General features: G+C 45.6%; 3 protein-coding genes across 7 annotated transcripts; 1 reads left to right on the top strand and 2 right to left on the bottom strand.

Moving 5' to 3' along the window:
- The first annotated feature begins 231 nt into the window (after positions 1–231).
- On the top strand, positions 232–120,820 carry ROCK2 (Rho associated coiled-coil containing protein kinase 2). 5 transcript variants are annotated; one of them, XM_075269144.1, is made up of 34 exons: positions 232–1,137; positions 53,749–53,830; positions 55,362–55,462; positions 55,852–55,989; positions 56,596–56,856; positions 67,896–68,040; positions 75,220–75,358; positions 79,902–79,993; positions 82,729–82,888; positions 83,883–83,946; positions 86,156–86,247; positions 88,098–88,146; positions 88,709–88,844; positions 90,795–90,886; positions 90,964–91,210; positions 91,302–91,408; positions 92,320–92,479; positions 94,784–94,944; positions 96,108–96,292; positions 98,535–98,604; positions 99,714–99,817; positions 100,817–101,003; positions 101,630–101,723; positions 103,258–103,352; positions 104,984–105,166; positions 105,252–105,420; positions 107,974–108,165; positions 109,178–109,245; positions 109,529–109,617; positions 109,872–109,950; positions 111,152–111,410; positions 112,144–112,357; positions 115,226–115,321; positions 118,336–120,820. In XM_075269144.1, exons 1-33 carry the CDS (start codon positions 1,039–1,041, stop codon positions 115,305–115,307), a joined length of 4,395 nt encoding a protein of 1,464 aa, XP_075125245.1. In that variant the 5' UTR covers positions 232–1,038; the 3' UTR covers positions 115,308–115,321; positions 118,336–120,820. The 5 variants fall into 5 exon arrangements, with proteins under 5 accessions (XP_075125245.1, XP_075125246.1, XP_075125247.1 ...); XM_075269145.1 differs by lacking the exon at positions 115,226–115,321 and adding an exon at positions 114,377–114,439; XM_075269146.1 differs by lacking the exon at positions 118,336–120,820 and adding an exon at positions 114,377–114,439 and having other exon boundaries at positions 115,226–115,315.
- Positions 120,821–128,340: 7,520 nt separating this feature from the next.
- On the bottom strand, positions 128,341–142,254 carry SLC66A3 (solute carrier family 66 member 3). The gene is made up of 7 exons (XM_075266804.1): positions 142,063–142,254; positions 134,040–134,122; positions 132,501–132,570; positions 131,724–131,781; positions 130,713–130,833; positions 130,216–130,257; positions 128,341–129,580 (listed from the first exon to the last, which is right to left on the bottom strand). Exons 1-7 carry the CDS (start codon positions 142,209–142,211, stop codon positions 129,480–129,482), a joined length of 624 nt encoding a protein of 207 aa, XP_075122905.1. The 5' UTR covers positions 142,212–142,254; the 3' UTR covers positions 128,341–129,479.
- A 5,547-nt stretch (positions 142,255–147,801) lies between these two features.
- On the bottom strand, positions 147,802–173,267 carry CIMIP5 (ciliary microtubule inner protein 5). Its single transcript, XM_075269159.1, has 3 exons — positions 172,919–173,267; positions 150,670–150,709; positions 147,802–148,241 (listed from the first exon to the last, which is right to left on the bottom strand). Exons 1-3 carry the CDS (start codon positions 173,152–173,154, stop codon positions 148,050–148,052), a joined length of 468 nt encoding a protein of 155 aa, XP_075125260.1. The 5' UTR covers positions 173,155–173,267; the 3' UTR covers positions 147,802–148,049.
- Between the last annotated feature and the right edge of the window lie 70,526 nt (positions 173,268–243,793).

The following is a 243,793-nucleotide window of genomic DNA, read 5'->3' as shown; positions in this document are numbered from 1 at the left end:
GTGTCATAATGAAATGTATGCCCCATGTAGCCCTGGACCCCTCCATTACTAATCTGCAGCCTCCGGACTAATGCACTGCTCGGACTGGCAGATTACAGGACTGTACATACAAGGCTATGCAATATGGCGTCCCATAATGCCCCTTATTTGTGGGTGCCCACATCTCCCCCTCGGCCGGGCAGGGTACACTTTGCAGCGCTCCGGCTGCTCTCTCTCCCAGGCGGTATGGGTGTGTGAGTGTGTGCAGGAAGAGGAGGGCCTGTGCTCAGGGAGGAGGCCGGCTCTGTCACCGAGCACTGCACGGCTATGGACGCCCGGGACACTGCGACTACCCCGGCCGAGGGCAACTAGCGGCACAGCACGGAGCGCGCCAACAGCTGCGGAGCGTCAGGCGCAAAGCACAGCGCAAACAAAAAAGGCGCCCAGAGAGCGACCGGCAGCCGGGTGGGGGAGAGCCAGCCCCTGGAGGAAGAGGAGGGGGCAGAAGAGGCGCCTCCAGCTCAGGGAGAGGACACGGGAGAAGAGGCAGGAGCTGCAAGCAACTACTTTGCCATTATTTGTGCTTGGCCAGGAGTTAGGGGCCCCCTGTCTGCTACCAGCCCCGGACCCTGCTGCTGCTGACCTGGACCCTGGAGAAGAGCCAGCACCCCTGTGATCATGTCCCCCAGGAGCCTCACATTGTAGGGGGGCTCTGCACTCACAGGATACTTTATGGGCTTCCTCTATTTACATGGTGGAGGGCCTATTTAAAGTGACAGTCTTCCTAAAGTTACTCTCTTCCTGGAGGATCCTATATAAAGTAGCACTCTATGCACACTGTCAGCCTTCCTCTAGGACTCTCTATAGAGTGCTTCTCTTTATATAAGGCCATTTTGCTATAGAGTATCACTTTTTTTTAAGTGCAGTTCTTCTATTGAACCTCTAGGGGGCAGCCCCCATGTTGCCTTCTCCTACTGGAGGGTGAAGGGGGCTTCTGTTAATCCAGGTGGGATAAAACCTATATAGTTCACACCGGCCAGGACTGTGCCATCCACCAGGATGTCGTCTTCGCTGGAGACGGGTATGGCCAACCGGCAGCAGAAGCTGGAGACCATCCTGAGGAACCCGCGCTCGCCCATCAATATAGAAAGTCTGCTGGTAAGTGTGTGTTGTGGGGTGGGTACAGTGGGCAGTGCCATGGCTGCGGTGTCATACAGTTGTCGGCTTGTGGCAACTTTGTGTTATAAGTTGTACCTGGACTATGCTACAAGTTCTGCCATCCTGTGCCTATGCCGTACCATGTGAGAACATGACAGAATAGTGGAATACATAGCCTGGCTGAAGTCATTGCACACCCCAGGCCTTATAGAATGGCATGCCAGCCTTGCAAGGTGGCTATTGGAGTTATGGGATGCCCAATGCAGCCGGGTGTTACTGCTTAAGTTGCCTGGTGGTTATTTGCCATATTGGTGAACACTTAAAGGAACGCTACACTGATGGGAGGTATTGGGCACATTGCATCTCCTACATTGACCCATGGCAAACCGGTGGCCCTGGAACTCAGTGAGGCCGCCATTAATGCACCGATTGCACTGGGCTAGGAATATAGACGTTGTGGTTTGGGGTCAAAAGTCTCCTCCAGTTATCGGCATGATAAGAGTACATGTCCTGGATATGAGATGTAAACTTCATGGGGCGTGATCATTAACTTGTTAGTTACTGGGGTGCTTATTTGGTATAAGGTTATTGTGGTCAGTTTTTATTATGGTGGTGTTGACTCTGTCCTCATATCTGTCCTCATATCTGTCCTCATATCTGTCCTCATATCTGTCCTCATATCTGTCCTCATATCTGTCCTCATATCTGTCCTCATATCTGTCCTCATATCTGTCCTCATATCTGTCCTCTTATCTGTCCTCTTATCTATCTATCTATCTATCTATCTATCTATCTATCTATCTATCTATCTATCTTTCCTTATATCTATCTGTCCTCATATCTGTCTATCTTATCTACATTACCTGCCTAATTTTTTCTGCTCTTCTTCTGGTGGCAAATTGCCATCTGTTTCTTCCCACCACCATTTCCGTTACATGGACCCGCTTGTTACCCAGTGTGGTCAGTTTTTGGAGCTTATCTGTTGTCTGTGTTCAGTTCTCTAGCAGACAGTATATGGAGAAGTCGATGACAAGTGATATATAAACACATTTTGTGGTCACCTGAGTCTTGTGCCCTCACCACAAAGATATCATTACAGTGTTTGTGCAGGTGAGAGAGTGCTGCCAGTGTGACACCGGGGGTACATGAGGTTTGGTGCCCTCTCAGATGGGATTTTATAGAGAAGATGCCAATATGATGTCCACGAAGATAGTTGTCTTAAATGTTTTGTCAAGTACATGTTGCTCTCTTATGTCGATATACAGCATTGTGTGTGTGTGTGTGTGTGTGTGTATATATATATATATATATATATATATATATATATATATATATATATATATATATATATATGTGTGTGTGTGTGTTTAACCCTTAAATCGTACTGATCTCCAATGAGTTGATCATGGCTTAAAGGTGTATTTCTGTTGTAGACCATCTTCAGCATTTTAGTGGTGACAGCTCTGATTGGTACAGGTCTGACTACTGGGGACCCCCCCCCCCCCCCCCTAATCTCAAGAATCCCACACTCGTTATAATTGAAGCTGACCCTCCTTACATAATCACCTCCTTGACCATCTCTTCCCTTCTTGGGGGTGTGGAGGCGTCCCTGTGGTCTGATTCCTCTGCTCAGACACATATACTTTACTATTCATGACCGATCCGCACTCTTTCACAGGGTCGTCTCCTCTTTAATGTGCTCCTGAGACCCCTAGCACTCTATTGACTTTGCGTGGGAAGTCTTGTCTGGCTATAGATCACCCTGGTAGTGATGCTGTCGGAGACATATAACAATAGTAGTAGTAGTTCATGATGGCCATGAGTCCACCAAACCCAGGTCATAGTGGGGGTCCTGGACAGAGAAACCTTGACTTCTCCATGCCCTAATAAGCTGTATGGACTGGTGGGACAATCCCTGTGCTTGGATGACAGAGGAGAATTTCCACGAGGGTTCCTTTATCACATTTTAGGATGGAGCTACATTATTAGAAGACACCTGATGTCTTAACTATAAGACGTCTGTTCATTACTGTCTAAAATAGACATGTACCAAGTGGCCGATATAAGAGGAAGCATGCCCTACATTTGTATGGTATGTCCTACATCCATCATGTCTAAATGGGGCTCTGCCAAACTAGGTCCTTTATTTTGTGAGGGTGACATCCCCTGCTCGTGTGTGCTGACTCCATGGAAAGCTTATAGAAGATGGCCTCATCCTAGTTCCCATGTATCGTGTATTCCTCTCAATAAGTTGTTCATCTATTTGCAATCCAGTTATATCCATAGTGTATGAATCCACATATCTGTAGGTATTAATGGTGCCCATTCTTATAACGCCAAAGTCAGCCGAACCTGACCATCTAACTTCAACTCTTTCCTGATGATGTCAAGAGAAAGAAGAATCGGATTGCGCATTCTTCCCTCTGAGAACACATGCATGCTCACCGGAACCGAGTGTCCATGTGGATGGAGAGTTCAAGAGGAATCGTCCGCCATTTACATTACCTGTTGAAGGTGTATGGCCACGTCAACATGTGTAGGATATGCCATCAGTTTCTGGGTAGATACTCGGTATACTCACTGGTGTACCCATTGAGTCCATCTACGACATAGCGGCTCTTGTAACAACGGTGTCTGGTATTGTAAGGCTGCAATAGACCCAAAAATGGATACCCCTAGGCATCCATGTGTCAAGAGTCACTATGATGGTGGCACAATATGCTTATTTTTTACACATTCATAACCACTTGCCTTTTTAGGACATATGACTACGAGCGGGTCGCCCTCTTGGGACCTGGGGGTTTTACAGTAGGACCTACAGTGATCAGCTGTAAGGTCCTACCGTAAAAGGTTGTGCACGTGTATAACATCTATGACCAAACATGAAATACGGCATGTAATATTGCCTGGCTCAGGAAGATGTACGCCGGCACACCAGTCACAGAAGAAATTGTGAATTTTTTTTTTTTTTTTTAACAAGCTAGGGAAAAATTGAACTCCAATGTCCGACATACAGTACGTTGAACGAATCCTTAAGAATGTTATTCAGCAATTTCTGGCATAGACTACTTAACTGCCTTTTCTTGCCGCGGTGTGCGGGTGGAGGGATGAATCACTATATTTTTTATTTAGCAGTCTGGAGAAGCTGGGTGGGAACAGGATCAGCGGCCAAATACGTTATTACCTGTGAAAGGGGTTTTCCATGGGGATAATTTTCTTTAAAATAAAGGCCAAAATATGTTATAAAAAAAGAATAAGGAGTAATTACCTCATTGGTCCCTCCGCATTGGCCGGGCCTCACTCCTCAACACTTTGTTGTTCCTGCATCGACGTGCCCGACCTGGCTCTGAATGCCCGCTCGGCCGGTTAACGGCTACAATGACTACAGAGAACCAAGTCATATTGGAACCGTTCCAACAGGTCAGAGAAGTAAGTACTACTTACTATTTATTTTCAACATATTTTGCCCCATTTTTTAAGAAAATGATTCCCCTGGAAAACCCTTTCAACTAGTTATCCCCATTAATCTACGTCATGACGTGGCAGAACCCAGAAAACAGCTTAAAGGGGTTATCCAGGGTTAGAAGAACATGGCTACTTTCTTCCCCAAATAGCGTTGCACCTGTCCATAGGCTTTGCTTGGTATCAGTAGTGATAAGCTGGACAGGTGTGGTGCTTTTTCTGGAATAAAGGAGCCATTGTTTTTCAGTCCTGTACATCACCTTTAGGCGAAGGGTAAGTTCACATGGGGGTATTTTGGATCGGAATCTGAGGTGGAGGCCGCCTCAGGTTCCGGTCCAAAACGGCTAGCCGAAACTGAAACCTGGTGCACTGCACCAGCATCCAGTCGCGCACTCCGCTCCGGATTAGGCCCAATGAATGGGCCTAGTTTGAAAGAGGGTGTGTCTTCAGGCCGAATCGCGAGGCGAAACGGTCTGAAGGATGAGCATGTCGCTTCTTTGTCCAGGAGCCGAAACAAGGTGGCTCCCGGGAAAAAACTCCTGAGCGGCTCCCATGATTTCAATGGGAGCCGTCTTTTTGGTCAGGATATTGAGGATACAGACTCAAAATCCTGATCAAAATACCCCATATGAACTTGGCCTTAGACTAGGGCCTCACTGGGTCGGGGGAGAAACCGCAGCGGCAACGCAACGATTTTGGAAATCACAGCATGTCCACTGCACATATTTTTCTGCAAGGTGTAGATGGGATTCCGTTTTTTTACTGCGTCAAAAACTGCAGGGCTTACTTCATGTAGGACCCCGGCCTTAAAGAGTCACTGCTGATTTTTTTTTTTTTTTGTATTTTAATAATTTGGTACCATTAATGATTATATTACAACCATTCACCATATGGAGCCAGAAAGGGTCATCGCTATGACCGGCTTTAGACTGAGTTGTTAGATATGTTTTTTTTTTTTTTTTTTTCTGGGAATCCATATTGGACATGATGTGCAAGCTCTGTACAATGTGAAATATTTGAGAACAATCCAAAAAGTGACAAATCGATCATGAACGTCTCCTCAGACGCTTCAAGTAACCGGCGAAGCACTTGGTTGCGCGTCTTCCTCGTTGTAAGCCCATATCTGCTGTCCATGTTGTTTAATACGAGGGTCTTCAGACATAACCTTTTACTAATGTGTCACAAGTCTTCTGACAGAAAAGCTTCTGTCGCTGCCAAGATTGTGTCTGTGGAGGAGCTGTGAGCCAACTTCCTCTGCCCCCAGACTTCACAGCAGTGATCTGTTCCCAGGCCCGGCCTTCTCCTCCCTGCGATTCCGTCAGCACAGATGACACTTCGCTCCTTGTCACAGCTGCCTGCTCCGTCTTTATCCATGTCCTGCTATCTGAGCCTGGAATATCCCTTACAAGAACTTTCTTCACTTCTCACACTCTGTCGCTGTCTCGTTCTTTAATAAGTAAGAGATAAAGACGTCTTTGGATCCCTTTTCCGTGAATTTCTAAGTGGAGAACTATATTTTGTTTGTGGGTTTGTACTCCTTTTTTGTTTCCTTAAAGGAACACTCCATACAAAACTGATAGCTGTGTAATGTCTAGTGCAGGCCCCTAGGGGGTGGGGTATGACACAAGGATTCGAAGATCACCAAAAGAGGTTCCTCGTGTCGGACACCGCCTGCTTTGGCCCTTCATTGTGTATAACATAATGTATGGGTTTTGTGTGGTCTGTTCCTTTAAGTGGGCTACCAGTCAAGCAAATTTTCTGATTATGTTAAGGCTCGATCACACGGGGCAAGAGGGGGCAGATTCTGACGCCGAATCTAGCTCAGAATCCGCCCCTCACAATGGAGGTCTATGTACACCACTAGATTTCTTCTTTCCATGAGCGGTATGTTTCGGCTCACGGAAAAAAGAAACGAACTGCCCTTTTTTCAGGCGGATTCCGCGGCTGAGTCAGCCCCGGCGTCCACCTTGCGACAGCACCTTCCGGCCTAGGCCTATTCATTTGAGCCTACTCCGGAGGGGGAAGATGCGACTGTCGGAAGCCGAGACAGTCGTGGAAGGCGCATTTTGGTCCAATTCTGATGCGTCAGAATCAGGACCAAAATGCGCGGGGATAATCTCCGCGTGAACTAGCCCTCATAGTGGCCAGTTGCTGTTAATGGTCAGGAAATCTGACACACACACATATATATATATTAAAAGCCCCATTCACTCACCAGAATTTACTGCTGATTTCCCCAGATTCTACCTTTATTCTGCCTTCGACTTGAAAACAATAGAGAAGAATCTACTGCAGAATTTGGGGCAGAATCCGTCCCAAATTAGAGGCAAATTTTGCCATGCAAGACGCTGAAAGAATAAAATTGTCCCTGCTAACATTGTTGTGCCATTGCCTGCCATGTCTATCAGCTGCCATTAGGTTCCCAGGTGACTGTATTGTAAGATGTAGGTGTATTTAGGTTGTGTTTTCGGCCAGGGATACACAGTGATTCCTGACGCTCGATAGGGGCAAGTCGCGGTCTACAGCAATATTCTGGTCATTATCTAAGATCGGGCTGTAGGTCTCAAAGACATCTTAAAGTCTACTCCTTGTGCCTGCAGTATCATATGCAGAAAAAAAATGGTGTCTTGTAGCATTGCAGGCCGTACGTGGTACATGTTATTATCTATAATAAGGATTTTTGTCAACTTTTGTGCTGCCAGATGATTGACATGCTCTGTGCGCGGCCCTGTAGCGTATTACTTTTTGCACCTTGGCCTCTTTCCATTAACTTCCATAGAAATAAACAGAAATATAAACCCTTAGAAATAAGAACCTTTTGGCACATATGACTGGCAGAGACTGGTAAAAGCAAGACGACCCAATCAATAATGATTAAAATGACTGAGATTGAAGCTTGGCTATAACTGCGTAGCCACAGAGGGAAGTATTACATTAAATATGTATGCCCGCGCTTCATCTTAATGCTTCTATACTGCAGCCACATTGATCAATCCGAGGTATTGCGGTGGAAGGTTTTCATCTGACAGGATGATGAATTGAGCTGTACATAAAGTCAAGTGACGGATCATCTCGGTGAACTTTTAGTTAAATTATAGGGAACTACATTAATAGCAATTCCCTAATGTATACGTGTTATCTGTAGTGCTGGAGAACTCAAATTCCCCCTGACTGTTCTTCCTGTCATCACCCCTAGGATACAGATGCCGGTAGGAGTGTGCAGGAATGTTTTATCTGCCAATTTTATGCGCACGTGAAATGTGAATATAGCTTTACTCTAGGTTCACAACAGTGTTTGGGTTTCTGTTCTTCAGCTCCACTTGGGGACGCAAAGAACAGAAGCCCAATCTGCTTAAGACTATTTTGCGGCCACAAAATCACGGGCGCAAAATAAAGCGGCGTATATGCTCCTAACTCCCATTGAAATGAATGGGAGCGTTTTGAGCGCGTCGTCTGCCGGCACGTGTATACGTGTCAGATTGTGCTCCACGTTACATCGTGTGAACGCACCCTAAGGCCGCACGGAACATCCTGCAGCAATAAAGCGCTACGGGAAAAAAACTTGTTGTGAACGCATCATGGTTCTTCCCGCAGCGCTTTAAACAGAAAGTCCAGAAAGTTCTGTTACAATTATACCTATGGGTAAACCGCCGGCGTTTGCGTAGATATAATTGACATGCTGCAATTTCCAAAACTACGCCGGTTCTGGTAATCGTGGTGTGCCTGCATGGTGGTTTTTACTGCAAAGTGGGCATGGGAATCGTTGCCTGTACGGTAAAACGCCGTGATTTTTCCCGCGGCGTTTCCATCCTGTGGGTCCCCGACCTAAAAAGCGGTTATAATGGGGTCTGCCGGGTTTCAGCCCGAAAATTGCGGAGAGAAAAGTACTGCTTGAAAATTGATTCGGGCATGGAATCCAGGCAAACCCAGCTTTAGAAAGCCGAATGGAAAAATTAATAAATCTGTGACAAAAACCTGTTTATTGTCTGGATTTTGGCATTAGGAGAGACTTCACAAATATGGCGTATGTGCCATTGCCGTTACAATGTCTCAGTTTTCCTCCTAGTGTTTAATCTGCTATTGGCCTAGTAAGTGTTTGCCATACAGGAATGATACGTGCAATGTTGGGGGTGATTGTCCATATCAAATAAATGAAAGGATGGCTGGATCGATAGCTATCATGGGAGCGTTTGCTGTGAGTAACTCCATGGCTTCTGCAGACGCTCTTGCCTAATCCTTGATACTTTTAGCTCGTTCTGGTGTCTTTCCTGTTTTTGATGTCACAGTCTGCACAAGGCTCTGTGATCTCACAATGAAGGCATTTGGAGAAAAAGATAAACAGAGGGTAACGTGTATGAGAGAGGATCATGGGATTGACTGAGAAGTGATTGTCTCTCCTGAGCGGCAGGAAAAGGCCACACCTCAGCCAGAAATGTCCCTGGGAGCTATAGCCGGGCGGCCTGACTTTTCTGTACGCTGCCCTCATCCTCCCTCGTGTTACACTGCCATTCCTTAAAAACTTTGCCTCAAAAATTTACACTTTTGTAACTGCTGTAAGAGGAAAATCCTGAAAAACTAACAGTGAAAAAAATTCTATGAGGCTGAAGCCCCACATTGCGGAAACGCAGCTTTTTTTGTTGCGGTTTTTTGAGCCAAAGCCAGGAGTGGATTGAGCAGAAGGCAGAAGTATAAGAAGCTTCCTATAGATTTCCGATTTCTTTTGTAGCCATTCTTGGCTTAGTCTAAAAAAAACGCTACAAAATCTGCAACAAAAAAAGCCGCGTTTCCGCAACATGGGGCCTTAGCCTAAAGGGGTAAAAACCTGACCTCTCCCTGTTTACCCCATGGCAGATATATGGGGTCTGGCTGTCAGTCCCATAAATTCTAGGTTATTGCCACGCTTATAATTTTTATCACTCGTAATCGTGACCAATCCAACGATAACTCATGTAGAAATACCCGACGTTTACGATATTATAGGTGTTTCCCTCATGACGGCCAATAGGGTCATAAAACCATTCAAAAATGGCCGTCTCTAGTACAACCCTGGTGTTTCAGGTGTTCACTTCTCCTGTGTTTAATCTTCAATGGATTACAGTAGTTAAAAAGTTAATAGGGTTAACGTGAGATAAGTCCCCCGGTCCAGTCAGGCGGCTTCTCCTTTAAATTAACCGTTTCCAAATCACATTAAGTGGCGCTGAGCTTGGATTGTCAGGTTTGCGCTCCGATGTCTCTATGGCAGCAGCTTTGTCTTATCAGTGTTGTCGGTGCGGGCACATAAAATACCTGTCAGTGACGTCCGGTCACAGGCTGACTGTTTATTACGCTGTAGCTGCTGGCATGTGGACAGGCCTCGCGAAGCTTTGCACTTGGCGTTTAGCAACAAATAAACACACAACAGGGCCAGTTTCTACATCGCGGACATGGAATCCATTAGCTCACTTGTCATTATTAAGTTGAGGATCCTTACCCGTTTGTGTAAGGGACAACATATGTGTTGGTTATTTTAATACGGAACTATGGCGAGATGTTGTATCATGGGTTTAACTCCTTAATGACCACATTTTGAGATTTTTAATTTTTTTTTTCGAACATCATGAAATGATATGCCGTCTATACGACCTTCCTATAATAATGCCGCACATCTCTTGTCTCACGGATGTCAAGACTCGTGTACACAGGAAAAAAGTTTGATCTTTTTCGTATGTCCTGACTGATGCTATCTGCGCCTGAATACTCAAAAGGCTTTGACCCTTAATAAATCGGCTACATGTCCAGGTTGGACTATTTTTGGTGGCCATTTTGAATCAATTTTTCGCAGCGGTAGGCGTCAACCTTCAGCACTCCAGCTGTTGTAAGGGCTCGTTCACATGGGGCAAGAGGGGGCGGATTCTGACGCCGAATCCTCCTCAGAATCCGCCTCTCACAATGGAGGTCTATGTAGGCCGCTAGCGTTTTTTTTTTCCGTGAGCGGTATGTTCTGGCTCATGGTAAAAAGAAGCGAGCTGCCCTTTCTTCAGGCAGATTCTGCGGCTGATTCGACCCCTCTGTCCGCCCCATTCATTCGGGCCTACTCCGGAGTGGGAAGTGACAGTCGCGGCAGGCGCATCTTGGTCCTATTCTGACGCGGCTTCCTGCATCAAAATCAGGACCAAAATAAGTGTTCCCGAGCTCTGTGTCACCCAAAATCATCATTGTAATAGGCACTTTTGGAAATTTTGAGTTTTTTTCCTTACCAAAAAAATAAATAAATCTTGCCAAAAACATCCTCAAACCCCAGTTGTCAAAGGGTTAAACGGCGCTTGCAGCCGAATACTTGTAGGCAGTTGTGTCACACCTTGTTTATACATATATATGTAGGGTGTCGCTTGTCACGCAGGCAATCGCTTGAATTTTTCGACGGGTGATCTAAAGGAAAAATACAGTCAGTCTAGAGATCCTAGACGGATTTACCGGCGAGCTCTGTGCGGTTTGCGACGTTCCCATCTGTTAATCTCTGTCAGTTTTTGGATCCTGACAGGGGCCGGGGGATTAGAGATCAGAGCTGACGACACCGTCGTGAAACAGCCAGTCTTTCCGTTGGGTGGGTCTGCTGTGCCTGGCAGGCCAAAGTCTGCGCGGTCTGGGCTTCACTCCCAGCAGCACTCGCACAAATTCACCAGGAAAACTTTGACCGGTGGCCAGAAAGAAAGGGTTATAAATAGCTGCACCAGCCTGAAGAATTTGTTGAAGTCCCTGCATATTTTACAGTCTAACACTCGGCTGTCATGTTGGTACTAGCACAGCCCTGTCCGCAGACTCTTGTTAAACATGTTTGCTTTGAGTTTCCCTTTACGGTGTATCTTCCCAATTTCGCCCAATTTTGCGCAGTGATATGGATTTCGGACATCAGACCAACTTTGATAAAAACCTGAAAGCTGAACATTATACAATAGTTAACTGGTGCAAATGATGTGAAATCTGCGCCAGGCACAAGTTGATGTAGATTCCAGTACAGTCGCACAGGCCAGCAAAATCGCGGTGCACCTAATAATAATACGTTTTATTTATTTACCACCAACATATTCTGCAGCGCTGTACAATTTATACTCAAATCAGATGAGTCTTCCACTGGTGTCGGGGTAATGAAGACGGGCGTTCAACATGCCAGTCTTCAGAACTACGCCCCTACTAACCCTGTACCTTTCCCATGACAGAAAATAATCAGTGATAGGTTTCTTGTTTCACTGCCATCAAACAACCCTTCATCTCAGACCCCTGAACCACTCTTGAGTGATATATTGGGGGGTGCTTGGGAAGACTGGCATATTCAGTGCTCTAATATGATGTGAACAGGGCCTTACTTTTTAGGCCTCGTTCACATGGGGCACGGGACCGCGTATTTTGGTCCTGATTCTGATGCGAAAGCCGCATCAGAATAGGACCAAAATGCGACTTTTGCGGTTTCCTGCTCCTGAGTAGGCCCAAATGAATAGGCCTAGTCTGGAGGGTGCTGGCGCGAGGCGGACGCCGGGGCTGAATCAGCCGCAGAATCCGCCTGAAGAATAGGACAGTTTTTCTTTTTTCCGTGAGCTGGACCATACCGCTTACGGAAAAAAGAAAGCTAGCGGTCTACATAGACCTCCATTGTGAGGGGACAGATTCTGAGGTGGATTCGGCGTCAGAATCCGTCCCTCTTGCCCCGTGTGAACGAGCCCTTACTGCTCTGCAGGAATCCAGGAGCGCAGGATGAATGTTGGAGTATTGAGAGATCATTGTATTTACATTGCGAGGGATGTTGTCATGTCTCAGCTATGAGGACCATTCCTGAGATTTCTCCTTCATGACATCAGAAGGGGGTCTCTGTAAAAAGTTGGCTCAGATGGCACCATCTGTATATAATTTAAAGTGGATGCCATAAAACTGCTAAATTGTCCTATTTTTAGTTGTATGTACATACTGTGTATGTGTTGTATATGTGCGGTATATGTGTTGTATATGTATTGTATATGTGCAGGATATGTGTTGTATATGTGCGGTATATGTGTTGTGTATGTATTGTATATGTACTGTATTTGTGCGGTATATGTGTTGTGTATGTGTGTTATGTGTATTGTACTGTATATGTACATCCATCCACTACCTACACACAGTCTATAGTAAAGATGCCGTAGACTGATGAATCAGTGTTTCTAGAGCAGGAATGTGTGCATGACACCCATATGACGTACACAAGGACTGCTGCGCCCCCACGTATAGATGGCCCTTTATTTTCTCCTATAGTACGGCACTGTTGTACTAGCAGGATGAATGAATGGCCTGCCAGTAAGAGTTGTATGTCCTATATCCGACTCGTATGAATTCTCGAGTATGTTCCTCCTGTTTCTGTATTGAAAGACCTCTATTGTTTCGTGTTATCATAAGTGGACGTTTGAGGACATACAGGGCTAGATAAAGTACTGTACACTTCGAGAACAGGTTTAACCCTTCCGGGTGCCGCCCCGAAAGTTCAGTTCTAATATTGAATTTATGAGTGCAATGACTGTGATGGTTCAGTTATAAGGTTAAAGTGGTTTCCGGGACTATGACATTCATTGCTATGAGCCCTTCACTACTTGCCATGCACAGCGCCATACATTGTATAGTGGCTGCACTTGGTATTACAACTTGACCCTATTCATTTGAATGGGACTGAGCTGCATCGTGGCCAACATGATCAATAGATGTGACCTCTAGAACTCAAAGGGTACATTCACACTGAGGAAATTTTTCCTACCTGAAAAATTTTGATTCAGGAATTTTACAGCTGAAATTTTTTTTTTTTTTTTTGCTTGACCAAATTCCATGACAGAATTTGCCAATTTCTCCCAGTGTGTATAAGTTGGCCCAGAATGTCCTCCGTGGATTATCTTTAAATTGCTTGGCGGATTTTCCTAATGCTAATCTGGACTGTGCGGACATGCCCTAGAGGTATTATTTTTTTGGCAAATGTTTTTTTTTATTATTATTATTTCTTATACAGTATCTCATTGCAGTTTGGAATTCTTAGGCTTAGTTCACATGGGGGAAGGGGGGGCAGTGGGGCGGATTTTAGCACCGAGAGTGACGCGGGGAGCCACGTCACTCTCAGGTCAAAACCCGCCTGCCACGACTGTCGCTGTTGCGGCTTCCGCCTCCGGAGTTGGCTCAAATGAATGGAACGACTCCAGAGGTTGCTGCCGCCAGGCGGGCACCGCGGCTCCACGAGCTGCGGAATCCCCTGAAGAAAGGGCAACTCACGTCTTTTTTCTGCTAGCGGTATGTTGCCGCTAGTGGAAAAAAGAAGTGACCATTGTGAGGGGGCGGATTATGAGGTGGATTACACGCCATAATCTGCCCCCTCTGTGCCCATGTGAACGGGCCCTTAGTGGTCAGTATCTGCAGAATATTTCTGTATCTACAGCGGGAGTGGAGAATGCTGTTTTTATGCTAGGTTCACACTAGTGTTCGGTTCTCCATCATTAGGATCCTCATGGGGACCCGAAAGACGGAGACCCTGTCCGCTTATCAAGCGGTTAAGGGCGGACCCCGTAAACTATAATGGGGTCCACCAGATTATTGCCGAGACGGCAGAGAGAAAAGTCCTCCTTTCAGTCACTTTTTTCACACATTTACTATCTGACCTTGGCTGCAGCCATTTACGAAGGAGTCTGAGCAGGAATCGGAGTTGGTGTTTGGTCCTCTGGCCCCTCAGCCCTGTCTGTGGCTTTGTTGATTCCCTTTTCACCCACTGGTTAGAGTCCATCTCCTTTCTCCTCCAGGAACCTTAGAGATGTGCTAACCTCTTACATATAATTCTTTAGAGTTTCCATGGCTTCTCCTGGCCGGTGTTGATAGACCCTCGGGAGCTATGCTTGGGATTGTAGACGTCTTTGATATAAGAGAGGATAAGCTCATTGCAGCTGGGACACTCGGAGTGTTTCTTCTCCTTGTGAAGAGCCCGATTAACATTCTGCCGAGCCTCTGCGCACTTCAAATGATGCTTTTATTTTTATTTGACTGGAAAATGAGAACTTTGTTTCCCCTGACCTGCTTCTGTCACTTGTAGAAGTGGCCGGCTATTGAGAGGGGAGCAGCTGTCAGTGGAGAACAGACTAGATCGTGACAGGCATGGCTTCCCGCAAAGGAGCCCTGCGAGGAGCTAATTTTGTCCTCTTGTGGTTTATTTTCTCTTCTTCCTCGCCGCGTGGTTCCTTGTCACTGTCACTAAGGTGGTGTAGACAACCCAAGATCCATCAGGACAAGCTAGTTGGAAAAAAAAAAAAAATTCTAAGGAAATGGTAATTTCATCAATAAAAAGCAACCCAAAAAGTTTGATCCTCCTAATTTTGAGACACATTGATGATCTGGTTGTCCGGAGTCCTGGACTATAGTCATTGGTCCTCTGCTTCTTCCAACGTAGGGGATGTCAATTCGTGAAGGTCCAAGAGCTGTGACCACACCAGTGATGAGTAAATTGAAGTATGTCCTTGGAGCCAGTTCTTTACCACTATTATCTGGCATGAGATGTTCCTTGGCTTCGTAAATGAAGTAGAGTCATTCACGATTTTTTGGTGGAGCTGGCAGTCAGATTTTACTACCAAAAATACATAAGCACTTAGGAAGCAAGTGATATTTCTTTGGGTTGTGTCTTGGTCAGACATAAGTATTCAGCTTTAAAGTAACTTTGCAGCCCTCCTCCGTCTCCAGCCTCCATCGCAGAAAAATCCTGCAAGGCGGACCCCACTATAGTCAATGGAATCCGCCAGTCTCCATGGGTAACTGATGTTTTAGCGGGCTGGTCCCAAACAACAGAGGCCACGATGTGTGTCAGGCTCGTTCCCTTTATCATTTATGTTCATATATGTGAATTTTCTGATGCCCTTAGGGCTAGTTCACATGGGGACAAGGAAGCGGATTTTTACAGCGAATTTCGCCTCAAAATCCGCCTCCATATAATGGTGGTCTATGTAGAGGGCTAACATATATATATATTTTTTTTTTTTACTCTAGCGTTTTTTTCCCACTAGGCGAAAAATGAAGCGTCATGACTAGAGATGAGCGAGTACTGTTCGGATCAGCCGATCCGAACAGCACGCTCCATAGAAATGAATGGATGCACCTTGTACTTCCGCTTTGACGGCGGCCGGCCTCTTAACCCCCCGCGTGCCGGCTACGTCCATTCATTTCTATGGAGCGTGCTGTTCACACCGGCTGATCCGAACAGTACTCGCTCATCTCTAGTCATGACCTTTCTTCAGGCATTTTCCGCCTGAAGAGAGCAATAGAAGTGAATGGAAAGCGAAAAACGCACTTTTTTCTGCGCTTTTTTTTTTTTTTTTGCATAAAAACGCATTGCGATTTTATCCAAAAAAACGCGCGGAAAAAAAAGTGACACGTTTTTTGCGGCCCATTCTCTTTACAAGAAGGAAGCAAAAGCGCAGCAAGCGCAGCACAAAAAGCGCAGAAAGGTCAAAAAAACGCTTCCTAATTAGGAAGCGTTTTTTCCGGTACCAAAAAAAGCCATACGTAATTTACGTGTGAACTAGCACTAAGTTTTTTCACTGGTGGTTAAATATACAGTATTTTGCTAAAGTTTAAAAAAAAAAAAAAAAAATACTAAGAGTGCCTTCAAAATGAAATTGATAATAGTTTATTTTTGTCAATTAACATGAAGTGAATGATGAAAAGAGAAATATAAATCCCATCAATATTTGGTGTGACCTTTGCTCTTTGGAGGAGGAGTCCTGGAAGTGATGGTACGGCCCCCGCAGAGCCCTGATCTCCACATCATCCAGTCTGTCTTGGATTACATGACGAGATAGAAGGATTGGAGCGAGACTACACCCACAGAAGATCTGTGCTTAGTTTTCCAAGATGGCGGGAACAACCTCCCTGCCAAGTTCCTTCAAAAACTGTCTGAAAGTACCGAGAAGAACTGATGGAAGGCAAAGGGCAAAGGTCACACCAAATATTGATGGGATTTACCGTTTTCTTTTTTTTTTTCAATTCACTACTATCACTTCTATTTCTGAAAGCATTGTTACTGTGCAGCATTATTGCCTAAAACTTTTGCACAGTGCTTGTGTGTGCTTCATAGTAACTCTCCTCTTGGTGTCTTTCTGGTGAGCCTTTGAAAAAACTTTATTTATAAACAGCAGCCAATTAGAAGTGCAGGACAGCAGCCTGAGCCAATGATGATGAGGGGGTGTGTCTTAAACTATCCCAGACCACCTGTGGGTGCTGTAGCCAAGCTGTAGTCACAGATTTTGGCTCTTCTGTAATGGAGGTGAACTAAAAAGCAACGAAGGAGCCAAATTTCAGGATGGTAAATAGCAGGTCGTCTTCCTCTGTAGCTACTGACTTGCTTATAACTTTTCAGCTTGCGACTAGACAGTCCCTTTAAGTCTAGTTACAGTCTTAGGTTTAGCCATGTGAATAAGGTAGGAGCTGGTGTAGGCTACCGAACCCCTAATAAGTGTTCATGGTACTTGAAGAAAACTTGTTACCGTAGGCTTATTTTAGAGTGAACTTTTTACTGTGCGTTTTACTTGACTCCTCAACATATCTTTGGAATGAGAAGTTAGTCCAGCCACTTATTTGGAGATGGAGTGCTTCCCTTTTTTTCTATAAGAATATGGCCACCTCACTTCTTCTGAATCTCTTAGAAGGTCACAGCTGAGGGGGCACAGGTGGTAAATTGTTAGGTAGCACCTCCTACTGGCAGTTTTTGAGCACTGTTGAGTGGGTGCTACCATGACCTCAGCATTATTGGCTTGACCTAATGACTATGTTGGTGACAGTCTTCTTTTGCAGGGTTATGACTTAGGGATGGGGGTGGACAGGTGTCCGGTGCGCTTGGGTCCTTTTTAGACTGCAGATTCCTCTGATGTGTCGGGATCCTCTACTGTTGCGCCATGAATTATATTTAGTTATGAGTCAAGCAATGAGCGACTAAATACATGTAATGAACTGATGTAATGCATCACGCCGGGAGGAGGAGGAGAATGAGCAGGGTTTTCCAGCATAAATAACCTGGCAGCACATGGCGTTACCAGGTCTCTTCATTGCCCATGGGTAAACACGTTGACCGCTCAGCTCATGCCATTGTAACATTCAGATAAGCGCTTATGTGAAAACAACAAATATGGCCGATTTTGTGACCTATTCATGAGATCAGACAGTACCCCAAACCTTTCTTTTGTGCATTTTTTTTTTTTTGGCACAGAAACTTGACTTGCGCAAAAGTTTGTCCCTTTTTCTTGCCTTGTATGACAAATCTCCCCCAATCATTATAGATGTATATATTTCCAAGAGGAATAACAGAGGAACGGAACAACAGTGAATTCTAAGAAAAGATAATTTTTAATTGTAAATGTAAGTATTTACTAAAACTCACATGTCAGGAGAGACAAGACATTCTCTTTAAAGAGGAGCGTTCACGTTTGCTGGCTCTGGTGGTAGTATATACCACTAGAAAGCTGACACTGCGCTGAATTCAGTCAGGTTTGGCGGTATGTGCACCGGTGGAGGAGCTACTGGTGCTGTACGTGCACCGGTGGAGGAGCTACTGGTGCTGTACGTGCACCGGTGGAGGAGCTACTGGTGCTGTACGTGCACCGGTGGAGGAGCTACTGGTGCTGTACGTGCACCGGTGGAGGAGCTACTGGTGCTGTACGTGCACCGGTGGAGGAGCTACTGGTGCTGTACGTGCACCGGTGGAGGAGCTACTGGTGCTGTACGTGCACCGGTGGAGGAGCTACTGGTGCTGTACGTGCACCGGTGGAGGAGCTACTGGTGCTGTACGTGCACCGGTGGAGGAGCTACTGGTGCTGTACGTGCACCGGTGGAGGAGCTACTGGTGCTGTACGTGCACCGGTGGAGGAGCTACTGGTGCTGTACGTGCACCGGTGGAGGAGCTACTGGTGCTGTACGTGCACCGGTGGAGGAGCTACTGGTGCTGTACGTGCACCGGTGGAGGAGCTACTGGTGCTGTACGTGCACCGGTGGAGGAGCTACTGGTGCTGTACGTGCACCGGTGGAGGAGCTACTGGTGCTGTACGTGCACCGGTGGAGGAGCTACTGGTGCTGTACGTGCACCGGTGGAGGAGCTACTGGTGCTGTACGTGCACCGGTGGAGGAGCTACTGGTGCTGTACGTGCACCGGTGGAGGAGCTACTGGTGCTGTACGTGCACCGGTGGAGGAGCTACTGGTGCTGTACGTGCACCGGTGGAGGAGCTACTGGTGCTGTACGTGCACCGGTGGAGGAGCTACTGGTGCTGTACGTGCACCGGTGGAGGAGCTACTGGTGCTGTACGTGCACCGGTGGAGGAGCTACTGGTGCTGTACGTGCACCGGTGGAGGAGCTACTGGTGCTGTACGTGCACCGGTGGAGGAGCTACTGGTGCTGTACGTGCACCGGTGGAGGAGCTACTGGTGCTGTACGTGCACCGGTGGAGGAGCTACTGGTGCTGTACGTGCACCGGTGGAGGAGCTACTGGTGCTGTACGTGCACCGGTGGAGGAGCTACTGGTGCTGTACGTGCACCGGTGGAGGAGCTACTGGTGCTGTACGTGCACCGGTGGAGGAGCTACTGGTGCTGTACGTGCACCGGTGGAGGAGCTACTGGTGCTGTACGTGCACCGGTGGAGGAGCTACTGGTGCTGTACGTGCACCGGTGGAGGAGCTACTGGTGCTGTACGTGCACCGGTGGAGGAGCTACTGGTGCTGTACGTGCACCGGTGGAGGAGCTACTGGTGCTGTACGTGCACCGGTGGAGGAGCTACTGGTGCTGTACGTGCATCGGTGGAGGAGATACTGATGCTGTACGTGTACCAGAGGAGCAGCTACTGGTGCTGTACGTGCACCGGTGGAGGAGATACTGGTGCTGTACGTGTACCAGAGGAGCAGCTACTGGTGCTGTACGTGCACCGGTGGAGGAGCTACTGGTGCTGTACGTGCACCGGTGGAGGAGATACTGGTGCTGTACGTGTACCAGAGGAGCAGCTACTGGTGCTGTACGTGCACCGGTGGAGGAGCTACTGGTGCTGTACGTGCATCGGTGGAGGAGCTACTGGTGCTGTACGTGCATCGGTGGAGGAGCTACTGGTGCTGTACGTGCACCGGTGGAGGAGATACTGGTGCTGTTAGTTTCGGCACCGTTATCTCTTCACCTTCAGAAGGGCTAACCATCTAATGTGTATGGGATCCTCATGACAGATTTCGAGGGAGAGCAGGATCAGCCAATTGGATTTTAACATGCTCGATTCTTGTCCATTGGAAACCACGATTTTATAGTGGAAATTCAAAAAAATTTTTTGCAACAACATACCCGTTCCCCATCATCCCTTCCACCCCTACCCCAAGGCCAGGCTTACATCTGCACAGGACTCTCGATCATTCGGGTTCACGCTAGCATTCGGAAAACAGAAACCCTGTCCGCTTAAAAAGCAGTTGCATGCGGAAACTAGACTATAGACTATAATGGGGTCCGCCATTTTCATCCTGAAACCTGCGGAAGGAAGCCCCCCATGCAGAACTTTTCTCCCTGCCGGTTTCTGCGGCAGTGTCTCCAATGCCGATGTGAACGTAGCCTTAGTAGGAATGCAAATCCGAAGCCTGTCCTCTACTGACATAAATATCCAGTATTTTTATAAGCCGCCCTCCCGCTTCCAACCCTAAGAATAAGAAAATATTTGAGTCCAGGGCTTCATATACATTTTTCCTTCTAGTAAGGGATTATAGTGCTATAAACATTATTTCTAGACTAATGCAGACTGCCTGCTTTTATATACATTCCCTCCCGGTTGCCATACTGATGCATACCATTCAGAGGGAAGAGGAAAATCTGCAGACTGGATTTATATATGGTGACACAGTATTTCCAGCAGCTTGTTATAGCCTAATAAAAGCCACTATTGGCGGTATTATGTGTATACTTCCAGGGCAAACAGTGATAATATCTGAGGAGTTATCGGACCCGGATCTAGTGCTGTCTCCACACGTGCTGCGTACATGGTAAAATATTCCTGCGATCCTACAAAGCGATAGGGACAAGCACCTAGGGTTGTCTTTAGGAATGTGGCACTGACCCCCTGCCATGGTCATGTCTTTGTTGCGTTAGTCCACACTTGCGCAATTTCCAGTGTTTTCATTGGCCTGTGAATTTATCGTGACGCAGAGGTGTCAAAAGTCGCATTGTCAGTGTGCTAGCTGTGTTTTCATTCCCATTAATTTCTATGGCCCCATACACAAGGCCATATATTTTCATGGTCCCATGTATGGGGTTGTGAGCCGGGGCAAAACTCAGGACCGGTCCTATTCCTGTCTGTTTAAAAGAGCCCAGGACCCCAGCTGTACAAGGCAACATGGGCTACTCTTAGATTCTCTTTTAATAAAATCTCATTCGTTGGGACTGACTTCAGCGTAAGATTCCTCTTCTCTTTCCAGCAATGTACATACCTTCAACTTTCCATCAGTTTTACTTACTGAACAGGCTCTGTGGCTTAGGGCTCGTTCACACGGGGCAAGAGGGGGCGGATTATGGCGCTGAATCCACCTCAGAATCGGCCCCCTCACAATAGAGGTCTATGTAGACCGCTACCTTCTTTTTTTCCATAAGCGATATGTTCCGACTCATGGAAAAAAGAAACGAGCTGTCCTTCCTTTAGGCAGCTTCCGCAGCAGAGTCAGCCCCAGCGTCCGCCTCACGACAGCACACTCCGGACTAGGACCATTCATTTGGGCCTACTCCGGAGGGGGAAGCTGCGACAGGCGTAAGCCACGACAATTGCAGCAGGCGCATTTTGGTTCAATTCTGGAGCAGCTTCCCGCATCAGAATCAGGACCAAAATACGCCATCCCGTGCCCCCTGTGAACGAGCTCTAAATCTGCTGCTGAATCCCAAGATATGAGAAGGACCCTGGAAAAAGAAGCCTTTACCATTGCCCCCCGTTAAAAACTGATTCAGGCCGGAAGTTGGAGGTGATTTTGAGGCTAGGTTCACATCTACGCATGGCTCTCCATACAGAGGTGAACTTAACCTGAGGTGGAACCCGTCTCAAAATCTGCTCCAAATTACTCTGTGTGAACGAAGTGTTAAACACAGTATTTTTGGGCTTTAAATATTCTTTTCCTGGCATGGGTTATGATAGAACTTCAGGATAAATGCCCTGTGTGACCCCCAGGCCTAGTCTGTCTTGACATCAGACTAAAGCTGCTGTAAGCAACGTCACCCCAGATTCCCCCATTAACATGCGCATTTATCAGTTATTTTAGGGGGGGGGGGGGGGGAATTAGGGGTTGAATGGTAGCCATCAAGTTGAAAAAAATAATAATTGCAATCCTATATGTCCCCTCCATTATACCCTATCCTGTAAAGGTGTGGCCGGAAAGGGCCTATGTAATGCAAATAGCGCTGCCTGCTGTTCCAAAGATATGTCATTGCTTCACCCTGCATATTGATGGATGGGGCTGGACTTCCACTGGTCTGGTCACCTTCGGGGGAGCTGTCTCTCAGCAGGGTAGTGTCTCTACTAGGGCTACACAGTACAATATTGCAATTGTATTATATCTGTCACTTTAGTTGTTACTACAAGTTTTGTGGATTTTTGCATCCTTCATTTTGTGGCCACAACTGCTGGATTTATGGCTGGTAAATTGTGACATTTCCAGCATAGAGTTCAGTGGTGCATGTAGTTCTGTGACTTCACAGCAACAAGGCCCAAGCCTTAGGTGCACAACCAGTGATGGATACAGTGAGGGTGCTGTGCACTGAGCAGTCTGTCTGTGGCGTCACTTACACTGCACTGACCCATGAAGTCTGTCTTGTGCACTGAAATCCGTCTTTGCATCCAGAGAACTTGCTACAGCTGTACAATGCTGATTTACTCACTGTACCCCCTTTAAGAACAAATCACCATAACATGTCTGGGGTTTTTCTCGGAATTGCAAACTGGGACTGCTTGGACCCAGACCGATGAACAAAAGTACTGTGTCCCTATTTGAATGGGTCGGGGTCACCATGTTCTGCTGTAGCTCAGTCCTTTGAAGTCTTGGGTTTCTCCCAAAGTTGCAGCCCGATAAATCCCACCTGACAGCCCCATAGACTAGAATCTATTCACACGGCCATTGTTATAACTGTCTGTGAGAACGATCGGAGAAAAATAATCGAGGGGTCCTTAAAATTGGATTACGCTTAAAGTACTTTTTGGGTTTGAGTGAAAACGCAGAGGAGTCTGAGTTAGTGGTTTGGCCTATTGACTCCACAGACCTACTAGAGACTCCTCCCACAGGGTACATATAGGAAGACTTATTGGTATAGATTTTGTGGTCTTTTGCGGTCCCCATTATACCATTTGCGGCTTGGTACTTGGTACCATAATGAACTACATGGCGATTTACCTCATGTCCTTTACTAAAGGGCCACTGATAAAAAGCATCATGTCCGCGTGCTTCTTTATTCCATCCCGTGGGATTTTTCTCTTCAGCTGCGGAATAGATGGAAACTTATGTAAATGACAGAACAAATCCCATAATAATTGCATCTTCATTTTCTTCCCCCCTGCGGTGTTCTGTTTCACAGGAGCGGTAATGTGCGGTTTATTCGCACTCCGGTATTTAGCGTTATCAGCCACATCTCCTGATACTTCACTTTCTGCTAATGGTGTCGGTATTACCACATTCCACGACTGCCCGGGCACATTCCTGTCAAATTATTTCTGCACATAGCAAGGTAAAAAAACTGGCAGCACAGAGGAACATTATTCACATTCAAGTCATTGACAGTTCTGGTTAATGAGGGACTTTCCTCTCCCTGTTACCTTCTCTTATGTTTCGGGGGAGTCAATAGGATCTCCAGACATTACCATAGTGCCTAGAAGTCAGGGATAATCCTTATGATCACATAAGTGCAGCGAATGGGGGGTTAAGCGGCCAGCCGCCGGCAAAGTCTGCGTGCCGGCCACTTCGATTCATTCATATGGATATGTGCTATTCGAAATGGCCGTTTCGAATAGTACTCGCTCATCTCTAATTAGGTTCCATTTACATAGAGAAATTTGCCGCTGATTTTGAAGAGGATTTGGGATTTCCGCAGCTGCTTTTAGCTGTGAAGTTTGTGGTGTGAGGCTTGCGCTCAATTAAACCAGCATTTGGGACCCGTTCCCCTTGATGACCTGAAAAACAGAAACCCTATCCACTTAAAAAGCAATAATAGGCGGAAATCTGCAGACCCTATAGACTATAATGGGGTCCGCGAGGTTTCCGTCCTAAATCCACTGATTTTAAGCGGAATGGGGGACTGAGTCCCCGAACGGTCACAAAACGCTAGTGTTACTGCAGCCATAGGCCCTGTTCACACGAGGCACGGGACCACGTATTTTGGTCCTGATTCTGATGCGGGAAACCACGTCAGAATAGGACCAAAATGTGACTGTCGTGGCTACCGACAGTTGCGGCTTCCCCCTCCGGAGTAGGATCAAATGAATGGGCCTAGTCTGGCGAGTGCTGTTGCAAGGTGGACGCCGGGGCTGACTCAGCCGCGGAATCCGCCTGAAGAAAGGGCAGCTTGCTTCTTTTTTTTTTTTTGTGAGCCAGAACATACCGCTCACGGTAAAAAGAAATCTAGCGGTCTACATAGACCTCTATTATGAGGATGTGTGAACGGGGCCTTAGCCCCATTTAATAGGGGTCTAATAATTGTGCAAACCTGCAGCAGAAAGCCATAGCAGAACGGGTTCCATGGCCATGGGGAGTATTTAAGGCTGAAGACTGGTGCCTCAGATTTCACTGTGTGAACTTTTCTTAGCTAAAATATTTTAAGCGTTGCTTTTCAAGTCTACAGTGTGCTGTTCCTCTGTTACAAACAATCAATCAATCAATCAATCAATCAAAGAGGCTTTATTGGCACGTCCAAATAGACATTTGGCATTGCCAAAGCAAGTAGTGTGGGTATGGAGGTGGGTTGGGCGTAGTGTGGATGGATGGTTGATTTGAGTATAATAGTCTTTGGGTGATTTGGGGTATACTAGTCCTTGGGGTCTCTTCCCCTCATTTGGTGGCAGGAGGCATTGTTACTACATCAGGAAATGTATGAATACATTTACAACTGGTTATGTTTCCTCTGGTCAGTAGTACATGACCTTAAATGCTCTGGCGATACCTAATCCACGCTAACAGTGCCAGATTGTTGCAGGGACACTGTAGTGACAAAGGGAAGTATGTTCAGTGGTGATTTTAGGTTCATTGGGTGTCCTCTGTTTTAAAACTGAAAGTGGCAAAGAAAAAGTTTTCCGTGCAGGACTTTTCTCTCCACCAATATTCTGCGGTGCAGATGTGAATTTAACCTTAGTCCCTTAGTCATGCATTTCCAGGAAGAATAATAAGGGAATATCTGAATGCAAAAAGATGCTCCAGAAACCGGCTTCTCTGTCTTGGGTTGAGAGCACTTACTATCACAGATGTGCCATTCATTGCTGCAGTCCTAGGGTCGGTCTCATGACAATACCATGTCTTATATACAGATTTTTTCTGATTTTTGCATAACCGGTTTTGCTGCGCTTTCACTGTATATACAGATATCACCCCTGGTCATGGATTTTGTAGGCACTGGCACTATGGGGGGGGGGGGAGGAGGAGCGAGGGTCTGATCCTATCCTAGTCTATGAAGCAGTTCTCTGTATAGTCGTCATGATTATATGGGGTCATGAATGGTAATGCAGGATTGACTCCTCAATTAGCTTAATCATAGTGTGTGTACCGCTTGTGAATCTGCACCATTGTTGCCAAGTCACTGCTGTTTTTGTCCATATGCAAATGAGCTATTTGGAACAATGACATCATGGCCACTTACCTCTTTGAAAACAAAACTGTGAACTGCGTGGTCTCGGTACCAGCGATCTGCGGGAGTCCCAGGTGTCAGACCCTTACTGATCTAATATGGATGGCATCAATGTTAGAAACTAGACAAAACCCCATAAGGCCGGGGCCCCACGTGTCAAAAATGCAGCGATTTGCCCGCGGCGGAAATGCCGCAGGAAAAATCGTGGCATTTACAGTCAGAGCAAATTGGATGGAATTCTAGCAAATCCCATGCCCACTTTGCGGTAAGAACTGTGCTGCAGACACAGCGGTATTTACAATCTGCGCATTTTTGGAAATACCAGTCAATTATATCTACGGAAACACCAACTGTTCCCCATAGGTGTAATTGAAACCGAAAATCCGCAGAGGAAACCTCTGTAACGTCTAAAGCGATGCGGGAAGAACCGTGATGCATTGCCACCGCTGCTGCGGCACGCCACGTGGGTCCTTAGCCTAAGAATAGATCTCTGGTGTTAGATTCAGGGCAAGTTTTGGGTGGGGTTGGAGATATAAAACATTGACTGACTGGCTTTAAAACAAAATCCTTATGACATTTTATACAATAATTGATATTATCAGATGTCATCCGAGGGTCTTGTCTGAGCTCTCTTGTCTCCTGGGCATTGAAGCCTCTCTTTTTTTGTGGTCTGTTCTTCTCTTACATTAGTTCAGTCATTTCAGCTTTTTTCCAAAGATAGAGGAACTTCACTACCCCTCTCTGATCATGGCGGTCAGATATTTGTGAAGGAGTTGGAGTCTTTGTTTTACCAACTCCACAACCCTAGTTATGAGACCCAATGGAGGATTGTTACGGTGATATCATTGGTGGTCCCAGATACCCATGATCTGACTATTGATAGGATATACCACAAGTTGGCGCTCTTTTTGCCTTGGTGTCCGATTTATTTTTGCTTTTTCTCCCCTGCATGTTATATTGCTTGATTTTATTTCCACTCTTGACTAATTTTAGCGCTGGCCTACGGTGTACATTAATTCTAGTCCATTACTTCTGCATAGATGAATATTTATGGCGACGCTCGATGCTTACTCCTCCTAATATACGAGCACTATAAACCGTATTAACACGAGAAGATTGGATGGGAGCAATTATTGTTACCATGGAAATCCCAAATGTTAAAAAAAAAATGTGCAGAGAAGGAAAGTGGGAGATATTTATACCCATAGTGTTAAGTAATCTCCTACTGTACATATGCCAGATATCATGTGGGTGTGCGAGAATTATGCTGGGTTATATAATGTTTTTATATAAAACAGTAAGACCTCTTGTAATGGGGGTTTTCCCATGAATATAACCGTATTTGAATTTGTAGATCTATCTATCTACAGTCCTATGAAAAAGTTTGGGCACCCCTATTAATCTTAATCATTTTTAGTTCTAAATATTTTGGTGTTTGCAACAGCCATTTCAGTTTGATATATCTAATAACTGATGGACACAGTAATATTTCAGGATTGAAATGAGGTTTATTGTACTAACAGAAAATGCGCAATATGCATTAAACCAAAATTTGACCGGTGCAAAAATATGGGCACCTCAACAGAAAAGTGACATTAATATTTAGTAGATCCTCCTTTTGCAAAGATAACAGCCTCTAGTTGCTTCCTGTAGCTTTTAATCAGTTCCTGGATCCTGGATGAAGGTATTTTGGACCATTTCTTTCTACAAAACAATTCAAGTTCAGTTAAGTTTGATGGTCGCCGAACATGGTCAGCCCGCTCTCAAATGATCTGAAAACAAAGATTGTTCAACATAGTTGTTCAGGGGAAGGATACAAAACGTTGTCTCAGAGATTTAACCTGTCAGTTTCCACTGTGAGGAACATAGTAAGGAAATGGAAGACCACAGGGACAGTTCTTGTTAAGCCCAGAAGTGGCAGGCCAAGAAAAATATCAGAAAGGCAGAGAAGAAGAATGGTGAGAACAGTCAAGGACAATCCACAGACCACCTCCAAAGAGCTGCAGCATCATCTTGCTGCAGATGGTGTCACTGTGCATCAGTCAGCAATACAGCGCACTTTGCACAAGGAGAAGCTGTATGGGAGAGTGATGAGAAAGAAGCCGTTTCTGCACGTACGCCACAAATAGAGTTGCCTGAGGTATGAAAAAGCACATTTGGACAAGGCAGCTTCATTTTGGAAACAAAGATTGAGTTGTTTGATTATAAAAAAAGGTGTTATGCATGGCGTCCAAAAAGAAACAGCATTCCAAGAAAAACACTTGCTACCCACTGTAAAATTTGGTGGAGGTTCCATCATGCTTTGGGGCTGTGTGGCCAATGCCGGCATCGGGAATCTTGTTAAAGTTGAGGGTCGCATGGATTCCACTCAGTATCAGCAGATTCGTGAGAATAATGTTCAAGAATCAGTGACGAAGTTGAAGTTACGCCGGGGATGGATATTTCAGCAAGACAATGATCCAAAACACCGCTCCAAATCCTCAGGCATTCATGCAGAGGAACAATTACAATGTTCTGGAATGGCCATCCCAGTCCCCAGACCTGAATATCATTGAACATCTGTGGGATGATTTGAAGCGGGCTGTCCATGCTCGGCGACCATCTAACTTAACTGAACTTGAATTGTTTGTCCAAAATACCTTTATCCAGGATCCAGGAACTGATTAAAAGCTACAGGAAGCGACTAGAGGCTGTTATCTTTGCAAAAGGAGGATCTACTAAATATTAATGTCACTTTTCTGTTGAGGTGCCCATACTTTTGCACCGGTCAAATTTTGGTTTAATGCATATTGCACATTTTCTGTTAGTACAATAAACCTCATTTCAATCCTGAAATATTACTGTGTCCATCAGTTATTAGATATATCAAACTGAAATGGCTGTTGCAAATAACAAAATATTTAGAACTAAAAATGATTAAGATTAATAGGGGTGCCCAAACTTTTTCATAGGACTCACTCTATCTATCTATCTATCTATCTATCTATCTATCTATCTATCTATCTATCTTTATTATTATTATTATATTTTTATTTTATTTTTTTATTTCAAATATATGCAATTTTAATATAATAGCAATATTTTTACCATTTCTTAGCGGTGACCTCTTTTGTCTTAACAGGTTTTCAATAGATATGACCATGAATACAGGAACTTTGTATGGGGGCGTTCACACTTCCGTCGGTGTCCGACATGTAGTGTCCGCTCCTAGTGTCCGCTCAAAATCTGTCACGGACACTAGGAGCGGACACTAGATGTGTCCGTGACACCTGTCATTCACTTGAATGGGCATCGGGTGCGTTCTTTTGCACTCCGTGCCCGTCCTTTCCTGTCTGCAAGAGAAGATGTCCGACTTCTCAAGCGGACAGAAAAACCCTGCAGGGTTCCTCTGTCCGCTTGAGAAGTCGGACATCTTCTCTTGCGGACAGGAAAGGACGGGCACGGAGTGCAAAAGAACGCACCCGATGCCCATTCAAGTGAATGACAGGTGTCACGGACACATCTAGTGTCCGCTCCTAGTGTCCGTGACAGATTTTGAGCGAACACTACATGTCGGACACCGACGGTAGTGTGAACGCTCCCTATGTTCTACGACTTGTCCGAAACCCAGCTATGATGTACTTAGTGTGGCTGGGTTTTCTTATATATGTAGTCTCATACAAAATTGTGCAGCTTTAGGAACTGGATGCTGGCTGTCACTACAACTGGACATCCCATAGGGAAGGTAGTGATAGTTTATTATTATCCCTGCCTTCCCGATCACTGTGTGTACAGATATAAGAGCCGCCATGATGACCCGACAGTCACATGACCATCATCGGTCAGCTGTTGGGTCCTTGAGGTTCAGTTCTGGAGTACAGTATAAAGAAATCATTAAAAATAATAATAAGGCCCTCCCCTTCTTAAAAGTCTATTATGACCTTTAAAGTATGGCACAATAGGTTAAAAAAAATAGGGGCAACACGGTGGCTGAGTGGTTAGCACTGCAGCCTAGCAGCGCTGTGGTCCTGGGTTCGAATCCCACGAGGAACAACATCTGCAGGGACTTTGTATGTTCTCCCCGTGTTTGCGTGGATTTCCTCCCATTCTACAAAGACATACTGATAGGGAAAAAAAAAGTATATTATGATCCGTATATGGGGCTCACAATCTACATTAAAAAAAAAAAAAAAGTCACAGATTCTAGTCCCACCCGCGGCGAGACAACAAGAAGAGTCACCAAAGTCAAAACAAAATGTCCGTAACGGAGAGGAAACTTTTCACCTATTTTATTTGGCGATAAATAAGGCGTTATTTTTAAGTTTTTACTTCTCCATGTTTGTACTTTAATACCCAAGTAAAATTTTATAGCACAAAGCACTACTTTATTAAAAAAATTAAAAAAAACTGAAAAATGTGGAAAATAGGACCCCCCCCCTTTTTTTTCTTTTGCTTTTCTTGGATATTAAAAATAAAGAGAAAAAACATGGAAAAATAAAAACATAAAAATAAAGCCTCATTTCTCATTAAATGTGTTAGCCCTCAAAGCTACACATATGAAATAAACCCCCTCAAAAAATGTGTGCCATCCTGATATAGTCCGCTACTGAAGTGGTTAAATGCCATCTGCAGAGGACTGTATAGAGGCAGGCTGTCTTCCATTACAGTTTCTCAGGCTAGGTTCACAGTGCCACTTTTCATTCCGTTGTTTTGCCGTCATGGGATCAGTACAACGGACTGAAACTTGGACAGAGGCAGATTGAGCACCCTCCATATTGGTAAAGCGCTGCAGAATAAGTAAGTAAATTGTCACTGCTGTTGGCCCGTTTCATACCGCCATGTAGTTCAGGCTTTGTAACCCTCACTATGTAGCTTTTACAGTCGGTTTAGTTAGATTAGTGTTTGTGTGAGTTCATTTGCTTTTATAGGACCTGTTATAGGTGCCTCATGCGCCACTATTCGCCTCGTCATTTCGCCGCTCTTGGCCATTAGATCTTCGGTTCATGTGAGTTCAGGGCAACCCTGCCAAGATCATAACATTAGCAGCTGGTGGAACGGCCGGCTACATTTATTGTGCAAGCAGAAAATTGGGGTCATATCTGCGGCTTTCCCGAGGCTGTGGATGAAATGACTAATCCCACAAATAAGGAGATTTAACAGGTGGTGGGGGATCTGCCGCAAAAATGGCGGCATGAGCTGTATACACAGATGTTTATGGGGGCGATATCCCCCCCCCCCACCCCTTATCCTGAAATAAATAAACTCACAGGTCAATATAAATCCTCAAGCTGTAAGATTATTGAAAATCCCTTTGACTTATATCATTAGTAGTAAAGCAGATTTGCTTGTCGGGCCTTCAACACTCGCAAGAGCAAAAATTGCAGCCATATTGGATTTGTTATAATTTCATGTCATTCTTGTAATCTTTCTTTTCTATAGAATCCTTTTCTACTTGTAACACATGGGAGGAGGATCAGACTACACAGGGTTTGTTTGTAGACTGTTGCCGTGGAGAGAGATAGGCCTGCATAGGAGCTGTGAACACTAATCTGTCGGAGAGTTTCAAAATGAAGTTTTATTTTTCCTGGATGCATTGGGGCTCTAAAAAAAAAAATGTTCTTGCTAGTTTATGTATTAGGGGGCGTTCACACTACCGTCTGTGTCCGACAGGTAGTGTCCGCTCCTAGTGTCCGCTCAAAATCTGGCATGGACATTAGGAGCGGACACTAGCTGTGTCCGTGACACCTGTCATTTATTTAAATGGGGATTGGGTGCGTTCTTTTGCACTCCGTGCCCTTTCTTCCCTGTCCGCATGTAAAGATGTCTGACTTCTCAAGCGGACAGAAGAACCCTACATGTTGGGTTTTTCTGTCCGCTATAAAAGTCGGACATCTTCACTTGTGGACAGTGAAGGAAGGGCACGGAGTGCAAAAGAACGTACCTGATGCCCATTTAAATAAATGACAGGTGTCACGGACACATCTAGTGTCTGCTCCTAATGTCTGTGACAGATTTTGAGCGGACACTACCTGTCGGACACAGACGGTAGTGTGAACGCTCCCTTAGTTAATCTTGTGCTAGTCTTGTCTCCTATTACTGATAAATATTGTATTACATGGATCAATGTGCGGGCCGCAAAATGAAGGCCTGGTCCTATTCCTGTCAGGCTTTAGCGGCTCCTATTCATCGAATGAATGGGACCACTAAAGCACAGGCGGCACACAAATGACATCAGTGTGTAGGCCGCACCATTCAATCATGGCCGACTGCCACGGTTGCCTGCAAGGGGCCTAACTGGGATTATGTAGAAGCAGGGGTGTAACTTAAGGGTGCGGTTATGCTTCGGTCCAGGAGCCATAAGGGTAAGTTCACATGGAGTTTTTTTGGTCAGGATGTTGAGGCAGTATCCGCCTCAAAATCCTGACTAAAAAGACAGTTCCTATTGAAATCAATGGGAGCCGCTGAGGGTTTTTTCCGGCTCCCGGAAAAAAGAAGCGAGGTGCTCCTTCTTCAGGCCAAGTCGCCTTGCGTTTCGGCCTGAAGACACTCCCTCCTCCGGACTAGGCCCATTCATTGCGCCTAATCCGGAGTGGAGTGCGCAGCTGGATGCTGGTGCAGCGCACTGGCTTCATTGTGCCTACCCGGTTTTTGGAACTGGAAAAAAACGCCTCAGGTTCCGGTCCAAAAAAACTCAGTGTGAACTTACCCTAAGGGACCCATATGGTGTCACTTCCAAATATGAGGACACCAGTACTACAAACATTATATTAGAGTACCGGGGCCCGGTCCAGGTTTTGCACTGAGACCCAGAAGCTTCATGTTACACCTCTGTTCGAAATCCCATTCACTTACATTATACTGGACATTTGTTGCCATGCCAAAATCCTGCAACAAACACACCGTGTGTGAATGTACCCTACGAGTCCGTAGACTCGTGCTCCATGGCTCCTGTTTTTCATGCCCATGATCCATCGTGGTTTTTTTTACGATCTGCCCCTCCCTATTGATTTATTTTAATTTGCCAGGATTATGTGCTAGATAGAGCAGTCCATGAAGATCGATGACAACCTGATGAAAATGAAGCAAATTTTAAGTTTTTGTAAAGCTGAGAGCTGCCCGAGGCCGCACCTTATGACACTGTGTAATATCCAGTGTCAGGGTCGGGTCTTGCACAATCGAATCATGAAAAATAAAATCGCACCGTGTTCCTTTTTGGTTTATTTCGAGAAAATACAGTCTGTGCTTTCTCCTGAGCTCTCACAATTGTATTTGGAGCTGGGCCATATTTACAGAAAAACTGCCAAGTGGTCCCATCTATCCTCGGTGCGATGTCGGAGAGCTGCGCGTTCATCATGGAAAGTATCGTGGACGGTTCGCAGTGTTTACTAACAGGTGATCAGATGTGAGTTACACTTGTCCTAATGAATCTCCATCCGCTAATATTACCAGTAAATACCAGTCCTCTACCGGCAGGCCTTTACACTCTTCAGCTCTTTCTCGGTGCCCTGATTTTTTTTTGGGCAACTATTTCCGCCCTCTATACTTCATTGTTTGCTTAGATATGCAGAGATACTTGCCTATGTCTGTGTTCTCAGAAGTTTGCCATTCAGGAGTCTGGGTAAGAAAGTTGCCACCATCTGCAGGATTTATGTCTGATTGGTGGGAACCCATAGTTGGTCACCCCGCAGATCAGCTATTTGGTAATGCACAGAGCAGGAAGTCGCTGGCTCCGTACACGCGCCTCTACTGCAGCTCAGATACTTAGGAGCTGAGTTGTAGTAACGGTTCCCGGCCACTATGCAGTGTACAGAGCTATCTGTTTCCAGCTCCGTGCACTGTATAATATGGGCTTCAGAGGCAACCCTGAACAGCTGGTCTGTGCGAAGGATGGGCGTGGGCCTCCAACTTATCAAATCTTTATGGCCTATCGTAAAGGTAGGCCATAAAAAAAAAAAAATTCCCAGGAAAACCCTTCATCAACAGATATTGTGTATGACTGAGGATTTTTCCAAGAGTTCTTAAGGATAGATCATCCATATGTAACTCTTGGCAAACCCCTTTAAGGATATGCCTTCTACAAAACTGAAACGCTGTAGAATTTCTACACAGAATTTCAGTGCTGAAAACATTCAGCATTGGATGAGATGCAGACGGGGAACACACAGAACATATGTGGAAACTGACCTGTGTGCAATGAAATATCTGCAGCCAAAAATCAAGTATTACACAGCTCACATTTACGCAATGGTCTGTGTATGTAATACACTGATGTGCTGGGTCCTCCAGACACTATATGTAGCAATGTTCACTTTGGCTTAGAGTTAACCTATATCACAGAGCTCAGCTTCTCTCCTCTATCCAATAACCTATACAGTCCTATGAAAAAGTTTGGGCACCCCTATTAATCTTAATCATTTTTAGTTCTAAATATTTTGGTGTTTATAACAGCCATTTCAGTTTGATATATCTAATAACTGATGGACACAGTAATATTTCAGGATTGAAATGAGGTTTACTGTACTAACAGAAAATGCGCAATATGCATTAAACCAAAATTTGACCGGTGCAAAAGTATGGGCACCTCAACAGAAAAGTGACATTAATATTTAGTAGATCCTCCTTTTGCAAAGATAACAGCCTCTAGTCGCTTCCTGTAGCTTTTAATCAGTTCCTGGATCCTGGATAAAAGTATTTTGGACAAACAATTCAAGTTCAGTTAAGTTAGATGGTCGCCGAGCATGGACAGCCCGCTTCAAATCATCCCACAGATGTTCAATGATATTCAGGTCTGGGGACTGGGATGGCCATTCCAGAACATTGTAATTGTTCCTCTGCATGAATGCCTGAGGATTTGGAGCGGTGTTTTGGATCATTGTCTTGCTGAAATATCCATCCCCGGCGTAACTTCAACTTCGTCACTGATTCTTGAACATTATTCTCAAGAATCTGCTGATACTGAGTGGAATCCATGCGACCCTCAACTTTAACAAGATTCCCGATGCCGGCATTGGCCACACAGCCCCAAAGCATGATGGAACCTCCACCAAATTTTACAGTGGGTAGCATGTGTTTTTCTTGGAATGCTGTTTCTTTTTGGACGCCATGCATAACGCCTTTTTTTTTTATAACCAAACAACTCAATTTTTGTTTCCAAAATGAAGCTGCCTTGTCCAAATGTGCTTTTTCATACCTCAGGCAACTCTATTTGTGGCGTACGTACAGAAACGGCTTCTTTCTCATCACTCTCCCATACAGCTTCTCCTTGTGCAAAGTGCGCTGTATTGTTGACCGATGCACAGTGACACCATCTGCAGCAAGATGATGCTGCAGCTCTTTGGAGGTGGTCTGTGGATTGTCCTTGACTGTTCTCACCATTCTTCTTCTCTGCCTTTCTGATATTTTTCTTGGCCTGCCACTTCTGGGCTTAACAAGAACTGTCCCTGTGGTCTTCCATTTCCTTACTATGTTCCTCACAGTGGAAACTGACAGGTTAAATCTCTGAGACAACTTTTTGTATCCTTCCCCTGAACAACTATGTTGAACAATCTTTGTTTTCAGATCATTTGAGAGTTGTTTTGAGTAGCCCATGATGCCACTCTTCAGAGGAGATTCAAATAGGAGATCAACTTGCAATTGGCCACCTTTAAATACCTTTTCTTATGATTGGATACATCTGGCTATGAAGTTCAAAGCTCACTGAGGTTACAAAACCAATTTTGTGCTTCAGTAAGTCAGTAAAAAGTAGTTAGGGGAATTCAAATCAATAAAATAAGGGTGCCCATAGTTTTGCACCGGTCAAATTTTGGTTTAATGCATATTGCACATTTTCTGTTAGTACAATAAACCTCATTTCAATCCTGAAATATTACTGTGTCCATCAGTTATTAGATATATCAAACTGAAATGGCTGTTGCAAACACCATAATATTTAGAACAAAAAATGATTAAGATTAATAGGGGTGCCCAAACTTTTTCATAGGACTGTATATCACAGAGCTCAGCTTCTCTCCTCTATTATATAACCCTATATATCACAGAGCTCAGCTTCTCTCTGCTATCATATAACCCTATATATCACAGAGCTCAGCTTCTCTCTGCTATCATATAACCCTATATATCACAGAGCTCAGCTTCTCTCTGCTATCATATAACCCTATATATCACAGAGCTCAGCTTCTCTCCTCTATCCTATATATCACAGAGCTCAGTTTCTCTCCTCTATCATATAACCTATATATCACAGAGCTCAGCTTCTCTCCTCTATCATATAACCCTATATATCTCAGAGCTCAGCTTCTCTCCTCTATCATATAACCCTATATATCACAGAGCTCAGCTTCTCTCCTCTATCCTATAATCCTATATATCACAGAGCTCAGCTTCTCTCCTCTATCATATAACCCTATATATCACAGAGCTCAGCTTCTCTCCTCTATCCTATAATCCTATATATCACAGAGCTCAGCTTCTCTCCTCCTATCATATAACCCTATATATCACAGAGCTCAGCTTCTCTCCTCTATCATATAACCCTATATATCACAGAGCTCAGCTTCTCTCCTCTATCATATAACCCTATATATCACAGAGCTCAGCTTCTCTCCCTCTATCATATAACCCTATATATCACAGAGCTCAGCTTCTCTCCTCTATCATATAACCCTATATATCACAGAGCTCAGCTTCTCTCTTCTATCATATAACCCTATATATCAGAGCTCAGCTTCTCTCCTCTATCATATAACCCTATATATCACAGAGCTCAGCTTCTCTCCTCTATTATATAACCCTATATATCACAGAGCTCAGCTTCTCTCTGCTATCATATAACCCTATATATCACAGAGCTCAGCTTCTCTCTGCTATCATATAACCCTATATATCACAGAGCTCAGCTTCTCTCTGCTATCATATAACCCTATATATCACAGAGCTCAGCTTCTCTCCTCTATCATATAACCCTATATATCACAGAGCTCAGCTTCTCTCCCTCTATCATATAACCCTATATATCACAGAGCTCAGCTTCTCTCCTCTATCATATAACCCTATATATCACAGAGCTCAGCTTCTCTCCCTCTATCATATAACCCTATATATCACAGAGCTCAGCTTCTCTCCTCTATCATATAACCCTATATATCACAGAGCTCAGCTTCTCTCCTCTATCCTATAATCCTATATATCACAGATCTCAGCTTCTCTCCTCTATCATATAACCCTATATATCACAGAGCTCAGCTTCTCTCCTCTATCCTATAATCCTATATATCACAGAGCTCAGCTTCTCTCCTCCTATCATATAACCCTATATATCACAGAGCTCAGCTTCTCTCCTCTATCATATAACCCTATATATCACAGAGCTCAGCTTCTCTCCCTCTATCATATAACCCTATATATCACAGAGCTCAGCTTCTCTCCTCTATCATATAACCCTATATATCACAGAGCTCAGCTTCTCTCCTCTATCATATAACCCTATATATCACAGAGCTCAGCTTCTCTCCCTCTATCATATAACCCTATATATCACAGAGCTCAGCTTCTCTCCTCTATCATTTAACCCTATATATCACAGAGCTCAGCTTCTCTCTTCTATCATATCCTGCTCTCGAATTGGCTAGCAGAATTTGCCTCATAGGTTTTCTTTAAATCCGGAGTGAACATATATATATATATTTGGGCACCTGTTACAAGCCGTGTCACCATTTCTCTCACACACATATATGGCAGGATTTTCTATTGGCAGCCATATTTAATGTCATTCACTCCTTGACATCTCACCGGGACTTTCACTCTTTGAATTTTTTTTTTTTTTTTTTTGACCTTGTCATTTTTATTTTTGGATCTTGAGAACTGGGAGGTTTAATGCCAGATACTCGTAAATGCGATGACTGGTCCTCGTACCCAATTTCATCCTCTGTGCCTAAAGGCTTTTGTGCTTTAAATAGGGGACTAGACTAAATCCGTCCTATCTGAAAATAGCTTTTCATGGAAATGTATTTTAATGATGTGACAATTTTATTGCTCTTGGAACTTTTTGTACGCAGAAAATAGATTGAGTAGTGACACAGATTCCACTTTTGGACATGTTAGTCGGACGGCCATTTTCTCAGACGTTCGTGAGATCTATAGTCTTAAATAAATGGTTGCCCCATCAAAGTGTGGGGGGTCTTTGCAGCACCACTTTGTTGTGGCTATAGAGGGGGTTATCGGGCCAGGAGCCTCTCTTTATGACGGATCTATAGACCGGGTTGGTCCAGTTTGGAATAACTGGTGGCCAGTCAGTTCATTGACTCCTTTTGGCTTAGAATGGTCCCCCTTTCGTATACATGTTTCACATGATTTAGGGTTTAGAAGTGTATCAAGCAACTTTTTGGCAAAATTATAAAGATTGTGTAGTTTGCATCCTAATAAATCTGTTGCTGATTCTTCGTCGACATCTTTATCAATTTTGACGACAAGTCTGGAGTCCATCATTTTATTGGTTTGGCTGAGGCCCTGTATTGTGTATCGATCTTCGTTTACATGATCCCGTCTTCTCCAGTCGCATCCGGAGCTGCAGTGAAAACTTTGCTGCGGTGGTATTGTCTGTTCCGGGTGCACATGCCTATTACTTGACGCAGATCTTTTCATGGTTACACCGCCCTACAATAAATCTCGTGCACATTAACCTCAAAGTGCAGCCTGTCCCCGGGCCAGCGGATCCTGTTTTCTCCCCTGTCATACAGTGAAAAATCAAGTAAGTTTAGAGCAAAGCAAGATGTGGAACAAACCCGAAATATTTCCTCCCAATCTGTATTACACCCCGGAGAATTGCTTACATTTTTCCCATGGATCTGAGCGGACTGTCGGCAGGGTTTTATTTTAGCATATTTAGATTTTTTCCCCCTTTAAAAATTCTGCTTAGCGAGTTAGTTTGACACTTTTGTTAGAGATGCGGGTTGTGGTCTTTGGCAAATGCAATGTTTTTGACAGGCCAATAGATATTTGGATAAAAGTTAGATCGCTATGTAGGTAGGTGTATGTAGCAACACGTCAACTTAGCAACTAACATGCAGATAATACTTGTGAATAAGTTACAAAAAATTCCATTGACGTCGGTCACCAGCCCCGCAGATAGATAGGGTCACTGGAATCAGATGGTATTTTTTCCTAGAGAATTGGTGATTCTGTTCTCAAGATACTACTGTTTTTGTTAATATAAAGGTGAGCTCTGAGTAGCAACGAGGGCGTTGTCACCTTTTTGGAGCAATGACCCATACCAAAAACATCAATATCTCGGCAACAGAGCCATCGAGTCACAGGGGGAAGACTTAGATAGGTAGGTCAGGGTCATCTGAGTTCTGGTGTCTGCCTCCTTTTAAGGCATGGGACAATGCAACGATTACTCTGGGTCTGCCCCCTCCTTGCACCCTTGGCAACTTGTTGGTTCTTCTAGGGTAATAAATCGATGTTTTTGTAATACAAGAGTCACTCAAGTCCACCGGAGATTGGTGTTGCTTGAACAGAGCGCCTCTCCATTCTGGTTCATAGAAGAAAAAGTTAGTGTGCCCTTCTATGGTATCCATTTGCCCTAATTGGGAATATAGACAGGGGTGTCTTCATGAAAAATAATAGCAAGATATTTTATTTATTTTTAAAGCCCTAATTTACCACTAAATGGTGGCCCTAGGCCTACACTTCATCTCAGTGGTGCACATAATGACATACAGGTTTCATACAGTTTTGGACCATTGCTCCAAAAAATTACGCCAAAACCGTCCCTGTAAGATTATTACTCCACCCTTTATTCCTTCAGGTCAGTAGACTTATCTTCTGGCCTTTCCTCCAGGTCAGTAGACTTCTCTTCTGCCTTTCCTTCAGTTCAGTAGATTTATCTTCTGGCCTTTCCTTCAGTTCAGTAGATTTATCTTCTAGCCTTTCCTTCAGGTCAGTAGACTTCTCTTCTGGCCTTTCCTTCAGGTCAGTAGACTTCTCTTCTGGCCTTTCCTTCAGGTCAGTAGACTTCTCTTCTGGCCTTTCCTTCAGGTCAGTAGACTTCTCTTCTGGCCTTTCCTTCAGGTCAGTAGACTTCTCTTCTGGCCTTTCCTTCAGGTCAGTAGACTTCTCTTCTGGCCTTTCCTTCAGGTCAGTAGACTTCTCTTCTGGCCTTTCCTTCAGGTCAGTAGACTTCTCTTCTGGCCTTTCCTTCAGGTCAGTAGACTTCTCTTCTGGCCTTTCCTTCAGGTCAGTAGACTTCTCTTCTGGCCTTTCCTTCAGGTCAGTAGACTTCTCTTCTGGCCTTTCCTTCAGGTCAGTAGACTTCTCTTCTGGCCTTTCCTTCAGGTCAGTAGACTTCTCTTCTGGCCTTTCCTTCAGGTCAGTAGACTACTCTTCTGGCCTTTCCTTCAGGTCAGTAGACGTCTCTTCTGGCCTTTCCTTCAGGTCAGTAGACGTCTCTTCTGGCCTTTCCTTCAGGTCAGTAGACTTCTCTCCTGGCCTTTTTCAGGTCAGTAGACTTCTCTTCCAAGCTTTCTTTCACTTAACTTTTTGGCTCTCTGTTGTTCTTATACCTCGACCAGTTAATATGTATGTTCCTCAGGTATGTTGAGCTCTCCTTGGATTAGATTGTTTGTGAAGACTTTAATTTCTTATGAGATGAATTTCTTTGGTCGATCATTGTGACGTACGTGAAATTACGCTACGTCAAATATCTCGCTGCAGAGGAGAAGCCTGGACGGGTCTGTCCCAGCATGGGATGAATTCCTATCATTCCTAACATTTTGAGAGTGACAAGTTAAAGACTGGGATCTCTAGTCAGCTGCATTCCCAGTTTCAGGTCACTAGAAGACTTCCGGCCTAGTGTCCTCCAGCCTGAGAGGGCCCAAGAGATACATTCCAGCTGTCCCTCCAATGTAAACATGAACCGGCCTCCAAAGTTTATAGCACATTTTATAGGCATGCTTAAAGGTTTGTTTGCCCTGTGTAATGTGCAGTTAATGTATAGTCCTCTACGCCTGTCTGCCATGTGTACTAATGAAGTGACCTGATATTTACTAGTCCTCTTCTGTCAGTGACCCACAGGGTGACCATTTTTTTTATCCACCTACTTTTGAGGCTTTTTGAGTAGATTGTTAGTGGGTTACAAGGTTATCCAGCAAACTCCAATCCAAACCAATTTCCGTAGAAGATTGGGTTGCTCCACTTATGTGGAGCCTCAAAGATGGGAGGAGAGGACTTGGACTGTGGATTTTGAAGAAGTTTGGGTGCCTATCTGACAAACTGCTCCATAGCTAGCCAAAGTGGCTGCCTCATTTTGGCCATTTTTTGTAAAAATGTTAATGGGTACTGTGTATCCGAGCATTATGTCATCTGATATGGTCTGGGTGGATTTGGAGCCATTGTGATATCTTTGAATATATTCAACACCTCCAAAGCAAGTTTCGAGGGGGAGAGCCATTGATTCCAGGCATTTTTGGCAGTGGCTTAAGTCGAGGGGGATCTAAAGATCAAGCATGTTGAAATCTGACATGCCCAGTCCTTTTTTTGTGCACTTTGATTTAAGGAGAAAGTCTAGTGACCCCATACATTTTAGATGGTTGGCCAATCCCGCTGACATGAGAGGGGTCGATTTACATTGACTAAAGGGAGTCTCTCACCATAGCTCTTCATATCAACCTAGCCCTACAGATGACTTGGGGTATGTTCACACAGTTTTTTGGAGCGGATTTTGACACGGAATCCACCTCAAATTCAGCTTCCATTGGCTTCAGTGGGAGCCACTCACTACTTTTTTTCCACTAGCTAGTAGCGGAACCATTCTTTGGGCCTAATCCAGAGTGGCATGCCATGAATGGATGCCGGCATACTGTCACGACTAGCCGTGCGGAAGTGTTCATATGTGGAATGCAAATTCCGGCATGTGAACATACTCTTATGGCTTGTTCACACGGGCACAGAGGGGCGGATAATGGTGGTCTATGGAGACCGTCAGGCTACTTTTTTTTTCCATGAGCGGCAAAAGAAGTGGGCTGCCCTTTCTTCAGGCAGATTCTGTCCGCCTGGCGGCAGCAACCTTCTGGGTCGGCCCATTCATTTGAGCCTACTACGGAGGGGGAAGCCGCGACTGTCGGAAGTCACGACAATCGTGGCAGGCGGGTTTTGGCCCTAGAGTGATGCGGCTCCCCGTGTCACTCTCGGTGCCAAAATCTGCCATTATGTCCCCCGTGTGAACTAAGCCATAGGGTCACCTGAACCAAACAGCATTTCCACCTTGTGAATCGCTGCTTCCATTGCCGAGGTATCAGCTTTTTTTTTTCTTCTTCATAAATATATGCTCTTTGGAGCATTGAGGGTATTGCTACGTGTCTCTTTGGAGCAACTGTACAACCCTTATTGCTCCAAAAGCATTGACAAAAATGGCAATATCGGCAGCAATTTCTCTGCAAGAGAGGCAGCAATTCACAAGTGGAAAACTTAAATTTCACTCTGCTGGGCTAGGCTGATATACTGGGCCCTAATGACAGACCCCTTTTCACTGTAGACTATCCTTCGCTGGTGACATTATTGAGGTGGGAAGAAGCTAACTTTTCCTCCTAAGTGGATTCAATAGAAATTATAGCTCTAAATAGATAGAAAGGTAATAAATATTTTTGCAATATTTTGTTTTTGATTTCATAACCTGTAAGGGGTTAATTTCCTGAGTGGTCTGGAGGTTAATGTAGAAGTAACAGCTCTAAAGAGTCTCCTGGGGCGGGAGGTGCGGGGCCTGTTTTTCCTCAGTCACGTTATTGTTGTGTGTCCGTACAGGCATCTCTTGTCTTGAAGCTTTGAGACTTTGCTCCGTAAAAGATTTTTTTTTTTTTTTTTTTTTTTTTATTTCTTAGCAGCTTGTGGTGAAGCTCCAAATAAACTAGTCCCTTATGAAAACAGGCCGCTTGCCGTGGCGCAATGCGCAGCGGTCGCGAGCGCCTCAGGTAACTCTGCAGATTATCTGACCACATGTTTATAATAACGCCTTCATGTATCAGACAAGTGGCATTCTCTGTTCTCCGTACACATGTATCGCTTTAGGACAGCGAGGTGCAAAAACAATGGGTCATTTTAGTAACAGGTTCACCCTTGAGACCTCCACTGCCAAAATCCCTGAAATATTGGCTTCTAATATGAATGCTCTAGTTAGACAGGGCTCGTATTGGTGCTGCTCAGTATTTGCTGGATGTTTTTTGGCAATGTTTTTTTATTTATAGTTATTTTACTAGCGAGACCGTTTTTGATGGAACTCAACATGGAGGTTGTTTCTGCCATCTTGGAGAACTAAGTACAGATCCTCTGTGGATGTAGGCTTGCTCCAATCCTTCTGTCTCTTCCTGTAATCCAAGACAGACTGGATGATGATGAGATCAGGGCTCTGTGGGGGCCGTATCATCACTTCCAGGACTCCTCCTCCAAAGAGTGAAGGTCACACCAAATATTGATGGAATTTTGTTGATGAAAGTCCATTCCATGCAACACGCATTGGTGACAAAAACAAGGGAATTCTACAAGCCCCATTCACAGTAATAGGACCGTGGCAGAGGTTTATGCAACAAATCTGCTGTGTGTGAATATGCCTTTTATAGTTTGTGATTCCAGCTGGGTGCGCAGTCAGCATATCTTGGAGATGTGGAAATCCCCAAACCAAAACATAAGGCTACGATGCCCTAGATGAACTTGACAGATACGTGTCATTTAACGGTAGTAAATAGGTTTATTGTACTGTAAGCTTCCCAGCCCTAGTTCTGTGCTGTATACTCAAGGGGTTTTCCCTGGAACGTAACCAGATTAGATTTGTTGACTATTAAGTTAAACAGTTTTGCAAATATAAATAATTAAAAATTTTGCTGAATTTTGCAGATTTTCTGAAAACATTTTAGGCCCCGTTCACCTCTGCGTTTGGACCGTTCCGTTCCCTTGTCCACATGACAAATTAATAGAGAAACGACCTGCAAGTAGCACTTTTCTCTCTACATTTTAACCACACGAACCCCATTTGTAGTGCTTCCCAAAGTGGTCCAGGTGGATCCCCCAGGGGTCTCAGCTGCGACAAAATTTCCATCGTTAGATCTAATCTTCACATTTTTTGACGAGTTTTGGGAATATGGTAGAAATGTAGCAGCAGGGGGTCCACCGAAACCAGTAAAATTTTGAAAGTGGTCTACGAGAAACAAAAGTTTGGGAACCTCTGGTCTATGGGGTATGTGGGTTTTCCAAGGTAACCGCTTTTTATGCGGATTAGGTTTCCATTTGGGGAAGGTCCCCAAGCAGATATGAACTGGGCCTTAGTGGTGATGGTCTTTGGTCTTGATTGGTTACCAATGGATAAGACCATGAATTAGGGGAAGGCAATGCAGGCGAAGTGTTAATCCCGTGTTGTTGTTAATGTTTTTTTCAGCAAGGTAACAAGGGAATATTTCTTGTTCCTTGATTTATGGACTCCGCGTTCACAGGGCAAATAAGTAAAAGTCTGAAATAAAAAGGATTAACGTGAACCTTTCCTCCTGTCCTGGGGTTACTTGACGTCTGAGACTAAGGTAGTATTGACTCACAAGTGATTTAATGAGAAACCCGGGGTGATAATGAGTGGCCTGAGGAAGTGTTTGACTGAATGGAACAGTTATAAGCCGGGACGGTTCTGGCTCCAAACCAATCTGCCGTATAAAGAATGTGACCAAACCTGAAATAGCAGTGCATGTCTCCACTTTACAGGGGTGTTGTTTTCTCACTTTTAGAGTTTGTAAATATGTGTAGACTGTACCTGCCGCACATTTCCATATGCACATGTTACGGGATGTTGCCTGTGTTGACGGGCCTGTTATAGGCAATGTTGAAATCCATGAACTGTAGTGGACATGGGGGCACAGCTCTCCATAGGGCATTACGGCCCATTTATTTTAACAGATGGGTTTCACAGGTGGTGTCTTATAGACTTGATGTGGAATGATTGGCTTTCTCATTGCTGACATTTCCTTCTAATGTTCCATGACTTCTATGGCCTCGTTCGCACGGGGAGCGGATTGGCGGACTTTGACCCATAGCTGGTCATGGACGCATCTTCTTGATAGGTCAGTATATTTAATTTTAAGCCTAAATTTATATTAACAAAAAACTGATATTGTTTCCTGAGGATGGGAATAACCGGACAAACCGCTGCTAAGATTGAGCAAAACTGCTGAGTGATGTTTGACAGTTTGTGCTAGTTCGGCAGTTTATCCTTAGCAACAAGGCTTTTCAGTAAGGTTGTTAAGCGATCCATCCCTAACAACAAGTCTGTCTTAGATAAGGTCTTAAGCTGTTAAAAAATAAAAGAAAAAGATTGTCATAAAAAGAACAGGCAAGGAAATTTACCAGGACTGAGACCTCTCTCTTCTGACATATTTTTTTTAAATTGTTTCTTATATGAATCTGTTCACTCAATGACCTAACACTTACATCCTCTATTATCAGAACCTCCCACGCTCGTATACAAGACTTCTCCCGAGCTGCACCACTTCTATGGAATGCTCTACCCCGGACAATCAGATTAATTCCCAATTTTTACAGTTTCAAGCATAAACTAAAGACGCATCTTTTCAGACAGGCCTATCACAATTACTAATGTAAACCCTTCTGTACTATAATTAGAATCCCCAAAATTTAACCTTCCTCTGTCCCCGCTCCCACATTACCCCACATGATATGATGCCATTTCAGGCTAACTCTATATTTCCAAGCTCCATCCTCAAAGGACACGACTAGTGACAGCTCATAAAGTTTTATGTTTGTGTAATGACAGTAATCTTTACAACATTGTCTGACCTCTGTATAAGCAATGCCGCCCCTGCTACCTCTTGTGTCACCCCCTCTACCTCATAGATTGTAAGCTCTTGCGAGCAGGGCCCTCAGTCCCATTGTGTGAAATGACTTTCTTTGTAATGTATCTTTTTGTTTGTATTTGAACCCTACAAATTGTACAGCGCTGCAGAATATGTTGGCGCTATATATATAAAATTTATTATGAATGAATTTTTGGTTGTAATGGAGATCAAAACATGTTGGATTAAAGGGATCCTATCATTTAAACACATTTTTTTTCTTCCTACCACGTCGGAATAGCCTTAAGAAAGGCTATTCTTCTCCTACCATTTGTTGTCTTCTCCGTGCCACCGTTCGCCTAAAATCCCGGTTTTAGTCAGTATGTAAATGAGTTCTCTTGCAGCACTGGGGGCGTCCCCAATGCCAGAGAGCTCTCCAGCGCCGCCTCCATCTTCGTCAGGAACGTCATCTTCCTGTGTCTTCTTCTGGCACAGGTGGTGAAACTTGTAGGCCTTGGGCAGAGCCGTTTGCGCATGCCTACAGGCCACAAGAAAATGGTTGCTTACTTACTGTGTTAGCGGCCACTTTTCTTGTGGCCGCGGGCATGCGCACTAGGCTCTGCCCAAGGCCTACAAGTTTCACCACCTGCGCCGGAAGAATGCACAGGAAGATGACGTTCCAGACGAAGATGGAGGTGGCGCTGGAGAGTTCTTTGGCAGCATTGGGGACGCCCCCAGTGCTGTGAGAGAACTCATTTGCATTCTAGCGAAAACTGGTATTTCAAGTGAATGGCGGCGCAGAGAAGACATCTAAAGGTAGGACAAGAATAGCCTTTCTTAAGGCTATTCCGACGTGGTAGGGAGAAAAAAATGTGTTTCAATGATAGGATCCCTTTAAACGTGTTGTAGTTTCGGATAGATGTATGATATAAGGAACAAGTAAAATGGTTGGATAAGTAAATCTGAAGAGGTGAGCCATGATCGATATGTTCTTTTGTTCTCCGTTCTTTTCAGTGACCCATATATTGAAAAATGAACTTTCTCCCTTTTATTCTGTATATTTTTTGATATTGAGATCCAGCCGAGGAGATGGTGGTTGTTGGGAGAGATGAAGGAAATAGTTAGCATATTTTGGACCTGGATCATAAGGCAAGGCCTGGTGTCTTGGAATACGATTTTTTAAGGTTCTATGGACTAGGTGTGGCAAAAGAAAAACATGGCTTCTCCTCTGTGGATTAGTGCGCCTTTACTTGTAAATTCCTGTCAGAGACTTAAAGTGGACGGGTCCCCATAAAAGCAGGCATCTGTATATACAAGGCTTCTGTCATATCATTGTTTCTTGGGAGAGTTATCGGGCAGAATATTTGGTGAAGTTCGTCACAATCAGTGGAGCAGCGCCTTTTGGAGGTTACAAAGGAGTGGAGATGGTGAAATGTTCTTCTTAATCGGTTCTGGATTTCCCATAGTCTGTATGTGTCCGGGCGGTACACTATTCACTCTGCAAGGACGTAACCGGACAAAATGGTGGAACCACAGCCAACGCTCCTATAAAGAAGGCAAGGACGGTTCATTATCGTCCCTGCCTCCCAAGAAGCGCTAAATATATCGGCCCAGATACAGGAGAAACTAGCAGAAAAACAAAAATACACAAAACCCTGTCCCCAAAGGTCTATTATTGCTGTATGGGGGGCACGATGTAATAAAACATTAAAGGTACTCTAGATAAGGCTAGAGCTGTCGTCCCGCTGGTGTGAGGCTAGGGTCCCACCCCTTATTATCTGTAAAGCATGGACCTCACACGTCTGAATGCAATCAAAGCACCATTTAATGCGCTTTCCCTCTGCAAACAGCAGCTTTCATTTTGTTGCTCGTTACGGCCGAATTGGCGCATAGTCAGCTTAACGTTTTTTGACTATATTGGCAACCTATTGCGGACCCTATCCTGGGACTCTGGAGAGTCTGATGAAGGTGAATCCTGACCGAAAACGTTTACATATCTCTACTGTTCACGATAAATGGTGCTTTGATTGCATTCAGACGTGTGAGGTCCATATTTTACATGACATTAAAGTTATCTGGTTTCTATCCTTAGGATAGGCCATCAATATTAGATCTGCGGGGGTCTGACGACTATGGAGTAGTGTTGCAGGATCTACACCCGCCACTACAGTTTGTGCAGCGAGAGAACAGCACTGTCCATACCATGAACCGTACTGTCTCGGTAACTGTGATCTGCAGGGGATAGGCCATCAATGTTAGAAACCGGATAAGGGTCAGTGCACACGGAATCCGTCCGGGGAAAAAAAACAAAACCTCCCTTCACTCGTGGAAAAACTAACTTATTGAAGTCAATGGGAGGCTTTTTTCCTGCGTGGATTCTGACGCAGAATCCGCGCCCAAATACTCCGTGTGCATTGAACCTAACCCCTTTCATTATGGTCGTGCTTTTGTTTTTTCTTTTCCTTTTTTTGTGGTTACGGACTGTGCATGCACCGTAGGGGTAAGGTAAGGGGCACTATTCCAATAACTAGTTTGATATATATTTTTTGTTTTTGTTAGTGCTCAAATTATAATAAAAACTATAGAAAGTGGAGACCATCAGAGAATTTCTAGGCACTTTGGGTATCTGAATCTTCAGGATTTGGCCTGCCTTAGTTCAGACTAAACAACTTCCGTGAATTACCCATGGTTTTTATACTTGCTAAATATGGCTTGATATGGGGAGGTAAATGTACAAATGTTAAATCCCTGGTGTAATATAACAGACATGGAGCAGGAGATAATTCCATAAATTCTGACGTTGCTGTATAAGCTGCTTGACTTTAGCCGGGTTTATAACGTCAGTGAAGAAAACTTTAAATCATCTGGGAATCTTTTTCTTGCCAAGTCGCATAGTATTCTTCTCGGATGTATACACAAAAGTATTACCCGGCAAACTTTAGGCTTATGCAGCTTTCTAAACTTGGAATTTATGTGGATTCGGTAGGTAAAAGATCATCAAAAAGGATAGAAGGGGCTAAAAAATTTTTTTGAATTCCATTTTTTGTTGGCCTACTAAAAAACTGAATTGACAGAACAAGAAGTTTCCTTCCCTCAGTATTCCGTAAGTATTGGGTCACCCTACTGTAGTGTATACATGGTGGTTTCCTTCCCTTGGTATTCCGTAAGTATTGGGTCACCCTACCATAGTATATACATGGTGGTTTCCTTCCCTCAGTATTCAGTAAGTTTTGGGTCACCCTACCGTAGTATATACATGGTGGTTTCCTTCCCTCAGTATTCAGTAAGTATTGGGTCACCCTACCGTAGTATATACATGGTGGTTTCCTTCCCTTGGTATTCAGTAAGTATTGGGTCACCCTACCGTAGTATATACATGATGGTTTCCTTCCCTCAGTATTCCATAAGTATTGGGTCAACCTACCGTAGTATATACATGATGGTTTCCTTTCCTCAGTATTCCATAAGTATTGGGTCACCCTACCGTAGTATATACATGGTGGTTTCCTTCCCTCAGTATTCAGTAAGTTTTGGGTCACCCTACCGTAGTATATACATGGTGGTTTCCTTCCCTCAGTATTCAGTAAGTATTGGGTCACCCTACCGTAGTATATACATGGTGGTTTCCTTCCCTTGGTATTCAGTAAGTATTGGGTCACCCTACCGTAGTATATACATGGTGGTTTCCTTCCCTTGGTATTCAGTAAGTATTGGGTCACCCTACCGTAGTATATACATGGTGGTTTCCTTCCCTCAGTATTCAGTAAGTATTGGGTCACCCTACTGTAGTACGTTCTTGGTGGCTTTTATTGGACTTCAGTATCGGCACCTCGACGCCTCGTATGAAGAAAGTCTTCAAAAGGTTTGCGAAGGAGCTTAAAAAGCCCAAGAAAGTGTGTAAGCCTATTAGTTTAAGTGTTAAACGGGATGTAATTTAGCAAATTGATGCGCTTAACTAATGAGCTTAATGAGACGGCACTAAATAGCCACATTATGGAGTCATTAATGAGTGGGAATGAATAGTAGGGGATTTTGTGGTGGTGACATTTTGTTAATTCCGTTTTACTTTTGCAAAAATTCTTCATCCTGAGGGTCACGAATGCAAATAATTTCTTCATGGCAAGTAGTGGTAGTTTCATTTATAGATTATGATCAAGTGCTAAAGGAGATATCCAGGATTTAAGATGATGGCTTCCTTACAAAATCAGTACCACAAGTTGTCCATGCCATTGCCATGGACTTGCGGCCAAGGCTGTGGGGTCTGTAGGCCAAACGACCAACTCAGATTCTAATTCCTTTATTTATTTTTTTTCGCAATCTGACTCTGAGCAGTGGTCAGACAGAGGGGTAGAGTTCCCCTAAACTTGCGTTCACATCCAAAAATCAGCAGAGCCTTAGCCCTTAATGGGGATTCCTGAGCAGTAAGTGCAATTACACAGTCCAGCACATTAATGTGACCCCTTGTCAAAATCCAGAATAACCACCTTTGTCAGAGTGGACCGCTGCGAGATGTGCAGGAAGAGAGGGGATGTTGTGATGATGTCACTGGGATGTTGAGCCATGCTGACTCCAGTGCCGTGGCCAGCTGCGCTAGGTTACGTGGTTGAGCATCTGTGGCACGAACAACCCAATCCCACAGATTCTCGATTGGGGTCAAGTCAAGGTAGTACGGTAATCAAATCCTGGTGCTCCACGAACCACGCATGTACACTGCGAGCTTTATGACACGTCGCATTGTCCTGCTGGTAGATGCCATCATCCTGAGGAAAAACAATTCACATGTAGGGGTGAACATGGTCTGCAACGATAGATGCATACTTGTGCTGATCCATCGTGCCTTCCACAATGATGAGTGCACCCGGATGGCTGATGACACGTGCCTTCTGCGATTGGTTATTTAACGTTGACGTCAAAAGGAGGCGATGTTCACATTAATATGACTGGACTGTGTAGTTTTGGTGTCTGAGATGCTCTGTAATGGCAGAATCACCCCCTTCTTTGTTCCCATCTGACACTGCCCTCCTGATATCACAGAGCCTAAACAGCATATCAGACACCAAAACTAACAGCCCTGATAGCTCGGCAAAGGCAGAGGCTAGAGAACGAATTACAACTATGCCAGAATCGGTGGTGCAGCATCAAATAAAGGATGCAAAGAGCTGTACTTGGTGGTGAAAGGTCCTCTATAAGGGGATTGGTCTAAATCTAGTATCCAGTGTCCTAGCAGGGGGCTCTGTACATTTTTTTTTTTTTTTTTTAAATGTAGATTGTGAGCCCCATATAGGGGCATAATTTATTTTTTGTCCTATCAGTATGTCTTTGTAGAATGGGAGGAAATCCACGCAAACACGGGGAGAACATACAAACTTCTTGCAGATGTTGTTCATTGCAGGATTCAAACCCAGGACTCCAGCGCTGCAAGGCTGCAGTGCTAACCACTGAGCCACCGTGTTGCCTTTGGCTCTGTACATTTGTTTAGTAGCTGTGCCGCTGTGTCGCAGCTCAGATCCCATTCACTTCCATTCCATGTCTCCCACACTTCCCCCATACTCTGCTACTCTCTAGACCAGGGGTAGGGAACCTTCGGCTCTCCAGCTGCTGTGAAACTACAACTCCCAGCATGCTCCATTCACTTCCATGGGAGTTCCAAGAACAGCAGAGCAAGTATGCATGCTGGGAGTTGTAGTTTTGCAACAGCTGGAGAGCCGTACGTTCCCTACCCCTGCTCTAGCCCAACACTTAAGACACTCTTTCCCATCTTCAAAAGCAACCTAAGAACCTACCATAACCCTGCTTCCACCGTCTCAGCTCCCTTGAATTATTAATAATTAAAAATTAGGTAAATTTGTGATTTTAAGGTTTTGCGTTTCCTCTCTCGTCCAGTACGTTACGATTATTGGATTTTCTGGAACATACTTGCCAACACATTTGTTTTCTGCTATCGCCTTTGTTATGTTTCAGGCATGTTTCCTCTGATATGTATATCTGGGTTATACCAAGTGTTAGGAGAATTAAAAGTGACAGTAAGTGAGTATCTGTGCAGGAAATGGCGCGCAGCCGTCTCCACAGATGGCGAACAGGTTCATTACGGTCTATCTGTACATGTGTTTACACTTATTTCCCTCGTATGCGGTGGTCTGCAACTCCCTCACATCTACAGTCTATTTCATGCACCGCTAGGTGGGCGCTTACCTGAACGGGGCATTCCTTTATAGACTTTGTTAATGATGTCCCAGTGTTGTACCTGGGGAGTATATGACTTTTTGGACTCTAAAATGGTTTTTATATAACAAAATATATAATAATTGTGACATATTTATAAAAAAAAAAAAAAATCTAAATAGATCCTTAAAGGGAATGTGTCACCAGGAGTTACAACCTAATTTTTTTGACACCACTTTTTAAATAATAATATTAATTAATTATTATTATTTCATTTTTCAATGTCAAAAGTACTATCTATCATGCAGTTATCACTTTGGCCACAACTCTGTAGGGGTTTTCTTTGCAGTGGATGTCTCATTTACATCAATCCGTATTACTATAGAAGATAACACCTCTATAGATATCACTGCCCCCCCCCATTACATACACTATTGACAAGTGTATCTTTTGGTTCCTTTTTTCTTTGATGAATTCAGTGTATTTTCAGCAGTTTTCCTTCCTGTTTTTCGCTTTTGTACTTTGGCCTGTTTATCTGGATGACTGGTCTTGTGGAGTTTTCAGTATTTTGGTTAGCTTCGTCACTTGAGCTTGTTTGGCCGTCATCTCTAAAGGCAACAACAACATCTGATGTATCCGAGGTGGCCCAGACGTAATCCGGAACCACAGACTGGAATGGAAACTTACAGGCCAAGTGTCTTTAATCAAGCCTTCTATTTTCCTAGACTATGGCAACATGTACACAGGAATTTATGACATATGGCGGTACAGAGTACATTACTAGTCTGTGGTGTGAACCTGTGTGGCGCTACATGCCCTGCAAGGCATCACATTTTCTACTAGAAGTGCTTTTTGCAGGTCACACCTTTTCTGGGCTTGTACACCCAGGCCCCTCCTTCCCACCTCCAAAAACCCTGCTCCCCAATTCTTCCTGGCCTATACCCCCACCTCTTCCTGGCCTATACCCCCACCTCTTCCAGGCCTATCCGTCCCCCACTTCTTCCAGGCCTGCACCCCCCACCTCTTCAGGCCTATACCCTTGACCTCTTCCAGGCCTGCACCCACCACTTCTTCCAGGCCTACACCCCCCCCCTCTTCCAGGCCTGCACCCCCCACCTCTTCAGGCCTATACCCTTGACCTCTTCCAGGCCTGCACCCACCACTTCTTCCAGGCCTACACCCCCCCCCTCTTCCAGGCCTGCACCCCCCATCTCTTCCATGCCTGCACCCCCCACCTCTACCTGGCAGTTCCTGGATGACTACATTATTTTCATGTGCTAAATAACAATAATGAATACAAGTGTGAGCAAAGTTTTTGTAGCCTCAGTCTCTGTCACATGAATAATTGTATAATATTTTTGGTGTATAACATGTGTGTGGACATTCATGTGTTACACATTAGCGCTGCTTCCTTACTGATCTGATGAGTACAATGAATAGACCTGCCATGTCATCGCTCCTGCTTTTACTAATGGCTTTCCACAGGCTGCAGACGCTCCTTTGCTTGTATGTTTAGCAGAGCGCTCTGCCAGCGCTGTAAGTCGCCCACACGTCATTTGTTTGCACAGAGCGATAATAGGAAGAGTCCGGGGCTTACAGTTCTGTCATAGCACAGAGGAAGGAGAGCATGAAATCATTTCGGTGGCAGGCTTCCTGACATCTGCAGAAGAGACCGCCGGCTTCCTGCTTCCCCACATATCTCTACACAAGCCCCATGCTATAGAAGACGACTCCATATCATCCCCTCCACCGCTCCATATCGCTTTTCTTTCATGAACACACTCTGTTTTATCTAGAAATGTGTTTTTCTGAAACTTTGGTTCTGTTCACATCTGCGTCCTTTAACGCTTTCTTCTCATCCATCCGGACTAAACATTAAAATGGATTAGACAGCAAGGGATCACATTGATTATAATGGGGTCTATTGGGTATCCATTTTCTTCATGACTTCACTGGATGAAAAAGTCGCCATTGCAGGACGACTTCTTCCGTGATTTTAAACAGTCTTTATGCTCAAGGCTCTGGGTGGGGCGCCCAATGAAGGATGTGAATGTATGTGTATTGGGGCCCCTAACCATGTCTCTGTGACCGATATGGGGCAAATCAAACATTCCTGAACCTTAGTGACGGCTCGTATTATTTATATACGTTGTAATTCTGGTGCCAGATACAGGCTGTCAGGGCATGATGGGAGTTGTAGTCTCATAACCGCTGGTGAGCCGTATCTCTGAGGCCACTGCCCTATAATATAACCAATCATTTCTTTCATAGTAAATCCCATTCTATTAGCTTTGTGTGACTAGATCTATGTAAAGGACTGTTTTAGTAATTGTACATCTTCTTTTTTCTTGCAGGATGGACTCAATTCCCTGGTTCTTGACCTCGACTTCCCTGCACTACGAAAGAACAAGAATATTGACAACTTCCTAAATAGATGTAAGGATTCACGTGTTTATGTCCTCTAGTTTGTTAGATCTAATTCATGAAGTCTAGTCTTTTCTAGAAGTAGGAATATAATAGTGGAAGAATTTTCTTAGGCTTTGTTCACATTATCCTTATAAACAGAAACCATGACACTCCATTACGTGACCGACCCCATGTTTACAGGCCTGAACATTAAAGGGATTCTACCATTAAAATAACATTTTTTTTGTAGATCACAGGTAGGAATAAATAGCCTTAAGAAAGTTCGGTAGAAATCCCAGTTTTCGTTGGTATGCAAATGAGTCCTCTCGAAGCACTGGGGGCGGACCCCAGCCCTCAAACAGCACTGAAGGCGTCCCCAATGCTGCGAGAGAAATCTCCAGCGCTGCCTCCATCCTCTTCAGGAACAGCCTCTTCACGCTTCTTCTTCAGGTGATGGGTTCAAACTTCTAGGCCTCGGGCAGAGCTGACTGCGCATGTCCAAAGGCCACAAGAAAATGGCTGCTTGCTTACTTACTGTGTAAGAGGCCTAGAAGATTGACCTCAGCGGCGGAAGAAGACGCGCAGAGAGGCCATTCCTGAAGAAGATGGAGGCGGCGCTGGAAATTTCTCTCGCAGCATTGGGGACGCCTACAGTGCTGCTGGAGTACTCATTTGGATACTGACAAAAACCCAGATTTCTACCGAACGGCAGCCCGGAGGAGACTTGTAAAGGTAGGAGAAAATTAGCCTTTCTTAAGGCTATTCCTACGTGTGATTGACAAAAAACATTAGATTTTAATGGTAGAATCCCTTTAAGTCGAGGTTATAGTTCTGTATGATTCTAGGAGGCTTCTGCTTCCCAGTGACCCACTGTGCAGTACTATATTCACTATTGGACAGTATGTCAGTGCGAGGCAGGGTCTCCTAGTATTATACATAACCATAATGCTAAGAGTCCCCCTCCCGGCATGATGATCAGGCTGGTATATACGGCTCACACGGGTAGAGGTTCATGGATGTAACTTGGTCATGTGAATGTAGGCTAAAGGACTTATAGAGAGGTCCGTCACATTGTGCCAGAGATGTAATATGGTGACTGAGATGGAAGGAGATTATTGCAGGGCTGTTACCATTTAGAGCCGCTGTAAGACTAGGCCTACACAACTACACGTGCACCAGCAGAGCAAAGCTCAAAGGGTCTGTCTACATTGCATCGAACAGAAGTCAGTATGATCACCTTGCAAGTTATAGCAACGTGATGGATTCAAGTAATTTTTTTTTTGCTGTTGTCTCATCATACTTACTGTAATTTGCACGTCACAACGTGACCGCATCCACCATCATTACTGCAATGTGGCAATGTGACATGTGCCTTGTGTGATACAGCCGGCCACATGCCTACAGCCATTTCTAAGTGATCTAAGTCCCCCCCCCATATTTTCCTTGGGAATACTGTTAGGAATTTTGTATTATGTAGTACATGTTTAGTTTTTGTATTATTATTATTATTATTATTATTGTTATTATTATTATAAAGATATATCTTTTTTTTTTCTTGAAGATGAAAAAGTTGTGGGCGATGTGCGCAACTTGCAGATGAAAGCTGAAGATTACGATGTAGTAAAAGTCATTGGGCGAGGAGCCTTTGGTGAAGTCCAGCTGGTAAGAGATGGTTTCCATTGTCCCTGTTTGGAGAACGGCTGTACTTATTTCTATGATTCCTGGCTTCCCTTTTTATGCAAGTCATTCAGCATCTAATATGTTGTATTGATTGTATAGATTCTGTGGTTTGTGGCCATGGATCACCAATGATCAGCCATGTTGGCCCTGTACTCAACACTTCCATCATTCAATCGATACCAGTATCATTGTCTAGTATCCATTTGACCACAGGGCCAGCTAGAATATTGTCCTTTATTAGTCCAGTATGACCCATACACTAAATGCTAGTGTCCTAAGAACAAATACTTGTATTATAAAGCTGTCGCCTTCCGTGCACATTGCTGCTGTCCCATCTTTGATGTCCCTCATGATATTTTATTTCTCTACAGGTTCGGCACAAAAACACACAAAAAGTTTACGCGATGAAACTGCTAAGTAAATTTGAAATGATAAAAAGATCCGATTCTGCCTTTTTTTGGGAAGAAAGGGATATCATGGCCTTTGCAAACAGCCCGTGGGTAGTTCAGGTAATATCATCTTATCTTTTATTGTTTTTTTTTTTTTCTGAATTACTTCTTTTCCTGTAGTTTTTCGGCACATCCCATGGATGCACAATCAGATTGAGATCTGGGAAATTTGGTCAGGTTCGTCAAGCCATTCCTGAGCAATTTTTGCAGTGTGACAGGATATATTATCCGGCTGAAAGAGACCCCTTGCCTTTAGGGAATACCGTAGCCGTAAACACTTGGTCTGCAGCGGATGTCCTTCCTTGGACCACTATTGGTCCACTTTCTAATGGATACTGCGGACACCCCACTAGACTTACCATTTGGAGATTCGGTGACCCTGTCATCTAGGCATCACACTGTAGCCTTTGTTCGATGCTCAGATCATTACACTTGCTTTCAACACATAATCTCAAACCAATTTTTGAGATGCCCGATGCTCAATTCCGATGATCATAGAACAGGTTTGTCGTGCGAAGAGAATCGGCCCCACCTCAGACAGCTTGGTCGTGTGCATGATAATCTGTCCCACCATCTATATATCTTCATGCTGCTGTATGTGCTGTTTGTTGTATGTATTACACTATGATCTATCCAGTAGTGATGACTATGTATTGCATGTTATAGCTATACTGTGCCTTTCAAGATGACAAGTATCTCTACATGGTGATGGAGTACATGCCTGGCGGAGACCTTGTAAACCTTATGAGCAACTACGATGTGCCTGAGAAGTGGGCAAAATTCTACACTGCCGAAGTGGTCCTAGCCCTCGACGCAATTCACTCCATGGGCTTGATCCACCGAGACGTCAAACCGGACAATATGCTACTGGACAAATACGGGCACCTGAAGCTGGCAGACTTTGGGACGTGTATGAAGATGGATGAAGTAAGTAAAGAAACTTTGGCGGCTGCTTATGATTTCTTCACCTGTAATTGTATGGTTAATCACTGGCGTGTTCACGAAGCCTTCGCCTACGTGTCATGCTTTATACCTGGCATAGAACTAATTTCTGATTACACTATAAACAATGTAAGTATTTAAGGGGAGGGGGGGATGTCGGCCAATCTTCGCGTAAGGATGTGAGGACATTACGAAACCGAGAATAAAAGACTTCCTGTGTAGCACCCATTTTTTGTTGATGCCCTTCAATTCATAAATGGTACATCTGAACCCCTTTACCACACCCCATAATGAAAATAGGCCACACCCCAGACCTCTCTATACAGACTCTAGTGTAACTCACTTCTGTCAGTATAGACAGTAAGGGCCGCATGGTGGCTCAGTGGTTAGCACTGTAGCCTTGCAGCGCTGGAGTCCTAGGTTCAAATCCTGCCAAGGACAACACCTGCAAGGAGTTTGTATGTTCTCCCCGTGTTCGTGTGGGTTTCCTCCCACACACCAAAGACATACTGATAGGAAATGTAGATTGTGAGCCCTATATGGGACAGTGACTGTCAATGTCTGTAAAGCGCTGCGGAATATGATGGCGCTATATAAGTAAGCATAATAAATAAATAGATGACTCGACATTTATACAAGCCGCAGCCCAAACCCTCACATCTATAGAGAACATTGAACCCCTTCATTTATACAGACACTATTTATAGAGATGCAGTCTAAGCTCACCCCCATCTATACGGGCACCAAACCCTTCATCTATACAGATACTAGACCACCGATCAGAACCACTATCTATACAAACCTCAGACCAAAGTCTCACATTTCTAGAGACCTTTTCACGTGTTTTATGGCAGAAATTTAAGAGTTAGCCATGGATCCCTCAGTATATTGTACCTCAAATTGTAAAACAACTTTCCATAAATGAAAATAGTACAGGTGAATATAAGAAACTTTGTAATGTATCTTACAAAGGAAATCTGTCTCCTTCACTTATCACATTGAGCTACTTTTTATGTAGAAGTCTATGGGGACGAGGGTGCTGAAAGGACACAATTAACTGCAGCTGTGAGGGAGAACACTGCAAAGAATGAGACCGTAAAAATACTTAATAGCCTCCTTCCCTCTCCATAGACTTTTTTTTTTTTGTCTCTATGTAGATTGTGAGCCCCATATAGGGATCACAATGTACTTTTTTTTTTTTTTCTCCTCTATCAGTATGTCTTTGTCGAATTGGAGGAAATCCACGCAAACACGGGCAGAACATACAAAATCCTTGCAGATGTTGTTCCTGGTGGGATTCGAACCCAGGACTCCAGCTCTGAAAGGCTGCAGTGCTTACCACTGAGCCACTGTGTTGCCCCCTACCCTCTCCATAGACTACCGTATGACGCTAAAGACTGAATGGATGCTATAGAGAGAGACTTAATTAAGATAAGGAGGAGGACATTAGTCTAATAGATGGAGAAAGAAACAGATTCCCTTAATAAAGATCTATTACAAAGATTATTATATTTACCTGTACTATTCAGTTATGGAAAGTGGTTTTAGAATTTGAGGCACATTATAAGGGTCTGTTCACTTGTGGCAGATTTACTAAAAAAATTTTACAATAGAAAATCTGTTCCATTCATCTAAAATAGGGTTATTTTCATGGCAAACTCATGGACTTGTGTAAGCCCTGTTCAAATGAATGGGACTGATGCAAAAAGTGGAACTCCACAGCCCGCTCCTATTTCCGTACTGATTTTCACTATCTCAGCCAGATGTAAATTGACTTGGATTTTTGGTGCAGAATCTGCAGCAATTTCCTCGAAACCTTCCCATGCATCTGAAGGCCATTGTGTGCGGCAGTGTTGGCGAGGCAGTTCTTTACACAATGTATGGATGTGCATCTAATAGAGTCATTATATCTGGTGTCGTCTCCTAATTCTAAATAGGCGGCAGCTCCACCGCCAGCAGCCATTTGTCTCTATTGGCGCACTTGCAGCCGTTTTGATAGATGCTAATTGCTCGCTGGTTTCCTAATCTTTACATGTTTGGAGTGTATAATACCCCCCAGTGTCACAATGAAGTCTCAGTCTATGCACATTCCAGACGCACATGCCAGAGACCTGTATTAAATTCTTCCTGAAGCCGTCACAGTCACTGCTTCCGCTCCTGAGGGCTCTGCACTTTTTAAGAACAGAGTACAGAATGTGCCAGCCAGCTCCCCGGATCACTTGGATGTTGCCATATAGGAGCAGGATGTATGTGCAGAATGAAGCCGGTTAATAGATTTTAAGGATTTTTTTTCGGGAAGTCTGGTGTGATGAAATGTTGAGGATTGTGTTGCTGTTGGCGCCAGCTAGTGGTCACCTAGCGGTAGAACACTGTGTGAGCATGTGCGGTTTTATTTCTGAAGTACGTATTAATGAGGCTGAATTGTTGTGGATGTTTTTTTTGGCCGTGTATCGACAGACAGATCTCTTGCCAAGGCTAGTAAAAGCAGTCTGCATGGGTCACAAGAAGACAATATATTGGAAATGTCTTCTAAGGTTTTGTTATTGTTGCACTTGTTGGTTTTCTTCCCATCATTCCCATTTATTTGGCCATAGATTTGAGATGGTTTTGTCGTGGTGGCTTCCTACCCCACCAAGGAAATGTGATGAGCAGATGGATATACACTGTGCGAGGATGGAGGAAGCAAGCGATGGTGCTCATCAAGTTGCCAAGTTTGCTTGTAGGTAGCCAGGGCTGCGGAGTCATGAGCCCCTCTAACTGGCCACGGTCAGACAAAAGCAGTAAAGCTCCTCAGATTCAGTGATTGAATGCCCATGAAAGTAAATAAGTAATTAATTAATTCTAGAATTAATATATTTTGGAGTCGGTAACTTTTCTCCAACTCAACCCAAAATCCACAGCCCTGCAGGAAGCGGTGATGGTCATGCATGGTGTACCAATTGTGGATAAAATTCTGGGTGCAAAGTGACTGTCCAGTCAGGGGTTAAAAAAATTATATTTAAGTTGGTCTTTATATCCATCTAGTAGTCTGCCAATACATGTCCTATATTACAACAGTCTGTGTCTGAAGTGCCATGGATGGTATAAATGGCGGTCTGTACTTCGCAGGACAATGCACAGGGCAAAGTAAGACAAATATCGAGTCCTGATGACCGTATCTAACGCTTGGCCGATGCCTATTTTTTCCCTTGGTCACGGTGCACTTTCATCCTAAAGTGTTTTGTCCATACAATTAATAGGTCTGAGGTTCACAATCCATATCTCTTCACCAGATTAGAGGAACACTTTCAAAGAGTGTATCTTGCCTGGAGGAACTGTTCTGTATTACACAGACATCCCATTGGCTTAATGGGCACTCTAAAAGCACTTGGGCTATTATAGAAACTTCCTTTTTAGCTGCAGCATCATTTTAAGCCTGTGTTTCTTTTTCGATGCCCCTTAGCACCTGCTCACACCTCCCCATTACGCTTTCTATAGACATATATAATCTGACGCTGATGTAGTTGCAGTCTGTCTCAAGGTGGATATAGCAGACATATCAGAATGAAAGTCAGTTTTGTTGTGGTGGGATAAATTCACACGGCAAATTTTGGAAATTCTGCTACAGAAATAGAACAGCCATTGGTAGAAAGATTTTCCTCTGGGAGGTACACGTACAAAGATTGGGCAGGATACTTCTTTATTCCGCTAGCTCTTCCCCCCCAGATGGTGAGAAAAAGAAGTTTCTGCATCCCATTGAAATGAAAGGGAGGCAGATTTGTATGCCCGAGTCCGCAGTGTGAGCGTACCATAAAATTATTAATTCCCCACTGTAGGGGTGTTACAGAGAAAATGAAGACTTGGGCTACGTTCACATCTTTGTTAGAGACTCTGCTGCAGAAATGGTTAAAAATTGGCGTAGAGTTGGCGTAAAGTAAAATTGGCGTAAAGTCCTGCATTGACTGACAACGTTGGACACCCACCATACCCCTTTCCAGTTAATGGGGTCTGCTGGGGTCCGTGTGAGTTCACTGTTTTAGCGGTCAGGCTCTCTGACTTTGGGGTCCGCCACAGAGACCCGCACAGATATGAACCGAACCGAACAGCCAGTCTTCCCCGACATAGCAGCTGATCGTAGAGGGTTCCACTTTCGGTCTTCAGCAAGGGAATGTCCGTATATAGGGTAAAAAAAAAAAAACAAAAAAAAAACGTTTAAGGCGTTGCGATGTAAAGGTTATTGTTCAGCCGTCATAGTGAAGACTTGTCATGTACCGTTAGCTTGTATAACTACACCTCATAAGCTTTAACCCTTACAGGGCAGTGTTAGGCCCGCGCTTCATGACCTAGGACATTATATTGGGAAAAGGCAATAATTGTTGCTTGCAAAACCCAAACACATAAATAAAGTTAAGTGCCGTTTAACAAGGCGCTAAAGGCTTTTACAGGAGTGGCGAGCCGTCCCACTGCATGTTTTTACGGGAGCCTGGCACTGGGTTTTATTGAATCCTGGTCTGGCAGTGCCCTGAAGTCAGCCATCGTTGTGGTTAGCAGTACAAGATAAGAAGCGGATATCAGTTGTCATGAGAAACAAAGACATTTATTTAGCTTGGGGAGCGCGTTCCAATGTCAATATTCCCCACACGAGCTTCTGGTCGTCTCTGTAACTGGGATTGTGATGAGTAACGTCTCCTTAGGTGTGTGGAGAAGTGACGGCGCTGGCAGCGGCTTTGTCTGGATGACAGACGGTTCGAGCACAACGCTTGTGGTGTTTGGCTTTGGTTACAGTGTGAGCTATTGTGTCTGCATTGGCAATAATAACATAAGGTTTGAAAGTACTTAAAGGAGAATGCCGCCAGCTTTTTGTAGGCGCACCACCGTCTACATGGATCTAAAATGAATAGAGTTCTCCAGTTTTGAAGAACATGGCTGCTTTCTTCGTTTCAGAAAGTGACATCACATCCATCGGTCACATGACAGCGCTGCAGCTCAGTGCCACTCAAATGAGTAGAACTGAGCAGCAATATGGTCATGTGACCAACGAATGTGATATCACTTCCTGAGAGGAAGAAAGCAGCCATGATTTTTATTCCTGGATAACTCCTTTAATATAGGGTGGGAATGTATTGTTATTTTCTTAATGTGAGAGGGGACTAAACGGCTGCCATAATCCTCTAAACTTCAATATGTCCGCTTCTTCGTTCCCTAAATATCTGCTGGTTTGTGATGTGGCTTGGGACAAATTAAAATGGCCACCGTTTTACCAAAAAACTTTGAACAAACAAAAGTACAAATAAATATAAGAAACTTTGTAATACCGTATATACTTGAGTATAAGCCGAATTTTTAAGCACAGTTTTTGTGCTGAAAAAGATCCCTCGGCTTGCACGCAAGTCAAGCAAAAAAAAAAAAAACTTGACCAGCCGCAATAGTAATGTATAGAATCTCCCATAAAATAGTGAAAAAAAAGAAGCTTTAAAAAATATAATAAAAATATAAAATAAATAAAAGTTGTAAATCCCTCCTTTCCCTAGAACACACATAAAAGTAGAAAATGACTGTGACACACATACACATTAGGTATCCCTGTGTCTGACAGTGCCCGGTCTACTGAATATAGGGGATCTGCAGTGCTCCTGTTCCATCAGGAAGGGGTTAATAGGAGCACTGCAGATATCCTATAGTCAGCCAGGCTGAATTCCACATGGGGGAAAAAAAACCTAGTCCTCAAGCTCAGGGAAGGGGCAGACAGACAACCAAAACACCCCCTTCCCTTCCCCAGCACCCAGCAACTACTGCACCCAAAAAACATTTTAATTTTTGAAATTTCCCAGTAGCTGCTGCATTTCCCCCTCTCGGCTTATACTCGAGTCAATAAGTTTTCCCAGTTTTTTGAGGTAAAATTAGGGGGATCGGCTTATACCTGGGTCGGCTTATACTCGAGTATATACGGTACATCTTAACAGAGAAAATGCTTCTCTATCCTCTTATCTGGATATTCCCTACCGCTATTAAACCGACTTTCATTCTAAAATTTCTGCTATATCCAGCTTGAGACAGAATGCAAGTACATCAGATTATACACTCACCGGCCACTTTATTAGGTACACCATGCTAGTAACGGGTTGGACCCCCTTTTGCCTTCAGAACTGCCTCAATTCTTCGTGGCATGGATTCAACAAGGTGCTGGAAGCATTCCTCAGACATTTCGGTCCATATTGACATGATGGCATCACACAGTTGCCGCAGATTTGTCGGCTGCACATCCATGATGCGAATCTCCTGTTCCACCACATCCCAAAGATGCTCCTCTATTGGATTGAGATCTGGTGACTGTGGAGGCCATTGGAGTACAGTGAACTCATTGTCATGTTCAAGAAACCAGTCTGAGATGATTCCAGCTTTATGACATGGCGCATTATCCTGCTGAAAGTAGCCATCAGATGTTGGGTACATTGTGGTCATAAAGGGATGGACATGGTCAGCAACAATACTCAGGTAGGCTTTGGCGTTGCAACGATGCTCAATTGGTACCAAGGGGCCCAAAGAGTGCCAAGAAAATATTCCCCACACCATGACACCACCACCACCAGCCTGAACCGTTGATACAAGGCAGGATGGATCCATGCTTTCATGTTGTTGATGCCAAATTCTGACCCTACCATCCGAATGTCACAGCAGAAATCGAGACTCATCAGACCAGGCAACGTTTTTCCAATCTTCAATTGTCCAATTTCGATGAGCTTGTGCAAATTGTAGCCTCCGTTTCCTGTTCTTAGCTGAAAGGAGTGGCACCCGGTGTGGTCTTCTGCTGCTGTAGCCCATCTGCCTCAAAGTTCGACGTACTGTGCGTTCAGAGATGCTCTTCTGGCTACCTTGGTTGTAACGGGTGGCTATTTGAGTCACTGTTGCCTTTCTATCAGCTCGAACCAGTCTGGCCATTCTCCTCTGACCTCTGGCATCAACAACGCATTTCCGCCCACAGAACTGCCACTCACTGGATGTTTTTTCTTTTTCGGACCATTCTCTGTAAACCCTAGAGATGGTTGTGCGTGAAAATCCCAGTAGATCAGCAGTTTCTGAAATACTCAGACCGGCCCTTCTGGCACCAACAACCATGCCACGTTCAAAGGCACTCAAATCACCTTTCTTCCCCATACTGATGCTCGGTTTGAACTGCAGGAGATTGTCTTGACCATGTCTACATGCCTAAATGCACTGAGTTGCCGCCATGTGATTGGCTGATTAGAAATTAAGTGTTAACGAGCAGTTGGACAGGTGTACCTAATAAAGTGGCCGGTGAGTGTATATGTCTATAGAAAGGGTAGTGGGGAGGAGTGAACAGCTGCTAAGGGACACCGGCTTAGAATGATGCTGGAGCTAAATAGGAACTTTCTATCATGGCCCAAGTGCTTTTTTTCACCTTGGTACATGTCTGTACACTTCTCTTTGTATGTCCTTTATGATCCTGGAGCTGTTTTCTGAGTAAATGAAGTTTATGGAGCAGATGTGTGCAATGTATGACAGCTAGTCTCCACTCTGCTAAGGGAGCACTGCAGAGGGGAAAAAAAGTGTTATTCCCCATGAGCACACACTGCAGCTTATCCTAGAAAGTCATCTGACACAACAGGTATGTTTTAGTCTCCTATATGGCAGTTTCACACTACAGGCTTTTCACATCACGACAGTGTGTCCCCGCGACATCATCATAGCGTTCTGCAGCGATTGTTTGCAAGCAAAGACACAAATGGTGACAGCAGAACTTGACATACCCTCCCTCAAGCCTGTAAGGCTAACCTGAGAATACTGCCTATTTTTGGATTCAAACCTTGGCCAACAACTTCTTTCCTTGGTTTTGACTATACAGTAAGGCCCCAACTGAGTGTGCACTCCAATGTCTCTTGAAGTGGCATTCTGTGATGCATTGACTTCAACGGGGGCTTCCAATCCATTGCGTTCCAATTCATTCTGTGCCAATGATATTTGAGGTCCCCATAGATGTGAATGCATACCGGAATGCACTTGCGTCTGTCAAACAACGTAGAGGCGGACCGCTAAAACAGCAGTGACACAGAACCCTGCAGACCTCATTGACTATAATTGGGTCCATTTGGGTTGCCCATTGTTTTTAAACTGAAATTGGCCAAGGGAGAAAAAATGCTTCTGTGCAGGACTTTTTCGGCAGACACTGCGACAGGGATTCCGGTACAGATGTGAACGCAGCCTTAGTCTGAACAGCACGAAAGCTTTCTGTATTCTCTTTAAATACATTGGGGCAGATAAACTAATAATATGCATCAGAATTCTGGCAGAATTTTCCCAAAAAAACCACCATACATGTTTTACACCTCATTTTAGACAGTTTGCGCGCATCGTACGCCCTGTGGACAACGCTTGGTGGAAAGTGTGTGCGCGCATGGTATGCTAAACTGTGAGTCAAAAATTTGCCAAAATTTCAGCCATTGTGTCAAATATTTGTACCAAAATTCCATTTTAACTAATTTGCTAATAATTGGTGTAACGTCGGGTTAGTCACTCTAATGGTACGTCAGATTATCAAGTCGCATCAGACATTTTGGAAGACCTTATGCGGTTTAGGGACTAGTTTACATGGAGTTACACAAATTCCGCATGTGAACATTCGGTCACGGCATTCTGCTCCAGATTAGGCCCGAATGGGCCTAATCGGGAAGGAGCCTTGTGGCGCAGACGCTGCGGCTGATTCAGCCACGGAATCCACGGGAAGAGGGGGCATGTCGCTTCTTTTTTCCGCTACTAGCTAGCGGAAAAAAGAAACGAGCAGTCCCCATTGACTTCTGGCAGCGGATTTTGAGGTGGATTCTGGGTCAAAATCCGCTGCCAACTTTCTTCATGTGCCCTAAGACTTTTTAGTCTAATACTGCACTGTCTATAAGTTATAGTGTATCTGCCCCCTTGTGGAACCCATAGAAAATCCTTTTAAAATGTGCTATATAGTATTGCAGTGTTATGTTGGCACACAATACCCACGCCAATCAAACATCCCTGATGACTTTTATGATCTTGGCACTAGAGATACTGCAATGGATACAGCTAGCTCCTGCCCACCATAAGCATACTACTAGTGAACTAGGGCTTGTACATGTCAGTGTTCTTCCTAGCAGAATAGTCAGGACGCTCGCCTTTGTGACAAACTATAGCGTGTATTTATTACAAGCAGAAGCGACTAAAGTGTTACAGAACAGCCTGTCCAGATACTTGTGGTTGTGCAGATTGTAGCTCGCTGCATATATGGTCATGCCCTGGGAATGTTCTATGGTCATGCCCTGGGAATGTTCTACTACAGAATTGGGTAAATGAGAAGTGATGTGTTCGGCACGCCAAATCAATTTATGTGATGTCACGTGTATTTAGTATAGCGGAAGAAATGAAGAACTATAATTTTACATTTAAAAACTGCAGTGGTTTCATTTTTGGAAAAAGTGAATGAAAACCGTAAGGAATGGAGACCTATTACTGCTGGCAGGATGCTTCTCTGATGCCGTGAGCTGAGAAGAGCCCGTCTGCCGAGACAGTGGTTATCTGCGGACACCCACAGACCCCATAGAATATAATGGGGTCCGCCAAATGTCTGTTGGGTTTCTGCCGTTTTTATACTGATAAGTCCTCCATGCGGGACTTTTCTTTTTGCCAATTTTTGGTGGAGATGTGAACCTAGCCTAAATATACATAGGTTCTCTTAAAAGGGAACCTGTCACCATATCCGAGAAGCCCAATGACATTCTTCAGCCTGAGCATTTTGGAGTTTTGCTTATCCAAATCTGTTCAGTTATTCCATAGATATAAGCCCTTTTAGTGTTGATGCAAATTAGGGTTTATTAAATGGGGCGGTAACACTGCATGGCTTACAGCCCAAAATCCACCCCCAGAGAAGCTTCAATGTTAACGCCCACTTGGCTAATAGACCCTAATCTGCATCAACACTAAAGGGGCTTATATCTTTGGAATGGCTGAACCGATCTGGATAACGATCAGGGTGACGGCGCAGATCATTGGGCTTTTCAGATCTGCTGATGGGTCCTCTTTAAATGATGTATTCTTAGATGGTACGAAAAACAGATTTTTTTTTTATGTATTCTTGATAGGAGAAGCAAATCCAGCATTTCATTATTTTCTTTAGCAATACTTCTTCCATTAGACTTTTTAAGTGACGGATAAAATGGCGTACAGTGACTTAAGAGGAGACATTGAATGGAACATGTCAGAGGCAGCCAAAAATGGAACATGAATCACCGCTGACTAAATACATTGCAGTGTTTCCGGTCACAGTGCAGGCCTTCCTGTCTGTTGACGTTCATTGACTTTCACATAATGGAAATCCTCATGGTGTTCCAAAACAATAGTAGGAATAACAAAGACCCGTTCCAGTTCTGCTGGATTCGGCCTGGCCTTGTCAGTTGATTGCAAAGGCCACCATGCAATACTAAATATCCCCTGGATTGACTGTGGCAGATGATAGCATCTCCCCGCGATGCCAGCCAATCTGTGGAAGTGTCAGGAGTCAGATCTGCAGTGCTCACTGTTATTGTTGGGAAGGAACCCTCAAGGTGAGGGATTAGAAGTTTACAATATACAATTTTATGTGACAATCCTTACAAAAATAATCTTACAATATTTAATTTTCACAGTAGTCAGTAGAGCAGATGCATTAGGCTGATCGGTCACGTTTTCTGCAATGTACTTGTCTGCTTTGCTGTGTAGACTGTGGCAGAGCCATCACAAATCAATGACTCCTCCATTGTACTGCTGGGTACCTATTCTAGTCGTTGCAGTCCGTTCATGTCGACTATTTTAATGGTTGGTCTGTTGTTCTGGACCTCTGACAGACCAGAACAACGGACACTAGTATGAACCTAACTATATATGTAAATACCTTTATTATACTAAACAAAATTGTTCCCTCCTCGCTCCCTGAAAGCAAATGATGTATAGTACATGGTATATTAGAGTGTTGCCAAATGATAGCTAGCCGTGTGCGCCACACTCATGTGCTTTTCCTGATGTCCTAGACAGGTATGGTGCGGTGCGACACGGCGGTGGGAACTCCAGATTACATATCACCCGAAGTGCTGAAGTCTCAAGGAGGGGATGGCTACTATGGACGGGAGTGTGACTGGTGGTCGGTTGGGGTCTTCCTTTTTGAGATGCTGGTTGGTAAGTAAAGAGACCATCAACATTCAGAGTATTTACCTGACATTATAGACTATCTACTGCATAAAAGTATTGTAGTTCTCCACGTATTTCACTCATTTTATAATTATTTCAGGGTGCTCTGTTTAGTGTGTTCTGTGGGTGCTCAGATATGTCTCCATTGTAACAGACTACAAAAAGCCCTAATGTAGACCGACCTTGTAGCCATGGTCTCTTCCATCTGTCCCCTACTTCTTGCTAACTTACTGAATGGAAACTAGTATGTATTAGGTTGTAGATGGAAGGGCATTGGATCTGACAACACAGTTTGTCTGTTACCATGAAAACACAGCTATAGGTTTTTATTTAAAGGGATTTTCCAGACCAGTATGCGGTCTGTGAGGGTCTGACACCCGGATCCTGCATAAATAAGATGTTCCCGCAGATTCCAGGCCTTGGTGGATAGGGAGCTTTGTCCTGTTCAGGTATTTAGAATGGTGGGTATGGGGGAGTGGGGTGGGTGGTTTGGGGTATAACAGTCCGTGGGGTCTCATCTTCCTCTTGGTTGGTGGCAGCTGTATGGGGGTGGGGGGGGGGGGATGGGTGATTTTGGGTATAACAGTCCGTGGGGTCTTTTGGGTGGTGGGTGGGGGGTTTGATAGTCCATGTGTCTCATCTTCCTCTTAGTTGGTGACAGCTGGACACATATTGGGCAGCGATCTCCACAGTGGCCTCTTCTTCTCCCAGTAGGATGTAGAGTTTCCTCTTCTCGTCTGGGATGTGGAAAGAGAGTCTTTGGTAGTAGACGGCCCTCACAGCTGAGTATTTGGTGCAGTGTAGTAGGAAGTGGGTCTTGTCTTCTAGGGTCCCCTGGTCGTAGTGTTGGCACAGTCTGTTTTCCCGTGGTTTGTCCGTCTGCCTGTGCCGCCCCATTTCAATTTCTAGGTTGTGGGCGTTCAGTCTGTACCGGCTCAGGGCTTGTCTGTGTTTGGGGTGGCGTATTCTCTCCAGGTAGGTGGCCATGGTGTAGTCCCTTTGCAGGGATTGGTATACGGTGAGTTTCTTGGAGTTATTTATTTCGTTTCTCCATTCTTCAATGTACCGCTCTCTGTTTGCCTCTGTGGTCGCCTTTATTTCGGCCTTGGTTATCATCTGTTGGTGTTTTTGGTTTGGTGGTTGGTTGTTGTTTGGTTGGTGAGTGTCTGGTTTGCTCAGGTGGCTTAGCCATGCTTGGTGGTGGTAGGAGTCGGGGTTGCTCCCCTGGATGTGTGCCTGGAAAGCTACCGCCCTCTTCTGTGTGGTGAGCCATAGGGGGAGTCTGCCTAGCTCTGCCCTGCAGGCCATGTTGGAGGTGTTGCGGTGTACTTGGAGCAGGTATTTGCAGAACTCCAGGTGGAAGTTCTCTGTTGGGCTAGAGTCCCATTTTGGCTTGTCTGGGTAGGTGGCTGGGCCCCAAACCTCGCTGCCATAGAGGAGGATCAGGGCGATGACTGCGTCGAATATCTTCAGCCAGACCCTCACCGGTGGTTTGAGGTGGTACAGTTGTCTTCTGATGGCGTAGAAGGTTCTGCAGGCTTTTGCTTTCAGGGTTTCTATTGCTGCTTTGAAGCTTCCTGATTGGCTGAGCTCCAGTCCCAGGTAGGTGTAGCTGTTGGTTTTCTCCAATGTGGAGCCGTTCAGTGTGAATTGTGGGGTGGGGGCTTTGTTGTGGCCCTTCTTCTGAAATACCATGACTTTGGTCTTCTTCTGGTTGATGGGTAGAGCCCATGTGGTGCTGAATTTTTCCAGCACGGACAGGCTTTCTTGGAGGTCTTTCTCGGTGGGGGACAGGAGTAGGAGGTCGTCGGCGTATAGCAGGAACTTCACCTCCCAGTTGTTCAGGTTGAGGCCTGGGGTTGGTGAGGCCTCCAGGGCTGTAGCCAGTTCATTGATGTAGATGTTGAAGAGTGTTCGGCTCAGGCTACAGCCTTGTCTGACCCCTCGGGCCTGTTGGAAGTATGCTGTCCTTTTCCCATTCACCTTCACATTGCACTGGTTTCCGGTGTAGGAGCTCTTGATGACGTCGTACGTTCTTCCTCCTATTCCACTCTCTAGGAGTTTCAGGAGCAGGCCTGGGTGCCATACTGAGTCGAATGCCTTCTTAAAGTCCACGAAGCAGGCGAATATCTTGCCTCTTCTGGTGTTGTGGACGTGCGTCTTGATGAGGCTGTGCAGGGTGTAGATATGGTCTATGGTGCGGTGGTTTGGCATGAACCCTGCTTGGCTCTTGCTGAGGACCCTGTGTTGTGTGAGGAAGGTGAGGATTCTGTTATTGATGATGCTGTTGAACAGTTTCCCCAGCGTGCTGCTGACGCAGATCCCTCTGTAGTTGTTGGGGTTGTATTGGTCTCCATTCTTGTAGATGGGGGTTATGAGGCCTTTTTTCCAGTCTTGTGGGGAGTGTTTCTTCTCTCTGAGGGTGCCTTTGTATCGCTTGCACAGATTGTCGTAGGCTTCCCTCTCCTCCTTGTTGTTGCGGTCTCTGTTTTTGGTTGGAGGCTGTTCTTAGGGAACGGCGTAGTGCTCTGCAGTCGCTGTCGAACCTTTTGTGGGACTGTTTGTTGGTTTGTCTTATTGGTTTGGTTTGTTTCAGGCCTGCTAGTTCTGCTGTGGTCTGTAGGATGTACTTGAGATCCTTCACAGCTCTGGTGACTCCCTGTTGGTCTGGCTGATAGGTGTTTGTATGGAAGTTTGTGAGCAGTGTCTTGATTTCGGGTCGGTTGGTTGCGTTGGTATATTCCATGGCCTGGTGGTTGGCCCATTTGAAATGTCTTGGTAGGTTGTAGAGGCCGGTCTGTTGGGGCTCTTGGGTGGGTGTTTTGTTTATGGTTCCCATGTATTGTAGGATCTGGTTATGGTCTGATAGTTGGGAGTCAGGTGCGATTGTGAAGTCGTCAATGTCTGACGGGTCTGCATCTGTAATGGAGTAGTCCACCACGCTGTTGCCCACTTGGGAGTTTAGTGTGAAGCGTCTTATGGAGTCGCCTCTGATACGTCCATTCATTATGTATAGTCCTAGGCTTCGGCACATGTCCAGCAGATGTCTCCCGCTCTTGTTGACAATTCTGTCTTGGCTGTTTCTTCTTGTCTGTGTGGGTTCTGGGTGATGGATCTCACTTCCGTTGGTATGTGGGTTGTCGTCGGGGGGCAGGTAGTCTATCTCTGTGCCTGTCCTTGCGTTGAGGTCTCCGCATATTAGTACTCTGCGGTAAAGAAAGGTTTGTTTATGATGGAGTTTGCTTTCTCAATGGTTGGGCCATGGATTTTCTTGACTCTTTGCCATGTAAATAGCTTTCTTGTATTAATGTATTTGCCATTGGAGTCTATGATCAGGACTATATCTGGTTTTGAGGTTTTCGTTGTTTGGGTTTGCCCTGGCTCTATTTCTGGGGTGTTGGACAGTTCTGAACTTTCTTGTGTTGTGTTAGGCTTTTTTGGTTTATTGGTATCTTGATCAAAGTCTGTTATGCCGCTTCCTTCCCCCTCTTCCTTAGATCTTATATAGCGGTGGTTGAAGGGAACTGCAGTGCAGCTCTTCTTACTTCCATTGGAGTAGACTCATACTTTCCCCATCCACTGTAGAAGCTTCTGGCGCCCGTAAGGTGATGGAATGGCTGATCTGAGCAGGATCCAGGTGATGAACCCCTATAGATAACATACTTATGAACTATCCGGGGATAGGATAATCAGTATGCAAAATCCATTTGGGACTGAAGACCCCTTTAGTTTAAGGCCCCACGTAGCGGGCTGCATCGACAAAGGGCTGCGGAAAAACTGCAGTGAAAAAACATTGCTGTCTTTATCGGCAGCGATTTTCAAAGGAAGTCTACAGAGCTTTATTCTGCGGACTTTCTGCTTCCATTATACCTGTCGGGAAACCACTTGCATTTCCGCAGGTATAATTGACATGCTGCGATTTTCCAAAAATGCAACAGGTTTGGAAATCGCAGCATTTTCGCTGAATTTTTGCTTTCGCTAGAATCCACTTTGCAAGGAATGTAAAACTTTGCAGTTGTTTCCTCACATGGGGTCCCAGCCTTAAAGACCTTTCATGTACTCTTCCATGTACTATTAGGGAAGTCGCTCTTCACCACCCAGAGATGACACTAGGATGTTAGGCCGGCCCTCCTGAAAGTGGTGGGATATCTGTGCCAAAACTAACGTCACCAGTATCTCCTGCATGGGCACATACTGGCAAAGCTGACTGACAGCTTTCTAAAGGTATATAATACCACCCATCTCTGAGGACATGAAAGGTCCCTTTAAGAGCACTTGTAGAGTTGCTTCACTTTTCATTTTCATGCCTTGGTACAATGTAAACGGTTGCAAATGCTTTTCAAGCTCGTGTGGGTGGGGGGTATACCAGCTGCCATCATCTATGACTGGAATTGACATGTCATTTGAACTGTACTATATAGCTGGATGTATATAGCCAAAACGTATACTGGCAAATCCCTTAACTAACAATTCCCTAATGCTTACCTTAATAGCCACCATTAGAAAGGCATCCTAAAACCAGAAGTTCTGTTAGTGTTATACAGTTACATTCTTTTAATTCGGTAACTGATGGTCGAGAATCTCAGCCCTGCACTTATTTCTGGCACAGAACTGCAAAATAATCAGAAAGTTTATAAGACCAGAACAAGACGGAGCAGAGAAAACCAAATATGGGACTCCTCCGATATAAAGCACTGACATAACTTAGCGTATTCTTCATGGCTGTTCGCTTTTGGTGCTCTGCACTTCCAAGTACATATTTTATTTTTATGACCATTTAATAATCCAGAATATTTTATAGTTTGGAATTAGAATATATGAACAGGACTTCCCATCTATAAGCTAATATACTGTTATATAAACCTATGGCGGTACATTATAATGTAAAGTATGTTTAAAAGATGCGATCTAAGATTAAAAGCTATTAAGGAAAACGTAATCTAGATGCCAGTAGAAAACAGTCCAATAAATCCACTGGTGATGCAGGACTGTTGGGGTACAGCCAGTTGAGAAGGGTACTCTGCTGCCACTGGTCCTGGCACACTCTTTGCCCTATGGTTATAGTGGCCCTCATGTTACTTATGTATTGGGAGGTAGGAGTATTCTGCAAAGTGAAGGCAATATCAGATAAGGGCAGATATCAATTACCTCCACGTGTTCTGTGATTGTGGCGTCTGGTTAGATCCGTACGGCCTGGCTTTATTCTGCATACTTGTGTTTCTGTATAAATTCTATTCATTCCTCTGTAATACCCTTTGTATTGGATTACACTGCCCTAATATTCAGATTTCCCCTGGTTTACTCTTATCTGCTATGTGATCTCGCTGTATTACTGAACCGGAGCCTGGTATTCATGTACAGTCAGCTCCAGACATGTGTAACCTCTAGTGTGAACCCGGGCGCTGTATACGGGACGCTCATTGTGATGTAACAGCCGTCTGTTGTATTCACGTTAAATACGATGGGTAAAATTTCACAAATCCTTACCCCATCCCTCAATATGGATTACGTATGTCCTCTGCGAGCGCTGTAAAAGCTCTTGCTGTATACTTCTACCTTATCCGTAGGCCCAAAGTTACTCGACAGAGGTCAAAACAGTGTTCATTTGGCCCCTTGTTGGGCAGTTATACACAGTGGGAGATTTTTTTTTCCCCCTCTAACTTTAGAGATAAACAAAGCATTGTGTTCTATCTTCAGGCGGATTGGGCCTTGCAAAGCCCATTGAAATGAATAGGAAGCCCCCCAAAAAAGTGTCTTCCATTTGAATCAGTAAGCTTTGCAAGGCACAAGCCACCTGAAGATGTATCACAGTTTTTTTGGGTTTTTTTTTTTTTACAATCTTCAGACAGCTAAAAAAAAAAAAAAAAAAATCTGCTTGACTCCCATTGAAATGAATGGGGAAGTTGGTAGGTATTTTTCAAGGAGGATCCTGCCTTGAAAATCCACCTGCGAAAAACTCATTCTGAACATAACTTAGAAGAGTTCCCCTGACAATAAACAGGTCACAAAACAGATCATTGCTCTTCACGAATTTTGTAAAATGGTTCGGGTTAGTATTCTTAACCCTTACTTACATTCACAATTGATGGTGCAGGCTCTTACACAATTTTAGTGGTACTCTCTCTCCCTGAATGCTTTGTGTGGCATTGGCACCGTGCCCTCTATATCTCCTCTCCTTTTATGTTAAGGGGGAGGTGATGTAGTGGAATGACTGCGTCTATAGGAGCGAGCAAGGGTGGCACCTGACGTTTGGTCACGTAGATAGCCTAGTCCACAATATAGTAGCGGATGGGAGGCGGGACCCAGGAGGCGGCACTCTGTAGTGTGGCTGGAGGTTGCAGGGCACTTGTTCAGGATGGTTGGGAGCTAAAGCATTCATTTTCTGTCATGTCAATATTGTCACATGGCATAACCTAGTGCTGGGGGCACTGACTGTAACTACGACTACTCAAAAAACCCACCAAATCAAGTTAGGGCTCATTTTCGGGGTTGGGCTTATTTGTGCAGAAATAGGTTAGCCATACCTTGGTAAATAACACTCTTCTTTATTTCCCACATAATAGCAACTTTCTACCCACGTTATGTTATGTAGAACCACTATGGCGCACATACTGCAGCTTAACTTTTGGTTATATGTACTTGGGGCACTATGCCACCAAGCAGGTCAGTATGGATCATTGGTTCAGTGTTTCAAATAGCCCTACCACAAGCCTGTCTGTGTCAAGGGTTAAAAATAAAATCTTCTACTTGTCTAACAAACGTGCTCAGCGCATGCGCAATTCTGTAGAGAAGCCGTGAAATACACCTTCACTTTAAATGACGGTCCCCTTTGAAATTATATTTATATAATGTAATAATATATTGCTAGAATATACTGACCCTTTCCTATCTGGGGGATAGATAGATGGATAGATAGATATAGATTTTTATTTTATTTTTTATAATTGCTAAAAGCATCCCCTCAGCAAGTTGTAATGTCAGCCCCGTTGGTTGCCATCCAGCTTCCTCCGGAACAGATTCACAAGGTAGCATCTACGACTCTCTGGTAATTTCTTGATTTTTCAGGAAATAAGCTATAAAAGGTTTTCCTTTATTTACTTTATAAAAGTGTTCTTCCTGTTATTACACGTCTATTTATATATAATTTATTTTTTTATTTTTTTTAAGGGGACACTCCATTTTATGCGGACTCCCTTGTTGGCACTTATAGTAAAATTATGGATCACAAGAATTCCTTAAACTTCCCAGAAGATGTGGAAATTTCTAAACATGCCAAGAACCTCATCTGTGCCTTCTTAACAGACAGGTAGGTGATCCCCAAAATAAGTGATGTTTCCTGTAATGTTTGTATACCATAGTAAACAACTTTAGTTTCTGTTTTTGTTTGGCTCTCCAAGCAATCATGGTACAGATCCATAGACTATACATATACTGTATACAGATCCATAGACTATACATATACTGTATACAGATCCATAGACTATACATATACTGTATACAGATCCATAGACTATACATACATATACTGTATACAGATCCATAGACTATACATATACTGTATACAGATCCATAGACTATACATATACTGTATACAGATCCATAGACTATACATATACTGTATACAGATCCATAGACTATACATTTACTGTATACCGATCCATAGACTATACATATACTGTATACAAGTCCATAGACTTTATACTTATACTGTATACAGATCCATAGACTATACATATACTGTGTACAGCTCCATAGACTATACATATACTGTATACAGCTCCATAGACTATACATATACTGTATACAGATCCATAGACTATACATATACTATATACAGATCCATAGACTATACCTTTACTGTATACAGATCCATAGACTATACATATACTGTATACAGATCCATAGACTATACATTTACTGTATACCGATCCATAGACTATACATATACTGTATACAGATCCATCCTATTAATATTATAAATGTGAAAGTTTGGATGTTTGTGGGTTTGTGTGTTTGGATGTTTGTTCCTCAATCACGCAAAATCCACTCCACCGATTTTGCTGAAATTTTCCACAAACATAGTTACTACACAGGATTGCGCAATAGGCTACTTTTCATCACAATAGCGCACATACGTTTTTCGCAGGACCCCCACAAAACTCAAACTCACATCACCATCTCTGCAATCTCACACACTTTGGACCATAGCAAGCCACAAAATTCCTATTACCCTCTACAGCCTCGCCCCTAACCCCACACGATCACATTTACATATACTTACCACTTTCACCCTCACCTTAACGATACTACAGGAGGCTACCTCTTTAACGCTCCAGAGCAGCCATGTTTGCCGACCCCCACCGCTCTGATGATCCGCAACACTACCCACCCAGCCACTCCACTGTGTTGGAGCATGCGCATCTTAGCCACCTACACAACGTGTTTCCAGCACGCCACCATTTTGCGCCTCCACTGTAGGCCGCAGCACCCGAACTACTCTCTCCAGCTCCCCACACTCCCCGACGGCACTCTCACCTCACTGCTGTTTCGTCTTCACGATTCATCCACCTTCCCTAGGTCTCCACGCCAACGACACTGGTAAGTTCTGATAGCATGTTTGCATTGGGACTACTTCTGGCCTGTATACTCCGATGTACCCTTTCAACAGACCACAGACACCTTACGGTCGATAATAATGTCACCAATCTGCCTTACTGCCCTCTCCATCTATTTATCCTCCGAAACTTACATGTACTGGCGGAAAATAACAAATCATACAATGTCGTATATCCAAGTATATTAGGGGGCATTCACACTACCGTCGGTGTCCGACAGGTAGGGTCCGCTCCTAGTGTCCGCTCAAAATCTGGCACGGACATTAGGAGCGGACACTAGCTGTGTCCGTGACACCTGTTATTTATTTAAATGGGCATCGGGTGCGTTCTTTTGCACTCCGTGCCCGTCCTTCCCTGTCCACAAGTGAAGATGTCCGACTTCTCAAGCGGACAGAAGAACCCTGCATGTCGGCTCCTAATGTCCGTGCCAGATTTTGAGCGGACACTAGGAGCGGACACTACCTGTCGGACACCGACAGTAGTGTGAACGCCCCCTTAACTTGAAATACCTCTGTCCCAAAGACACTATGTACAGTTTCGCAGAACACCGTATAGCAGCTGAAATACAAATTAACTTCAACACAAAAGTCTCATGTATTCTCAGAATTACAGCAAAAACAAGATACAAAGTTACATTTCCTATCCCATACTTTATACACACTACTAAATCCTTACCCGCGCCTGTATTTACCCCCTTCTACAATCTCTGCAGATGAAGTCGCGGGTACCAGCTAGTAGACTATACATATACTGTATACAGGTCCATAGACTTTATACTTATACTGTATACAGATCCATAGACTATACATATACTGTATACAGATCCATAGACTGTACATATACTGTATACAGATCCATAGACTATACATATACTGTATACAGATCCATAGACTTCTTTTATTATCTGTAACTTGAAATCTCAGCTCTTGGTGCTCTTTAAAGAATATTTTATGGAATTGCTTAGAGAGCAGCTGTCTCTTCTCCTCTAAGTTGGTGTTAGTAAATTTATATATTTCCCATAAAATAATTCTGGAGCATTTCTTAGAACTCTAGATTGTGTCCTTGCTCTGTTATTCCTCCTGGAAATGTGTGAAGCGACAACAGGAAGTTACTAATTTCTATCAAAAAATAGAACTTGTCGTATTTTTGTCCCTTTTCATTTCGTTGTAACCCCGCATTATTCAGTAAAGAATTCTGGGAAAGTCGGGTATGATGTTCAGGGTGCTTCCCATAGAGGGCAGCATAACAGAGGCACCGTCTCCCTGTTTACATCTTGGGAGACAGATTTGCATATTCTTCCCATGTTCCCTTGCAGTGGAGCAACTATGGCTGTGTAAGTCTCCACACACCTGAGAAGGTGGTCACTCCCTAAGGATGGACGTTATCCCAGTAATTTAGTTCCAAGTCTATGAGAGATATGTGAAAATGAGTCCCAGACAGATGTAAAATTGCTCAAGAGAAAGGGAAAAAAAATGGAGTTTTTTTTTTTTTTTTTTTTTTTAAACACTGCAGATTTCACCCAATTCATATCTGCATTCGGGTTTCCGTTTGGGGAGTCCACTTGGGAACCCCCCGAATGGAAACCTATTCGGATTTTTTAAAAAAACGGTTACCTAAGGAAACCCACGGACCCCATAGACTGTAATGGGGTCCGCGTGGTTTCCGCTCTGTTTCAACATGCAAATTGCGGCGAGAACAGTGCTGCTTGCAGGAGGACGGAATGGCCTGAACGCAGACGTGAACCGGGCCTAAGATTTGCTTGGTCTCAGTGCAATCCTAATCTGACTAGTCATGTGTCCTGATCACAAGCTATATAGTGATGCTGCACCACTTCATCGGACCACTAGGGAAAGACATATTCACCCTATAATAGGAAATTTAAAGGGGTATTCCCATGAACATAGCCATGATTAAATTTGTAGACAAATAAAAGGTAAACTTTGTGGCAAATGTAAATAATTACACATTTTGCAGAGTTGTAAAGATTTTCTCTCACCATCTTAGTGGTGACATCTCTTGTCTTGATCGGCTGCCAATGGACACAACCATGAATGCAGGAACTTTCTATGGTCTTGGTCTTGTCACATACCCAGCCATGATGTCCTTATTGTGATCCTGTTATCAGGCAGGGACACTACATGTACGAGAAGCTAACCGGACATAATGGCGGCTAAGATTCATATCATAGAAATTCCTACATTCATGGTTGTGTCAGTTCGCAACTGAACAACACAACAGATGTCACCACTAAGATGGGTTAAAAATCTGCAAGATTTTTAATTCTCACGTTTGACTTTGAATTGCCTACACGTTTAAATATGGTTATGTTCATGGGAATATCCCTTTAAATTCCCCATTGTAGGGTTAACAGGTCATCCCCCAGTGCCCCCATGAAGAGGCGCAGCGTCGCTATATAGCGGGAAGGACACATGGCAGTCAGTCTTACATGCAAACCATTGTACAGGGGAAGTCTGAGATAAAAGGGGTGCAAAAATCCTATTTAATCTGCAGAGATTAGGGCAGGTAACAGGAGGAAGCTGGATGTATGGATTATTTGTGCTGGTAATGTGTTTCGTGGAAACGAGAGTCGCACACCTTGTAACCCTGAGATAACTGAGAGGCTTGTTCCTCTGCTTGCTCTGAACGTCTCCGCTGCCAGTCCAAATATTTAGCTTTGGTGGGGTCCTATAATCCAATCCCCCCGTACAGTAGTAGGTAGTAGAGGTTAAATCCTTTCATAGTACAGCCAGAGTTTATTTACCTGTCCCTTTATATCACTGGCAGAATTGTCCAGATGGCCGTAGAGCGGCAGGGAAGGGGTTAAGAGGTATTGGCGCTGTTCTCCTCAGCCCCTCGTAGGCACACTTTGTCGTATGGGTTTGGCAGTCCCTTTTCAAAGGATCCTTTTCTCAATTTAAAACCCTGGCCGGTGTTTGCTGAACTTCCCGTCGAATCGGGATGGAAAACTGTTTCAATTCCACACGTGGCGTCCTAAGAGGCGAAAAAAAAAAAAAAAAAAAGAAAAAAAAATTACCATCCCCTCTCCGAGATATTAGACACACACTAAAAGCCACAGATCCCACTCCATGGATCGGCCGCTGTGAAGAGGACGCCTGTGCGGAGATCGCTGCCGGATCAGAGAGGCTGAATTAACCCTTTCATTCTCTTGTGTATTCATGCACAGACAGCCCAAGGTTTTCCCGATGTAACTTGTGGTTCTTCTGCTATGTATAGGGAGGTACGACTTGGGAGGAATGGTATAGAGGAAATTAAGCAGCACGCGTTTTTCAAGAACGACCAGTGGACGTGGGACAATATCCGAGAAAGTGAGTGATATGATGATTTTCTGTTTATTTATTTTTTAATATATCTAAATTATTATATAGATGTTATTTTTATGCTTTTTAGGTTTAGTCTGGGCTATATTGGGACTTGTCATGCCATGGTTAGTAGTGGTAAATCTCTTGTTGGTAGTCGCATCCAAGCACAATTTTATTTACACATAGACACACACACACATATATAATAATTTATATAATATATATTGTATATATATATATATATATATATATATATATATATATATTTGTGTGTGTGTGTGTATATATATATATATATATATATATATATATATATATATATATATATATATTTATTTTATTTTTTCTGTCTTATTATTATTATTATTTTATTATTTGTATTATTATATATTTATTATTATTAGTATATAATTCTTTTCTCTTTTTTTTTTTTTTTTTTTTTTAAAGCATAGACTATTATAGTAATTTTACGGTGGTGTAGTTGTTAGCACTGGTGTCCGGGGTTCATGTCCAACCATGTGCAACATTGGCATTGAGTTCCTGTGTTTTTTGTTTTTTTGGTGTGGGAGGATACCCACGCACTTAATGATAGGAAATTGCCTTTCTATGCAGTTGGCCATATGTTTGTCTAAGACTCTGTGTGAGCCTCATTAGGACGTATTCACACAGTCCTTTCTTCATGTGACATATAGTCAGCGCCAGAATCCATGTGAATTCTGCTTTTCTATTAAATAGGGTAGGAAATTTGCAATGCTGTTTTAAGCGGTGCAGAATTTTTTCCGGATGATTTGAAATCTGTGATGGGGGCGAAAAAAAAAAATATAAGTGGCATGTCACTTAAAGGGAATGTTCAGGATTAAGGGCAAACTCGGGGTCAGCGTAAAACAAACAAAAAAAATGACATACCCTCTAGGCCCCGGTTCTCCATTCCCGATTCCCACTTCTCACCCATGCCAGGACCTGCTGTGCAGGATCAGAGAGGATCACTTGACCAATCAGTGACCTCCCCTCTAGTGATCACCGAATTCATTGATTGGTCTCATTGGCTATGTGAACCCCTCCACTTCGGTCACAGAAAGTCCTGGTCTGAGAGAGAAAGGGGACCAGGACTGTATAATGGAACTGTAGATGGGTGAGTATTTTTTTTGTTTGTTTTTGAAGTTTGTTTTATACCAGTCCTGGACAACCCCTTTAATGAAACCGGTTCATGACCAGTTATCTCTAGAATTGATAATGGTATTGATAATAATAGTCGATTTTGATGTCAGAAAGTGGTGGTGACGCACACGCGTGTGTGTGTGTACACATACACACACACACACACACACACACACACACACACACACATAATATCTTTATATTACGATGTCTGGAGGTGGATATGAAGAAGACACAAACACAGCACGTATATAATGGTTTCCTGGTATGTTTGTGTATTGCGTCTTGTTGATCTTCAGCCTGGCTGGGAGTGTCGGACTTCTCCGATGAATAAGGAGTTTGTTAGGAGTCGTGGGCATTTAAATGTTACACAAAGCGCCCACTATGTGCTACCTGAGAGAGCGGGGCTTGTGTGTCTGGCTCATGCACTGTGTATATGCTGGAGGACAACTCATGTGCCTAATATCTCGGCATCTGCAGTCAGACCAAGCATTAGACTTTACTCCATGTTAGGTGTTATTAACATGGCACCGTGATAATATAAAAAATAATCACCAGTATAACACAGGCCACTTCCAGTTTTCTAAATAGTAAATTTGTGTTTACTTGTACAGGAAGAAAATGTTAAAAGGAAACTGTCAGCATGCAGTAGTGTCAGGCCCACTGACTGCTGTCCTGCGTATTTCCACTTGCATCACGTGTATTCTGGCTCCATTCATTGATAACACACATTGCCAGTGGTGTGAATGAGGAGTCCAATGTATTCATCCTCCATGTTCCAGCTACTGATTGACAGATTTCTCCCTATTACAGTGCATAGAGAGAAAACTGTCAATCTGCAGTAGAGGATGGGGGAGGCTGTGGCTCATAAATATATCAGACACTGCAGAGAGGGGGCAGCATAAACGTCCTGACAAGCTTCTCTTTAAATGATGACATTCTGAATGACCGCAATCAGCAGAAACATGATCTTGGTGTCTTTAAAGGAGCTTTCAGAATTTTAGCCAAGAACAGGGAATGGGATGGAATGAAATTAACAAATCCCATTCTCACTTCCATTTTGGTTGTCCCATGTGTCTGCTTCCTCCCTGCAGCAATAGCATCCTATATATCACTTATATGACTGCTGCAGCCAGTCGCGTACATCATCTGTCTTACCAGTGAGATTTTGATTGGAGAGGCTACGTGACCCTTTAAGACACGTCATCGAGAGACTGGCAGGGAGTGATGATGAAGCAGATCAGCTGTATGGAGTGGCAGGCCATGTGGAGTCATGTTTATCTGTCACAAGGCCTGATGGAAGTGAATAGGGAACTGGTCCCATTCACCTGACGTCTTAGGGACCCGTGGTTGGACCCCCACTAATCTGACACTTATTTCCTATCCTGTGGATAAGAGATAAGTGTCTGTAATGGGGCAATCCCTTTATAAAATGTATATTCAGTTTAATGATTTCTATTCATGGTGATTTTTTTTTTTGTTGGTATGGATGGCCCTTTAAGAGATCTTGTTGTCAGGGTTTTGCTTCACTACCTCATAATAGGATGTGTATTATCTTACACCTGATTGTTTTCTTCCTAAAGCGGCTGCCCCGGTGGTCCCTGAGCTGAGCAGTGACATCGACAGCAGTAATTTTGATGACATTGAAGATGACAGAGGCAACGTAGAAACCTTTCCTATCCCGAAAGCATTTGCAGGGAACCAGCTGCCTTTCATTGGATTTACCTATTACCGAGAAAATCTGTATGTATATTGATGTTGTTGATTCACTTTTTACAAGGTTTTTTTTTGTTTTTTTTTTGTGGGGGTGATGCATTTGCATGTTGTATTTTTTGCCATTACACTATAAGGGGGTTTGCATGTCGAAAGATTAGTCACTTACTAATGTTGTTTCTGTAGTTGTAGTTACCTCTGTTATCCAGTCTCACATGCAATCCCTGTCTCTGAATGGATCAAGTTTCTCATACTGGGCAGAAGTTAGTCTAGTGTGTCAGTAGCAGATCTGTGTTATGTGTGAAGACAGTGAATAATTATAGCTCTAACTTGTATATTGTAATGGAGAAGCTACAGACAGCAACAAATAGGAGTATGTGTGACTGACGTCCTTTACACTTGTAATCTTGCCCATAGCAAGCCCTGGCAGCATCAATACAACTGTGCTGCACATTTGAACAACATAATAATAATAATAATAATAATAATAATAATAATAATAAAAAAAAAACATTCTGTTTCCAATCTGTGGTGTCATAAACTGGTGAACAGTCACGTACAGATAGGGGCATTTTTTGCTAACTGGCTTCCTCTGCTTTTATTTTAACCCAATCCACTTAAAAAGCAGTTACCTGCGAAAACCTGTGGACCCCGTAGACTAAAGTGAGGGATATCCTGATAGACTAAGAAGTGGGTTTCAAGAGTTAGTTACATTAAAGGGAACTATCTGCTCCTTTCTAGTGCATTTTGGGAACTGTAACTTCACCCCCCCCCTCCCCAGATAAGAACCAGTGCATGTAACATTCTCATCCTTGACGCTGCATCGGATCATCCCGTGACCCAAATGTTTAGAAACAGATCTCTATAATCAGCACAGTTTTATCTTTCAGTCTTTGATCCAAACTCTGTAAACTGTTTAGAAATGCGACGTTCTGTGCCCAAGTATTTTTATGAGTTAGAACTGTTTAACATCTTCGGTCTGTCTCTTGTTCTTTCTCTTTGTCTTTCCTGAAATGTTTCTTAGATTGCTGAGTGACCCGTCTAAAGGCAGAGAGGAACAGAACTCCTCCATAAAGCCAACGAAAGAGGTGAGTGCGTGGGCTCGGACGATCTAGACATTGGGTTCTCATGTTTGAGGTTATTAACTCATATATATGGTTTCAAACAGTTACTAAATTCATGTATTTCCTTGACCTCCTTGAAGTTTTAAAGTGGTTGTCCAGGGAGTTTATTTTAAAGGGATCCTATCATTCAGACAACATTTTTTCTAAGTACCACGTAGGAATAGCCTTAAGAAAGGCTATACTTCTCCTACCTTTTGTCGTCTTCTCTGCACCGCCGTTCGCCTACAAGACCGGTTTCTCTTGGTATGCAAATTAGCTCTCTCGCAGCATTGGGGGCGGGCCCCAGCGCTCAGACAGCACTGGGGGCGGCCTCAATGCTGCGAGAGAACGCTCTCCAGCGCTGCATCTATCTTTGTCAGGAACGGCCTCTTCATTCTCTTCTTCTGGCGGTGTCTTCTTACTTCTAGGCCTCGGGCAGAGTAGACTGCGCATGCCCACAGGCCCCGAGAAAATGGCCGCTTACAATACTGTGCAAGCGGCCGTTTTCTTGTGGCCTATGAGCATGCACAGTCTGCTCTGCCCAAGGCCGGAGGCCTTAGAAGTTACAAGTCACTGCCGGAAGAAGAGGCTGAAGATGACGCTGCTAAAGAAGAGGAGGTATCGCTGGAGAGAGTTCTCTCGCAGCATTGGGGACTCCCCCAGTGCTGTCGGAGTGTTGGAGCCCGCTCCCAGTGCTGCAAGAGAGCTGATTTACATACCGACGAGAACAAGGATTGTAGGCGAACGGCAGCACAGAGAAGACAACGAAAGGTAGGAAAAGAATAGCCTTTCTTAAGGCTATTCCGACGTGGTACTTAGAAAAAATGTTGTCTGAATGATAGGATCCCTGTAACTTACTTCCTCCAGGTATATGTGACTGAAACCAGTCCCCATCCCCTAGCTCACTCCAACTCCTCCTTCCTCTTCTATGGGGTGGGTTGTACTATAGTCCCGAAATCCCGATGATCAGCTGCCTTCACCAACGAAGTTGAGGTTATCTGTACAATTTGTATTATATAGCAGCCATTCATATGTATGGTCATCTATATAATACATTGATGGGCGGAGTTGAGGGAAAAAATAAAGATTTTGACTCTGACTTTAATTATATTATACACTTATTGGCTAGGCTGCAGAGTTGGTGGGCCAAACAATGACGACTCTATTTATAACAGCCTTACGCGAGGTTCACACTAACCTTCTGGCACGCCATCGTATGTTCCGCTTAAAATCGGCGGTGAAAAATTTCTGCAAAATCAACAGACCTCATTACAGTCTATGCGGTCCACAAGCCTTCCGCGTGTAATAGTTTTTTAAGCGGATAGGGTTTCTGTCTTTCGGGTCCCTGAAAGACTGAAACCTGAAGGCTAGTGTGAACCTAGCCTTAGCTGGACTCTAACTTCTTCATAAATGGCTGACAGCCAGGGTCAGTCAGAAGCAATAAAGATCCTCTAATTCAGTAAAATACTAGTAATTGATTATTATGGAAGTAAATATGTAATATACATCTAATGAATGATACAATATTAAAGGGAGGCTATCATTAGGAAAACACCTTTTTTAACTAATGGCTCATTGGAATAGCCTTTACAAATGCTATTCTACTCCTGCCTTCCATTCTTTTCTTCTCCCCGCCGTTTCTGATAAAATACGTTTCTTCTCTTATTCTAATTACGACCACGGAGCATCAGGGACGTTCCCCTGTGCTCCAAGCACCCCCGCGTCATAACTTTCCTCCACCCCTTAGATTGTATTGTTCACTCGCCCTTTCCTCTTCTCCGTATCTTCTGCTTTTTGCAGGCATCGGATGCAAAACTGGAAAATGGTGGCCCGGGCAGAGCCAACTGCACATGTCTGGGTCGCCAGTGATTGGTTACAGTGCTGCATCCAATGCCTGCAAAAAGCAGAAGGTACAGAGAAGAGGAAGAGGGAAGTGAACAGAATAGGTAAGAGGCGGCGGAAAGGTACGACATGAGGGGTGCAATGTATAATGGAGTTACAGTGTGATGTCTATGACTCCTGTTTCTGAACACATTTAATGTGTCTGTTCGGATTTCACAAAAGTCCTGGTATTGCTAATGGCAAGTATATGTTTATTTATTGGTTTTATTATAAGATCAAGGCGGTATAAATGGGAGTGTGTATATTTTTAGCTGTGCCTTGTGCCTGACATGTTCCTTCTGTGTGTGTGTAGGAGTCGGCAGAACAACAGAAAGCTATTCAGAAGCTGCAAGAAAAACTGCAGAATGAGATGCAAGCCAAAGAAGAACTAGAGCACAAATACAGGTGTGCGGGTGATTCCTACTTATTAGAGCTTGTTCTTCTAGCCTTCAGGTGTAAGTTCTATTGGATCAGTCTAACAGGGGGTCCGGCTGATCATTTATTTTTAGAAAACCGCTCAGGAATGGTATAAAAAAACAAACGAACAAGAAACCCCACATACTTATACTTGGCTCGGCTGAACCACTCACACTTTCCTGGGTCCCCATTTATCTCGATTTCTAGCAATGCCGCCCTCCTTTTAATGTGGGTCAATGACGGCTGAGCAGGTATTTAGAAACCAGGGGATGCAGGGACCATCGGAGGTAGCAGGGTATCAGTGGAAGGGAATGAGAATTGTTTTATTTTAAGATATTAAATTTATATATATTAATATATATATATATATATATATATATATATATATATTAATTTTTATATAGATATTAAAGGGATCCTATTATTAAAAAACAATTTTTTGTGACTAACAGGGGGCAAGTTCACTGTCTCTCAAACCACTGGAGGACCAAAGTATAGTTTAAAAAAAAAAATTTAAGATTATATGCTTCACAGTAACGCCCCCCCCCCTACCCCATATTATATGCTCCTCAGTACGCGCTCCCCCCCCACAGTATTATCTGCTCCTCAGTACCCCCCCACACACACACACACACACTCACTCAGTATTATCTGCACCTCAGTACCCTCCCCCCCCCCACACACACAGTATTATCTTCTCCTCAGTACGTGTCCCCCCCCCACACACACACACACACACACAGTACTATCTGCGCCTCAGTACTCCCCCCCCCCCCCCCCAACTGTATTATTAGCTCCTCTGTACAACGCACACTCTATCATACTTACCCATGAAGAGCCTCCATGCATCCTCCTCCTTCAGACTGCAGGAGCGATGGCTGCGTCACTCTCTGCAGTCAGTTTAGGCAGTGGCCTACACTGACAACTTTCAGTTTTATATACATTTGCACATATAATTGAAAGCAGAGATCCGCTCACTATCGGGGAATCGGATTCCCCATTAGTGAGCGATCCAGGCGGGCCACATGCAGCGGGCTGGATAAATGCCCTCGGCCGGCCACATGTGGCCCGCGTGCCTTAGTTTGAAGACCCCTGCTTAAGATGTCTTCTTCGTGCTGCTGTTCGGTTGAAATCTCTTTTTTCATCGGTATGCAAATGAGTTCTCTCACGACACTAGGGGCGGTCCTCAGCACTCAAACAGCGCTGGGGGGCGCCCCCAATGCTGCAAAAGAACACTCCAGCGCCGGGGTCAGTGAAGACAGAAATTTGGGTCCAATATAGCCTAAATTTTCATGGGACAACCCGTAAGTGGATAAACCCAAAATACATATAATTTATTTAATTACTGCAAAACAAAAAGAAGAGAGCAGCACAACCCCCCCCCCCCCAAAAAAAAAAATAAAAATAAAATAAAAATAAATAAAAAATAAATAAATAAAAATCTGGGGATCATCCCATAAATTGTACGGCAGAACGGCAGAAACCCCCCTTCAGGCGAAAGGGTTCCCAATAGAAAAAACAACCTGGTCTGCCAGCAACTTGTATGGATGGAAAATGTCCTTTTATTGGAAAAAGCAGTAAACGGTGTACTGCTTTTTACAATAAAAGGACATTTTCCATCCATACAAGTTGCTGGCAGACCGGATTGTTTTTTTTTTATGTACGTGTGTGTGTATGTATGTATATCCGACAGTCCAGAGCCAACGATTCCTAAAATCCAAAAAGGCTTGAAAAAAGATCCATTAAGGACCTGTCTGTCTGTCTGTCTATCTATCTCTATCCTATTCACTTTTACACTTATTTTATGAAATAACATAGAAAATATTTTGCCTTTTTAGGTCTTTAAATTCCCGCCTAGAAAAGACAATGAAGGAACTTGATGAACAGGTAATCGGGGAGATATTCTGTCTAGTACAGCGACATTTCTGTACTTCCGTTCTGGTTTGCACACTGGGCCTGAAATAATTCTAACTCGTTCCTGTGCATTTTCAGTGCACAATAATGTTAAGATACAGAACCTGTAGTAAAAGTAAAGGAGTGTTTATAGCGGGCTCAGATTTCCATATGTAGTGAGTGTTACACAGCTGACAAGTCTGTGATGGGAGAGTGCTCAGATCCCGGACACCTAGGGTTGTGCAAGGATTTTAGTCAACACCTTTCATTTAGCTTGCTTAAAGGGGTGGTCTAGGCTTGGTCATGTGACTGCTTTGTTCCAAAAACAGCACCACACCTGGCCACAGGTCGCCTATGGTATTGTAGCTCAGCCTTACTAATTCACTTTAATGGGGCTAAAGTCTAGGGAAGTTGTGGCGCTGTTAGTAGAAGTAACCAGGCCTAGCATGTGCAGCACCCCATAAAGTATGGACTAGAAGCCACATGTAGGAAGTAATACATCTTACAAAAGGAGTGTTTAGGACTCTTTACCATTAATATATTCTTGTTTATATAGATCCATTCGCGGAAGAACCTGGAGTCGACCAGCCGCCAGCTAGAACGGGAGAAGGCTCTGCTACAGCACAAGAACGCCGAGTACCAAAGAAAAGCAGAGAATGAGGCAGACAAGAAACGCAGCTTAGAAAATGAAGGTGCGTGAATGAATGAAGAATGTGGTTGACTCTTCTAGGGGTGGGCTCGCAGACCACCTTGTTCATTATGGGAAGGTCACTATGAGACAACTTCTTTAAGGGGTTTTACCATAACTTACATATTGACGACCTATCCTTAGGATAGGTTATCGGTATGGAATCAGTGGGGGTCCTCCAAACAGCACCTTTGCCGATCAGCTGTTTTGAAGAGGTTATCAAAATTCATAGGTAATATGAACAGCAACAGCTCAGTCCCATTTAAATGATTGAGGCTGAGCTGCAATACAAAGCCCAGCCTCTATGCAGTGTATGTCATGGCACTGTGAGAGAATAAATCAGGCTTATTGGATATATTTTTATTCCAATTTCATTTTGTTTCCTGTCTAAGAGAAGCAATGCTAGTGTTATTTGGCTTGCCCACCCTCCTCCATATTAATGAATATTTATGCTAATGGGGGATTAGTGATGCTCGTGGCTGACCAAGAAACTTTTCACTGGGTGCTAATCTGCAACGTTAGGAAGCTTTGGCAATAATCTAATGATTTGGCTGAGAATCAAGTGGATTGAGTGAGTCCCAGCTTCCTACTGACTGCAAACATCCAGGTATAGAATTGGAGATGCCGGGACTTTAAAGGGCTTGTTCAGGGAGTCTTTTTTTACATTGACTTACTTGGGGATTTTAAAGCAATGTAATGTACCTAGGGGTTTCAGGACGGGTTCTCATCCCATATCGCATGATTGGATCTAGCACCAGGCCCCAAGTTTCTCGAGACTCAGAGTCTGGGTGCTGATCATCTGTCCTAGGTCAGTACAAGCCCAAAACTCCTAGCTATATTGCTTTTAAACCTATGGAGGAAGTAAGTGTATAAAGACTCCCTGGACAACAACTTTTAAAGGGATCCTATCATTGGATACCCTTTTTTTTCTTACTTAAGAAAGGCTATTCTTCTCCTACCTTTAGATGTCTTCTCCGCGCCGCCGTTTGGTAGAAATCCAGGTTTTCATCTGTATGCAAATGAGTTCTCTCGCAGCACTGGGGACGGGTCCCAGCCCTCAAACAGCACTAGGGGCGTCCCAATGCTGCGAGAGAAATCTCCAGTGCTGCCTCCATCTTCTTTTGGAACACCCTCTCCCGGTGTCTTCTTCAGTCCTGGGTTTCAATCTTCCAGGCATGCACAGTCGGCTCTGCCATCGGGCCTCGGGCAGAGCCAACTGTGCATGCCCGCAGCCACAAGAAAATGGCAACTAACATGGTAGGCTGTGTAAGTGGCCATTTTCTTGTTGCCGCTTACATAGTAAGCTGGAGTAAACAGCCATTTTCTTATGCCCACTTACACAGTAAGCTGGTGTAAGCATCCATTTTCTTGCGGCTGTGAGCATGTGCAGTTGGCTCGGCCCAGGGCCCGATGGCAGAGCCGACTGCGCATGTCTAGATAATTGAAAACCAGTATGGAAGAAGACACATGGAGTGGCCGTTCCAGAAGAAGATGGAGGCGGTGCTGGAGAGTTCTCTCGCAGCATTGGGGATGCCCCCAGTCCTGTCTGAGTACTGGGGCCCGCCCCCAGTGCTGCGAGAAAAATTTGCAAAGCGAAGAAAACCGGGATTTCTACCGACCAGCGGCGTGGAGAAGAGTAGCGTTTCTTAAGGCTATTCCTACGTGTTGGGGAGAAAAAAAGGGATTTCAATGATAGGATCCCTTTAATCCAAAGGTAGCTTTTTGGCAGCAGCTTATTTCCATCTATCCATTGAGAACTCTTGCACATTCGGCTAAATGTGTATGGGGAAGATGAAGAAGCTTTCTAAGCTTGTAAGGCAACCTTTAGTGTCCGAGTAGACAGTCTGGTCTCTTACTACTTGTTTACACCATTAGGGTCCGGTCTCTAAAGTTTTCGTATAATCTGCAATATCCTCACTGAAAACCAGCAACTCTCTTACTTGTGTTTTATTAGTGAACAGTCTGAAAGATCAACTTGAAGACTTGAAGAAGAGAAACCAAAACTCTCAGATCTCCAATGAGAAAATGAACCAGCTCCAAAGACAAGTAAGTAATATCAATCTTGGGCGTCTTGAGGGTAAGAGGTCAGGTCCTCCATCTTACTGATTGATGTTTCCCCGTAGCTGGATGAAGCCAACGCTCTTGTACGTACAGAATCAGACACTTCGGCCCGGTTACGAAAGAACCAGAACGAGATGTCCAAGCAGATCCAGCAGCTGGAAACCAATAACCGAGAGCTCCAGGATAAGACGTGTATGTTGGAGAATGCCAAACTGAAGTTAGAGAAGGACTACATCAACCTGCAGTCAGCCCTGGAGTCTGAAAAGAGGGACCGGTCACAGGGCTCCGAGGTTATAAGTGACCTACAAGGTATGGAGATCCTGTTAGTTGTCTGTATGAAGCCTTCATGGACTGTAGTGCTCGGTGTTCACGCTCATCTGGTTCTTATTCTGTTCTGCAGGCCGGATATCTGTATTAGAAGAAGAAGTAAAGAAAGGAAAGGATCTCCTTACACGCACAGAGTCTGAGAAGAGACATCTACAAGAGAGACTAACCACCCTGGAGAAGGTGAGGAGCAAATGTAAAATTAGAAGTTTGTGGCAGGACTTGGTTCTGTGAGCTGCTATCCTAGTCAGTGCCCCCTGCGAAGAACATATTAATTACACAGTGTTGAGTTTAGCTGAGCCCATCAATTTGGGGAGGAGACTTCTTTACTCGCCTAACACCACCCACCTTCTTAAAGACCTAACAGCATCTCCACTGATTCCGGCACAGTTGGGATTTTTTTTTCCTCTAGCCCCCACCATTCCTGAGAAATCACTGCAGTCCATGGCCATGCACATTAGATAACTGTCCAGTCAAATGCTTGTCCTGACAGCTTTCTATCTCTTCCAAATCCCCCCCCACACACACACACACATGCATGCTTGGCTCGACCAAGTGTGCATGTGTCGTAAATAGGGAGAATAGTAAAGCTGTAGCCAGGCTCTTCTGCCTTCTTATGTCTATGAAAACGAAAGAATTGGACATGTTGTATGTAATGTTACAGGCTGGATATTTGTAGTCAGGAAGTCGCCATACACATTACAGTGTTCGTCAGTTTTCAGGCAGGTTCAGCCAACATCGATTTAGTTTGTATGGCCAGCTTCAGATATGCTAAAAAAAAATAGTCCAATCCTTTAGCTTAGAGCTCCAAGTGTACATAGAAGGTGCTGTCACTGACTGATTTCTTATTATTTGAGATTGGTTATTTCTTGTGTTGAGGATTAGTAACACGGATCAGTCCTGACTATTTACTACCTTGTTCACAAGAAGTGATCCAATTATATGGTGTCCTAAAATGAATCTTGGACTTGGCAAGAACAGCGCAACCAAATGGGGCATATGGGAATATAATATGTAGGTGGGACTTTCCCTCCATCCAGACTTCTTTTTCATTACGGGGTAATGTAACTTCTTACCAATTCATATCATTGTAGGAGAAGAACAATCTGGAGATCGATATGACGTACAAGCTGAAAGCTCTGCAGCAGAGTGTGGAGAAGGAGGAAGCAGAACATAAAGCCACCAAAGCTCGCCTGGCGGACAAGAACAAGATCTATCAGTCTATTGAAGAGACCAAGTCTGAAGCCATGAAAGGTAGGATGTCTGCTGAGAAATCCCATTGACAAATAACCTAGTAACGTATTTTCAGTTACTATACCTTATTCAGGTATACAGCTATTCCTTCCCCGTACTCGGGCACACTAGGTTCGGTACCGAGCATGCATGTTGTTTGAAAGGACAGAGAACAGTAAGCAGTTTATTATCCCTGAGAGCAAAAGGATCATTTGTTGAAATTAGACATGTCTGGTCCTTCCTTACCGTGGCATAATCTGTCAGAGACTTGTTAGGAGACCCTTAAAGAGAACCTTTCATGCCCTCATTGATGTGCTGTATTACATACCGGTGGAAAGCCAACAGTACACCGATATCTCTGCTCTGTCACGGGCTCATTCCTGACTCTGTAAGGCCCACCTTTCTGACAGTGGGGAGATATCGGTACTGAAAATAATGTCACCGATATCACCGGGGTGCATACCAGGAAAACTGTCAGGGCACTGTATTCAGCTCACTGTCTGCTTTCAGGTGGTATATAATACTGCACATCTCTAAGGACACAAAAGGGCCTCTTTAAACCTATAAAGTTGACCAGTATCGCCAGATTTGACTGACATTTCTCTCATGTGTATGGGGGCCTATAGGTTATGGACCACTTTAAGTCACTTTGCCACATATATCCATATCCTGGTCATCTTTGACAAGTCAAGTCCTCACATACATCACATTTTGTTTGGGTGAAGGGTGCCGAGATGACAGCCATTGTCTTTGTGCTAGAAATTTCTGCTGCTATCTCGTTTTTATATACAGCTGTTTTGTCTTTCCGTAGTAACAGACTGCAAGCATACTGTGTAGTCTGATCCTGCAGTCATATCCATTCATTGGTCCTCTACTACTATGTTAAGGGCGGGTTCACACCTGTGCCCGGTCTCCGCTTTGTGGGTTTCCGTCTTCTGCCTGAGAACCTGGACAGGAGATGGAAACCGACAGTCAGTGTTCGCCCGTGAGCATCTTCTGGTCTCCGCGGCAAACCTTTTTTTTAACCGGACACAAAGTCCTGCATGTCTGACTTTGTCTTCAGTTAAAAAAAAAAAAAAATGGTTTCGCCGCGGAGACCAGAAGGCGCTCACAGGCGGACACTGACTGTCGGTTTCCATCTCCTGTCCAGTTTCTCGGGTAGAAGATGGAAACCTTCAAAGAGGAGACCGGGCGCAGATGTGAACCCGTCCTAAGTAGTAGAGGACAAATGGAAAGGAGAATGATTGTAAGATGAGGCTACACCAGGATTGCCTGTACTATGTTACCATAAAGACGCATAGCTTTGCAGAGGAGCTGTACACAAAAAATAAAAAATAGCTTATAACATAAGCATTTTTGCAAAGCTGCTTTATTTTCACGTTCCATACATTGAAACATTTCTATCTATAACTTTCTGCACACAACATTAGTTATACTATATACGCTGCCTCTAGTTCTTTTGAGCAGTTTAGTTCTATCCGGAAAGGTAAGGGTTACCCAGCTGTCCTTGAAAGACCGCTTTATACGAGAGAATGGTTGCGATGCCATACCTGTGACGCACAGCATGCCATTACAAGTCAACGTAAAGTGCGGCCGCAGGAATCTCAGCTTACTTTAGTCTCTGGGGGGGAAAATGAAAGAGGTCAAATGAAGTCAGGGCTGGATTCTTCCTGCATGGTACACGTAGGGCTTATTCTGGGCGTCTCTGCCATGACTGGACCCCACACACATAGGATTTAGGAGACAAAGGTCTAGCTATACCTGAGCCAAAATAAACACAGCCCTCAGTCTGCAGCCTTCAGGCCTGGCATCTATAAATAAAAGCCATACAGTCGCTAGTCCGCTGGGTATTCACATGGAATTTGGGATTTTTTTCCACTACAGTTTAAAAGTGCCCTTTAATTACTAAATATTTTAACACTCTTGTGTCACTCTTTTTGCTTAATATAGTGCATTTGCTGACGGTATATAGGACTGCGCCAGAATAATAATGAGGGGTGATCATGTCCAGATCATAATATAATTATACACAATTTCGTGCGCACACAAGTCTACTCAAATTTGACCTTTTCCAATATCTATATTTACCAGTCTGGGTCTCTAGTTATAGCAAGCAGAGACCTGACAAGCATAGACCGATGGTCCCACAGGACACTTCTCCCCAAGCCTGTAACTTCTTAAAACCACATTTACTTTGACATGCCTGTCACTATTTCGAGCTGCCGGTGGTACCTGCAAGCTATTGTACATTGACTTTAGTAGTAATACAGCGTGCAGTAAACGCCCCCTAGTGGCACCTGTAATGTGCTTGTATGTCATCTCTAGATATGGAGAGGAAGCTACAGGAGGAGCGACTGTCCAAGCAGAGACTGGAGAACAACCTGCTGGAGGTGGAGAAGCAATGCTCCATGCTGGACTGTGACCTCAAACAAGCCAAGCAGAAGATCAACGAGCTGGAGACCATCAAGGACAAACTGATGGAAGATGTAAGCGACTACGCTGTACCATTGTCTGCGGGGCCCGGGGCATCCGTGCTGTCCTTTGTGTAGAGAGATGGTGCCTGATTAGAGGCTTTAGATAGTTAAAAGGGATAATCCAATTCTTTATTTATTGATGAACGATCCTCAGAAGAAGCCACCAATAAGAGATTAGTGGGGTCCAACATCTAGGTCCTCCACTAGTCAGCTATTGAACCAGCTGCAGCACTCGTACGAGTGCTGAGACCTCTCCCCTGTTCATATTACACGCTTTCTGTTTTATAGAGGCTATGCAACTTAATGACGGCCTTATCCCATTCACTTTTCGCACATGTGCATTGCCCCTTCAAACAGCTGATCAGTGGATGTCCTGGGATAGGGGATAAGTGTCAGCTGGTGGTTAGTCTGCCAGATTCCCCAGCAGTCGAGGCACCAAAAGACGTCTATTCTGATTCCTTGTGAAAAGTGCTCCATTCACTGCTATAGGGATATGGGCACTGCCAGAGATTGCTGTCCTTGCAGCACCATAGCGGTGAATGGTGCTCGGTTCACAAGATGGCTTTAGGGGGGACTTTCAGTACCACGTTTTACTGAATGCTGGGGAACCTTGCGGTCAGACTCTCAGTGATTTGACACTTTCCCCATATTCTGTGGATGGGGACAAATGTCCTTAATGGTACAATCCCTTTAAAGAGGACCTTTCGCCACTTCCACCAGGTCTAGTTCTTAGCTTCTGTGAATAGGCTCCGCTCCACTGATTTCAGTACAATTTGTATTTTTTTCAGTAGCTTACACCATTCCTGAGCAACAAGCACAGTTGATTTGTTCTTTAAGCTCTGTAACGTCAGATGGGCGGTGTCAGGCAGGGGGTGTGATTCAGAGCTCCAATCAGAGGCAGCCAGTGTCAAAGTTCAGAATCACACCCCTTGTCTGCTCCTGCCTGGCTCCACCCTCCTGACAGTACAGACACTAAATAGCACATTGGGGACCAAAACTAACAGCATTGATTGCTCAGGAATGGTGGGGGCTAGAGAAAAAATTCCAACTGTGCCAGAATCACTGCCTATTACATGATGTAAAGCAGGACTTGTTGGATCTGATGAAAGGTCCTCTTTACTTTTTTGATAGAAGTCCACTATTTCATGTTTCCATTTTTATGTTTTTTTTCTTAGGTTAAAAACCTTACCTTAAAAACCGAGCAGGAGATGCAAAAACGAAACCTGACCCAGAATGACTTAAAGATGCAGCTTCAACAGGTGAACAGCCTTAAGATGTCAGAGAAGCAGCTGAAGCAGGAGATCAACCACTTGACCGAGATCAGAGCGAGCCTGGAGAAACAGAACGGCGAGCTGCGCAAGTAAGAGACCATCTGTCCTTTTACTCTGTTCCACAATGCTGCCACGATTAAAGGAACCTACCGTATTTTCCGGACTATAAGGCGCACATAAAATACTTTGATTTCCTCAGAAATCGAAAGTGCGCCTTATAGTCCGGTGCGCCTTATATAAGGCTTGAAGCGGCGGCACGCGAGGAGTTAAGCGGCGGCCGCCGGCAAAGTCTCCATGCCGCTTCCATACATTGCAATGGGAGCGCGCTATTCAAATAGTATTCGTTCATCTCTAACTATTTGAATAGCGCGCTCTCATTGTAATGTATGGAAGCGGCATGCAGACTTTGCCGGCGGCCGCTGCTTAAAGGGATTCTACTAGAGATGAGCGAGTACTGTTCGGATCAGCCAATCCGAACAGTACTCGCTCAACTCTAGATTCTACCATTAAAAGAACTTCTTCCCCCTAACCACGTCGGAATAGCCTTAAAAAGGCTATTCGTCTCTTACCTTTCCCATAGCCAGCGCCGCCTTCTCCCTGAGCTGTGTTCCCGCCTTCCGTGTCGTCTTCTTTGGGCCTCATGGATGACGCATGCGCAGTCGGCTCTGGCTGCGAGAGCCTGTTAGAGCCGACTGCGCATGCGTCATCCATGAGGCCCAAAGAAGACAGAGACGGAGCTGCGGAAGAAGGCGGCGCTGGCTATGGTAAAAAGGTAAGAGACGAATAGTCTTTTAAGGCTATTCCGACGTGATCAAGAAGGAAGTTCTTTTAAAGGTAGAATCCCTTTAACTCCTCGTGTGCCGAGCGCTTCCATTCATTTCAATGGAAGCGTGCCATTGAAATGAATAGAAGCGGCTGGCACACGGGGGGTTAAGCGGCCGCCGGCAAAGTCTGCCGGCCGCCGCTTTCAATCATATAAGGCGCACCGGACAGCGCTGCGCCTTGTAGTCCGGTGCGCCTTATATATGGACCTAGGCAGGACTATAAGGCGCTCATGGGTAATGCGCCTTATAGTCCGGTGCGCCTTATAGTCCGCAAAATACGGTATTGTACGGAACATGCAGCCTGACCCCTGGAATAGGAGGAGCTGAGTAAATTGAGATATTGGGATATTTTGTTAGAAAGCATTCAGTATAACTTGTCATTCGTCATGTACCGTATTTTCCGGACTATAAGGCGCACATAACAACCTACGATTTCCTCAGAAATCGTAAGTGCGGCTTATAGTCCGGTGCGGCTTATATATGGATGGAAGCGGCTGCAAAGTCTGCGTGCCGCTTCCATACATACATAAAAGGCACCGTAAGGGTGCATTCACACTACAGAACGCCGGCGTGTATCACAGCCGTACACGCCGGCGTTACAGCAGGGCTGCCGGACACTTCCTATTCATTTCTATGGGAGCCGGCATGCGAGCGCTCCCCATAGAAATGAATGGACAGACACTTCCCATTCATTTCTATGGGAGCCGGCATGCGAGCGCTCTATGAATGGAAAAAAGCAGTCCATTCATTTCTATGGGGAGCGCTCGCATGCCGGCTCCCATAGAAATGAATGGGAAGTGTCCGGCAGCCCTGCTGTCACGCTGAAACAGAACGTGAAACTTACCGAGCGGTGCAGGGCGGGCGGGCGGGCATTCAGGCCTCCTCTTCCTCCGATGTTCCGTCCTTCTCCGGCGCTCGCTGATAATGGCCGGGGCGCATGCGCAATATCATAATGCTTCTACTACTGCGCATGCGCCCAGGCCATTATCAGCGAGCGCCGGAGGAGGAGGACGGAACATCGGAGGAAGAGGAGGCCTGAATGCCCGCCCACCCTGCACCGCTCGGTAAGTTTCACAACATTACGGTTGGGCTCTATCAGCATGATTTTGCTGATAGAGCCCCTCCTCGCCTGCCGAGCGCTTCCAATAGAAGCGGCTGGCACGCGGGGGGTTAAGCGGCCGCTGGCAAAGTCTGCCTGCCGCCGCTTTCAAGAACATATAATGCGCACCGGACTGCGGCTTATAGTCCGGTGCGCCTTATATATGAACCGAGACGGACTATAAGGCGCTCATGGGCAATGCGGCTTATAGTCCAGTGCGCCTTATAGTCCGTAAAATACGGTAAATCTCTGCTCTTTATATACTTAGGAGTCCAGTGGGTGTTCCTTCTCTGTGATTGACAGCCATTTCTGTATAGACATTGGCTACCGATCAGTGAGTCACTCCGCCCACTGGACTCTTATTACCTTATGTTACTATACCTTACTACTGTGTCTTGTTTTCTGCAGAGAACGTCAAGATGCTGATGGTCAGATGAAGGAACTTCAAGACCAGCTGGAGGCAGAGCAATATTTCTCTGTAAGCATGGGTACCATTTTTTCTTTCCAAAACAAACATAATAATCCCCATTTCCCACAAAATATCCAAACTACAGTGAAAAGCTGTGCCCACTGCGATGGCTGGGATCTTAGACATCCTGACTGTCCAGTGCCTTAAATGTCACAGTCAAAAGTGATCATAGCAACTAAGGAGAAGACTATACATATAAGGGGAATTTGCTCTAGTGCCACCTTTTGGATGGTAGCTCCCTATGAATTAATGCCTGGTTTATTTACATTTTCTTTCCCCAGAATTTTAAGTAGGGCATGCATAAGTCCCTGTACACCGCACAACGGCCTCATAGAGGCAAGGTCTCCCTAATAAGACATAGCACCACTTCTGATCCTAGCGACTAAGGAGTTACTGGTGGCGCCCTGGAACATTGTGTGGAGCCAGTGAATTACCGGGACACCAACTATATCACATACACCTTTTTTCCATTAGTCTTTTGTCTTTGTTTAAAAAAAAATAAAAAAATTCATAATTGACAAAAAATTATGTTGTTGAAATTGTAAAGATTTGCAAAATAAAGTTAACGTAATAGCTAAACGTCGATTATGGCTGGCTTGAGAAAGTTGCCAAAGTAGTAGAATTGCTGAATTTTTCTATTCCCCATGCAAAAATTGGACTATACATAGTTTAAATATAATCCCCTTTAAAAGTCGTGATTCCTGAACCCCCATGACCAAAAATATCCCCCTCCATTAAAAGATGGTATATACAAAAAAAAAAAAAAAAGTACGAAACCTTAAAAATCTATAGTCCCTATATTTATGCTCTAATGGAGAAGAGCTAGGAAATAATGAGCAGCACTGGAGAAAATAAATTGTAAGGAGGATATGCTTGTTAGTCAAAAACAGTGCCACGGTTGTTTGTTGGTAGCGTCTGGTAATGCAGCTCACCCCTGATTTCTTAAATTGAGTCAGACCCGGCCCATGGACAACAATGGCACCATTTCTGGAGTGTTAAGCAGACTGTCTAGACATGCAAATATATCTCTCTCTATACTTCGCTTGTTCATGGTATATACTAACGTCTCCAAAATATTGCAAATTCTAAAGATATTACTCTATTTCTTGTGTATATAGACGCTGTACAAGACCCAGGTGCGGGAACTGAAGGAAGAGTGTGAAGATCAAGGGAAACTTTATAAGGAAATGCAGCAGAAAGTTCAGGAGCTCCAGGATGAGAGGTGGGTCAGGGGGGCTGTGCTAAAATCTGTGCCATTATTCACTGGCTCTAAATAATTTTGCCACCTTAAAGAGAACCTTTCACCACCTCCACTGACTACAACTCTTTGCATCCTCCAATAGATGCAAATCTACTGATTCCAGCACAGTTGGAATATTTCCCCTAGCCCCCGCTGAACCTAAGCAAACATCTGATACTTTTATTACCCAACATCCTAAATTGTCTCTGCTGTCTGTTGGGCTGTCACAGACTATCTTCTCCAGCCCAGGACCGCCCACTTGACAATACAAAGCCTTTTTAGTATATCAAACACTGAAACCAGCAACAGTGGGAGCTAGAGAAAAATTCCAGCTGTTCCGGCATCAATGGAGCAGTCCCTCTTGAAAGATGCAAAGAATTGGAGTTGGTGCGAGTGAAAAGTCCCCTTTAAGACTGGGTAACAGTCGCAACAAATCTCCTCCATGAGTTTACGTTATTATACTTAATCATATTTTATTAGATTATTTTATTAATTTATTATTAGCAGTGGTTTGACCACTATTCTAAATCAACTTTGCAAATGAGCTTTCAATCTTTTACATATATTTATATTTTTTTAAGCATTTTGTGTATACAATCTACAATTGGACACAATGTAGCCCTATCTCTTGCTAGACTACCAAATGTTTGTAAGAAACGGGGTACAAATCAAAGAGAATGGGACTGCAGGATCAGACTACACAGGGTTTCTTGTAGTCTGTGACCATGGAGATAGGAGATTTTTCATTAAGACTATTTGCAAAGTTGCTTCAGTTTACATTTTAGTGCAAAACAAGAATACAAATTGGTTTTGAAGATGATCTTTCCTTGTAAGTTATATGTAAAGGATGAAACCAGACACTTATCTGGTCTCATGTATGAGTGTGACAATATCTATGGCCCTATGTCAAAACGGATTGCATTCCCTTTGTTCCGGAGTCCTTGGACAACTAACATAAGCGGGTTGTTTCTGTATTTTCAGGGACTCTCTGGCCGCTCAGCTGGAGATCACATTGACTAAGGCGGACTCCGAACAGCTGGCACGTTCCATTGCCGAAGAGCAATACTCTGACCTGGAGAAGGAGAAGATCATGAAAGAGCTTGAGATCAAGGAGATGATGGCTCGCCATAAACAAGAGCTGGCAGAGAAATACGCCACCATTAGTTCTGTACGTAGATGGGTCACAAGGGCTGGTAATAAGATAAACCCTTTGAGGAAGATTTATTCATATAATCTGTGCTAGCAGAGGATACACCCTATTAAATCAGGTGCCACCTCCATTGGGCAGTGCGTCTGCCTTAATATCAAGCAAGTATATGTTTTAGGCATCATTTTGGCCAGTTCTGTGGCCCATGGCCCTTCCCTTTATATATCAGATTGGTTGGGGGTCTAACATTCGGGAACCTGGGCCGCGGAGGCTGCAGTGTTTGTGTGACCACTGAATGCCAAGCACACCTTTGTATAGTGTATAGGAGCTGTGCTTGGTATTGCTGCCTATCTGCTAGGCCGAGGACTGAGCTGCTTCTGTATCATGTGACAAGTGAACATGATGTCATCGGCACAAGGAAGAAGCTGGAACACTTGTCCACACCACGAACCGCTAATCCCCTGGTGTCGGACACTGATTTATCACATTAATGGCCCATCCCAGGGTCAAGTCATCAAGTCCTAGAAAATCCCTTTAAGAGCTAAGTCAGCTTCACATCTTCTACATACATTTAGAACCTTCTAGAGTCTCTTCCAGGTGTCTTTGATATTTTACACTGTTTTAATTTGTCCTTCTTTCTCCTTTAGCTTGAGGAAGCGAACAAAACACTAACTACTGATGTAGCCAACTTGGCTAATGAGAAGGAAGACCTGAACAACAAACTGAAAGACTCCCAAGAACGTAAGTCACCTGTAATATTAGGAAAAAGCAGATCGCTATTAGAGTGGACACACGTCTCATCTGGATCATTTGGCAAATCCATTTTCCTAGATATGAGAACTATTTTTGGCGAATTTACCTGGATGACAGGAATCCGTTCTCCCATTACATCCCATTAAGATCACCTATGGACACCCAATCTGAAATACAGGAAAGCCAGAAATTTACATGTTTTAACCCCTTAGCGACCCTTGACGTAACTGTACGTCATGGGTCGCATGGGGATGTATGGAGCGAGCTCACACGCTGAGCTCGCTCCATACACGGCAGATGCCGGCTGTATAATACAGCCAGGACCTGCCACTAACAGCAGCGGTCGGTGCCCGAGCCGATCGCTGCTGTTAACCCTTTACACACTGCGGTCAAACGTGACCGCAGTGTGTAAACGGCGCCGGCGGCATGGGCGCCGCCATGTTTTGCCGATCGCCGCCCTCCTGAACGTCACAAGAGGGCGGTGATCGGTTGCTATGACAGCCGGAAGCCTATTGAAGGCTTCCAGGCTTGTCTCTGCACGAGATCTATTAGACGATGCCAGAGGCATCGTCTAATAGAAGTGCTGGGATTTTCCTATTCACTGCAATACTGTAGTATTGCAGTGAATAGTATGAGCGATCAGACTCCCTAGGTTTCAAGGTACCTAAGGGGTCTGATCATAAATGTAACAGAAGAAAAAAAAAAGTTTTTAAAAGTATTAAAAAAATAAAAAAAATATAAAAGTTCAAATCACCCCCCTTTCCCTAGATCAGCTATAAAAGTAATTAAAGAACATTAAACATAAACATATTAGGTATCCCTGCGCTCCAAAATGCCTGAACTATTAGAATATTAAAACATTTATCCCGTACTGCGAACGGCGTAGCGGCAAAAAAAATAAAAACAGCCAAAAAGCGTTTTTTTCAACACTTTGCCTCCTATAAAAAATTGAATAAAAAGTGATCAAACCATCGGATCTTTCCCCAAATGGTATCAATAGAAACGTCATCTTGTCCCGCATAAAAAGACACCACAACCAGCTCCATACATGGAAATATGAAAAAGTTACAGGTGTTAGAACATGATGACACAAATTTTTTTTTCTATTTTGCAAAGTTTATCATTTTTTTAAAAGTATCAAAAAATTTCAAATACTATATAAATTTGGTATCACCGCGTTTGTACTGACACGTAGAACACAGGTAACATGTCATTTGTACCAAACAGTGAATGCTGTAAAAATTAAACCCATAAGAAAATGGCGCAAATGCATTTTTTCTCCAATTGCGCCTCATTCTGAATTTTTTTCCAGCTTCCCAGTACATTGCACAGCATATTGAATGGTGCCATTACAAAGTACAATTTGTCCCGCAAACAATAAGCTATCATGTGACTCTGTGAACTGAAAAATGAAAAAGTTATGGCTCTTGAAATGTGAGGAGGGAAAAACGAAAATGCGAAACCAAAAAATGGCCTGGTCCTTAAGGGGTTAATATTGTCGTCTTGGTTTTTTATATTACAGAAATTCTGCATCTGAAGGATGAGGGAACCAGCATTGTGGCTATTAAAACACAATTTGAGAAACAACTGCTGACTGAGAGAACCCTGAAGACCCAGGTAATGTCACCAACTAACCCCTGACAGCTCTGACCGGTCTTTTAGTATTAGTGCAGTCACCATACGGGTCGGGGTGACAGAAGTGGTCAGGGGGACTGAAAAAAAATTCTGCTTTTTATAGCTAATTTCTGTGCAGAGCCATAATAGAAACCCCAAGAAGTGCCTTGGACCTTTACTGAACCTCTGTTTCCCTCCAGTTTCATGTCCAAAACCCCCCAAAAATAGTGGCATGGTCCATGATTTGTAAAAATGATACATTATTTTGGAGACTAGCTTTGTAGATCGGGCGTGAGGAGTCATATAGGATTCCTTGTACTCTCTCATGTTCTTGAGGCCTTAGGGAGACATCACTAAGCTATGTTATGTACGAGGGTCTCCTATCTATGAAGGGCTCTGTATGACTTATAGGAACAGTAGGTGCGTGGCCTCCTAGTAGTGTAACATTAACATCAATATGCAAACTAGTATTCATATATACATTTGGTATAGTTGTACGTTACTCACTCAAAATCCTGTGGGAATAAAAGGAGGACACCCAGGCCGAAAAAGTATAAGCCTTTATTCACACAACCGAGCTGAGAATTGCCCATGTATTTAGTGGATTAGTGCAGCATTGGTTTTCATACTCCTACACTCCAAAAGAATGGGGTTCCCAATAGTCCGAGCCATGAAAAATACAACATGCTCTATTTTTTTTTGTTTGTCTTGGATCATGGGTGCTTCACGGCCAATGAACTCTACCTGAACTAGCTCTATGGAGAAACCTACATAGGGTGCTAGATGTTTGTTTTTAAAGGGTTAACCAGTTTTTCAAAACTGATGTACAATCCATAGGTTAGATTGGTGGGGGTACAACTGTCAGGACCCCTGCAGATCAGCTGTTTCTCCATACCGTTACTGCAGTGGTGTCCTTTTCACATCTATGGGACAACAACTTACTGTGACTGCTATTAAAAATACGGCAATTGAGTATTGCAGCTGGTCTTAGGAAAATCCAGGTATTCGACCCCCGCTGACCTAAAATTGCTTTCCTGTCCTATGGATAGGATATCAATTTAACAAAAACAAACTTGATAACCCTTTTGAAAGACAGAGAAACTTGAAGGAGTTGTGCTGTTAAAGAAACCTATTCCCTGTCCAAAGGAAATGGGATAAGTGTCTGATTGCTGGGGGCCCTGTGGTCTGACGAAGAGGAGAATCGGGAACCAAAAGTCCACTTATAGTGAATGGAGCGCCAGCGTGCCTGTGTGACCATTACTCCATTGACTGCTATGACGTCAATCTCCGGCAGCAACCGTTCACAGTAGTTGGACCCTCAGCAATTGGACACTTATCCTTAATGACACAACCCCTCTAAGACGTGTGACGTATGTGAGGGGCAGAGTCTAAGGTGGCGGATAATCTGTCAGCGAGCTTCAGAGCTGTAATATGCCAACGCTGTAAATCAATGCCTGTGACAATATTAACTGTATTATACCCACAAGCCCGTATGTGTGATCTTCTCCCACATTCCTCTTCTATATCTCAATAGACAATACGTACCATTGCTGCACAAAAGCCTAGACACCACATGTAGCCTCCGTTTTGATCTTAGGTGCAGATTCTTAAATTTTGTCTTATTTCGTTTCTAGGCTGTGAACAAACTAGCCGAGATCATGAACCGGAAAATTCCCAATTCCAAGGGTGGACCTGACACCGATGTACGCAGGAAGGAGAAGGAGAATAGGAAGCTGCAGTTAGAGCTGAAATCTGAGAGGGAAAAACTTTCACGCCTTGTCATCAAGTACCAGAAGGAGATGAATGAGATGCAGGCGGTAAGTTGTCCCATATAACGTACCCTACAAAAAGCGTTATATAGACCCAGCGGGTGCTTACTTCATGGCATCATTTTCTTTACAGCAAATTGCAGAAGAAAGTCAGGTTCGAATTGAGCTGCAGATGGCGCTAGACAGCAAAGACAGCGACATTGAGCAGCTGCGGTCACAGCTGCAGTCCATTCACATTGGCATGGATAGCACGAGTATTGGCAGTGGGCACGGTGACACTGACAACGATGATGGATACCCAGGTAAAGCGCTTAGACTTTTCAGTTACCATCTAGTAGAACTGAGGGAACATTACATTCATGTGCAAAGTTATATGACATTTCAACTCCCTCTTGATAAACACCTCTTAAAGGTACACAAAGGGTAATATTTAGCATCGACTGCAATTGGAAAGCAACTTTTGCAGTTGTATGGACCTTTAGACAAGTCCATGGATTTATATGGTTGTAAAGGGATACTCACATGATGTTTAGTTACCAGTAAAGGGGGTTTCCTAATTCACTTAGGTTAGGAGAGTGGAATAGGCTGCCACGGGAGGTGGTGGGCGCTCCATCAATGGAAATCTTCAAGCGGAATCTGGATAAACATATGCTGGGATGATTTAGGAAAACCTGCACTCGCAGGGGGTTGGACCCGATGGCCCTTGAGGTCCCTTCCAACTCTACCAAAAAAAAAAAAAAAAAGGCCATCAATATTTCTGACCCTCAACCAGTCAGCATAGTGAAGTTTGTTGAAACTCCAGGACATGATAAGAATTCATCCCATCATTTTACATGTCGACAGTAGGGATACCCCATTTTCCCTTGGAAGACTAAAACCTTCCATGAGTGATAAGGTTATTGATCAGAATGATCTTATGTTTATTAAAGGGCCATTCCCATCCTATAAAGTGATGTCATACCGCTGGGATATATATCACTTTGTGGATAGTGGAGGTCTGACCTCTGACACTGCCGGGAATAAAGAGGATACCACACTAGATTAAAGGGATCCTATCATTAAAACTTTATTTTTTTCTGCCTCCCACGTAGGAATAGCCTTAAGAAAGGCTATTCTTCTCCTACCTTTAGATGTCTGCTCCGTGCCACTGTTTGGTATATAATCCGGTTTTCGTTGGCAAATGAGTTCTCTCATCTTCCAGACGAAGATGGAGGCAGCGCTGGAGAGTTCTCTTGCAGCATTGGGGACGCTCCCAGTGCTGTTTGAACGCTGGGGACCACCCACAGTGCTGTGAGAGAACTCATTTGCATACCCTTGAAAACCAGATTATATACCGAACGGCATCACCAAGAAGAATGGCCTTTCTTAAGGCTATTCCTACATGGTAAGCCGAAAAAATTCAGTTTTAATGATAGGATCCCTTTAACATTTTACTGCTTTTCATGCACCGTGCCATCCTGGCTGCCCGCTGTACATTGAACTGTAGTCAGCTTAATTTATTTGGAGGGGATCCTTAGTTCCCAAATTGAGGAAGCAGAGATGGTCTTCAGGCTTTCAGATCTAGTTTTTGCCACCTAAACCAGGTGTGGGTCATAAGGGGAGTATATAGAATAGGTGATTACGATATTTCCCCTTTTTTTTGTGTATATTTCGTATTTCCCTTTTCTTTCAATCCACATCTGGTTGTGACCAGCCAGTCACCCGAGTGGAGTCCATGTTTTGCGTTATCACACTAGTAGGCGTGCTGAGGGTTAATTGGCTTAATGTGTCCAGCCAAGCATGTCCGCCAGGTTCCATATGGACAAGAAATTCAGAGGTGGTTGGACTATATAAGCTGAAGTAAATCCTGTAGTATAGTAGTGTTAGTTTTCTGAATTCCCAAAGCGACTGAGCTAGTTGGCATTTTCCAGTACGGGCAATGTCTAAACCCTACAGCTCTACAGTCCCTTCGGTTAACAATAGTGGATATCTATTAGTCTGCCTTTCATCCAAGAGCATGTACACACTGTATTAGAGGGGTTTTCTTACCACTCACAGTATCCTACATGCAGATTTCTTGGAGGTGGTGTAACTTGCCCCCCAACGTGACTGTCCAAATGCACCCTAACACTCTAGGCCTCCTGCTGAACAGAGGATAACTAGAGGCACCTCTGATCTTGTTGTGTTCTGGTTAATGGAGAACCATCACCTCAGACCCCTTAGGGAGCGTTCACACTACCGTCGGTGTCCGACATGTAGTGTCCGCTCCTAGTGTCCGCTCAAAATCTGTCATGGACACTAGGAGCGGACACTAGCTGTGTCCGTGACACCTGTCATTCATCTCAATGGGCATCGGGTGCGTTCTTTTGCACTCCATGCCCGTCCTTCCCTGTCCGCGAGTGAAGATGTCCGACTTCTCAAGCGGACAGAAGAACCCTGCATGCAGGGTTTTTCTGTCCGCTTGAGAAGTCGGACATCTTCTCTTGCGGACAGGGAAGGACGGGCATGGAGTGCAAAAGAACGCACCCGATGCCCATTCAAGTGAATGACAGGTGTCACGGACACAGCTAGTGTCCGCTCCTAGTGTCCGTGACAGATTTTGAGCGGACACTAGGAGCGGACACTACATGTCGGACACCGACGGTAGTGTGAACGCCCCCTTAAAAACGTAAACTCAATGACCTATCCTGTTAGGAAATGGATTTTGCTCGGCAAATGCAAAATTGCTTCCAGATTCTTTCCTTTCTAGAACTTTGGTTTTCACATGTATTCATTCCTGTTGGATGTAACCTTGTTTTTCTCCTTTCTTTACTTACCATATCTTTTCATAACTTCTCATCTGCACTCTTCCTTCCGGTTCTGTGCCGGGTTTCCAGTTCACATCACTCAGTCCCGTACTACGGAGTCCATGTCATTCACCTACCAGCGTTCCTCTACTTCTGTCAGCATTGGCACTAGGCCCTCCCGTACTCGCTTGCTTTTCAACTCTGATTCTGATACGGACTCAGAGGAGGAGCCAATACCCCGTGCACGAACCCCTACAGATCCCGATAGCGATGACAACGAAGGTGACATCGCTGTGCAACAGTGTGCTGCACTGTGTGACCCCATAACTTGTTGTCACTGGTCCTTGTCTAACACTTGTCCCACTCTCCTGGTCACACAAGTCTATAACCACAGGTGTGGGATCAGCATGGCATGAATACTGACCGCATGCATCCTGGACTGTATGGCTCTAAAATAAGTGATATGTCTGTGTGCCACTTACCCACAGGCCAAGCATCCACCTATCGCCAGCTTGGACATGTCCAGGATCCTATCTGTTTCTGCTTGTAGTAAAAAGCTATGCAATATGGATCATATCCTAATGAATGTCCTTGTGTTAGGCTACTTGCAGTGGTCCTTTACGAGCAGTACCGATTCTGCTTTTAAAGGTGTTTTCAGAGCTCCTATTATTGAAGACCTAGGTCATCAATGTCCAATCCGTGTACGTCCGGCAATCAGCACCCCAACAAGCTGTTCTCAGAGAAAGGAACAGACAGCGCTGTTCTCTGTGTAGTGGCTGAGTTGAGTCACTTGAATTGGAGTTGACCTGCAATACCCTGGTCTGGCCACTACACAGAGAACGGAGTTATCTGCTTCCTGCTTCAGTTTCTGTGTACCATCTGCTGAGAACGCAAATCACGGTTTTGGTACCTTCACCGATCAGATATTGATGACCTCAATATTTTTAGGTCGAAAAACCTCTTTTATGTTGGCAATGGTGTTTTTTCTGATTTTTGTTTTTCTTCAGTCCTTCCATGAGCATAGAGCATCATAAAGATAGAGTTTATAGCATGGTATACCTATTCCCATTTACGTTGCCCCCATGGTGGATTACACTATTTCTGAGCAGGTGAAGTCTTAGGAGAGCACTGTCTATGGAATCAGACCACAGACGCACTATAGGATTGCTTTGCCTTGAATGCTTGTAGCTTGGGATCATCGCTGCTCGGACACCTTTGTGTGTAAATCTGTATTAGAAATGTCTGTCAAAAACCAAAACTCATTGCATAATTTGTCTCATTCACGGCCCTACAGAATCCAGACTGGAAGGGTGGTTGTCACTTCCTGTGCGAAACACTAAGAAGTTTGGCTGGATTAAAAAGGTGAGCGCAGGAGCCCATTTTATTCTGCTGGGGAATATTAAAGGAATAGTGCAGCATTAGAGGAACATGACTTCTTTCTTCCAAAAACAGTGCCCCACTTGCCCACAGGTTGTATAATTCCAGCTCATCCCCATTCACTTCAGTAAAGGTGAGCTGCAGTACCAGGCACAACCCACGGACTGGAGTGGCACTGTTTATCTAATCCTGTATATCTGAAATTTCATGTAATGTCCCATGCATGGCTGCATTGTTCATTTATATATCTTTGCTTTTTTGCTTCCAGTACGTGGTGGTTAGCAGCAAGAAAATCCTGTTTTATGACAGCGAGCAGGATAAAGAGCTATCCAATCCATACATGGTATTAGATATAGAGTAAGTATTTCTAATCACTGGTGCCAAACGGACTCTATCAGAAAATGGCATATTTTTATGTATTTTTATTCAAGTTTTGTGAAAAACATCATAAATTGGAATAAGAATGTTGCAGTTTTCATATTGGCCTTTAGGTGTCAGCACTACAGGTGTACATTCCAATTAGCCGTCTCACTTTACAGCATACAGTAAAACTTTGCACGTATTATTTGTATTGATATCGTCTTTTAATTCTGCACTTCTTATGTTGCCAGTAAACTATTCCACGTGCGGCAGGTAACTCAGACAGATGTGTATCGGGCGGACGCTAAAGAGATTCCTCGGATTTTCCAGGCAAGTAATACATAGTCTTTTGGATTAACTCCTCTTCAAGGTTTAATGATGAAAACATATAAGGTTTTATAAAAAAAAAAAAAACAACAACATGTATTAAATGGATTATATGTACCATGAAAGTGCAATCGGTGGGGAATATGCCGGAAGAGGCCCACAGAGCCGAAAACTGGTGCTGAGTTCCCTGTTCAAGGGAGGAGAAATGGACAATATAATATAATTAATTCAATTTAGTTTTTCAGTTCCTTAGTTTTTGTTTTTTGTTTTTTTTAAATACCATATTTTACGGACTATAAGGCACACTGGACTATAAGCCGCATTGCCCATGAGCGCCTTATAGTCCATCTCGGTTCATATATAAGGCGCACCGGACTATAAGGCGCAGTCCGGTGCGCCTTATATGTTATTGAAAGCGGCGGCACGCAGACTTTGCCAGCGGCCGCTTAACCCCCCGTGTGCCAGCCGCTTCTATTGGAAGCGCTCGGCAGGCGAGGAGTTAAAGGGGCTCTATCAGCAAAATCATGCTGATAGAGCCCCACCGTAAAAGTTATATTAAACAACACCCCCCCCGTTTTAAAATAAAAGCCTGAAACAGAATGTGAAACTTACCGAACGGTGCAGGGTGGGCGGGCATTCAGGCCTCCTCTTCCTCCGATGTTCCGTCCTCCTCCTCCGGCGCTCGCGAACTGATAATGGCCTGGGCGCATGCGCAGTAGCCGTAGTAGAAGCATTATGATACTGCGCATGCGCCCAGGCCATTATCAGTTCGTGAGCGCTGGAGGAAGTGGTCGGGACATTGGAGGAAGAGGAGGCCTGAATGCCCGCCCACCCTGCACCGTTCGGTAAGTTTCACATTCTGTTTCAGGGTTTTATTTTAAAGGGGAAGGGGGGGGGGGGGTAGTTTAATATAACTTTTACGGTGCCTTTTATGTATGTATGGAAGTGGCACGCAGACTTTGCCGCCGCTTCCATCCATATATAAGGCACACCGGACTATAAGGCGCGCTTATGATTTCTGAGGAAATCGTAGGTTTTTATGTGCGGAAAATACGGTAAAGTTTGATTTTTTTAGGTCTTTATGAAAATCCTTGTAAACCATTATTACCAAGGCCTCTTCGCTACCAGGGGAATCCTATATTATATAACGTGTTCTCTTTTATTGGTATTTTCTGAATTTTTTTTAATATCTTTTTCCCCATAGATTTTATATGACAATGAAGGAGAAAGCAAAAAAGAGCAAGAATTCCCAGTGGACCCAGTGGAGAAATCAAACTATATCTGTCACAAAGGACACGAGTTCATCCCCACATTATATCATTTCCCCACAAGCTGTGACGCCTGTATGAAGCCCCTGTGGCACATGTTCAAACCCCCTCCTGCCCTAGAGTGCCGGCGCTGCCATATCAAGTGCCACAAGGACCATATGGATAAAAAGGAAGACATGATAGCACCTTGCAAAGGTACGTGTGACATGTGCTCTCCATGTCGGGCATTCCAGGGACTGTAGACTGAATAGTGACACTACAGCTGCCATGTTTTATGTTCTCATGGTCTTGGTTTTTGGTCCCTAGCTTTAATTTCCTGAATGGGAATGCCTTGCCAGTGTAGAGACTTGGCCATAGCTTAGTATGTGTCACTTTCCATTAGAAATGTATATAAATCTTTTTTACAATTCAAAAACTGTTAAATATCTTCTATATTTAGCTTGAACAGGCCCAAAAGCCTGAGGCTGCACTACTGAGATATTTTGAATATAATCATTGACTTGAATCTACTCAAGGTCTCAATGACAACCACCAACCTGACAGAAATAAGACGTGAGGGACACATTGGGGCAGATGTATTAAAATGGTCTAAAAGCAAAACCCACAGCAACCAATCACAGCTCAGCTTTCATTTTCCCGGAGCAGAATACAAAATGAATGCTTTGCTTTGATTGGTTGCTATAGGCAAGTACACCAGTTTTGCTTTACGATCCTATTAATAAATCTGCCCCAATATGACAGTGTCCTGAGATTCTCTCAGTAGTGCAGCCTCATGCCTTGGGCCTGTAACTTCAATGGATTATAGCTCCTCGTGGATGAGAAAGTAGTTATTTGTCCATTTGCATCATTGCCCCAAGCACATCTATGTAGAGTTTCTCCAAAAATTGTCTTACTTGGTGTTACTTTAGCTTTCCGTCTTTCCTCACAGTGAATTACGATATTTCTACGGCGAAGAATCTACTTTTATTAGCGAACTCCACGGAAGAGCAGCAGAAGTGGGTGAGTCGGCTGGCAAAAAAAATCCCCAAAAAGCCGCCTGCGCCTGATCCCTTTGCCCGATCCTCTCCAAGAACTTCCATAAAGGTACAGCCAAACACGTCGATGAGGCGGCCTAGTCGACAACTTCCTCCTAACAAACCCAGGTAATAATGTCTTTATAGCAAAGTTTATTCTATATTAATTCCTTAAGTGGTAGACAGATGGGTTACTTACTGTTCTAAGAAATACTCCCACTAAGGCTTCATACACATGGCCCTGTGTGCATACCGAGGGTGTTCCCATGGTCCGAAATTTATAGTGTATGTCCTGTCTGGAACCGTGGACTGATAGGAACCAGCCATTGTTATCAATGTAAGACTGATGGCACTAGGAGGTGCCTTCCATTAAATATCGGAACATCCTGAGCATGTGCAGTCGGTCATGTGCATGAAGCCTAATACAGTGTCCTGTCACATTGAGTTATGCTAAATAACATCCAGCTCTGCTGCATCTGAGCATTAGATAGAATATATATGTCTTTCAGGGCATTACATCCCATCCTTATTGGCGGGCATACTATGCCCATGTGACAATGTAGTATGCTTGAACCCTGTACAGGGGCACACTGAGTCCATGCTACAGACCTGTAGCCACTCCTCCTCTCGGGGCTTCTTGGAGAGAATACCACCACAATGAGATGACACATGATGCAGAATAATATAGCACACAAATACACAATATGGGCATTAGAATACGGTCCTAGTGGTTTGTCACCAATAACTTATACTAGATACACAAAAGCCTTAGTAAAATTAAAGGGGTTGTTCCACCATTACATAGCTCATTCATATGGCATTTTAATGATCTATACCTGTTGTTAAGGAATGGATCTAGTGAAGGGTTATGACTAGAGACGAGTGAACAGTAAAATGTTAGATATTCGATATTCGTTTCGAGTAGCCCCGCAATATTCGACTATTCAAATCCTATTATAGTCTATGGGGGGGAAAATGCTCGTTTCAGGGGTAGGCAACATTTGATCAAATTACACTTACCAAGTCCACGAGTGAGGGTCGGGCTGGATCCTCCGAGCAGTCTTCTCTTTGCAGCGTCCCCGCAGCATCTTTCGGCTCTGAATTCACTCTGCCAGGCATCAGGCCTGGACAGAGCCGACTGCGCATGCCCGCATTACATTTTCTTGCATGCGCAGTCAGCTCTGCCCAGGCCCGATGCCTGTCATAGTGAATTCAGAGCCGGAAGACGCCGCGGGGAAGCTGCACGGAGAAGACTTCTAAAGGTAGGAGAAGAACCAGCGTTGATTGGCTGACTGTATAGCATTCGGCCAATCAATGCTGGTTCTGCATCGAACTTTTCCATTCGAATAGCGAGTGGTACTCGATCGAGTACGAGTATTTCGAATACCGTAATATTCGATCGAATACCTACTCGATCGAATACTACTCGCTCATCTCTAGTTATGACTGTCACTTAGTATGGTGCCACCTAGTGTTCGAAGTCTATAGCAGTGTGCACACCTGATTAATCACTGTTGGTGGACACACGCTCAGTCACTTTCCCCACAGCCAGGTCTCTGCTTAGTGAGCGATCAGTGGACCTGTCATGACTAACCCTGGTCATGAACCCTGGAAATAGACTGCACTAGAGAGGAGCGAGGAGTATTCGATTAAGTAGGTATTCGGTCGAATATTGAGGTCTACTCTGAATCGAATTCCGAATTTTCGAATATTTCACTACTCACTCATCTATACTGTATACATTTTTTTTTTTACTGCCTACATTGTCCTAGTTCCTGTCCCACCTCCCCTGCATAATTATTGGTGTAAAAAAAAGTGCCAGGGAAGGTGGAAGGGGAATTGAATTTTTACTGCGTTTACCGTGTGGTATTCGACAGAGTACGAGTATTTCGAATACCGTAGTATTCCATTGAGTACTACTCGCTCATCTCTAGACTGCACACTTTTATGTCTATCATGCTATGTCTCTGCTTAGAGTAACACATCTCATATAATACGGACTAGTCACTGACTGTCAAGCCCCGTTCACCTGTCCACCCACCCTGGCAGCACACTGGTTAAAGATAGCAGCATCTTTTCTTTCTTTCTTTCTTTTTTCATTTCCCCCCTATCTCTGCTCCATCTTCTTGTTACTAATTTTGTCTCTAGCCCTGCTCCTGTTCTCCGAATCATTCTCCATTGACTTTCCTTTTACCTTTCTCAAATGCAACAGTAAGTAAGAGTGGTCAGATGTGCTCGCCGCTCTGTGCAGTCAGCGCTGGCCTTGTAACTCTCACTAACCTGCTACGCATACGTCCTGCCCTTCTACTGTCTATATACCTGTACTCCTATGTCTAGTGAGTTCACACACAGTTTTTTTTGTTTTTTTTTTTCAAGAGGAGAGGATTTTGAGGCAGAATCCTAGCTCAAAAATCCTTATCCCATTCATTTCAGAGCTGTTTTTTTTTTCCCTGTAGCTGATCTTTCCAGGTACAGGGGAAAAAGTGACATGACCTACCTTTAGGTGAGCATACTGTTAGCTCTGGGTGATAGGTTAGTATGCCATTACTAGACTTAGTGTGGAGGGAGACATCATTGGTCATGTCTATATTGTCTACTATCACAAATCATTTATGTTTCATTTTTTTGCTCTGTGCATTCTCTTTGATGGGTATTGGTTGAAACCATCAATTTGGACCTACCATCTCATGTGTATGGCGGTCTCGCATCTCTACTCTGAAAGCTGATGTCCGGGGAAATAAAGATTGGGCAGTCACATCTCAACTACCCAATCTTTTTGTTCCCTGGGAGGAGTCTTCCAGCAGTCTTCTCTCCTGTCCTGGTTTAGTTTAATGTGTATGGGGAAGCCAAGCAAGATGGCTGCTGACCAGATTAGGTGCCTATGCCACTCTTGATTGATTCGGAGGTGAACAATCAGGTTAAACATGGTCCCCCAAGGAAGTCCACTGGGGATTTCTTCATAAGCCTTGCTCTTAAACCTCAACACTCCTCTTGCAGACTGCTTGACCTGGCCTTTAAAGACTGGGACTGGTCTCTGGATGACGTAGAGGATGATGGGGATGATGTTTTTGATTTCTGAAGCAGTAACATTGGGTAATTGACTTTGGAAATTGGAATGTGGATGTGATCTAGATATTATTTTCCTGCCTGCGTTTGTGGTTTGATGTTTGCATCATCTATCTTCTGAGGTTATCTTACTTGGGGAACATCAACTAGAATGAAGGACGACAAGCTACTAGACCAAGGCCATATCAATGTTTATGGAGGGCAGCTTGGGGCATCTTACACTTGAGACCATCAATTCCATTGAATGTGTTTTCATCATTGCCATTGATATTACTTTGGGACTCAAAATATGAAACTTGGCGGATTCTTTAAATATCTAGAGCTCTACTGTCTATATATAGTGATCTATAAGGCTGCTATCCGCAACCTGCTGGAGACTATTAGGAATAATATCATTTATTCTGCATGTATATTTTGTAGATATATGTACAGGTATAGCCGAGAGTTAACCAAACTTTCCACAGTGGGATAAATTGATTCAAAATATATATTTTATCAAAGAAGACAAAAAGTCTATGAAACTTCTGATATCGCCCTGCAATCATTTATCCCACTGCAGAAATGTGGGTTAACTCTGCTACATCTGTATATTTGTCCCTTCTGCTTTTCATGGTCCTGAATCCCATCAGAAAGCTAAAGGCGTATCAGATGTGGTTACAGTCAAGTTGAAGATGGCGGCGTTACAACATTACGTGTTTGCCGTGTGCTTTTTGCTTTTTTTGTGTGGTAGTTTTGATGTGTGTTTTGCAGTGTTTTCTTGCTGGATTGTTTATTGCCTATGAAATATTTTTCACAGGGTCAATAAATTAATTTTCGGACAGTTCATTCGTCGTTTTCTTAACCCCTGATATACTGTAGATCATGTCGCTGTCACAAGCTACAGTAACTATAGAATTGCTTCACTGTAGAAAATGCATGTCATCAGTGTAAACCAGTAGATGTTTGCGCTTGGATCTAGTGGACAGTATATCCTCACCTGGTCAGAGGTTTTATTGTTTTACAGCAAACCTATCAGAATACAGTATAGAGGTATACATTATAGAGGAGAGAAGCTGAGCTCTGTGATATATAGGGTTATAGGATAGAAGAGAGAAGCTGAGCTCTGTGATATATTGGGTTATATGATAGAGGAGAGAAGCTGAATTCTGTGATATATAAGGTTATATGATAGAGGAGAGAAGCTGAGCTCTGTGATATATTGGGTTATATGATAGAGGAGAGAAGCTGAGCTCTGTGATATATAGGTTATATGATAGAGGAGAGAAGCTGAGCTCTGTGATATATAGGTATATATGATAGAGGAGAGAAGCTGAGCTGTGTGATATATAGGATTATATGATAGAGGAGAGAAGCTGAGCTCTGTGATATATAGGTATATATGATAGAGGAGAGAAGCTGAACTCTGTGATATATAGGTTATATGATAGAGGAGAGAAACTGAGCTGTGTGATATATAGGGTTATATGATAGAGGAGAGAAGCTGAGCTCTGTGATATATAGGGTTATATGATAGAGGAGAGAAGCTGAGCTCTGTGATATATAGGTATATATGATGGAGGAGAGAAGCTGAGCTCTGTGATATATAGGGTTATATGATAGAGGAGAGAAGCTGAGCTCTGTGATATAGTGTTATATGATAGAGGAGAGAAGCTGAGCTCTGTGATATATAGGTATATATGATGGAGGAGAGAAGCTGAGCTCTGTGATATATAGGGTTATATGATAGAGGGAGAGAAGCTGAGCTCTGTGATATATAGTGTTATATGATAGAGGAGAGAAGCTGAGCAGTGTGATATATAGGTATATATGATAGAGGAGAGAAGCTGAGCTCTGTGATATATAGGATTATAGGATAGAGGAGAGAAGCTGAGCTCTGTGATATATAGGGTTATATGATAGAGGAGAGAAGCTGAGCTCTGTGATATATAGGGTTATATGATAGAGGGGAGAAGCTGAGCTCTGTGATATATAGGATTATATGATAGACGAGAGAAGCTGAGCTCTGTGATATATAGGATTATAGGATAGAGAGGAGAGAAGCTGAGCTCTGTGATATATAGGGTTATATGATGGAGGAGAGAAGCTGAGCTCTGTGATATATAGGGTTATATGATGGAGGAGAGAAGCTGAGCTCTGTGATATATAGGGTTATATGATGGAGGAGAGAAGCTGAGCTCTGTGATATATAGGGTTATATGATAGACGAGAGAAGCTGAGCTCTGTGATATATAGGGTTATATGATAGACGAGAGAAGCTGAGCTCTGTGATATATAGGGTTATATGATAGACGAGAGAAGCTGAGCTCTGTGATATATAGGGTTATATGATAGAGGAGAGAAGCTGAGCTCTGTGATATATAGGGTTATATGATACAGGAGAGAAGCTGAGCTCTGTAATATATAGGGATATATGATAGAGGAGAAAAGCTGAGCTCTGTGATATATAGGGTTATATGATAGAGGAGAGAAGCTGAGCTCTGTGATATATAGGGTTATATGATAGACGAGAGAAGCTGAGCTCTGTGATATATAGGGTTATATGATGGACGAGAGAAGCTGAGCTCTGTGATATATAGGGTTATATGATGGAGGAGAGAAGCTGAGCTCTGTGATATATAGGGTTATATAATAGAGGAGAGAAGCTGAGCTCTGTGATATATAGGGTTATATGACTCGAAGGAGGATTTCTATGTATAAAGCAGCGGAGTAAATCCCCACAGGACTCTTAGACCATGAGAGTCCTGGTTTCCCTTCCCATTGACTAACCTGCCTCCTTACTACACACTGATACATGGACAGCTCTGTCTCTCTGTGCGTGGGCGAGGTCACCAGGACTCTTACTATCTCTCCTAGGAGTCCTGTGCTGATTTTCTCTGCTTTATACTCTTACACCCTGATCTTGAGGCTGTCCATAACATGATGCCTCGGAGCGGAGGTACACTTTAGTATTACTAACTTGCACTGATCAGTAATCTTGCTATTTTATGCATGCACCCATTTTGTCATTTTTTGCACCTAATTGTCTTCTTCTTGCCTTGCAGTTAACTGCCTTCTGTGAATGCAGTGCCCATTTGAAGGTGATTTCTTCCAATAAATGAAATAAAACAAAAAAGACTGAACGTAAAATAAGGTGTCCAAAATATCAAAAAAAAGAGAAAAAAAAAAACTATATTTTTCCAAAAAGACTGTGCTTATATATATCAGAGGTTTACAAAAAAAAAATTGTTGCTGCAATATAGAAAGAGAGAAGAAGTAATGTTATTTCCTGACGAGTGGCTTTGGAATGCTCAGGGTGGTCAGAAGTCACTGTGATAAAGTAGACCCCTACCCGGGATTAATACCCAGGTTACACTCCCGATACTTTGCAATGAAAATTTCAGAAACCGGCTTTTACCGCTGAACCAAGACTTAAAAGCTTCAACGGAGGACGGCAGGCGGTGGGGGACGAGTGCTGGCTCCTCAAAAAAACATGTACACTACATCCCGACTACAGGCGAGCGCCGGTTTCACAGCTGACGGCTTCCACAGTGGTTTTGGTGCTTTGTAAAGCTCAGCCAATGAATGAGCTCCTCAATGAGAAAAATAAAGAAAAAAAAAAAGACCATGTATACACCGTGTATATATATATTTGTATCGTACTGTACCGCCAGAGGCTTTGTGAGAACGCCACCCTTTATTTTTGTACTCCTTGACCAATACCTTCGGTTGCGACTATGCACATGTACAAAGCCATAGTGTTCGTCCCTCTGTCTGACTCCTAGAGAGGGATTATGGGAAAACAATAAATAAATTGCATGCAGTCTCGAAGCCTGTGTAACTACGGAATATCTTCTTCCAAAAATTTCTGGATGCCTTAAATAGAAAAAAAATAAAAAGTCAAACTCGTTTGGCCATTCCATCACCAAGCCCCGGCCCTCTTGGCTGCGGATAAAGCTTAGTTAGCTCTTACGGGGAGGGGGCTAAAGTGTCGCACTAATCATTTTGGGAGGGGGGGGGGGCAGGATCTTTTTGAATGTATTTGGAAAATTCTAATACTATGATTAACCTTCCCCCTCTTCCTCGACACATTTCTACCACCCTCAGTATTAGTAGTCACCGAGACACCAATTTCTCTATGTACCCATTGTCTGTGATGTAGCAGCCGCCATTTTGTGGGTGGGGTAGGTGTTCACGTGAATGCAGCTTACTAGAACCTGATCCCACTACAGTAACGCCAATACGGATAGTACAGATAGTATTATGTATGTTTGTAGAAGCCGTTTATATCTTGACCAGAGTCTTCTGAAGGGTGTCTTACAACCACTTGTCTTCCTGTGTGGGTGACCACTGTTTTAGTACAAGTAGCTATGTGTACAGGGGTAGAGTCAGTAGGTTTTATCTGCTATAGCATAGACTGCCTCCCTAGTTTACACTGATGTGTCCTCCTAGTACAAGGGAGGATCGGGAAGGGGGGGACGTAAAATTATAAGCTGCCTGTGTCCAGATGGGGTGGGGAGACATTTAGTATCCTATAGTATTTTGTAAGGGCTAGCTCACACGGGCACTAAGGGGGCGGATTATGGCACGCAATCCACGTCATAATCCGCCCCCTCACAATGGAGGTCTATGTAGACCGCCAGGCTACTTTCTTCCCGTGAGTTGCATGTTGCCAGAAGTGGGCTGCCCTTTCTTCAGGCTCGTTGAGCGGCAGTAACCTCCGGAGTTGGCCCATTCATTTGAGCCTACTCCGGAGGGAGAAGCCGCGACAGTCGTGGTAGGCGGGTTTTGACACGAGAGTGACGCGGCTCCCCGCGTCACTCTCGATGCCAAAATCCTGGCTACCTCTCCTGGTGTGAACTTACCCTAAGGGAATAACAACTTTAAGGAACCCCTTAGAGATGTTTATAGAGTCTTCGGTGCCTTAGAGATGTTGCCATTTCCTCGGCTGTATTCTCACGACTACGACTACAACCCACAACATGGCTGCCTCTACTGCACCCCCTCCTGGAAGAGAATGGTATCCAATAAGTGCTATGTTTTGTTTTTTTTTCTCTGTTGCTTGCCTTGGTTTGTTTTCTGTTCTACTTATGTTTTTATTTCTGCCAAGAAAGTCAGACATCTATGATTGAATAAATGTATTTTTTTAAGTGTTTCTAGCACTCCCCCCCCACACACGCACATAAAACCATGGGCTGTCACAAGCTTCCGTCATACTGTAGATGTATTTTAATATTTCAGGAACTGTTCTCTAGCACCTAGCTCTAGGTTATTGAATACATTTCGTATCGGAGCATTTTTTGAAGAAGAAGAATGTTTAGCTGGGATGTAAAAAAAAAAAAAAAAAAAAAATTGAAAGAAATAAGGACCTTGGAGGTGCTTATTGGAATTATTTTTACATGGTCTTATTAAGAAAAAAAGTATATATATAAATATAATTTATGTGGGCTCGTTCATGCTGTACGCCTAAATATCCCTCAAAGTGCATGTTTTATACAGAAAGCAGTATGATAAAATGTTAACCATATTGACAATAAAATATAACATGTAGCCTTCAGCGCCTCCTGTCTCTTATAATATCCTCTCAGCTGGCACTCTGCGCCTCGTGTCGCTTAGGTTACATGCACAAATTACAGATTTTCATTCTAAAGCAGGGTACGGTAGTATTTAAAGGGAACCTGTCAGGGTGTTTGGGACCACTAAATTGTTAGCATGCCTTTAAGTAGCCGGGGTTTAGGGTCCCAAACCTCTGCATCTACTGCTTTTACCCTTAGGAATCCAATCTTGAAGATGCCCAGTGTCTGTTGAGATGAAGTCTACTGTGTGACTCTGGCGCATGCGCATTTTCCAGTTGTCTGTGCATGCTCTTTACTTTGGCTACATATGAGGTGTACTGATCATGGCTTCACTGTGCGCATGCCCAGGTGTCCCACAGTCCACACCACGGTCATCAAGGATACTGATCATAGCTTCACTTTGCGCATGTGCAGGTGTCCCACAGTCCACACCACAGTCTTCAAGGGCATTGATCATGGCTTCACTGTAAGCATCCAAAAGTTTCCCACAGTCCACACCACGGTCTTCAAGGATATTGATCATAACTTCACTGTGCGCATGCGTAGGTGTCCCACAGTCCACACCACGGTCTTCAAGGATACTGATCATGGCTTCACTGTGCGCATGCGCAGGTGTCCCAGAGTCCACACCCGGTCTTCAAGGATACTAATCATGTCTTCACTGTACGTATGCACAGGAATTCCTTGCCCAATTCCGGGTTCTTCAAGTTTCATTTCCAATGGATGGCAATTGGCGGTATGCAGATATTCGGGACCCTAAATCCTGGCTGCTTAACAGAATGTTGGCAGTTTAGAGGTCCCAAACAACCTGGTTGGTTCCCTTTAAAGGGGTACTCCAGTAACAAGAAATTACCTCCTATCAAAAGGATGGTTATAACTTTCTGATCATTGGGGATCTGACCAGTGAGATCCCCACGATTGAAAGAACTGCGGTGTCTTGAAACTAAGCAATAGCTTGGGCAGTTTGCGCGCTACTCTATTAATTTCAGTGTGACCGCCAAATAGCCGAAACACAGAGCTTACGAAAACTGACATATGGTACAGGTTTTAATATCCACAATGTTAATTCTTTTTGTAGATTTTCATTATGGATTTCAATGAGATTGGTGAAGTTAGTGGCAAATTCCACATTTGGATTTTGGCATAGAAAATCCTCAGCTAACACATTAATGTGTGCATGTAGCCTCAATGTGTGACAATCCATAACTCATTACTTGCATTTGTAGATCTGTGGTTCTTAAAGGGATGTGTGTGCTTTCCTCTAGAGCAGTGATGGCTAACCATTTGATTTCAGTGTTTCCCTGTCGGTCACGTATCTATACATCCTCCCAGCGTGGCACTTTTGTAGCCAAGGACATATCCAATAAGTCCTTACTTTTAATGCCGATATCTCAGGATCAGTTAGGACTCTCATCTTTAAAATGAAACCAAGATCTTCATGATATCCCTTACAGATCCGGAGTGATTCAATGCTGAAATTGCAATTTGGCACCACGATCCCATTGCAGATCTCAATTGCCGATAGCGTTTTTAACAGCGATTCACTCCCAATTTGTTTGGGCTATCATGAAGATTTTGGTATCATTTTAAAGATTAGATTCTCATCTTTAAAATGAATTCAATATCTTCATAGTCCTAATGGATCCTAAGATATGGGGCTCTAAAATGTCCTCCCCCTCTTAAGATCTGCTGTAGGAGGAGGAGGGTTAAGGAACCCTGCAGATTGCACAGAGATGATAAATCATTACCATCATCTGTGCATAACCTGTATGTGACCCTAGGAAGGGCTAGCAGGGACTTCTGTCCATGTTACCCCCTCTCCTATCACTCAGAGAGCATACTATACTTTTGCTCTTTGTCACATAGAGGGATAATGTAATACCCCTCTGAGCTTTAGTAGAGTGGTGTTCTTATGTAATACCCCTCTGAGCTTTAGTAGAGTGGTGTTCTTATGTAATACCCCTCTGAACATAACCAGGAAGTTTATTGGCGCTGTGACCCAGATGTTTACCATTGTCCAGTTCACAGCACTAAAACGCACCAAACACGCAACATATGTTCAAAGTCATCCATAAAGTGTACATTTCACCCAGCCCCTGTCCTGTCCATACCTGAGCGTTATAGAGTACATTTGCTACAAAATTGGTTGGCGCATTTCTGCGATATTGGCGTTTCTTTAACACCCGCACCTGTAAAATAAATATATATATATATATATATATATATGTGTATATATACAGTCCTATGAAAAAGTTTGGGCACCCCTATTAATCTTAATCATTTTTAGTTCTAAAAATTTTGGTGTTTGCAACAGCCATTTCAGTTTGATATATCTAATAACTGATGGACACAGTAATATTTCAGGATTGAAATGAGGTTTATTGTACTAACAGAAAATGTGCAATATGCATTAAACCAAAATTTGACCAGTGCAAAAGTATGGGCACCCTTATCATTTTATTGATTTGAATACTCCTAACTACTTTTTACTGACTTACTGAAGCACAAAATTGGTTTTGTAAGCTCACTGAGCTTTGAACTTCATAGCCAGGAGTATCCAATCTTGAGAAAAGGTATTTAAGGTGGCCAATTGCAAGTTGTTCTACTATTTGAATCTCCTCTGAAGAGTGGCATCATGGGCTACTCAAAACAACTCTCAAATGATCTGAAAACAAAGATTGTTCAACATAGTTGTTCAGGGGAAGGATACAAAAAGTTGTCTCAGAGATTTAACCTGTCAGTTTCCACTGTGAGGAACATAGTAAGGAAATGGAAGACCACAGGGACAGTTCTTGTTAAGCCCAGAAGTGGCAGGCCAAGAAAAATATCAGAAAGGCAGAGAAGAAGAATGGTGAGAAGAGTTAAGGACAATCCACAGACCACTTCCAAAGAGCTGCAGCATCATCTTGCTGCAGATGGTGTCACTGTGCATCGGTCAACAATACAGCGCACTTTGCACAAGGAGAAGCTGTATGGGAGAGTGATGAGAAAGAAGCCGTTTCTGCACGTACGCCACAAATAGAGTTGCCTGAGGGATGCAAAAGCACATTTGGAGAAGCCAACTTCATTTTGGAAACAAAGATTGAGTTGTTTGGTTATAAAAAAAGGCGTTATGCATGGCGTCCAAAAAGAAACAGCATTCCAAGAAAAACACATGCTACCCACTGTAAAATTTGGTGGAGGTTCCATCATGCTTTGGGGCTGTGTGGCCAATGCCGGCATCGGGAATCTTGTTAAAGTTGAGGGTTGCATGGATTCCACTCAGTATCAGCAGATTCTTGAGAATAATGTTCAAGAATCAGTGACGAAGTTGAAGTTACGCCGGGGATGGATATTTCAGCAATACAATGTCCAAACACGGCTCCAAATCGACTCAGGCATTCATGCAGAGGAACAATTACAATGTTCTGGAATGGCCATCCCAGTCCCCAGACCTGAATATCATTGAACATCTGTGGGATGATTTGAAGCGGGCTGTCCATGCTCGGCGACCATCTAACTTAACTGAACTTGAATTGTTTGTCCAAAATACCTTTATCCAGGATCCAGGAACTGATTAAAAGCTACAGGAAGCGACTAGAGGCTGTTATCTTTGCAAAAGGAGGATGTACTAAATATTAATGTCACTTTTCTGTTGAGGTGCCCATACTTTTGCACTGGTCAAATTTTGGTTTAATGCATAGTGCGCATTTTCTGTTAGTACAATAAACCTCATTTCAATCCTGAAATATTACTGTGTCCATCAGTTATTAGATATATCAAACTGAAATGGCTGTTATAAACACCAAAATATTTAGAACTAAAAATGATTAAGAGGGGTGCCCAAACTTTTTCATAGGACTGTATGTATGTATATATATATATATATATATATATATATATACACACACATGTGTGGTATGTATGAACTCCTCACATCTTGTAGTTTTTTTGGACAGTACATTTTGTTTGCAGAAAGGGATTGCTCGAGCCGCACTTTAGTGGCAAATTAGAATATTCTAACAGTTTTTGCTTGCAATCTCTGTTGCAAAGTTGCATGAAGGTGGTTGTGTATAACAAATACTAAGTTGTGTTTTTATATACGGTATGTTGTGCAATCTCAAGTTATATAGTTGCTATAGGTGCAGTATAGACTTTTTAACATATTAATGAATAACTGCAAAATCTTGCCTGTCTTCTATATTAGTGTTTTTGGGAGTCCGAGCTCTTGTTGTAGTTGATGTTTGTGGTACATATAGTATACAGTTCTGGAAAAAATTAGGAGACCACTGCTAAATTTTCAGTTTCTCTTATTTTTCTCTTCATTGGTATATTCTCTTTACAAAGTCTTTCTAGGACTATTCGATGAGTCTTATGTGTTGTTTTTCCCACTAGTGACTTGTTTGCTTGAAGTATACACGGTTTCTCATCTTGCTGCAGTCGATGGATTGTCGGGTCATGCAGGCAGGCATGCTACGGACTTTGCCGTGGAAACTCAGCGGCAATTTTTCTAAAATCTGTGGCTGCAAAGCCTCTTGAAATTGGGAGGCTTATATTCATCAGCAAGAATTGCAATGGTTTCCTACTGCACAGGTTGTAAAGGGCAGGGTGAATGCACAGGTTACATTAATATGCTGTGGGTTTACAAATTTGCAGCACAGGTCACTTTGCGGTACAGGTTTTAGTTCTAGTATGTGGGTGATATTTGTGTTGCAGTGGATGAGCCACTGGCAGCTAACCTGCTGCAGGTATACTCTGTGCGACCCTAGCCTGATGCTTCACATTTATTGCAGACACTATTACTGTTGTAATTCAGAGCATACGTGAGACTGTTGTGTTGAAGTTAATTTGTATTAGAGCTGCTATATGGTGTTGTGAGAAACTGTACATAGTGTCTTTGGGATAGAAGTATTTGAAGTTAACCCTTTCCCGCCGATGGCATTTTTTGATTTTCGTTTTTGACTCCCCTCCCTCTAAACCCCATAACTTTTTTATTTCTCTGCTCCCAGAGCCATATGAGGTCTTAATTTTTCCTGGGACAAATTTTTCTTCATGATGCCACCATTATTTATTCTATATAATGTACTGGGAAGCAGGGAAAAAAATCAGAATGGGGTGGATTTGAAGAAAAAATGCATTTCTGCGACTTTCTTACGGGCTTTGGTTTTACGGCATTCACTGTGCAACCAAAATGACATGTCCCCTGTATTCTGTGTTTCGTTACGATTCCGGGGATACCAAATTTATATGGTTTTATTTACATTTTGACCCCTTAAAAAAAATCCAAAGCTGTGTTAAAAAAATTTTTTTTTGAAAAGTCGCCATATTCCGACAGCCGTAACTTTTTTTATACGTCCGAGTACGGGGATGCATAGGGCGTCTTTTTTTGCGGGACCGGGTGTACTTTGTAGTTCTACCATTTTCAGGAAATGTTATTGCTTTGATCACATTTTATTCAAATTTTTATCAGAATCAAAACAGTGAAAAAACGGCGGTTTGGCACTTTTGACCATTTTTCCCGCTACGGCGTTTACCGAACAGGAAAAATATTTGTATAGCTTTGTAGAGCGGGCGATTTCAGACGCGGGGATACCTAACATGTATGTGTTTCACAGTTTTTAACTACTTTTATATGTGTTCTAGGGAAAGGGGGGGTGATTTGAATTTTTAATCCTTTTTATTTTTTTTACGTTTTTAAACTTTTTTTTTTTTTTTTTTTCCATTTATTAGACCGCCTAGGGGTATTGACATGGGTGGGCGGTGTCGCGGATTGTCAGAGCAGTGGGGGTCGGCAAACATGGCTGCTCCGGAGCGTTAAAGAGCGCCTCCTGGAGTATCGTTAAGGTGAGGGGTAAAGTGGTAAAGTATATGTATATGTGATTGTGTGGGGTTAGGGGCGAGGCTGCAGAGGGCAATATGAATTTTGTGGCTTGCTATGGTCCAAAGTGTGTGAGATTGCAGAGATGGTGGTGTGAGTTTGGGTTTTGTGGGGGTCCTGGCACAACCGTATGTGCGCTACTGTGACAAAAAGTAGCCTATTGCGCAATCGGGTGTATTAACTATGTTTGTGGAAACTTTCAGCCAAATTGGTCGAGTGGGTTTTGCGTGATTGAGGAACAAATATCCAAACCCACAAACTCACAAAAAATATTAATAGGATTTCTGCTGCATGTATGTGCAGGTATGAACGCCTCATTCAGCTACAATGGATAGTGTTCTGCAGCAAATCAGCTGTCTGTGAACTCTCACTGACTACACAAAGCGAGGGCCACTAGTAGTCAATCTGCCCAAATGACATGTCCTGTAGTTTAAAAAAAAGATGTCTATAGAAGGAAGACTGAAGAACCGGTAAGTAGTCAGTGTGACTAAAGTAATCTCTGGAGTGGCTGCAGTTCTGTATTCTGTATATTTTGTACAAGATCTTCACCTGAAATGTTTGATAAAGGCCAGGGCCCCATGTTGCAAAAAAGTAGTGATTTAACCATGGCAAAAAAAAAGTGGTGTCTTACCATTACCTGCAAAGTGGATGAGATTCTGGCTAATCCCGTACACACATTACAGAAAAATATTTGCAGCGGAAATACTGCAAATTCAAAAATAATTGCGTTTTCGTATATTGCAGCATGTCAATAATACCTGCAGGAACGCTGCAGTTTTCAGCATAAGTATAATAGGGACAGAAAGTCTGCAGAGGAAAACTGTGGACTTACAGATAAGTTATGATCTCTGACTCATGTGATTGGAAGCAATGTCTGGCTCCGCCCCTTCCTGCTCCATGCCAGACCACGTATGCGAGTAAATACACCCAGGACAACCCCTTTAAGATACTGTATACTGCTTCAATTAGAATACAACTCTATACTGAAAATCTTCTCGATTTCTCTACATTGCTTGCAAACCTCTCGCTCCGCGGCTCTTCCTCCTTGCTGTGTGTAGGACATCCATTATCAGCTGTATCACGTGAATAACACAAGGCTGTGTAACAGTACATTGCATTTTATTTATCGCACAGTCTGTCCCTTTACATCCATCAGTCACCCTGAGTATCATACATCTTCCAGGAGGAGGTAAAGAGGAACACAAGGCACAGTAAGAATAGGGAGAACTGTAACAGTAAATAAAAGGAGGAACCATTATAGCGTTTTATTACAAATCTTCACAATAGAACCGTATCAAACAAAAAACTGCAAAAATACATTTCCTCAAAGAGTGCAAAATAAGCCAGGAGCACCTGTACGGTAACAGCGAAGGCCGGCGTCAGAGTGAAAGTGTGAGCTGGGAAACAGTCTGCGTATTGGCCAGATTTACCAGCCTGGATGCAGTTAAAGGGTAAGTTTACACAGGTTTTTTTTTTGGTTTTTTTTTTATATAAGCGCACATGGTCCCCATAGACTATAATAGGGTCCGTGTGCTTTCCGCACGAGTCATGCAGACAGGAAAGTAGATCACAAAGTACTTTTCTGTCCGCATGTCTGTGGAAAGCACACGGACCCCACGGGGGGGGGGGGGGGGGAGAGAGTGGGGAGTCCCCATGAGGACTCCCTGAGTGGGTTACCGAACGCAGGTGTGTAACAGGCGTAAGAAAGCTTGGCAGTTTTGTTGAACTGGATTCAGACTGACAAATCCAGGTGATATGTGGACTGTTTCCCGATCCTACATCAGACGTGTAAAACCAGTGTAATGGACCACAACCAACAAGTATGGCTTCCGGTTTTCTCAATGAATGTAGTTTCATCCATAACGCTGTATAGCATATTTTAAAATACTTGAGGAATTGTCATTGGATGCCAAAAACTAGGAGCTTGTGCAGATTGATCCAGTTTATGGCAGAACGTTGCAAGGCCAGATCATTTCCACTAAGGGTTTTTGAGGGGAAGTGACAAAAACAGATTTGCACACTTTTTTTGCTCCATATTAAGTCAGTTGCACATAATCGCCTGCTAACTGACTGACATGAAGGAACAGCATAGGGGGACACACGGATATCATCGGTGTGCCGCCATGGCTTCCGCAGCCCCTTTCATTCAATGATTAGGAGCCCCGGAAGCAGGGCGACAAAATCAGACAGGAGTAGGACCTGGTCCACATTTTGCGGCCTGCACGCATGACCGTGTCATTCACCGTCATGTACGGAGCCATAGAAATCAATGAGTCAGTGCGTGATCTGGGAAAAGCACAGATACCACACTAACCTTTCATATGGTCGTCTGCAAGGGGACTAACAGCAGATATGGAACCATACTGTGAACCTATAGTCAGCCCGTGTGGTACCAAATCCCAATTTTTGCTCCCTCTATATAAATCCATAAAAACGGAGGTACAGTGTAGCCCAGAAGGTGACAGGTGCCATCTTACCAGTATGTAAAACACAAATACATGATATATCAGCAGGATACAGCCTGTGTTATGTATACAGCATGACAGCATCCCTGTTCTCAAGGATTGTAGGATATTTAGGGAATGGTTATGTAAGCGATTTCCATATGTATAAGTGTAGGCTCATGTCTGCCATAGGTGAGGATATTCATTTGATTGTATAGCGCGTGACCCGTTACCAGTCCCTACAGGGGACAAAGGTCCCATCTGCACTTTGTGCTTGTCATGAACCTGCTACATCAGGACCTTGCTTTTGTAAAGAAAGTGGACGTGACCTCTTAGTCATCCTTTTTTTTGACGTCCGGTTTCTTCCTATATTTCAGGATAGCAAAGACCACCCAGCAATTCAGGATCAGCATCACAATGAACCGCACGAGAACTGAAAGGAGAGGACATGGAAATGAGTTCATAAAAGGACACTTAGCGCTCCTGACTAGAGTAGTATTTGAAACAGCAGTTTCGAATAGCACGCACCCATAGGAATGAATGGACGCAGCTGGCACGCGGGGGGTTAAGCGGCAGGATGCCGGCTCTGTCTGCGTGCCGGCCGGCTCCATTCATTCCTATGGGTGTGTGCTATTCGAAACTGCCGTTTCGAATACTACTCGCTCATCTCTATTCCTGACATGTCCTGAATCCATAATAACTGTGTTGTACTGTGCCTCAGTTATTACTCCTGGAAATTAATGAAGAAATTGACAAGTTCCCATTCTCCATCCTGACTTAGTCAGCACTTATTGGATGTTCTTCCTTTTTAGGGATTTGCCCCCATTTGAACAATTCTCAGATATCAAGTTATTCAGACATTTCTCTGAGGAATAACAGAGGGACGGCACAATGCAATATTAGAAGAATAGACATTTCATGAGGAACGCAAGCGCTTCCTAAAACACACACGTCAGGAGAGGCGACTATTTACTAATACTTAGTGCAAACTTATTTTGGCAGGCAGATTTGGAGGCAGAAACCTCCCCCATTGATTCATTTGTGCTATCCTTCTGCTTTGTCACATACCTGCAATGTCTCCGGTGGTCATGACGGTGGTGAAGATCCTTGCTGTAGATAAAGAATAAGAAGATATGAGTATAGAAGACTTAAAGGGGTTGTCCAGGACTGGAGACATGGCTGCTTTCTTCCAGAGACGGCACCACATCTGTCCATAGGTCGTACTGCAGCTCAGCTACACTGCAGTGAATGAAGCTAAACTGCAATATCGCACCCAACCTGTGGACAAGTGAGGCGCTGTTTCTGGAAGAAGGCAGCCATGTTCTTCTAACCATGGGCAACTCCTTTAACCATTTAGAATATTTCTACTACAGTTTTGTAAAGGCTTTAGGAGTTGTCTGAGAAGTAGGAAACTTTAATAGGCAGCTCGTGTGCTGTGATCGCCCATATACAGTATATTATATTGTAGTGTCCGTCACAGCCCCGTATACAGCTGCTGACATCGAAAACAGGGACACGTCGATGGAGGCTACAAAATACCGTAATAGTACTGTCGGTTTCCTTACTAGCACAGGTGTACGTCGCCATGATCCATGTCAGGGCACTAGCTTGGCCGGAGTCTTGTGTGCGCCACAGATGCTGCAGCTGGAGAAACTTGCTGGATGCGCTGATCAGAGTACATAAATTCTGCAAGACAGGACAGTACATTACCAGGATACAGTAGTCGCTGTAACCCCGGGTATAGGTGGGGTAAACTACTTTTTGAAAAGACGCAGCATGTTAACTTTAGCTGTGGAATCGCAAGCGTTTTTAGCTATGATTCAGTATGTTGGGCCTAGGTTATCAGTATGTGATTTGTCTGGGTCGGATCCCCGGATTCTGCACAGATCAGCCTCCAGCTGTAAGTCATAGGAACGGCTGCAGTTTATCGGACCCAGCGCTATGCAGTGGATGGGGTTGCTGTGGCGCTCCGATCACTTGCATGTGCCGACCTGTCCACTGTCCATCTGGCACCCAGAGGCTGCTAGAACAGATGTCCAGGTGTTGGACCCCAAAAGATCACATAGCTATAACCTATCCTAAGGTCTTTAGTATGAAAATTCAATTTTAGGCTGGAAAACTCCTTCACAGCAAACCACCAACTTTTCAGAAATTAATAGCACATGTGAATATAAGACTTTGTAATATATCTTATTAAGGATTTCTGTTTCCTCTTCCTTGTCTTCATTCCGACAGCTTGTTCACATTATATCCATCTCACACATACACCTCTATATAGTGGGGAAATCCTCCTGCCCTCTGGTTAATTCCTCACAGCCTCTTATCTACAACCTAGCAGTGTTAAAAAATAAGCAAGGAATAGCAGAGTGTAACAGGTGCAATTTAAGAGTCTTTTCTAATCACCTCCACTCTTCATAGACTAATATGGAGATAGTAATTGCCTGAGACGTGGATAAGAAAACAGATTTCTTTAATAAGATATATTACAAAGTTTCTTATATTCACCTGTAGTATACATTTATGAAAAGTTATTTACAACTGGTGGTACACTTTACAGATATGTACCTTGTACTCACCAATGCTATGTCTATGATCCATTTCTTGAGGACCAGTATGTTCCAGAGTCCGAAAGCCCTAATGTGCGGTTAAGATACACAACAGTCTGATGGAACACATGGCTACTGAACATGATCAGGATTCAGTCAGGATTTAGGTGCGGATTCTACACCTCACTCCTGGTGCAATTTCTGCAAATGAAAATCAGTTCCATTCATCTGAACTGCTACAACAAGATCTGCTGCATGTGTCCATTTCCTTTAATTACACAACTAATGCAAGTGAATTGGTTATTTTATATCATATTCACATAGCAGAAACAGAAATAGGCTGCAAATTCCAGATTGGTTGGAGTCCGATTGGTCAGATCCCCGCTGATCAGGAGAACTGAATGGAGCGGTGAGCGTTGTGCCTGACCACATCTCCGTTCAGTTCTCTTGATCAGTATGGATCGGAGTGATCGGACTCCAACTAATCTGCAACTTACCCCCTATGGATTATACCTAAAGAAATGCCAACGGTTTTTCCTATTGGTATGATTGAAGCGGAAAGTCCGCAGCAGAAACCTCTGCAAACCGTGCGTGAACAGTGCTGTGGGAAAAACCACAATGCGTTTCTGCCACGGTTTTTCCTGCAGTGCTTTTTTGGTGTGGCCCATTACATGGGTCTTTAACCTTAAGATGCATTTTAGTCCCACTGATTGATAATGGGGTCAATCCATATCTACCACCATGTCCACAGCAGAACCAAGTCTTATCGCTAGTTAATATCGTTGGCCATATCATTAGAAAGGATACATCCCAGAATAAGACAATGCACTCCGTATACTGCCACTGTAGTAGAGGATAAAGAGTAGAAGCACGGCATCTGAAATACAGAACATCCTATGGAATTACGTCACTTATCACAGTGGGGGAGTTTATCAAGACTAGCATGTTCTCCACCAGTCTTAATCCATTCTCCGCTGGTGCAAGACATACATAGATTATCAAGACGCTCCAACCTCTTAATAATTCTGGTGCCTATTTGGGAATCCCAAGCACCACAATTACAATGTACGCCACGCAGGGACTAGCAAGTAAGATTCACACCAGTTACACTAAATCTGTAGATGAGTTTTATTGTGAATCCACATTAGAAAGGGAAAACTGATCTGATCAGCGTGTAACTAGGCCTGGTCATACGGCGACAATCAGCAACAGCAGTGTCCGATGCTCTTCTGTGATGTCATGGGCCCGGGGTCACTGTTGAGGCCTGTGATTGGTCCTCAGCAGTGACATAGGCACGCTGAGCATCATGACGTCACAGAAGAGCACCAGACACTACGAGGAGGCTCAAAAGAGGTAACAGAAGGCGAGTATGAATGGTTTTTTTTTGTTTGGTTTTTTTACACCTTCCCTTGTATACTCAGAGTTTAATAGTTTGCCTTCCAGTTCTATCTGAAGGACTTTGGATCATTCTGGGGATTCACTTCATACAAACACAGGTTGAAATTAATCTTCTGAAGTTCGCCCATCTTTATACACAGTTAAGGACACTGGACCCAAATACACCCCTGGTGTCCACCTAATGTGTCTAAATGCTATGGGGAATCGCTCAGGTAGATGTTCGGTAGTAGTGCAGGAAACAGGGACACAGAGACTGGGTTGCACACAAGTTTGGGCTTTATTCACTTGTGGTGCATTAACTGCCTTTGCAAAGGCACAAATAAACAAAACAAAGCCTTCTCGGCTGAGAACTAACTAAACATAGGAAAACTTTCCCCTGACTGTGTGGCGCCACAGCTCCTAGTCCTCATACTCAGACTATATCAGGCCTTAAATACAGAGCTGACCTCCCTGGTGTGTGTCTTATCATACACCGTTTAGCTGCCTGGCTGGCATACCTGTCCTCCCACACCAAACCCTTCATTCTCTCACAATGCACAACGCAATGTTCCTGAGCACGGATAGAAGAAACCATCAGATGATCAGTGTAAAAGAAAAAAAAGGCAATAATGTTATCACTGAGCGTTGGAAAAATACAGCCAGATTAATCCACTGCAGAACTTGGCAAAATATCATGAATCAAAGAATTCTGCCTGTCAGGTATAACCAGTCTGGTGGGGAAATGGTGTTTGGTGGAAAGTTATCTTGGCATGCCCTGGATGCTCATGACGTGCTTATACCAATACATGCCACAATACATTGATGTGGTACATGAAAATTGCTGTATGAAGGCTAAACACGCAACAAGATGGCGGTCTCTAATGCAGTGACCATTTAGTGTATATACTATGGATGCAGAGTTCACCTCATACTAGACAGATTTGCTGATTTGTTAAGATTTTTTCTTACCTTGTGCTATTAGGATCGGATATTCAACATAAGTCTCCATTGGGTATTCATAGTACATGTGGTACCTTAGAAATACAAGAAACCTGGAAGGAGATACAGAAACAGGTACTGTATGCAGGTAGGGGCTGTACAAAATATTACTAAAAAACTGTTATAGCCCCCATGCACCCTGGGAAATAGAAATTGGATTGGATTTATGCAGACCTTCCCCCCAAAAGATACTCCCCCTTTTTTGGCCCCCATATTGACTTTAGGCTACTACTTGCTGGGTTACTCTTGCAGGTATCAGTAGCTATTTACTAACGTAGGTTCACACTAGCATTCGAGTCTCTATCGTTCGGGTCCACATAGGGACCGAAGGACGGAGACCCTGTCAGCTTAAAAAACATAAAACATGGTGTCACATGACCCACAGGAAATATTATCAATAATCCCATAAAATAAACATCAATAATAAATCAAATATAAATTAAATAAAGACACAACAACTTTTTAGTGGTATAAAAACTTGACCGTGATGTTTTATTAAGGGGTTACATAAATTATTAAAATATTTTAATGAACCAATAAAATTAATTGATAGATAAATAAACAGATGAATAAATAATCAAATAAATACACAACCATAACAACAATAATTTGACTTGACCATCAAGTCCACCCAGCAGTAGCTGGGCGACTAACACCCCCTCTAATAAAACGTCACGACAATTCTAATGACCTGAACCAATAGGGTGGGCGGGTGGGCGCTGCCTTTCTTCCTCAGATGATTCTCCTCAGGAACTGGCACACAATTACAGCTGAGCTGTCTTTTATGTACAAATCTGCCGCCACTGGAAACATCTGCCCAATCAGCTGTTGACCTGGTTGCTAGGCAGAACATCTGTAATCCAATCAACTGGTGACCCGTTACTGGGCAGAATAACTGGAAACTTCTAGAACCTGCTCGTGCTGGGCACAGCTGACCTTGCTTAACCCCATGGTAAGCACCATTCATAGAATTTACCTCAGAAAATAGGGGAGGACATAATTAGAACAAACCAAATTATAAATTTATCAAAAACAGCACATATTACCACCAATTAATATTATTTAACCAAAATTGCTTCCTGGGGACAGTGACACCATGCGCCCCCACCGTTATGTCACTTTTGGGGGCATTTTCATGGTGTCACATGACCCACAGGAAATATTATCAATAATCCCATAAAATAAACATCAATAATAAATCAAATATAAATTAAATAAAGACACAACAACTTTTTAGTGGTATAAAAACTTGACCGTGATGTTTTATTAAGGGGTTACATAAATTATTAAAATATTTTAATGAACCAATAAAATTAATTGATAGATAAATAAACAGATGAATAAATAATCAAATAAATACACAACCATAACAACAATAATTTGACTTGACCATCAAGTCCACCCAGCAGTAGCTGGGCGACTAACACCCCATCGGCCTTGACTAAATAGGCAAGGCCCCCCCCCAAAAAAAAAAAAAAAAAAAAAAAAAAAAAACACCAACGGCCCTCTCTACAATATTCTGAAATTAAAAATATCATTCCCAACTTCGGAAAAATGTACACCATCCTTTCTAAACAATCCTGCAATAAAACCCTCTAAATCAATGTGCCGGTATGTAAATCCCCCGAGACATGGCAAAAATTTTGCCATTTCTTTGTTGAACCTCTTCCTGATTTTGTTGAGGAACATGACCTTACCATTATTCCAGACTAATCGAGGGACTACTTCGGAAAATACTAGAATAGCGTCTGGAAAAAGACATTTCAAAAAAGCTAGATCCTTTTTTGCCTCAGCAATGAGGTCGAGTGTTTTCACTTTACCCAAATCATTCCCACCCAGGTGAATAATGATCACCCGTGGAGTAGGCCAAACAAACATTAATTGTTTAATTTCATCAATGAGAGACTTCCATAACATTCCTCTAATGCCCTTCCAATATATATTAACAGAATTCAAATCAAAAGATAAATTTTCACCGTAAACTCTTATCTGCGACCTCTTCTGGGCCCAGTACACAAAGGAATGGCCAATTACCCATATAACACATTGACCACCTATAAAGAAAACAAAAATATATTAAGAAGGTAATAAATCAGGACGTATATAAAGTTTAAATCGCCTGGATTCCCATCTCCCAATCCTCTTGATAACAGCGTCATCCAACCCGAGCCGTGCTGCTTCAGTAGCTGCACCAATACGAAAGGAATGAGAGGAAATCTTTAAACTCTGCAACTGAAGATGACTTAAACATTGTTTCAAAACAGAATTAAATTTAAATTTAGTAAGCGGTTTCAGGTTACTGTGTAATAAAAAGTTAATTCCACCTGTCGGTCTAATTTGTAACCATTTTGACACATTGAGAACCGGACATATATTGCTATCTCCTAAAGGAAACAAATGTATAAAACAACCTTTTGCTAACTGATCTGTCTTAGAATGACGAATGTAAATAATCAACATGTCATCAGAAAACTGTACATCAGTAAATTTCAAACCTGTATCAGAGAAACTGCTTTTCGCTACTAACTCCGAAATACGCAGGGCTGCAAAAAAGGCAATGGTAAATGCGGTTCTAAATAAAGAAACTTCAAAGTTATTAAAACAGACGACTTCCAGTGTTAGCCACAACTTTTCCAACAGATCAATAGAAATAGGCATTCTACGAGGTAAGACAGCAGATGACCTACGATAGCCTTTTAATAATTGCTTCACTAAAAATTGAGAAGAAATAGACGGTTGCCCAGATAACTTCAGAAAAAAGGAAATACCTGCTAAGCATTTTAATATAGAGGAATGTGACAAACCCTTCAGCATGAGCTCGCATACATAAAATAGAACGAGACCCACATCTGCACAAAAACCATCAGCTGTGACAGAGTTACAAAATTCCAGCCAGTCTTTCCATGCGGTTGCGTAGCTAACCCATGTTTTATTTGCCAATGATGCTCTCAAAGTGTCAGCTATCAATCCCATATGAGGTCCCACAAATGGGGTGGACATTGAATCCCTGTTGCTGCTGCATCCGGAACCAGAGAAAAGAATCTGTCCAGCTGAAAACGAGATAGAGAATCTGCTATCGCATTAGTTGAACCCGCTACATATCTTGCCTTGATCCAAATATTCATGCGCAAGCAACATAAAACTAAATGACGCAGCAATTTTACAACCATCTCCGATTTGGATGAAAGAGTATTAACTGCAAAAACCACTCCCTGATTATCTGAATGCAACAGGATACGCTTATTCTGAAAAAACTTGCCCCAAATAGCCACGGCAACCACAACCGGGAATAGCTCCAATAACACGATGTTCTTTGTTACACCATTGTGTACCCAAGAGGCAGGCCAACTATCAGCTGACCATTGCCCTTGAAAAAAGGCTCCATATCCAGCACCGCCTGCTGCGTCAGTGAACAATTTAAGGGCTTCAGTATTTATAAAATCATCCTGCCAACAACTGGCGCCATTAAATTTGCTTAAGAATTCCAACCATAAAGAAAGATCTTCTTTTAGACTCCTACATAGCCGAATGTGAGACTGAGGGGAAGTGAGGCCACTAGTGGCCGTATATAGACGCTTAGAAAAAACCCTTCCCATTGGGATAACCCTGCTAGCAAAATTCAACAATCCCAGTAAGGATTGCATTTCTTTCAACGTTACTTTAGCCTTAGCTAACATATTGATCAGTAATAACCTCATTTTCTCAATTTTCTTACAAGGCAACCGGAATTCCATCCTATCCGAATCTATTATAATACCTAAGAACTCTAAAGAGGAACAGGGGTAAACAGTTTTTTCTGAAGCTATAGGGATGCCAAAATATTTACAAATCTCTAAAAACCGAACTAGAAAAGACTGACAATCAGAAGACAAAGCAGGGCTAACAAACAAAAAATCGTCAAGGTAATGTAAAACTTTTCCATCACCGGAGTCAAGTTCCACCACCCACTGCAAAAAACTAGAGAAAGCCTCAAAATACTTACAGGACTTGCTAAATCCCATAGGGAGACACATGTCAAAGTAAAATTTATGGTTAAATTGGAAACCTAAAGAGTTAAACCCTGTAGGATTTACCGGTAATAGCCGAAAAGCTGACTTTATATCGGCCTTTGCTAAAAGTGCTCCTCTACCACATTGTCTCAAAATAATCAAAGCATCATCAAAGGATGCATAATTCACTGTACAGTCTTCCCTATCCAATTCATCATTCAAAGAGGTATGTTTTGGATAGGAAAGATGGTGAATTAACCTGAATTCCCCAGGCTCTTTTTTTGGGACGATTCCTAAGGGAGATAACCTAAAATTCTTGAAAGGTGGGTGGTCAAATGGACCAGCCACTCTACCTAACGATAACTCCTTATTAATTTTTTCAGCAACTACATCCTTATATAATTCAACAGATTTTAGATTGTCAGTCCAGGAACAACCAGAACCAGAGAACGTAGGTACATCAAAACCAAATTGAAAATCCTTTATTAATAAATCAGCCATCGCTCTGTTTGGATAATGATTTAACCAAAGCCGCATGTTTTCCCAAATCACCGGCGTCCGTGCTCTTTGCCACCTGTTCTCTGGTACTGGGCTGCTGCTGCCCTGACTGGGAATTCTTTTTAAAGCATCTTGCCATGGGATGTGCCCCTCCACAAAAGGAGCACTCATGTCTATACCTACAGTTCTGAAACCACTTGCAGGTAGCTTCATTATAGGCAAAACAGACACCTTTTTTCATAGCTCCCTGGTTAGATGATGACTGTCTATTGGCAGTATTACGCTGCGGAAGCATTAGGTTAAGCCATAGGCCTACATCCTTCACCCCCCACTTAAGGGAGGGGTATACTGCAATTTTTTGGCGAAAAAGTTCATCGTAGGTGAACCACGCCATGCCTCCGAAATTTTTATAGGCCTCTAATATAATGTCTATGTGCTGAAAAAGGCCCGAGCATAAATGCGGGTGCCTTTCACCCAAAACCGCAGCATACACACAAAATGCCTGGAGCCAATTGTGAAAGGATCGCGGTACCGATCTTTTCTTGTCATCATCATTTTTATCTTCTTTCTTATCACTACGAACCAACATTTCCTTGGCTGAAGGAAGCAAAGACAATACGTCAACGAACTCCAATTTCCAAATCCGCTCCTTCACTGTCATTGATAAGTGAAAGCCAAGCGGAGATAACTCGCACGTCATTGCTTCCTTCACACAAGTTTGTGGGACTCCCAAACCTTTTTTCAACAACAGGTTGAATACTAGATTCAATACTATACAATGAAGGGTTAACATTAACATTAGAAGTAGTGATTGTACTGGGAGGTTTTAACCATGCCCCAGCAGCAGATGGCGCTTTAGGAGCACCATTAAAATCATTAATAAATTTCATTAATTCCTTAATAAAAACAGACTGGACATTGAGACTCTCACCAGCTCCGGACGCCTCCTGGACACGACCAGAGGAAAGCTGGGATGTAGGTAGGCCGGATCCTTCTAACCCATCCTCACCGAGCAGGCCTGGATCTTCAGATGCTGAAGGGAGAGGCATCAGGGGGGCAGGTGCTACATCTTCCGGCAGCTGAGAAGGGACAGCAAACTGCTGAGCCCTTTGGTCATAGCTCCGCCCATGCACCGACAGCCGTGTTCCCTGATAAGGACCCACGGAGGGGCATGGGCTCAATTGCTGCCGGTGTGTGCCCCGCAACGCTCCCTCACCGCTTCCCTCACTGCTCCTCAGAAGTCTTCCGTCCCGGATTGGGCACCATCCTGCCGGCTCACGTGACCCGCTCCTACTACTGCCCTGGCTCCTCTGCTGCCCACCGCTGCTGGCCTCCGGACTCTTCCCCTGTACGCTGCGCCGGCCCGGCTCCGACCGCTCTCGGCTATTACGCTGGCCGCCGGCACTTCCCGCGCTCCGCCTCCTACTGACAGCAGGAGGCGGGGTATATGCTGAGCGGCTTCGGCGGCTTCTCTTCGCCGGCAATGACACATCGCCGGAAGGACGTGCCGGCAGGTCCACTCTCTCGCTCGGCGCCGACAAGGTAAGTGTATCGGCACTATTGTCCTCCGCTATGCTGGTTAAAGGTTGTGACAGGCATTGTCTCAACCAATCTTCTCCCCCTGCAGACTCCGCTCTTTCTATAAGCTGCTTCAATAGGTCTTCCATAGCGCTGCCTTTCTTCCTCAGATGATTCTCCTCAGGAACTGGCACACAATTACAGCTGAGCTGTCTTTTATGTACAAATCTGCCGCCACTGGAAACATCTGCCCAATCAGCTGTTGACCTGGTTGCTAGGCAGAACATCTGTAATCCAATCAACTGGTGACCCGTTACTGGGCAGAATAACTGGAAACTTCTAGAACCTGCTCGTGCTGGGCACAGCTGACCTTGCTTAACCCCATGGTAAGCACCATTCATAGAATTTACCTCAGAAAATAGGGGAGGACATAATTAGAACAAACCAAATTATAAATTTATCAAAAACAGCACATATTACCACCAATTAATATTATTTAACCAAAATTGCTTCCTGGGGACAGTGACACCATGCGCCCCCACCGTTATGTCACTTTTGGGGGCATTTTCAATCCCATAGTTGCAGGACTTTTCTCTCCGCCGATTTCAAGCGGAATCTGCGGTGGAGTCTTGTACAGAGACTCCAATGCAGAAGTGAACCTAGGCTTTTCGATCCCACTCCTGCCCATGGTTACCTCTGCTTCCCCATCACCCTTTACCCCCCTCCAGAAGGCTCCATGCATCCCCCCCACCCTGCTGGAAAAAAAAAAAAAAGCAGCAGGGGCTGACTAGGCCCCCTAAAGTTGCAAGCCCCATTGCAGCCATTACCGCTCTTATGGTGGGACTGCGAAGCCATCGGCAGGTAAGGACTCCTTGTAAAGGTCCCAGTCTGGCCCAGATTCCCCCATGTACATGGGTCCATAGAGGTGCAGAGCTGGCAGACACATTCAGGCTTTGGTTAGTATAAAGGACCCCCTGTCACATGTCTCCAACCCCCTTCCCTTGTATATTGTAAGCCCCTGCGATAGGTTCCTCTGTACAAGTTGGTCACTATGTAGTTCACCTTTATTGTCTATTAGTTTTTCATTATACTGTACATTTAGCCATGTCGTATATACATAACCCGGACCAATAATGTCACTTTAAAATGATAGAATACCTATAATACAATACGCTAGTACTACAAATGGCATAATAGCTGGACAACCCAATGACTGCCATAGAAATATGTAGGTGCACCTTACTAATATACACTCATATGATCCCATACTCTATACCACAATGCCATATGTAATAGAACGCTGCAATTAAACATATTAGCAAATCCTGAATATAATACAACGTTCTGATAAACTGTGCGATTCATTTTACAGACAAATATTAGGGAATTGCTGTGTAAGTAATTCCCCTATACTGTATACAGGTTCACAAACATAGACAACCTCGGTTTCAGGAAGCGCCCGAGGCGTCAATACTTCTTCAGCTTTGCACATGTGCAGTTCTTCCATTGTCTATATCTACGCTGTATATCTAATGGCTGAATTATTACGTATTGTCACATGGAGTTGAGGAATTTGGCGCCCATAAGTAAGTATAAGTATGTGACGTGTATGGTGTACAATTACCTGACCAGCCGGGGACATGTCTAAGCAGGAAACTAAATATACACACCCAAAAGCTACACAGGACATTCACAAAAGAGACGAATTGTAATACAGTCCTTGCTGGTGGCCGTGCAAACTGCGTGAAGTGCATATGGCAGAAGGAGTTAATGGCTGCAGTGCAGGCTGACTAAATCGTTAATAGGCAAGGGTTTAGGGGCACAAAACAGGGTGCATAATGGGTTAATGAGTGCAGAGCAGGAGGCGTTAACGGTTAATAGATGCAAATGCTTAAAGAGTACAGAGGAGACCACAGAAAGGGTTAACGTAACCAGTGCAAGCAGCATAAAGAGTTACTAGGTGCATGGAGGCTGCTGAGACATCTTACCCAGTCACCTCCAGCAGCAGACTGCCCAGGCTCAGCCCCTCAGCAGACTTGGCTGCCATCACCGACAGGATCTGAGGAAACTTCAGCACCATACATACTACCAGGGTGCTCCAGTTGGCAAACACCAGCAGCTCTGTCTGGAGCTCCATGTTGTCCCCCTCAGATCTGCTGGAGGAGGCTGCTAAGTTTTAAAGTGACTGGAGAAGATCTTATTTCCTCTTCCTCTATGTCACTGAGGGGAGGGAAATGGCGACTCCTCCCTAATTTAACAATGAGGATGAGGGAGCTGATGCCGGCAGAGACAACCTGCACCAGTGGCGGAGGGGGCTACAAGCTCAGCCCTAACTTTCTTCAAAGAGAACAAGGCTGGATTCACATGTAGCATTATGTTACAGAAATGTCTACCATTCATCTGACTAATGCTGCAGTCAGTGGCGTAACTAGGAATGGCGGGGCTACCACTGATAGCTTGGTAGTTACATCACTGGCTGCAGTCACGTATTGGCCTAGTGTCCTCTGTTCTGATCCATCGGAGCACCACAACAACCAACACACGGACCGCTAAAATAGCAAACACCAATGGGATATAATGGGATCCGTCCATTGTTTTTAATTGAAATCGCTGAACGAGAAAGTCGGACTTGCAGAACATTTTCATCTGGCAATTTATGGCGGTCATGGACTCTTGACAGAGACTCCGACGCAGATGTGCCATCTGCCATCCATGTCACCCCAAATAGACAGATGCTGTCTTCTTTATATTTCATAAACCCCTAGCAATGAATCTGTGAAAAACAGATGAAACACAAATGCGAAAGGGCCTTTAGGTAGCAATGGCCGCACCTCTCAAGATTTGTTTCATTGTTCAGTAAGATTGAGGCGATCTTAAGATTTCAGGATCGATATTAAAATCCGATTTCCGTTCATTTTCCAGCCGATCGCCATCATGAAATTTGCTCCATCGCCGATCAGAATCAGATCTTTTCCGATCCAGATTGCTCAACCCTAGTCAATGCTTCTCTATGGGAAAAGTCACTTCTGGGGTTGAGCCGATCTTGAGATTTCAAAATCTGATTTCCGAATATTTTCCAGCCGATCGTGAAATTTGCTCAATTGCCAATCGAGATCTGATCCCGATAGCTCAACCCTATTGTTCAGGTTCAGGGCTCCTAGGAACCTATCTATAAAACATAGTGTAGAATATTCTCAGGGCTCCTAGGAATCTATCTATAAAACATAGTGTAGAACACTGTCAGGGCTGCTAGGAACCTGTCTATAAAACATAGTGTAGAACACTCTCAAGGCTCATAGGAACCTATCTATAAAACATAGTGTAGAACACTGTCAGGACTCCTAGGAACCTATCTATAAAACATAGTGTAGAATACTCTTAGGGCTCCTAGGAACCTATCTATAAACATAGTGTAAAACACTCTTAGGGCTCCTGGGAACCTTTCTATAAAACATAGCATAGAACAGTCTCAGGACTCCTAGGAATCTATCTATAAAACATAGTGTAGAACACTGTCATGACTCCTAGGAACCTATCTATAAAACATAGTGTAGAATACTCTTAGGGCTCCTAGGAACCTATCTATAAACATAGTGTAAAACACTCTTAGGGCTCCTGGGAACCTTTCTATAAAACATAGCATAGAACAGTCTCAGGACTCCTAGGAATCTATCTATAAAACATAGTGTAGAATACTGTCAGGGCTCCTAGGAACCTATCTATAAAACATAGTGTAGAATACTGTCAGGACTCCTAGGAACCTATCTATAAAACATAGTGTAGAACACTGTCAGGGCTCCTAGGAACCTATCTATAAAACATAGTGTAGAACAGTCTCAGGGCTCCTAGGAATCTATCTATAAAACATAGTGTAGAACACTGTCAGGACTCCTAGGAACCTATCTATAAAACATAGTGTAGTACACACTCAGGACTCCTAGGAACCTATCTATAAAACATAGTTTAGAACACTCTCAGGGCTCCTAGGAACCTATCTATAAAACATAGTGTAGAACACTGTCAGGGCTCCTAGGAACCTATCTATAAAACAGTGTAGAACACTGTCAGGGCTCCTAGGAACCTATCTATAAAACATAGTGCAAAACACTGTCAGGGCTCCTAGGAACCTATCTATAAAACATAGTGTAGAACACTGTCAGGGCTCCTAGGAACCTATCTATAAAACAGTGTAGAACACTGTCAGGGCTCCTAGGAACCTATTTATAAAACATAGTGTAGAACACTCTCAGGGCTCCTAGGAACCTATCTATAAAACATAGTGTAGAACACTGTCAGGGCTCCTAGGAACCTATCTATAAAACATAGTGTAGAACATTGTCAGGGCTCCTAGGAACCTATCTATAAAACATAGTGTAGTACACACTCAGGACTCCTAGGAACCTATCTATAAAACATAGTTTAGAACACTCTCAGGGCTCCTAGGAACCTATCTATAAAACATAGTGTAGAACACTGTCAGGGCTCCTAGGAACTAGAGATGAGCGAACAGTGTTCTATCGAACACATGTTCGATCGGATATCAGGGTGTTCGCCATGTTCGAATCGAATCGAACACCACGTGGTAAAGTGCGCCAAAATTCGATTCCCCTCCCACCTTCCCTGGCGCCTTTTTTGCACCAATAACAGCGCAGGGGAGGTGGGACAGGAACTACGACACTGGGGGCATTGAAAAAAATTGGAAAAAGTCATTGGCTGCCGAAATCAGGTGACCTCCATTTTAGACGAATAGTGGATTTCAAATCCGGGTCATATGAGAATGTGAACTTTGTGACTATGAGACAGGGATAGCTGTACAGGCAGGGATAGCTAGGGATAACCTTTATTTAGGGGGGAATGTTATTAAAAATAACTTTTTGGGGCTCTATCGGGTGTGTAATTGTGATTTTTGTGAGATAAACTTTTTCCCATAGGGATGCATTGGCCAGCGCTGATTGGCCGAATTCCGTACTCTGGCCAATCAGTGCTGGCCAATGCATTCTATTAGCTTGATGAAGCAGAGTGTGCACAAGGGTTCAAGCGCACCCTCGGCTCTGATGTAGCAGAGCCGAGGCTGCACAAGGGTTCAAGCGCACCCTCGGCTCTGATGTAGGAGAGCCGAGGGTGCACTTGAACCCTTGTGCACCCTCAGCTCTGCTACATCAGAGCCGAGGGTGCGCTTGAACCCTTGTGCACACTCTGCTTCATCAAGCTAATAGAATGCATTGGCCAGCGCTGATTGGCCAATGTATTCTATTAGCCTGATGAAGTAGAGCTGAATGTGTGTGCTAAGCACACACATTCAGCTCTACTTCATCGGGCTAATAGAATGCATTGGCCAGCGCTGATTGGCCAGAGTACGGAACTCGACCAATCAGCGCTGGCTCTGCTGGAGGAGGCGGAGTCTAAGATCGCTCCACACCAGTCTCCATTCAGGTCCGACCTTAGACTCCGCCTCCTCCGGCAGAGCCAGCGCTGATTGGCCGAAGGCTGGCCAATGCATTCCTATGCGAATGCAGAGACTTAGCAGTGCTGAGTCAGTTTTGCTCAACTACACATCTGATGCACACTCGGCACTGCTACATCAGATGTAGCAATCTGATGTAGCAGAGCCGAGGGTGCACTAGAACCCCTGTGCAAACTCAGTTCACGCTAATAGAATGCATTGGCCAGCGCTGATTGGCCAATGCATTCTATTAGCCCGATGAAGTAGAGCTGAATGTGTGTGCTAAGCACACACATTCAGCACTGCTTCATCACGCCAATACAATGCATTAGCCAGTGCTGATTGGCCAGAGTACGGAATTCGGCCAATCAGCGCTGGCTCTGCTGGAGGAGGCGGAGTCTAAGATCGCTCCACACCAGTCTCCATTCAGGTCCGACCTTAGACTCCACCTCCTCCAGCAGAGCCAGCGCTGATTGGCCGAATTCCGTACTCTGGCCAATCAGCACTGGCTAATGCATTGTATTGGCTTGATGAAGCAGTGCTGAATGTGTGTGCTTAGCACACACATTCAGCTCTACTTCATCGGGCTAATAGAATGCATTGGCCAATCAGCGCTGGCCAATGCATTCTATTAGCGTGAACTGAGTTTGCACAGGGGTTCTAGTGCACCCTCGGCTCTGCTACATCAGATTGCTACATCTGATGTAGCAGTGCCGAGTGTGCATCAGATGTGTAGTTGAGCAAAACTGACTCAGCACTGCTAAGTCTGCATTCGCATAGGAATGCATTGGCCAGCCTTCGGCCAATCAGCGCTGGCTCTGCCGGAGGAGGCGGAGTCTAAGGTCGGACCTGAATGGAGACTGGTGTGGAGCTATCTTAGACTCCGCCTCCTCCAGCAGAGCCAGCGCTGATTGGTCGAGTTCCGTACTCTGGCCAATCAGCACTGGCCAATGCATTTCTATGGGGAAAAGTTAGCTTGCGAAAATCGCAAACTGACAGGGATTTCCATGAAATAAAGTGACTTTTATGCCCCCAGACATGCTTCCCCTGCTGTCCCAGTGTCATTCCAGGGTGTTGGTATCATTTCCTGGGGTGTCATAGTGGACTTGGTGACCCTCCAGACACGAATTTGGGTTTCCCCCTTAACGAGTTTATGTTCCCCATAGACTATAATGGGGTTCGAAACCCATTCGAACACTCGAACAGTGAGCGGCTGTTCGAATCGAATTTCGAACCTCGAACATTTTAGTGTTCGCTCATCTCTACTAGGAACCTATCTATAAAACAGTGTAGAACACTGTCAGGGCTCCTAGGAACCTATCTATAAAACATAGTGCAAAACACTGTCAGGGCTCCTAGGAACCTATCTATAAAACATAGTGTAGAACACTCTTAGGGCTTCTGGGAACCTTTCTATAAAACATAGTGTAGAAGACTCTCAAGGCTCATAGGAACCTATTTATAAAACATAGTGTAGAACACTCTCAGGGCTCCTAGGAACCTATCTATAAAACATAGTGTAGAACACTGTCAGGGCTCCTAGGAACCTATCTATAAAACATAGTGTAGAACATTGTCAGGGCTCCTAGGAACCTATCTATAAAACATAGTGTAGAACATTGTCAGGGCTCCTAGGAACCTATCTATAAAACAGTGTAGAACACTCTCAGGGCTCCTAGGAATCTATCTATAAAACATAGTGTAGAACACTGTCAGGGCTCGTAGGAACCTATCTATAAAACATAGTGTAGAACACTGTCAGGGCTCCTAGGAACCTGTCTATAAAACATAGTGTAGAACACTGTCAGGGCTCCTAGGAACCTATCTATAAAACATAGTGTAGAACACTGTCAGGGCTCCTAGGAACCTATCTATAAAACATAGTGTAGAACACTGTCAGGGCTCCTAGGAACCTATCTATAAATCATAGTGTAGAATACTCTTAGGGCTCCTAGGAACCTATCTATAAGACATAGTGAAATTCTGAAATTTCCCCAATGTGGGACTATTAAAGGATTATCTTATCTATAAAACATAGTGTAGAACATGATATACATAATTTGCATTGGGGCATAGGGACTTCATGTTACGTCTCTGAGGTGGTCCCTTTGTTACCTACTAAATCTAGATATTACTGGTCATTGTAGTCTTGCCTGTGCTGACAATAAGGTGATGGCTGCGGCGACCTTTTATCAAATAAAATTTCCTACACTTTTTGTAATTTTTTAGAAGATCTTTAATAACCTGCAATAATACAATGTTATCTCAACAAACACGTCATAAATACCGTCAATATTCTATTTATTTGAGGTTTTGAGGCAATATCTCAATGGTCATCTGATTCCACATGTCTCAAGGGAGAACATGTTCGTTGTATGCGGCATCAAATAATCACAATCTTTTTAATAAATACGTTTGTAAACCTGTCCTGCCATGGAATTTTATGAAAAAGTTGTAAAAAAAAAACAACCCTTTTTTTCGGTCAACATAGTCAATAGTCTTTTCCATCCACCCTACATGATGCAATGGAGATCAGCAGGGCTGGAGTTCGCTTCCTAGTTTCCTCTTCTGATTTCCGCTGGTTAGTAGGAAATCCATATATACCAGCGTTTTACCCAGATCTGTGTTTATCCTCCTTCCGATATTTTGGTTGGTTGTATTGGGAACCTCATCAGAAAAAATTGGCACCTTGTCAGGTAACTGCTCTACTTCTTTCTTATTGCCCTGAAACAGAAGCAACATAGAAGTGAATCGGAGACTGTATAATACCGTATAATGCTCTGGTTATAGAATTTGTGAATTTAGGATATTTATTTTATATTATAGTACCGGAGTACGAAAAACTTTAAAATTAGGTTTACTTTTTGTAGAGCTTGAGCTAGGTAATCTATTGGAAGACCAGGGATATGTACTTATGTCATGATGCATAGGGCCCTTCTCAATTTTTTACTTTTTGCATACCAAATTTTCAGATACCCCACTGCCCCGTATAAAAGGGGTCTCAAACTCAGACAGCAAATGGGTTGCACATAGAAAAAGAAAATACATTTCCCAGGCTACATTCTTTTCAAATTCTATACAATGCAAATTTATTTTTAAATATCCCCATTAGTGACCCTGTACAGTTTGATGTCCCTCAGCAGTGACCTTGACCAGATTAATGTCCCCCCACCAGTGGCCCCATATAACTTAATACCCCCCCCCCACCACCACCACCACCAGAGTAGCCAGGTCCCTGTCCATAAAAGAAGCATGCGTGGTGCAAAACTGAAAAAAGTCGCAATTTTTTGTTCACATAGAAAACTGTCATACAAGGAATAAAACAATCTGTCCCTATTATATCTGACACCACAGAATCAGCTTTTTGTTGGGGGACACTTCCAATAAAACAGTATTGTCCAAAGCTGACATTACCTTCATGATCACAAAATCCCACCTAAATCAATCAAAAGGCAAAAGAAAACACTGGAGGGGCTAAAATCTGGAGGGGCTACATACTGGAGGGGCTAAATATTGGAGTGGCTACATATTGGAGGTCCTACATACTGAAGGGGTTACGTACTGAAGGGGCTACATACTGGAGGGACTACATACTGAAGGGGCTACATATTGGAGGGGTTACACATTGAAGGGACTACAGACTGGAGGGGCTACATACTGGAGGGAATACGTACTGGAGGGACTACATACTGGAGGGGCTACATACTGGAGGGGCTACATACTGGAGGGAATACGTACTGGAGGGACTACATACTGGAGGGACTTCCTACTGGAGGAGGCTACAGACTGGAGGGGCTACATACTGGAGGGGCTACATACTGGAGGGGCTACATACTGGAGGGAATACGTACTGGAGGAGGCTACATACTGGAGGGGCTACATACTGGAGGGGCTACATACTGGAGGGAATACGTACTGGAGGGACTACATACTGGAGGGACTTCCTACTGGAGGAGGCTACATACTGGAGGGGCTACATACTGGAGGTCCTACATACTGGAGGGACTATATACTGGAGAGGCCTCATATTGGAGGGGCTTCATACTGGGCCGTCTACTACCAAAGACTCTCTGCCCACATCCCAGACTTCATATCTGCAGATAAGAAGAGGAAACTCTACATCCTACTGGGAGAATAAGAGGCCACTGTGGAGATCGCTGCCCAATACGTGTCCAGCTGTCACCAAACAAGAGGAAGATGAGATTCCACGGACTGTTATACCCCAAACCACCCACCCCGCGGTCACCAACTAAGAGGAAGATGAGACTCCATGGACTGTTATACCCCAAATCAGCCACCCCCTTACCCCATACTCTCCCCCTCGACTCCAACTCAACCCCCCCCCCATACACACACACACTGTACTAGCTTTGGCAATGCCAAATATCCATTCGGACGTGCCAATAAATCCTATTTGATTTGATACTGGAGGGGTTACATACTGGAGGGACTTCCTACTGGAGGGGGCTACATACTGGATGGACTACATACTGGAGGGGCTACATACTGGAGGGACTTCCTACTGGAGGGACTATATACTGGAAAGGCCTCGTATTGGAGGGGCTACATACTGGAGGGAATACGTACTGAGCAGGGGTGAACCTGCCCCTTTCACCGCCTGAGGCGAACGACAGAAAGCCGCCCCCCCCCGAGAGGAGGGGTTGGAGCGGAGGGGGCATGGCGGTGTGGGGCTAAGCGAATGGGGCGTGGCTTAGCGGCGTTCGCAGGCAGAGAGCAGGCACGGAGAGGACCTGCTCTCTGCCTGAGTGTAAGGGGAGGCTGCTGGAGCAGCGCTGCTCCAGTGGCCTCCCCAATCCACCAGTCGGTGCTAAGCCAATCCAGGACAGCTTGTCCTGGACTGGCTTAGGTAAGCAAAAATGCCGCCCTCCCTGGCGTCCTGGCATAGCGCCGCCTGAAGTGATCGCTTCAGGTCGCCTCATGGGAGGTGCGGCGCTGGTACTGAGGGACTATATACTGGAGGGGCTACGTATTGGAGGGGCTACATACAGGAGGGAATATGTACTGGAGGCACATGTACAATAATGTGGTTCTCATAGGACCTTCACGCTCCTTGCAAATAACAACAATCTCTAGTGTAATGTTCTTGTTTAGGTTCTGGTTGGTTTTATAACATGAAGTCAATATTTCTTACCAGTGAATCGTATTCCTTCAGGAAACTCCAGTTTTCATGCCTGTGAGTGAAGAAAAAAACCCTTCCAATTAGGATTGTTCTATTATTAGAGTATATTGTGCGCTTTGTACGTCTACGGTCCATTCTTTATAATTATGGCTTGTGGATGAGCAGAGGTGTGAACATTTCGGTAACTGTGACATATAATTTCAGCTCCTGTCTATTGATGGGTCTGAAAATCTTCTTTTTGTCCACAGAATAATATGGATTGCTGTTGACAAAATAAGTATGGAGGGTTTTTTCACAAAAAAAGAAATGTGCTCCTTTGTTGGCATTGTCAGTTTTTATTATTTTGTCCAGTACGTCTTGGATGGACAAGAATGATATACCGCTACATGTATAAGGAACTTAACAATAGGCCTTTAACTATAATCCCTTTAACTTGCCACAAATTATATGTTATGTTTGTCAATGGTCTTGGGAAGCCAAATTTGGCCAAGTTGTCTTTTGTTTTCCATTCCTTTCAAACAAATGTCTTGGAGCTTTTCAGATGTCTTGGAAACCTCCTTGCCCTCAGTGCCTGGGTGTATTGCAGGAATTGACGGATCATCTGGGCTTAGTAATATATTCATGTCTTCTCGGGGCAGACTATAAATATACCTCTCATCATTTTTACATGAAAGGATTTCTATCCATTGATCAGCAGAACCTGCCTCGGGTGAAGATTCCTTTCAAGTCTTCATTCAGTCCTATATCATACTGTAAGACCCTGTTTAACCCTTGAAGGACATAGGGTAGTTTGCATGTTAATGCTCAGCGACTTTTTGCATATTTTTATTCATAACTTTTTTATTTTTCTGTCCACATAGCTATGTGAGGGCTTATTTTTTGTATGACAAGTTGTATTTTCGTTTGGCACCTCAAAATCTTTTGGTTAACGTTTATTGGGGATCCGTGTGAAAACCCCACAATTCTATCATTATTATTATTATTATTATTTATTTATATAGCACCATTAATTCCATGGTGCTTTACATTTGGGGGTTACATACAATACACAGAATATACAGGTAGATATAATACTAACAATGACTGACTGGCACAGTGGGGTAGAGGGCCCTGCCCGCGAGGGCTTACAATCTATGGGGGAAGGGGATAGAGACAGAAGGAGAGGGGGAGACTGTACAGATGGCAGTGCGGTGATAGTGTTATTGGAGGTTGTAGGCCTTCCTGAATAGATGAGTCTTCAGGGCCTTCTTGAAGCCTGTGATTGTGGGGGTCAGTCTATGTGTCGTGGTAAGGAGTTCCAGAGTATGGGGGATGCACGGGAGAAATCTTGGAGTCGGTTGTGTGAGGAGCGGATGAGGGCAGAGCGGAGTAGGAGGTCCTTGGAGGATCTGAGGTTACGTGTGGGCAGGTAGCGGGAGATGAGGTCAGAGATATATGGAGGGGACAGGGTGTGGATGGCTTTGTATGTTAGCGTTAGTAGCTTGAACTCAATTCGCTGGGCTATAGGTAGCCAGTGGAGGGACTGGCAGAGGGGAGCAGCTGATGAAGATCGGGGGTAAGGTGGATTAAGCGAGCAGCGCAGTTTAGGGTGGACTGGAGGGGGGCGAGGGTGTTAGCTGGGAGTCCATGGAGAAGGGTGTTGCAGTAGTCTAGGCGGGAGATTATGAGGGCCTGGACGAGCATCTTGGTCGTTTCCTGGGTGAGGAAGGGGCGAATTCGGTGGATGTTCTTGAGTTGGAGGCGGCAGGAGGTGTTGAGGGCTTGAATATGTGGCTTGAAGGATAGTTCAGAGTCCAGGGTTACCCCAAGGCATCGGGCCTGTGGGACAGGGGTAATTGTCGTTCCATTAACTTTGATAGATGGGTCAGGTGGTGGGGCCATACAGGATGGGCTGAAGATGATAAACTCTGTTTTCTCCATGTTGAGTTTGAGAAAGCGGGAGGAGAGGAAGGAGGCTACGGCTGCTAAACAATCTGGAATTCTGGCCAGCAGGGAGGTAATGTCTGGTCCAGAGATGTAGATTTGGGTGTCGTCGGCATAGCAATGGTACTGAAAGCCATGAGATTCTATGAGTTGGCCCAGGCCAAGGGTGTAGATGGAGAACAGGAGGGGTCCTAGGACGGAGCCCTGGGGGACACCTACAGAGAGAGGGCGAGGTGAGGAGGTGGTGTGCGAGTGGGAGACGCTGAATGTGCGGTCGGTGAGGTATGAGGAGATCCAGGAAAGGGCCAGGTCTGAAATACCAAGGGATGAGAGAATTTCTAACAGGAGAGAGTGGTCAACTGTGTCAAAGGCAGAGGAGAGGTCGAGGAGGAGGACAGAGTAATGGCGCTTGGCTTTGGCGGTTAGCAGGTCATTGGTGACTTTTGTTAGGGCAGTTTCAGTGGAGTGCCGGGGTCTGAAGCCTGACTGAAGTCTGTCAAAAAAAGAACAACCCAAATGATCACAGAGGATCAAAAAACTGCGCTTAACCTGAAGTAACAATGAAAAAATTTTAATTGACACACTAGAAAATTACACATGACGCTGATTTTGCAGCGTTTCGGGGTGATTCCCCTTTTTCAAGTGTTACACACAGAGCAAGGTTGAACCTTAAAGAGGACCTTTCACCACTTTTGGGCACATGCAGTGTTATATACTGCCAGAAAGCCGACAGTGCGCTGAGTTCTGTGCACTGTCGGCTTTCCCGATCTGTGCCCGGTGTGAAGAGCTTACGGTGCCGGTACCGTAGTGCTCTATGGTCAGAAGGGCGTTTCTGACCATTAGCCAGAGACGTCCTTCTGCCTCGAGGCGCCTATCACGCTGTGCTGTGGAGCCGGGAGGAATGCCCCCTCCCTCTGCTCACAGCGCTCGTCCATAGACGAGTATTATCAGGAGAGGGAGGGGGCGTTCCTCCCCGCTCCACAGTACTGCACGATTGGCGCCGCGAGGCAGAAGGACGTCTCTGGCTAATGGTCAGAAACGCCCTTCTGACCATAGAGCACTACGGTACCGGCACCGTAAGCTCTTTACACCGGGCACAGATCGGGAAAGCCGACAGTGCGCTGAACTCAGCGCACTGTCGGCTTTCTGGCAGTATATAACACTGCATGTGTCCAAAAGTGGTGAAAGGTCCTCTTTAAAACAAGAACACACAGAAAAACATAAAATTACCAGCATGTATATATAAATAGAATATCCAAGTAACTTAATAAAAAAAAACATTAAAAGAATAAATAAAATAGAATTGGGTCGAGCACGCAGGAGGTGAGGTGGGATTTGGAGATAAGGGAGGAGAGTTTTTCGTCAGTTATGGAGGAGAAGCAGGTCAGGGATGAGGAACAGTAAGTAGTTGGGTAGAGGGGTTGTCGGGGGAGTAGGGTGAGACTGTCTCTGATGGTGTCAATTTTAGTTTTAAAGTAAGAGGCAAAGTCGTCAACTGAGATAAGTGATGTTGGAGGGGGGGTGGGAGGACGGAGAAGGGAGTTGAAGGTGGAGAATAGCTGTTTGGGGTTGCGAGAGAGTGAAGATATGAGTGTGGTGAAGTAGACCTGCTTTGCGGAGGTGAGTGCGTTCTTAAATGAGAGAACTGCTTCTTTGTACCTGAGGAAATCCTCCTTGGAGTGGCTTTTCTTCCAGAGGCGTTCTGCAACCCGCGAGGCACGTCTCAGTTTTTTAGTCAGGTCAGTGTGCCAGGGTTGTCTATTGATCGGTCGGGCTCTGGTGTATGTGTAGAGGGCTACAGAATCAAGGGCTGAGGTAATGGTGGTATTATAGAAGGCAGCAGCGGCATCTGTGTCCTGGAGTGAGGAGATGTCAGCGAGTGGTAGGAGAGAGTCTGAGAGGGTGCAGGTGTCAAGGCGGTTGAGGTTTCTGCGGGGGCGTGTTGGTTTAGAGGTTGGGGTGTCTATTGGAGAGGAGAGGGCAGAGAATGTCAGCAGGTTGTGGTCCGAGAGTGTGGATGGAGAGTTAGAGAGGTTGCATATGGAGCAGAGGCGGGTGAATATTAGGTCTAGTGTGCCCCCCTTTATGTGGGTGGCAGAGGAGGACCATTGGGAGAGACCAAAGGAGGCGGTGAGGGACAGGAGACTGGAGGCGGAAGGGTGGTCTGTGTTAATGGGGATGTTGAAGTCGCCCATGATGATGGTGGGGGTGTCTGTGGAGAGGAAGTGTGTGAGCCAGGTGGTGAAGTGGTCGATCATAATTTTTTGCATTTTGCTTTTATGGCATGCACTCTGTATTAATAATGACATGCCAGCTTTGTCCGGCGGGTCATTACGATTACACTGTATTTCTATTGGTTTTATTACATTTTACCAATTTTACAAATAAAATGGCACTTTTTGGAATTGAACGATTTTCCCGGGGTCACCGTATTCTGTCGCCTATAACTTTTTTGACGGAGATATGATATGTCAGGGCTCTTTATTTGCAGGACAACCTGTACTTTTTATTGGTACCAATGTTTGGTATGTATGACTTCGATCACTTTTTATTGCTATTTGTTGAGGAACGCGAGGTGACCAAAACACGCTAATTTGTGCATTGCGGTATATTTTTTTAACAGTGTTCATCGTACGGGATAAATAATGCTATTATTGGATAGTGGAGTCTTATACGCTTATGGGGATACCCAACATGCTTGTTTAATTTTTTTTGTATACATTATGGGTTTTTTTAAATTAAAAGTTTTTTTTTACTTTTTATTATTTGCTTATTTTGATTATTATTATTTTTTTTTACTTTTCACCTGTCCCATAAGGGGACTTGAACGGGGAATTTTGATCCCCAGTGCAATGTCCGATAATACATATTCCCTGTCGTCCCACCAGTGTAGGGTCGGACTGGGGTGTCTAGGGCCCACCAGTGGAATTAGTTTTAGGGCCCACCGCCAGGACCCTGCAAATCAGCGGTACCGAGACACAACGGCTAAATGTAATAACATGTCAGGAGCCATGCTGCTCACGCACTATACCATGGGCACCACTGCACTACCTAAACCTACTGCTACACTTTGTATGGCAAGTGAACAGTGCGGCTCTCAGAAATGTTACTATTACCTGTAGCCACGCTGTCCTGGTAGAGCTGATCTGCAGAGGTCCTGGCTGTTGTATCATCACAGATGTAATATTGATGGTCTATCCTAAGGACAGACCATCAATATTAGAAACATGGATAAATCCTTTAAAGTGGTTGTCCAGGAATTGGAGCAACTCATGTGCCAGGCGGGAGGTGTAAAATAAAAAACAAATAAAATAGCATACTCACCTGTCTCCATTGTCCGCCGCCAGTGTCCGTTCAGTCTCGTGCTGGCGCATCCTTGCTGGGAGTCCAGCATGTCATGTGATCGCTGAGACCAATTAGGTACAGGATTTCCAGAAATGAGTTGCTGCCATGAGACTGAACAGATACAGGCGGGGGACAACGGGGTGCTGGGGACAGGTCAGTATACTTTTTTTTACACCTCTCTGGTGGCCGCTACAGTGATAACTCCTGTTTATAGACAACCTCTTTTAAGGGGTTGTCTGGGCCAAATCTTGTATGGCCTCTTCACTGCTCCCCATCATACAGTGGCCTCTTCACTGGTCCCCCATAATGTATGGGGAATAGTGATGGGGCCATTATATTGTGTGGGAGCAGTGATGGGGTAACATCCTGTGCAGAAAGGGGATATTAAACTGTATGGGACATATTAAAGGGGTTGTCCAGGGTTAAACTTTTTTATGGCCTATGCTCAGTATAGGTCATAAATACCTGAAACCCCACATTGCAGAAACGCAACATCTTTGGCTACTACAGAAAAAAAAAAAGTGTTTTACAGAATCAACAAAGTGAATGAAATTTACCTCATCCACACATTGCAGGAAAAAATAAGATGTGGAACAGCCGCAAACTCTAAAATGCATGCGCTTCAAAAAACATGGCTGGTTACTTTCAGCTATGCAATCGGGAGAAGTGAGAGGATTACAAGTGGCCATTTGCTAATGCTGAAGCTTTACCTGGTGTCCTCCTATATATATAGTTTCCCTATATATCGGGGGGGCACCATGTACAGCTTCTGCATCAGCTAATGGGGGCCCCTGTGTGTTGAGGCAAATGCATTGCTCAGGATCCTGTTCGGGCCCCTGAACAATGCATCTGCCGTGGGTAAATGAGGAATTAACAGTTGGGGGTTGGGGCCCATCGGGGGATTCACCAGTTCCCTGGTAGGCCAGTCCGACCCTGGTTGTGGATAAGAAGTATAGTTATGTGCATTACAGTTTAGCAATTCCATGTGCCTCATATTAATAGCAGTTAACCTCATCATGTCCCTAACGTTAACCCCTGTGCTTTACATAAGGATTACTGATGTGAGATATATGGAGGTAATAATTAAGCATGTTCATCATTGAGGAATTTCATTAGTGCCCTCGTATGTCTCACATATCAGTAAGCCTTATGTGAGGTATACAGGGGTTAATATGAGGGACATGATGGGGTTAACTGCTATTAATGTGAGGCACATGGAGTTACTGAAACTAAATTAATAACCCCAAATGCCTGACATTAATAGGAATAGTAACCCCAACATGTACCTGTGTGTTTTCTTTTTTACTTTCACTCTCCTCTCCTCAGGGAGACTATGCAGGATGCAGAGCAGGAGCTCAGCTGTAGCAGCAGTGTACACTTAGTCTGAGGTGAGCAAGGCTTCAGACAGCACCCGCAGACCTTGTTGAACTGGAGGTGAGGCTGGGGCTACAACATCATACAGCAGCTCATATAGAATCCACCACGGAGTTCCTGCTTGCACGGCCGCTGTGCAGCTACAAGTGACTACACAGCCCAGCGGCCCCTGCACAGTGAGTGACCCGACTGTAAGTGAGAACAGACGGTCCATCATTCCATAAACATCATGGTGAAATATTAGGCAGCGCAGGGCGTCCCTTGAGCTGTGGGGGCCCTGGGCAATTGCTCAGTTTGCACCCCCCCTCTGCAAACAAGAAAAACAAAGGCAATCCCATCCACCTAACAAGAAGAGACTGAGGTGAAAGTTTGTGTGTTTGGATGTTTGTGGGTTGGATGTTTGTTCCTCAATCACAGCCAAACGGCTGAATGGATTTTGTTGAAATTTCACACACACCGACATATTGCCCAGGAATGAAGGATAGGCTACTCTAAACGTGGGTCACTCACCCCAAATTGCCATCGCGACCCTCAAAAGTTCACTCCGGCTCTGTTGTAGGTGCTGGCCAGTGCAGGTCTTTCCACGCACCTCCTTTTGGTGCATGGCAGGGTGTGGGCTGGCTATGGAGCCAGCGCTGCTGCACCATACGTTGCCGGCAAAGTGTGGGCGGGGCGATTGACTGGGGAGACGGTAGTCAACATGACGGCAGCCAGCATGTTCCGCCCGCTGGCTACACAGGACCGCTAATGCCGGCAGATGTTGCGGCCTACACAGCATGCACAAGGTGAGTCCAGCGGGGTGAGGGGTGGCCGGTGTCCGCAACGAGCGTCCCCATTAACCCTAACGGCGCCTCAGTCACAGCCAAGGCGCCATATCCTCCACCGGCGCGTGGGCGTTGCGATGTTCCTTCTCTGCTATGTTCCTTCTCCGCGTCGGCACCCGGACCAAGCGCCGGCATCACGTTGTCTTTTGCTCCTGCTGCAGCCTATGCTACGTAGCCTGCAATAGAAGCGCTGGTATAGCATAAGGTTTCTGCAACATCGCTACGCTCCTGCCCTGCATGAAGCCAGCAACGGCAGGAGCGATGCTGCTATTCCGCCCCTCCCCCCCGGAATAGCAACATCGCTCCTGCTGCTGCTGGCTTCATGCAGGGCAGGAGTGTAGCGATGTTGCAGGCACCTGTGCCGGTGTCTAACCCTCCCCAGCATCCGCCTCTCTATTACAGCGGATGCCGGGTCTGTATTGGCATTGTGAAGGCTGGAGAACTGACTGGTCTCACCATCTATGAGCACGCACGCAGGGCCAGCGGCATCTCGCCGCTGACTTTGCATATGTAACCCCGCCCACCAATGACGCAACAAAGCAGGAAGACAGAAGATTTTACAGCAGCGAAGACTGGTGAGTATGCGACGTGGGAATACCCCTTTAACTTCCTCTATTAGTTAAAATAAGTCCACAATAACTTGCCTGCAACTTCCACCTGACTCCTCAACCGCAACAGAAGAAGTCATTTGACACCTTAAATGGACACAACCGCCACCAAACTGATTAGGAATACACTAGCCTCTAGAAGCCTTATATACTACAAGTCCCCATACTACCTGCCCGACAATACCAAGCTATGAATGTTGCTGAAGATGCAAGTAAAGTGATATGGCTGTAGTCAGAAACTAGTAAAGAGAAATAGACTATAATACTAAAATTTCCATAAACCAGTATACATGGGGATATTGCCATACCACAAACATGTCATTGCCAACCATTTCCGCACATAAGTATATACTTCCCACTTATGAGTTGTGAGGTCCCACTTATGGTGGTAACTGTATACACATGATACAGATGTATATACCATGTACAAGATAACACCTCTTCAAGGAATATCTCTCCCACTAAAAACTAGAACTGTCGATTTACAAACATTGGCAACCCTATACCCACTGATACTGCAAGGAAAGACAGAGAGTATAAAGAAGGGAAGAGAGAAGTACTTGTGGTGCGGCTTCTCCAGATACTACAGCAACCCCAGGGCACTTACTGTAGTGAAATAACCCTCCATTATTGTTTGATGGGTCACAACCACATCAACAGCAAAACAAGCCATTGAATGATGCTTAGCATGATGAGAAGAAGCCCATGATCCGCTTGAGATACAGTAGTCTCTGAAGGCAGCGAGAGACCCTGTAATCTCATCTCTCAATCTTTTTCAGAGCACTTGATGACCTTTACCCTTAGCCGCATGCACCGACCCAAGGGCACCAAGACTGAAAGTAGAAAAGCTGAAATTCTCGTCTTTGCTGAACATGGACCAGCACCATCCTGATACTGCCTGTTCTGCATGGAAGAGCGGGGAGGGGGGCATAGGCCTATATAACTCCTGCACACAGAGCATGGGGTTAACATGGTAAGCAGTGCTGGGCTCCAATCACTAGCTGGCTGCGATAGACACTCTACTGCAGCTATGGTGGTATCAAACTGTTGGCAACTTTAAGAGAAACATGAGTTGGTCAATATAAGCGGTCATATATCTTCACTAAGAAAAGTACAAATCATCAGAAAGGGTCCTTGAAGCTATAGATTTTTAGCAAAACATGCCCCTTTTTTTTTTTTAAATAAAATATTTTTCTCTCTCTCCAGCTGCAACCAGCCCCAGCTCGGAGGGCTCAATTTAGTGCACAGGTATGTGAACATTGACAGCCATGATCCTAGGGACTTACCCTAACAGGGTCTTCTTAAATTTAATTAGTTTGCCATATCCAGGGGGTCCATAACTCTGATGGTTACCCCTCCACACCAGGGGGCCATACCTCCAATGGTCACCCCTCCACACCAGGGGGCCATACCTCCAATGGTCACCCCTCCACACCAGGGGGCCATACCTCCGATGGTCACCCCTCCACACCAGGGGGCCATACCTCCGATGGTCACCCCTCTACACCAGGGGGCCATACCTCCAATGGTCACCCCTCTACACCAGGGGGCCATACTTTTGATGGTCACCCCTCCACACCGTGAGGCCATACCTCCGATGGTCACCCCTCTACACCAGGGGGCCATACCTCCGATGGTCACCCCTCCACACCAGGGGGCCATACCTCCGATGGTTACCCCTCCACACCAGGGGGCCATACCTCCGATGGTTACCCCTCCACACCAGGGGGCCAAGGTGGTTGCCCATTACTGGCCAAATTATAAGTAACTTCAATGACCCATTAATAAACATATTTAATGTCAATAGTACAAATTATAATGCAGAACAATAGCTATAGTTTAGGATTATATTTAAACTAAAGTATTAAGAAAACACAATAGTAGATAACTATATTACATTTTGTTAAACATGTTTGAACAAGAAGTGGCAAAAAAACCCCAAAAAAGTGTTAGTGTATCGCAAACAACCTGTTACACAGTGGCTTGGAAGCACTTGTATGCGTTCCAATCCTAAGCAATCATGTCATTAAGGGTTGCATGATAAGGCCAGTGACAAAGTAACAAAGTAAAACACTGGCCTAAAAATGCGAGACCCAGATACACAGGGTCCATATCCCATCACATAGTATATGCCATAGTAATGGGACCGGCTGCATTATATGATGTAACATAACATAGTGGTGATCCATATACATATCTGGATACAGACACCAGCTACATGAAGACTAAGAAATACAATAATCTGGTGCAGTATTTGTTTGATATCCATTATCTAAATGTGTTCGGCCCTAATACGGAGGTCATAAATAGATCATTAGACGCCAAATAAAGGAATAATAACACAAGCTCTTAACTTTTCCGGATACAAACCCCTTCCTCTTAAGGGGGAGGTCCTTGGAGCTACAAAAATCTGTCCGCCAATCTGTTCCATCACGCCAAATTACCCCCAGCCGCAAGCACTGGCTCAGGGGCACCATAACACCCAGAATGGCAGTTTTCCATATATAATAACCCACTCCCTGGGACACCCCCCAGCAGGAGCCCAAAGACCAGCCAGACCAAGATAAATAATCCTAGGGGAAACTAACCACCATGTTTCCCACCATTTACAATTTCAACCAGCTCCAAGAACTCCCTACCAATTAAAAATAACCTGTATACAATATAGCCAGTATATACAGTATCACCTGTATACAGTATAGCCAGTATATACAGTATGACCTGTATACAGCCCTGAGAAATTACATAGAAATGATTAACTTTAAATTATCCCCAGCATGGTCAGTATTAGCAGAGCTGGAGGTATATACAGGGAGTATCAGTGCGGCCTCCATTACCCTCACTACACTGTACCAGGCTGTCCCTCTCTCACCACAGGACCTCCATTACATGTGTCCTCTCAGCTCCACCATAGACAGACCCTCAGTCCCCAGTACTCATGAACAGTCTGTATTATATAGTAGTATATATGAGATATCAGCCATGTCTGCAGTGTCTATGGTAAATACATGAGGGGACTCTGTGACTGTATATAACCTGAGGTAATACTGTAGTATATATCATATATCAGCCGTGTCTCCAGTGTGTGGTAAATACATGAGGGGACTCTGTGACTGCAGACATTTTGTGCTAATACTGCCTCATATACAGTATAGTTGGTGATACTACACTAGTAGTGCGGTGTAATATGAATGTGGTGACACCAGTCCTGTGTGAGGTGATAAACCCCAGTCTTATACTCCCTGATACAGCAGACATGCTTCATCCAGGTCTTGTGATGAGAAAGAGGATGAAGATGGAGGAGACAAGAAGTGACGTCTATTCCTAACTCCTCCCTCCCTACAGTAACACACTAAGCACTATATACTAAAGCTGAATATACACGGATATACTCTTATAGCTGAACCAGTCTGTATAAATCTACACAACTACTACATGAAGAAGAAACAGCAGGAGTTATTAGTTCCCCCATCCCAAAGTCATGTCCCCCTTTGCTGATGGCTCCGGGGGTGTCTTATTTACCAGGTGCCCCTTGGCATGGCAGAACTGAGGCATACCCAACTTTACAAATTAAAAAAGAGGCTAGCTTTCTCACCTTTTATACAGGTAACCCAGAATAAAGCTAGCAAGACAGAAAATCTTTAAGTAATGTGTTAATACACTGCCCTATATTTCATGAAGGAATGTTGTAAAATTATTCTGGTAGCCTAACCAATGAGAAAGGGCCAGTAAACCACCATGTGCAGAGAAATGCTAGAAAAGTGTCTGGCCATTAAAGGGTTAAATTTACATCACTGGTCAGCAGCCAATAGGATCGCTGGAAAAGAATTTGAAAAAAAACAACTGGCAGTTTTCCTCAGTTTGTTACAGAGCAACGCCGAGGTAAGATCTTCCCATCATCTGATAGGACTGACTCCGATTTATCTCCCATGGGGCCTCACTCACATTATCAGGAATCAGTGTTGCTTTAAATCAGCGCGCTGTACATAAAAGGTTGCTGATCCCTGACTTAGACATTGAACTTACATAACAGTCACCAGTATGCCTCTATTCTCCCCCTAGTGGTGGCTGCAGGCAGCTAGAATTTATAGTTTTATTCTGTGGTATTTCAGGGGATTGTGACCTCTGTGGGGGAGAAACTGTCTGACTGCTATAAAGCTTTTATAAGAAATGAGAGGGGTAACACCACTGGGATAGTATAGCAGTATTTCATTATACAGGGGGGCGACACCAGGACGTACACCCCCTATCTGTACATCGGAAAGCTGCAGTGTTTGAGACTTTATCACATCTGTGAGTTTGTTTTTGGGTTTACAGATTTTGCTACGGATTACAGTTATGGATCACAGATCAATGGAGGTCAGTGTCTTCATTATAACCTGATCCCTTGTCCTATTGTCCTCTGCTCCTTCCCTGATTCCTGATAAGTGACACTTACTGTATTCTCTTCTCCTTAGCACGTCTACCGCCGCCAGGAATGCATTTATGGACTCACACCCTTCTTAAGTGAGTATTTTCAACCCCATAATCTCATTGATGAAACTGAATGTTGTTTATTTATATGTTTTTATGCCCATCCCATAATCCAGCATATTTGATAATCCAGCACCTAACAGGCTGCATTGTTGGTGGATAAATGAATTTTACTGTATTTTTTTGGATATTATGATTACTGCTATGACCCCATTATTTATTTTTTCTCTCTTCAGATTATCCCTGCACCGTGGAAGAAAGAAACGCACAACTCCTCATCTACTCCGTCAAGTTCCTGCCGTTACCTATCTTCAATATGGAGGTTAGTGATTTCAAAACATGCTGAGCGGGACCAGTGCTGGGCTGGTGTAGGAGCCTTTTTTGCAGGTAGATTTGGAGGCGGATTCCGCATCAAAATCCGCCTGCAAAAAACTCTGTGTGAACATATTCTTACAGTGGGGAAAACTCCTTCTGTCTGTCCAGCACTAGTTTGCTGTAAGACTCCTGCAGTCTCTCTTCTCTCACCCCAACTATATCTGGTCTAGTCCTTCTGTCTGCCTGGAGCCCGTCCTGTGCCCCCTGGTTCACCACCTTACACATCACCAAAGCATCAATACTATGTAAATATAGATACTCGTAATACTAAGAAATGTATTTATCCTATATGCTTAGGATAGAGGATAAATACTGGATAGGTGGTGGTCTGACCGCTGAGACCCTCACTGATCCTGAGGACGGGGGTCTTTTTCCCTCTGTTGTGAATTCAGCCTGACTACAGCCAGCCTGAATATAGGAGTGTCACTTGGTGGATATACAAATCCTCGCTCCTATTCTCTTCAATGGGAGTGCCACAGATAGCTGAGTACTGTAGTTCGGCTATTTTTGGCGCTGCTATCCAAGTGAATAGGAGCGCAGGTTTGTATATCCACCAAGTGGTACTCCTATAGTCATGCTGGCTGCAGTCAGGCTGAATTCATAATGGAGATAATAATTACCATTACTCCTACCCGTCCTCAGAATCACTGGGGCTCTCTGCAGTCAGACCCCCAACAATTAGGTATTTATCCTTTATCCTAAGGGTAGAGGATAAATATTTCTCATGGCATAAACTCCTTTAGGCTAAGGCCCCATGTAGTGGGCCGCAGTGAAAAAGTGTTGTAGGAAAAACCGTGGCGGCAAGGTATCGCGGTTTTTCACACAGCACTTTTCACAGAATGCCAGCAGTTTTCCTCTGCGGGCTTTTCTGCATCAATTATACGTATAGGGAAACCATTTCCATAGGTATAATAGACATGCTGAGATTTCCAAAAACACAATGGTTTTGGAGATCACTGCATTTCTGCTTTGGGTAATTTTCTGCAATGTGTGGATGGAATTCACTAGAATCCCATTCACTTTGCAAGGACTGTAAAATATTGTGGTTTTTGCCACAACTTTTCCACTGCAGCAAACTACAGCATTTACACCACATGGGGCCCTAAATTGAGGCTCAATGCTGTGGAAACACAGCTTTTCTTTTGAGCCAAAGTCAGGAGTATATTTAACAGAAGAGTATTTTCCACTCCTTTTCAGGCCACTCTTTGGCTCAAAAAAAAAAAAGAAATTTCAGAAAAATCTGCAACAAAAAATGCAGCATTTCCATAATGTGGGCCTCAGCCTTATGTAAAAAGATGCCTCCTTGCTGCAAATAGTAGTAGGGGGTATAAAGAAAGAACCCCTTATTCAGAAAAAGTATGTTGTTAGTGTTATCTTGATGCCAGCTATTCATTTGAATTGCTGGGTGGTCCCTGTTTATTTGTATGTCAGGAGCTGCCCAGCAATTCTTATGAACAGCCCGCTCCTGCTCCCCCCTCCTCCCAACTAACGCTTCAATGGGATTGGGTTACTCCTGGTCACAATGACAGTACGGCACTTCAGTAGGTTAATTTTAATCTGTCTGACAGTAACAGCAGTCACCCAGCTAATGCAGGGATTCCTTTGTAGCTTTAGGAGTCACTAGTTAATACTGATGCATCTGCATGTCCCCTGTCAGAATGAACTACTGTAAGAAATCTTATGGTATGTTCATACAGAGAAATTTGGACCATATTCTGCTTCAAAATCACCTCCAAATTCCACCTGAAATCTGCCTCCCATTCATTTTAATGGGAGAAAGAAGCAGAAATTTTCTGGCAGCTGATTTTTTCCAGCTAGCAGTAAAAGGAAGCATCCGGCTTGTACCTCAGGTAGATTCTAAATGAGAGTCAGATTTTGGAGCTGTTTTTTGAAGCAGAATTTCAGAAACAGCCCCGAAAGAACTGCTTCAAATTCCAGCAGCAGATATTTTCTGGTTGACAAATTCAGCAGCAAATTTGTCAGTGTGAACATACCCTTAATGCTGCATAGGAATCCCTGCACTAGCTGTGTCACTGTCAATATGACTGCGAGTAACACAATTGCATTGAAGTGGGGGGTGGCAGGTGGAATTGACACACAGTTTTTTTTTCTCAGTGTCTCTCCATCCTTGAAAGACTGTGGATGTGTGAAAGGCCCCATTGACCATAATGGGTCTGTGTGCGGTCTTATTATTATTTTTTTTCCAAATGAACATTTGCGTAGTACAACATTACTAAATAACTTTACAGTGAAGCTGTCAGTAAGTTATAGTCTCCCCTCCACAGATTTCTGTCATGAGTTATAGTACATTTATTATGTGACTATAGGAGCATGTGATGCTAGTCGGATGTAAACTCAAATTTATTTGGGGAAGGGTATGGGGGTGACCTTTCTATAGTTTGCCTCAGGCAGCAGAGAGGCTAGATCAGTGATGGAGAACCTTTATGAGACCGAGTGCCCAAACTGCAACCCACAAAATTATCGCAAAGTGCCAACATGGTAATTTAACCTTAAAGGGGCTCTATCAGCAAAATCATGCTGACAGAGCCTGACATATGTATGAATAGCCTTTAAAAAGGCTATTCAGGCACCGTAAAAAAAAGTTATATTAACCCCCGCCCCCCCCCCCCCCCCCCCCCCCGTTTTAAAATAAAACCCTAATACAGAATGTGATAAACTTACCGAACGTGCACGGTGGGCGGGCATTCAGGGTGCGCCTTCTTCTTCATCCATGCCTCCACTTCCTCCGATGTCCTTGGGTCCCGTCCTCCTCCGGCGCTCGCGAACTGACATTTGCTATAAAAAATGGCCTGGGCGCATGTACAGTAGCATGCTGCTTCTACTACGGCTACTGCTCATGTGCCCAGGCCATTTTTTTTAACCAATGTCAGTTCGCGAGCGCCGGACGAGGACGGGACCCAAGGACATCGGAGGAAGAGGAGGCGTGGATGAAGACGGCGGACCCTGAATGCCCGCCCACCGTGCACGATGCGTAAGTAGATCACATTCTGTTTTAGGGTTTTATTTTAAAATGGGGGGGGGTAGTTTAATATAACTTTTACGGTGCCTGAATAGCCTTTTTAAAGGCTATTCACGCATATGTGGGGCTCTATCAGCATGATTTTGCTGATAGAGCCCCTTTAATACTGTGCGAATCCACAATTGCAGACAGTTATGGACCCACAAATCGCATGAATGGGGCTTTGCAGAGCTTTCAATAATACCAACAACTTTGTACTGTATTATGTAGTCCACAATAGCCTCCCACAGTATTATATGCTCCACAGTAGCCCCCCAGTATTATATGCTCCACAGTAGCCCCCCCATAGTATTATATGCTGTAAAGTAGCCCTGCGCACAGTATTATATACTCCACAGTAGCCTGCCCACAGTATTATATGCTCCAAAGTAGCCCCCCATGATATTATATGCTCTACAGTAGCCCCCCCCCCACAGTATTATATGCTCTACAGTAGCCCCCCCCCCCCCACAGTATTATATGCTCTACAGTAGCCCCCCCCCCCCCCACAGTATTATACATACCTCCCAACCGTCCCGATTTCCGCGAGACACTCACTGCTTTAAAGAGGACCTTTCATGGTCTGGGGCACAGGCAGTTGTATATACTGCTGGAAAGCCGGCAGTGCGCTGAATTCAGCGCACTGTCGGCTTTCCCGATCTGTGCCCCGGGTAAAGAGCTAGCGGTGCCAGTACCGTAGTTCTTTTCAGTCAGAAGGGCGTTCCTGACAGACAGTCAGTCAGGAACGTCCTTCTCCACAGCAGCGCCTATAGCGCTGTACAGTGTGAGCGGGGAGGAACGCCCCCAGCCTCTGCTCACAGTGCTCGTCCATAGATGAGTATTATCAGAAGGGAAGGGTTCCTCCCCGCTCATACAGCACAGCGCGATAGGCGCTGCTGTGGAGAAGGACCATCAGGAACGCCCTCCTGACTGTAAAGAGCTATGGTACCGGCACCGCTAGCCCTTTACCTGGGGCACAGATTGGGAAAGCCGACAGTGCGCTGAATTCAGCGCACTGCCGGCTTTCCAGCATTATATAGAACTGCCTGTGCCCCAGGATTATATTGTGTGGGAGCACATGAAAAATGACTGAGAATGGGTGGAGTCAACATAAAAGTGGGCTGAGCTTAATTTGCCCACATTTTGTCCCTCTTTCTGCTCTTCAAAAGTTGGGAGGTATGTATTATATGCTCTTCAGTAGGGCTCCCCCACCACACACACACAGTATTATATGCTCCTCAATACACCCCCCCTCCTCCCACACACACATAGTATTATACTTACCCATGAAGAGCCGCCAGGCATCCTCCTTCTTCTGACAGAAGGCGCTGATGACTTATGTCATCGCACTTGCGTCAGGTCAGAGAACACTCTCTGCAATCAGTGTAGACCGCAGTCGTGCAAACCGCAGCTTACACTGACAGCTTTCATCTGTATGTGAATTTACACATACAGCTGAAAGCAGAGATTGCTCACTAACAGGGAATCTGAACCAGATTCGCCGATAGTGAGCGATCCAGGCGACAGCGCACGTGCCAGCAGAGAGGGCTCTGCATGCCCTCATTGCCAGGTGTACCACAGGTTCGCCATCATAGGGTTAGGTTCACCCCTACTAAACTACTATGTTATCATTAGATTCACACATGTCCTTACTATAGATATAAAAGTTGTATAAGAAAGTCTCAATAGACAATTGACTTATTCTTTAGCGCCTCATGCCGACCAACCGTGAAGCCCAGAAGAAATATCTGCCTTTTCCGCTGGATGATGAAGAACCTGGACCGTGCCAAGAGAAGGAGGAAGAACCTGGGCCGTCCCAAGAGAAGGAGGAAGAACCTGGGCCATCCCAAGAGAAGGAGGAAGAACCTGGGCCATCCCAAGAGAAGAAGGAAGAACCTGGGCCATCCCAAGAGAAGGAGGAAGAACCTGGGCCATCCCAAGAGAAAGAGGAAGAATCTGGGCCATCCCAAGAGAAGAAGGAAGAGACAGAGAAGATACAAGAAAAGGCTCAAAAGTGTCAAGTGAAGAGGAAGCGAGTAGAGAAAGAAGAAAAGAAGACCCCTGAGGAGACCAGTGAAGAGGAAGAAGAGATGGCGAGGAAGAAGAAAAGGGAAGATGGAGAAACCAGCCAGACTCATCTATATGCCCTCCTCTGGTACATCCACATGATGCTTGGAGGAAAGAAAAACATCCTGTCCAATATTCTCCTCCATCCATGGTGCAGGTAAGGTATGGGAGTCCCAAGCTGTTATAACATCAGCAGCAGATATAATAGTATTAATAGTAATTATATTAATTGCCATAGAATATTAATAATAGTAAAAGTAGTATAATAATAATCTTAGAAAAAAATAGTATAAAATAATATTAATATCAAGGTTACTTAGTTATTAATTAGAATAGGAATCAGCAGGCTTGATCCAAGGTCCTAGGACCGATCGCCTTTTCCCGGGGTCAAGAAGGAATTTTCCCCCTGTGACATGAATTGGCCGAATGTGTCCAGGGGTTTTCGCCTTCTTTTGGATCAACAGCTTTAGGGATAGGGATGTATTTTATATTTATAGCACTATATCAATAGAATTATTAGTAATAATGATAATACATAATATAAAGATAGCTATGATAATATTAGCGAAAATAACATAGTAACAGTTACTAATAAGAAAGTACTAATAATAATTGACTTAATATATGATATTTAATACGTCCTTGATAGGACTTAGTAGGTTTGATCCGGGGTCCTCGGACTGATCGCCTTTTCCCGGGGTTGAGAAGGAATTTTCCCCCTAGGACACGAATTGGCCAAATGTGTCCAGGGGTTTTCGCCTTCTTCTGGATCAACAGCTTTAGGGATAGGGATGTAGTTTAGCATTCAGAGAAGAATTATAAAAGAAATATTAGTAATGATAGTATTATTATATATAATAATCCAAAAAATTAATTAAAAAACATTATAGCATTATTTAGGGTAATATAATTGTTAGAAATAAATTATTTCTTATTAGTGTAACTATGTGTCGTCTCCTTTTGTTCCCAACAAACATTTCACATATATGTTATACATTTTCACGGTCCCTAGGAGCAGCATAGTATGGGGACAGGTCCTTAGAGTTATGAGTCCGGTGTATTCATGAGGGGCACGCTCCTCCCCACCCTCCTCGCAATGCTGGACGGGATGTTCTGTATGTAGATATATAGCAGCCAGCCATCAGTCACCACTAAGAGGGGCAGAAAAGGAGGGACGGGAGTGTTCTCCTCATGTATACGCCAGACTGCAGTGTTCAGACATTTGTGCTGTCTCTCCATTCATTGTGTGTGACAGTGATCAGAAACCTGCAGCTGTTGTGAAACTACACTCAGGGCCGGTTTTAGACAAAATGGGGCCCTGGGCAAAATTAAAAGTGGGGCCCCACCTACTACATATTGATATTGTTAATTCGATGGTGTATACTAGAGTGTTCCCAAGGTCTTTAAGGCCAGGGCCCCACATTGCGAAAACACACCATTTTGGCCACAGCAAAAACATTGCAGCAAAAAAACGCGGCGTTTTACAGTACCTACAAAGTGGAGGAGATTCTGGCTAATCCCATACACACATTGCACAAAAATGCATCAAAATCTGCAAAAAAAATCTGATTTTCCGTAATGACACACAGAGTTTATGGCGGCTGAAGAAAATGCCAGCAAACTGTACAAAATGTCGTATTTTAATCTCATCCACAGCAGGTTAATTTTAGCTGTGGGGTCGCGAGCACTACCACATGTATTTAATAGGGGGAGAAACTGCAGAGATAAAGGCAGCAAAAGCTCAATGAAAAACACTGTGGCGAAAAAAAACTGTGTTTTTGCTGCTTTTTTTTCTCCAGTGTTGTTTTTGCAGCGTTTTGCTGTACTTGACCTAATCCTTAGGCTAAAACCCCACAGGTCGTCCCGCAGCAAAAAAGCGCTGTGGGAATAACTGCGGCAGCAATACATCGCGGTTCTTCCTGCAGCACTTTAGACGGAAAGTTTGCAGAGTTTTCCTCTGCAAACTTTCTCTTACAATTATACCTATGGGGGAACTGCCGGTGTTTCCGTAGGTATAATTGACATGCTGCAATTTCCAAAATCACACCACGTCATGGACAGGGAAGAAAGCAGCGATCAATCGCTACAGCAGATAGGATTACAAGTGGTCATTAGCTAATGCTGAAGCTTTACCTGGTGTCCTCCTATATATATATACTTTCCCTATATATCGGGGGGGGGGGGGGGGGGGGCACCATGTACAGCTTTCTGCATCAGCTAATGGGGGCCCCTGTGTGTTGAGGAAAATGCATTGCTCAGGATCCCGTTCAGGCCCCTGAACAATGTATCTGCCGTGGCTAAATGAGGAATTAACAGTCGGGGGTCGGGGCCGACAGGGGGATTCACCGGTTCCCCGGTGGACCAGTCCGACCCTGGGGCCATTATATTAAATGTAATAGCACTGGGGTAGCCGATATACTATATGTAGAGTCATTGAGGGGCCATTCAACTGATTGCGGAGGTCACTATATTACATGTGGGGGCCCAGAGGGGGACATTATACTACATGTGGTAGCATTGAAGGGGCCATTATACTGAGTGTAGAGTCCATTATACTATATGTGGGGGGCATTGATGGGGCATTGCATAACTGTTACTTGAGGCTCCAGATGAAGGCTTAATTTATTAACATTAATAAGTGATCACTACTTTCGGGATATTTGGATGGGTCTTTTTCTCACTAGGAGGTACTTCACTTGAAACGGTTGAGAAACAATGTTCGAAAGCATAAAGGCTTGATCTTCTGGACATTTAAAGACATCCCTATACCAAAGATCAACTTTATGCCAATGATCTCAAATTGAATTTTCTGTGCCAACTGTATAGCAAGATCTTAAACTCCAGTAGATGGCAGTGAGTGTGTTGCACTTTACTCCTTTCATCCATGGCATTTTCATTAAGTAAACGCCTGCAGAGCACTGTACAACGTCAGACAATCTTCAGCGCCACCCACTGAAATAAAAGGAATTACAAAATTCAGCTTTTAAGTGGTTTGAAGAAAAAGCACAAACCACAGGACTGCAGAAGAGGGATTATGGAGAATTATATTCATTTGGGAAAAACAAAGTAAAGCCCTTTTCATTCTTAAAGTGGACCTATCACCAGGTCTAAAAAGCCCAATCACATACACCATCTGTAAACTATAGGATTATAGTGTTTTACTTATCCATATCTGTACAGCCATTCCAAAGCTATAAGCCCTTTTTGGTATTGATGCAAATTAGGGTATAGTAGCCAAGTGGGAGGTACACTGCATGACATACGACACATAGAGACCCCTCCCCCAAAAAACCACAGTGTTACTGCCTACTTGGCTTTTATACCCGAATTTGCATACATATTAAAAGGGCTTTTATCTTTGGAATGGCTGAACGGATTAGGGTAAACAATACACCAAAATGATCAGGGTGACAGCACTTCTCAGCCAATCAATAGAGGAAGGTGGAGAGGTGTGACCAGTGGCACGATACAGGGAGCTTTGTGCCACTGTTGGGACTAAGGGAGAACAAATTATCTACATAATCATCCATTCCCTGTCATCCCACCAGCGGCACAAGGCTCCCCGTATTGTGCCGCTGTTGGGACTAAGGGAAAACAGATTATCTACATAATCATCCAGTATTGCAGCACATCACACATAAGCTCACTATATGTATTGGGCACAGGCAGTCAAAAATTTGCACATTTTTAAAACCGTCATATTTTCTGCATGTTTTTGTTATCATAAATTTGGGGAAATCTCATTTAATTTGCTCTAACTGTAAAAGGGAGCGTTTTAGTTCTATAACTAGGAGGACTCCGATTCTAGGAAAGCTGGGTGGCCTTCCTTGTTACGAGTCAGGCTGAAATCATTCATGGCTGTTTTTTGCGCTTTTATGGATTCAGATTAAAAAAACCAAAACTGCATCAAAACCGAATGTTTCCAGTCTAATGGGGGTCTTAGATCAAGTTCACACAATCGTACTTTTAGTTCATCGTTGCGGATCAAAATACAGACACAGGCATTTGTATGGGCCCAGACACACGAGCGTATTTTGAGGCCGTATACAAGAACTGCTACTTATGAAGCATGTCCGATTTTTGCCCACATTGAAGTGTAGGGGAACGTATAAGTCTTTTTGTGGATAACATGCGGACATATTATTTTGCGGATTGCAGATCAGACACTAAAAACCACTACGGTCACCCAACTTTCCCAGGATCAGTCAGAACTTCTGAATGACTAAATAGATAAATCAGAATTGTAATCTCACCATTGTTTTTCACCTCGTCTCTCGGCTTCTACAAACTCTCTCCAGACGTGGTCCTTTCTGACGGCGTCTCCCCACGACTGCTTTTCCTTTTCCCTATCAGACAGTGAGGTTATTTGTCGCGTCCCCGGATGCGTCTTATTTAAAGAGACGGAGGACACGGACGTCATTTTTGTGGTAGTTCTATCTGGCATCCTGTACCCGGCGGAGGTGGCCCTCCTGATCTGTCTGCTGCCCATCTTCAGGACTATATTCAGCTCTTCTATGAAGAAATCACCTACAGACAAAGTTCTTGAAGAGTTCCTTGAAGACGGTCGGACTGTATGTGTGGGGCAGCGAGTCGCCAGGCGGAGATGAGAGGTTTCTGTTGTGTTGTGAGGATGAAGTAAATCCCATAGAGAGGTAGACACACATTGTGCCGCTCTGTTTACTGTAGCCATGGGTAACCGGATCTAATCCGGGGATCGTGACTAGCAGAACAAAGGAAGGAAGCGGCCAAGTGACTTCACAGCCATGGAGAAACACAAGACAGCAGCTCAGGCATTATACAGACACATGTTCACACTTTGGGGACTTTGACTGGTCAAGCTGGGATCTGTAGTCCATCTCACATTATCCTATGAGGACTAGAATTTGTTGAACAGATTGGAAGAAAAAAGTTTTAGGGCTCAAAAAAAAAACCTATTCAGGACCATCAGTCTGAGCGCCCCTATGAAAGGGAAAGGGGAGACATCAGTTAGCAAGGGGAAATGGGGTGACAGAAGGTGGCAGGAGCCCTGTGGGGGGCAAGGGGCATAAAAGGTGTCAGCGTAAGAAATAGACTGTGTCAGGGCATATAAAGTGACAGGCAGGCAGTGTTACTATATCACCACAGGCTGTATACACTGGGTACAGCTGGCACTGCTGAGCTGCGCATGCGCTCTTAGAAATACATTGTAAACAGAGGACATACACAGTCCAGTCATAATAATGTGACCACCAACTACTTTTGATGTCAACGTTAAATAACCAATCGCAGAAGGCATGTGTCATCAGCCATCTGGGTGGACTCATCATTGTGGAAGGCATGATGGACCAACACAAGTATGCATCTATCCTTGCGGACCATGTTCACCCCTACATGAGAATTGTTTTTCCTCAGGATGATGGCATCCACCAGCAGGACAATGCGACGTGTCATAAAGCTCGCAGTGTACGTGCGTGGTTCGAGGAGCACCAGGATGAGTTTACCGTACTCCCTTGGCCAGCAAATTCCCTGGACTTGATCACGCCATGGATGCTAAACCGCGTAACCTAGAGCAGCTGGCCACGGCACTGGAGTCGGCATGGCTCAACATCCCAGTGATCATCATCACAACATCCCCTGTCTTCCTGCACGTCTCGCAGCGGTTCGCTCTGCCAAAGGTGGTTATTCTGGATTTTGACACGAGGTCACATTAATGTGACTGGACTGTGTAGAATGGCCACCCAAATTTTTCTTTTTTTTTCTAGTCACAAATAGGAAGGAATTTATTAAGATTTTCTATTCATACATTAGTCTTGTACACTAGAGTAAGATGCACCAATTTTATTAAGGGGTAAACATTAATATATTTGGTAACTTGACAGCAAAATGGGGCACAGCAGTGTAGAAATGGCAAAGTTAGGAATGAGCCCAAGATGGCGGCCTCACGGGTCACAGTGGATTATGGTGCCAAATCCTTTTACAGCCCGGAGTAGTGATGAGCGGGGTCACACTAAGGGGATGGTGTTGGGTCCCTCAGGGTACTGCCAGCTACTAGTCTCCCATGTGAAACATAACAAGGTGTTACTCGCCTTCCCTGGGTTCTGGCGCTTGGGTCCTTGAATGACGTCAGGGACTGTTGAGGCCTAGGATTGGGCCTCAGTGGTTACGCCGAAATCATGACCCACAAGGCCTGTAAGTGGGCCTCAGACCCTATTATAGTGTATGGGGTCCGCCAGTGTCCGCAGGTTACCACTGGTTTAGTGGTTCGGCTCAGCGCCCTGTGCAGATTTGGACCTTGCCTGACTCTGCTTTACTTCTGCTGCTTGTACAGAGTATAGCGGACAGACATGTGACTGAGAGCCCTGTCATCAGCAGCGGATACTGTGCTCTGTAAATCTAATAATTGGAGTACAGGGACCCTCACTCTTATCCAATGCAGTGAATACACTGGGACAATTGTTCTCTCCCCACATATCCCTTTTAATGAAGCTGAGAGAACTTTAAAATGACGAAGAGTGGAAACACAAAGGGTCAAAAGCCGCCGGAATCTGCGTCACTTTTATGGAATAAAAAAAGTCACAAACTGGAAACAAAAGTTTACAACTTTGTAATATTATTTAGCTAAAATAATCACAAGTGAGTTTTACGCTACCCTTGTCACTTTGTTCAAAGTGGGCGGGGTCATTGACTGCGCCATATTCATAATCGTATATGTCACAAAAGTGGAAGCAAGGAGCTGTTGGATGTCTAATGGCGAGGTGTGGACTAGAGATGAGCGAGTATTTTCGATGGAATACCTCCCCTCCATAGACATTGATGTTAAAAAAAAAAAGGCGCCAGGGAAGGTTGGAGAGGAAACGAATATTTCCCGCCTTACCGTGTGGTATTCGACTGAGTACAACAATAACTATGCAAATGGAGGTTTTTGATCGAATAGTAGTATTCGATTGAATACTATTCACTCATCTCTAGTGTGGACATCAAGACTGACAAATAATACGTCAGTCTTAAGGACTCTTTCCAATATACAGTACAGACCGAATGTTTGGGCACACCTTCTCATTCAAAGTGTTTTCTGTATTTTCATGACTATGAAAATTGTAGATTCACACTGAAGGCATCAAAACTATGAAGTAACACACGTGAAATTATATACTTAACAAAAAAGTGTGAAACAACTGAAAATCTGTCTTATATTCCTGGTTCTTCAAAGTAGCCACCTTTGGCTTTGATTCCTGCTTTGCACACTCTTGGCATTCTCTTGATGAGCTTCATGAGGTAGTCACCAGAAATGGTTTTCACTTCACAGGTGCCCTGTCAGGTTTAATAAGAGGGATTTCTTGCCTTATAAATGGGGTTGGGACCATCAGTTGTGTTGTGCAGAAGTCAGGTGGATACACAGCTCATAGTCCTACTGAATAGACTGGTAGAATTTGTATTATGGCAAGAAAAAAGCAGCTAAGTAAAAAAAAAAAAACGAGTGGCCACCATTACATTAAGAAATGAAGGTCAGTCAGTCCAAAAAATTGGGAAAACTTTGAAAGTGTCCCCAAGTGCAGTTGCAAAAACTATCAAGCACTACAAAGAAACTGGCTGACATGAGGACCGCCCCAGGAAAGGAAGACCAAGAGTCACCTCTGCTGCGGAGGATAAGTTCATCTGCGTCACCAGCCTCAGAAATCGCAGGTTAACAGCAGCTCAGATTAGAGACCAGGTCAATGCCGCACAGAGTTCTAGCAGCAGACATATCTCTACAACAACTGTTAAGAGGAGACTTTGTGCAGCAGGCCTTCATGGTAAAATAGCTGCTAGAAAACCACTGCTAAGGACAGGCAACAAGCAGAAGAGACTTGTTTGGGCTAAAGAACACAAGGAATGGACATTAGACCAGTGGAAATCTGTGCTTTGGTCTGATGAGTCCAAATTTGAGATCTTTGGTTCCAACCACCGTGTCTTTGCAGTGGCGTAACTAGGAATGGCGGGGCCCCGTGGCGAACTTTTGACATGGGGCCCCCCCGACACCGAAGATCTCGACCGAGTCCCTCCTACGCATTCCTGCGCGCTCTATTATGTCCCATAGTGGCCCTTGCACACAGTATTATCCCCATAGTGGCCCCTGCACACAGTATTATGTCCCTTAGTGGCCCCTGCACACAGTATTATGTCCCTTAGTGGCCCCTGCACACAGTATTATACCCAATAGTGGCCCCTGCACATAGTATTATGTCCCATAGTGTCCCCTGCACACAGTATTATCCCCAATAGTGGCCCCTGCACACAGTATTATGTCCCTTAGTGGCCCCTGCACACAGTATTATACCAAATAGTGGCCCCTGCACACAGTATTATACCCAATAGTGGCCCCCTGCACACAGTATTATGTCCCTTAGTGGCCCCTACAGGACTAAATACTGTCACCCGCTGACCGCTATACCAGGACAAATTGTGGATAAAAAAAAATCTGGTCATGTGCATTACAATTTAGTAACTCCATGTGCCTCATATTAATAGCAGTTAACCCCATCATCTCCCTCACATTAACCCCTGTATGCCTCACCATTAGAGTTACTGATATGTGAGAGACATGGAGGTAATAATAAAGTATCTTCATTACTATTACCCCCAAATGTCTCACATATCAGTAACTCTTATGGTGAGGCAAACAGGGGTTAATGTGAGGGAGATGATGGGGTTAACTGCTATTACTATGAGGCACATGGAGTTACTAAAACACAAGTAATCTCCCCAAATGCCTGATAGTAATAAGTAACCCCAGTACGTACCTGTGTAGCTTCAGTTTCATTTTCCTAGAGCAGCTTCTTCCTCTTCTCTTCTGTGCAGGACGGCAGGGATAAGCCCCGCCTCCTCCTCTCATTGGTGGGCAGAGGACAGCAGAGAAAGGGAGGGGGGAGAGAGGGGGGAACGTCCTGCAGCGCTGACAGGAGCCAGAGCTGCAGCTCCTGTGTCTCAGCCGTTGCTGCAGCTTCGGGGCCCCCTGTTGGTGGAAAGTATTCCACCAACAGGGGGCCCCGATCATTATACTCGGGGGTCCGAAAAGACCTCCGAGCATAATGATAGCAGTGGTAGCAGCTGTCACCGGGCCCCTAATGTCCCGGGCCCTGTGGCAGCTGCTACCGCTGCTATGGTGGTAGTTACGCCACTGTGTCTTTGTGCGATGCAGAAAAGGTGAACAGATGGACTCTACATGCCTGGTTCCCACCGTGAAGCATCGAGGAGGAGGTGTGATGGTGTGGGGGTGCTTTGCTGGTGACACTGTTGGGGATTTATTCAAAGTTGAAGGCATACTGAACCAGCATGGCTACCACAGTATCTTACAGTGGCATGCTATTCCATCCAGTTTGCGTTTAGTTGGACCATCAATTATTTTTCAACAGGACAATGACCCCAAACACCTTCAGGCTGTGCAAGGGCTATCTGACCAAGAAGGAGAGTGATGGGATGTAACGCCAGATGACCTGGCCTCCACAGTCACCAGGCCTGAACCCAACTGAGATGGTTTGGGGTGATCTGGACCGCAGAGTCAAGGCAAAAGGGCCAACAAGTGCTAAGCATCTCTAGGAACTCCTTCAAGACTGTTGGAAGACCATTTCCAGTGACTACCTCCTGAAGCTCATCAAGAGAATGCCAAGAGTGTGCAAAGCAGGAATCAAAGCAAAAGTTGGCTACTTTGAAGAACCTAGAATATAAGACAGATTTTCAGTTGTTTCACACTTTTTTTTGTTAAGTATATAATTCCACATGTGTTACTTCATAGTTTTGATGCCTTCAGTGTGAATCTACAATTGTCATAGTCATGAAAATACAGAAAACTCTTTGAATGAGAAGGTGTGTCCAAACTTTTGGTCTGTACTGTATATAAGAAAGCTCCAGAGCATTTCATTATACAGTGATTTACCTTTATTTACATAACCCCACATTTCTGATTTATCCGTATTTCTCGGCCTTAGGCTGCATTCACACGGAGTAAACGCTGGCGTTTTTTGTGTGTTTTTTGCACATAGCGCCGCGTTTACGCCGCGTAGCGCCGCGTTAACGCCGCGTATACGCCGCGTTAACGCCGGGCAACGCCACCGCTAAATAGCGCGGCGTTAACGCGGCGTATACGCGGCGTTAACGCGACGCTACGCGGCGTAAACGCGGCGCTATGTGCAAAAAACACACAAAAAACGCCAGCGTTTACTCCGTGTGAATGCAGCCTAACAAACACTACATCATATTTGGACACTAATAGGAGCCATAACACAGAGCTTATCTATAAGGACAGGTTCTCCATGTATAACAATATGAAGGTATGATTTATGCATTTTCCTAGGAATCCTAATAATCCTTAACCCCTCAAGGGCGTGTAACAGACACATTTATTGGAATATATGTCTTCAGATCAAACAGGCACAAGGCCACAGTTCTGGTTCTTGCATAATATGTATCTTAAGCATACAGTATATGTGTTGTTCAGACTTTGTGGCATACAACAGTAGATATATGAGTATATATATCTGTTATGATGGCATCATTTTTAGTATATAATAATTCACACCAGATTCTTTTGTTTTGTGTATTTGTCACATGTGGGCACTAGATGGCACCCTTCTTCTATTGTATTAAAGGGGCTCTATCACTAGGAAAAGTCATTTTTAACTAATCATATCTTTGCATAGGCTTTAGAAAGTCTATTCCACACCTTCCTTTTATATGTAGATTGTCTCAGTGGTTTGCGAATAAGTCCACGTTTTTATTGATGGTTCTGGGTCCTCAGTCCAATCCACTGCATCAATCCAACATAATGAGAGTGATGGTTCTGGAACCACCGTTTTAGGGGCTAAGAAATTTAAAGGGGCTAACACTCTGATGGTGCAAGGCTCTACTCACTCCAATGGCCAAAAACTAAATCTCTGCTGTTTAAAGGCTCTACTCACCCAAAGGACCAACAAATCTCTGCTGGTGCAAGGCTGAACTAAGTTAAAGGGCCTAAAACTCTGCTGGTAGCTCAGCTTAAGGGTCTGTAACTTAATTAGGAAGGGCTCACGTTAAGGGCCATAAAAGTGAATTTTGGAAGGTCTTACCACATCACACACACATACACACACACACACACACATCCACAATGACAGTTCAGGGTGGGTACTGATGGATTTCCCATTGCCTATTCCATCTGTGGTTGTCATGGGCAAAGTGATTTAAAGCGGTGCTTGTTAATGTTTGTTGAGCTTTAATTGGGGTTTGTGTCCATCCATTTGGAGAAAAAAAGAAGGTTTCCAGGTATTTTTCCACTTTCATAGTGGTTTTTTTTAGTGTGGAAAGTGTGTAGTTGATAGGCTGTGATGTCGGGGTAAAACTGTGACTTGGGCTTGTTAGATGCCCCCAGACATGCTTCCCCTGCTGTCGCAGTTGTATTGCAGAGGTGTTTTCATCATTTGCTGAGGTGTCATAGTGGACTTGGTGACTCTTCTGAGTTGAATGGTGGGATCCCCTGAAATGAAGCATTTTCTCCCATGGGGTTTGATATTCGTTCAAGTAGTCGAATATTGAGCGGCTATTCAAAACGAATAACGAATATCGAATATTTTACTGTTCACTCATCTCTAGTTATGACAAATTAGTAAAATGTCAAAATAATAAAAAAATGAAAGTGGAAAAAAAGATTTACTGTAGTGTGACATGGAAAATATTACTATAACATAACCAATAATTAAACATATTTTGCACGAGCGAAGCCGCCGGGTATTCTACTAGAATGTCATAAGATACACGAGACCACATCCAAGTATTAAACAGGTTTCCAGGGTTTAAAACACATATTCTTGTCAGTGACATATGCAAATGCGGTTGACGTTTTGCATTGGAATTCCAAGACCATTATGACATCACTAGAACATGATGACATCACAATGATTTCATATGCAAATGAGGTTGACCTTTACTGCGTATTTAAATGAGGTTGACCTTTTGCATTGGAATTCCAAGACCATTATGAAATCACTAGAACATGATGACATCACAATGATGGCAAAGGTAGAAAACGACCTGACACTGCCGGAGCTGCTCAGAGGACGGTGACAGATGAAGATGTCCATGCTGGGGAGAGGACTACAACAGGTAAGTACAATAGGGAAGATTTACCCAGTACTATAGGGGGCATCCATGCTGGGGAGAGGACTACAGCAGGTATGTACAGTAGCCCAGTACAGTACAGTAGCAGGATCGGGGAGGCCCCAGTGCATATGTCAGGATCGGGGAGGCCCCAGTGGATATGTCAGGATCGGGGAGGCCCCAGTGGATATGTCAGGATCGGGGAGGCCCCAGTGGATATGTCAGGATCGGGGAGGCCCCAGTGGATATTTCAGGATCGGGGAGGCCCCAGTGGATACGTCAGGATCGGGGAGGCCCCAGTGGATATGTCAGGATCGGGGAGGCCCCAGTGGATATGTCAGGATCGGGGAGACCCCAGTGGATATGTCAGGATCGGGGGGGCCCCAGAGGATATGTCAGGATCGGGGGGGCCCCAGTGGATATGTCAGGATCGGGGAGACCCCAGTGGATATGTCAGGATCGGGGGGGCCCCAGAGGATATGTCAGGATCGGGGGGGCCCCAGTGGATATGTCAGGATCGGGGAGGCCCCAGTGGATATGTCAGGATCGGGGAGGCTCCGCCCAATCTGATAAGCCACGCTCACTAGAAATCGATGTTTGTGCAAATGTCGGCAGAGCAAAATTTTCCATTTTAGTAACTCCAAACAACCTTAGATTAATTCTCCCATGGAACATCACTAGCTCGTATGACATCACAAGGCCATGTGACATCACAGTCAGGATGCAGTGGAGAGAAGTCATTTTGATTTTCCCTTTGTTTCTTTTTTATTTGCAGAAGTTCTTTACGCAAAGTCTTCTCAACACATCAACAACACAGGTATTAGACTAGGGAATGGAGGGTTCCTTCCTTTAGATTGTAAGCTCCTTGGAGCAGGGCAGACATTAATGATGGTTTCCTTTAGATTGTAAGCTCAGAAGAGCAGGGCTGGTCTTATCATGGAAGGTTGGAAGGAACTCTCTGGAATAGATTGTAAGCCTTTAAAGTCAATAGACATCTTAAAGAAGACCTTTCATGGGTTTGGGGAAAGGTAGTATTATATACCACAGGAAAGCCCACAGTGCTCTGAATTCAGCGCACTGTCGGGTATCCTGATCTGTGCCCCGGGTGAAGAGCTACCGGTGCCGGTACCGTAGCTCTTCACCGTCAGAAAGGCGTTCCTGACAGTCTGTCAGGAACGACGTCCTTCTCCATAGCAGCGCCTATTGCGCTGTACAGTGTGAGCGGGGAGGAACGCCCCCTCCCTCTTCTCACAGTGCTCGTCCATAGACGAGTATTATCAGGTGGGGAGGGGGCGTTCCTCCCCGCTCACACTGTACAGCCGATAGGCGCTGCTATGGAGATGGACGTTCCTGACTGACTGTCAGGAACGCCCTTCTGACTGTGAAGAGCTACGGTACCGGGTCCGATAGCTCTTCACCTGGGGCACAGATCGGGAAAGCCGACAGTGTACTGAATACACAGAACTGTCAACTTTCCAGCGGTATATAGAACTGCCTGTGCCCAAACCCATGAAAGGTCCTCTTTAAAACTGACTTTTTTGGCAGGAATCCTCTCCTTTAGTCTAGGGCTAATGATGACCAGGATGGCTCCTATCTCTGAGGTCGGGGCTACATGGCAGCTTTGGCTGCAGCATATGTCATGTGGTTGGAGATTACAGTGTTAGGGCTTTTCCATTTAATGGAAGTGAATGTGATTGCGTTATGACAAGCAAGTAATCTGCTATATTCTGGCAGTGGTTACAACTGGTGGTCAGACCATCACTGAGCACTTGTGAGTCACCGAGACACAACCACATTCACGTTACTGGCGGTGATGCCGGAATTTGGCCACTACACAGTGGTCTTTGACTGTGTGATGTGTGTTGTGGCTGAAGTTGGCGTGTAGCCCCTGCCCCGCAGATAAGCAGCCATCATGGTCATCATTTATTATGTATCATCATAGAGAGGATTTCTTACTAGTCTGTAAGCTCTCCGGAGCAGGATAACTACCATCATTAGAGGGGATTGTTGTATATTATATACATATTACTACATACATATCTGTATACATTGTGAGCCTTCAGACTCCTGCAAAGAAGAGGAGAGGAGAAGAGCTCCATCTGCCTCATGCGGGGTGTGGGGTGGACTGGTGGGTATGGGGGTGGGCAATGTCAGGCATTTGGTTATTAATATAGTTGTAGTAAGTCCATGTACCTCACGTGGGGTTGGGGGGAGGGGGACTAGTGGGTATGGGGGTGGGCAATGTCAGACATTTGGTTATTAATATAGTTGTAGTAAGTTCATGTGCCTCACGTTAACAGCAATTAACCCCATCATGTCCCTCATATAAGGGTTGGAGATAATAATAAAGGACCTTAATGATGAAGATACTATACTAAGATATTATTACCTCCATATGTCTCATATATCAGTAACCTTTATGTAAAGCACACAGAGGTTAATGTGAGGGCCATGATGGGGTTAACTGCATTCAGCGCACTGTCTGTATTCCCTTTATGTGCCCCCGGTGAAGAGCTAATGGTGCATTTACCGAGAACTTTTCACTGTCAGAAGGGTGTACCTGACAGACTAGCCGGGAACGGCCCTCCTGACAGTCTGTCCGTAGCGCTGTACTGTGGCGTTCCTCACCGCTCAGCGTCATACCTAAAGAAGAAATGTGCCAATGTCCCTCCATCTCTTCCCCCAGATTCATGTCCCCCCATCTCTGCCCCCAGATTCATGTCCCCCATCTCTTCCCCCAGATTTATGTCCCCCCATCTCTGTCCCCAGATTCATACCCCCCATCTCTGCCCCCAGATTCATACCCCCCATCTCTGCCCACAGATTCATGCCCCCCATCCCTGACCCCATCTCTGCCCCAGATTCATCCCCCAGATTCATATCCCCCATCTCTGCCCCCAGATTCATATCCCCCATCTCTTCCCCCAGATTCAGGTCCCCCCATCTCTGCCCCCAGATTCATGTCCCCCATCACTGCCCCCAGATTCATGTCCCCCCCATCACTGCCGCCACATTCATGTCCCCCCATCTCTGCCCCCAGATTCATGTCCCTCCATCTCTGCCCCCAGATTCATGTCCCCCCACCTCTGCCCCCAGATTCATGTCCCCGCATCGCTGTCCCCAGATTCATATCCCCCCATCTCTGTCCCCAGATTCATATCCCCCCATCTCTGCCCCAGATTCATATCCCCCATCTCTGCCCCAGATCCATGTTCTCCCATCTCTGCCCCCAGATTCATGTCCTCCCATCATTGCCCCCAGATTCATATCCCCTCATCTTTGCCCCCAGATTCATATCCCCCCATTTCTGCCCCAGATTAATATCCCCCCATTTCTGCCCCAGATTCATATCCCCCATTTCTGCCCCCAGATTCATATCCCCCATTTCTGCCCCTAGATTCATGTCCCCCATCTCTGCCCCAGATTAATGTCCCCCCATCTCTGCCCCCAGATTCATGTCCCCCCATCTCTGCCCCCAGATTCATGTCCCTCCATCTCTTCCCCCAGATTCATGTCCCTCCATCTCTGCCCCTAGAATCATGTCCCTCCATCTCTGCCCCCAGATTCATGTCCCCCCATCTCTGCCCCCAGATTCATGTCCCCGCATCTCTGTCCCCAGATTCATATCCCCATCTCTGTCCCCAGATTCATATCCCCCATCTCTGCCCCAGATTCATATCCCCCCATCTCTGCCCCAGATCCATGTTCTCCCATCTCTGCCCCCAGATGCATGTCCTCCCATCATTGCCCCCAGATTCATATCCCCTCATCTTTGCCCCCAGATTCATATCCCCCCATTTCTGCCCCAGATTCATATCCCCCCATTTCTACCCCAGATTCATATCCCCCCATTTCTGCCCCCAGATTCATATCCCCCATTTCTGCCCCCAGATTCATGTCCCCCATTTCTGCCCCAGATTCATGTCCCCCCATCTCTGCCCCAGATTAATGTCCCCCCATCTCTGCCCCCAGATTCATGTCCCTCCATCTCTTCCCCCAGATTCATGTCCCTCCATCTCTGCCCCCAGAATCATGTCCCTACATCTCTGCCCCCAGATTCATGTCCCTCCATCTCTGCCCCCAGATTCATGTCCCCCCATCTCTGTCCCCAGATTCATGTCCCCCCCATCTCTGTCCACAGATTCATATCCCCCATCTCTGTCCACAGATTCATATCCCCCATCTCTGCCCAAGATTAATATCCCCCATCTCTGCCCCCAGATTCATATCCCCCCATCTCTGCCCCAGATTCATATCCCCCCATCTCTGCCCCCAGATTCATATCCCCCTATCTCTGCCCCAGATTCATATCCCCCCATCTCTGCCCCAGATTCATATCCCCCCATCTCTGCCCCAGATTCATGTTTTTCCATCTCTGGCCCCAGAATCATGTTTTCCCATCTCTGCCCCCAGATTCAAGTCTCTCCATCTCTGCCCCCAGAATCATGTCCCTCCATCTCTGTCCCCAGATTCATGTCCCCCCATCTCTGCCCCCAGATTCATGTCCCCACATCTCTGCCCCCAGATTCAAGTCCCCCCATCTCTGTCCACAGATTCATATCCCCCCATCACTGTCCACAGATTCATATCCCCCATCTCTGCCCCCAGATTCATATCCCCCATCTCTGCCCCCCAATTCATATTCCCCCATCTCTGCCCCCAGATTCATATCCTCCCATCTCTACCCCAGATTCATATCCCCCCATCTCTGCCCCAGATTCATATCCCCCCATCTCTGCCCCAGATTCATATCCCCCCATCTCTGCCCCCAGATTCATATCCCCCATCTCTGTCCCCAGATTCATATCCCCCCAATCTCGGCCCCCAGATTCATATCCCCCCATCTCGGCCCCCAGATTCATATACCCCAATCTCTGCCCCAGATTCATATCCCCCATCTCTGCCCCCAGATTCATATCCCCCATCTCTGCCCCCAGATTCATGTTCCCCCATCTCTGCCCCCAGATTCATGTCCCCCATCTCTGCCTCCAGATTCATGTCCCCCCATCTCTACCCCCAGATCTCTGTCCCCAGATTCATGCCCCCCCATCTCTGCCTCCAGATTCAAGTCCCCCATCTCTGCCCCCAGATTCATATCTCCCATCTTTGCCCCCAGATTCATATCCCCCCATCTCTGCCCTCAGATTCATGTTCTCCCATCTCTGCCCCAGATTCATGTTCTCCCATCTCTGCCCCAGATTCATGTCCCCCCATCTCTGCCCCCAGATTCATGTCCCCCCCATTTCTGCCCCGTGATTCATGTCCCCCATCTCTGCCCCCAGATTCATGTCCCCCCATCTCTGACCCCAGATTCATGTCCCTCCATCTCTGCCCCCAGATTCATGTCCCTCCATCTCTGCTCCAAGATTCATGTCCCTCCATCTTTGCTCCCAGATTCATGTCCCTCCATCTCTGTCCCCAGATTCAAGTCCTCCCATCTCTGCCCCCAGATTCATGTCCCCTCCACCTCTGCCCCCAGATTCATGTCCCCTCCACCTCTGCCCCCCAGATTCATGTCCCCTCCACCTCTGCCCCAGATTCATGTCCCTCCATCTCTTCCTCCGTATTCATATTCCCCCATCTCTGCCCCCGGATTCATGTCCCCCCATCTCTGCCCCCCAGATTCATGTCCCTCCATCTCTGTCCCCAGATTCATGTCCCTCCATCTCTGCCACAGATTCATGTCCCAGATTCATGTCCCTCCATCTCTGCCCCAGATTCATGCCCCCTCCACCTCTGCCTCCAGATTCATATTCCCCCATCTCTGCCCCCAGAGTCATGTCCCTCCATCTCTGCCCCCAGAGTCATATCCCTCCATCTCTGCCCCCAGAGTCATGTCCCTCCATCTCTGCCCCCAGAGTCATGTCCCTCCATCTCTGCCCCCAGAGTCATGTCCCCCCATCTCTTCCCCCAGATTCATGTCCCCCCATCTCTTCCCCCAGATTCATGTCCCCCCATCTCTGCCCCCAGATTCATGTTCCCACATCTCTTCCCCCAGATTCATGTCCCCCCATCTCTGCCCCCAGATTCATGTCCCCCCATCTCTGCCCCCAGATTCATGTCCCCCATCTCTGCCCCCAGATTCATGCCCCCCATCTCTGCCCACAGATTCATGTCCCCCCATCTCTGCCCCCAGATTCATGCCCCCCATCTCTGCCTCCAGATTCAAGTTCCCCATCTCTGCCCCCAGATTCATATCTCCCATCTCTGCCCCCAGATTCCTATCCCCCATCTCTGCCCCAGATTCATGTTCTCCCATCTCTGCCCCAGATTCATGTCCCCCCATCTCTGCCCCCAGATTCATGTCCCCCCCATCTCTGCCCGTTGATTCATGTCCCCCCATCTCTGCCCCCAGATTCATGTCCCCCCATCTCAGACCCCAGATTCATGTCCCTCCATCTCTGCCCCCCAGATTCATGTCCCTCCATCTCTGCCCCCAGATTCATGTCCCCCCATCTCTGCCCCCAGTTTCATTTCACCCCATCTCTGCTTCCCGATTCATGTCCCCCCATCTCTGCCCCCAGATTCATATCCCCCCATCTCTGCCCTCAGATTCATGTTCTCCCATCTCTGCCCCAGATTCATGTTCTCCCATCTCTGCCCCAGATTCATGTCCCCCCATCTCTGCCCCCAGATTCATGTCCCCCCCATCTCTGCCCCTTGATTCATGTCCCCCCATCTCTGCCCCCAGATTCATGTCCCCCCATCTCAGACCCCAGATTCATGTCCCTCCATCTCTGCCCCCCAGATTCATGTCCCTCCATCTCTGCCCCAAGATTCATGTCCCTCCATCTCTGCCCCAGATTCACGTCCCTCCATCTCTGCCCCCAGATTCAAGTCCTCCCATCTCTGCCCCCAGATTCATGTCCCCTCCACCTCTGCCCCCAGATTCATGTCCCCTCCACCTCTGCCCCCCAGATTCATGTCCCCTCCACCTCTGCCCCAGATTCATGTCCCTCCATCTCTGCCTCCAGATTCATATTCCCCTATCTCTGCCCCCAGATTCATGTCCCCCCATCTCTGCCCCCCAGATTCATGTCTCTCCATCTCTGTCCCCAGATTCATGTCCCCTCCACCTCTGCCCCCAGATTCATGTCCCTCCATCTCTGCCCCAGATTCATGTCCCAGATTCATGTCCCTCCATCTCTGCCCCAGATTCATGCCCCCTCCGCCTCTGCCTCCAGATTCATATTCCCCCATCTCTGCCCCCAGAGTCATGTCCCTCCATCTCTGCCCCCAGAGTCATGTCCCTCCATCTCTGCCCCAGAGTCATGTCCCTCCATCTCTGCCCCCAGAGTCATGTCCCTCCATCTCTGCCCCCAGAGTCATGTCCCCCCATCTCTTCCCCCAGATTCATGTCCCCCCATCTCTTCCCCCAGATTCATGTCCCCCATCTCTGCCCCCAGATTCATGTTCCCCCTTCTCTGCCCCCAGATTCATGTCCCTCCATCTCTGCCCCCAGAGTCATGTCCCCCATCTCTGCCCCCAGATTCATGTTCCCCCTTCTCTGCCCCCAGATTCATGTCCCCCCATCTCTGCCCCCAGATTAATGTCCCCCATCTCTTCCCCCAGATTCATGCCCCCCATCTCTGCCCACAGATTCATGTCCCCCCATCTCTGCCCCCAGATTCATGCCCCCCATCTCTGCCTCCAGATTCATGCCCCCCATCTCTGCCCACAGATTCATGTCCCCCCATCTCTGCCCCCAGATTCACGTCCCTCCATCTCTGCCCCCAGATTCAAGTCCTCCCATCTCTGCCCCCAGATTCATGTCCCCTCCACCTCTGCCCCCAGATTCATGTCCCCTCCACCTCTGCCCCCCAGATTCATGTCCCCTCCACCTCTGCCCCAGATTCATGTCCCTCCATCTCTGCCTCCAGATTCATATTCCCCTATCTCTGCCCCCAGATTCATGTCCCCCCATCTCTGCCCCCCAGATTCATGTCTCTCCATCTCTGTCCCCAGATTCATGTCCCCTCCACCTCTGCCCCCAGATTCATGTCCCTCCATCTCTGCCCCAGATTCATGTCCCAGATTCATGTCCCTCCATCTCTGCCCCAGATTCATGCCCCCTCCGCCTCTGCCTCCAGATTCATATTCCCCCATCTCTGCCCCCAGAGTCATGTCCCTCCATCTCTGCCCCCAGAGTCATGTCCCTCCATCTCTGCCCCAGAGTCATGTCCCTCCATCTCTGCCCCCAGAGTCATGTCCCTCCATCTCTGCCCCCAGAGTCATGTCCCCCCATCTCTTCCCCCAGATTCATGTCCCCCCATCTCTTCCCCCAGATTCATGTCCCCCATCTCTGCCCCCAGATTCATGTTCCCCCTTCTCTGCCCCCAGATTCATGTCCCCCCATCTCTGCCCCCAGATTAATGTCCCCCATCTCTTCCCCCAGATTCATGCCCCCCATCTCTGCCCACAGATTCATGTCCCCCCATCTCTGCCCCCAGATTCATGCCCCCCATCTCTGCCTCCAGATTCATGCCCCCCATCTCTGCCCACAGATTCATGTCCCCCCATCTCTGCCCCCAGATTCATGTCCCCCCATCTCTGCCCCCAGATTCATATCTCCCATCTCTGCCCCCAGATTCATATCCCCCATCTCTGCCCCAGATTCATGTTCTCCCATCTCTGCCCCAGATTCATGTTCCCCCATCTCTGCCCCTTGATTCATGTCCCCCATCTCTGCAACCTGATTCATGTCCCTCCATCTCTGCCCCCAGATTCATGTCCCCCCATCTCTGCCCCCAGATTCATGTCCCTCCATCTCTGCCCCCAGATTCATGTCCCTCCATCTCTGCCCTCAGATTCATGTGCCTCCATCTCTGCCCCCAGATTCATGTCCTTCCATCTCTGCCCCCAGATTCATGTCCCTCCATCTCTGCCCCCAGATTCGTCCCTCCATCTCTGCCCCCAGAGTTATGTCCCTCCATCTCTGCCCCCAGAGTCATGTCCCCCATCTCTTCCCCCAGATTCATGTCCCCCCATCTCTTCCCCCAGATTCATGTCCCCCCATCTCTGCCCCCAGATTCATGCTCCCCCATCTCTGCCCCCAGATTCATGTCCCCCCATCTCTGCCCCCAGATTCATGTCCCCCATCTCTGCCCCCAGATTCATGTCCCCCCATCTCTGCCCCCAGATTCATGCCCCCCATCTCTGCCTCCAGATTCAAGTCTCCCATCTCTGCCCCAAGATTCATATCTCCCATCTCTTCCCCCAGATTCATATCCCCCATCTCTGCCCCAGATTCATGTTCTCCCATCTCTGCCCCAGATTCACGTTCCCCCATCTCTGCCCCTTGATTCATGTCCCTCATCTCTTCCACCTGATTCATGTCTCCCCATCTCTGTCCCCAGATTCATGTCCCCCCATCTCTGTCCCCAGATTCATGTCCCTCCATCTCTGCCCCCAGATTCATGTCCCTCCATCTCTGCCCTCAGAGTCATGTGCCTCCATCTCTGCCCCCAGATTCATGTCCCTCCATCTCTGCCCCCAGATTCATGTCCCCCCATCTCTGCCCCCAGTTTCATTTCCCCCATCTCTGCCCCAGTTTCATTTCACCCCATCTCTGCTTCCCGATTCATGTCCCCCCATCTCTGCCCCCAGATTCATATCCCCCATCTCTGCCCTCAGATTCATGTTCTCCCATCTCTGCCCCAGATTCATGTTCTCCCATCTCTGCCCCAGATTCATGTCCCCCCATCTCTGCCCCCAGATTCATGTCCCCCCCATCTCTGCCCCTTGATTCATGTCCCCCCATCTCTGCCCCCAGATTCATGTCCCCCCATCTCTGACCCCAGATTCATGTCCCTCCATCTCTGCCCCCCAGATTCATGTCCCTCCATCTCTGCCCCAAGATTCATGTCCCTCCATCTCTGCCCCCAGATTCATGTCCCCCCATCTCTGCCCCCAGTTTCATGTCCCCCCATCTCTGCCCCAGTTTCATTTCACCCCATCTCTGCTTCCCGATTCATGTCCCCCCATCTCTGCCCCCAGATTCATATCCCCCATCTCTGCCCTCAGATTCATGTTCTCCCATCTCTGCCCCAGATTCATGTTCTCCCATCTCTGCCCCAGATTCATGTCCCCCCATCTCTGCCCCCAGATTCATGTCCCTCCATCTCTGCCCCAAGATTCATGTCCCTCCATCTCTACCCCCAGATTCATGTCCCTCCATCTCTGCCCCCAGATTCAAGTCCTCCCATCTCTGCCCCCAGATTCATGTCCCCTCCACCTCTGCCCCCAGATTCATGTCCCCTCCACCTCTGCCCCCCAGATTCATGTCCCCTCCACCTCTGCCCCAGATTCATGTCCCTCCATCTCTGCCTCCAGATTCATATTCCCCCATCTCTGCCCCCAGATTCATGTCCCTCCATCTCTGTCCCCAGATTCATGTCCCCTCCACCTCTGCCCCCAGATTCATGTCCCTCCATCTCTGCCCCAGATTCATGCCCCCTCCACCTCTGCCTCCAGATTCATATTCCCCCATCTCTGCCCCCAGATTCATGCCCCCCATCTCTGCCCACAGATTCATGTCCCCCCATCTCTGCCCCCAGATTCATGCCCCCCATCTCTGCCTCCAGATTCAAGTCCCCCATCTCTGCCCCCAGATTCATATCTCCCATCTCTGCCCCCAGATTCATATCCCCCATCTCTGCCCCAGATTCATGTTCTCCCATCTCTGCCCCAGATTCATGTTCCCCCATCTCTGCCCCTTGATTCATGTCCCCCATCTCTTCCACCTGATTCATGTCTCCCCATCTCTGTCCCCAGATTCATGTCCCTCCATCTCTGCCCTCAGATTCATGTGCCTCCATCTCTGCCCCCAGATTCATGTCCCTCCATCTCTGCCCCCAGATTCATGTCCCCCCATCTCTGCCCCCAGTTTCATTTCACCCCATCTCTGCTTCCCGATTCATGTCCCCCCATCTCTGCCCCCAGATTCATATCCCCCCATCTCTGCCCTCAGATTCATGTTCTCCCATCTCTGCCCCAGATTCAAGTTCTCCCATCTCTGCCCCAGATTCATGTCCCCCCATCTCTGCCCCCAGATTCATGTCCCCCCCATCTCTGCCCCTTGATTCATGTCCCCCCATCTCTGCCCCCAGATTCATGTCCCCCCATCTCAGACCCCAGATTCATGTCCCTCCATCTCTGCCCCCCAGATTCATGTCCCTCCATCTCTGCCCCAAGATTCATGTCCCTCCATCTCTGCCCCAGATTCACGTCCCTCCATCTCTGCCCCCAGATTCAAGTCCTCCCATCTCTGCCCCCAGATTCATGTCCCCTCCACCTCTGCCCCCAGATTCATGTCCCCTCCACCTCTGCCCCCCAGATTCATGTCCCCTCCACCTCTGCCCCAGATTCATGTCCCTCCATCTCTGCCTCCAGATTCATATTCCCCCATCTCTGCCCCCAGATTCATGTCCCCCCATCTCTGCCCCCCAGATTCATGTCTCTCCATCTCTGTCCCCAGATTCATGTCCCCTCCACCTCTGCCCCCAGATTCATGTCCCTCCATCTCTGCCCCAGATTCATGTCCCAGATTCATGTCCCTCCATCTCTGCCCCAGATTCATGCCCCCTCCACCTCTGCCTCCAGATTCATATTCCCCCATCTCTGCCCCCAGAGTCATGTCCCTCCATCTCTGCCCCCAGAGTCATGTCCCTCCATCTCTGCCCCAGAGTCATGTCCCTCCATCTCTGCCCCCAGAGTCATGTCCCTCCATCTCTGCCCCCAGAGTCATTTCCCCCATCTCTTCCCCCAGATTCATGTCCCCCCATCTCTTCCCCCAGATTCATGTCCCCCATCTCTGCCCCCAGATTCATGTTCCCCCATCTCTGCCCCCAGATTCATGTCCCCCCATCTCTGCCCCCAGATTCATGTCCCCCATCTCTGCCCCCAGATTCATGCCCCCCATCTCTGCCCACAGATTCATGTCCCCCCATCTCTGCCCCCAGATTCATGCCCCCCATCTCTGCCTCCAGATTCATGCCCCCCATCTCTGCCCACAGATTCATGTCCCCCCATCTCTGCCCCCAGATTCATGTCCCCCCATCTCTGCCCCCAGATTCATATCTCCCATCTCTGCCCCCAGATTCATATCCCCCATCTCTGCCCCAGATTCATGTTCTCCCATCTCTGCCCCAGATTCATGTTCCCCCATCTCTGCCCCTTGATTCATGTCCCCCATCTCTGCAACCTGATTCATGTCCCTCCATCTCTGCCCCCAGATTCATGTCCCCCCATCTCTGCCCCCAGATTCATGTCCCCCCATCTCTACCCCCAGATTCATGTCCCCCCATCTCTGCCCCCAGATTCATATCTCCCATCTCTGCCCCCAGATTCATATCCCCCATCTCTGCCCCAGATTCATGTTCTCCCATCTCTGCCCCAGATTCATGTTCCCCCATCTCTGCCCCTTGATTCATGTCCCCCATCTCTGCAACCTGATTCATGTCCCTCCATCTCTGCCCCCAGATTCATGTCCCCCCATCTCTGCCCCCAGATTCATGTCCCTCCATCTCTGCCCCCAGATTCATGTCCCTCCATCTCTGCCCTCAGATTCATGTGCCTCCATCTCTGCCCCCAGATTCATGTCCTTCCATCTCTGCCCCCAGATTCATGTCCCTCCATCTCTGCCCCCAGAGTCATGTCCCTCCATCTCTGCCCCCAGAGTTATGTCCCTCCATCTCTGCCCCCAGAGTCATGTCCCCCATCTCTTCCCCCAGATTCATGTCCCCCCATCTCTGCCCCCAGATTCATGCTCCCCCATCTCTGCCCCCAGATTCATGTCCCCCCATCTCTGCCCCCAGATTCATGTCCCCCATCTCTGCCCCCAGATTCATGTCCCCCCATCTCTGCCCCCAGATTCATGCCCCCCATCTCTGCCTCCAGATTCAAGTCTCCCATCTCTGCCCCCAGATTCATATCTCCCATCTCTTCCCCCAGATTCATATCCCCCATCTCTGCCCCAGATTCATGTTCTCCCATCTCTGCCCCAGATTCATGTTCCCCCATCTCTGCCCCTTGATTCATGTCCCCCATCTCTTCCACCTGATTCACGTCTCCCCATCTCTGTCCCCAGATTCATGTCCCCCCATCTCTGTCCCCAGATTCATGTCCCTCCATCTCTGCCCCCAGATTCATGTCCCTCCATCTCTGCCCTCAGATTCATGTGCCTCCATCTCTGCCCCCAGATTCATGTCCCTCCATCTCTGCCCCCAGATTCATGTCCCCCCATCTCTGCCCCCAGTTTCATGTCCCCCCATCTCTGCCCCAGTTTCATTTCACCCCATCTCTGCTTCCCGATTCATGTCCCCCCATCTCTGCCCCCAGATTCATATCCCCCCATCTCTGCCCTCAGATTCATGTTCTCCCATCTCTGCCCCAGATTCATGTTCTCCCATCTCTGCCCCAGATTCATGTCCCCCCATCTCTGCCCCAAGATTCATGTCCCCCCCATCTCTGCCCCTTGATTCATGTCCCCCCATCTCTGCCCCCAGATTCATGTCCCCCCATCTCTGACCCCAGATTCATGTCCCTCCATCTCTGCCCCCCAGATTCATGTCCCTCCATCTCTGCCCCAAGATTCATGTCCCTCCATCTCTGCCCCCAGATTCATGTCCCCCCATCTCTGCCCCCAGTTTCATGTCCCCCCATCTCTGCCCCAGTTTCATTTCACCCCATCTCTGCTTCCCGATTCATGTCCCCCCATCTCTGCCCCCAGATTCATATCCCCCATCTCTGCCCTCAGATTCATGTTCTCCCATCTCTGCCCCAGATTCATGTTCTCCCATCTCTGCCCCAGATTCATGTCCCCCCATCTCTGCCCCCAGATTCATGTCCCCCCCATCTCTGCCCCTTGATTCATGTCCCCCCATCTCTGCCCCCAGATTCATGTCCCCCCATCTCTGACCCCAGATTCATGTCCCTCCATCTCTGCCCCCCAGATTCATGTCCCTCCATCTCTGCCCCAAGATTCATGTCCCTCCATCTCTACCCCCAGATTCATGTCCCTCCATCTCTGCCCCCAGATTCAAGTCCTCCCATCTCTGCCTTCAGATTCATGTCCCCTCCACCTCTGCCCCCAGATTCATGTCCCCTCCACCTCTGCCCCCCAGATTCATGTCCCCTCCACCTCTGCCCCAGATTCATGTCCCTCCATCTCTGCCTCCAGATTCATATTCCCCCATCTCTGCCCCCAGATTCATGTCCCCCCATCTTTTCCCCCCAGATTCATGTCCCTCCATCTCTGTCCCCAGATTCATGTCCCCTCCACCTCTGCCCCCAGATTCATGTCCCTCCATCTCTGTCCCAGATTCATGTCCCAGATTCATGTCCCTCCATCTCTGCCCCAGATTCATGCCCCCTCCACCTCTGCCTCCAGATTCATATTCCCCCATCTCTGCCCCCAGAGTCATGTCCCTCCATCTCTGCCCCCAGAGTCATGTCCCACCATCTCTGCCCCTAGAGTCATGTCCTTCCATCTCTGCCCCCAGAGTCATGTCCCTCCATCTCTGCCCCCAGATTCATGTCCCCCCATCTCTTCCCCCAGATTCATGTCCCCCCATCTCTGCCCCCAGATTCATGTTCCCCCATCTCTGCCCCCAGATTCATGTCCCCCCATCTCTGCCCCCAGATTCATGCCCCCCATCTCTGCCCACAGATTCATGTCCCCCCATCTCTGCCCCCAGATTCATGCCCCCCATCTCTGCCTCCAGATTCATGCCCCCCATCTCTGCCCACAGATTCATGTCCCCCCATCTCTGCCCCCAGATTCATGTCCCCCCATCTCTGCCCCCAGATTCATATCTCCCATCTCTGCCCCCAGATTCATATCCCCCATCTCTGCCCCAGATTCATGTTCTCCCATCTCTGCCCCAGATTCATGTTCCCCATCTCTGCAACCTGATTCATGTCCCTCCATCTCTTCCCCCCAGATTCATGTCCCCCCATCTCTGCCCCCAGATTCATGTCCCCCCATCTCTGCCCCCAGATTCATGCCCCCCATCTCTGCCTCCAGATTCAAGTCTCCCATCTCTGCCCCCAGATTCATATCTCCCATCTCTTCCCCCAGATTCATATCCCCCATCTCTGCCCCAGATTCATGTTCTCCCATCTCTGCCCCAGATTCATGTTCCCCCATCTCTGCCCCTTGATTCATGTCCCCCATCTCTTCCACCTGATTCATATCTCCCCATCTCTGTCCCCAGATTCATGTCCCCCCATCTCTGTCCCCAGATTCATGTCCCTCCATCTCTGCCCCCAGATTCATGTCCCTCCATCTCTGCCCTCAGATTCATGTGCCTCCATCTCTGCCCCCAGATTCATGTCCCTCCATCTCTGCCCCCAGATTCATGTCCCCCCATCTCTGCCCCCAGTTTCATGTCCCCCCATCTCTGCCCCAGTTTCATTTCACCCCATCTCTGCTTCCCGATTCATTTCCCCCCATCTCTGCCCCCAGATTCATATCCCCCATCTCTGCCCTCAGATTCATGTTCTCCCATCTCTGCCCCAGATTCATGTTCTCCCATCTCTGCCCCAGATTCATGTCCCCCCATCTCTGCCCCCAGATTCATGTCCCCCCCATCTCTGCCCCTTGATTCATGTCCCCCCATCTCTGCCCCCAGATTCATGTCCCCCCATCTCTGACCATAGATTCATGTCCCTCCATCTCTGCCCCCCAGATTCATGTCCCTCCATCTCTGCCCCAAGATTCATGTCCCTCCATCTCTGCCCCCAGATTCATGTCCCCCCATCTCTGCCCCCAGTTTCATGTCCCCCCATCTCTGCCTCAGTTTCATTTCACCCCATCTCTGCTTCCCGATTCATGTCCCCCCATCTCTGCCCCCAGATTCATATCCCCCATCTCTGCCCTCAGATTCATGTTCTCCCATCTCTGCCCCAGATTCATGTTCTCCCATCTCTGCCCCAGATTCATGTCCCCCCATCTCTGCCCCCAGATTCATGTCCACCCATCTCTGACCCCAGATTCATATCCCCCATCTCTGCCCTCAGATTCATGTTCTCCCATCTCTGCCCCAGATTCATGTTCTCCCATCTCTGCCCCAGATTCATGTTCTCCCATCTCTGCCCCAGATTCATGTTCTCCCATCTCTGCCCCAGATTCATGTCCCCCCATCTCTGCCCCCAGATTCATGTCCCTCCATCTCTGCCCCAAGATTCATGTCCCTCCATCTCTACCCCCAGATTCATGTCCCTCCATCTCTGCCCCCAGATTCAAGTCCTCCCATCTCTGCCCCCAGATTCATGTCCCCTCCACCTCTGCCCCCAGATTCATGTCCCCTCCACCTCTGCCCCCCAGATTCATGTCCCCTCCACCTCTGCCCCAGATTCATGTCCCTCCATCTCTGCCTCCAGATTCATATTCCCCCATCTTTGCCCCCAGATTCATGTCCCCCCATCTTTTCCCCCCAGATTCATGTCCCTCCATCTCTGTCCCCAGATTCATGTCCCCTCCACCTCTGCCCCCAGATTCATGTCCCTCCATCTCTGTCCCAGATTCATGTCCCAGATTCATGTCCCTCCATCTCTGCCCCAGATTCATGCCCCCTCCACCTCTGCCTCCAGATTCATATTCCCCCATCTCTACCCCCAGAGTCATGTCCCTCCATCTCTGCCCCCAGAGTCATGTCCCACCATCTCTGCCCCCAGAGTCATGTCCTTCCATCTCTGCCCCCAGAGTCATGTCCCTCCATCTCTGCCCCCAGATTCATGTCCCCCCATCTCTTCCCCCAGATTCATGTCCCCCCATCTCTGCCCCCAGATTCATGTTCCCCCATCTCTGCCCCCAGATTCATGTCCCCCCATCTCTGCCCCCAGATTCATGTCCCCCATCTCTGCCCCCAGATTCATGCCCCCCATCTCTGCCCACAGATTCTTGTGCCCCATCTCTGCCTCCAGATTCAAGTCCCCCATCTCTGACCCCAGATTCATATCTCCCATCTCTGCCCTCAGATTCATATCCCCCATCTTTGCCCCAGATTCATGTTCTCCCATCTCTGCCCCAGATTCATGTTCCCCCATCTCTGCCCCTTGATTCATGTCCCTCCATCTCTGCCTCCAGATTTATGTCCCTCCATCTTTGCCCTCAGATTCATGTGCCTCCATCTCTGCCCCCAGATTCATGTCCCTCCATCTCTGCCCCCAGATTCAAGTCCTCCCATCTCTGCCCCCAGATTCATGTCCCCTCCACCTGTCCCCCAGATTCATGTCCCCTCCACCTCTGCCCCCCAGATTCATGTCCCCTCCACCTCTGCCCCCAGATTCATGTCCCTCCATCTCTGCCTCCAGCTTCATATTCCCCCATCTCTGCCTCCAGATTCATGTCCCCCCATCTTTGCCCCCCAGATTCATGTCCCTCCATCTCTGTCCCCAGATTCATGTCCCCTCCACCTCTGCCCCCCAGATTCATGTCCCTCCATCTCTGCCCCAGATTCATGTCCCAGATTCATGTCCCTCCATCTCTGCCACAGATTCATGTCCCCTCCACCTCTGCCCCCAGATTCATGTCCCCTCCACCTCTGCCTCCAGATTCATATTTCCCCATCTCTGCCCCCAGATTCATGTTCCCCCATCTCTGCCCCCAGATTTATGTCCCCCCATCTCTGCCCCCAGATTCACGTCCCCACATCTCTGCCCCCTGATTCATGTCCCTCCATCTCTGCCCCCAGATTCATGTCTACCATCTCTGCCCCCAGATTCATGTCCCCCATCTCTGCCCCCAGATTCATTTCCCCCCATCTCTGCCCCCAGTTTCATGTCCCCCCATCTCTGCCCCCAGTTTCATTTCACCCCATCTCTGCTTCCCGATTCATGTCCCCCCATCTCTGCCCCCAGATTCATGTCCCGCCATCTCTGCCCCCAGATTCCCTATCACATCGCGTCTACACAGCCACTAGCTGGAATGCAAAGCAAGGAACTGGGCTGTGACAACCCCTTGCTTTATTCGCGTATGTATTCAACTCAGACGCAGATCTGAATTAAAATCGGGACATACCTCCCGATTTACCGGGACCGCGGGACACGTCACCGAAATCGTGAATGTCCCACGGAAATCGGGACGTTTGGGAGGTATGCCTACCCCTGATATATATAGCATGTTATTATATATATCTGTATACATTGTGAGCCTTCAGGCAGTATTTCTAGACTGTAAGCTCTTCGGAGCAGGCGTCAGGTTTCTGGTCAGCAGTAGGCAGATGGATAGACATGATCCAGGGTTATATCACCGATCGCCATATTTGGGGTCAGGAAGGAATTATTTTTTCCCCTGAGACGTAGATCTCCGGGGTTTTTCTTTGCCTTTTTCTGGATCATAGGGTTGGGGTTCTTATCTCAGGACCTTATTTATGGATGGTCAGATGGACTATCACAGGAGCTCAAACCTGAGATAAGAACCACAACCCCCATCGTTTAGTCGGATATAATACAAGCCTTTATTATTAATAATGGCTCCTCTGCTTATTGCTAATAAAAGGTATAACATTAGTTTTTCCCATGTCCTCCGCGTCTCCTCAATCGTTCACTGAGTAAATAGAAGACGTCAGAAGTTTACCTTTAGGTTACATTCATATGGAGTTTCGTGGCGCTGTTTTTGCCACAAAACTCTGTGAAGAATCAACGCTGTAAGAACAGAATCCCATTGGGTTCAATGTCTAACGCGCTTAAGACGGAACTCATTGAACTCAATAGGATTCTGTTTTTACAGCGCTGATTCTTCACACGAGTTTTGTTGCAAAAACAGCACCACAAAACTCTGTGTGAATGCCCCCTTACTGCCATTTAGTTAGACAGGTTTGCTTTGTTATGGTAAGTTCACACAGAGTTTTTTGGTCAGGATTTTGTGGCCGTATCCGCCTCAATATCCTGACCAAAAAGACGTCTCCCATTCAATTCAATAGGAGCCGCTCAGGAGTTTTTTTCGGTAGCCGTTTCTTCCGATTCCCGGAAAAAAGAAGCGAGGTGCTCATTCTTCAGTCCGAGTCACCTCACAATTCGGCCTGAAGACACTCCCTCCTCCAGACTAGGCCCATTCATTAGACCTAATCCGGAGTGGAGTGCGCGGCTGGATGATGGTGCAGTGCACTGGCTTTCAGTCGCGGCCACCTGGCTTTTGGTCTGGAACCTGAGGCGGCCTCCACCTCAGGTTCCGGACCAAAAATTGTCGTGTGAACTTACCCTTAGTTAGAGTAGGGACTCGCAAGAAAATGAGGACCCTTGACGTGGGTTGCGAGCTGACATATTTTTGCCAAAATATTTTTTTGTACCTTTCTTTTTTTTTTTTTTTAAAAGAACAATTTAATAGAACTTTTTTACATTTTGGCAAAACTATAACCAATACCTCATTATCCAACTGATTAAATAAAAGTTGTTAAAAATATGTTTCTGTGTTTCAATTTGTAAAATGTTTAATGTGAAGAAATTTCTGCAGTTCTGTGGACATTGTATGAGCTGAGCTGCAGTAATGTCTTCACAGAACGTGAGATGTGAGATGTGGACCAGGCCTGAGAGGTGGATTAGAAATTATTCTTGTGGGGAGAAAAATCCAAGATTTGGCCATTTCTATGAATGTTATAAAGTGATGCGAGTCTACAATTGTCAAATATATAGAGCTGCCAGGTCTCTACCTGTATACTATTACATTGTAGGATCTCTGTAGATCAATGTCTGTCAATCTCAGCCTATATAGGGCAGCCAATAAGTAGTGGTCCCACCTCTAGAAGGAACCAGACTAGACCTGGTGAAAGGTAAGAAATGTTTCTAAGTCAGGATAATAGGGGTAGCTGAATAGAGGGATAGTAATAGGTCTAATCATAAGCCAAAATAAGTGTGTACATTGTCTGCAGCCCCTGCCACTAAACAGCGCTGCTGCACTTGATATTTTAACCCCTTCCTGCACCCCACATCTCCTTCCCACACAGTACACCCTGCACCCCACATTTCCCTCCCACACAGTACACCCTGCACCCCACAACTCTCCCCAACACAGTACACCCTGCACTCCACATCTCTCTCCTCTACACACAGTACATCCTGCATCCCACTACTCCCTTCCACACAGTACACCCTGCACCTCACATCTCTCCCCCACACACAGTACACCCTGCACCCCACATGTCCCTCCCACACAGTATGCCCTGCACCCCACATCTCTCCCTCCCACACAGTACACCCTGCACCCCACATCTCTCCCCCACACACAGTACACCCTGCACCCCACATCTCCCTCCCACACAGTACACCCTGCACCCCACATCTCTCCCCACAGCAGACCCCACAAGACAACTGCTCAGGAGGAACGTTTGTTGGTTAGAAAATCAAAAGCCTGCCCCTCTTCCACTGCACCCTCATCCTAAATATAGCATTGGTTGCAGAATGTGGTCAGTTCACTTCATTGAGACTTCACTGACATAAAACTAGTGAGGGCGTTCTGCGTCCACCCATTCTTTTCTAGATTGGGGCGTCTGTCATGTTTCAGCAGGTTTCAGATTCCTGACTGAGCATTATAGTGAAAACAAATGCCCATAGACCTGGACATGACCATATAATAAACCTCTATACGCTGTATATTCCTATAGAGTAATGTTCAGTCTCCTGTGTAGGCCATAAAGACATCTATGGTACCGAATTATAAGCTACAATGGAATCCAACATCCATATTCTGGAGGGTCAGGCCATTACAAAGAGCTACAATATCAAGAGCCCAGACCAGGGAACACATGGACACATTTTGAAGACGACATAGATATGTGAACAAGGTCAAAATAAAGCTGGTTATGTATGGACTGTAGACTATGGGAAAGGAAAGATGGCTACTGTGAGATATGAGGTTGTGCCAATAAACGTAACCTTTATTACATCTATATATATAGAACTTACAATCTGTAGTAGTCTGCTCTATACAAATCCACAGTTGTCGCCCAATTTGGATGAAATTTTGAACGCCCCCTCTCCAGCCACAGGAGCAGAATACTGTGCAAGCTAAATCTTGCTAGCACAGGGACAGATTATAACAACAGCGCCAAAGAGTCGCTGCTAAAGGGGCCGCACCACCACACACAACACACAAACATCACACAGACAGCACACGTACACCAACCCACAAGCACAACACATCAGACCACTCTAGATACACACAACACAAACACCACAACACCACCCAATAAATACCACACACACACGCATGCACGCAAGTACCACACAGGCACACAAACACACTCAGATGGATGCTCACTACACACATGGACGAACAGAGCACATGCGTAATCACACACAACTATCACACACAACTATCACACACATGGACACTTGCACTGCACACGCACAAACACATGGATCACATGCGCACATACACGCACACATATACTCACACACATGCATACATACTCATGGATTACACTGGATTACACACGCACGCACTGACAAAACAGGTCTGGTATCCTTAGTGGCTGCTTGCACACTGCAGTATTTTTCACAGGACTCCGGTCCATGGATTTGGCGGTTCCATAGACTTCTTTGTGCACAAAGCTGTGAATTTTGCAGCTCTATAGAGATGGAGATGTGGAATATCAGGGGAAAACTGCCTGATAGTAAGATTGTCATTATTGCTGACTATACCGGGAGCTTTCATCACTGAAGTCCTACAATAGATAGTTGTGTAACGGGAAACCAATTTTACTCTTTTGTCTGTGAACTACTTATAGATGACACTGGAGGGAGGTGGAAGGGCTGCACTATGTTGTTCATTGGGTGGAATTGTTTTATATGTTTGTGTAAGGGGCAGAAATTTTAATCTTTGAGGAAAAATAGTGCAAAAAATCATTGTAATAGTTTCTACCACATAATATGTATTGGATATGTAAAAACAATAAAAATGTTGAAATAAAATAAAAGTTGTTCACATCAATGTTCTGACAAATTAGTAAAATGTCAAAATAATAAAAAATTTAAAGTGGAAAAATAGATTTACTGTAGTGTGACATGGAAAATTTTACTAAAACCAATAATTAAACATATTTTGCGCGAGCGAAGCCGCCGGGTATTCTACTAGAATGTCATAAGATACACGAGACCACATCCAAGTATTAACCCCTTCCCGCCGATGGCACTTTTTGACTTCCTGACCAAGCTCGATTTTTCAAAACTGACATGTGTCACTTTATGTGGCAATAACTTTGGAACGCTTTAACTTACCAAAGTGATTTTAAGATTGTTTTTTTCGTAACAAATTGTACTTCATGTTAGTGGTAAATTTTGGTTGATATGTTTTGTGTTTAATTATGAAAAAATTGGAAATTTGGTGGAATTTTTGAAGTTTGAAATGATGTGCATTACATACAGATAGTCAGACCGCCAAAATTATATCATAAATCTCATGTTCCAGATCTCTGCTTTATGTCGGCATCAAACTTTAGGAGCCCTTTTAATTTTTGCAGACATTATAAGATTTACAAGTGAAACAACAATATTCAAAATTTTCAAGAAATTTCCAAAATCCAATTTTTTAAGGGACTAATCCAGTTATGAAGGCGTTTTGAAAGACCCTTGTATTAAAGCCCCCCATATATCACCCCATTTTCAAAACTGCACCCCTTAAATAAGCCAAAACAACATATACCTAGTAATTTAACCCTATAAGTGCTTAACAGGAATTAATACAAAATGGAGGTGAAATTTTCAAATTTGAATTTATTTTACTAATATTTTCGTTTAGCCCTAGAATTTGAACATTCACAAGGGGTTAAAGGAGAAAACGCGTCCCACAATTTGTTAGGCAAGGTCTCCCGACTACCATAGTACCCCACTTGTGGGTGTAAACTAATATATGGACGCACAGCGAGACGCAGGAGGGAAGGCGCGCCAAAGAGCTTTTAGAGGGCAGATCTGGCTGTGATCAGTTTCAGGAACCATGTCGCATTTACAAAGCCCTTGAAGAGTCAAAACAGTGGAAACCTCTAGAAAGTGACCCCATTTTGAAAACCGCACCCCTCAAAGAATTTATCAAGTGATGTAGTGAGCATAGTAATCCAGAAGTGAATATGTAAGCTGTGCGGAGTAAATTGGGTACACCAAATCCCATTCTATTTTCCCACCAGCTCCTATGACACGGATGGGGAAGAAGAGTATTCTGGGGGATCAGCGCTGCTGTATTATCTCTCATAAGCTGTAAATATGGGGAGTCCCCTGACAACGCTCGCACCGCTTACACATTTCCTTCTAGTCGCAGCCACTTATGTCCTAATGATTTGGCGACTTTTAGGGTTTTTGTCTTCACATTGTACAAGCTAGATTTTTATTTTTATTTTCTGGCAATGTGGCCATATGAGGGCTTGGTGTTTGCGGTATTAGATGTGCTTTTCAATGCCACCATTTTGGGCCCTGTAACTTATTGACTACATTTTATTAACTCTTTCTGGGTGGGATGTAAAAGGAAACATCAATTCTGGCATTACTTTTTAGCATTTATTTTTTTTCCCGTGCAGCGTACAGTATAAGTAACATGTTACCTTTATTCTGTGGGTCGGTACGGTTACGGCGTGCAGTGTACAGTATAAGTAATATGTTACCTTTATTCTGTGGGTCGGTACGGTTACGGCGATACTTCATTTATATGATTTTTTAATGCGTTGCTATTTGTGCAGAATAGAATTTAATTCAGGGAAAAAAATCAATTATTTTTGCATCGCCATCTTCTGAAAGGCATAACGTTTTTATTTTTCGCTAGACAGAGCTGGTTGAGGGCTTATTTTTTGCGGGAAGACCTCTTCTTTTTATTGGTACCATTTTGGTTTTCATCTGACCATTTGATTACTTTTTATTGAACATTTTGTAAGGGAAAGGTGGTGAATAATCATTTTTTTGTGCGGTTTTCTACGTTTTTTTTTTACGAAATTTGCCATTCGGGTTAAATTATGTTTTAATTTTATTGTTCAGGTTACTACGGACGCGGCGATACCAAATATGTAATGTTTTTTTCTATTTTTCTTTATTTTACATAATAAAACATTTTATATGGGGAAAAAGGGATTTTTGGGGCTTTATTTATTTCTAATTTATTTTAAACTTATTTAACCCCTTCCCGACATGTGCCGTAATAGTACGGCGCATGTCGGGTCTGTAACTATGACGACCGCCCGGGAGTCGGGCGGCCGTCATAGCCGCCGGGTGTCTACTGCTTTAAGCAGTAGACAACCGGCTCTAATGCCTCCGATCGGTCCCCGGACCGATCGGAGGCATTAACCCCTCCGGCACTGCTGTCAAAGGCGCCGGAGGCGCCATCTTCCCGGCGGCGCATGGGCGCCGCCATTTTGGCAAGGATCGCCGGCTCCTGGAGCATGCTCCAGGGCCGACCCCCCGTTGCCATGACAGCCGGGAGCCTTGTTAAGGGCTCCCAGCCAGTCTGCAAATTCTCTCTTTTGCAGGCTGGTGTATACAGCCTGCAAAAGAGATGATGATTTTTTGCAATGCATTGCAATGCATTAGCATTGTAATGCATTGCATTAGTGATCAGACCCCCTGGGGTTCAACACCCCTAGGGGGTCTAATAAATGCAAAAAAAAAAAAAAAAAAAAAAAGTAAAAAAAAATATAAAAAAATATAAAAAGTATTAAAAGTTCAAATCACCCCCCTTTCCCTAGAACACATATAAAAGTAGTTAAAAACTGTGAAACATATACATGTTAGGTATCCCCGTGTCCGAAATCGCCCGCTCTACAAATCTATAAAAATATTTTTCCTGTTCGGTAAACGCCGTAGCAGGAAGAATAGTCAAAAGTGCCAAACCGCCGTTTTTTCACTGTTTTAATTCTGATAAAAATTTGAATAAAAAGTGATCAAAGCAATAACATTTCCCGAAAATGGTAGAACTAAAAAGTACACCCGGCCCCGCAAAAAAAGACGCCCTATGCATCCCCGTACACCTATGTATAAAAAAGTTACGGCCGTCGGAATATGGCGACTTTTAGAAAAAAAATTTTTTAACACCGTTTTGGAATTTTTTTTAGGGGTCAAAATGTAAATAAAACCATATAAATTTGGTATCCATGGAACCGTACCGAAACACAGAATATAGGGGACATGTTATTTTGGCTGCACAGTGAACGCCGTAAAACCAAAGCCCGTAAGAAAGTCGCAGAAATGCATTTTTTCTTCAAATCCACCCCATTCTGAATTTTTTTCCTGCTTCCCAGTACATTATATAGAATAATTAATGGCGGCATCATGAAGAAAAAATTGTCCCAGAAAAATTAAGACCTCATATGACTCTGGGAGCGGAGAAATAAAAAAGTTATGGGGTTTAGAAGGAGGGGAGTCAAAAACGAAAAACGAAAATCAAAAAATGCCATCGGCGGGAAGGGGTTAAACTTTTTTATTTTTACTTTTATCCAACTTTTTTTTTCTGTCCCCATGGGGGATTGAAGCAGTGATCGGCTGATCACCTCTTCACTACATATACACTGCAATACACGTGTTACACGTGTATTGCATTGTATAGGCAGCTGTCAGCCTGTGTGGACGCACAGGCTGACAGCTTCATTTACGGCAGGATCAGCCAGGTGCGAGGACGGGGTAAGTGAAGGGGCAAACCCGGGGTCACTGATTAGACCCCGGGCTGCCCCCTACGAACACCGGCACCCCCCGAAACCGGAGCGGGGGGTGCCGATCGCCAACTTAACAAAGTGAAACCCCGGAGATGTCGGCGGTCATGTTGACCGCCAGCATATCAGGGGTTAACACCCGCGATCGGACCCGGTTCCGACCGCGGGTGTCACGGGGCATTGTCAGCTGTGTATTACAGTTTCTGTGTGCGCACCATGCATCCGCAGTAATAGTACGGCGGTTTGCGGGAAGCCCTTCCCAGCAGCGCCGTACTATTACGGCGAATGTCGGGAAGGGGTTAAACGGGTTTACAGGGTTTAAAACACATATTCTTGTCAGTGACATATGCAAAAGAGGTTGACCTTTACTGCGTATTTAAATGAGGTTGACCTTTTGCATTGGAATTCCAAGACCATTATGACATCACTAGAACATGATGACAACACAATGATGTCATATGCAAATGAGATTGACCTTTACTGCGTATTTAAATGAGGTTGACCTTTTGCACTGGAATTCCAAGACCATTATGACATCACTAGAACATGATGACATCACAATGATGGTAAAGGTATAAAACGACCTGACACTACCGGAGCTGCTCAGAGGACGGTGACAGATGAAGATGTCCATGCTGAGGAGAGGACTACAACAGGTAAGTCCAATAGGGAAGATTTAGCCCAGTACTATAGGGGGCATCCATTATGAGGAGAGGACTACAGCAGGTATGTACAGTAGCCCAGTACAGTACAGTAGCAGGATCGGGGAGACCCCAGTGGATATGTCAGGATCGGGGAGGCACCAGTGGATATGTCAGGATCGGTGAGACCCCAGTGGATATGTCAGGATCTGGGAGGCCCCAGTGGATATGTCAGGATCGGGGAGGCCCAAGTGGATATGTCAGGATTGGGGAGGCCCCAGTGGATATGTCAGGATCGGGGAGGCCCCAGTGGATACGTCAGGATCGGGGAGACCCCAGTGGATATGTCAGGATCGGGGAGGCCCCAGTGGATATGTCAGGATCGGGGAGGCCCCAGTGGATATGTCAGGATCGGGGAGGCCCCAGTGCATATGTCAGGATCGGGGAGGCCCCAGTGGATATGTCAGGATCGGGGAGGCCCCAGTGGATATGTCAGGATCGGGGAGGCCCCAGTGGATATGTCAGGATCGGGGAGGGCCCAGTGGATATGTCAGGATCGGGGAGGCCCCAGTGGATATGTCAGGATCGGGGAGGCCCCAGTGGATATGTCAGGATCGGGTAGGCCCCAGTGGATATGTCAGGATCGGGGAGGCCCCAGTGCATATGTCAGGATCGGGGAGGCCCCAGTGGATATGTCAGGATTGGGGAGGCCCCAATGGATATGTCAGGATCGGGGAGGCCCCAGTGGATATGTCAGGATTGGGGAGGCCCCAGTGGATACGTCAGGATCGGGGAGGCCCCAATGGATATGTCAAGATCGGGAAGGCCCCAGTGGATATGTCAGGATCGGGGAGGCCCCAGTAGATATGTCAGGATCGGTGAAGCTCCACCCAATCTGATAAGCCACACTCACTAGAAATTGATGTTTGTGCAAATGTCGGCAGAGCCAAAATTTTCCATTTTAGTAACTCCAAACAACCTTAGATTAATTCTCCCATGGAACATCACTAGCTCGTATGACATCACAAGGCCATGTGACATCACAGTCAGGATGCAGTGGAGAGAAATCATTTTGATTTTCCCTTTGTTTTTTTTATTTGCAGAAGTTCTCTACGCAAAGTCTTCTCAACACATCAACAACACAGGTATTAGACTAGGGAATGGAGGGTTCCTTCCTTTAGATTGTAAGCTCCTTGGAGCAGGGCAGACATTAATGATGGTTTCCTTTAGATTGTAAGCTCAGAAGAGCAGGGCTGGTCTTATCATGGAAGGTTGGAAGGAACTTTCCGGAATACATTGTAAGCCTTTAAAGTCAATAGACATCTTAAAGAGGACCTTTCATGGGTTTGGGCACAGGCAGTTCTATATACCGCAGGAAAGCCAACAGTGCTCTGAATTCAGCACACTGTCGGGTTTCCTGATCTGTGCCCCAGGTGAAGAGCTACCGGTGCCAGTACCGTAGCTCTTCACCGTCAGAAGGGCGTTCCTGACAGTCTATCAGGAACGACGCCCTTCTCCACAGCAGCGCCTATCGCGCTGTACAGTGTGAGCGAGGAGGAACACCCCCCTCCCCTCCTGATAATACTCGTCTATGGACGAGCACTGTGAGAGGAGGGAGGGGGCGTTCCTCCCCGCTCACACTGTACAGCCGATAGGCGCTGCTGTGGAGAAGGGCGTCGTTCCTGATAGACTGTCAGGAACGCCCTTCTGACGGTGAAGAGCTACGGTACAGGGACTGATAGCTGTTCACCTGGGGCACAGATCAGGAAAGCCGACAGTGCATTGAATACAGCGCACTGACAACTTTCCAGCGGTATATAGAACTGCCTGTGCCCAAACCCATGAAAGGTCCTCTTTAAAACTGACTTTATTGGCAGGAATCCTCTCCTTTAGTCTAGGGCTAATGATGACCAGGATGGCTCCTATCTCTGAGGCCGGGGCTACATGGCAGCTTTGGCTGCAGCATATGTCATGTGGTTGGAGATTACAGTGTTAGGGCTTTTCCATTTAATGGAAGTGAATGTGGTTGCGTTATGACAAGCAAGTAATCTGCTATATTCTGGCAGTGGTTACAAATGGTGGTCAGACCATCACTGAGCCCTTGTGAGTCACCGAGACACAACCACATTCACGTTACTGGCGGTGATGCCGGAATTTGGCCACTACACAGTGGTCTTTGACTGTGTGATGTGTGTTGTGGCTGAAGTTGGCGTGTAGCCCCTGCCCCGCAGATAAGCAGCCATCATGGTCATCATTTATTATGTATCATCATAGAGAGGATTTCTTACTAGTCTGTAAGCTCTCCGGAGCAGGATAACTACCATCATTAGAGGGGATTGTATTATATTATATACATATTACTACATACATATCTGTATACATTGTGAGACTTCAGACTCCTGCAAAGAAGAAGAGGAGAGGAGAAGAGCTCCATCTGCCTCATGCGGGGTGTGGGGTGGACTGGTGGGTATGGGGGTGGGCAATGTCAGGCATTTGGTTATTAATATAGTTGTAGTAAGCCCATGTGCCTCATGCGGGGTGGGAGAGGGGGACTGGTGGGTATGGGGGTGGGCAATGTCAGGCATTTTGTTATTAATATAGTTGTAGTAACCCCTTGTGCCTCACGTTAATAGCAATTAACCCCATCATGTCCCTGATATACGGGTTGGAGTTAATAATAAAGGACCTTAATGATGAAGATACTTAATTATTACCTCCATATGTCTCATATATTAGTAACCTTTATGTAAAGCACACAGAGGTTAATGTGAGGGCCATGATGGGGTTAACTGTACTCAGCGCACTGTCTGTATTCCCTTTATGTGCCCCTTGTGAAGAGCTATTGGTGCATTTACCCAGAGCTCTTCACTGTCAGAAGGGTGTACCTGACAGACTAGCCGGAAACGCCGCACCTGACCGTCTGTCTGTAGCATTGTACTGTGGCGTTCCTCACCGCTCAGCGTCATACCTACCCCCATACCTCCCAACTTTATAAAAGTTGAAAATGGGAGAAAATGTGCGGATGTCCCTCCATGTCTGCCCCCAGATTCTTGTCCACACATCTCTACCCCCAGATTCATATCTCCCCATCTCTTCTCCCAGATTCACATCCCCCATCTCTGCCCCCAGATTCATATCCCCCCATCTCTGCCCCCAGATTCATGGCCCCTCATCTCTACCCCCAGATTCACATCCCCCCATCTCTGCCCCCAGATTCACATCCATCATCTGTTCCCCCAGATTCATATCCCCCATTTCTGCCCCCAGATTCATAACCCCCATTTCTGCCCCCAGATTCATAACCCCCCATCTCTGCCCCCAGATTCATGTCCCCTCCATCTCTGCCCCCAGATTCATGTTCCCCACATCTCTGCCCCAGATTCATGTTCCCCACATCTCTGCCCCCAGATTCAGATCCCCCCATCTCTGCCCCCAGATTCAGATCCCCCCATCTCTGCCCCCAGATTCATATCCCCCCATCTCGGCCCCCAGATTCATGACCCCCATCTCTGTCCCCAGATTCATATTCCCCCATCTCGGCCCCCGGATTCATGTCCCCAATCTCTGCCCCCAGATTCATGTCCCCCATCTCTATCCCCAGATTCATGTCCCACCATCTCTGCCCCCAGATTCATGTCCCCCATCTCTTCCCCCAGATTCATGTCCCCATATCTTCCCCCAGATTCATATCCCCCATCTATGCCCCAGATTCATATCCCCCATCTATGCCCCCAGATTCATGTCCCCTCATCTCTGCCCCCAGATTCATATCCCCACATTTCTGCCCCCAGATTCATGTTCCCCACATCTCTGCCCCCAGATTACTGTCCCCCCATCACTTCCCCCAGATTCATATTCCCCCATCTCTGCTCCCAGATTCATGTCCCCCCATCTCTGCCCCCAGATTCATGTTCCCCACATCTCTGCCCCCAGATTCATGTCCCCCATCTCTGCCCCCAGATTCATGTCCCTATCTCTATCCCCAGATTTATGTCCCACCATCTCTGCCCCCAGATTCATGTCCCCCATCTCTTCCCCCAGATTCATGTCCCTATATCTTCCCCCAGATTCATATCCCCCATCTATGCCCGCAGATTCATGTCCCCTCATCTCGGCCCCCAGATTCATATCCCCACATTTCTGCCCCCAGATTCATGTTCCCCACATCTCTGCCCCCAGATTACTGTCCCCCCATCTCTGCCCCCAGATTCATGTCCCCTCATCTCTGTCCCCAGATTCATGTCCCACCATCTCTGTCCCCAGATTCATGTCCCACCGTCTCTGCCCCCAGATTCATGTCCAACAATCTCTGCCCCCAGATTCAGGTCCCCCCATCTCTGCCCCCAGATTCATGTTCCCCACATCTCTGCCCCAGATTCATGTTCCCCACATCTCTGCCCCAGATTCATGTTCCCCACATCTCTGCCCCCAGATTCACATCCCCCCATCTCTGCCCCCAGATTCATATCCCCCCATCTCTGCCCCCAGATTCATATCCCCCCATCTCGGCCCCCAGATTCATGACCCCCATCTCTGTCCCCAGATTCATATTACCCCATCTCGGCCCCCGGATTCATGACCCTCATCTCTGTCCCTAGATTCATGCTGCCCCATCTCGGCCCCCAGATTCATGACCCTAATCTCTGTCCCCAGAGTCATATTCCCCCATCTCTGCCCCCAGATTCATATTCCCCCATCTCTGCCCCCAGATTCATATCCCCCATCTCTGCCCCCAGATTCATGTCCCCCCATCTCTGCCCCAGATTCATATCCCCCATCTCTGCCCCCAGATTCATGTCACCCCATCTCTGCCCCCAGATTCATGTCCCACCATCTCTGCCCCAGATTCATATCCCCATCTCTGCCCCCAGAATCATATCCCCCATCTCTGCCCCAAGATTCATATCCCCATCTCTGCCCCAGATTCATATCCCCCCATCACTGCCCCCAGATTCATGTCCCCTCATCTCTGCCCCCAGATTCATATCCCCTCATCTCTGCCCCCAGATTCATGTCCCCTCATCTCTGCCCCCACATTCATATCCCCATTTCTGCCCCCAGATTCATGTCCCCCCATCTCTGCCCCTAGATTCATGTTGCCCACATCTCCACCCCCAGATTCATGTCCCCCCATCTCTGCCCCCAGATTTATGTCCCTCAATCTCTGCCCCCAGATTCATATCCCCAATCTCTGCCTCCAGATTCATATCCCATCTCTGACCCCAGATTCATGTCCCCCAATCTCTGCCTCCAGATTTGTATCCCCCATCTCTGCCCCCAGATTCATGTCCCCCAATCTCTGCCTCCAGATTTATATCCCCCATCTCTGCCCCCAGATTTATGTCCCTCAATCTCTGACCCCAGATTCATATCCCCAATCTCTGCCTCCAGATTCATATCCCCTATCTCTGCCTCCAGATTCATATCCCCTCTCTGACCCCAGATTCATGTCCCCCAATCTCTGCCTCCAGATTTATATCCCCCAGCTCTGCCCCCAGATTCATGTCCTCCAATCTCTGCCTCCAGATTTATATCCCCCATCTCTGCCCCCAGATTCATATTCCCCATCACTGCCCCCAGATTCATGTCCCCTCATCTCTGCCCCAAGATTCATGTCCCCTCATCTCTACCCCCAGATTCATGTCCCCTCATCTCTGCCCCCCGATTCATGTCCCCTCCATCTCTGCCCCCAGATTCATGCCCCCCCATCTTGGCCCCCAGATTCATGCCCCCCCATCTCGGCCCCCAGATTCATGCCCCCCCATCTCAGCCCCCAGATTCATGCCCCCCATCTCGGCCCCCAGATTCATATTCCCCAATCTCTGCCCCCAGATTCATGTCCCCCATCTCCGCCCCCAGATTCATGTCCCCATCTCTGCCCCCAGATTCATGTCTCCCCTTCTCTATCCCCAGATTCATGTCCCACCATCTCTGCCCCCAGTTTCATGTCTCCCCATCTCTATCCCCAGATTCTTGTCCCACCATCTCTGCCCCAGATTCATGTCCCCCATCTCTTCCCCCAGATTCATGTCCCTATATCTTCCCCCAGATTCATATCCCCCATCTATGCCCGCAGATTCATGTCCCCTCATCTCGGCCCCCAGATTCATATCCCCACATTTCTGCCCCCAGATTCATGTTCCCCACATCTCTGCCCCCAGATTACTGTCCCCCCATCTCTGCCCCCAGATTCATGTCCCCTCATCTCTGTCCCCAGATTCATGTCCCACCATCTCTGTCCCCAGATTCATGTCCCACCGTCTCTGCCCCCAGATTCATGTCCAACAATCTCTGCTCCCAGATTCAGGTCCCCCCCATCTCTGCCCCCAGATTCATGTTCCCCACATCTCTGCCCCAGATTCATGTTCCCCACATCTCTGCCCCAGATTCATGTTCCCCACATCTCTGCCCCCAGATTCACATCCCCCCATCTCTGCCCCCCGATTCATATCCCCCCATCTCTGCCCCCAGATTCATATCCCCCCATCTCGGCCCCCAGATTCATGACCCCCATCTCTGTCCCCAGATTCATATTACCCCATCTCGGCCCCCGGATTCATGACCCTCATCTCTGTCCCTAGATTCATGTTGCCCCATCTCTGCCCCCAGATTCATATTCCCCCATCTCTGCCCCCAGATTCATATCCCCCATCTCTGCCCCCAGATTCATGTCCCCCCATCTCTGCCCCAGATTCATATCCCCCATCTCTGCCCCCAGATTCATGTCACCCCATCTCTGCCCCCAGATTCATGTCCCACCATCTCTGCCCCAGATTCATATCCCCATCTCTGCCCCCAGAATCATATCCCCCATCTCTGCCCCAAGATTCATATCCCCATCTCTGCCCCAGATTCATATCCCCCCATCACTGCCCCCAGATTCATGTCCCCTCATCTCTGCCCCAGATTCATATCCCCTCATCTCTGCCCCCAGATTCATGTCCCCTCATCTCTGCCCCCACATTCATATCCCCATTTCTGCCCCCAGATTCATGTCCCCCCATCTCTGCCCCTAGATTCATGTTGCCCACATCTCCACCCCCAGATTCATGTCCCCCCATCTCTGCCCCCAGATTTATGTCCCTCAATCTCTGCCCCCAGATTCATATCCCCAATCTCTGCCTCCAGATTCATATCCCATCTCTGACCCCAGATTCATGTCCCCCAATCTCTGCCTCCAGATTTGTATCCCCCATCTCTTCCCCCAGATTCATGTCCCCCAATCTCTGCCTCCAGATTTATATCCCCCATCTCTGCCCCCAGATTTATGTCCCTCAATCTCTGACCCCAGATTCATATCCCCAATCTCTGCCTCCAGATTCATATCCCCTATCTCTGCCTCCAGATTCATATCCCCTCTCTGACCCCAGATTCATGTCCCCCAATCTCTGCCTCCAGATTTATATCCCCCAGCTCTGCCCCCAGATTCATGTCGTCCAATCTCTACCTCCAGATTTATATCCCCCATCTCTGCCCCCAGATTCATATCCCCCATCACTGCCCCCAGATTCATGTCCCCTCATCTCTGCCCCAAGATTCATGTCCCCTCATCTCTACCCCCAGATTCATGTCCCCTCATCTCTGCCCCCCGATTCATGTCCCCTCCATCTCTGCCCCCAGATTCATGCCCCCCCATCTTGGCCCCCAGATTCATGCCCCCCCATCTCGGCCCCCAGATTCATGCCCCCCCATCTCAGCCCCCAGATTCATGCCCCCCATCTCGGCCCCCAGATTCATATTCCCCAATCTCTGCCCCCAGATTCATGTCCCCATCTCTGCCCCCAGATTCATGTCCCCATCTCTGCCCCCAGATTCATGTCTCCCCATCTCTATCCCCAGATTCATGTCCCACCATCTCTGCCCCCAGTTTCATGTCTCCCCATCTCTATCCCCAGATTCATGTCCCACCATCTCTGCCCCCAGATTCATGTCCCCCATCTCTTCCCCCAGATTCATGTCCCCATATCTTCCCCCAGATTCATATCCCCCATCTATGACCCAGATTCATATCCCCCATCTATGCCCCCAGATTCATGTCCCCTCATCTCGGCCCCCAGATTCATATCCCCACATTTCTGCCCCCAGATTCATGTTCCCCACATCTCTGCCCCCAGATTACTGTCCCCCAATCACTTCCCCCAGATTCATATTCCCCCATCTCTGCCCCCAGATTCATGTCTCCCCATCTCTGTCCCCAGATTCATGTCCCACCATCTCTGTCCCCAGATTCATGTCCCACCGTCTCTGCCCCCAGATTCATGTCCAACAATCTCTGCCCCCAGATTCAGGTCCCCCCATCTCTGCCCCCAGATTCATGTTCCCCACATCTCTGCCCCCAGATTCATGTCCCCCATCTCTGCCCCAGATTCATTTCCCCCATCTCTGCCCCCAGATTCATGTCCCTTAATCTCTGCCCCCAGATTCATGACCCTCAATCTCTGCCCCTAGATTCAAGTCCCCCATCTCTTCCCCCAGATTCATGTCCCTCAATCTCTGCCCCTAGATTCAAGTCCCCCATCTCTGCCCCCAGATTCATGTCCCTCCATCTCTGCCCCTAGATTCAAGTCCCCCATCTCTGCCCCCAGATTCATAATCCCCATCTTTGCCCCCAGATTCATGTCCCCTCATCTCTGCCTCCAGTTTTATATCCCCCATCTTTGCCCCCAGATTCATATCCCCCATCTTTGCCCCCAGATTCATATCCCCCATCTCTGCCCCCAGATTCATGTCTCCTCATCTCTGCGCCCAGATTCATATCCCCCCATGCCTGCCCCAGATTCATATCCCCTATCTCTGCCCCAGATTCATATCCCCCTATCTCTGCCGCCAGAATCATGTACCCCCATCTCTGCCCCCAGATTCATATCCCCCCATCTCTGCCCCCAGATTCTTATTCCTCCATCTCTGTCCCCAGATTCATATTCCCCCATCTATGCCCCCAGATTCATGTCCCCTCATCTCATCCCCCAGATTCATATCCCCACATTTCTGCCCCCAGATTCATGTTCCCAACATCTCTGCCCCCAGATTACTGTCCCCCATCACTTCCCCCAGATTCATATTCCCCCATCTCTGCCCCCAGATTCATGTCCGCCCATCTCTGTCCCCAGATTCATGTCCCACCATCTCTGTCCCCAGATTCATGTCCCACCGTCTCTGCCCCCAGATTCATGTCCAACAATCTCTGCCCCCAGATTCAGGTCCCCCCATCTCTGCCCCCAGATTCATGTTCCCCACATCTCTGCCACCAGATTCATGTCCTCCCATCTCTGCCCCCAGATTCATGTCCCTTAATCTCTGCCCCCAGATTCATGTCCCTCAACCTCCGCCCCTAGATTCAAGTCCCCGATCTCTGCCCCCAGATTCATGTCCCTCCATCTCTGCCCCCAGATTCAAGTCCCCCATCTCTGCCCCCAGATTCATAATCCCCATCTTTGCCCCCAGATTCATGTCCCCTCATCTCTGCCTCCAGTTTTATATCCCCCATCTTTGCCCCCAGATTCAAATCCCCGATCGTTGCCCCCAGATTCATATCCCCCATCTCTGCCCCCAGATTCATATCCCCCCATGTCTGCCCCAGATTAATATCCCCTATCTCTGCCCCAGATTCATATCCCCCTATCTCTGCCCCCAGAATCATGTACCCCCATCTCTGCCCCCAGATTCATATCCCCCATCTCTGCCCCCAGATTCGTATTCCTCCATCTCTGTCCACAGATTCATATCCCCCATCTCAGCTCCCAGATTCATATCCCCCATCTCCCCCAGATTCATATCCCCATCTCTGCCCCAGATTCGTATCCCTCCATCTCCGCCCCTATATTCATATCCCCCCATCTCTGCCCCTATATTCATATCCCCCATTTCTGCCCCCAGATTCATGTTCCCCCCATTTCTGCCCCCAGATTCATGTTCCCCCCATCATTGCCCACAGATTCATGTCCCCCATCTTTGTCCACAGATTCATGTCCCCCATCTCTTCCCCGATTCATATCCCCCATCTCTGCCCCCAGATTCATATCCCCCATCTCTGCCCGAGATTCATATCCCCCATCTCTGCCCCCACATTCATGTCCCCTCATCTCTGCCCCCAGATTCATATCCCCCATCTCTTTCCCCAGATTCATATCCCCCATCTCTTTCCCCAGATTCATATCTCCCATCTCTGCCCCAGATTCATATCCCCCCATCTCTGCTCCCAGATTCGTGTCCCCCCCATCTCTGTCCCCAGATTCATGTCCCCCCATCTCTGCCCCCAGATTCATGTCCCACCATCTCTGCCCCCAGATACATGTCCCCCTATCTCTTTCCCCAAATTCATATCCCCCATCTCTGCCCCCAGATTCATATCCCCCAACTCTGCCCCAGATTCATATCCCCCCCATCTCTGCCCCCAGATTCATGTCCCCTCCTCTCTGCCCCTAGAATCATATCCCCCATCTCTTTCCCCAGATTCATATCCCCCATCTCTGCCCCAGATTCATATCCCCCATCTCTTCCCCCAGATTCATATCCCCCCATCTCTGCCCCAGTTTTATATCCCATATCTCTGCCCCAGTTTTATATCCCATATCTCTGCCCCCAGATTCTTTTCCCCCCATCTCTGCCCCCAGATTCATATCCCCCTATCTCTGCTCCCAGATTCATATCCCCTCATCTCTGCCCCCAGATTCATGTTCCCCACATCTCTGCCACCAGATTCATGTCCCCCCATCTCTGCCCCCAGATTCATGTCCCTTAATCTCTGCCCCCAGATTCATGTCCCTCAATCGCTTCCCCTAGATTCAAGTCCCCCATCTCTGCCCCCAGATTCATGTCCCTCCATCTCTGCCCCTAGATTCAAGTCCCCCATCTCTGCCCCCAGATTCATAATCCCCATCTTTGCCCCCAGATTCATGTCCCCTCATCTCTGCCTCCAGTTTTATATCCCCCATCTTTGCCCCCAGATTCATATCCCCCATCTTTGCCCCCAGATTCATATCCCCTATCTCTGCCCCAGATTCATATTCCCCTATCTCTGCCCCCAGAATCATGTACCCCCATCTCTGCCCCCAGATTCATATCCCCCCATCTCTGCCCCCAGATTCTTATTCCTCCATCTCTGTCCCCAGATTCATATTCCCCCATCTATGCCCCCAGATTCATGTCCCCTCATCTCATCCCCCAGATTCATATCCCCACATTTCTGCCCCCAGATTCATGTTCCCCACATCTCTGCCCCCAGATTACTGTCCCCCATCACTTCCCCCAGATTCATATTCCCCCATCTCTGCCCCCAGATTCATGTCCCCCATCTCTGTCCCCAGATTCATGTCCCACCATCTCTGTCCCCAGATTCATGTCCCACCGTCTCTGTCCCCAGATTCATGTCCAACAATCTCTGCCCCCAGATTAAGGTCCCCCCATCTCTGCCCCCAGATTCATGTTCCCCACATCTCTGCCACCAGATTCATGTCCCCCCATCTCTGCCCCCAGATTCATGTCCCTTAATCTCTGCCCCCAGATTCATGTCCCTCAATCTCTGCCCCTAGATTCAAGTCCCCCATCTCTTCCCCCAGATTCATGTCCCTCAATCTCTGCCCCTAGATTCAAGTCCCCCATCTCTGCCCCCAGATTCATGTCCCTCCATCTCTGCCCCCAGATTCAAGTCCCCCATCTCTGCCCCCAGATTCATAATCCCCATCTTTGCCCCCAGATTCATGTCCCCTCATCTCTGCCTCCAGTTTTATATCCCCCATCTTTGCCCCCAGATTCATATCCCCCATCTTTGCCCCCAGATTCATATCCCCCATCTCTGCCCCTAGATTCATGTCTCCTCATCTCTGCGCCCAGATTCATATCCCCCATGTCTGCCCCAGATTCATATCCCCTATCTCTGCCCCAGATTCATATCCCCCTATCTCTGCCCCCAGAATCATGTACCCCCATCTCTGCCCCCAGATTCATATCCCCCCATCTCAGCTCCCAGATTCATATCCCCCCATCTCAGCTCCCAGATTCATATCCCCCCATCTCCCCCAGATTCATATCCCCATCTCTGCCCCCAGATTCATGTCCCCTCATCTCTGCCCCTATATTCATATCCCCCCATTTCTGCCCCCAGATTCATGTTCCCCCCATTTCTGCCCCCAGATTCATGTTCCCCCCATCTTTGCCCACAGATTCATGTTCCCCCATCTTTGTCCCCAGATTCATGCCCCCCATCTCTTCCCCGATTCATATCCCCCATCTCTGCCCCCAGATTCATATCCCCCATCTCTTCCCCAGATTCATATCCCCCCATCTCTGCCCCCACATTCATGTCCCCTCATCTCTGCCCCCAGATTCATATCCCCCATCTCTTTCCCCAGATTCATATCCCCCATCTCTTTCCCCAGATTCATATCTCCCATCTCTGCCCCAGATTCATATCCCCCCATCTCTGCTCCCAGATTCGTGTCCCCCCATCTCTGTCCCCAGATTCATGTCCCCCCATCTCTGCCCCCAGATTCATGTCCCACCATCTCTGCCCCCAGATACATGTCCCCCTATCTCTTTCCCCAAATTCATATCCCCCATCTCTGCCCCCAGATTCATATCCCCCAACTCTGCCCAGATTCATATCCCCCCATCTCTGCCCCCAGATTCATGTCCCCTCCTCTCTGCCCCTAGATTCATATCCCCCATCTCTTTCCCCAGATTCATATCCCCCATCTCTGCCCCAGAGTCATATCTCTCATCTCTTCCCCCAGATTCATATCCCCCTATCTCTGCCCCCAGATTCTTTTCCCCCCATCTCTGCCCCCAGATTCATATCCCCCTATCTCTGCTCCCAGATTCATATCCCCTCATCTCTGCCCCCAGATTCATGTCCACCCATCTCTGCCCGCAGATTCATGTCCCCTCATCTCTTCCCCCAGATTCATGTCCCCTCATCTCTGCCCCCAGATTCATATCCCCCATTTCTGCCCCCAGATTCATATCCCCCATTTCTGCCCCCAGATTCATGTTCCCCCATCTCGGTCTCCAGATTCATGTCCCCCCATCTCTGTCCCCAGATTCATGTCCCCCCATCTCTACCCCCAAGTTCATATTCGCCCATCTCTGCCCCAGAATCATGTCCCCCCATCTCTTCCCCCAGATTCATGTCCCCTCCTCTCTGTCCCCAGATTCATATCCCCCATCTCTTTCCCCAGATGCATATCCCCATCTCTGCCCCAGATTCATATCCCCCCATCTCTTCCCCCAGATTCATATCCCCCCATCTCTGCCCCAGTTTTATATCCCATATCTCTGCCCCCAGAATCATGTCCCCCCATCTCTGCCCCTAGAATCATGTACACCATCTCTGCCCCTAGATTCATGTCCCCCCATCTCTGCCCCCAGATTCATATCCCCCAACTCTGCCCCAGATTCATATCCCCCAACTCTGCCCCAGATTCATATCCCCCAACTCTGCCCCAGATTCATATCCCCCATCTCTTTCCCCAGATTCATATCCCCCATCTCTGCCCCAGATTCATATCCCCCATCTCTTTCCCCAGATTCATATCCCCCATCTCTGCCCCAGATTCATATCCCCCATCTCTTCCCCCAGATTCATATCCCCCCATCTCTGCCCCAGTTTTATATCCCATATCTCTGCCCCCAGATTCATATCCCCCTATCTCTGCCCCCAGATTCTTTTCCCCCCATCTCTGCCCCCAGATTCATATCCCCCTATCTCTGCTCCCAGATTCATATCCCCTCATCTCTGCCCCCAGATTCATGTCCCCCCATCTCTGCCCGCAGATTCATGTCCTCTCATCTCTTCCCCCAGATTCATGTCCCCTCATCTCTGCCCCCAGATTTATATCCCCCATTTCTGCCCCCAGATTCATGTCCCCCATTTCTGCCCCCAGATTCATGTTCCCCCATCTCGGTCTCCAGATTCATGTCCCCCCATCTCTGTCCCCAGATTCATGTCCCCCCATCTCTACCCCCAAGTTCATATTCGCCCATCTCTGCCCCAGAATCATGTCCCCCATCTCTTCCCCCAGATTCATGTCCCCTCCTCTCTGCCCCCAGATTCATATCCCCATCTCTTTCCCCAGATTCATATCCCCCATCTCTGCCCCAGATTCATATCCCCCCATCTCTTCCCCCAGATTCATATCCCCCCATCTCTGCCCCAGTTTTATATCCCATATCTCTGCCCCCAGAATCATGTCCCCCCATCTCTGCCCCTAGAATCATGTACCCCATCTCTGCTCCCAGATTCATGTCCCCCCATCTCTGCCCCCAGTTTCATGTTCCCTTATCTCTGCCCCCAAATTCATATCCCCCCATTTCTGCCCCCAGATTCATGTCCCTCCATCTGCCCCCAGATTCATGTCCCCCCCATCACATCGCGTCTGCACAGCCACTAGCCGGAATGCAGCGGCAAAGCAAAGAGCTGAGCTGTGACAGTTCATTGCTTTAGTCACGTACGTATTCAATTCAGATCTGCGTCCGGAGGACAGGACATACCTTCCTCCAACTGGGACCGTGGGACACGTCACCAAAATCATGAATGTCCCGCGGAAATCGGGACGGTTGGGAGGTATGCCTACCCCTGATATATATAGCATGTTATGATATATATATATATATATATATATATATATCTCTGTATACATTGTGAGCCTTCGGGCAGTATTTCTAGACTGTAAGCTCTTCGGAGCAGACGTCAGGTTTCTGGTCAGCAGTAGGCAGATGGATAGACATGATCCAGGGTTATATCACTGATCGCCATATTTGGGGTCAGGAAGGAATTATTTTTTCCCCTGAGACGTAGATCTCCGGGGTTTTTCTTTGCCTTCTTCTGGATCATAGGGTTGGGGTTCTTATCTCAGGACCGTATTTATGGATGGTCAGATGGACTATCACAGGAGCTCAGACTCCATGGACCTGAGAAAAGAACCACAACCCCCATCATGTAGTAGGATATAATACAAGCCTTTATTATTAATAATGGCTCCTCTGCTTATTGCTAATAAAAGGTATAACATTAGATTTTCCCATGTCCTCCGCGTCTTCTCAGTCATTCACTGAAAAAATAGAAGACGTCAGAAGTTTACCTTTAGGTTACGTTCATACTGAGTTTTGTTGCGCTGTTTTTGCCACAAAACTCGTGTGAAAAATCAGCGCTGTAAAAACAGAATCCCATTGAGTTCAATGTCTAATGCGCATAAGACGGAACCCATTGAACTCAACAGGATTCTGTTTTTACAGCGCTGATTCTTCACACGAGTTTTGTTGCAAAAACAGCACCACAAAACTCTGTGTGAATGCCCCCTTACTGCCATTTAGTTAGACAGGTTTGCTTTGTTATGGTAAGTTCACACAGAGTTTTTTGGTCAGGATTTTGTGGCCGTATCCGCCTCAATATCCTGACCAAAAAGACGTCTCCCATTCAATTCAATAGGAGCCGCTCAGGAGTTTTTTTCGGTAGCCGTTTCTTCCGATTCCCGGAAAAAAGAAGCGAGGTGCTCATTCTTCAGTCCGAGTCACCTCACAATTCGGCCTGAAGACACTCCCTCCTCCAGACTAGACCCATTCATTAGACCTAATCCGGAGTGGAGTGCGCGGCTGGATGATGGTGCAGTGCACTGGCTTTCAGTCGCGGCCACCTGGCTTTTGGTCTGGAACCTGAGGCGGCCTCCACCTCAGGTTCCGGACCAAAAATTGTCGTGTGAACTTACCCTTAGTTAGAGTAGGGACTCGCAAGAAAATGAGGACCCTTGACGTGGGTTGCGAGCTTACATATTTTTTTGTACCTTTCTTTTTTTTTTTTTTTAAAAGAACAATTTAATAGAACTTTTTTACATTTTGGCAAAACTATAACCAATACCTCATTATCCAACTGATTAAATAAAAGTTGTTACAAATATGTTTCTGTGTTTCAATTTGTAAAATGTTTAATGTGAAGAAATTTCTGCAGTTCTGTGGCCATTGTATGAGCTGAGCTGCAGTAATGTCTTCACAGAACGTGAGATGTGAGATGTGGACCAGGCCTGAGAGGTGGATTAGAAATTATTCTTGTGGGGAGAAAAATCCAAGATTTGGCCATTTCTATGAATGTTATAAAGTGATGCGAGTCTACAATTGTCAAATATATAGAGCTGCCAGGTCTCTACCTGTATACTATTACATTGTAGGATCTCTGTAGATCAATGTCTGTCAATCTCAGCCTATATAGGGCAGCCAATAAGTAGTGGTCCCACCTCTAGAAGGAACCAGACTAGACCTGGGGAAATGTAAGAAATGTTTCTAAGTCAGGATAATAGGGGTAGCTGAATAGAGGGATAGTAATAGGTCTAATCATAAGCCAAAATAAGTGTGTACATTGTCTGCAGCCCCTGCCACTACACAGCGCTGCTGCACTTGATATTTTAACCCCTTCCTGCACCCCACATCTCCTTCCCACACAGTACACCCTGCACCCCACATCTCTCCCCAACACAGTACACCCTGCACTCCACATCTCTCTCCTCTACACACAGTACATCCTGCATCCCACTACTCCCTCCCACACAGTACACCCTGCACCTCACATCTCTCCCCCACACACAGTACACCCTGCACCCCACATGTCCCTCCCACACAGTATGCCCTGCACCCCACATCTCTCCCTCCCACACAGTACACCCTGCACCCCACATCTCTCCCCCACACACAGTACACCCTGCACCCCACATCTCTCCCTCCCACACAGTACACCCTGCACCCCACATCTCTCCCCACAGCAGACCCCACAAGACAACTGCTCAGGAGGAACGTTTGTCGGTTAGAAAATCAAAAGCCTGCCCCTCTTCCACTGCACCCTCATCCTAAATATAGCATTGGTTGCAGAATGTGGTCAGTTCACTTCATTAAGACTTCACTGACATAAAACTAGTGAGGGCGTTCTGCGTCCACCCATTCTTTTCTAGATTGGGGCGTCTGTCGTGTTTCAGCAGGTTTCAGATTCCTGACTGAGCATTATAGTGAAAACAAATGCCCATAGACCTGGACATGACCATATAATAAACCTCTATACGCTGTATATTCCTATAGAGAAATGTTCAGTCTCCTGTGTAGGCCATAAAGACATCTATGGTACCGAATTATAAGCTACAATGGAATCCAACATCCATATTCTGGAGGGTCAGGCCATTACAAAGAGTTACAATATCAAGAGCCCAGACCAGGGAACACATGGACACATTTTGAAGACGACATAGATATGTGAACAAGGTCAAAATAAAGCTGGTTATGTATGGACTGTAGACTATGGGAAAGGAAAGATGGGTACTGTGAGATATGAGCTTGTGCCAATAAACGTAACCTTTATTAGATCTATATATATAGAACTTACAATCTGTAGTAGTCTGCTCTATACAAATCCACAGATCTCGCCCAATTTGGGTGAAATTTTGAACGCCCCCTCTCCAGCCACAGGAGCAGAATACTGTGCAAGCTAAATCTTGCTAGCACAGGGATGGATTATAACAACAGCGCCAAAGAGTTGCTGCTAAAGGGGCCGCACCACCACACACAACACACAAACACAAAGACAGCACACATACACCAACCCACAAGCACAACACCACACAAACACCAGACCACTCTAGATACACACAGAGTCGGACTGGCCCGCCAGAGCACCGGGGAATCCCCCGGTGGGCCCCAGGCCCCAACTATAAATTGCTGCTCGTTTTATTTAATAAAAAGCATAGGCAGGGTCGGACTGGCCTGCCGGGGAACTAATAGTCAGGCCCCCGAGCCTGACTATTAGTTTTATCTAAATGCACTTGTCAGGGGCCCGATCGAGATCTTCAGGGGCCTGATCGGGATCCTGACCATGCCAAAATGGGCCCCTGTACCAAACAGTGCGAGTGTGTGTGTCTGCTCCCTGCACTGCACACTGCCGTCATTAGAAGGAGCTGTGCTGCCCCTCCCCCACACAGATCACAGTGTGCAGGGGGAAGTCTGCCGGCTACTGTAAACGAAGAGCTTTCACCACAGCCAGACAGGACAGACAGGACACAGCCAAATGTAAGTACATTTTTTGGGTAAAATATGTATATTGAATGTGTGTATATTTGTGTAAAGTGTCTGATATACTGTGTGAGTCCTGTATATTTGTAGATAGGTGTGTGTGTGTGTGTGTGTGTGTGTGTGTGTGTGTGTGTGTGTAAATGTATGTTATATGTATTAGGCCTGGTTCACATCTTCCCTTTTCGGGAAGTCCACTGTGGGGAATAATACTGTGTGCAGGGGCCACTATGGGGCATAATATTGTGTGCAGGGGCCACTCTGGGGGATAATACTGTGTGCAGGGGCCACTATGGGGGATAATACTGTGTGCAGGGGCCACTATGGGGGATAATACTGTGTGCAGGGGCCACTATGGGGGATAATACTGTGTGCAGGGGCCACTATGGGGCATAATACTGTGTGCAGGGGCCACTATGGGGCATAATACTGTGTGCAGGGACCACTATGGGGGATAATACTGTCTGCAGGGGCCACTCTGGGGGATAATACTGTGTGCAGGGGCCACTATGGGACATCATACTGTGTGCAGGAGCCACTATGGGACATCATACTGTGTGCAGGGGCCACTATGGGGCATAATACTGTGTGCAGGGGCCACTATGGGGCATAATACTGTGTGCAGGGGCCACTATGGGACATCATACTGTGTGCAGGGGCCACTAGGGGGCATAATACTGTGTTGAGGGGCCACTATGGGGGATAATACTGTGTGCAGGGGCCACTCTGGGGTATAATACTGTGTGCAGGGGCCACTATGGGGCATAATACTGTGTGCAGGGGACACTATGGGGGATAATACTGTGTGCAGGGGCCACTATGGGACATCATACTGTGTGCAGGGGCCACTATGGGACATCATACTGTGTGCAGGGGCCACTATGGGGCATAATACTGTGTGCAGGGGCCACTATGGGGCATAATACTGTGTGGAGGGGCCACTATGGGGGATAATACTGTGTGCAGGGGCCACTGTGGGGTATAATACTGTGTGCAGGGGCCACTATGGGGTATAATACTGTGTGGAGGGGCCACTATGGGACATAATACTGTGTGCAGGGGCCACTGTGGGGTATAATACTGTGTGCAGGGGCCACTATGGGGCATAATACTGTGTGCAGGGGCCACTATGGGGCATAATACTGTGTGCAGGGGCCACTATGGGGGATAATACTATGTGCAGGGGCCATTCTGTGGGATAAGTACATTTTTTGGGTAAAATATGTATATTTAATGTGTGTATATTTGTGTAAAGTGCCTGATATACTGTGTGAGTCCTGTATATTTGTAGATTGGTGTGTGTGTGTGTGTGTATGTATATGAATGTATGTGTGTAAATGTATGTTATATGTATTAGGCCCGATTCACATCTTCCTTTTTCGGGAAGTCCACTGTGATGCATAATACTGTGTACAGAGGCCACTGAGGGACATAATACTGTGTGCAGGGGCCACTATGGCGCATAATACTGTGTGCAGGGGCCGCTCTGGGGGATAATACTGCGTGCAGGGGCCACTAATGGGGATAATACTGTGTGCAGGGGCCGCTCTGGGGGATAATACTGTGTGCAGGGGCCGCTCTGGGGGATAATACTGTGTGCAGGGGCCACTAAGGATTAGGCCCTACTGAGCAAAACACAGTTAACGCTGGGTTCACACCAGCGTCTGGTCTCCATTCTGAGGTTTCCATCTTCTGCATGTAGAAGACGGAAACCTGTCGGTTCGAGTCTGGCCGTGAGCGCCGGTGAGTGTTTTATGTTATCTGCGGCAAAACCGTTTTTTTTTTTTAAACCAGACACAAAGTCCTGCATGTCCGACTCTGTGTCTGATTAAAAAAAAAAAAAAAAAGTTTCGCCGCGGTGAGCACAAAACGCTCACAGGAGCTTACGGACGCACACTTTCATTTGAATGGGTTTGAAAAATGCCTGCAGGGCGGAGACCCCGGGCGCAGATGTGAACGAGCCCTTAAAAACACTTTCTATTTTTTTAAGCACACTGCCGATCGGAGTGTGCAGGGGGAAGTCTGCCTGTCCCAGTGTCTCCCAGTGCGGTCCAGTCCGGCATGTAACTACCAGCAGAACTGCAGGACCGGAGCACTGGGAACAGATGAGTGCGGGGTTTTTTTTATGTGTACTTTGTTTTTCACCTCCCCGGACTAATTATAAACCAAAAAAAATAAATTATGCTGGATGACCTCTTTAAAGTGTGGGGCATTTGGGGGGAAAATTAAAGGGGTTGTCCAGGCATAATTTTCTATGGTTTATCGTCAGAATAGGCTATAAATGCCTGATCTGTAGGGGGCTGACTCCCAGCCCTCAGACCGATCAGCTGTATGGAGCCACTTCTGGCACCAGTCCTGTACACAATACGGGGCCAGAAGCAGAAAGCTCTGTCCACTGTATATCAGCCGGCACCTTCTCTGCATCTCGGCACTTATTGAAGTCAGTGGGAGCTGAGCTGCAGTGAATCTGCCAGGCAACTATACAGTGGATGAAGCTTTCTGCTCCCAGTCCTGTGTCGTGTACAAAACGAGTGCGGAAACGGAAACCTCTGTGGAGTTTCTGCAAAAAGCGCTGCAGGAAAAACTGATGTGTCGGCGCCGGGGGTTTTCCCGCAGCGTTTTTTTTTGCTGCGGGACGCTGTGTTAGGCCTTGTCCTTACAGTGTGATGTACAGTATGTTGAGATGGTAAAGAGGAGCTCTCACCTCCTGGGACAGGTGCGGTTTAATACACTGCTAGAGAGCTGACAGTGTGATGATTTCAGCGCACTTTCAGCTTTCCCATTCTATGCCCCCGGTAAGGAGCTATCAGTCCGTAGCTCTTCACTGTCAGAAAGGCGTTTCAGACAGTCAGTCCGGAACGCTCCTTCCTCACAGCAGCGCCTATAGTGCTGTACTGTGAGAGCGCTATAGGCACTCAGCGTCATCGCTGGCTGGTAAGCAACAACCCCTCTCACAGTACAGCGCTATAGACGCTACCGTGAGGAAGGCCGTTCCTGACTGACTGTCATAACGCCCTTCTGATGATGAAGATCTACGGTACCGGCACAGAACGTGAAAGCCAATAGTGCACTGAATTCAGCGCACTGTTGGCTTTCTAGCGGTGTATTAAACCTCATGTGCCCCAGATGGTGAAAGGTCTTCTTTAAGGATTAGGCGCAACAGCGAGATGCAGCTAAAAAAACATTGTGGGAAAAAATTGCAGTGAATCCCAATATATTTTTTTCCACAGTGTTTTTCATTGAGCTTTTGTCCCCAGCACTCCGTTGTCCCCGCCTGTGTCTGTTAGATACAGGATTTCCGGAAATGAGACGTAATTGGTTTCAGTCATCCCATGAGGTGCAGGACTCCCAGCATGGAGGCACCGGCGCGAGACTGAATGGACACTGGCAGCGGACAATTGAGCAACAGGAACAGGTGAAGGCGCTTTTTATTTTATTTTTTATTTTACACCTTCCTCCCAGCACATGGGTCGCTTCAATTCCTGGACAAATCTTTAAAGGGTTTATCCATCTTTTTAATATTGATGGTCTGTCCTTAGGATAGGCCATCAATATTACATCTGTGATGACACAACAGCCAGGACCTCTGCAGATCAGCTGTTCCAGGACAGCGTGGCTATAGGTAATGGTAACATTTCTAGGAGCCACGCTGTACACTTTCCATACAGTATGTAGCAATAGGTTTAGGTAGTGCAGTGTTGCACATTGTATGGCGGGTGGGCAGCATGGCTCCTGATATGTTATTACCTTCAACTGGTCAACTGTCTTGGTATCGCTGGTTTGCAGGGATCCTGATGGTGGGCCCCTAGAAATAATTCCACTGGTGGGCCCTAGACACCCCAGTCCGACACTGGATACCACCTCTCCACCTTCCTCTATTGATTGGCTGAGAAGTGCTGTCACCCTGATCATTTTGGTGTATTGTTTACCCTAATCCGTTCAGCCATTCCAAAGATAAAAGCCCTTTTAATGTGTATGCAAATTCGGGTATAAAAGCCAAGTAGGCAGTAACACTGTGGTTTTTTGGGGGAGGGGTCTCTATGTGTCGTATGTCATGCAGTGTACCTCCCACTTGGCTACTATACCCTAATTTGCATCAATACCAAAAAGGGCTTATAGCTTTGGAATGGCTGTACAGATATGGATAAGCAAAACACTATAATCCTATAGTTTACAGATGGTGTATGTGATTGGGCTTTTTAGACCTGGTGATAGGTCCACTTTAAGAATGAAAAGGGCTTTACTTTGTTTTTCCCAAATGAATATAATTCTCCATAATCCCTCTTCTGCAGTCCTGTGGTTTGTGCTTTTTCTTCAAACCACTTAAAAACTGAATTTTGTAATTCCTTTTATTTCAGTGGGTGGCGCTGAAGATTGTCTGACGTTGTACAGTGCTCTGCAGGCGTTTACTTAAAGGGATTCTACCACTAAAACACTTTTTTTTCTAGTTACCACGTCGGAATAGCCTTTAAAAAGGCTATTTGTCTCTCACCTGTGGAAGTGCTCTCCGCCGCGCCGTTAGTTCAAAATACTGGTTTGTACCAGTATGCTAATGAGTTCTCTCGCAGCGATGGGGGCGTCCCCATCGCAGGAGCAGCGATGGGGGCGTCCCCATTGCAGCTCGAAAACTGACCGCAGCGCCGCCTCTCTGGTCTTCGGTGTCCTCCCCTTGCTTCTTCAGCGTACTATCGGACGCCTGCGCAGTACGCTCTGTTCGACGAAGATTGCCGAACGTACTGTGCATGCGCGAAATTGCGATCCCAGCCATAGTGTGGGCACCGAATTTTCGCGCATGCGCAGTACGTTCGGCAATCTTCGCCGAACAGAGAGCATACTGCGCAGGCGTCCGACAGACGCTGAAGAGGCAAGGGGAGGACACCGAAGACCGGAGAGGCGGCGCTGCGGTGAGTTTTCGAGCTGCAATGGGGACGCCCCCATCGCTGCAAGAGAACTCATTAGCATACCGGAACAAACCGGTATTTTGAACGAACGGCGCGGCGGAGAGCACTTCCACAGGTAAGAGACGAATAGCCTTTTTAAAGGCTATTCCGACGTGGTAACTAGAAAAAAAAGTGTTTTAGTGATAGAATCCCTTTAAAGAAAATGCCATGGATGAAAGGAGTAAAGTGCAACACACTCACTGCCATCTACTGGAGTTTAAGATCTTGCTATACAGTTGGCACAGAAAATTCAATTTGAGATCATTGGCATAAAGTTGATCTTTGGTATAGGGATGTCTTTAAATGTCCAGAAGATCAAGCCTTTATGCTTTCGAACATTGTTTCTCAACCGTTTCAAGTGAAGTACCTCCTAGTGAGAAAAAGACCCATCCAAATATCCCGAAAGTAGTGATCACTTATTAATGTTAATAAATTAAGCCTTCATCTGGAGCCTCAAGTAACAGTTATGCAATGCCCCATCAATGCCCCCCACATATAGTATAATGGACTCTACACTCAGTATAATGGCCCCTTCAATGCTACCACATGTAGTATAATGTCCCCCTCTGGGCCCCCACATGTAATATAGTGACCTCCGCAATCAGTTGAATGGCCCCTCAATGACTCTACATATAGTATATCGGCTACCCCAGTGCTATTACATTTAATATAATGGCCCCAGGGTCGGACTGGACCACCGGGGAACCGGTGAATCCCCCTGTCGGCCCCGACTGTTAATTCCTCATTTAGCCACGGCAGATACATTGTTCAGGGGCCTGAACGGGATCCTGAGCAATGCATTTTCCTCAACACACAGGGGCCCCCATTAGCTGATGCAGAAGCTGTACATGGTGCCCCCCCCCCGATATATAGGGAAAGTATATATATATATAGGAGGACACCAGGTAAAGCTTCAGCATTAGCTAATGACCACTTGTAATCCTATCTGCTGTAGCGATTGATCGCTGCTTTCTTCCCTGTCCATGACGTGGTGTGATTTTGGAAATTGCAGCATGTCAATTATACCTACGGAAACACCGGCAGTTCCCCCATAGGTATAATTGTAAGAGAAAGTTTGCAGAGGAAAACTCTGCAAACTTTCCGTCTAAAGTGCTGCAGGAAGAACCGCGATGTATTGCTGCCGCAGTTATTCCCACAGCGCTTTTTTGCTGCAGGACGACCTGTGGGGTTTTAGCCTAAGGATTAGGTCAAGTACAGCAAAACGCTGCAAAAACAACACTGGAGAAAAAAAAGCAGCAAAAACACAGTTTTTTTTCGCCACAGTGTTTTTCATTGAGCTTTTGCTGCCTTTATCTCTGCAGTTTCGCGACCCCACAGCTAAAATTAACCTGCTGTGGATGAGATTAAAATACAACATTTTGTACACTTTGCTGGCATTTTCTTCAGCCGCCATAAACTCTGTGTGTCATTACGGAAAATCAGATTTTTTTTTGCAGATTTTGATGCATTTTTTGTGCAATGTGTGTATGGGATTAGCCAGAATCTCCTCCACTTTGTAGGTACTGTAAAACGCCGCGTTTTTTTGCTGCAATGTTTTTGCTGTGGTCAAAATGGTGTGTTTTCGCAATGTGGGGCCCTGGCCTTAACCCTTTCCCGCCGATGGCATTTTTTGATTTTCGTTTTTCGTTTTTGACTCCCCTCCTTCTAAACCCCATAACTTTTTTATTTCTCCACTCCCAGAGCCATATGAGGTCTTAATTTTTGCGGGACAAATTTTTCTTCATGATGCTACCATTAATTATTCTATATAATGTACTGGGAAGCAGGAAAAAAATTCAGAATGGGGTGGATTTGAAGAAAAAATGCATTTCTGCAACTTTCTTACGGGCTTTGGTTTTACGGCGTTCACTGTGCAGCCAAAATGACATGTCCCCTATATTGTGTGTTTCGGTACGGTTCCAGGGATACCAAATTTATATGGTTTTATTTACATTTTGACCCCTAAAAAAAATTCCAAAACGGTGTTAAAAAATTTTTTTTCTAAAAGTCGCCATATTCCGACGGCCGTAACTTTTTTATACATAAGTGTACGGGGATGCATAGGGCGTCTTTTTTTGCGGGACCGGGTGTACTTTTTAGTTCTACCATTTTCGGGAAATGTTATTGCTTTGATCACTTTTTATTCAAATTTTTATCAGAATCAAAACAGTGAAAAAACGGCGGTTTGGCACTTTTGACTATTTTTCCTGCTACGGCGTTTACCGAACAGGAAAAATATTTTTATAGATTTGTAGAGCGGGCGATTTCGGACGCGGGGATACCTAACATGTATATGTTTCACAGTTTTTAACTACTTTTATATTTGTTCTAGGGAAAGGGGGGTGATTTGAACTTTTAATACTTTTTATATTTTTTTATATATTTTTTTTACTTTTTTTTAATTTTTTTTTTGCATTTATTAGACCCCCCTAGGGGTGTTGAACCCCAGGGGGTCTGATCACTAATGCAATGCATTACAATGCTAATGCATTGCAAAAAATCATCATCTCTTTTGCAGGCTGCATACACCAGCCTGCAAAAGAGAGAATTTGCAGACCGTCTGGGAGCCTTTAACAAGGCTCCCGGCTGTCATGGCAACATGATGTCGGCCCTGGAGCATGCTCCAGGAGCCGGCGATCCCTGCCAAAATGGCGGCGCCCATGCGCAGTAGACACCCGGCGGCTATGACGGCCGCCCGGCTCCCGGGCGGTCGCCATAGTTACAGACCCGACACGCGCCGTACTATTACGGCGCATGTCGGGAAGGGGTTAAAGACCTTGGGAACACTCTAGTATACACCATCAAATTAACAATATCAATATGTAGTAGGTGGGGCCCCACTTTTAATTTTGCCCAGGGCCCCATTTTGTCTAAAACCGGCCTTGAGTGTAGTTTCACAACAGCTGCAGGTTTCTGATCACTGTCACACACAATGAATGGAGAGACAGCACAAATGTCTGAACACTGCAGTCTGGCGTATACATGAGGAGAACACTCCCGTCTCTCCTTTTCTGCCCCTCTTAGTGGTGACTGATGGCTGGCTGCTGTATATCTACATACAGAACATCCCGTCCAGCATTGCGAGGAGGGTGGGGAGGAGCGTGCCCCTCATGAATACACCGGACTCATAACTCTAAGGACCTGTCCCCATACTATGCTGCTCCTAGGGACAGTGAAAATGTATAACATATATGTGAAATGTTTGTTGGGAACAAAAGGAGACGACACATAGTTACACTAATAAGAAATAATTTATTTCTAACAATTATATTACCCTAAATAATGCTATAATGTTTTTTAATTAATTTTTTGGATTATTATATATAATAATACTATCATTACTAATATTTCTTTTATAATTCTTCTCTGAATGCTAAACTACATCCCTATCCCTAAAGCTGTTGATCCAGAAGAAGGCAAAAACCCCTGGACACATTCAGCCAATTCGTGTCACAGGGGGAAAATTCCTTCTCGACCCCGGGAAAAGGCGATCAGTCCGAGGACCCCGGATCAAACCTACTAAGTCCTATTAAGGACGTATTAAATATCATATATATTAAGTCAATTATTATTAATACTTTCTTATTAGTAACTGTTACTATGTTATTTTCGCTAATATTATCATAGCTATCTTTATATTATGTATTATCATTATTACTAATAATTCTATTGATATAGTGCTATAAATATAAACTACATCCCTATCCCTAAAGCTGTTGATCCAGAAGAAGGCGAAAACCCCTGGACACATTCGGCCAATTCGTGTCCTAGGGGGAAAATTCCTTCTTGACCCCGAGAAAAGGCGATCAGTCCGAGGACCCCGGATCAAACCTGCTGCTGAAGTCTATTATAATAATAATTATTATAGTTAATTAACTTAAAACTTCTAATATTAGAATTATTATTGAAATCACTATTACTATTCTATATTGTCATTTTATAATTATCACTATCAATATTGTTAGTTGCCTATTATATTTTTTTTTTACTATTTTTATTCCTGTTTCTATTATTATGTTACTATAAACTACATCCCTATCCCTAAAGCTGTTGATCCAGAAGAAGGCGAAAACCCCTGGACACATTCAGCCAATTCGTGTCACAGGGGGAAAATTCCTTCTTGACCCCGGGAAAAGGCGATCAGTCCGAGGACCCCGGATCAAACATGCTGAAGATAATTATAATCTAATAATCATTATAGTTCATTAACCTAAATGCTTATTTTTTTTCCTATTAATATAACTAATATTAAAATAATATTACAAGTCTATATTGGAATTTTACTATTATTGTTATCAATATTACTATTTCTGTTTTATATATTACGATATCTATGAATTGAATCTACTACTACTATTTTTTTGTCATTTTTTTTATTAGTTGATTACTACTATTACTAGTCTGTTTTTTTTAAAAAAAAATTACTTTTTTTTTAATATTAATGTATAATTAGAGTAATCTAGCAATAATACCAGTAAGTCCTATCTCTAAAGCTGATGATCCAAAAGAAGGCGAAAACCCCTGGACACATTCGGCCAATTCATGTCACAGGGGGAAAATTCCTTCTTGACCCCGGGAAAAGGCGATCGGTCCTAGGACCTTGGATCAAGCCTGCTGATTCCTATTCTAATTAATAACTAAGTAACCTTGATATTAATATTATTTTATACTATTTTTTTCTAAGATTATTATTATACTACTTTTACTATTATTAATATTCTATGGCAATTAATATAATTACTATTAATACTATTATATCTGCTGCTGATGTTATAACAGCTTGGGACTCCCATACCTTACCTGCACCATGGATGGAGGAGAATATTGGACAGGATGTTTTTCTTTCCTCCAAGCATCATGTGGATGTACCAGAGGAGGGCATATAGATGAGTCTGGCTGGTTTCTCCATCTTCCCTTTTCTTCTTCCTCGCCATCTCTTCTTCCTCTTCACTGGTCTCCTCAGGGGTCTTCTTTTCTTCTTTCTCTACTCGCTTCCTCTTCACTTGACACTTTTGAGCCTTTTCTTGTATCTTCTCTGTCTCTTCCTTCTTCTCTTGGGATGGCCCAGATTCTTCCTCTTTCTCTTGGGATGGCCCAGGTTCTTCCTCCTTCTCTTGGGATGGCCCAGGTTCTTCCTCCTTCTCTTGGCACGGTCCAGGTTCTTCATCATCCAGCGGAAAAGGCAGATATTTCTTCTGGGCTTCACGGTTGGTCGGCATGAGGCGCTAAAGAATAAGTCAATTGTCTATTGAGACTTTCTTATACAACTTTTATATCTATAGTAAGGACATGTGTGAATCTAATGATAACATAGTAGGTTAGTAGGGGTGAACCTAGCCCTATGATGGCGAACCTGTGGTACACATGGCAATGAGGGCATGCAGAGCCCTCTCTGCTGGCACGTGCGCTGTCGCCCGGATCGCTCACTATCGGGGAATCTGGTTCAGATTCCCTGTTAGTGAGCAATCTCTGCTTTCAGCTGTATGTGTAAATTCACATACAGATGAAAGCTGTCAGTGTAAGCTGCAGTTTGCACGACTGCGGTTTACACTGATTGCAGAGAGTGTTCTCTGACCTGACGCAAGTGCGATGACATAAGTCATCAGCGCCTTCTGTCAGAAGAAGGAGGATGCCTGGCGGCTCTTCATGGGTAAGTATAATACTATGTGTGTGTGGGAGGAGGGGGGGTGTATTGAGGAGCATATAATACTGTGTGTGTGTGGTGGGGGAGCCCTACTGAAGAGCATATAATACATACCTCCCAACTTTTGAAGAGCAGAAAGAGGGACAAAATGTGCAGCGCGCGTAGCACGCCGCGGTAAATTAAGCTCAGCCCACATTTATGTTGACTCCACCCATTCTCAGTCATTTTTCATGTGCTCCCACACAATATAATCCTGGGGCACAGGCAGTTCTATATACTGCTGGAAAGCCGGCAGTGCGCTGAATTCAGAGCACTGTCGGCTTTCCTAATATGTGCCCCAGGTAAAGAGCTAGCGGTGCTGGTACCATAGCTCTTTACAGTCAGGAGGGCATTCCTGATGGTCCTTCTCCACAGCAGCGCCTATTGCGCTGTGCTGTATGAGCGGGGAGGAATGCCCCCTCCCCTTCTGATAATACTCATCTATGGACGAGCATTGTGAGCAGAGGCTGGAGGCGTTCCTCCCCGCTCACACTGTACAGCGCTATAGGCGCTGCTGTGGAGAAGGATGTTCCTGACTGACTGTCAGGAACGCTCTTCTGACTGTAAAGAACTACAGTACTGGCACCGCTAGCTCTTTACCCGGGGCACAGATCGGGAAAGACGACAGTGCGCTGAATTCAGCGCACTGCCGGCTTTCCAGCAGTATATACAACTGCCTGTGCCCCAGACCATGAAAGGTCCTCTTTAATTTTATTTTAAATATGATTTTTATTGAAAAGAACAAAACTTTTACAATATAATAGAAAAACAATTACAAACATAAGGAGAATCGGCATAGGTCCAATCAGTAGAACAGGAATTGCAAGTTGGAACTCCGGGCTGTAACCCAAGTACATGGATGACACAAACATGACCAAATAAACAAAGACCAAAGGACCAGATATACAAACGCTACAAAGACACCAATTCTACGAGAAGACATGAAAGGACTGAAGAAGGGAACACAACCAGAGAGGTACAGGAAGGGAAAGGGGAAAAGAAAGAATAGGGGGGATGGAATAGGGACAGAAGAGAACAAGAAAACCAAACAATAACATAAACAACATAACCACATACCTGAATACAGTACTAAAGAAACACAAGGTACATCCAAAAAAGAAAATAAAATAAAGCCACCTGGGATAACAACATAGTAGGTAGATAGTGATCAAGGGGTCCCCACGGGAGCAGCCTGAGGCCGAGGAAAAAGAACTCCCTGATTAGACTCCACGTACGAAATCCAAAGGGACCACTGGGATCGAAACTTGGCGTAGGTGTGGTTTTTGTTGGACAACAGATGTTCCAAGGTGCATGCCAAGTTCACATGGTGGAGTAATTCAGCTACAGTCAAACAAAGAGCAGACTTCCACTGACGAGCGATCATGGCCCGAGCTGCGAGCACGATCTGCCCCAAAACGACCTGCATCTCTGTGGGAAAACTACCAACGTCTAAGAAGCAAAGGGCGAGACCAGGAGAAGGACTGATATCAAAACCGGCTATGGTGGACATGAAGCGAAATACCGCTATCCAGAAGGCTCGAACCGGAGGGCAGTCCCACCACAAATGCAAGAAGGAACCTACTTGGCCGCATCCCCTCCAGCAGAGTCTGGAACAAGAAGAATCAATGTGCGCCATTTGGGTCGGGGTCCTATACCACCGCAGCATAATTTTCAAGGCCGTTTCCCAATGAGACGCCCCCCTAGATACACGCTTAACAAACCCAGCTGCCGTGTACCAGTCCGACAGAGGGATGGTTCTGGCAAGATCCGCTTCCCAACGGAGCAGACGGAGAGGCTTGACCCGCTCCGGAGGGACAGAGAAAAAGCCATAAAACACAGATAGCCCATCTCTAACAGGCGAGGACCTATTCCACAATTTTAAGGCTAGCCTGGGAAAGGTCAATCTAGAGGGCTCGTAGGACTGAAAAAAATGACGCAACTGCAAGTATTTAAAGAAGTCTGTTTTAGGGAGATGGAACTCTTCCTGTAACATGGAGAACGACTTAAACCCGTCATCAGAGTATAGATGGGCCACTTTATAGAGACCCCTAGAGACCCATCCACGGAGTCGCAGCTGGGGGAGAAAAGAGGTCAAATATAATAGGGGTAACTTCGACAAAGGGACTAGGTCTTCCCTGGAGGTATATGACAAAAAGTAACGCCAAGCAGACACTGAGGCCCTAAGACTCAGCAAGGGAGGGGAAGTGATGGGGGGTTCAAATCCTTAGGACGTAAAATACTCATAAGCGGGGCATCTAGAAGGCTTTCCTCAATTTCGGCCCAACGCCATTTATAAGTCTCATCCCACCCAACCTTAAGTTGATCAAGGATAGACGCCATATAGTATTTTCTAACATCTGGGACGCCCGCACGCCCATGGGACCAAGGACGCGTCATCACCTTAAGTCGGACCCTGGACCTCTTACCCTCCCATATATAATTGGAAAGAATAGACTGAAGCTTAGTAAAATATGAGTCAGGGAGGGGGATGGCAACTGTACGGAACATATACAAAATAAGAGGTAACACCATCATTTTGACAATGGCGATTCTGCTAGCCCAAGACAACATCGGTCGAAGAGAGAGGCAAGGAGATAAGTAATTTTGGTCAGAAGGGGGGTATAATTGGCAGAGAACAGATCCGAACTAGGGGCTGTCAGGGAGATACCAAGGTAAGCTATACGGGAATCATTCCATTGGTAGGGGAATTGAGTACTGAGATCCCGTCTCAACGAGGGAGAGATGGTAACAGGCAAGATCTGTGATTTGGAGGAATTTACCTTATAATAAGAAACTTTACCAAATCTCTCTAGGACCTCCGTAGCAGCACTCAAGGAGGAACCAGGGGAAGTCAGGGCCAGTATAACATCATCAGCATATAGGCCAATTTTATGCTGCTGGCGGCCCACAGTAATACCCTCAATATTTTCCACCGACCGAATGGACTCCGCCAGAGGCTCCATCACCAGCGCAAAGATAATAGGGGAAAGAGGACAACCCTGGCGGGTACCATTCGAGATCCGAAAGGGCTCAGACAAGAAGCCCGATGAGAGCACACGAGCCGACGGTTGGGAGTACAGAGCTAGGATAGCAGATTTAAAGACTGGCCCCATACCAAACTTATCCAAAAGGCTATCTAAGTAATCCCAGTGGACCCTATCAAAAGCCTTTTCAGCATCCAAAGCTAGAAGCAAAGAAGGCGTACCATCTCTTTCGGCTTTTTGAATAAGGTCTATGAACCTCCGCGTGCCGTCTGGAGCCTGCCTACCGAACACAAAACCTACCTGGTCAGGGCTAACTAACTGGGGGAGAAGGAGGAGCAACCGCTCAGCAAGGATTTTAGCGTACAATTTGATATCTGTATTCAGAAGGGAAATAGGTCGAAAATTAGCCGGGGCCGTGGGAGATTTGCCGGGTTTAGGGATGGTCACTATAGTGGCCGACAACATTTCCTCCGGGAAGCATTGCTCCTCCGCCGCCTTCCTGAACACAGCTAAAAGATGAGGGGATAAAATATCTGCGTATTTCTTGTAATAGATCCCTGAGAAGCCGTCAGGGCCAGGAGACTTTAGTGGTTTCAGTGAGGCTATAGCTTCCGTAACCTCAAACAAAGTGATAGGCGAGGCCAGGGAGACAGATTGTGCAGGGGAAAGGCGGGGCAGGGCCACAGAGTCTAGGAATCTATCTATTTCCTCCTTAGATGGCTGGTATGTCTGGGGATCATCCCTAAGATTGTATAGGGACCTATAATATAAGCGAAACTGTTCTGCAATGAGGCGGGGGTCAATAACTTTAGTACCCGAGTCATCCACAAGGTAGGCAATACGGGTTTTGGGGCGTGACTGTTTGATCTTTTTGGCTAAAAAGGCACTAGCCCTACTGTTATGTAAGTAGGCCTGACATTGAAAACGCTTAAAAGCTAAGTCCTGTTGGCAAGCCAGAAGGCCCTGCAATCGGAGTTGACATTGCCTAATCTCCGCAGAGACAATGGGGGTGGGATTAAGCTTATTAAGTGCGGAGAGGGAGGATAGGGAGCGAAGTGCAGCATCTATGTCTTTAGACCGTTCTTTTTTAGCTCTCGCGCAGGCCTGAATAAGCATCCCTCGCATATATGCCTTATGGGCATTCCAGAGCACATGGGGATCTGACACGGAGGGAGAGTTCAGGGAAAAATATTCCCTCAGGGTCTCACAGAGGTGTTCACCATAGGAGGGATGATCTAGGATATACTCATTCAAGCGCCACTGGGTAGGCATAGCAGTGGAGAATTTCTCATGTAGAGAGAGGGACACCGGAGCATGATCAGTCCAAGTGATCAGCCCAATATCAGTAGATTTTGCCTGCATCAGCCCAATTTTATCAGTAAGGAAAAAATCAATACGGGAATAGGAAGAGGACGAAGAGGAGAAATAACTATAATCTCGTTCCCCGCCATGTTGACAACGCCAGACGTCATAAAGGCCCTGGTCAATCAAAGAGGAGGATAATATAGGGGAGCGTCTCTTGGGGTTGGAAGAGTCCAGAGAATTATCTACTAAGCAATTAAAATCCCCACCAATAATCAACATACCAGTAGCAAAAGTTCGGATCTTGGAAAGCACAGATTTCCAATATTGCGCCTGGGAACGATTCGGGAGATAAACAGTTACCAAAGTGTATTTAACATTGTTAATAAGACAATTAAGCCCCAAAAACCGACCCCCGGGATCAACTAAAGTGGAGTCAAGGGAAAAAGCGACAGAGTCCCGCACAGCAATAAGAACACCCTTACGCTTAGCATTACAGGAAGCCTGATATATATGAGGAAAAGAAGGGTTAGAGAACTTAGAATTTTTACCAGCAAAAAATGAGTCTCCTGGAGAAAGAGCACATCACAGCGGAGGCGACGGGCCTCCCTCCAGACAGAACTCAGTTTACAGGGGCTATTCAGACCTCTAACATTAAGTGAAGATATACGAAGAACCATAATAACAAATTAAAGAAAAATGGCGGAAGACCCAGGTGGCAACACACAAAATAACAAGGATGCATAAAGTATGTATGAACAGGCATAATAACCATATGACATTCCAGGTATGAGATAAGAACAAAGAATGCAAACAAAATAGCATAGTGTCAAAAAACACCGAATAACCAAAAGTAATCAGCTGGGGGGGGGGAAAACAGGTCAGTAGCACTCAGTGAGAGTGAGTATTAGGAAGGCACACAGGTCACCTAAATCAAACAATATAGACAAATCAATGTTGGGCAAGGCGGGTCAGTCCGCCGAAGCGGATAGATGGTTCACTTACGACCGCCCACCACAGTCCATTCTTTAGTAAGATGGGAGGGCCGCGCTGAGGATTCAGGAACAGATGAGAGAGATTCAACAGGGGCAAGTTTCCATTTACGGAGGAGGGACATGCCCGCCTCCACATCAGGGACGGAATGGAAAACCCCATTGCGGGGGATCAGCAGCTTGGTAGGAAAGCCCCAACGATACCGTATGCCCCTGTCTCTCTGAGGATCTTGGTAATGGGAGCCAGTTCACGCCTGGCCTGCATAGTAGCTGCGGATAAATCGGGGAACAAGGAAATGGATGCAAACGGAGCTGGTAAGGTACCACATTTTCTGGCTTCCGCAAGAATCGAGTCCTTAACTTGATAGAAATGGACCCTTGTTAAAACATCTCTCGGGACATCTACAGGAGCAGAGTTCGCTTTTGGAATACGATGAGTCCGATCCAGAGTGAGCTCCAGATCAGTAAGCTGTGGTAGAATTTTCTTAAAGAGACGTTGAACATAGGCCACCAAGTCCTCCGATGCCACATCCTCAGGGACTCCACGGATCTTAATGTTATTGCGTCTAGACCGATCCTCAGCGTCCGCAGCCTTAATTTTGAGCCATCTGACCTCCGCCTCAAGGGTGTTATGGGCGTCAACCAATTCATTGTGAGCAGATGAAAATTCCTCCATTTTATTCTCAAGATGGTCAGTCCGTTCCCCCAAAGCGTCGATGTCTCATCGCAAATTACCCACCACAGAGGAGACAGTCTTGGTGATCCCCGCCTGCAGGAGAACAAGCATCCCTTTCAAAGTATCACACGTTACGGGGTCTGAGGAAGCTGAGAAGTCAGAAATATCTGAGTGAGCAAAATCAGGGAGAACACCAGAGGCAGGTAGGGCATCAGCGACCCGTTTACACACCGGCTCCTTACCAGAAGGAGAACCCTGAGGGGACACAGCAAAACTTCTCTTACCACCATCGACCAGTACAGGGGGACGCTCGGCTGCAGGGGAACCCTCCTCAGGCAAAGAGTCCACCAATTCAGACCGTGGAGGTGACTTCGCTGGGGAGCGGGAGCCTGACGGTGAGGAAGGCAGAGAGTGCGACATGGTGCTGGAGAAAAAGTCAGAAAGCTTCCTGGGGGTTTTGGAGGAGGATGGTTTCTTTCGAGGCATAATAGCAACAGCAGGAAAGGTCAGGGACGCAACTGAGGATATCAGGACAGGAGAGCAGATTGATGCGACCGGTACAAAATTTGCAGAGCAGCGCCGCAGATCACACAGCAGCAAGATCCGGCAAGGACGTGGGGGTCGAGCAGCAGGAAGCCCAACAATCAGCTGAGAGCCGCCAGAGGTGACACTGTTGGTGGTTTAATCAAGCATGTTTAAAGAAGTGGCATGCAGTGGAGACATACAGGCATTTACAGTTCAATGGGAGCCCAGTGTGAGAAGCCCCCCCTGTTGTTGGAGTAGGGGCTCAGCACTCACAAAGGGCTCAACCAGAAAAGCAGGGTGCAAGCCAGGTGATACACAAAGTCCAGCCTAGGGGAGAGGAGAGGAGCCCCCCCTGATGGTGGTGTAGGGGCTCAGCACTCTCCTGGACTCCCCAGTCAGTATCAGCAAACAGTCACTTACTTATAACTCCAGGACCAGAGAGAGCAGTGACAGGCAGTGGTGCAAGGAGCAGGAGGAGATCACAGTATGTCCTCAACACAGGTGCACAGGCAGCAGGAAATCCACAGCAGGTGGGAGAAGGCAGTGCAGCAGCCAAATCAGTCCAGGGTAGGAGTATCACCGCAGGGTCCACTTAAAATGGCCGCCGCCTCACATCCGACTATAGGCCGCAGACTACACGCCGGCTTCCACTAGCGCAGGAGGAACGGAGGAGCACAACAAATCAGTGCCCCGCAGCTGGACGGGCTCCGCTCACCACCAGGGAGGATCCGGAGGAAGCAGGACGGGACCCGACCGCTGCACAGCACGAGGATGAAGAAGGCCTGGACACCAAGATGGCGGCGCGCTTCGGAGCGGTGAGTAGGCCGCAAGGAGTCCGCCGGGGTTCTCAGGGAGGGAAAGTGCCGCTGACCCAAGGCAGGTAAGATAGTTAGGGATGCCGAGGAGATTCGGGCAGGAACACCGGGAGCTCCAGTGAACACGTCCGCACTCCTAGCCGGCTAGCCACGCCCCCCCTTCGAAAGGTCCTCTTTAAAGCAGTGAGTGTCTCGCGGAAATCAGGACGGTTGGGAGGTATGTATAATACTGTGTGTGTGGGGGCTACTGTAGAGCATATAATACTGTGGGGGGGCTACTGTAGAGCATATAATATCATGGGGGGCTACTTTGGAGCATATAATACTGTGGGAAGGCTACTGTGGAGTATATAATACTGTGCGCAGGGCTACTTTACAGCATATAATACTATGGGGGGGCTACTGTGGAGCATATAATACTGGGGGGCTACTGTGGAGCATATAATACTGTGGGAGGCTATTGTGGACTACATAATACAGTACAAAGTTGTTGGTATTATTGAAAGCTCTGCAAAGCCCCATTCATGCGATTTGTGGGTCCATAACTGTCTGCAATTGTGGATTCGCACAGTATTAAAGGGGCTCTATCAGCAAAATCATGCTGATAGAGCCCCACATATGCGTGAATAGCCTTTAAAAAGGCTATTCAGGCACCGTAAAAGTTATATTAAACTACCCCCCCCCCCATTTTAAAATAAAACCCTAAAACAGAATGTGATCTACTTACGCATCGTGCACGGTGGGCGGGCATTCAGGGTCCGCCGTCTTCATCCACGCCTCCTCTTCCTCCGATGTCCTCGGGTCCCGTCCTCGTCCGGCGCTCGC

Source organism: Leptodactylus fuscus, chromosome 3, assembly GCF_031893055.1.
Source record: "Leptodactylus fuscus isolate aLepFus1 chromosome 3, aLepFus1.hap2, whole genome shotgun sequence".
Classification (NCBI taxonomy): domain Eukaryota; kingdom Metazoa; phylum Chordata; class Amphibia; order Anura; family Leptodactylidae; genus Leptodactylus; species Leptodactylus fuscus.
The sequence above is the reverse complement of the archived record's forward strand: the minus strand, read 5'-3'. Positions and strand labels throughout refer to the sequence as shown.

What these genes read in the sequence shown, in the direction of transcription:
- ROCK2 (XM_075269144.1), top strand. Translation starts at nt 1,039, where the DNA reads ATGTCGTCTTCGCTGGAGACGGGTATGGCCAACCGGCAGCAGAAGCTG. An exon ending in GTGGGACAATATCCGAGAAA is followed by an intron (nt 79,994 to 82,728) that starts GTGAGTGATATG and finishes TTCTTCCTAAAG; the next exon opens with CGGCTGCCCCGGTGGTCCCT. An exon ending in GGTTATAAGTGACCTACAAG is followed by an intron (nt 91,211 to 91,301) that starts GTATGGAGATCC and finishes TCTGTTCTGCAG; the next exon opens with GCCGGATATCTGTATTAGAA.
- SLC66A3 (XM_075266804.1), bottom strand. Translation starts at nt 142,211, where the DNA reads ATGGAGCTCCAGACAGAGCTGCTGGTGTTTGCCAACTGGAGCACCCTG. An exon ending in GGCGACGTACACCTGTGCTA is followed by an intron (nt 130,258 to 130,712) that starts GTAAGGAAACCG and finishes CTTTATCTACAG; the next exon opens with CAAGGATCTTCACCACCGTC. An exon ending in GACCACCGGAGACATTGCAG is followed by an intron (nt 129,581 to 130,215) that starts GTATGTGACAAA and finishes CTCTCCTTTCAG; the next exon opens with TTCTCGTGCGGTTCATTGTG.
- CIMIP5 (XM_075269159.1), bottom strand. Translation starts at nt 173,154, where the DNA reads ATGGGCAGCAGACAGATCAGGAGGGCCACCTCCGCCGGGTACAGGATG. An exon ending in AGACGAGGTGAAAAACAATG is followed by an intron (nt 150,710 to 172,918) that starts GTGAGATTACAA and finishes CTTCACTCACAG; the next exon opens with GCATGAAAACTGGAGTTTCC. An exon ending in TGAAGGAATACGATTCACTG is followed by an intron (nt 148,242 to 150,669) that starts GTAAGAAATATT and finishes CTTCTGTTTCAG; the next exon opens with GGCAATAAGAAAGAAGTAGA.